Below are 260,529 nucleotides of genomic sequence, written 5' to 3' on the forward strand. Positions count from 1 at the left end.
TGTCATATGATAATGGCGGTAGCTGTTATGGAATTGAGCGATTAAAAAGTTATCATAAATCATTTTTTTCAAATGGAAACCTACTTTTTTTTATTTCAGTAGTGAAAAGATTTTACAATTCGTTATTTTTTAACTATACATGTTCCTATACCAAAAATAAATCTAAAAGTTATTTAAGATTTAGTTTGAAAATGTATATCTTTCTTGATTTTATCTAGCTTCCTTTGACAGTAAGTGTCAAAAAGTCAAACAATTTATTTCCATCTGTCAGAAAACAAATTATTTGAATTTCCTATATTGTAAATACCGTTAATTATAAAAGTTTAAAGCCCTTAAAAGTTTAAAAAGTGTATTTATAAAAATATATCTCGTATTTTCGCTCCTTAGTGATATCTAATAGTTGATATTAATTATATTAATAATGTACTGTATCAACCCTGAGAAAAAAACGCAAAGTTAACTTGCACATGATGATCGATAACATACAACATACTGCTTTTTGAACAAAGTGTCACAATACGACATGGCCAGATCTATTGTTTTACATCACTTGACGTTTAAAGTCATAGGCTACTTGTTAAAATCAAGAAAAATATGCGCTTTAAAACTAAATTTTAAATAACTTAAAAACGATTTATTTTAGGTATCGAAACCTGTATAGTCAAAAAGTAACGAATTGAAAAGCTTTTTCACTAGTGAAATAAAAAAGTGGGTTTCCATTTGAAAAAAATGATTTATGATACTTTTTAAATCGCTCAATTCCATGACAGCTGCAATCATTATTATATGGCATTCAAACAATTTAATTTTTGAAATAGATAGCCACATGTCTTCTCTTTATGGCACAGTGGCTGTGGTAATCACTAAATTTGACGTTTAAACTATACACACCCCCCCCCCTATTTTTGACAGGCAGTTTTTTTCCTCCAAAAATTTTAATTATTTTTTTCTCAAAAATGGTTAATGTTAGATATAGAGTGTTTGATATCAAAATTCATAAAATTTTACAGAGAATTTAAGTATGTAATAAACAATGGGGGCACCCATTTAAAATAAGAAGGTTGTCGTCAACTTCTGGTATTTCCGGGTGTCGCCATATTAAAAATATTTTAATCGATAGATCTCGTTGTGAAACAATGATGTGCAAAAAATCTCTGGTCTAGATATTGTGGTTCTCTAGAAACTTCTAATGCACGCTCAGCCTGGGACACCCTGTATAACGTTTTAGAGAATTAAAAAAATATGAAAATATTATGGTTGAAGATGAATCAAGTTCCAAATATAAAAAACGGGTTTATATATAATATAATTTCGTTTTCATTCTTTTTTGTTGTGTTTGATTTTTATTGATAAAATTTTAATTAACGTAATATTTTTTGCTGTTTTAAACAACAGTTTTAACAAAAGAAGCACAAAATTTATTTAGTTCAATGCTAAGGAAAGGGTGATAATAGTTACCGGAAAATTTGATACTAAAAAATATAACAATAAATGAAAATTAATAATAACCATATCTATCAAAGAATGAAATCTAAATTATATTACCTCCATAGAAAAGAGCTTTGATTTTTAGGACCTCAAAATTTAACCATAATTTCATGTTTTTTATAATTTATAATTATCTCTAAAACGGTATGGAAAATTTAATTTTTATTAAACCTAACTATTTTAGAACAAGCAAAATTTTTTATAAAGAATGCATTTTTCTCAAAATGCCAATAATAAGTGTTTCCTCTTGTAAAGACAATCCGAGGACGTACTGTATGTACAACAATTAATTGTATCTACCGGTTTTATCTCAAGAATGAGATTTATGTACGTCTAAAAAAATGTAAACACATTTTTCAGTGTTTGCCTAATTACCATGTAATATTTCCATTTCGTTGTTTTTTTCCTTGATTATCCAATAAAAAAAAAGTTTTAAAAGGGTTCCTTTTAAAGATAATTTCCTTTTAAAAAAATAAATTTGTCACTTCTTTATTTCCTTTCTTTTTACATTTACTACATATAAATATTTTTTTAAGTTCTCAAATAAAACTTAGATTAATTACAGTATATACTGTGTAAATATAAAAAACAGGTACAAATATTTTGAGAAAACATATCATAAATAGATAACTATAAACGTAAACACAAATTCACAAAAATACTACATACAAAAAAATAACACAAACGAACAGAAAAATATAACACTAATTCGCCACAATACACCAAAACACTTTATTTTTGCATGATTAAAACTAAACTAATTTTGAGCGTTTATATAGGCGCGCAATTGGCACTGACCAAGCGTAACAGAACTAGCAAAGCGAGTCAACCAATCTCAATTAATTACCGAGACTATAGTCCTACAATCCTCTATTTAGCCGCCTATTAGCTGCCCATACACGCAAGGGATTTTTAAAAGATTTGTTCGTTTACGAAAAAAAAAACGTTTACTTGTTTTAAAATGGTTAATCTTTTCCAAATTTCCATACTTTGAAAAAAAATTAAAATATAAAAATACGGTCGAGTTAAAAAAATATATGGTCGAATTTCCTAAAAAGTCCTAAATATTAAAAGGCGTGTCTATGGTAATATAATTTCGATTTCATTCTTTGATAGATGGTTATTATTAATTTTGATTAACGTCATATTTTTTGCTGTTGTTGAAGTATCACATTTTTATTCACATTATTGTTAAAGTATCACAAAACAGCAAGAAATATGATGTTAATTAAAATTCTATCAATAACAATCTGTCAAAGAAGGAAAAACAAAATTACATTACCATAGAAACGCGTTTTAATTTTTATGGCTTCAACTATATTTTCATGTTTTTTTTTATTTTCTCAAAGCCCCGTTCTCAGAACTTTGTATTGTCGAGCGACATGTCAAAAGAACCAATGATATTTGCACAAAATTCAAAATTGACAGCTGTTTGAATTTTGTACAAATCTGATTGGTTCATTTGACGTGTCGCTGTTTTGAGAACGGGGCTGGAAACGGTATGGAAATTTAGAATAGTATAAACTAAATTATATTTTAGAAAAAGCAAAAATTTTTATGAAATATCAAAATGTCGATAATAAAAGTTTTTTTTTCTGTAAAGATAAGCTGGAGATTGCTTCCAGTTCTCTGATCCCATTCCTCTAGTCTCGGTAATTAATTATTACGCTCGATCGGTTTTGTTACTCTTGGTCAGTGCCAACTGCGCGCCTGTATAAACACTCAATTTGTAGATTTTAGTTTAGTATTAATTATTTGCTGATGATGCTAACATATTTATCAAACATGTTAGCATCCAGGCGTCTAGTGTTTAAGTATAGTGTTTTGACATAGTGTGGTGAATTAGTGTTTTGTTTTGTCACTATACAAAGTTAAACATTATAAAAACAAAACCATTAGTGTCCTAGAGAAGAATGGACATAAAATTGTTTGAACATTGTAATTATTTTTAAAGATAAATAAAAATAATATCGAGTATATAGAATATACAGGGTGTCAAAAAATAGTTTATCTAACTTTGGTGGGTGATTCCACAGATAAAAATAAAACAAAATGCCCCTATGAACATATGCCCTAAAATGCTTCCCGAAGAAATTACCGCCCTCAAAAGGTCAAATAAAAATAATATATTTTGTTCATTTTTAAGAATATTGGTAAACCATTTTTCTTGAAATTTGGTACTTTTAACCCTTAAGTACTAACACCCCGTCTCACAGACGCAACGGACTAGCTGGACATATGACATCTCCTCTCCTCTCCACTTCTAATTATCATCCAACTATGTAATTTCAATACGCATCAAAACAAGTTAAAAGCCGGCAGGACAATTTGCGAAAGTGTGTAGTTTTCGAAATATTTTAGTTCAAACTGTCGATGCCGTCTGACAGACGGAGTGTTAGCGTTAACGTAAGTTTATTTTAAATTTGTGGAAGGAATCAAGAACCCAGTAGCTCAAAACATGTAAAGTATGGCAAGAAAAATTACAAGGATACTCTTCTAAAGTGGTTTGAAGGGACTGGCAGCGATAATAGCAAAATAGTGACATAGAATCCAAATGTGGCGAAAATTTTGCCATAGAAAGCGATCATAATTCTGAATTCGAATTAGAAGGTAAAAAACGGTTTTTAGCTAATATCTAACGGTATGTAGTTGTGTATGTTTTGTTATAGATGATGAAAATATGGATGTGAACGATCAGTAAACTAATATCGAAGAAACTGAAGAGAACAATTTGTTTGGAATGCGCAAAAAAGTGTGTAGGGAACAAGCCCATCTTCAGGCATTGTCATTTTTTTATTCTTTATATTTTCTTTTGCTTTTTTGTGCTTAATAGATAGGTTTTTATATGCTAAATATAATAATCAATATATTTTTTCATTTTCCTTTCGTTTTTTTTTTCTATCTCGATGAGAAACAAAGATATGTCAAAAATCCAAAATTAGTACTTTTATTTCAAAAATATAAAACATGTTTGCATAATATAAGCATTAGATATTTTTTTCCTGTAGTTTTAATGCTAATGATTCACTCCACTTACAAAAAATCTGTTAGACACGAACAAAATATGATTTTTTTTAATGCGTCTCTCAGACGGTTAGTTAGTATAGGCGCGACTATTTCAATATGTTAGTACTTAAGGGTTAAATATATTTTAATGCCAAAGCGAATGGCGATAGTGTAAAATTCCGTAACAGCCCTGAAAGGGTACTTTCCATTAGGGTAGAGAGTACTACTGGTGGTACTTCTTTTATCGTTATAGATACTGTAATTTCAATAAATGGAAATTAAAGCTAGAACTTTTTTATGTAAAAAGGTGCCCTTTGTTTAGTTCAAAACAGTGAACGGTTTTCAAGATATTTGCGTTGTTGAAAATATCTTGAAAACTGTTCACTGTTTTGAACTAGATGAAGAGCAACTTTTTAACATAAAAAGTCCTAGTTTTAATTTTCATTTATTAAAATTACAGCATTTATAAGGATAAAAGAAGTACCACCAGTAGTACTCTACTCTAATGGAAAGTACCCTTTCAGGGCTGTTACGGAATTTTACACTATCGCCATTCGCTTTGGCATTAAAATATGTTTAAGAGTACCAAATTTCAAGAAAAACGGTTTACCAATGTTCTTAAAAATAAACAAAATATATTTTTTTTATTTAATCTTTCGAAGGCTGTAATTTCTTCAGGAAGCATTTTAAGACATATGTTCATAGGAACTTTTTGTTTTATTTTTATCTGTAGAACCACCGAAGTTAGATACACTATTTTTTTGACACCCTGTATATTAGAATCGCCTTGATATATCTACCTGTAAAAATACATTTAAAATTTGCCTTCGATAGGACTTTGTAGGTATAAAGTTTCTTTTAAAACACATAAGTACATATTAAAAAATACATAAAAATATTTGTTTCTCTCTCTCTCATCTATCTAAAATTTTCGATATGAACATCATATCGGTCAACTTTGTGTTGTTCATAATACATTCTTGCCTAGAACACTGGCTATATTTGTAAAACATAAAAAAGGAGTATATTAAAAAAATACTTGTCAGTTTAAATGGTTCCCCTTTTAACAGTGCCAAAGCCCGGGTCCGATTCGCCTCTCAGAAATAAAACCAAATGCATATCTTTGGCGTATAGCGTGACTCGTTTGGCGTGTCTGCTGCACTTGTACGAGTCGGTAAATAGCTGTACAAGGTAAGTTTCGGCCGCTTCCTGTATGGCTTGCAGCGCCGTCAGTTGTATCTTTAAATCGTCCATGTAGTCTTGCATTATTTCACGTACGACCCGGCCGAAGGACAACCTCGGTATTAGGGTGTCGGTGCTCCGTTGCAGTCTATTCATTTGTCCAATCATTTTCTTCGTACAGGCCAGTTTAACGTTGTTTACGTAGTAGAACGTGGTGCCGTTTTTCTTTTTCGACGGAGTGCGGCTATTTCGGACCATCTACAACAGAGATGAGAGAAAAAATCCATAAAGATTTCATTCAGAAAAACAATTTTATACAAGTTAAAAAAAAATATTTCTTTCATACCTTGGATACTTAGTCCAAGTTAGTCCCAGTTTAATTCGAATTGCGGTGTCTTTTCCTTCTGTTTAAAACTTTTTTTGCAAAATATTCGGTTAAAAAATAGTAAAAACTTGCTTCTTGAGCTTCCAAAAACAGAAAACGGCAGAAAGTTGTCTCTAAAAAATCGGTTTAACGGTTACATTCTGCCAAAGAGGTTATATTTTTTGAGTTTTGGCGCCAATTTTGATGGAAGGGAGGGTGGTAGGGATGGTAAGAATGTATCGATATCATTATCGATATTATCGATTAAAGAAAATACAAACAACAAACAAACAAACAACGCTTTATTGTGCAAAAAGCCAAAACAGCTTCATCGACAAAGCACTCACAAGCACTCACAAAACAAACAAAAGCACAAAAAAAATATACAAACAAAAAATACACAATACAAATCATACAATTCAAAAAAAATTAAGTCATTAAAATTACAAAAAGAACATACATGGACAATTGCAGAACAGTAAGCAGTAAATATATATAATTTTAAGAGTTATAAAATATTAAATACTTGACCTTTGATCAGTGTGTGGGATGCTCTAAATTTTAAAATTCAAAATTGTTCATGATTAAACATCAACAAAAAAGTCGTTTACCACATATAGGGCTCTCTCCAGTAAGTATGATTTCAGAGCTTTGCGAAATGCGGAAAAGAATGAAAGCGACTTGATATGCAAAGGCAGATGATTGTACATTTTTTTGGCATTGTACAGTATTGAACCTTTAACTAGTTCTGAGCTCGGGGTTGGCAGATAAAGATCGTGCTCCGCATTCCTAAGTGGATAGTTCTGAGATGGCCTTTCGGGAATAGCAGATATGTACTTACGGATTAAGCAAACGGATTCAAAAATGAATAAGGAAGGGTCAGTATTTTGAAATTTTTAAAGAAATTCTGGCAGTGAGTTCTACTGTTCAGTCCCAATAAATATCGAACTGCTCTCTTTTGAAGTTTGAAAATACGATCAAATTTTGTCGCGCAGCAAGTACCCCAGAATGGAAGGGCATAACGAAGATGTGACTCAAAAAGGGCATAATAGGCTGTTCTAGAGATTGATAAGTTAGTTCCTTATAAACTGATCTTAGCGCAAAACAGGCAGCGCTTATATAGTTTCTTTGATAGAGCTTCTATGTGAAAGTCCCATTTTAACGAGTTAGTCCTAAGAATTTCACAGAGTCCACGACGTCAATAGTGGTGTTATTAAGTACAAAAGGTTGTATAGTACTTTTATATGACAAAACTTTAGTTTTTGATAGGTTGAGGCATAGGAGATTAGAATCGCACCGAGATTTAATGGTGCGTAAGTCACTGGATATAGTATCATATAGTGCTGTAATATCTGGGACGCTCCAAGTGAAACTAGTATCGTCCGCAAAGAAGCAGATTTTACCGCTAATGTCTAGATTTGCAATGTCGTTGATAAACACCAGAAACAAAATACGGCCAAGTATACTGAACCCTGAGGGACATCACATTCTATAGGCTTACAAGAAGACATAAACGTATCAATCCTCACAAACTGCCCTCTCTTGCCAAGATATGACTTAAGCCATTCGAGCGGCACTCCTCTGAATCCATAGTATTGCAATTTGTTAATTAAGATATTATGATTTACACAGTCGAAAGCCTCAGAGAAATCACAGAAAATTGTAGCTGTAGAGTGATTTATTCAGGCTAGAGTATACATTATTAAAAAGGTTGAACATAGCATCATTTGTGCAACCGTTACTTAGAAATCCAAATTGATGGGTAGTAAGTATTTTATATTTAAGGAGAAAAGATAGAAGCTTTTTTTAACCAATCTTTCAATGATCTTATATAATGTGGGCAGGAATGTAATTGGGCGATAGTTTGAAGCTTCATCTTTATCTTCTCCTTTATGCAGAGGAATAATTATTGCTGTCTTAAGGCAATTTGGAAAAACTCCTTTTTGGAATGACTCGTTAATTAAAGTAGTAAGATGGATTAATGTGCATTCAGAAAGTTCAGAGAACATTTTGAGAGCAAGCCCATCAGTCCCAGATGAGGATTTGTTTTTAATACTATTAATTGTACTACGGAACTCATCTAATGCTACGGGCGTGAAGAAGAGACTGTGCAAATTCTCATTTGCTTTAAAATTTTTTTTTTCTTTTTTTTTTTGAGTTACGGTGTTCACTAAATTTTTAGCCACATTAACAAAGTAAGTGTTTAAATCTTCATGTGAATTAAAGACTGTGCCAGACGAAGAAGTCTTATTCCTTAAGTCATTTACAATAGCCCAAGTCTCCTTAGCGACATTACCGGCTTTGGCTAGCCTCGCATTATAATAAATGTCCTTGGCAGCTTTTATAGTCTTACGATAAACCTTTCTATAAAGTTTCACGTAATTATGAAAGAAGACGCTGTCCGTTAATTTCTTAAGGTGAGATAATGAGCGCATGTTCTTTGCAGATATACGCAAGCCTGTATATAGTAGACCAAGTTTTTAACCATGTTTAATTTTGATAGACCTAAGAGGAAACGCCTTGTAAGCCAGATGTGAGCCAGATTAGACAAGGTATCCATAAATCTAGAAAACTCGAAATCGATGTCAACCGAGAGGACAACCCACTCAGTTGTTAGACATAGGTGGTGAAAATTTAGAAAATTTTTATCCGAAAAAATACGGCCCAATTTGCACGGGGTATTTTTGCATTTGGATTTTGGCAAAAACTTTGTCAATATTGCCTAATGATCAGAGAAACCTGAGTGAAGGACTCTACAGTCAACGAACTCCGGGTCAAAAGACGACATGACATAGTCTATATAGAAGTCCCAAGCAACACAGATAGTTCCAAATCCTTTCGGTTTAAGACTGGCTACCAAAACATAGTTCCTGGATGCACCCTGTTACCAAATTTGCCACTATATCCGGTAATACCACTGCAAAGCATTTTTGGATAGTATCTATTATCACTCTGTTACTAGTCATTTGGAATTGAAACACCCAAAATTAAGGTAGCAAATGGGTTGTTGCGTCTAGTAACTTAGGACTAAATTTAGGACTACGCAAATCCTTTCATTGTTACCACTAAGTGGCGAAATCTACATAGTGACAATAAATATGGAACGGCTACCAGCCTGTGCTACTAAAATGGGTGTAGGAAGTACTTGTTACTATATAGTCCCATGCTTAGTTGCAGAATAGTCGCAGTACCCTATATTTTGTGTCTTAAAGTTAGGGGGCATTTGGGTACTAATTGTTGGTCCCAAAACATTAACTGCGACTATGGTTTGTTACTATAAAGTAACGGGCACTATACTCCTATTGACGTCTTGCTACTATAAAGTTGTGGAAACTAAAAAATATTTCTTTATAGTAGCAGATCGCGTATTTACCCATCCTGTCCGTTACCACAAGAATAAAGATCAGTAAAATTGTTTGTTCACTGCGCTGCTAGTGGAACTTCCTAGACAAGTTTATCAGGATAAAGGGTTTATTGGATTAAATTTAGAGAAATATGACTGGGCTTTGACAATAAATTATTTTAAATCTATTTTTGGAAATTCATATACATATTATTATGTTATAATTGTCGTATTTTCTATATATTTGTAAAGTTCTTATAGCTGCATTTTTCTAGGAATGTCGAATACTGATGAATTTAAAGATAAAACAGAGCTCAGAGAAAAAAGTAACATCAGTCAGGAACTAAGGCATTGGGCCTTAAAACACCAAATTAGCCACATTGCTTTAACAGATTTACTTGGTATAAAAATCAAGGCTTAACATCATTGCCAGGAAACAGCATGACTTTATTGAGTACACCGAGATATTGTGCCATTGTTCCAATGGTTAATCGAGAATTTTGGTACAATGGAATAAGGAAGATTTTAGTAGCACGTTTATCCGAAGAGACCAACCTAGAATCGGAGTCTCTAATTTTTAATGTTGACGGCTTGCCTCCATTTAAGTGTTCTCCATTAGAATTTTGGCCAATACTCCTAAAAATGCATGAATACCCTTGCGATCAACCCATGGTGGCAGCTATTTATTGTGGCGAGTCAAAACCTCCATTACAAGAGTTTTTACATGATTTTGTAACAGAATTAAATGCGATTTTGGAGACTGGAATTAATGTAAATCAGATTAGGGTGAAAGTAAAAATTCGATTTTCTCATTCATCATTTTTTTTTATTCAATTGTTTTTGGTCACTTCATGTTTCACCGGAAAAGACAACTTTTGATTTTTAAATGGCACCCTCAATATTTTTTGCTTAATTCAATAGCAAATGACACTCTGAATAGAATGACATATCATAATATGACATTTTCTCATATGGTTTATTTGAAATTGTAACATCGGCTCATAATGGCAATTTGACTCGAAATACCAAGTGTGTGGTACCAAATTATTCGTAAAAAATGCTTTTTTCAAATATGCTAATAAGTCCTCCTCGTTCCGTTTGAAAATATTGAGATATGATTAAAAATACAATTTAGGTATCTTTTAACTAGTCAGGACAAGACACATAATAGTGTTCTTAAATTGTTTTGAGATGAGAGGTGGCGGAACTTTATAGAAACACATGGAACTATATTGTCACAAAATGCCTGACTGTCCGACTTTTTGGCTGTTCAAAGTAACTTTCTAGTCCCAGTAGTTACCATAGTGTACAAAATTTAAATACATTTAAGCATAATCAAGTTCCAAAGTAGTAACAAATACTACAAAGTAACTTTTGGGTAGTAATAACTTAATCACTGGAAGTCGCGGATCTTTTAAAGTAAAAAATGGGTAGTCCCTGCTACTTCATAGGGAAGAACCTAACTTTATCGTAGCGAAGTGTGCGTCAGCCATTTTTTACTGTCAGACATGTTTTAATTAAATTTATTTGTTAATATATTTTCATTTTTTCTTCATTTTCCCAAGTTTTATAGTGCTTTAAGCATTTATTTTTCCAATTAGAACTCTAACACACTTTCGTGCATTACAAAATGTTATTTTTAATATTTTTGATATTATTTTTTGTCCTTAAATATCTACAAAATTGAATTAATTCGAAGGCGCGTTAAAATATTTCGGTATCTATCTCGGTAATATTTGTCAGTAAAGTGACGTGCGTTATTATATTAGTCCTGGAAGTGTCCGAAATACGCGATTAAAAACCATCATTTTCATCATAAACATAGCACGCCATTATTAACTTAACTTTAAAATGGGCATGCACCGCGGCTGTCATATCGTATTATTATTTTATTTCAAAACGATTTTTAAAAGTAGAGGTCGCTAGAAGAATGTTTTACTACTATATAGTAGCAGTTACCAGGCGGCTACGTAGGGGCGACCAGGCCGCTACGTAGCAGGATAGTGGCCGCTACTACCCTTTCACTTTATAGTTACGAAATATAGTGGCAGCGTTAGTCCCTGGGACCACCCGGTATACTACCCAGTTACCCTAAATTCTTCCTCATTTTAGTAACAGTTACGTGGCGGCTACGTGGCGACAACGTAGCCGTCGATAGTGGCAGTCTACTTGATGGTCGCTTTTGTAGTCCCAGGAACGTACCTGCTACTATCTGTGTTGCTTGGGGTAGAACCAGTTTTAGTTATTCTAATTGGTGAGTCAATATGCGAGTATACCAAAAGAATCAAAAATGGACTGGAGAGACTCCCTAGTTGCTCACACACTGGAAAAGTCAATATTTAGGTCGCCACACAAAATTAATTTACTTTTTATAGGCAGGGATTCAAGCAACCTTAGCAATTTTTGACTGAAAATATGTACAGGGTGATTCAAACTTCCAGCCCTTGGTTTATAACAGGAAAAGGAAAACTGCAAATACAAATTTCGAAGACAGGATTTGAATGACAGTGTGTAAGGTATATTTTTTCGTATTTAAACATTTTTCACCTTTTTTCAAAATGGTGGAAATGACGTAAAAAAAATATTTTTTTCACAAAGTCATCATTTTTTTTTTCATATTCTGAAAGAACATATTTTTTTAAACAACTTTCATTAAAAAAGTTTTGCTCTATTTTGATTTGTTTACAAGCTATATGGGACTCTACATTTAAAATTTTTAAATAAATCTCAACTCACCCCGTGATAAGAATTAAGTCAACAATAACAATAACTTGGCGTTTATTGTTACTAATGTTAATTTAGCAAAAAAAGATACTAATGATAAAATACTATTTGGTTTAATCAGCTTAAAACGCTCATTTGTTACCTGGCCGACTTAAATCTTATCACAGAGTGTGTTGAGATTTATTTAAAAATTTTAAATTTAGAGTTCCATAGCTTGTAACCAAATAAAGATAGAGAAAAACTTTTTTAATGAAAGTTCTTTAAAAAAATATGTTCTTACAGAATATGAAAAAAATGATGACTTTGCGAAAAAAATATTTTTTTTGACGTCATTTCCACCATTTTGAAACAAGTTGAAAAATGTTTAAATACGAAAAAATATACTTTACACACTGCCATTCAAATCCTGTCTTCGAAATTTGTATTTGCAGTTTTTATTTTCCTGTTATAAGCCAAGGGCGGGAAGTTTGAATCACCCTGTACGTCAGCGTCAGGTGTTCTGTAAATACAAATAATATAGAGGTCAAAAGCATTATGATAAACGACGAAAATTCAATTTTTTTTTCGGATATTAGAGTATCGAACTTAGTTACTGCCGAAAAGTCGTTGTTAGTAAACATTATCATAGTACCTCCATGAGATGTCGAGTTACTTCTATTGAATCTAGTTAATGTAGTGTAATTTTTGACAAATACAGGCTCATCGATATTTAACCAATGTTCAGTTATGGTAACAATTTCTGGGAAATTGAGCTCTTCTAATAAAAAATATAATTCATCCGTTTTATGTCTTAAGGACTGAATATTAATTAAAAAACACTAAGCTTGCTATCGTTTAGTTTTTTAGAGGGTGCTTGATCCTCTGTTCGTGTCATTTCACCTAAAATTTTTTATTTTTATTTGGAGAGCCATTGGAGAAATACTTGGTATAACTTTCCCTAATTCTCTAAAGCAGTTGAAGTTTTTCCGTTGAAAAGAAGGACCTGAAGGCAGAAAGATCCGCATTCACTTCAGCTGAGTCAATACCATAGACGTTGTGGAAGCGATAATATAGTCTACGCAGGGAATCCGCGTCATTAGGAAGTCCCTCTGAGGCCATATAATAATTTAATGCTGGTGTTGGTGTGCCCTTCAAAACACACACTTGAGAGTTGATCATGGAGATATGCGAGGAATAGCCGAATAGGTTTTAATATGGAAGGGTCCCTCAGCTTAGCTAGCAAATAACGCCCATTTGCCTCATCCGAATTTTGCGTCATCCGAACCACAGGCGGTGTCAACGGGTCCATATGCATCCCATGCCCACCATCTTTCTTCGCACTCTCTTCCACAACAATTTCCACATTTTTCAGTCCAAGAGACTTACAGGCAGCAATGGCCTCCTTGTCAGAACAAATCTTAGCAGATTTGACCTCCCTCGGTATATTTACGAATGTCGAGTCAGAGCAAGGTGGTAGACTTCAGATGTCAACAGTGTTTGATAAAATTTGTTTAGAGTCTGTGGACGAAGTACCTGGTGCTGGCGGCGATAACTTTAAAGGTTTTGTAAAAGAATTGGCCGTGACTATTTCAATACCTGGCGGCCACATATACCTATGTCCTTCAGCTGCTCAAGGTGGCTCTTGTTCTGCACACCAATTTTGAAGTCGTGTCATTAAGAGTCCTTATTTTTCAGCAAGGGAAAGCATCGGATAAAGTCAGTAGTTCGAAGCTTTTCCTTGGCATAGTGTGCAAGCTGGTTTGCTGTATAAGCAGGTGGGATTTTGGACACTATCAGGTAATGCCAGTCTTCTTTCTTGGACAATCCGTGAGGTGTGGGTGTAATGGTATTTAGAGAAGTAATACCCACTGTATCCTTGTTATTTGAATGGTCAGTCTCCGTCGAACTAGTTTTCTATTTGTGGGTTACTTTTAATGTTCTGTGGAGGAATGTTTTTGGATGTCTTTTTACTGGAGGCCAACTTTTCCAACATGAGTGCCATTTTATTTACACTCAAACGCAAATCACCCAACTCCTTTGATAAGTCTTCCTTTGATGAGCCATGAATCTTAATTAAGGACCTTAATAGACTCATCATGATTGTCCAGTAAAATAGACGACAAGTTGAAAATATCTTGCTTCATGCCCCTGATGGAATGGAATAAAGATTCTTGTCTACCATTGGACAAACTGGTATGGAGGCTGTGAATGACATCCACTTTCTTGCACAAGCTCTTCCACTTGGAGTCATGGTAACTCAAAATATGGTACAAAAACGGGGGGCAAACTTGACCGTTCCCCCCCATTTGTTATGAAATTGATTTATTTCTATGAACATCGATTCGGCTAATTTTGCACAATTTTGCAGACATGTTTTGGAATTTTGCACACCCTTCTGACGAAAGTTATAAGCGGTTGAAAATTTGAAATCCCCCCCCCCCTCCCCATCTGTAACTAAATTGAATTTTGTTTATATCAAACGAATCGGCTAATTTTGCACAATTTTGCACACCTGTTTTTGAATTTTGCACACCATCCTGATTAAAGTTATGAAGGTTTGAAAATTTGCAATTTCCCCTCCATCTATCACGAAATTGAATTTTGTGTATATCAAACGAATTGGCTAATTTTGCACAGTTTTGCACAGCTATTTTCGAATTTGGCACACTCTCCTGACAAAAGTTATCAGAGTTTGAATATTTGAAATTTGTCCCATTGTGTGTGAAATGTCCCATTTAAAAATACATAAGTATGAGTCATATTTCGAAAATGATGGATCTTCCTAAATTTATGATAAATGCCTACGGGAAGCTCTGCTGCCGTCCATGGAGAAGCAAACCTTAATTTTGTTATCGGGAGCACCGGTGATACCTACTAAGGCTATTTGCTATTTGCAGTCAACACCTCGGTCCGAGATGACAAGGATAAACTAATTTATAGAAGGTTAGTCCGAAAGTAACTCGGTATAAAACAATTAATAATACAAACAATAAAACTTCAGTTTGATTAGGATAGTTTCATAATTGTTTGATATTGCTATATTGTTAGTAGGCTTGAAAGTAAAAGAAGAAAATATTTCTACTTTGTTGGATCAGGATATTTTTTCGAAAACAAATTATTTTGAAATCAAGAATCCATTGTTGTTCTGAAGTCCCATATCCCATTTGATCAATAAGAAACAACAAGCTGTTAGTTTGTATACGGTCTGAGAATAACAAATTGAACATGGATACGGTCTGTTTGTATACGGTCTGAGAATAACAAACTCAACATTTTTATATATGAAAAATCTTGGAAATGGGGAAGTTTTCTATAGGTGGGTAAAAAATTGAATTTACCTAGCTATTCCCAAGATTTTTCACAAACCTTGTTCAATTTGTCAATTTTAAGCCGGATACAAAGTTACAGCTTGCTGTTCTTCATTGATCAAATGGGATCTGGGATGATGGTCTATGCGTCCCTTTATTTTTGGACCATCCCTGTATTTCAAAAACATGTTTTCTACGTTGTAATAAAACATTTCAATTACGTTACTAAATATACAAAAAAGTTACGTTTCCCGAGAAGGTACACGAAACGTAGACAGTAACATTACCAGAACGTTTTCAAATGTTTCACTAAAAAACGTTACGCAAAGAAACGGAAAGAAGCATGTAATACAACGGCCATATGATGTTTCAAACATGTTAAATATCCTTTGTTAACGTTTTATGTTTTTTTTGGAAACAAAAAAAAAACGTTAATGAAACATTTTTTGCTTACTGGGCCTTAAGTTTTGAACATCGAGTGTTAGTAGCAGATATCGAAGATGAACTCGTTTTTGGAATGGACATCATGACCACGACCACTGGATGTTTTGAAACCAACTTCAAACAAGGAATTTTGAAAATAAATGTGAGGAGACGTTAGTTATTTGGCAATAGTTTACAGTACGGTTTTTGTGTCATGTACGAATAATGTAATAGTTTATTACCTTTCATTGATATACTTATCAATAAATTAAGTTGTTAATAAATAAACAAATTTAAGTGTGGTTGCTACATATTAGACTATTTGCTACCTTCTTAGGTTTATTTAAGTTCCAAACATCGTTCCTGAGGTTTTGTCCCACTAGAATTACCATCCGTCGCACTGTGTGTGCGGCGCCGTCACCATTTTGTTCGGAATTTTTGAAGCCGAAACTTCGGAGGCTTCCATGCTTCGAATGACTGAGGAGACAGAGTACTGAGCAACTAGTAACCTAGCAGGATTCGTTTCTTCATGGACACAGAATAATATACGAATAAGTGTTCATTACTCTCACTGGTACAGTCTTCTTTGCTCGTAGCAGAGCTTTTCTCACAGCGATCCCTTAACGACCCCATAACGACCCCAGCATCCTATTTCGGTGTCATTGTTCCTTGGCTCCAACAGAAGATTACGCCTACCATTGCTAGGGCGAATTTTGAAATGTCACCCACTTTTGACAGTTGTAAAAAAAACTTTTACAAAAACAGAAATAAAATTAGTATAATTATTTGACATAGGACTTTTATTATTCTTACATTTTTTTCCTTCCAAATATTGTGAACATATGACGGAATTTAATAGTGCAAACATTAAGGAAAACATATTTTTAAATTGTTCTACTTTAACAAAATCATTGAAGAGGGATGAATGAAGACTGGTTTGTGAAGACAAAAAGTTAAAATACAGACGGAAATCACTTTAGGTATGTGAATATTTTTATATCACTATAAAATATATAAGATGTTATCTTTATAATAATGTACATACCTACGGATTTTAATAAATTGGTTAAATTAATAATGATATTAACAATCCAGTCAAATCACCCAAATAAAATATCCAGTCGAAATCAAGTCAGAATCTATTTATAAAATATTAAAGCAATCTAAAACAATAATCAGGGGCGTATACAGGTGTTTATTTTAGGGGGGACCCAAATAAAAAATAATTTAGAATATGCTTTTTAGGGCGCCATTTTTAACCCAAAAGCCTAATATTTAACCCAATTTATAGGTTTTAGGGGGGCGGGGGCTCCATGTACCTCCTCTGTCTCCGTCACTGACAACAATAGCTTAGTTTATCTTAATATTCCCCGTATTACTGTGCTCGACTGATGCTTTTAAATCGCTGAATCCAGCTCTTCTTGTTGCTGTGCATTATCTAACATTTTATCCTCATGTGTTCTGTTATTGATGATCGTTGTAAAGATTTTGTATATCACTTATCACAGGCAGTAGGCTTATTGGTCTGTAGTTCTTCATATCCTCCATACCTCCTTTTATGAATTAGTTTTGTGTGTTTGCTCTGTTCCAATATTGTGATATTCTTCTATATTATTTTGAAATTGGTGCAGTGCAGATCCCTGACAAACTTATCTATATCTTTTTGCTTTCATTTGAGTATTTTTGCATACTCATGATCATTCCTCATTACTATACTACAATTTAGCTCCTTTAGTTCCATCTCTACTTCTTCCACAAACATGGTATTTTTAAGGTATTCCATGTCCATTGTGTGTGAAGATTTAGCAATATTTGCATGGGTTCTAGTCTCTTGATCTAACTCTAGAAAGCAGAGTACCAGAGTGGAGGAAAATGACCGCCAAAAGTGAAGAACTGAACGCACAGCAGTACTGGTGGGTTCATACAGTCAAATAAAATAAAATAAGAATAAAATAAAATAAAATAAGAAAGTTGGTTATATGGGTTACCGTACATGCGTTCATACAGCCAAATAAAATAACAAATAAAATAAGAAGTCTTTATCTTTTAACTTCTTGTTTTATTTTATGTGAAAACGGCTTTGCGCACGCTTAATTCTAACCTACAAATATTTTCAGTTTGGATTTAATTTATTTTTTAATTTCACATAAGTAAAATGTATAATATAGTAGGCAACGAATAAATAAATATACTATAAATAGTAAAATTACTATAAACAATCGTAAAAGTTAACTTTTATCCAGCCTCATCGTACTGCGCATGAGCAAATATATATTTCTTATTTTATTTTATTTGCCTGTATGAACGCACACAAATAAGAATTCCTTATTTCTTATTTTATTTTATTCTTATTTTATTTTATTTGGCTGTATGAACCCACCATACGACTTTCGTAAAGCATGCTCTAGAATTTTAAAGATCGCTAAAAGCGCCAAGACTGGTGTATACCGTGTAGTGCATCGGAACGCGAGACAGAAAATCCCATGTACATTTTGAAAAGGTCAAATATTATCTCCCCAGATGATTTTATGCAAAAATTGTATTATATTTTTTTGAAGAGGCGTTAAAATTGTACTGTCGTCTAGAATTTCTTTTTATTTCGAATAGGCATCTAAAAGTTATTTGCAAAAATCTACGCTCAAATTACTAAAAATTTATAATACGGAAAAGGGTGGTTATGGGTTGTTATTTCTAAGTGGAATGGGTGGTTATGGGTGGTTATTTCTATTATTCTGAAGTTGAATTGTCATGTACAAAAGAATTAGTTGAACTGAGAATGACACGACTTGTTTGCTGTTCATTACTCGATCACTCGCAGGCCTGGCTTGTACAACATACATCCACAATAATTTGACAAATAAAAGAAATATTTGTAACTAAAACAACATTATTAAGCTTTGATAATTAATAAAATGTTTACATAATCCTCCATTCAGAGCCAAACAATACCCCAAATGATTGTGAAATTCACGCCTCACAATACAAAGCTTTTAAGGGGAGAATTTTTAGCATTTCACATTGATGTCGTTGTTTTTGAGTGTGCTCCACAGGAAGAAATCGTTCGGCGAAAGATCCTGTGGTATTTTCCTACTGTCTCCCCAATAAACGGGAGTTAATGTTTTCCTTTTCTTCAACATGAAGAATATTCAAGTTATTACTGTTTTCTTCCTGTTCAATTATTTTTGTCTTCACTCTTCCATGAGCTTAATACCTTACTTTTTGACCTTAGTGCCTTTAGTTTCAAACCAGACTGAGCTGCGAACATATCTAACACAGCGAGAATACTATTTCCAGCAAAATGCCGTTTAATCATCGTAACTTTTTCAGAAGTTGGGAAATTCATAATTATTTTATACAAAATTACTCTATTTGGTACCTTCAAATTTTTGTAAACAAAATGTGACATCGAATTTCACAATGACACAATCAGATTTTTGCTGGTATTTTAACAATAGTATTATTTTATTTTAACAATAATTTTAACTGTTGCTTCTCTGGGCCGTATTATAAACAACTTTACTAATTTGAAGGTAGATTTTTGCAAATAACTTTTAAATTGTATTATAATTTCAAAAAATTATAATACAACTTTTGCGTAAAATTATCTGGGGAGATAATATTTGATCTTTTCAAAATTTGATTTTGATTTGACTAACCAAGGTCCTAACCTAACCTTAACCATTTCCTTAGCCACTCATTGTAGCTAAGGTAGGATTATTCAATGGCAATGGCTTTGACATTGTGTCTATAGGTAGGATCTTAATGTCTTGAAGCAGGGACAGCAATTAAAAATATAAGGCACTGGATGGAAAACAGATCTGTGTTTGTAGAATGACCAGCCGAGCAAAACTGGTAGGAATATTAGAGGTCAACGTTCTGGAAGTGCAAGTGCCTCTTAAGAATGAAATCTGTTTAATAAATGAAATCTGTTTAAAAATACTTCGACGTCGGCTAGACAAAAATTGCGCCTTCACTGTCTACCACATTCACAAAATGGCAGTCAGAATATATAAACAAATATATGCTGCAGTTTTAACACTTGCAATAAGTGCACAATCTAAAGGTTTATTCTTTACGTGAAATGAAAGAAAGAAATTTATAGAAGAAATTATTAATTATAATTTTACGAAGAAATTCTAACGAGATCCATATTATATTTTCATGATGCGAGTTCTTTAATTTCTTGACATTTTTTCATATGACGCTATGTACCGTTTGTGCGTAAAAACCATTTTTATGCATTGAAAAATTGCAAGCTTGGCAATTAATATCGGGTAAAAATAACTTGTTTTTCAAATAGGCCAGCAACCTAACCTCGAAACACAAGTAATTATTCTTAAGTATGTATATTACGAGGTATATTTTATTGTTAAGTAGGTACTTACATTGGACACTAAATATAAAAACTTTAAAATACTTCATATAAAACAGGTCAACACCAAAAAATTTTGATCGTGTAAAAAGCGCGAAGGCGGCTCATTTTCAATGCAAATGGGCTAGAAATGACGCAATCAGCTTCCCGGCCGTCGCCACGTGCGTCTAATCCACATCCACTGTTGCCAGATGTCCAAGAAAATACCTGTTTAATACCAGTTTAATACCAAATAAAACCAGTTTATTACCAAATAATACCAGTTTATTACCAAATAATATCAAATTAGTACCAAAAATACCAAATTAGTATCAAAAGTACCAAAAAAAACCAGTATTACCAAGTGCTTGTACAATAAATACCACCAGTCAGTGGTTTGCCCCTCGCGACTATAAACTATTGAGAGAAAATCGTGTTTTATGTAATTCCAAACAAATATTGTTGGCCTATGCTCAATATGATAAAAAACAGCGTCAGCGATGGTTATAACATGAAGATCGCTGTCATTGTATATGTAAAATTATATGGGGAATGTCATCGATGTTCATTTCGAAACCAATTGGACGCCATTTTTTATCGATCATGTGGTATTTATCTGCGGTTTTTAGTATATTTTATACTATTACAAACTAAATTGGAATTAAAATATGGCTGTAAAAATATTACATTGGTATTAAGAAGTCTTATGAATTGGATTGATAATTTAATATTATTGGTACAATAATCAATCCAATTACGCCAATGTCATAAAGTGTTGAAAAACAAATGAAAGAACGAAAGAAAGTATATTTCTTTTTCTGGCCTCTTAAGATATTGTCCAACCAAATTATCGCCGGTAGTGCCAGTTACGATTCTTGTTTTTATGAAACGTAAATGCATGCATGTAAGTGCATGTGGTTCGTTCAAATAAACGAATCGTGGGTGTCGATTCAATGTGAGAAATTTAATCGTGTGATTCGATTCACTAAAAAGAATCGTAATGCCTGTTACTAATTATCATACATTAGTTTAAATTGATTTCCAATGAAAGGAGCAAATGGAACAACAACTTCTTAGAGGACATCCTCAATATAACGGTGGCCATTGGAGCTCTTTTCAACTTCAACAAATTCAAGATTTTAAAAATTTCACTACATATTATTATATAGGTATGATTTCATTACATATTATTTCACTACATATATAGTAGAAATATGAAATGTTAGGAATACATCTAAGATTACAGCGAAGTATTTTTTTATCCAAAATGCCCGTTACATTTTTTCGAAAGGGTGTTTTGAATTTATTGGCCCGTGTTTTGAATTTTAATTCCCGGTATAAACCCACCTAAGCGAAATATATAAGTCATTAAAATAATAGAAAACAATTCAAACAAATTTATCTACAAACTAATACAATAATCATAAAAATCGGATTACAAATTAAAAAGTTATGAAATATCAAACTTGTCAAAATATTAGAGTGGTGGAATTTTGTGCCGGTGTGTATAGCTTATGGAGAATTTGGTAGTCAAAATAGATCTCTAGCTCCCGGGCTATATATGCGTGTTATAGTTTACCCTTTTATATTATTGTCTATTAAACTAGATTAATTATCTGACATGAACTCACTTGGACCTAACTCATAGGTCAGAAAAAAACATTCCTAATTTATCTTATCATTTTACCTTGATACTGTAATTGAACTTTGATACCTATTTATTTACGGTTTTTATTATTTCTATAATCCAAATTTGGTTCATATTTATACTTGGTGTGTCAGTACCCCCGTTCTAAAATAATATTTTATTTGTATACAAAATTATTTTTTTTTCAGATAACAAATTTGAAAACTTTTAATTGAATGATAGTATAGTAGCAGTTTTAACCACAGCTTCTTCATAATCTAAGAGTGGAAAGACCTAAGGAAATACCAAAGGGGGTAAGTGCCAAATTTTTCAATATTATTACTTTGGAAACGTAATAAATACTATGCTGCATGTCCTAACAAAAGTGCCAAGCGAAAGCGTCTATTGTTTATGTATATTATATGTATTTTAAAAGATATTTTAAAATTTTATTAGTTTTAGTTCTACTGTGTTTTTCTCATTTATCTCGAAAAAATAATATTGGCACTTACCCCCTTTGCATTTCCACCCAATCAACCTGTCGACTTTCGATCATTTGCATGAAATTCTGCCTTTGTATGTAGCATGATGTGTAGTGTAGCAAATCGGGATCTGAGCTCTAATGAAGCTAACATGATACGATACTATATGAACAAATGATACAACCAGCGAGGCTCTGACTGTTGCGACTATACCTAGTAGGCAAAGCGTGAAAACTTACAATTACAAACAGACAAGATGACCAGCTGGTAATGATTAAGCTGTGGTATTGTGGTATTTTTTTTAAATGACTGTATATTTTATAGAATAAAAATGTTGTGAAGTGTACATCAAATTTCAGTATACAGCGGTATATTACAAGTTTTTTGAATAAAAAGCCCCAGAGGCCAAATTTTATTGTTTTTTTTTAAATAAAATTAATATATTTTTCATTTATACAGGGTGGCGCACCTCATTCACCTTGGTTGATTATACGAAAACGGAAATATGTAGAAACAAAATATTTTATGGGTATATGTGAGGAGGCAATGTGCACAATTTAAAATTATTTTGAAATATACAGGATGTTTCAGAACTATGATCCATACCAAAGTTATATTTTTTTATGGAACAACCGGTATTTTATTTAAGTTTTGGATTCTTGTAAGATATTTTAAGATATGTAAATATGCATGCTACAATAGAATAGACTATCAACACCCTGTACATTACTATTTAGAATTATTTCTTGTGCTGAGTTTAAAGGCAGAGAAATAAACTTTACTGAAAAAATGTATTGATTTCTTAAATTTATACAGGGATACCAAAAATTGCTGATATATTTTAAATATTTATTTTACATAAAAACTTCGTTATTTCAAATGCAACACCCTGTATCTTTTAAAATAAATCAAAGCAGATTTAAATGCTCTTTCCAACTATATTAGGGTTTCCTATACCTATCTAGCTCAGATTTTGAATAAATAGCGATTAAGATGGCTGGTGTCGCCATGGTAATTTTCTAGTGAAGGTTAGTAACTATTTTCAAAATCGACATAAGTTTATGGGCATTATTATTTACATTTATAACAGTTTAGTTAAATTTAACCATAACAATTTAATATGTAAGTATTCATTATTTTATCAAGAAAAATAAAGCGGCACCTATCTGCTGGCGGAACGATGGCGAATAGTGATTTTATTTTGTGAGGAAAATTGCTTCTTGGCCAAAGATATCTAAATAAGGAATCTTCCTAATAAGCGCTCCTTTGAAAAACTACTTGTCCTATTTCGCAAAGCTGGTAGTGTCGTTTATAAAAAAACCTATTAGACAGATTTCTGTCGTTGGAAGTGAAGAAAATGAATTTGCCGTAATTGTCCTTTTATAGAAAATCCATACAGGGTCCGGCAATAGTGCGTCGGGCATCTGTAGCTTCTAGAATAAAAATCTTGGGAATTTTGTTTAAGTGCATACCTAAAGTATGTACTAGGATGTATTTTAGGAAAATATTTTAACTTCTATAGGGTGGCTCAAAAAAATGTGAGTGGATCGGGATGATTTTTTTTAAATGGAACACCCTGTATATTATTGCATTTTTGGCTTCCTTTCAGATCATTTTACATAATCCTAAGATATGAGTAAATCTATTTCGATAGTTTCAGAGATATTAAAAAATAAACCAAAAATATATATTTTTCAACCCTTGTTGAAAAATATATTGTTGTTAGTAGTTGAAGAACTGTCCTGAAATCAAAACTATATTAGATGTTTACTTTAGATGGTCTTACTTTGTTATAAATATGGAAATCGTAAATCATACAGGATGTTCAAAATTCTACGCCAAACTTTCTAAAATATAAAATAATTTTTCTTTGTTTTTTTTTAAATGAAACACTCTATATATTATTTTTTCAATAGATGGAGAATTAAAAAATGAACATTTTTTGCATTTAGAGTATTTCAAAGTTTTTAACGGTTTCGCAGATATTCCCGGTTTTGTATTTCATATGGCATTTTCCACAGTAAATTTTTATCAAAGCCACTCAATGATTTTTCTCTCGTATTTTACCATTGAAACCGCCATATGAAATAATACTGCGTGTATCCGGAAAACTATTAAAATTTTTGAAATACTTTAAATACAAAAAATGTTAATTTTTTAATTCTCCATCAAATAAAAAAATAATATACAGGGTGTTCTATTTAAAAAAACGAAGAAAAATTATTTTATATATTTGAAAGTTTGGCGTAAAATATTGAACATCCTGTATGATTTACGATTATCATATTTATAGCAAAGTAAGAACAGACCACCTAAAGTAAATATCTAATATAGTTTTGATTTCAGAACAGTTCTTGTATTTTTAATATTTTTTTTAAGAAGGGTTGAAAAATATATATTTTTGGTTTATTTTTTAATATCTCTGAAACTATCGAAATAGATTTACTCATACCTTAGGATTATGTAAAATGATCTGAAAGAAAGCCAAAAATGCAATAATATACAGTTCCATTTAAAAAAAAATCATCCAGATCCACTCACACTTTTTTGAGCCACCCTATAGAAGTTAAAATATTATCCGGAAATACATCCTGGTACATACTTTAGGTTTGCACTTAAACAAAATTCCCAAGTTTTTTATTCTAGGAGCTACAGATGCCCGACGCACTGTTGCCGGACCCTGTATATCTACAACTCATCGTAAAATACACCAAAGAACTATTTCTTCGTTTTTCTTGATGGAATAATAAATACATATTTAATAAATATTATTTATTAAGCTATTGTAAGAAAATTAAGAAGACCTCAGTTGGGGAAGAACTCAGAACTCGAATGGCCAGATGCTACGTCTTCTCTGTGTTACTCTATGGATGTGAGAGCTGGACACTGGATTCACAGACCGAAAAGAGAATAGAAGCCTTTGAAATGTATGTAAAGACGGATGCTGCGAATCTCATGGGTACAAAGGATCACCAACGATGAAGTACTCCAGCGCATGCAAAGAAACAAAAAGAGATACTGAACACCATCAAGGAAAGAAAAATGCAATACCTGGGTCATGTGATGAGAGGTGGTAGATACGAAATCAAATACGTTTAAAATAAAGTATATGGAATACGGAGGGTACCGCTTAAATTCCTGTCCCGATATTGAAGGATGGCTATAGAATTTCAATGCATTTCCTACATAAGTCTATCCTTGGTTTGTAGTAGGTTTGACTAAACAAGGATGAACCTATGTCTTGAACATTCGACTCGATTTTCTGTCCTCCTTCAATACTGGGATGTAAATCCTATCATTGCTCTTATGGGGAGGCCGTCGTATATTTTATTTAAACATATTTGTACGAAATAGTGCGCCTCATAATAGAGGGGCGCAAGGGAAAAGATCAGTAGGAAGATGCCAGAAACTCATGGCTAAAAGATCTGAGAAGATGGTTTGAACGCTCGTCTGCGGAAATCTTCTGGGCTGCAGTTTCCAGAGCCACAATTGCCATTTGGATCGCCAACCTTCGACAGGAGAGGGCGTGATAAGAAGAAGAAGTAAAATAAATAAAAGTAAACTGCTATAAATTTAAATAAAGTCTATAAACTAATTTTGATTTTGAAAATAGCTACCAACTCTCCGAGGGGTGTATCACTCGGGTAAAAAATGTACAAGTACTGCCAAAATATCCTTCCATTGCTAAGCGACTGCCAGTGACTATGAAGAAGACTGCCTATGACTGCCATGTAATTATTGTAGGCGACAGCCATAAGACTGCCAATGACTGCCAAGAAAATGTACAGGTAATTCCAATAGTGAGACACCCCTCGCAACTCTCACTTTCCATGACGACACCAGCCGTCTTGGTTGCCATTTTATTGAAAAGTGCTCTTTATTCAAAATCTGAGCTAAATGGGTATAAGAAATATATAATATAGTTTGAAAGAGCATTTGAAGCTGCTTCAATTTATTTAAAAAAAATGCAGGGTGTTGTCAAATGTATTTCATTATTAAATAACAAAGTTTTTATGAAAAATAAATATTTAAAATAGACCAGGCAATTTTTAAATTTTAGAAGCGATTAAATTTTTTATTAAAGTATTTCTTTGGCTTAAAAGTCAGTACAGGAATTAATTCTGGAAAGCAATGTACAGGGTGTTGACAATTTTTTTTATTATAGCATGTATATTTAAATATATTTAAATATATCAAAAACGAAAGCTTGTAAACATATTTAACCCTAACAATAAATGCCTTATTTTCTGTCCAAGGATCCAAATATGAAATAAAGTACACGGTGTTCGATAAGAAAAAAATATAACTTGTGTGTGGATCTTAGTTCTGACATATCCTGTACATTTTAAAATAATTTTAAATTATGTACATTGCCTTCCCACATATAGCCATAAAATATTTTGCTTCTACATCTTTCCGTTTTCGTATAACCAACCGAGGCGAATGAGGTGCGCCACCCTGTACCTATACATATTTATAAATGCCAGGTTGTTAAAAATAGATATATGCCTTTTTTATAGCAAATTGGGAATATTACATACTTCTCTTATCTCGGTGTCATTTTTCAATATTATACTTAAAAGGTGCGTTTTACAGATCGTTGATCTTGTAAAATATACGTATGTAGGTTCTAATAATAGTATTTTTCTTATTTGAAGTTTTGTATCAATGACCTATTAAAACCGATGATAATTTATGACTTATTTAACAATCCAAAGTGCAGGTAAATTTTATCTCGTCTTTAATAATTCCATTAGTCAATTCTAATAAATCATTTCTTATTTGTCAAAAATAAATACAATTTTAATATTTATTGTTGTTTGTTTTTTGAAGATCTAATTTGTTAGGTTATTGAAGGATAATAGAGGCATGATCATGAAAGTAAAATATGTAGTATTATTTAACATTTTATTCCTTTAAGGGAAATGTGTTCTAGTTGATGTCGTTGTTACATTACTAGTCCCTTCTTTCGTCTGATTAATAATGCAACTGTTTTCTAAATGCGACAAAACTTTCCTCACTGGGCAATATAGCAATATTTATGCAATGGCCAATGCTAAGGAGGTAGCAATAGACTACAGAGTCACAAACAGAGTATCAACAACTTTTAAAGATAGGAGATGTTGTGTGTGAATTGTGTGGAGACTGACACCTGTTTTTATACCTCGACAAAATTGAAGTTAGGAAGTTTTGACTTCGCAGCGACGCTAATTACTTTTTTCTGTTTTATTTCTATTTAAGAATAAATGAATTACTTTGCATATAGATTCTGAACTAGGGTGATCTGCGTAAACTGGGGCCTGGCTGGCAAATGCTACCCGGACTATATGGCCAGTCCGATCCTGTGTTAGATGTATGTAGTATTGTTCGAGTATGCTTTATAAATTATTTATGTAAGAGGTTGCATGTAAACAGAATTAAAGAATTAAAGTAAACAGAACGAAAAACATACTTGATTGCATCTAATCAAAATAATTACAGGTTGTTTAAGGATTGACATGTTTTTCCACATACTGATAATGATAAAATTGGAAATATTTTCTAAATAGAATATTTAGCCGTTAATATGATCAACATAAACTTTCTATGTACAGGGTGGTCGAAATTGGTCTGTTTTAACAGAGAAAACCTATTTCCTGACTAGCTAGAGCAAAACCGACATAGATGTCATGGGCTCGATTTCTGAGACACCTTCAATGGCAAAAACTGCCTGTTAATATTTTCACTGCCAACTGAGATACGGGGTCTTTTTGAATTTTTTACTATTTTGAAAATTGCCCATAACATTTTTATTTCGCGGAATAATGAAATTCAGTAAAGACGTTCTTAAGGCACTTTTTTAAGCACAATCCAGTGACGTAGTCAGTTTTTTTCTATGCTTGCTCTTTTTGTCAGAAATAATAAAAAATATAATTTTTTAAATCGAAATCATAGTTGGCTATGAACTTAAAAAAGCTGGCGTTTAACCCTTTCCAACGATATAAAGTTATGAGTATCTATTTCTAAGAACGTTGTGTTGACCTAATTGCCTAATTATTTTTTATCACAATTTAATATTCTATATTATTATTTATCTGCATAATTAAAGACTTTTGAAAAGGTAAATTAACATTCTATATTAGTATTAGTAGTAATATTGAAATAGATACAATAAATAAAGAACAAAACTAAAAAAACGTATTTTTTTGAGTGACAAATATAGTTTTCTAAAAAAATCATCTAAGATGTTCAAACTGAGCACCTCTTTGTTGAATACATAGTAAACATATTTTACGCACAGAGTTACAGCGATTTATTAGACAAACAGGTGTGATAAGTCCAAAAGCTTACATAGTAGCCTTCTGTAATTCTTTTCTCGTCCCAGTGGTTCTTTCCAATGATCTCATTAGTTCTTCCCTTATATATAAGGTCTTTTAATATATTCTCCCATAAAAAAGTCGAAAGAAGTTAAATCACAGGACCTAGCAGACCAAGATATGGGGCCCCTTGTTCCAATCCGATTCTCTCTAAATTCACCATTTAATAGTTCAGTTGTAACCCTGGCCTTTTAATTGTAATTGCTTATACTAATATAGAATGGTTGATTTACCTTTTCAAAAGTCTTTAATTATGCAGATAAATAAAAATATTGAATATTAAATTGTGTGAATATTAAAATAAGTGATAAAAAATAATTAGGTAGGTAACTAGGTCAACACAAAATCAAGGCCCGCTTCGATACATAGATAAGAAATCTAATATTTCTCTCATTCTTAGAAATAAATATCCATAACTTTATATCGTTGGAAAGGGTTAAACGCCAGCATTTTTTTATGTTCACAGCCAACTATGGTTTCCATTTAAAAAAATATATCTTTTATTATTTCTGACAAAAAGAGCAAGTATAGAAAAAAACTGACTACGTTACTGGATTATGCTTAGAAATTGCTTTAAGAACGTTTTTACATCATTTTATTAGTCTGCGAAATAAAAAAGTTAAGAGCAATTTTCAAAATGGTAAAAAATTCAAAAAGACCCCGTATCTCAGTTGGCAGTGAAAATATTAACAGGCGGTTTATGCCATTAAAGGTGTCTCAGAAATCGAGCCCGTGACATCTATGTCGGTTTTGCTCTATCTAGTCAGGAAATAGGTTTTCTCTGTTAAAACAGACCAATTTCGACCACCCTGTACATATATTTAAAAATAATCAATATAAAAAAGAAACATATATCTAATAAATTGGATAAAAGTTTGGTTTAAGCACAGAGTAGAGGTCTATGTTATAAATTGTTTATTTTACTTAGCCCCCTGCTTTTATATGGATATAATATCATAGCTTTTACATGGGAGGGATTCAAGGGATTCATTCTCAAGACGCCCACTCTAAGTAATTTAGAAATAACATAAACATGAAATACACCCAGGTTAAGTTGTGAGAAACAATAGTTGATATAAGCGTATTTAAATAAAATATATAAGTAATGCCGGTAAAATATTTATGAATCAGTATACAGATTGTTAACTGGACAGTTACTTATAGGGGCACAGAATGGCAACACTGCCTATTGAGAATGACTCGTCCCGCGCGTCGTCTGTCGACGAGCGCGCCGAGGTTGCCATATTTCAACCATAAAGCTCTTGCCGCGACTAATAAACAAATTAACAACCTATATAAACAAAATGCAAAATGTACTACAAATTTATAATATAACTATAATGGTTAAAGTATAAAATTACTCTTTGCGTCTTTAAAATAATTTGCATGTTATCTATCTCACCCATTCCTGTGCACACGCTAGTGTATATTTACAGATTGTTAACTGGACGTTTACTTATTGGGGAACAGAATGACAACACTGCCTACGTTCCAAATGAATACTAAGTTAAGTTAGCTATATAAGCTGCCGACTCGTCTTGTCGCGTCGCTTCGTCTCTCGACGGGCGGGTCGAGATTGCCATATTTCAACCATAAAGCTCTTGCCGCGAGTAATAAACAAATTAACAACTTGTATACTATCTTTGCTTGTTTTTAAGGTATACAGATTTTTATGCAATCGAAAGTGAATGGTCGCAAGTTGGTCATAAGTTTTTGGTGTGAATAGACTGTGCTAGTAGTCGTACATCGATTTTTGAGCGAAACTTCGTGACATAAGATAAGCTAAGGATCCCAAATTTCACTATAAAGCCGGGACCCCATTAGGCTACACGCCACGCCACGCCATACCACCCCACGTCATGAAGATCTGTGTGTATGTTTTTCCATTTAATTACATGTATTGCGTACACACTAGGCAACACGCCACCCCACGTCACGCCATCTCACGCTACCACACGTGTGATGGGCGATTCGTCTGTCCCAAATCCTTATATGTACACCTCTACACTCTTTCCCACGTCGTAACACGCGGGCTCACGTGGGATAGCGTGGCGTGTGGCCTAATGGGATCCTGGCATAAAATACCATAAGTTGGCAGGCTAGTAACTGAATGGGCTGTGGTTGCAAGAGTATTAAAGAATTCTTTATTTGTAATAGATGTTTTATAAATTTATTGCCTTTCCACTATTTTCAGTATAAATCCAGCGGTTCTTTGAAAGGAAATTATCCATCTAGATGATCTATACCGGGTGTCTTTCAAAAGTGGTTAACCCTATATTTTTTATTTTTTCAAATAAAAACAAGATTAAGTATTTTAGTATATGACATACACTAGGAGTGGTTAACGTATTCAATTGTTTTCGGCCACTTCCTATTTCACCGGAAATGACTACAACCTTTCAATATTAAATGGCACGCTCGGTATTAATTACTTTATTCCATAGAAAATCACATTGTAAACTAATTCAACTTTTAACATTTGACTGATTCAACTTTTAACATGTGCAATTAAAAAAAATAGCATTTTAAATTTCAATTTAGAGTGCCATGACCATATTGACTCCAAATACCAAGTGTGTGGTACTAAATTATTCGTTAAAAATGCTTTTTCTAAATATGCCAATGAGCCACACTCGTTCCATATGAAAAAATTGAGTTATGATTAAAAATACGATTTGGGCATCTTTTAACCGGCCAGGACAAGACACGAAAAACAGATGATCAGATCTATTTTTCAGAAGGGCAAGGGCCCAGCTACGTCGAAACACCGGTTTCCATTAGAACACCGAAGTTAAGCGACGTAAGGCGATACTAGTGGATGGACGGGTGACCGCTTCAAAACTCTGTATCGTCGTGCTGTTGTCCAAAAAAAGTCAAAACTGTAAAATCTATTGACACACACTGCTCATTCACGCCGGTTCGAGGTCGGATGAGATCGGATATCTCGTGAGTAAGAGTCGATTTAGACACTTGCCAAGTCGGTTGGCCATTGACCATGATATGGCCGAGGACCGCGATTCGGATTCCGCGTAAACAAAGTAGGCCCCGTCCAGATTAACCCTGGCAGCAAAAAGTAGACGTTAACTGAAATCTTTACTTTACTTTTTATTTTTCCGAGACTCCTTGATTAAAAATTAGTGTTTTTAACACAGCCATGGCACTCTAGATTGAAATTTAAAAGTTAGAAAGAACTTATGAAATGCAAAAGCGAGAATGTCGAAAGTCGACGTATGATATGTCATTGTATTCAGAGTGTCACTTTCAATCGAATGAAGTAAAAAAAAATACCGAGAGTGCCATTTAAAAAACAAAAGTTGTAGTCATTTTCGATGAAACAGAAAGTGACCGAAAGCAATAGAAGGGGTGGCTGCAATAACCAGGCAGCTCCATTTTAATAAATTTGTGGGAAATCGAAAAAGAGCTACTCGGTTCTTGCTGTAAAACCAAAGCAAGGTGGCTCCAACTAACGTCGCCATGTATGTATTGTTATATTGAGAGAACTGATTGTTGCAGGAAACGATCGGCTAATTTTTATGCCAGCAGGTATGGTAGGCTATTAAGATCGGCAAAAACAAGTTTTTTTAATTTCACTCAAAATGAGTTATTTGGGTCATAAATGACCTAAATACAAAATATTTTCATGGTGTCTGTCTGCCTGACATTTGTCCGTTTGTCTGTAACACGATAACTCAAAAACCGCTAAACCGATTTTAACCAAATTAGGCACAAAAATACTGTGACACCCGAGAATCTGGCCTTAGTTTTTTTTGGGTGGTTGGTAAGGGGGTTAAAATTTTTAGAAAATCGTAACTCCAAAATTACAGTAGCTAGGGAAACGCGGTTTTCAATTTAAGATTTTTTGTGAAAACCCGTGTGGAGAACTCCAAACTCCCATCGGACGCGACCCCGGATGCGACGGATAGGGGAAATAACCGCGAACCAAAATTGGGAAAAATTCCTTTACTTTGAAACTAAAAGAACTGCCTACCAACTTTTTTAGTATGGGCGGCTATACGCGCCTCCCGGCGCCAATTTTTTTTAAAGGGCAATTCATTAAAAATCTCTTTTTCAAAAAAAAGTGGAGCTGCCTGTTTATTGCAGCCACCCCTTCGATTGAATACGTCAATCAATCTCGATTTATGTCATATACAGGGTGGCGCACCTCATTTGCCTCGGTTGATTATACGAAAACGGAAAGATGTAGAAATCTATTTTTTTTATGGGTATATGTAGAGGGGCAATGTGCATAATTTAAAATTATTTTCAAATGTACAGGGTGTGTTAGAACTAAGATCCATATCAAAATTATATTTTTTCTTATGGAACACCCGATATTTTATTTCATTTTTGGATTCTTGGACATAAAATAAGGCATTTATTATAAGGGTTTAATATGTTTAAAAGCTTTGGTTTTTTAGATATTTAAAGATATTTAAATATGCATGCTATAATAAAAAAGTTTTTCAACCCCCTGTACATTACTTTTCAGAGTGAATTCTAGTGCTGACTTTGAAGCCAGGGAAATAAACTTTACTAAAAAAATGTATTGCTTCCTTAAATGTATACAGGGGTATCAAAAATTGCTAGTCTATTTTAAATATTTATTTTACATAAAAACTTCGTTGTTTCAAATACAACGCCCTGTATTTTTTTAAACAAATCGAAGCAGATTTAAATGTTCTTCTAAACTATATTAGGGTTTCCTATACCTATCTAGCTCAGATTTTGAATAAAAAGCGATTTTTCAATAAAATGGCAATCAAGATGGTTGGTGTCGTCATAGCAATTTGCTAGTGACAGTTAGTAGCTATTTTCAAAATCGACATTTGTTTATGGACTTATATTAGGATGACTTGTAGATATATTGGATTTTCAATAAAAGAACCAATTAAGGCAAATTCATTTTCTTCACTTTCAATGACAGGATGCTGCCTAATATTCATATACCACACTATCAGCTCTGCGAAATAGGAAAAGTTGTTTTTCAAAGGAACGTTTGTCAAAAAATTACTATTTGGATATTTATATTTTATTATAATTTGGATATTTTTGAGCATAAACCCTTCAGGCTAACAAGCAATTGTCCTCACAAAATAAAATCACTAGTAACATATCCATTCCTTCCGTCATCAGATACTGCTTCATTTTTCTTGATAAAATACTAATAAATACTTACTTAATAACCTTATTGTAGATAAATTAAATAAAAATAGCCTGGTTATAAATTTAAATAAAGTCCATAAAATAATGCCGATTTTGAAAATAGCTACTAAGTGTCACTAGAGAATTGCCATGGCGACACCAGCCATCGTGATTACAATTTTATTAAAAAACCGCTTTTTATTCAAAATCTGAGCTAAATAGGTATAGGAAACCCTAATATATTTTGAAAGAGCATTTAAATCTACTTCGACTTATTTAAAAAAAGTTGAGTGTTGCATTTGAAATAACGAAGTTTTTATGTAAAATAAATATTTAAAATAGACCAACAATTTTTGATACCCCTGTATACATTTAAGGAAGCAATCAAGTTTATTAGTAAAGTTTATTTCTTTGGCTTCAAAGTCAGCACAAGAATTAATTCTGAAAAGTAATGTACGAGGTGTTCTGAAAAGTAATGTACTTTTTTATTAGAGCATGCATATTTAAACATCTTTAAATATCTCAAAAACCAAAGCTTTTAGACATATTAAACCCTTATAATAAATGCCTTATTTTATGTCCAAGAATCCAAAAATGAAATAAAATACCGGGTGTTCCATAAGAAAAAACATAACTTTGGTATAGGTCTTAGTTCGTGACACACCCTGTACATTTCAAAATAATTTTGAATTATGCACATTGCCTTCCCACATGTACCCATAAAATATTTTGTTTCTACATCTTTCCGTTTTCGTATAATCAACCGAGGCGGATGAGGTGCGCCACCCTGTATACTAACGTACCAGATATGGTTTATTTATCTGAAAAAATAAAAAAGTTATGCGTGAGAGTGAGTTATGAGAGAAAATAAAAAAGTAGTATTGCTACTTCTGAGGAACACCCCGTATAGTTACCAAAGTTATGGGTAATTCGCAACGTTTATTTTATAGTATTTTATGATATTTAAAAATTATTTTTAAAGGGAATTTGTAATGGCATTTGAATTTTAAAAAAATGTCCCATTCTGTTTTTACAAAAGATTTTTCATAAACATATTATTCCAAAAATATTTTTCATTGCTAGGAATAAATTCACGAAGTAGGTACTTATAATCGAAGAAGTACTCATAATAGCAAAATGCCCGAATCAGCGGTAATCTATTTTGTTCGTTTTATTTGACCGAGCACCGATACCGTACTGTCAGTACAATGCCAGCGGTTGTGTAGCACGAAACGTGATCGCTACTAGTTACACAATAGATGCGCGTGCTGTCCAAAAACAATTGTTATTAAATGTAAATGTGCTTCCGGAATTTTGTTACTTTTTAGTATTGGCACAGTATTGGAATATCAGTGACAAGGTAAATCATATTATATTTTGGTAATGCTTTAGAAATATATTTTTGTCATTTTATATTAAACTTTGTAGTTATAGTTGTTATTATTAAAATTGATTTAGTAAACTAATCAAAATTTTGACAAACACATCAAAATCTTATTAGTATTAATTTTTATATTTTATTTTATTTTTAGAAAAAAAATATGTAGTGTTTTTTTTATTCAGGGTGAGTTTTCTACGATACTACGATGTTCTCTATGGGTAGGGTGAATTAGCCAGTGATCGCACAGTTTAGAAAAAGTTGAGTTTAAATTGTTGATTAAATTTTCTTTATTGATGGTATGGAAATGAAATTTTATGAAATAGATAGTGTGGTTATTGGGCTCCAAATTAAATATAACAGTTTTTTCGTAAACTTTCCAGTGATTTTAATTATTTTTTTAAGTGTTAAAAGTGCTGTTTTGTCAGTAGTCCGACAGCGCTTGTCAGTGTCCGGCCGGGTATGTATGTATGTATGTATGTATGTATGTATGTCAGTGTCCGGCCGGGTAGTTACCAGAAGTCGCGGACACTTTTTGATTGGCTGATTCTGCACAGTCCCGTATTTAATATATATTATATTATTATGTATAATTTTAAAGCAAATTTAATCTTGAACATTGTATACCGTTTTTTGTTATACAGGGTGGCGCATCTCATTCATCTCGGTTGATTATACGAAACTGGAAAGATGTAGAAACAAAATATTTTATGGGTATATGTGGGGAGGCAATGTGGGCACAATTTAAAATTATTTTGAAATATACAGGGTGTTTCAGAACTAAGATCCATACTAAAGTTATATTTTTTCTTATGGAACACCCGATATTTTATTTAATTTTTGGATTCTTGGCCCAAAAAAGGCATTTATTATACGGTAGGGTTAAATATGTTTAAAATCTTTGGTTTTTGAGATATTTAAAGATATTTAAATTTGCATGCTACTTATAGAATAGATTATTAACACCCTGTTCATTACTTTTCAGAATTTAAAGGTAGAGAAATAAACTTTAGTGAAATATGTTATTGCTTCCTTAAATTTATACAGGGGTATCAAAAATTGCTGATCTATTTTAAGGATTTATTTTACATACAAACTTTGTTATTTCAAATACAACACCCTGTATTTTTTTATAATAAATCGAAGCAGATTCAAATGCTCTTTCAAACTATAGTTTCCTATACCTATCTAGCTCAGATTTTGAATAAAGAGCAATTTTTCAATAAAATGGCAACCAAAAGGGCTAGTGTTGTCATGGCAAGTTTCTAGTGACAGTTAGTAGTTATTTTCAAAATGGAAATTAGTTTTTGGACTTATTTAAATTTATACCAGTTTACTTTTATTTAATTTACCCCTAAAATAGTTTAATAAATAATATTTATTAAATATATGTATTTGTTATTCTATCCAGGAAAACGAAGTAGTTCTTTTATTTATTTTACGATGACTTGTAGATATATTATTTTTTTATAAAAGAGCCAATTACGGCAAATTAATTTTCTTCACTTCCAACGACAGGTTTCTGCCTAATAGATTTTTTTATAAACCCCATTATCAGCTCTGCGAAATAGGACAAGTAGTTTTTCAAAGGAACGCTTATCACAAAGATTCCTATTTGTATATCTTTGAGCATAAGCTCTGGAGGCCAAGAAGCTTTTCCTCAAAAATAAATCACAACATATCCATTCGTTCCGCCAGCCCAGATTATTATATTCATTATTTTTTTTTGATAAAATAATTAATATCTACTTACTTATTAAACTATTATTGTAGGCAAATCTAAGTAAACTGTTTTAAATTATAAATAATAATGTCTATAAACTAATGTCGACTTTGAAAATAGTTACTAACTGTCAGTAGCAAATTGCCATGGCGACACCAGCCATCTTGATTGCAATTTTATTTAAAAAATCCCTTTTTATTCAAAATCTGAGCTAGATAGGTATAGGAACCCTAACATAGTTTGAAGGAGCATTTGAATCTGCTTCGGTTTATTTAAAAAAATACGGGGTGTTGTATTTGAAATAACAAAGTTTTTATATAAAATAAATCCTTAAAATAGATCAGCAATTTTTGATACCCCTGTATAAATTTAAGGAAGCAATATCATTTTTCAATAAAGTTTATTTCTTTACCTTTAAACTTAGCACAAGAATTAATTCTGAGAAGTAATGTACAGGGCATTGATAATCAATTCTCTTGTAGCATGCATATTTAAATATCTTTAAATATCTCAAAAATCAAAGATTTTAAACATATTTAACCCTTATTATAAGTGCCTTTTTTTGGGTCCAAGAATCCAAAAATGAAATAAAATACCGGGTGTTCCATAAGAAAAAATATAACTTTGGTATGGATCTTAGTTCTGAAACACCCTGTATATTTCAAAATAATTTTAAATTATGCACATTGCCTTTCCTCATATACCCATAAAATATTTTGTTTCTACATCTTTCCGTTTTTGTATAATCAACCGTGGCGAATGAGGTGCGCCACCCTGTATATTATCTATATGAAAAAATCATCTTTAAACGATACCAATGCGGTTCATAAAACCATGCTTCTATTAGTAAAAACACACGGAGTCCGACTACTGAAATTTAACAATAAAATATTAAAAAGTATTCTTTTTTGTTATTTTATTGCTAGACTATTCGACATACACGTAAAGTTAGAAGTACTTCATAAATTAGATACAAAATTTTTAACTTACCTTACAAACTATCTCACCTCCATCTTTAACAGGCAAAAATTAGGAAGCATAAACATATGGTTTCTTTCCCGAATTTTTAATGGTTTCAGGGTGATCATTTAGGCAAAGAAAATGTATACTATATAGCTGTGGTTCAACTCTTCTTGGACTATACATTTTCTAGGATATGTTAACCGGTGAACGGTTTTCAAGACATGTTAAATTTAGAGACTCGTGCATCAACGGTTCCAATATGACTTTCATTATGACGCTCATAATGAAAATAATGTAAAAAATTATTTATATCATAATAATTATGCAAACTCAGGGATAGGAAGAGGTGGACCAGTTGAATAGGCTCCCTGGTCACATGACCTATCCGTTTTAATTTTTTTATGCGGTATGGTTAACAGCAAGGTTTACAAGAAACTTATGCATCAAGAGACTCACTCGAAGCGGCGCGGCGGTACGGGAGAAGTTTAATAATGTCGACCGCTGTTCTGTGAGAAAAGCTTCTAATTCAGTTTTAAAAAGATGCATTTTATATACTCAAAACATTGGCGGATTTTTTTGAATATTTGCGAAAATTACTTAGAATGTAGGTACGTAGTAATATTAGTTTTTTAAGTTTTTTATTTGTTTGATGTAAATTGTAAAGGACCGCAATAAAATATTCTGTTTTTTTATAAGTTATAAATCACAATAGAATAAGAATACCAAGCCAACTAAGTGAAATTAGCTAAAAAAGATAAGAGTTCGTCATAACTCGTCGTAATTTGTAAAAAAAAACGTATTATAGCTTATTATATTGCTGAAAAGCTTAAAACATGGCGCTTTTTATGAAGTCATGGCCAACTCTGGTTTCCATTTAAAAAACATGTTTGTGTCATATATCAAAAATGACAGGCTTTAGAAAAAGACGAAGAAATCACTCTTGTGAACTCACTCTTGTGATCTCACTCTTGTGAATTCACTCTTGTGAACTCACTCTTGTGAATCCACTCTTGCGAGCTCACTTGTGAACTCGCTTATGAGCTCACTTGAAGAACTCTCTTCATTTTTTCGAAACTATTTTTTTTCGAAATATCTAGTAAGCCATAAACTTTTTCAAAAATCCGAAAGGCGCATATGCATTTCTTTCCCTATTTAACCGATTCTCTAGCTCCAGTAGTTTAACCCATAGAGAACATCGTAGAAAGCTCCACCCTGTATAATAGTTCATTTCATGCTTACTTAATTTTATGTATTTCGACACATTAGTAAAGATGTGAATAGTTATGGCGATAATTAGTTTTTTTAGTTATTTTTATTGTTTTCTTTTCTGGGAGAGCCTCCTACGACGTAATCCTATATGTGACACCGGGTGCGTCTCAAAAGTAGCTCATCCCTATAACTTTATTATTTTTTCAGATATAAAAACGAGATATGGTATATGACATAAATTGGGATTGATTGACGTATTCAATTGTTTTGGTCACTTCCTGTTTCACCGGAAATGACTACAACTGTTGATTTTTAAATAGCACCCTTGCTATTTTTTACTTCATTCGATAGAAAATGACATTCTGAATAGAATGGCATATCATTTGTCAAAAAAATGGTATTTTAAATTTCAATCTAGATTGCTATGGCTATGTTAAAAACACTAATTCTTAATCAAGGAGCCTTGGATTTGATCGCCTAATGTTTTTAGTGTCTTGTACTGGCTTGTTAGAAAATGCCCAAATCGTATTTTTAATGATATCTCAATTTTTTTCAAATGGAACGAGGTTTGGTTCTATTATCTATTATGCATCTATCTATTTGCGTATAATGTATATAATAAAATCCGTATATATCTCTAAAATAGGTGCTTTATAATTTTAAATTAATTTTGAGAGAAAATTGTGAATGCAAGTAAAGCTGTGAAGCAACACTGAATCAATAGGTAGAAAGCTATAGTTATGACAAGTTAAGTCTTGTTCACGTAGACGAAACTGCTCTCATTGGTCCAATTTTACTGATCATGGCGGCGCTGTCAGAAATTTTAAGATTTTGGCGATTCGCAAGATTTAAAATTTTGGGGGCGGGAAAGAAAGTGTTTTCAACTTTTTGCGAATATTCGCGCGATTTTAAGGTTCGCGCAGAATGGTGTTGTGATCCAGTTATCGATTAGTTTGACGACGCTGCCGTAAAGTAACTGAAAGCATTTCTCCTCCAGTTGAAATGGGTTCTCGCAAATACGTTTAAATAAAATATACGACGGCCCCCTCATAAGAGCAATGAGAGGATTTACGTCCCAGTATTGAAGGAGGACAGAAAATCGAGTCGAATGGTTTCAAGCCATAGGTTCATCCTTGTTTAGTCAAACCTCCTACAACACAAGGATAGACTTATGTAGGAAATGCATTGAACTTCTATAGCCATCCTTCAATATCGGGACAGGAATTTAAGCGGTACCCTCCGTATACTTTATTTTAAACGTATTTGGGTTCTCGTGCATAATATGTTTTTGATATATATGGTGACAATTTTTCAACTTCAACCAAGTTATCAAACTCCTGTACAGACAATCTGTGAAAATTCCTAAATTTTTTCTCATCTTTTGTTCTTATTTCTTGAATTAAATTGCGATAAGCACCTTGTTGCTTACAAAATTTGAATATTTCACATGTCCCAAATGACTCATAAATGACCTATAAACCTGTGCTCTAAACCCATTCTCTTCTACGTTTTAACAATAAGTAAATGGCAATTTTGCGCCTTATTTTGTTCCAATCCCACAATCGTAATCGATATTCATAATCATTAAACAAATTTAAACTCATATTGTATGCTATAAAATATAAAATAAAGATCGTAAACACGAATAAATATCAGAGTAAATATGTATAAAACAAATTAAGTTCTCTCCAGGTTATGATTTTTTTTGGTAACTTTCAGTGGAGCAAAAATGAAATGTCCCTAAAAATTCGCGACTGTATGAAATAGGTCCAAATTTTACGAATATTTTTTGGCGAATCGCTCTTCGCAATTCGCGATTCGCGTCCATATGAAACAAGCTTTATGCGGAGTCCAACTTTAGAGAGATAAATACCAGCGGCGAAGCTTTCATTGATGCGGGTGATGCGTCGCATTCCTTCAAAATATTGTAATAAGTTTTTATTTAAACTACTGAGATCTAGAATTAAATTAAAATTCTCAGTAAATTTATTCAAATAATGAAATTTAATTTCAATTATTTAATGTGTGCATTCGTCGATCTTTATAGATAACGCTAAGACCTAGGCTAAACGCTAAAAATAAATATATACTCGTTACATTTTGAATGTCGCCGAACGCGAGATCGGGGAAGTTAGCAACTCATTGAAAGCAGGAATTATAAAATACGATCTTGCTGGGGTGCTACAACCCTGCTTTATTCTGCTTTAAATCCCAACCGAGCCACACCTACCAATTTTGAGCTATAGTTACTTTTATTTTGGTGGATGACTTCCCAGTTGGCAACACATGAGAAGCAGGATCGCCAAAACTGGTTCCTGCTTGCGTTGCTATACCCCTGTTATATCCTGCTTTGAAATTTCATCCCAGCAACACTTGCTGTTTTTAAGATACAATAAGTTACGTCACACTTAGCAATACAATAAAAGCAGGATGGCTGAAACAAGTTCCTTTTGCTGTTAGAATCCTGCCTCATCCTGCTTCAAACCCTATATACCAGCCTTTCTTGCCGTTTTCAAATACCGCCAATTCAAATGTGTTAGACAGGGACAAAAACAAACAATCCAAACGCCGCGGGAAATACATACATACGTACGTACATACATACATACATTGCAAACTAAATAAAAGCTTTTAAAAACATTTTTATAAACAAGCTTTTATTTAAATGCTCTAAACAGAAGAAAATAATTTTCTGTAACACTTTTACTATCAACTTCTAATCTCATTACACAATTTATATGTAATAAAAGCTTGTTGCTGACTTGTCCGCCAGGGGAAGGAACGAAATGTAAAAAAACAAAAGTTTAAGGATAGATTGACCGTCAAAAATACTTACGTTTCTTAAAAAAAAACAAAATAACACAAATCACACTTGTGAGAACTATGAATTCAAATTCATAGTAGACTGAAAAATTTGAGGTTATGATTCGCGGGTACGTTAAGGCGCTTTCGGATGTCACACTAAAAACTCTAAAGTTACTCCTGAGAACACTGAACCTGCCTTATTTTGTCCAACTGTTCAGAATAATTATTTATGGCTTGGAAACTTATACATATTTTAGGCAAATAAAGCAAAAAAATAGCAGCCTAAGCTGAAACTTATCAAGTAAAAAAAAATTCCTAATCTTAATGTGCGATTGATTACCAGGAATCGATTTGTTCTATTTTAAAAACGACAAGAGTGGCTGGTATGGGGTTTGAAGCAGGATAAGGCAGGATTATAGGAGCCAAAGCAGGAAGTTGTTTCAGCCATCCTGCTTTTATTGTGTTGCTATGTATGACGTCACCAATCAGTCTTAAACTTGTTGCTGGGACGAAATTCGCAGCAGGATGCAACAGGGGTATAGCAACGCAAGCAGGAACCAGTTTTGGCGATCCTGTTTCATATGTGCTGCCAACTGGGAAGTCAGCAGCCAAAATAGAAGTAACTATAGCTCAAAATAGGTAGATGTTGCTCGGTTGGGATTTGAAGCAGGATAAAGCAGGATTGTAGCAGCCCAAGCTGGATCGTATTTTATAATTCCTGCTTTTAATGAGTTGCTAACTTCTCTCACCTCCGAACGCAAGCTGATGTCAGCGAACTTTTCGGCCGCGATTAGCGTCGCCCGTTCGCTGTTTTAGTGGGTTGGCGATGCGGTTTCTGAAACACATCGCGATATAAAATAAAAATATGGCCGCACATGGTGGTGGCCGATTCTGAGTGCGGCTGTAAAATAGAAATAATTTTGCATCCTTCAGTTCTATGGTGTATTTAGAAAAATTAAAACTATTGAAGAAGGACTTCCAAAGTCGTGCATTCGTCATTTTAATGAAAATGTTTATAAAGTGAACACTAGTTATGCAGTTGTAAAGCATTCAATACACTTTTTTGTTGGCCTTGTCTACTATTTTCCAAGGAGAAACTATATGGAATACTACCGGCTACGATTATTTATGATGAACATTGAAAGTTCATTACTAAGAGAGTATGCGTTCTTCGTAAATATGCAAACTAGAAGAATAACTGATCTTAATTTTAAAATTTAAAAACTAACAGATACATTCATAACGTTCATAACAATGTTTTGGTCTATTTGTTTTTACCTAAATTTAGTTTTTTTTTGTTATTTAAAATGGTTTGATTATTTTTTTACCTGTTTTATTTTTTGTAGATTTCATTTTTGTAACTTCAAATTTAAAGATTTTAATAAAAAAAAAGAAAAAAACTTTGTGTTGGTAAAATGTGAATTGCAGTTACTTATTACATCCCTTTGTATTGACGTCACGCTATGCCGCTGAATAAATATCTAATAAGTAATACTGATTAAAAATAAATTTTGATCCTTTGTTTAACGTATTTATTTTTGTAATAAACTTAATGTAAAAATTAAAAACAAGGTCCAAACCACTGTCAAAAAATTATTTATTAGTAACCGGTTTTGGCAATTCCAGCTATCATCCAAAGACATTATAAAGATAGACCGAACATCTCATTCATAAATACTCGTTGGTAGTGTATCAAACATTCCAATGTGTCAAACAAGGACAGAAGAGACAGAAAAGTCTAAAATTTCCGACCCCGGCAACTAGGCGCATTTGGATTGTTCTAATGGCCAGTGGCGTATCGTTTTTTGGAACGAATTTAATTAGTAAAGTAAAAGTAAAGTAATTAGTAAAATTTTTACTCCATATTAATATACTACATTAGCACTTTTTCGTCAGATGAGTTTTGTTATAAGGTCTAATATAATAATACAATTAATATCCCACATATACTTATGTTGAAACGTTAGTAGTTTTCGAAAATCACTCCAACGTCGATTTTCAATTTAAACTTTCAGTTACTTCTATATAACTTTCAGTTACTTTTGAATATTTACAGGGTGACTTAGGCTTCCAAAAAAGTTCTATATTAGGTTTGTGGTTGGTGACTTTTCTTTCAATTTTTTTTTTCAGAATAAGGAGGCATTTAGGCACATTTTAGACATTTTTGTAAACATAGGTGGCCGGAACATATTTTCAAACCAAAGTTGTAGATTTGCCATTAAATTTCCATTCCAGAAATACCTAGGGTTGCCACTTGTCCTTTTTTGATAAGGACAGTCCTTTTTTAGAATAACTTGTCCTTTTGACTTTTTGACTTAAAATGTCATTTTTATTTACGTATTTTCCCTGAGAAAATTACCTACAGCAAACAGAAATATTCTTTTCGCCCAAATTTAATTAGGAATGTTATAAAACTTAACTTATAAATAAATTTTTCTTGTTTTAAAATAGGCAACATTATTTAGAACTTCCTGTTTTATCTCAAATGATAGTTTAGGTTTTAGTTTTACCTATTTTTATCTTAAAAAGTACTTTTCAAAATTAATACCTAATTAGTAACGATTTAGTTAGTTCGCAATCGATAGCTTCCTGTGAAGTACTGTGTAATAATTGTTTAATATTGTATTATTAACCAAACCAAACTTCCTATACCTAAAATCAATATTTAATGAGAAAATTGTGTTTTTTTGAAAATATAAGACAAGATTTGACTTTCGGTCTTCTTCTTGTATTATGATGGTTCTGATACGAGGCAATTGCCTTTTTAGTCTTGCAATAGAAGGCATTTATCATTAAAAGTATAAAATCTGTGTGCTACAGTATGGGATTTCTGTCGCATAATAATGAATACCTGTTACGTTTATTTACAAATCCATTACTTTTAAAGGTAGCTTCATCAGATAATCAAATTTTAGTTAAATGTCCTAATCTTCATGAACTGTATTAAGCATATGTATTGCGGTTTGAATCACCCTGTATGTTGACAAAAATATTTTGAAAATGTGCGTTACAATGGCCCCCATCTTATGTAAAAAATTGAAATAAAAATCAAAAACCAAAAACGTAATAGGTAAAAAGCTTTTTTGGAGGCCTGGGTCACTCTCTATATAGGTATGTATAAAACTAATAGCCTAAGAATTATTTACAGTTCGTCACATTCTAAAAAAAGTTAAACATACCGTACAAATAACTCTAGGAAGATGTATTTGTACGGTGGTAAAAAATTGTCTAAACAAGGCCGAAGGGGCAGATATAATAAAGCAATAAAATGTAAAAAAAGGTCGGGTAAACACCTTTGTTCATTTGTTGAGCAAAATTCCTTTAGAATATCGTATATAATGACCAAAATAGGACGCAATTTTAAGAAAAAAATGTCACTCTTTCTGGCTTATAATAAAGTTTCAAATGTAACGTTTATATTCAAATTTGTTATGATCTACAACTGTTAGGTAGTAATTGAGACGAATTATAATTCAATTACCGGCTACTACGTTCTTGTTTTAATAGATCAAAATTCAACAAATATAATTAGAAATTATTTTAATTGTGAGAGGCTCCCTTGCGGGACGCCTATGTACGATTACGGCGCGGCGGAAACAATACCTACCTGTGAAAAGACAAATTCTGGTAATTTGAGCTTATTTGTCCACACATTTGACACTGTCGTACCATATTGAAAATTCGCAGATTCAAAAGTACATTAAACAAAAACAAAAACTACTGAAAAACACTGAAAAGTTAACTTCGGACTTTCTTCCGACTTCAAACACACCGTAAGCTAAACGTAGTACGCTATAACGGACCAAGGGCCGTCGCGAGGGGTGGTGGGACGGACGGCTCATTTCATTCTGGAAGACTAGCAGCGACGTTGCCAATAGTTCTAGACGGTTCAGCACATTAAACAGTAAACATGTCCTTTAATAGTAACGCATATATCCTCTGGTTAATAACATATTATTACGCATGCTTCTTTAAAAATAAACTATTAATTTAATTAAGAAATTGAGATTTATTGATATCCGGTGAAGGTTTTAAAGTCACCTTTTCTGCATATCAAACTAAGTAGAGGGCGCAAATTTGATATGTGGCAATGTCGCCTTCTCTATCTCAGTTGGTTTTTACAGTACGTAGTCAACCTCCAAATGTTTGATCGGGTTAAAATGCATAATGTGATATCTGTTCTTCCTAAATCTATGCTATCATCAGACCTTTGTCAAAAACAGCTGTTCGTTTGATTTTGTATATAAAATAAATTTATTTATTATTTATACATACAAGTCTAATATTTTTTTTAGATAATTAATTAATTATCTTAAAATTTAATTAATTTCACTTAAGGCAATAAATATAAAAACTCCAATTATGATGCGGAGTTTATCTGTAATACTGTGTAATACTGTATATTGTTTTAAATTAGTTAGTTAATTGTGTATGAATTTACATAGTTAACCATATTCGTAAATATTAAAGTACTCGGCCTACTAGTGAAACATGCAGTAATCACATATTAGCACTAGCTTTGAAATACACTCATCGGCACGAAAAACGGTCACCTTAAAATTTTCATGTATTTGAAAGTTTTATATTATTGTGTTCTAGTTGATCGATTTTGGTGATTTTTTTAGAAATTTGTAGGTCAATTATTTGACTTTTTAGTATCTCTTTCTAAATTGAAAATGAAAGTTCCCGCCTGTCAGTTATACGAGGGAAAACAAAATTTTGATATTTTGGTGAAAGTTTGAAATACTCTGTGGAATATGTTAAGACAGCAAGGAATTTAAAAATCATTTTATCATCTAGGTACGGTCTTTCCTCGATAGTTTGTTTGTAATTAATATCAATAACTTTTTTTTTTGAAGAAGACAGTGACGATTTACAGTACTTTTGGATCCTCATCAACACACTTACAAAATAGTGTTTATTGTTTTTGTAATTCCAATGTCATTCAAAAAATTCATATTATTATTATTGTTTATTGAAGTTTACTCTAGTAGAGATGGTTCTAAGTTCTGAAGTATGGGCTATTTCTGCTTTAGTTGATCATGGTAGAGATCAACTTTTGGACTTTTTTGGAAATATTATTTTTCGAAGACAGACATTACATAAATCATCAATACTATTTTATAGGTCTGTTGAATAGGACCAAAAGCAAAAGTATGGTTTTAATGTAAAAAATACGAAAAAATGGTCATGTTTTCTTTAACAGCAAATATCTGTATAAAATAAAGCTATTGAAATGAACCAAAAAATAAACTACCGAGAAAAGATACACCTATGATACAGATGATACTTTGATTTTTAATTTAGAAAGCGACATTAGAAAGTTAGATAATTTAGCTATAAATTGTTTAAAAAATCATCACAAAATCGGTCAACTAGAACATAATATATAAAACTTTAAAACACATGAACATTTTAAGGCGCCCGGTTTTTCGTGCCGGTGAGTGTATATTGTTCTGCTGGTATTTTTTACGGTTCTTACCTCCTACAATGATATTCTATATTTGCCTCTGATTAGGTACCCACATGCGGCTACAATTCATTTTAATTATAAAATACGTATGTGTAGGAAAATCTCTACTTAGAATTTAATTTTATTTAAAAAAATTGTTGAAAAATATTGGTGCTAAGGATGGAAAGCTAGGTACCAATCTCTTAAAAACGGTTTGTTATTTTTCTAATTAACTCTATTATTCTGAAACAAATTATTTGAAAATGAAAGATAACTAATTGAGTCTAGTGATTACACTGATGATATCAGCAAATTATATTCCATTAAGCTTCATTCAGAACCTCGAAATTGGTGAAATAAATTAGTGGTTTCCATTACACTTTATGCTCAAAAATTTGCGATCATTCACAATGTCTAAAAAATAAAATTAACATTAATAGAATATCCTAGCAACAGCTTGCGGTAGTCAGTTGTGTCCATAGAGAAAGCGTAATAAATTAGCTTATAAAACAATAACTTTTTAATTTCTAACCACAATTTCTCTTGACGGATGATAATCAAAGGCCAAAATGGCATTAAGCTTCATTGAGAACCTCGCAATTAGTGGAATAAATTAGTGGTTTTAAATAGCGTAGAAGTTTGTTCCTTTAATTTAAATGTAAGCATTCAGAACGTCTGAATTAGTGGTAGTCATTTTCAATTAGTAGGAAGAGTTAACAAACTTTTGACTTTTCCACTAATTATACTTCAAAATTAGCGAGGAATGTCGTTTCGGCCTTTGATTATCATCTGTCAAGAGAAATTGTGGTTAGAAATCAAAAGTTATTATTTTATAAGCTAAATATTAGGCTTTCTCTATGGATACCACTTACTTCAGCAAGCTGTTGCTAGAATATGCTATTAATTTTAATAGTTGTGTTATTTAGACATTGTGAATGATCGTAAACTAAAAAGTATAAAGTGCAATTGAAACCACTAATTTATTTCACTAATTGCTAGCTTCTGAATGAAGCTTTACTCGCAAATTTGAAGTACAATTAGTGGCAAAAGATAAAAGTTTGTTAACTTTTTCTACAGCTTCATTCAGAACCTCGCATTTAATGGAATAAATCAGTGTATATGTTACGGGCAATTCGATTATTTAGGGCAGTATTCATAATGTTTAGTCATTTCATATAATGACCACATAAAAATCAGGAAATTTAATAAATTTGTATTTGTCAACGACAATTTATCACTTGACTGACCGGTCATTATAAATACTGCTATTATTCATCTCGGCAATTTTTGGGATTTTATCATAAAATCAATAAATATCTAAAAAACAAATATATATTAGTAAAAACCAACCAACCCCATCAAATAACCAACTAACCAATGAATTAACATCCTCCAAATAACCACGCTAACCAACCCGCCAAATAACTAAACCAATCCATCCAGGATTACTACAACCTTTCACCTACTGACCCTACTACTCATACCATAAATTTATAACTTTTGAGACTTTAAAAGTATGTACAATACTACATACGTACCTATTGTTTTTTATTTTTTGAATGTACCTAATATTAGTTTTTGAAAATTTTAATCATAATATTTTTATATACATATTTGTATGTAGGTAAATTCAAATAAACATATTAATTAATTTGCCCACTGGACTTGCACCATTATATATAATGCCCGGGCAATGTGACATTTTCAATGTAATTTATCATTTTGTCATATCTCTTTGGACATTTTTTAAATTGCTTTTTAAATAATGCCCAATTATTTACATTGCCCGTAACATACCGGGTGCGTCTCAAAAGTGGCTCACCCCTATAACTTTTTTATTTTTTCAGATAAAACAACGATATTTGGTATGTTAGTATATGACATAAATTGGGATTGATTGACATATTCAATTGTTTTCTGTCACTTCTGGTTTCACCGGAAATGACTACAACTTTTGATTTTTAAATGGCACCCTCGGTATTTTTTTACTTTATTCTATAGAAAATGATACTATGAATCGAATGACATATCATATGTCAACTTTTGACATTTTGGCATATGGTTTATTTGAAATTGTAACATGTGGTTCATAACGACAATTTGACTCAAAATACCAAGTGTGTGGTATAGTCTGTGAAACGAATAACTTTGAATTTGACAGTTCCCGCGGGCTTTTCTAGTGTAAATTTTATTAGGTTAGCAACTTGCGGCCATGCTGATGCAATGCCATCTCTAATAGAACGGCCTCGGAGCGAGATTTATGACGTCACGCTAGTTAGATACTACGGATTAATTATTCTATAACATAATACATGGAAAACATAATTATTCCTGGTATACGTAATTTTTTGGAATATATTCGACACTATTTTATTCATATGACACAACACTGATGAAGGCGATAAACGTTAGCTATAACGTTTTTTTTAACCAAAAAAAAATAATGAAAAACCAAATGAAAATTTAATCAGCGTTTTTCCCGAACTTAAATCCCAAGAAAATGAAAAATTTTAGAATAATTTTACATATAAAATGACAGCGATATTTATTTCATAGCCATCGCTAACGCCTTTTTTTCTATGATATTGTATTATTTGCAAATGTAATTTTTCGAACATTATATTAGCTTGCAAAATATACATATAAATTTTGTGACTGCAAATAATAATATATTACTATTAGTAGATATTGAATGTTTCTTGTTAAATTAGATCGATTTTCAAACCCCAAAATTTAAAATATATTTTACATTTTACCCATTATCTTATGTACCTATTCATTATTTGTATATTGTAAAACATTTGCTGCATTTGCATGGTTCTTAGTTTACTTGCCAAAGTATTTATTACTATAAATAGGTATAATATATTGTATTTAATAACTGTATATTATGTATATTTCATGTAAACTATATCATTTTTAAAATAGAAACAAAAAATACGAGGAATAATTATGTTTTCCATGTATTCTACAACATATTTATTAATCCGTGGTATCTAACTAGCGTGACGTCATAAATCTCGCTTCAAGGCTGTTCTATTAGGGACGGCATTGGTCTGATATTTAGAAATGTCAAAGGCTGATGACATTTTACTTTTGTCAATTATGACATTTCCCGTTGATTTTTGCAAGAAGAGGAAGAACTGTCACTTGTTTTATTATTTTCCTTTTCTATTTCACGAAAGTAAAATGAGTTACCTATCTGATTCGTTCAGGCACTCATTTTAAAGAATATCAGTAACTTTTCGGATAGAGGAATTTTATATTTACCATGTTGGTAAAAAATAACGGTCAAAATTCAAAGTTATTCATTTTATAGACTATATCAAATTATACGTAAAAAAATGCTTTTTCCAAATATGCTAATGAGCCACCCTCGTTCCATTTGAAAAAATTGAGATATGATTAAAAATACGATTTGGGCATCTTTTAACCGGCCAGGACAAGACACTAAAAACATTAGACGATAAATCTATTTTTCCAATGCTCCTTGATTAAAAATTACTGTGTTTAATACAGCCATGGCACTCTAGATTGAAATTTAAAATAGAATTTGTTTTTGAGTGACTATGTCAAAAATTGACATATGATATGTCATTCGATTCAGAGTGTCATTTTCTATCGAATAAAGTAAAAAAATACGGACAGTGCCATTTAAAAATCAAAAGTTGTAGTCATTTCCGGTGAAACCGGAAGTGACCGAAAACAATTGAATAAGTCAATCAATTCCAATTTATGTTATATACTAATACACCAAATCTCGTTGTTTTATCTGAAAAAATAAAAAAGTTATAAGAGTGAGCCACTTTTGAGACGCACCCGGTATGTATATAAAATATTCAACATTTTTTTTTCGCAAAAAAAACGTCATGGGCGTGTTTCTGGGGTCGAACTATACTACCAATTAAAATACTTGCTCTTATTTCTAGGACATCCTGTATATTGAATCTTTCCATATTATTGTTTTTTTACATAACAAACTTAATATACTACGGCTCAATCAGGTATTACTAACCTACTAATTTTAGCACAAAAAAAATAATAGCTTAAAATTGACTTAAGCATGACGCGGTATCTGCTAGTTGACCTCGGATTCTTGAAATTAATAGAATCTGACCCAACGCCAGAAATTACACGAAAATTAAGAAGGTTCAATGTCAGTTAAGTTCATTACGAACATTAATTATCTCTGGTTACACTACGTTTGCGCTTCAATGAGACAATAATTGACGCAGTGGTTTTGAAGTTACCTATTAAAAACGCTTGTGCTCTATTTTATTAGAAAAATGTTGACTAAAACACTTTAGTCATATTGCACAATATGAAATTATTTAAGTATCAGAAAATTAATTCGACATACAAAAATACAAGGTGTCCTGCTAAGAATAACTCTCGATTGTATCTCGGAAAGTATTAGCCTTAGGGCTTACGGAAAAAAGAAATTTATAACTTAAGGCTATGAGAAATTGTTGGAAATTATTTTCAAGTTTGTAGAACGGCCGCTAGAGGGCGCAACTGCTATGGAAAATAAGAAAATGGAATTTTTACGAAATTTTGCGTACATATAATAGGTTCAAAATCTTATTTTCAAGGTATTACTGACCGAATCTTGATTATTTAAGAACTATTTTTCCCTATCTATAATAATAACAATAATAATAACGGTTATTAAACATTTTCTCTTGAAATTAAAACAGATACAAAATAGTACAGTACAGTAAAACATAATATGCTACTATATCTAATACACATTATCTAAGTACAATTTAACTAAGACTAAATCTAAATTTTAAGAATCGAAATAAAAGTTAAAAGAATTACCACAAAGTAATAGAATTACTTGTATGTGGAAAGGAATACAATTTAATTATGACAATATATAATGTTCACTGGGCACTTATGAAAATTTATTTTGTATATTTTAAGTTAACTAGGTCATTAAATATATCTCTACCTCGATCAACCATCCATTTGCATACCCCTTTTTTAAACCCAGAGTAACTTTTAACATCCTTTAGGAAGGTTGGTAAGATGTTATATAATCGAGGTGCCAAAAACTTTGAAGATCTTTGTCCAACAGTTTTAGAGCATAAACTAGGATAAAACGCCTTATGTCTAGTTTCATATTCATGGTCAACATGTTCAATAGATATTTTCCCCTGATAAATGAATTTTAAAACATCTAGGCAGTATAGCTGACGTATATCCAGTAGATGCACCCTTAGATTGATGCGCCTGCTTAAAGAGAACGTTTGAAGAGAAAGTTTTCTTTTTATTGTAAATAATTTTTATGAACCATTTTTGAACATAATACAAGCTCTTTAAATGACATTCAGCCGCACCACCCCACCCTAGAATTCCATATGTCAAATGATATTGTACAAGGGATGAGTACAGGATTCTAAGCTGTTTGACGTCCAAAAAACTTTTCAAATAATTAAATTTCGGCAACAATCCTCGCAATTTTTTAGTTGCATTATTAATATGAATATTCCATTTGAGATGTTTTTCGTTTGTAATCTATTAAAATAAAGTGGTGGGGGGAGATTAGATTTGTGTTTATTTAAATGTGGATAACTGCGGACTAGATGATAGGAATCCATCAAACGAAGGCTCGTTTAAATGAGCGTTCCTTACTCTATATTATACCGTATAAATTATAATAATAAGCTTTTTAACGTAGACGCTAGGAGGCGCGGTTGTCTTACAATTTAACAAACATTGCGCTTTTTCTTTAAATTAAATACGATAGTATATAATATGTAATTTTGTCTGATAGTAAAGTGTAATTAAAGCTTAAGAAGTCAGCGAAAACCGCATTTTGATATCTTCTTTCAAACCGAAGATATTAGCAAAATTTTAATAACGAAAAAATAAGCTTTTAATTACCTTTTTTTATAACACGGTATCAGTAGCCCTCTTGATTATGACCATTCTAATAAAAATAGGATAGAAACGATTAGTTTATTCTAAAATCGACAATATACTAGAATACCTTAATATCAGATGTATTAATATCTAATAATTAAGATAACTGAAGATCAACTTCTCAAAAACCAAATTCATGACCAACCTGGTTCCCAGTGGAAATATTGTTGTGGGTGACAGTGAGGTGGAGCTTGTGGATAGGTATAACTACCTGGGACACGAGATACAGATCACAAGAGACAATCAGACATGCGAACTGAAGAGACGTATAACCCTGTCTTGGGCCGCCTATGGAAAGTTAAAAGATGTGTTTAAGGGCGACCAGCCAATCTGCCTAAAACGAAAGGTTTTCAACCAATGTGTACTACCGGTTATGACGTATGGAGCTGAGACCTTGACACTGACCATCGCGTCTGCTAAGAGGCTCAGAGTGGCACAGCGACGAATGGAAAGATCAATGCTTGGGGTGTCTTTGCGGGATCATATAAGCAACGAGGATATACGTGCGAGAACAGGCGTCATCGACGTTGTGTCACGAATCGCTACACTCAAGTGGAAGTGGGCTGGACATGTGGCTCGAGTGACCGATGGTAGGTGGACCAAAACACTGCTCGAATGGAGACCGAGAGCTGACAAAAGAAACCAGGGAAGACCACCAACACGATGGACTGACGACATAAAAAGGATCACCAATAACTGGATCCAGAGCGCACAAAATAGGCAACAGTGGGCGCAAATGGGGGAGGCCTATGTCCAGCAGTGGACCCAAAGGGCTGGCTGATGATGATGATGAATTAAGATAACAATAACAGTGAACAAGAAAGAATGACACCTCAGTGAAGTTATAGTAGGTTTTGGAAAAAAGTTGCTTTTGACGTGATAGTGTAAAAAGTAAATACCAAAGTGTTATTAGATCAATATTTTGTCTCAGTAGCGTTTTTAATCATTTGATTGTTTTTCTGAAAATGCCTTTACACATACATGACTTTAATGCTCGCACTACTGTGCATAAGAACTTTGACATAAGAAAAGCAAGTAATTTAGTAAAATATCGAGGGCTGAGAACCATAGGGTTCCAAGCGACATTTTCATTTTTCTCAGAAAAATTAATTTTAAGGTTTGATACTCGATAAATTCATTATGATTATTATGATCAGATTATAGAAATCAAATTGAAATAAATTTGGAACGTTGTATAGGGATTTGTCTATAAAAATACCCAAATAAAAGAGAGAAATATAGAGCGCATTATGGAGTGGTAATTTTTAAATTATCAATTAAATTGAATAAGTAAGTAAAAGCTATTGCAATAATTTTTTGAACACTTTTGTATTTTGTACCAATCCAAAATCTCTCGATGAAATTTGAGGACTTGAATAAAAACAGTTTTGGTAAATCTTTCGGCATACGTCACTTCATACGCATATCTATAGAATATATCAGTCACGGCGATGAATTTTTTGTTTAATCAAGAACTGGTAACCAATGTTGGATACGAAAATAAAACTGTTATCGCTACGACCTTAAAGGATACATGTTCATGTGCTTATATTGTGCAAATACGTAATCTTTGTATGATATAATTTTATATCATAACATGCGGACGCCTCATAAATATAAACAAACGCAAAGTATGTTCAAGAATATCTTAAGTATTTTTAATTTTGATATTAGCAGAAAATTGAAATTAAAAATTAATTTATATTTTAATATTTTATATTGGTTTAATAGTCCAGGAGGCAGTGACATTTTTTTGTACTTATTTTCACAGTGTGTATATACAGGGTGTCCCAGAAATAAGTGCAAGTATTTTAACTGGTACAACAAGTGCAAGTATTTTAACTGGTTTAACCCCAGAGATGTCTATTTTAGTTTTTTTTTGCGAAAAAAAGTTTTGAAAATTTGGAATTTTTTGAAAAAATTTTTGGAAATTTTTTTAGTTTTTAATTAAAAAACATAATTTCCTCATAATATGGCAACATAGGTATTAGATTAATTTTACAAGAAATAAAATCCAGAAAAGACCCAGTGGTTCTCAAAATTTTAGCAAAAAATCATTGTTTTTGGGTTTCAAAGTAAAATAATTCCGTTATTTTGGACTTATTTGAAAAACGATAAGGAGAAATTATGTTTCTTTTATCGAGATCTACCACCCCTTAAAATACTTGCACTTATTTCTGGGACACCCTGTATAATAGTTTTTTCGGATGGTGACATTAAATGAGAATTTGTGAGTCTGGCTAAAATTTTCTGGTGGGTATACTATATAAAACAAAAAAAATCCACTTATTTTTCCAATCATCATTAGCGTAACTAGCATTTCATCCTGGGGGGCTGGGATTGAGCCCAGGGGGGCCTAGGTTTTTTGTTCTTTAAAAAATGAAGAATAATATTAAAAAACACATTTTTTATACAGGGTGGCGCACCTCATTCGCCCCGAGAAGATGTAGAAACAAAATATTTTATGGGTATATGTGGGGAGTCAATGTGCACATTTTAAAATTATTTTGAAATATACAGGGTGTCTCAGAACTAAGATCCATACCAAAGTTATATTTTTTTCTTATGGAACACCTGGTATTTTATTTCATTTTTGGATTCTTGGGCCCAAAAAAAGACATTTATTATAAGGGTTAAATATGTTTAAAATCATTGGTTTTTGAGATATTTAAAGATATTTAAATATGCATGCTACGAGAGAATTGATTATTAAGACCCTGTATTTTACTTTTCATAATTAATTCTTGTGCTGAGTTTAAAGGCAAAGAAATAAACTTTACTGAAAAATGTTTGCTTCCTTAAATTTATACAGGGGTACCAAGAATTAGTGATCTATTTTAAGGGTTTATTTTACATAAAAACTTTGTTAGTTGAAATGCAACACCCTCTATTTTTTTAAATAAATCGAAGCAGATTCAAATGCTCTTTGAAACTGTATTAGGGTTTCCTTTACCTAGCTCAGATTTTGAATAAAAAGTGATTTTTCAATAAAATGCCAATCAAGATAGCTGGTGTTGCGATGACAATTTGCTAGTGACAGTTAGTAACTATTTTCAAAATCGACATTAGTTTATAGACTTTATTTAAATCTATACCAGTTTACTTTTATTTAATTGACCTACAATACTTTAATAAATAATATTTATTAATATGTATTTATTCTATTGTATTATCTCTATTGTATTATTCTATTGTATTCTATCAAGAAAAACGAAGAAGTAGTTCTTTGTTTTATTTTACGATAACTTGTAGATATATGAATTTTTTATAAAAGAGCCAATTACGGCAAATTCAATTTCTTCACTTCCAACGACAGGTTTCTGCCTAATAGGTTTTTTATAAACTACACTACCAATTCTACGAAATAGGATAGGCTTATCAGGAACATTCCTATTTGGATATTTTTGAGCATTAGCTCTTGCTCTTGAGGCCAAGAAATATTTTTTCTCACAAAATAAAATCACTAGTAACATATCCATTCGTTCCACCAACAGATATGGCTTTATTTTTCTTCATAAAATAAAGAATACTTACTTATTAAACTATTGTGGGTAAATTTTAGTAAACTGTTTAAATAATAATGTCCATACACTAATGTCGATTTTGAAAATAGTTACTAACTCTCACTAGAAAATTGCCATGGCAAAAGTTTGAAAGAGCATTTGAATCTGCTTCGATTTACTTAAAAAAATATAGGGTGTTGCATTTGAAATAACAAAGCTTTTATGTAAAATAAATCCTTAAAGTAGATCACTAATTTTTGGTACCCCTGTTTAAATTTAAGGCAACAATAACATTTTTCAGTAAAGTTTATTTCTTTATCTTTAAACTCAGCACAAGAATTAATTCTGAAAAGTAATATACAGGGTGTTGATAATCAATTTTCTTATAGCATGCATATTTAAATATCTTTAAATATCACAAAAACCAATGATTTTAAACATATTTAACCCTTATAATAAATGCCTTTTTTTGGGGCTAAGAATCCAAAAATGAAATAAAATACCGGGTGTTCCATAAGAAAAAATACAACTTTGGTAGGGATTTTAGTTCTGAGACGCCCTGTATATTTCAAAATAATTTTAAATTGTGCGCATTGCCTCCCCGCATATACCCATAAAATATTTTGTTTGTACATCTTTCCGTTTTCGTATAATCAACCGAGGCGAATGAGGTGCGCCACCCTGTATAATAAAACGTTTACATGAATTTCTCTCTCAATAAATTTCATAGACTTGGTTATCAAACCGTGCTTCTGTAGATTACTTAAATACCTACAAATTTTCTAAAAAAATAAAAATTAACACATTTTTTGAACACAAAAAATAATTTTAACTAAACAACTAGAAAACGCCATTTTTACTACATCACAAGCAAATAAAAATTAATCCTAGCCAAGAGTCGTAATTCAAGATTTCTCTGGGGGGTGCCCAGCAGTACCTGGGGGGGCCCGGCACATCCGGGCACCACTGTAGTTATGCCAATGCCAATCATAAATATTTGACATTTATTAAAGTGAATCATTTTATTAATGGAAATAACAGTCTGGCACATCCCAAGTAGAGCAAGTCAATCTGGCTGAAAATTTGCTGATGCAAAAAATTTGACAGATTTTTGAAGGACCCTTATTTTTCTATGCTATAGAAATTTAATGTATCACTTGATGCTATCATAAACTATAATCAGTCTGGCTGATCAAATGTGTCTCGCGGCAACTTAAAAATTGCAAAAATTACAAAATATTTGCTGTTATTTTCCCAGATTTGAAAGTTTGTCACATGATAAATAACAATATAACTTCATAGAAAATACACGTATGACTGTCATATACAATCACGAAATCTGGTATATGATATTAGTAGGAGTATATGATATCTCTTAATTCCAAAAATTGCTCTAGATCTAAACACATTCATATGATGAGAAGTTTAGGACAAGTCACTGACCAGATTTTTTTATTGCTATAACTCCAATATTTGAAATAATGGTGTCACGTAAGGATAAGGTTGGATACGCGTAGTTGGGCGATGTCGAGAATGCCACGTCGACGATTTAATTGTTGATGTTCTCAACGCTACAGTTACAGTTAAAGTAAAACGTTATATGATTAAAACTTAAAACAATAGAATAAACATTTATTAAAAATATAAAATAAACATACCCATCTAAGCATTACATAAAATTTAATAAAATGATGTTTAATCTCCTACGTCTCTAAGTGACGAATGCTAAATCAGATAAATCAGAATTAAGATTTCATTATCCAATATTCTCATTTTGGAGAATAAATTATAAGTGGACCAATATTTTTGAATGTTCAAATAACAGTTCAAATAATCGTTTATGTCAAGTAATAAAGGCCTGTCTACCTATTTTTTAAAGTGTCAAGCCTAATGATATATTAGTGGTTATTTTATCAATAAGAAAAAATGAAAAATATTAAATAGAATTTTACTGATACATTTCAACAACTTATAATTGAAGAACGTAGAGTCTAATTGTACTGTAATTAATTGAAAAAAGAGAAACAATAACCATCGCTTGGGGCGTGCACAGGATAGCCTAAGTCAAACTAAGTGACCGAACATATCCGGGGAAGTGAGTAATCATTTAATCAATCAAGGGGGGTATTATTAATCACTACTCTTCTAATGACAAACTTAATCTCAAACCTGTGTCTGTATCATTCTTGTCATTGTGGACATTTACTTCATAGATACTAATAAAAGTCAACGCGTCAACTCTGATACTTATATCTTTAAGAGAGGTAAATAAATAAATAATAAACAACGCTTTATCGTACAAAAAGCCAAAATAGCTTCATCGACAAAACATTTACAAAACAAACAAAAGCACAAAAAAAATATACAAATAATAAAAAAAATATCATACAATACAAATCAATTCATAAAAATTTACGTCATTAAAATTACAAATAAAACATACATATGGACATTGCAGAACACAGGCGTATCAATAAAATTTTACTAAATTTTTACTACTTAAAATAGGAAAATTGTAAATGGATATAATCATAATCATGTAAGAATTATAAAATATTAAATATTAAATACTACCTTTAACCAGTGTGTGAGATGATTTTAAAATTCAAAAAAGTCGTTTACCGCATATAGGGCTATCTCCAGTAAGTATGATCTCAGAGCTTTGCGAAATGCGGGAAAGAATGAAAGTTACTTGATATTCAAAGGCAGATGATTGTACATTTTTTTGGCATTGTACAGTATTGAGCCTTTAACTAGTTCTGAGCTCGGGGTTGGCAGATAAAGATCGTGCTCGGTCAAAGGGTTTGACTTCATTACAAAATATACAAGACCTTTCCTAGATACCAATTTTGTGCATTGAAATGATCACCATGTTAAATTTATACGATCTGTTTTACTTAATTTTGTCTGCAGAATATGCTACAGAAGTGTCCCGAATACAGTTCGGACCACCCTGTAGACAACTGATGCCAACGACTGCCAACAACTACCAAGTAAATGTACCGGGTGTTTCTCAAAAGTGGCTCACCTTGGGCTCACCCCCTGTAACTTTTTTATTTTTTCAGATAAAAAACGATATTTGGTAAGTTGGTTGGCCAAAGTATGTATTAGGATGTATTTATTACAGGAAAATATTTTAACTTCTACATGGAAGCTTGGCCCATGCGGCCAAGCTCCCCCAAATCTAAAAAATTGGGTTAAATATTAGGCCTTTGGTTAAAAATGGCGCTTTAAAAAGCATATTTTACATTACCTTTTAGGCCCCCCTAAAACACATTCCGGGCCGCCCCTAAAACACATTCCGGGCCCCCCCTAAAATAAATTTCTGTATCCGCCCCTGGGACATACTGTATATTATTGTATTTTTGGCTTCTTTTCTGATCACTTTACATACTCCTAAGATATCATGAAATATGTTTTGATAATTTCAGAGAAATTAATTATTAAACAAAGAAAATATTTTTTCAACCTGTATTAAAAAAATATTAAAAATGTAGGAAATGTCCTAAAACCAAAACTATACTATATAGGTATTTACTATAGTTGGTCTTTACTAACTTTCTTATAAATATCGTAATATTAAACTATACAGGGTGCTCAAAATTATAAGCCAAACTTTTTAAAATATAAAATAGCTTTTCTTCATTTTTTTTAATAGAACACCCGGTATATTATGCCTTTGTGAAAAACATGAATATTTTTTGTATTTAAAGTATTAAATTTTTAACGGTTTTACGGATATTCGTAATATTATATTACATATGGTTTTTTCAATAGAAATTTTTTAACAAAGCCAGCTAGTGATTTTTGTTTGCTATTTTACCGTTGAAAGAGCCATATGAAATAAAAACGCGAATATATTTAATACAAAACCACTAAAAATTTTAATACACTTTAAATACAAAAAATGCTCATTTTGTAATTCTCCGTCTAACGAAAAATATACAGGGTAAAAATACGACGATTTATTTTATATTTTAGATATGTAGTGAGACATAGAATTTTGATCACCCTGTACGGTTTAAGATTACGATATTTATAGCAAAGTAAGTATAGACCAACTATAGTATATACCTAGTATAGTTTTGATATCAGGACATTTCATGTATTTTTAATATATTTTTTTAAAAGGGCTGAAAATTTGTTTTTTTTTATTTATTAATATCTCTGAAACTATCAAAACAAATTTAATAATATCTTAGGATTATGTAAAGTGATAAGAAAGGAAGCCAAAAATGCAATAGTATACAGGGTGTGCCGTTAAAAAAATCATCCTGATTCAATATTTTTTTAAATTAAGAGTAATTGATTGATAAGGATAAATTCCTTCGACCAATTTGCTGTTTTTTCTTATTATTTCTAGATGTTTACGCATTTTTTCACTTGCCACAAGGTTAAACGATCAGGTGCGGTAGTTGCTAGATAGCTGTTCTGTGACTTATGCGTTGAAGTTCTTCTCAATATCGTTAAACTTTTTAACAATTATGGTGTACTCACTTGCAGAAAAAGTTAATCGAACTTTACTTTAAAAATATTGAATGTGGCAATCGGGTTGCGCAGATATTCAATGAACGCTATCCTGACAAACACCATTATGGCAAAATTGTTCGCGAGTTAGTAGCATAATTTCGCGAAACTGGTTCCGTTATGAATAAAAAGCGGCAGAGGAAAAATCCTGTAGTAAATGAAGCTATGGAGGTATTCGCATTGGGCCAAGTTGCCATGGATAGTACGCTGAGTACAAGAAACTTAACCAATGAGACCGGCGTGAATCGTACAAGTGTCCAAAGGATATTAAAAAAACACAAGTTCCACCCGTACAAAATTCAGTTGGTACAAGAACTCAACGAAGACGATTTTCATCGTCGCCTGCAATTTTGTGAAACTATAAGTGAACGAGTGGCGAATGATAATAATTTCCTATTAATGTGTGTTTTTCGGATAAGTGTACTTTCTTTTTGAATAGTGTAGTTAATCGGCACAACTGTCGGTGCTGGGCTGAGGACAACCCCAGAGTTTTTCACGAGGTGCACACACAAAACCCTCAGAAATTGGACGTATTGGCTGGTATTTTTGGAAATTCTATTGTAGGTCAGTTTAACGATATTGAAAAGAACTTCAATGCACAAGTCACAGAACAGCTATCTAGCAACTACCGCACCTGATCGTTCAACCTTGTGGCAAGTGAAAAAATGCGTAAACATCTAGAAATAATAAGAAAAGACCTCAAATTGGTCGAAGGAATTTATCTTTATCATATACTCTGAAAAATGTTTAAATACACTTTTCAAATTTCAATCCTTCATATTTTCTCAATGACTTGACCGATTTTCAAAAACGAGGCGGGGAAATATAGAGAATAGAAAGATCTTTTCATTGCGGCGCCACTTGACCCCCCTTCCCATTTAAAAAAAGTTGGGGGATGACACCCCCGCTTAGAGGGCTGAAGATTTTGCAATCATTTTTGGAGCAAAAGTTGTCCCCCTCAAACAAAATTCACGTGTTTTTGGATTTTTTGAAAAAAGAATACCCTGGTCGTTATGCCTTGTGGAACGTTTTCGATGGGCCACCCTGTATGTTACGGTAACAAAACCTGTCCGAGATGTAGCTGGCGATACCGTCGCCGTTAGTTAGCCTGTCCGACATTAGCTCTGCGCTAAGTGGATAAAGAATACCGCCGTCCAGTAGTTCTGTTTTTAGGTGACAGAGTGGGTGGTTGCCGGAGACAGTGTTGTCAGAAATACCGATTAATCCGTAGATTTACGGATTTTGGGTGCAATACGTTAATAATACGGATTTTCTACCATTAAACAATAATTTGATATTATATTATATGATGAAACAAAGAACGGCGTCTGAGTTGGCTTGTAAATGAAGATGACTGTTATTTCATTATGTAAAATATTGTGGTAAATGCCAATAATCGTAATTGCCAAGCCAACTAAAGGACTTTTTCCGATCATACGAAATATTCACTATTTATAATATAATTTATAATTTTGTTGTTTATTCTACAGTACGTCCCCCGGATTGTCTTTACAAGAGGAAAAACTTTTTTATTATTGACATTTTGAGAAAAATGCATTCTTCATAAAATTTTTTGCTTGTTCTAAAATGGTTAAACCCGTTTATACTTTTCCAAATTTCCATTTTAAAGAAAATTAAAGAAAACATGAAATTATTGTTGAATTTTTGTAAGTCCTAAAAACGCGTTTCTATGGTAATATAATTTGGTTTTCATTTTTTGATAGATTGTTATTCATAGAATTTTAATTAATGTCATGTTTATGTCATTGTTGTTTTAAAATCATCATGGTTGTTTTAAAATGTTAAAGAAGCACAACATTTATTTTATTTAGTTCAATGCTGTGGAACGGGTGATGATATAGTTATCGGAAAATATGATATTTTAACAACAGCAAAGAATATGACATTAATCAAAATAATAACCATCTAGCAAAGAATTAAGGCTGTATTCCTTTGGAAAACCAGGCGAACCAGACCGGTAAACTACTGTAAAAAGCGGTTCCTGAAAAACATCGGTTTGATACGGAACGGTTTTGTAAAATACTGGAAACGTTAAATGTTGACGTTTTCTAAATTTCAATACCTCTATTATAAAATTTATCTTTTATGCATTTTTAATATACCCTTTCTCTGCTTTTACGTTTGCTTCTTCTTTTCAATGGAGTTTAATATTGAAAACTACTTTATTAATAAACTGTTAAACTCGTTAGACAGCTCTAGTGAAGATTTGCAGGTCCAGTATTAAAACAGATCAATAATAAATAATCAAATCTAATCAATATTTATATTTTTATAGCTTACAAAACATTCACGATTCCTTGTTGTTTTTCATGTGTTCTTTAAATGTTCCTGACTTTAAGAAACAATGGCTGCATAAGTTTAAATGGTCGTAAAAAGTCATTCTATTTAGTTAATGAAATTTATTTACCTTTACTGCCTACCTCCATTGCTTTTGGATGTAAATACAAAACTCCTTCGCAAATAAATATTATTATAAATTTTAGAAATTAAATGAGAATTTCACTCAAACTTCCAACATTTGCTTGATTTCTGTCACATAAATGACATTGATTGACAAACAAAACCTGAAAAACCAGCCTTCTTGCGCTGCCGCTGGTTAGTTTGGTGATAGTTATAACCGAATTTTTCAGGAACCGTGTTCCGTAATAATAAAAGTTTCAGGAAACCGATAGAAACGGAAATAACCAAGGTAAGCAACCGAATACACCCTAATTCGAATTGATATTATAATTACCATAGAAACGCCTAAAAATCAAATTTAGGACTTTTTGATTCTTAGGAAAAAATTCAAGTATATTTTCATGTTTTTTTAATTTTTTCTAAAAGGGTATGGAAATTTGGAACATTATAAACGGGATTAACCATTTTAGAACAAGCAAAAATTTTTATGAAAAATGCATTTTTCTCAAAATGTCAAAATAGAAACAGTTTTCCCTCTTGTAAAGACGATCCGGGGACATACTTGTATGTTTGATACGAATAAATTTTTAATATATAAACGTGGATTTTTCAGTCAAAGATATTTTCGTCAAACGTATTACAGATATTACACATTTTAATATGACAACACTGTCGTTTCCACATCGTCTTCGATATGCCTTCGCTAGCCATTTGTAGAGAAAATGAGTGTTTTATGCGTTGGCCGCAGCACGACTAGGCTCCACCGTACAGCAATTGAGACGTAAGGGGAAATCAAATCAGCCTTGTCTCAAATTTGCCCATTAGGTTGCGTATCTTCCCAATTCTTTCAATCAAGCTTTTATTTTTGCACTGGAGGCGCGTTTCACTAACCATATTAGCATGCAATTAACAAATGATTAAAACTAAACTAATAAATTAGTTTAATTATAATAGCTTCCTAATTTGTTAATTAATTATTAGTTAATTTTAAAACGTGCGTCCAGCGCAAAAGTAAAGTGTTTGGTGTATTATATTGTGGTGAATTAGTTTTCTTTATTTTCCAGTAAATACTGTTCAAAAAAGGGCAATCAACACATTACCTAGTTATTTTATACACGCATCACGTCCTGTATAATTACACATATTTGAGTGGCATTAACTTTCCGTTCTTAACATGCGGTCCATGAGGTCGGCTAAATATATATTGACCATAGAATAGAGAACGCTTAACATATTGACAAATTAATTTGGAAACGCCGTCGAATAAAATACAGTCGCGCTCGGTGGCTTCATGAAATGTGGTGTGGAATTTATTTAGAGCGATTTTATTTGGGAGTTGAGCGGACGTACCTATATTTATTAAATACTTAGGAGGCTAAATGTTAAGGTATTTTTATATATATATATATATATATATATATATATATATATATATATATATATATATATATATATATATATATTTTTTTTTTACTTAATATAACATATGGAATGAAAAAAGTTTTATTGGTATCTACTACTGGGTTATTAATCATTTTAATCGATTCTGAATGCTGTGTTTGACCGAAATAAAAATACGACGTCAAGTTAGTTTGGAAATGAGGATCGAAACTTACCTAAAATCAAGAAATTTACCAGCCAAATCTGATGACATTTTTTTAAGACGGAACTTATTAGGGGTTTCATTTAGTGCAGCCTTAAATTTGTACTAGGATGTATTTCAGAAAACTATGTCACTTGTGCAGTGTGCTGTAAAACAGAGTGAGTGAGTGAAGCCCATAGAGTGCGAAGCCCCATACTCACTATACGCTGAAGTGATTCACACTAGCAGTGCCGGCGGAAGGGCCGGGCGACCCGGGCGACTGCCCGGGGCGCCGAATGTGAGGAGCGCCACACCAGCAACTAAAATATTAAAAAAAAAATGTTCGTGGTATTTTACTTATAACTGAAAAGCTATCAACTTTTTGTAAATAACGTTTCTTTCTATAATTCTTGTTTTTATAAAATTTCTCTAAACAAACTGTTTTGGGTCAAGAGCCAGCAAAATTGACAGTTTTAGACTGCTTGTTGCTCAAAATTGCACTTTGTCTACTACCCACACCCTTTATTTGTTAATGGGTGATCTGCCCTAAAATTATATGAGACAAATATTCATTCGCAAGAAGCTAAATAGGATCCCGATATCCTTATTATCAAAAAAAGCTTGTAAGTTTGCCTCATTAATTTATTAACAGTAGTGGGAAAAACGTCAATCTTTTGGTGATTTTGATTGTTCTGGATTGAATATGTAGTAATACATGGTAAATGGTAGCAGAATCGTAAAAATTTCTCATTAGAGCAAGACAAATAAAAGCATCTCAAATCTGAAACACTGGCTGATCCTCATTTTGAAGCCGACAGAACTGTATACTGATTTTGCACGAAATAATTGATTTGAAAAAGAAAAAAAAATCTTAAATTTTTATAGAAAAATAATGCTATTGCTTGCAACTAAATAGTAATGTTTTCAAAGATCACTTATACTTATCATTTATATACCGGGTGCGTCTCAAAACTGGCTCACTCCTATAACTTGTTTATTTTTTCAGATGAAAAAACGAGATTTGGTATGTTAGTATACGACATAAATTAGGATTAATTGACGTATTCAATTGTTTTTGATCACTTCCTCTTTCACCGGAAATTAATAAAACTTTTGATTTTTAAATGTCAACCTCGGTATATTTCTACTTTATACGATAGAAAATGACAATCTCAATAGAATGACATATCGTATGTCAACTTTTGACATTTTCGCATATGGATTATGTGAAATTGTAACATACGGTTCATAATGACAATTTGACTCGAAATATCAAGTGTGTGGTACAAAAATATTCGTAAAAAATTCTTTTTCCAAAAATGGAAATGAGCCACTTGTTCCATTTGAAAAATTGGCATATGATTAAAAATACGATTTGGGCATTTTTTAACCGACAAGGACAAGACACGAAAAACATTAGACGATTAAATCTATTTTTCCAAGGCTCCTTGTTTAAAAATTAGTGTTTTTAACACAGCCATGGCACTCTAGATTGAAATTTAAATTACGATTTTTTGAGCAAAAATGTCGAAAGTTGACATATGATATGTCATTCTACTTAGAGAGTCATTTTCTATCGAATAAACCAGAAATATACTGACGGTGCCATTTAAAAAAAAATAGTCTTTCGTTGAAACAGGAAGTGACCAAAAACAATTGAATACGTCAATCAATCCTAATTTATGTCATTTACTAAAAAAAAAAAAAAAAACGCTTTATTGTACAAAAAGCCAAAACAGCTTCATCGACAAAGCAAAACAAAAAAAGTACAAAAACAAATATACAAATAATACAAAAAATGTCATACAATACAAATCAATTCAAAAAAAAATGTACCTCATAAAATTACAAATAAAACATATATGGACATTGCAGAACACAGGCTAACATACCAAATTTCGTTTTTTATCTAAAAAAATAAACTTTCAAGATGCACCCGGTATAGAAAAAAAAACCGCGGACTAAGATTGAACGAAGAGAAGAATTTGATTTGTACCTTTAAGTGAAATTTTATTGTTAAAGTAGCATAAATATGCTTAGTTGTTATGGTAACATGTTAACTATTTGGGGGGGGGGGAGCGCCAGGTAGGGTATTCGCCCGGTCTCAATATTTCCCTTCCGCCGGCCCTGCACACTAGTGTGATGACTGACACTCAATAGTGTGATGCGTTTCGTCGATGTGATTTGTTAGTTTGTTTGGAAATTCTTCCATTGTGCTCATGATCTTTCTTTCGATGATTCGCCTAATAATCGATATTCTCTGGAACCGCCGCACAGTGACGACCCAATGCAATTTGCTGGACATTCAGCAGTTATGAAAAATTTCTAAATTAAGCGATTTTTTGAATAAATGTATTCTAAAATCTTCAAATTTGTTAAAAATAGTAATCGGTTATAACTTTATTATAGATAACTTACTGAATAGTGCAGGAGTGCTTTTCCAGAATTTATATTTTATTTGAATTTCCGCATTAAATTGATTATTACAAATTAAACTGCATAATTTCATACTTATTCCAAAACTCATTAAGTTTTGACTTTTTATCATATTTTTATTCTATATGAATTATGACCTTGCAATTTGTCCAGTTGTTAACAATAATTTTCAAAGTCATATTATTAAAATATACAGGGTGTCCCAGAAATAAGTGCAAGTATTTTAACTGGTAGTATAGTTCCACCCCAGAAACACGCCTATAAGGTTTTTTTCGCGAAAATTTTTTTTTGAAAATTTGAAGTCTAATCGCAACCTTTAAAAATAATATTATCATTAACTTGAGAAAGTTTTAAATAAGTACTCATTGATTCCTCATCAAAAAATATGAAAAAAAGTTCCTATAAACATGGGTATGGAAATGCATAGTTTTAGAATTACAGGGTGTTAAAACTTTTTAAAATTAGGTTTATTGTAATTATCTTAAATATCATAATTTTATTATTTGAAATTGCTGTATGTTGGACTAATAGTAATAATAACTAACTGCAAAGTACTAGCGGGGACAGATTACAATGATCGACATAACACGGTAGCAAAGATAATCGCAAATACTCGACAGCGAGTAATGGCAGTAGTAGTAATAGTAAATATTCTCCTTCATTATTCTTTCTTATATGGTTTAAACTACGTATGGAATATTGTTGAAATGACGTAAATCGACAGATATTGCATTTAAATCGTTTCTATTCTTTTTCATTATCACCTCCATCTCTCTCCTGTGTTTAGTTTTTTGTTTTGGTTTTGATCGTTTTAATTTATTTTTATACGTTTTATGCTTATTTAAGGCTGTATTCCGTTCCAAAACCAGGCGAACCAGACCCGTAAACTACGGTAAAGAGCGGTTCCTGAAAAACATAGGTTTGATACGGAACGGTTTGGTAAAATACTGGAAACGTCAAATGTTGACGTTTTCTAAATTTCAGCACCTCTCTTATAAAATTTATCTTTTATACATTTTTAATGTAATCTGCTTTTACGTTTGCTTCTTTTCAATGGAATTTAATATTGAAAAGTACTTTATTAATAAACTGTTAAACTCGTTAGACAGCCCAAGTGAAGATTTGCAGGTCCAATAAAACAGATCAATAATAAATAAACAAATCTAATCAATATTTATATTTTTATAGCTTACAAAACATTCACGATTACTTGTTGTCTCGTTTTTCATGTTTTCTTTAAATGTTCCTGACTTTAAGAAACAATGGTTGCATGATAAGTTTAAATGGTCCTAAAAAGTCATTCTATTTAGTTAATGAAATTTATTTACCTTTACTGCCTACCTCCATTGCGTTTGGATGTAAATACAAAATATTATTACAAATTTTAGAAATTAAATGAGAATTTCACTCGAACTTCCAACATTTGCTTGATTTCTGTCACATAAATGACATTGATTGACAAACAAAACCAGAAAAAAAGCCTTCTTGCGCTGGTTAGTTTGGTGACAGTTATAACCGAATTTTTCAGGAACCGTGTTCCGTAATAAGAAAACTTTCAGGAAACCGATAGAAACGGAACATAAAACCATAACCAAGGTAAGCAACGGAATACATCCTGTGTATAAAAATTGACAACTTTGACACACAATTAAAGTGATTTGTACACTGCTGCAACTTTTACTGTCATTGTGCTGGTCCGTCGTTCTGCTTTTCCTACCATGATGTGAACCATGCCTGAGTCTTCCTATTCTTGATCGATTTAGTCATTCCACTAGAACTGAGTTTAATTACTGAACCTTATTTTGTTCAGAACGTTTTAGCTAGTGTTATCTTCTGAGTATGTAACTACTTATGTAAGTATAAAAGGATGGACCTCCTGGTCATTAGACAGTACCGCTTGAAATATTTTTAAAATACTATTTTATAGTGTTAGATTAAATGTATCTAAATTTAATGTTTATATCACCGAAAATTGCCAATTAACAATATTCTCCAGGACATATTTCAATATGTTAATCATAGATCGCTTATAAATTAAAATAGTCACGGCCATTATTTAATTAATATTAATGATATAATTTTGATTTTAATATGGTATTAATAAAATGACCTGAATCATTATTAACGTACATTTAGAGGTCGCTTGTGATAGCTTGTTTTGTTTAATATGTTATCTATATTGCTCATTAATTGTCTATCAACACGTCGGATTATATAATAAACTAATTACGAGCTTATCGAGAAGATTATTAAAAAATTGTTTTATTAGGTAAACTAAATTAAAAATATGATTAAAGAATACAAGTGCCAATAACACCAGAAACCAAATCGTTACCATTTGTCTCCAAACAGTGCCGTGCCAGAGGGTTATATAAAAAATACGGAATTAAATAAAAATTGTTTAACGTTTTTGCCATTCTTTCTCGCAAAAAATATTGTTTAAAATGAACTTCAATGTTGGACAACAGCAGATAGATGAGCAACAGGCAACAAACAGAAAAATTTATTTAAATATGGTTTGTTTAAATATATTTACTCCTAATTACAAAGTTCATACCCGACCACTAAGTAATGATAAATTGTACCGCTTTAAAACCTATTTACGTATAGCTTATTACTCATCATATGTCATTATTTATATTTCTATTTCTCGCAATAAAAATGTCACTAGTCTTCTGTACTGAAAAAAATAATTTGTGAATTTAATAACAATATTGAGGGCTATTACCATAGTATTACTTGCCACCTTACTTGCATCTTTGACAGTCGTGAATCCTGTGTAGTGGATAGTGTAACGAGAAATAATGATCCCCACTATGTTATATGTTAAATTATGTTATACTAGCGTGTACCAGCGACTTCGTTCGCGTCGAATTAATCATTTGTAATGGTAATGATAAAGCAAAGCAAGAATTTCCATTAACATACAAACTGGATAAAATTTTCTCACATTTATGTCAGCATGAGAAAAAACAATATGGCGATATTATTATATAACTTGGAAATAGTTGAGGGGTAGTTTCATCTCGTTGGAATTTGACTTTCGAAAAATCCGTTTGCCAAAAATAAGCTTTTTACGTCAAGCAGTTTAAGCAGAATCGTGGTTTAGAAATTACCCAACTTTTTGGAACACCCTGTATGATTTTTTAAAAAATTTCAAAATATGTAAAAAAAAAACAAATAAATTATGCTTGTCCAAGCGTTTTCCCGAGAGACTAATCGTTTTTTAAATAACAAATATTGTAATATTTGAGGGGCGTTTTCACCCTCTTGGAATTTGAGATTCGAGAAATCCTTCCTTATCTAATATCGAACCTCTACACCCCACAGTCAATTCGTTTGCCAAAAATCAGCTTTAAACGTCAAGCAGTTTAAGCAGAATCGTGATTACTCAATGGTCATATTTTATGAGACACCCTGTATAAATTTATAAAAAATCTTAAAATATGTAAAACAACAAAATAAAATATACGTGTTTAAGAGTTTTTCCGAAAAACTCACCGGTTTTTAAATAAAAAATATTTTAATATTTGAGGGATAGTTTCACCTCCTTAGAATTCGAGTTTCGAAAAATCCCTTCTTATCGAACCTCTACACCCTAAAGTCAATCTGTTTTCCAAAAATCAGCTTTTTACGTCAAGCGCTTTAAGCAGGATCGTGATTAATCAATGACTAGATTTTTCAAAACACCCTGTATACATTTTTAAAAAATCTTAAAATATGTAAAAAAACAAAATAAAATATGCGTTAATATACGTTTAAGCGTTTTTTTCGGAAACTTGACAGTTTTTTAAATAAAAAATATTGTAATATTTGAGGGGTGGTTTCACCCTCTTGGAACTGGAATTTCGAAAAATCCTTTCTTATGGAACCTCTACACTCTAGAATCAACTTGTATGCCAAAATTGAGCTTCTTACGTTGAGTGGTTTGAGCAGGATCGTGATTAATCAGTATGTCAGTCACTTAAGGATTTTATATATTAGTATAGATGGGAGCGAAACCTGGATGTCGTACCGCCGACACATGAACGCATTAAATAAGTTGCAACAGAGACACCTTAGACAACTCTTAAAAATCCGGTGGTTTCATCATACTACTACATAACCTAACCTAACCTAACCAACTTCAATGAATGTATACTCGTTCGACAGAGAATATATTTTTTTAATTTATGTTATACTGAAAGATTCGCTGAAACGCAACGTTTCGGCACTATAGGCGCAAATCTGAAAAAAGTTCAAGAATTTCACCATCTTTTGGGTCACCTGAGTTGAGCGGCGGTCGAGCAACCGTGCAAACCTATAACAAACTTCTGTTTCACGGCAAATGAACCAATCAAATCAATAATAATTAGCTTTCCAACACTTTTTTCCATGTGACCCTTCTAATTTGATTGGCCTAAGAATAGAAAAGGGTAAATTGAGAGATGAATTTGGTCACCTAGTTTTTCAACAGTATATTTTATTGAACTCTTATACAACTGTCTAGAATAACTAATTATCTTTAAATTAAAAAAAGAAGTCACAAAACTAAAATTAAGCATCACGTTCTCTAGTCTGCGACTACTTTAAGAAGTGCGCCAACAAAAACAAAACCGGAATCATGAAAACAAGAGAAAAAGTGCATATTCCAGATACTTAGTGGGTGCGGTGAGTAATGCTTTAAATGTGCTATTTAACAACTACAAAAAATATAATAGCAAGACGTTAAACAATGATATCTGTAGAAAATGTCTATACCTGTGTGGCGGATTCATCTACACTGAACCAAAAGTCGACATAAATATAATGAAAAAGTTTATTAATATAACGAACAAAATCATTAATTTTGAGCCGATGAACGATTTCATTGGCACAATGAAAAGTAATTCATTAACTCTATGAACTTTAAGTTCATTAAATCAATGAACAGTGTTCATTAATTTGAAGATCACATTCATTGGTTGAATAAACAGATTTCATTAATATAATGTACCTAAATCCTTATATTAATGAACCTTATCATTAATACAATGAAATAATTACATAACCTATTTAGTTATACATTTAAAAGTCGACACTATTAGTAACTCTTGTTACACCGTATAATCGATGATGAAGATCGCTGTCATTGATATGCAATGTCGTTGATAGTCATTTCCCAGCCAACTACCTGAAATAATTCAACTATAAATAGATTTCCATTTGAAAAACCCCTTAGCTACAAAGGTAACAAAATAATAAGTAGTAAAGTTTTTCCATTAGGGATTATTAATAAAAAACAAGTGCAATAAACTAATAATAATTTATTAAACTCGATATAGCATATACAAATTAAAAATTAAAAAACTCGAATCGACGAAGAGAATAGTAATGTTATTATTAATTTTAGGGAAATTATAATAAGAAAATTAATTTATCAGTCGATATCCTGAGGGATTTCTACAAAAAGACCATTTCTTCATTATATTAGCTGTATCCTTATACTTGATAACGTCTAGACGAATTTGCAACAGGCTTTCCAAGTCGCATCAAGTGGGTCCGATGTTAAATTGTCGAATTTGAGGGCTTGAAGGCAGGTCTCAACATCTTCTTCCGGTACTAAAACGTATATCAAAATAATTAAAATGCCAAATATTAAAAGAACATTCGAATTTACCATAATCAGTTCCATGCCTCTACTTGTTACTATGTTTTTCTTCTTTTTGTTTTTTATCTTCTGAAACATATTCTCACATATCTCACACAGCGGAATTTGATTTGACAACACAACAAATTAACTACAATACGATAGGACTTTTATTTAAAATATTTAAAATATTGAAAAGAACACTTACCGCTCTAATGAAACTAAAGCCTCACTGAATACCTCAACCACACAGACGTTATTAAAGTGCCAAAGTAACCGATTAAAATGGCGGACATTTAAGCCGTAATATTTTATTCGTGATATTAATAACCGCGTACATTAATATAATGTAGTGTGTTCGTTGTATTAATAACATTGTTCATTGTCACAACAAATATAATGAATATGTGTTTATTAAAGTTTCAGCACTAAAATAAAGAACGCGTTCATTATATTAATGAAAATCTTACATTAATTTAATAACCAGATTTTCATTATATTGATGAAATTAGATTCATAGTATTAATAAATCGGACATCGATCTATGATTAACAAATCATTATATTAATGAAAAAAATCATTGTCCCAATGAAACAACAGTTCATAATCAATGTTCATTAATATTAATATTATGAACAATATTTTTTTCAGTGTATCCAAAAAAATCCTTTATGGATATTTCGCTATGATATCTGGTATTGCAGACCATGCTTGCTCCAAGCACCACAAGGTAAAGTGGTCGGAAGCCGGTCGTTCATAAGAACATTATTAGAAAAACCGTTTTATATCAAACAATAAAAACATCTTTAGCAATACTTAAATCCCAATTTGGAAATATCCACAACAATAAGAGATCCACTTTAAAACGTCATAATGTTTACTTCCCTAGTAAACAACTTAAAGCTTCATTCAGAACGTCGAAATTAGTAGAATAAATTAGTGGTTTCAATTAGCGTAGAAGTTTGTTCCTCTTATTTCAATGTAAGCATTCTGAACGTCAAAATTAGTGGTAGTCATTTTCAATTAGTAGAAAAAGTTATCAAACTTTTAACTTTTCCACTAATTATACTTCAAAATTTATGAGAAATGTTATTTTGGCCTTTGATTATCATCCGTCAAGATAAATTGTGGTTAGAAATCAAAATTGTTTTATAAGCAGAATATTAGGCTTTCTCTATGGATACAACAGACTACTGCAAGCTGTTGCTAGGATATTGTATTAATTTTAATTGTGTTTTGTAGACATTGTGAATGATCGTAAACTAAAAAGTATAAAGTGTAATTGAAACCACTAATTTATTCCACTAATTGCGAGGTTCAGAATGACGCTTAACGCTCAGTAGTTTTAGGATTTACATTAAATCATACACTTGATATCAGTCAGTTGTCAGTTATACGCATGTTATACGTCTGACTGAAACGTGTGTAAAATGTCAAAATTAAAGACAGTATCTGTCCAAGGATATATTTTATTTCATAAAATTATATTTTGATATAAAAAGTGAAAGGTTCTTGCAATATTAATATGCAATATTTAAAAGAAAAATATTTCTTGTCAGATAACTGCTATTTTGTAAAATCCTCAGTTTTCAAAAATAATGAAAAACTGAAAATAACAAAAAGTTTCATTATTTTTGAAAGCTGAAGATTTCACAAAATAGCAGTTATATGTGAGAAATATTTTTATTTTAAATATATTTTGATATTTATGTTATTTAAATTAATTTACTTACTCTTTTACTCAGACATCATATTATCCACTATAAATAGAAAATAAATTGTGATATTGTAATTTATTTTTTCAGGCATGGGTTTCCTGGTATGGCTATTAGCAATAATTGGCGCGATAGCAATTTTATGGAAAGTGAGTTCGATAGCAAGATGGTTTATAAAATGGACGTTATTTATTATTGTTTCGCTTGTGAGCGCAACCTTGCCAATTCCAGTGATGCTTCTAAAGCCAAGGGACCCTAGAAATGCTTTGTAAGTATGATCACAGTTTAAAGATCTAAGCAGTGTCTCATTAGAGTCCATGGAAATAGATGGTAATGGTAACTTTTTTTTTGGAAAATATGAGTAGGCAAACAACGTACAGCTTTTTAGTGACATAGGTGACTCTTCACCCGCAAGTGAGCTGTGAAATCCAGACACATTCCGGAGTTCCTCGAAAAATGAATAATTAATATACAGGATCTCAAAAAATAGTGTATCTTCGGTAGGTGATGCTACAGATACAAATAAAACAAAAAGTTCCTATATGAACATATGCCCTAAAATGCTTCCCGAAGAAGTTACAGCCCTCAAAAGGTTAAATAAAAATAATATACTTTGTTTTTTTTTAAGAACATTGGTAAACCGTTTTTGCTGAAATTTGATACTATTATACACATTTTAATGCCAAAGCGAATTGTGATTCTGAAAAATTCCGTAATAGACATGAAAGGGTACTTTCCATTAAGGTAGAGAGTACTATTGATGGTACTTCTTTTATCCTTAGATAAAGAGATATATAGATATATAGATACAGTAATTTCAACAAATAATGATATAAAAAGCTATAACTTTTTACGTAAAAAAGGTGCTCTTCGTTTGGTTCGAAAAGGTGAACGGTTTTCAAAATATTTGCGTTTAATGATTACGATTCATTGATTTTAGCATTAGTGAAATGATAAAATGTAAAGAAATTTTAAATAAATTAATCTCCTGATTTCACTAATGCTAAAATCGATGTATCGGAACCTCTAAACGTAAATATCTCGGAAACCTTTTCGAACAAAACGAAGGGCACCTTTTTTTTGCATAAAGAGGTCCTAGCTTTAATTTTCATTTATTGAAATTACTCTATCTATAAGAATAGAAGAAGTACCACCAGTACCCTTTTCGGGTCTTTTACGAAAATTTACACTATCGCCATTTACTTTGGGATTAAAATGTGTGTAATAGTACCAAATTTCAGTAAAAACGGTTTACCAATGTTCTTAAAAATAAACCAAATATATTATTTTTATTTAACTTTTCGAGGGCTGTAAGTTCTTCGGGAAGCATTTTAGGGCATATGTTCATAGGAACTTTTTGTTTTATTTTTTTTGTAGAATCACCTTCTGAAGTTAGTTAGATACACTATTTTTTGACACCGAGAGAGTTGGCTGTCATTTTAAATCACAGGTAAATTGTATTTACTATCATTGTTGTCTGACTTTGTCTGCCATTGTTGCCAAATTTTACTTTAAAGAAGAAATTAAAAGCAGCTTAAAATTATGACAAGTATGCCGTTTTGCCTGTGGGCAGTACTATTTGTATTGACTAAGAGTGGGTCCCATGGGACCATCCACTTCGGCCGCGAGGGACTATTGTGGCTAGGTTAGGTGAGCAGTACTAATACGAGTATTTGTACTGCATACTTTACAAATGATATCAGAATTGAATTATCCTTTATTTAATAGAGAAATCTTTGAGAATTTCATTAGTTACTAGACACTTTCGTTTTGACATTATTAAATGCTTAATTTTACTGGTAAAATTACATGTTATATACCGATAATTTCAAACCAATTTGCCATTGCACATACAATTATCATGAGCTAGTCTGTCCAAGGAGCCAGGAAAGATTTTGGCAGATAGCATTCAAAAAATGATATAAATATAAAGAACATAAAATTTTCTTGTGAACTAAAATGACGGGCACTAATGTCACTGTAATGGATCGTTGGATGGACTTCTAATCATAAAATAGTACTCTGAATAGAAAATGGCACTCTGAATAATTTAAAAAAATCGTAACTTAATGACAATATAGAGTGAGCAGATATTGACTAGAATCATAGTTCTGTTAAATATACTAATTCTTAATCAAGGAGCCTTGAAAAAATATATTGGATCATCTAATGTTTTCGTATTTTGTCTTGACCGGTTAAAATAAGTCCAAACTGAGGCGTCTCGCACTATTGGAATTACATGTACATATTCTGCCTATTCTGGGTAGTTGCTGGCAGTTATTGGCAGTTTTACGACAGTCGCCTATAATAATTACGTGGCAGTCATAGGCAGTCTTTTTTGCATTCATTGGCATTCGCTTGGCAGTACATGTAAATTTTTTTTATCCAAGTGACACACCCCTCGACCCAAACGTATTTTTAATCAATTTCAATGTTTTTCAAATTGAACGAGAGTGGGTCATTAGCATATTTGGAATTTGGAAGAAGCATTTTTTAACGAATACTTTTGTACGACACTCTTGAATTTGCGAGTCAAATTATCGTGATGAACACAAGTCATTGCACTCGACACTACCTATGTCCCCGGATTGTCTTTACAAGAGCAGAGAAAAAAATTATCATAGATATTTTGAGAAAAATGCATTCTTCATAAAAATTTATGCTTGTTCCAAAATGGATAATCACCTTTATACTTTTCCAAATTTCTACACCGTTTTAGAGAAAATTAAAAAAAAAACATGAAAATATGGTTGAATTTTTCCCTAAAAATCAAAACGCGTTTCTATGGTAATGTAAGTTCGTTTTCATTCTTTGATAGATTGTTATTGATAGAATTTTAATTAACGTTATATTTTTTGCTGTTTTAAAATGCCAAACACCACAAAATTTATTTAGTTCAATGCTACGCAGAGGGTGATAAGAGTTATCGGAAAATGTAATACTTTAACAACAGCGAAAACTATGACGTTAATTAAAATTAATAATATCCATCTATCAAACAATGAGATCGAACTTATAATATCATAGAAACGCCTTTTGATTTTTTGGAGTTTGAAAAAAATCAATCCTATTTTCAAGTTTTTCTTAATTTTCTCTAAAACGGTATGGAAATTTGGAAAATTATAAACGGGATTAACCATTTTAGAACAAGCAAATTTTATGAAGAATGCATTTTTCTTAAAATGTCAATAATAAAAAAGTTTTCCTCCTGTAAAAACAATCCGGGATGTACTGTAGATTGAAATTTAATATACAATTTTGTTAATTGAAAATGTCAAAAAATGACATATGATATGTCATTCTATTCAGAAGAGCATTTTCTATCGAATTAAGTAAAAAACACCGAGAGTATCATTTAAAAATCAAAAATTTCAGTCATTTCCGGTGGAACAGGAAGTAACTGAAAACAATTGAATATGTCAATTAATCCTAATGTCATATAGTAATATACCAAGTATTGTTAGTTTATCTGAAAAATTAAAAAAGGTATTTGTGGTATAGGGGTGAGCCACTCTTTAGAAATATCCGGTAAATTGTACTGTTTAATACGTTTTTAAGTACTTTTTCTTTTGGAAAATGGGAATTACTATGGCCACAGAACAGGTACCTGTTCTGTGCTATGGCAATCGAGGTAAATAATAAGATCGTGAAAGGCTGAAAGTAAAATGTGATTTTATAATACGTTAAGGGAAAGTTGGCAATATAACTTTTTTACAAGATTATATGACCGAAAAAAACTGGTTGAAAAGTTATAAAACAAAAAATATATTCAAATTCTATAGCTAAAACTTCCTTGCCAATTCAATCTACCCTTTATCTTTTACTTTTTCAAGATTTATTTTTTTTGAAAATATAAATATATTAAATCATATTTTACGATATATATTACATATTGTATCTTCAATGTTAATATTATTGAACATTAAAAGTAATGATCGAAATGTTAACAAGTGGTCATGTCCAAACATTTCCCCTAAAAATTAAAAATATTTATAAACTTTTTATCGATGCATTTATATACATGTGGACCTCATAAAATTTAATAACGAGTTAAACCAATAAATATTAAATGGCGTATTAAATATTTTTAGTCGCTTTTAAAAATATCAGCTTAAGGCACACAATTTCATTAACTTTCTAACTCTGACATTCCTTAACGAGCTTAAATAATAATACAAATTATATTAAAGGGAAATTCGAGTTTTATTAAAAAAGAGATCTTAGAAAGAAATACGCAGTCGGTTAAATGGAGGCAAAAAATGTTAAATGGAGTAAAAAGTAGAGATGAGCAAAACTGCGATTTTCCAATCACAATTGAAACTGCGATTGCGTTTTTAAATCGCTGCGACTGTAACGTGCGATTACGATTGTAATATTAATTTACTATTGTTTAATTAATAAAGAAATAATATACAGTGTGTTCCATTAAAAAAAAACGAAGAAAAACTATAATATATCTTAAAAAGTTTGGCATAGAATTTTGGACACCCTGTATTGTTTAAGATTACGATATTTATGTCAAAGTAAGTACAGACCCACTACAGTAAATATCTAATATATTTTTGATTTTAGGACATTTCTAGTATTTTTAATATTTAAAAAAAAAGGTCTGAAAAGTATTATTTATTTATTAATATCTTTGAAACTGTCTAAACATATTTAATAATGCTTTAGGATTATGTAAAGTGATTAAAAAGGAAGCCAAAAATTCTATAATATATAGGGTGTTCTATTTAAAAAAAGAATCATCTCGATCCACTCACACTTTTTTGGGCCACCCTGTAGAAGTTAAAATATTTTCCTGAAATACATCCTAATACATAATTTAGGTCTGCGCTTAAACAAAATTCTTAACTTTTTTATTATAGGAGCTACAGATGCCCGACGCACTATTGGCGGACCCTGTATAATTGTCTGTTTATGGTGTATGTACCTATAGCTTAAGAGTAAAAAAAAGTTAATAAAATAAAAATCAGTTGTTTAGTTTTTAAGTTTTTTTAACATCTGCAACCTTTGTCTGCAAACACATAGTATAGGTATTAAAACTATATAATATGTTGCAACTGCTACAGTTACACATACCTACTCTTTCTACGGTTCTCAGTTACTAGCTACCGTAATTTTGGAGTTACGATTTTTTAAAAATTTTAACCCCCTCCCATACCCCCTTACGAACCCCCACCCTCACCAAAAACTAACGGCCAGATTCTCGGGTGCCACAGTATTTTTGTGCCAAATTTGGTTAAAATCGGTTTAGCGGTTTTTGAGTTATCGTGTTACAGACAGACAGACGGACAGACAGACGGACAGACAGACAGACAGACAGACAGACAGACGGACGGACGGACGGACGGACGGACAGACAGACGGACAGACAGACAGACGGACAGACAGACGGACAGACAGACGAACAGACAGACGGACATACATACGGACATACAGACGGACATACAGACGGACATACAGACGGACAGACAGACACCATGAAAGTATTTTGTATTTAGGTCATTTATGATCCAAATAACTCATTTTGAGTGAAATTAAAAAAAACTTTTTTTTGCCGATCTTAATAGCCTACCATACCTATTGGTATGGTCGGCTAAAAATACAGAGGGTGCCATTTAAAAAGCAAAAGTTGTAGTCATTTCCGATGAAACAGGAAGTGATCGAAACGAATTGGATACATGAATCAATCCTAATTTATGTCATATGCTAATATATCAAATGTTGTTTTTTTATCAGAAAAAATAAAAAAGTTGTAGGGGGCGAACCACTCTTGAGAAACACCGTCAATAATATTATGATCTTGGCTGGGGGTGCCCCCTGGTGCTCCAAGGTTGAGACCAGTAGAAGTTAGTCCACGTATTTCTTTGACTTGGTGCTGCCATCGTAGAATTTAGGTTTTTGGTGAGGTTGTCTCCTCTTGGTTCGGGTGGGTAGCAAATACTCCCCCCACTCTCCGCCTGTAATACATAACCACAGACCACAGACAGTAGAGGGTGACTGGTATGACGGACAGGGTAGTCCCATCTGATATCGTTATACATATTGGGCCAATTCCCTGGCTACGATACTACAGCCAGGGACAAGACAGTGAGATGCTCCTTAGACCCAGCTAAAGTGCCAGAGGGGGATTCCCCCTAGCATCATTTTTATCCCCTTAAGAATAAGAAGAATAAAGTATTTGAAATCTGAATAACAAATAAAGAGGATAGCAATGTTTTGTAAAACACAAAATAAAATAAATAACGTTAAAAATGGAAATACACAATACGTAATGGATACTTATATGACATTCACAAAATCATAGGTTGACAACTTAAGATAGTTGGCATTTGCGTGGTTTTGCATTGTTATCTTTCATTTTTTTTCTTATATTACTTAAAATCAGCATGTTCACAATTGTTTAAATTATACTATTATAGTATACAGCATAGGCAGATCTTTAAAAACGACTTTGCTATAAAATCAACACGGGAGCCAATATTTGGACATTTAAAAATTTTCATGCGATTTCCTATGTATCTAACAACGATACACCACCCGGTACATCGAGACTTAAAATATTTTGTCTTGCAAACATGCCAACTTTTTTAGTAAACTACGTATTACATTAAGGTTGATTGAATTTTTTATAACAAGATGAAAAAACCTTCCTAATTACAGTTCTCGGGAAAAAATCTTCTAATTAGTAAATTTCCTCATTAGCATATATACTATGCTCTCTTCCTTTATTTATCCATTTATTAATTAAGATTTCGCCTTTCAGAATTCCAGCTGCTGCTTTAAGGGTGTTCTGCAACTTGTTGGGGATAAAAGTAACAGTTGAAGGACATGAAAACATCATAAAAGACAGCGGCTGCGTAGTTCTAATTAACCATCAGAGCCAGTTAGACTTATTAGGTAAGTCTTTACTAGTCATACTTTAATATTATATTATGGTTCGAATATTTTCTTATTATTATACTTGTTTCTTTTTATCATTATAAAATATTTAATGTATGAATTGATATTTGAATTATATTTAATTCCCTGAATATCAACATATTAAATATTTTTCCTAGAATGAGGATTTGAGAATATATGAATATAATATGAGAATTTTTTTTTGAAATAAAGAAAATACTATTGAAATAATTATAAATACCTACCGCTTTTATAATAAGTAATTATATTTTGTAATAATCATAAACACAAAAATAATTATTTTGTATTTTGAACAAGGAACTTAAAAATATAATTTGTTATATATTTTTATTACACTTTTGCAACAATATATGATATTTTCAGCAATTTATTGTAAAGTTGTGAAATGTTTATTTTTATGGGAAATTGCAGAACATATTAAGCACAAACAATTGATGGAAAATAGAAACAATATTATATCTATGTACTTAATAATCAGGGTAATTTTTAAGAAAGTGGTCAATAAGTAGTCAATATTATGCTAGTAGTAATATTATGCGTTAAGGCTATTGTGCTATTATGCAGTCTTTGTGGGATAAGACAAGTAAGATAACAACAAATTGTTGTTTAGTATGTTAAATTAACGAAATTAACATATTTGGGTATTGGGGTTTCCGGAACCGGAGCTGTTTTTCAGAACCGGGAATTTCGGTACCGCGCCCCTTAGTAACCGGGATTTCCCGTTTTTTTCAGTACTTTCGGTACTCACTAATTTTTGTTCAATGGTGGTGCAGTTCATCAATAAGAAAACAAGGGATGGTTTTTCAAAATAAAATAAATAAAAAATTGAGATTTTTAATGAAAATAATATCAATTTACTAAATAATCAGTCATGATAAAATTAACATGAACCCAAACATGAACAGAAGTAAAGAAAAAGGTATAGGCACAGAATATACAGGGTGTCCCAGTTCAAACGAAGCAAGGCAATTTAAAAGCATTTCTGGTGTGAAAAGGACGAAACGGTGAAACACGTCAGATTTATTTTCAAAGGCGAAATAAGATGCGACTATTTTTGAAGTCCCTAATTCAAACCCCACGCGGGGTGTCATCCACCCTTAAAATCTTCAATGTAATGCGGGGTCGAGTAGCACATCATTTGAAAGGTTATTAATGCCTCTTTTTAGCGCCGTCTCATTTTTGAAATTTTTGTCACATTTGGTGGAATCGGGCAGAAAAATAAACGTTTCATAAATTGATGATGCTTTGATATTTGATTAATTGTATAGGAATCGAAATGGGGTCTAAAATAAGAAATTTAGATTAAGTCAACAAGATTTTGCTTAATGAATAATACACAAAAAGTAGTATACCATGCTTTGAAACAATTGTGGCGATTTACTGTAATCCAGGCCTGTTATTAATCTTAAGTTTTTTGACGCCTGACGCACTATTGCTGGACCCTGTACATACATATAAAAGTAGAGGAGAATTTTTTTTTATATTCTATCCCTATTATTTTTCAAAGCAATAGCTGGGTTTACATAAACAAAACATCCAAACATAACGAATAATTTAATTATATTTTTTTATGAAATTAGTATCAGCGTTTTTTACTACTGCGCTACACGTATCCCTGGGGTTTGATGCACTCTCAACAATTTTATCTAGTTATTAAAAATTTATTTTTTTTGAAAGCGTAAAACTCATTTTTAGATACTTTTAAAACATTTTCAATAACCCTGTTATTTTTTATTATGCATTTATATTTTTTTGTCAATTACAATAATTACATTTCATAGAATACCCATAGGTTTTAAAACTTTTGTATTGAAATCATGCAAATAAAATATTAGGAGGAATGCATGAAGTTATTCAATTAATCTTATCTATAATTATTATAAGATTATCTTATCAACTTAAAATGTTTGTAGATTATTAAGGACAAAGACACATGTGTTTTCATTTGTTTTTTTTTGTTAACAAATACATAAAAAGTCGCAAACAATATATTTTGATACTTCCATTATTATGATAAAAGTACACACTCGCCTCGGCGACCCGAGGCGCGATAAAAAAGGTGATCCTAACCAAACTGATCCTAACCAATACCCATGTGTACAGGGTATCCCACTAAGAATAGCTCTCGGCTGTATCTCGGAAAGTATTGGCCGTAGCTGCTGCGGAAAAAAATATTTGGAACTAAAGAGGCTATGGGAAATTGCTGGAAATTATTTTCAAGTTTGTAGAACAACCGCTATTGAGCGCAACTGCAACAAAAAATAAGAAAATGGAGTTTTTACACAATTTTGCCTAGATAAGGTGTACTATAAGTAACAGCTTCATAATCTTCAGTAAATTTTGAATATTTTTTGTTAGAGCCATTTTCCCCTATCTACCAAAATATATACAGTGGTGGGGTAATGTTAGATCTGTTTTTATTTGAATATTAATAACTCGGGACTGGATGATCGGAATCCAACAAGGTACGGCTCGTTTAAAAGAGCGTTTCTTACTCTATATTGTACCATATAAACAATAATAATAAGCTTTTGAACGTAGACGCTAGGGGGCGTTGTCTTACAATTTAACAAACATTGCGCGTTTTTTCCAAAAAATTAAATGCAATAGTATATGTAATTTTAGCTGACAGTAAAGAGTAGTAAAAGCCTAAAAAGTCAGCGAAAACCGCATCTTGATATCTTCTTTCAAACCGAAGATATTAGCAAAGTTATAATAAATACCAATAAATAAGCGCTTAATTACCTTATTTTTACAACACGGTATCAGTAGCCCTCTGGATTATGTCCATTCTAACCTAAAAATAAGATAGAAATAGTTAGTTTATTTTAAAATCGATGCTGACCAGAATATCATAAACTTAGATGTATTAATATCTAATAATTAAGATATTAATAATAGTGAACAAGAAACGATGATTCAGTGAAGTCATGGTAGGCTTTGGAAAAAAGTTGCTTTTGACGTAATAGTATAAACGTCAAATTGCTATTAGATCAACATTTTGATAGCGTTTTTCATCTTTTGATTGCTTTTTCAAAATGCCAACAACTTCAACTACTTCAAATAATAAAGCATTTTGAAAAAGCATTTAAAAGATAAAAAAAACGCTGCTAAGACTATCAAAATGTTGATCTAATAACAATTTGACGTTTATACTATTACGCGAAAAGCAACTTTTTCCAAAGCCTACCATGACTCCACTGAATCATCGTTTCTTGTTCACTGTTATTAATATATTAATTATTAGATATTAATACATCTGGTATTATGGTATTCTGGTATTTCGTTGATTTTAAAGTAAACTAACTAATTCTATCTTATTTTTTTGTTAGAATGGGCCTAATCAAGAGGGCTACTGATACTGTATTGTAAAAATAAGGTCATTAAGGGGTTATTTTTTGGTATTTATTAGAATTTTGCTAATATCTTCGGTTTTAAAGAAGATATCAAGATATCAAGATGCGGTTTTTGCTGACTTTTTAAGCTTTTATTACTCTTTACTATCAGCTAAAATAACACATACTATCGTATTTAATTTTTTTCAAAAAAATCTCGCTATGTTTCTTAAATTGTAAGAAAGCGCCCCCTAGCGTCTACGTTCAAAACCTTATTATTATTATTTTTATAGCATAATATAGAGTAAGAAACTCTCTTTTAAACGAGCCCTCGTTTGTTGGATTCTGATCATCCAGTCCGGAGTTATTAACATTTAAATAAAGATAGATCTAACCTTCCCCCACCACTTTATTTTAGCAGATAGGGAAAAATGATTCTAACAAAAAAAATCCAAAATTCACTGAAGATTATGAAGCTATTATTTAAAGTACCCATTATCTAGGCAAAACTCTGTAAAAAATCTATTTTCTTATTTCCCATAGCAGTTGCGCCACCTAGCGGCCGTTTTACAAGCTTGAAAATAATTTCCAGCAATTTCTCATAGCCCCTTTAGTTATAAATATTTTTTTCCGCAGGCTTTACGGCTAATACTTTCCGAGATACAGTCGAGAGCTATTCTTAGTGGGACACCCGGTACAGTAAAACTTGATTATAACGTACACTCTTCTAACGTAACTTTGTTTATAACGTACCAATCATGCAAGTCCCTGCCAACACTATGGAACATCTTGTATATTTTGTATTTCTTTAACGGACTCATTTTTACCGTACTTCTTTTGTAACGTACACAAAATCTCGATCTCAGAGCAATAAAAATTATTTTGTAACGTACTACATAATTCTCCTATCTGTTTATAAAAATGGATGTCGATGTTATCGCTAAAAAAAGGTGCCGGTGCCGACCCGTATCAATACTTAATTCCACTTTAATTTATGATGGCCATTGAAATGGTTTCAAAAGCGTGGCAGAAAGTTTTTTAGAAAACTATTAAAAATTGTTTTAAGCAAGCATGGTCCGCCCTAACAGGATATGATGAAGAAGATGAGTTACTTTTGATCCAGTGGCTTGCAAGGAAATCCGAAGAAGTAGATGAAGAGGATATTCCTTTGAGCACATGGTTGTCTAGAAACAGCTGCGAAATAAAGTCATTAAGTCCTAAAATATTAGATTGTTTTATTGAAGTTGATAACAAAGTTTTAACGTCACAGATGCCTACAGAGCAGGAGATTATATAGCAAATTGAAGATATGGAGCAAGTTGAAAGCGAAAATGACGAGGAAGAAGTGGACCTGGGTGAAATACCACCTAGCTGTGAGGAAGCCATTAATGGAATAAAAACTGTGAAACGAGCATTAGAAGTTTCTAAAGAACTATAATATCTAGATTGGATATTTATAGGAGTTTCTTTTTTAATATTTTTTGATGAGGAATCAATGAGCACTTATTTAATACTTTGGTCAGTTACTTAATGACATTAAAAAAATTAAAGGTTGCTATTTGACTTGGATTTATGTAAATTAACAAAACTGTTTTTAATCTTATCAAGGAGATCAAAATCCACAGAATATAAAGATACATCTTTTAATCGGCATTAAACGGTTTATACAATTTTGGCAACAAAAGAAATAGGTAAAATCAGTGGTGCACATGTTTTTTTTTTCGAAAACCACATGCACGGCTCTGGTGAATATGTCGACACTTTTTTGATATTAAAATATGTCGCAATAGGTCGCAATAGTCACTTTTATTCAAAATTTTATTCGAATCGCTAAAAGCGCTTAGAAGAAAATTATAATAAATCGAAAAAAAAGGACTTGAACCCCCTGTAGCTACGAAACAAAGTAGAATCGGGCCTATGTTAATATAAAAAATAAACCTTATTGTTACGTGAGAAATCTCCCCACGCGAGATGGCACACATTTTTTGAAATACCCTGTATAACAGTGGCGTTTAAAAATATTTTTCTATTTAAATTAATCAATTCATGTATATACGGACATCACTTCAATAATAACCAGTTTTTTTGTATATAATGATATATTTTACTTTAGCTTTTTTAGTTTGACGTAATATGAATTTTTATCAACGTAGTAGGTAGATATAAATTTTTCGTATGTTTGAAGGTGGTTTAGTTCGTATGAGTTGATGTTTATAGCGCACTGCGACACGTTTTTACTACATAATTTCGATGTTTATTAGCTTATTAATATTTGGTTAGTATATTGACAAGATAATTGGAAAATTATGTGAAGACACGAATATCGTAGACAAATAATTATAAACAGACAATCGTAGACCAATATTGTAAACAAACAATCGGAAAATACATTTCATTATTGCTAATAAAGAATTTTGGTATTTAATATAAGAAACATAAGTATCTGTTTCAGTAATATAGGCATATTAAATGCCCTTCGTTGAGTTAGGTGAGATTGTATATTCAGGGTGAGTTTCCTACGATGTTCTCTATGGGTATCTCGGAAACTACTGGAGATAGAGAGTTCGTTAAATGGAGAAAGAATTGCAGTTTTGTGGGGGCATAAATATGCGCTTTTCAGATTTTTGAAAAAGTTCATGGCTTACTAGATTTCTAAAAAAAAAAATTTCGGCTATTTTAAAAATTGTGCCTAATTCCATTATAACTTATTTTAGACAAAAAGTTTTCAGATAAAAGTTGTAGATAATCACATCCTTAATGAGACTGTGCCCTCCGTTTTCTTCTAATGCCTGTCATTTTTGACATATGATACAAACATATATTTTTTTTAAATGGAAACCATAGTTGGCCATGATTTCATAAAAAAACACCATTTTTTAAGCTTTTTAGCGATATAAGCTATAATATCTTTTCTTCGAAAAATTACTGAGTTATAGCCAATTCTTATCATTTTTAAACAATTTCACTTAGTTAGCCATGGAAACAAGTTCAATCGTCGTTGTTCTCGAGTGGCGGTACTAAAGAAGTTTAATTAAGTCGACCGGTCCTTCTATGAGAATAGGTAGTAATTCAGTTTTAAAAAAATACAACTCAAACCGATATTTTGAAAACTTTCTAAAATAACTTAAAGTGTATGAAGTGATATTATTTTTTTTAAGTTTTAGTTTCTGCCATGTAAATTGTAAGGAACCGTTCAGTAATATATTCTGACTTTTTATAAGTTATAAATCATAACAGAATAAGAATACCATGCAATCTAATGGAAATTAGTCAAGAAAGATAAGAATTGGCTATAACTAAATTTAACTTTCCTAACATGTCTTGAAAACCGTTCTCTAAAAAACGTAACATTCACCGGTCAACGTTTCCTCGAAAATGTATGGTCAAGAAAAGTTGAACCAATAATTCTACACGCTTTTCTTCATTTGAAAAATCCATATTTACAATTTCTGCTTATTTTAATTTACAAAGTTTGGATGTGACAGCTTCACATTTCTGAGAGCAAAGGCGATTAAATTTGTTTCCATGGCTAACTAAGTGAAATTGTTTAAAAATGATAAGAATTGGCTATAATTCAGTATTTTTTCGAAGAAAACATATTATCGCTTATATCGCCGAAAAGCTTAAAAAATGGCGCTTTTTATGAAGTCATGGCCAACTATGGTTTCCATTTAAAAAAACATGTTTATGTCATATGTCTAAAATGACAGACTTTAGAAGAAAACGGAGGACACAGTCTCATAAAGGATGTGATTATCTACAACTTTTATTTGAAAACTTTTTGTCAAAAATAGCTTATAATGGAATTAGGGACAATTTTTAAAATAGCCAAAATTTGTTTTTTTCAAAATATCTAGTAAGCCATTAATTTTTTCAAAAATCTGAAAGGCGCATATTTATGACCTCACAAAACTGCAATTCTTTCCCCATTTAACCGACTCTCTATCTCCAGTAGTTTTCGAGATAACCATAGAGAACATAGTAGGAAACTCACCCTGTTTAGTAGATACTGATATGATGTCAATAAATCCCTGAGAACTAAGGTCCGACCGAGATCTCGGTCTCGGTCTCGGTTACACTCATTCTCGGCTAAAAATCAGGCCGAGATTTTGGTCTCGTTCTCGGCATAAAGAGACCGAGACTATCGGCCACGGCCGAGACTGTTCACGATCGTGAAATTAGATTATTTTTGAGCGTATCGCTCCAACTATCGATGCGTGGATGAATGAAATACTCGTCCGAAGTCGAAAAAATATCTCATCCATATATTGAGAATTGCCTTCGTATTTCTATACGTAAACAATGAACCAAATGTTAGATATTAGATATTAGTGTCTTATTAACGTAAGTTTTATAAATTTAACAGAATTGTGCTTTTATATGAATTACTCGTATATCCTACTAATAAGTAAATTTTTGGTGTGTAATTATTCACCTCCATACAGAGGTCTGAAACAGCAGCTTCTTCTTCTTTCTAGCAAACAACTATTTAGAAAGAATATGATGAAACACTGCATTATTTGAAAGGATGCAATGCTGAAAAATTACTTTTTTAGCCACTAAAAAAGTAATTTCATTAGTATTATGTGGTATTAGTAATTTTATAATCAGATAATTATCAGATTACTAGCGTGTACCAGCGACTTCGTTCGCGTCGAATTAATCATTTGTAATGGTGATGATAAAGCAAAGCAAGAATTTCCATTAACATACAAACTGGATAAAATTTTCTCACATTTATGTCAGCATGAGAAAAAAACAATATGGCGATATTATTATATAACTTGGTAATATTTGAGGGGCAGTTTCATCTCGTTGGAATTTGACTTTCGAAAAATCCGTTTGCCAAAAATAAGCTTTTTACGTCAAGCAGTTTAAGCAGAATCGTGGTTAAGAAATTACCCAACTTTTTGGAACACCCTGTATGATTTTTTAAAAAATTTCACAAAATGTAAAAAAACCAAATAAATTATGCTTGTCCAAGCGTTTTCCCGAAAGACTAACCGTTTTTTAAATAACAAATATTATAATATTTGAGGGGCGTTTTCACCCTCTTGGAATTTGAGATTCAAGAAACCCCTCATTGTCGAACCTCTACACTCCACAGTCAATCCGTTTGCCAAAAATTAACTTTAAACGTCAAGCAGTTTAAGCAGACTCGTGATTACTCAATGGTCAAATTTTATGAAACACTCTGTATAAATTTATAAAAAAACTTAAAATATGTAAAACAGTAAAATAAAATATACGTGTTTAAGAGTTTTTCCGAGAAACTCACCGGTTTTTAAATAAAAAATATTTTAATATATGAGGGATAGTTTCACCCCCTTAGAATTCGAGTTTCGAAAAATCCCTTCTTATCGAACCTCTACACCCTAAAGTCAATCTGTTTTCCAAAAATCAGCTTTTTGCGTCAAGCGCTTTAAGCAGGATCGTGATTAATCAATGACCAGATTTTTCGAAACACCCTGTATACATTTTTAAAAAATCTTAAAATATGTAAAAAAAACAAAATAAAATAACCGTACTTGACCGTTTTTTAAATAAAAAGTATTGTAATATTTGAGGGGTGGTTTCACTTTCACCCTCTTGGAACTGGAATTTCGAAAAATCCCTTTTTATCGAACCTCTACACCCTAGAATCAACCTGTATGCCAAAATTGAGCTTCTTACGTTGAGTGGTTTGAGCAGGATCGTGATTAATCAATATGTCAGTCACTTAAGGATTTTTATATGTATATTAGTATAGATTATTATCAGATTTTTTTATATATTGAATAAATATTGCATCGTGTCTCGGTCTCGGTCTCGTTCTCGGCCGAGAATTTCTTTTTTTTCTCGGTTTCGGTCTCGGCCGAGACTAAAAATCCGGGTTCGGTCGGACTTTACTCGGGAAGAACTTCCTTCTTTATGAGAATATATACCGGGTGCGTCTCAAAAGTGACTCGTCCCTATAACTTTTCTATTTTTAAAGATCAAAACGAACGTATTTAATTATTTTTGGTCACTTTCTGTTTCACCGGAAATTCACCGCAACTTTTGATTTTTAAATGGCACCCTCGGTATATTTTTATTTTTTCTATAGAAAATGCCACTCTGAATAGAATAACACATCATATGTCAACTTTTGACATTTTTGCTTAAAAAAAAAGTCGTATTCCAAATTTCAATCTAGAGTGCCTCTGTTATAAACACTAATTTTTAATAAAGGAGGCTTGAAAAAATAGATTTGATCGTCTATTGTTTTTCATGGCTTGTCCTGGCCGGTTAGAAGATGCCCAAATCGGTTTTTAATCATATCTCAATATTTTCAAATGGAACAAGGGTGGCTCATTAGCATATTTGGAAAAAGCATTTTTACGCATAATTTGGTTCCACACACTTGTTATTTTGAGTCAAATTGTCCTTCTGAACCGCATGTTACAATTTGAAATGAACCATATGCGAAGATGTCAAAACTTCACATATGATATGTCATTCTATACAGAGTGTCATTTTCTATCTAGTAAAAAAAGTCATTTAAAAATTAAAAATTGTAATTATTTCCGGCAAAACAGGAAGTGACCGAAAACAATTGAATACTTCAATCAGTCCTAATTTATGTCATATACTAACATACCAAATCTCGTTTTTTTATCTAAAAAAATAAAAAATTATAGGGGTGAGCCATTTTTAAGATGCACCCGGTATATTCCTATACATATTTTGTTTTTCTTTTGTTTTGTATATCTTTTCACGCTGTACAACTGTGTCACATATTCATAAAGGTGTTCACTGTTTCTACTGAAAGGTGATAATAAACTTATTCTCAGTTAAAAATGTAAAATGAACAACAAATCCACTGATTTTTTTTTATTTTGTGTTAAACTTTCTAATAATAGTTACTTTGCTAACAAACTAAACGTGAAAAATAACCATATTATTGTTTTAAAATTAATAAAAAAAAACTACCTACGTAGAACGATAACTTTTTATGACCATTTTTTTAATAAAAATGAAGAATATCTCTAAAATAGTTGGGGTTGGGATAAAGTTGGCCTGGGGTAAAGGAAAGAAAATCTAAAATTGACGATAGGATACTTCTTTAGTTCTATATTATTCTTTAATTTAGGGAAATTGGTACCCAAATTTGGAGTTGGTTATTAATATTAAATTTTAAAATTACATCTATTGATTTAAAGTTTTGCACATTATTAACAAAGAGGTGACAGAATCAAAATTAATTAGATATACATTTTATAACGTTATACGGTCTAATTGAATATGTACAGGGTGAGTCAACGATAGAGTAAAGTCCATTATCTCATTTGTTTCGAGGTTTACAAAAAGGTTTAAATATAAAAGTTGTAGGGAAGGTTAAGATACACATTTTAAAATTATTATAGAGTATAACTTCAGAGGTGCTTCAAAAAAGTATGACGGATATAACATATGTTTTTTTAAATGCAACACCCTATTTTTTATTTTATTTTTAGATTCTGCGTAAAATTCCATAACTTTTTTGTATATAATGTTATATACCTAAAATTAATAGTTTTTGTAATATTTCAATTTGTTTAAACAAATGTTAAATTGCAGTGTGGTAAAAAATTGTCAGTGGTCCCATTGTTTCTGAAGTTGGAGTACCAAAATTTGGTAGGAGAGTTTTATAGAGATGAAAAAAAAGATATATATAAAGATATTTTAGTTAAATGATACAGGGTGTTCAAAATATATTTATGAATTTCAACTTTTTAAATGCAACACCTTATTTTTTATTTTATTTTTAGATTCTGCGTAAAATTCCAATTTTTTATATGTATATGTAATGTTATATACCTAAAATTAATAGTTTTTGTAATATTTAAATTTGTTTAAACCAATGTTAGATTGCAGTTTGGAAAAAACTTGTCAGTGATGCCATTGTTCCTGAAGTTGGACAACTAAAATTTGGTAGGAGAATTTTATAGAGATATTTTTGTTAGATGCTAAAGGGTGTTCAAAATATATTTATGAATTTTGATTACTTAAAAGTAAGAATTTCAAATTTTTAAAGGGTACACCGAGGGGTACACGCTATATATTATCATTTTTTCGGATAGATTTTACAGAACTCAACTTTTATTAAGTATGTCATAACCTGTTTTTAATAGTTTGCTATTTATTCCAGTTTTTTCCCATATTTTTAATACAATTACGCTCTACTACCAACACTAGTAATACTGCTGACCTACCTAAATGGATTGGAATAAAATAAACCAAATTAATATAGTAGGTAATATTTTATAAATGGTTAATAACGGTTTTTATAATTATTAAACTCTTTTAATTTTCATATTTCAAGTATACTATAACTTTTTTATTTTTTCGAATAAAAGAACGAAATTTGGTATGTTAGTATATGGCATAAATTATGATTGATTGACGTATATTCAATTGTTTTTGGTCACTGCCTGTTTCACCGATAATGACTACAACTTTTTATTTTTAAATGACACTTTCTGTATATTTCCACTTTATTCGATAGAAAATGACACTCCGAATAGAATGACATAACATATGTCAACTTTTGACATTTTTGCATTTGGTTTATTTGAAATTGTCACATGCGGTTTATAACAATTTGACTCGAAATACCAAGTGTCTGGTACCAAATTATTCGTAAAAAAATCTTTTTCAAAATATGCTAACGAGTTACCCTTGTTCCACTTGATAAAAATGAGATATGATTAAACATACGATTTGGGTATCTTTTAACTGGCCAGGATAAGGCACGAAAAACATTAGACGATCAAATCTATTTTTCCAAGGTTCCTTGGTTAAAAATTAGTGTCTTTAAAACAGCTATGCCTCTGTAGATTGAAATTTAAAATATGATTTTTCTTTAAGCGAAAATGTCAAAAGATGATATGTCATTCTATTCAGAGTATCATTTTCTATCGAATAAAGTAAAAAAAAATACCGAGGGTGCCATTTAAATATCAAAAGTTGTAGTCATTTCCGGTGAAACAGGAAGTGACCGAAAACAATTGAATATGTCAATCAATCTTAATTTATGTCATATACTAACATATCAAATCTCGTATTTTTACCTGAAAAAATAAAAAAAGTTATATGGGTGATCCACTTTTGAGACGCATCCGGTAGATCTGCAAGAAATAATCTTGCCAAAAAAAAATATTAGTTAATTGTTCGTTTCGGAAAAATGTAGACTTGGAAAATAACAGTAATTTACTCTAATACACCACAACAATTTATTTTGATTTCTGGACTCACGTTTTGTTGATTTTGCTATTAGCATCATTAAATGATAAAAGCCCACTTATGTATGGTATATTGTGATAAATTAGTGGTATTTTACTATTACATAGTCAAATATTTTATCCTTAATAGAAAAGCAGACCTGTTTACTACGTTTTTAACAAGGTTCAAAAACAGCATTTGAAGAAAAAATATGTGACTATAATAATTATTATAATAATAAATATCTTATATTTTAGTATTGAAAATACTTCTAGCCGCGTTTATATGGGACCCATCTTTGAAAAAACGACATGCTCGATGCCACACGAGTTCAATAACCTGCCTAATAAACTTGTCACCGCGTAAGTCGATAGTTTAGCCGGCGTTGATCATCGAATAGAGTAATAGAGCAAGGCCGTTTGAGGGCCGAAATGAGGCCTTATTAATTTATCAGTGTGTGTGTGTGTGTGTATGTGGGCCAACTATTTTATGGATATGGATGTCTGGGCCGGCGGATAAAGAAAGCCCATATTATTATAAAAAAGGATATGCGTCAAGGCATATGGGTTGTTAGGTACAGTTTGGCTATTTTAATCTAACTCTTTCCGTATGAGAAGCAAGGGGCAAATTATACGTGAAAGAGTGGAATCACATAAATAATCAGTTTAGACTAATGCAATATTTTTTCTTGGCGCGTAGGATAGGTAAATGCATTAAAGGGAATAATTAATTAAATCATTAAGTTCCAAAACATAATAACTCGGATCTCATCGGACCTGCTGATACATTTTGCTAAAATTTAGGCTATTAGGACCTATATTTTTTATGATTATTATTTTTTTAATTAACAACTTAGGCCAAAGAAAAAGCTTGCATGGTTTCCACCGCCAACAGGCGTAAAAACACATGAATCCAAGGCGTTGCTAAATATTTATTGGGATAAGATTTTATCCTTTGATAGTGTTAACTTATCAAAGTTCACAACATGGCAAAATTTCAAGAAAATCGGCCAACGGATCTTTGGGATATTAATAAAAAAGGTCTATTAGAAAACACCTTGACACCCTGTATCTTTAAAATTATACATTTCCGAACATATGTTTATATGAATTTTTTACCTTAAAACACCCAAAGAATCACCTCCTGAAGTTTGGCCAGATACTTAATTAACACCCTGTATTTAAAAATTGCTAGCTAGTGATCTATTAAGCTATGTTTATTTTAATGGGAAAAAAATTCACAGTCCTTTACAAAGATGCAACCGGGGGGGGGGCATTGAAAATTATGAATAAAAACGTAAAAATATGATTAGTGTTAATATGAGTGTATTACATACATATGTTTAAATAACAAACTTAACAAAAAACAACAGATTTAAAGATTCACTGAAAAAGTAGTAATGTTAACATTAAATATAACATTATCAATAATAATTATGCGATTGCACCTATCCGTAAAACAAGCAAGCAAAAAAACCTCGAAAAAAACAAAATAACATACAAAACATCAGGTTAACATGATGACAGATCATGATCAATGACAGATAAAGAATTCTTACGAAAAGTTACACTTTACGATATAACTTTTTACCTGTTAAAGGCAAACCCCATTTAAACACAATACTTTTTAATACCTACTACTGTATCTAAAAGACTTTTTTTTAAATTACTAAATTCTTAGCCACGCTTCTGTTTTTCTTGGCTGTTGTGCGTCACGTCACAGATTAACAGGCCCACGTTTGCACCAAAGGCGATGCTGCAGACTACTAGGTAGACCGGTCGTAGAAATTTATGTTATACAACTTGTAGTCAATCTACACAAATATTATCAAAAACTTTTTTTCTTTTAAAATGTGTTCAGATTTTATAAAAAGTATAAGTCAAAATCGCAAAACTTAAATTTGATATGAGTTTCTTAGTTTTTAACTAATATAGTGGCGAATTACAAAAATTCCTTTTCAATGAAAATTAATGAGTTAAATAAAATAATTTAATAAATTACTAGCTTTTTCTCGCAACTACGTTCGCGTTACACCTCGAATCGTTTATGCATTGATTTAAATGATTTTTTACTTCTTTATAGAGAGCTAGTGAACATATAGATGTTTTTTATTTTTCATCTTTTTTTTATTTATTAAGAGCACTAATACTCTCTTTATAGGTTATTTTTTATTCTTTGAAGGATAATTGAGGAAGATATATTTCCTTATGATGTCACTAAATAAACCCTTGTATAAAATTTTATACTGTCTGGTTTATAATGTTATAGTATTGCATTTTCGTACAGCAAACTTTCATTCCCTATTTTACTCCCTAAGGGTATAAATTTCATAAATTCGCTTTACCTTTGTGCCAATTTTTATGTGTATAATCCAGACGTCACCAAGTTTTATATAAATTTTTACTAACTTTACCCATTTGGTTGATGAATTTCAAAAATTTCTTCTAATTCTTTTTGTAGGATTTCATTCTTCTAGACGAAATAGTAAGGAATTTTCATACAACAAACTGTTCCGAGATAATTTTACTCTCTAAGAGGATGAATTTCCTAAAATCGCTTTGTGTAGCTAATTCACTAATGTCGTTTAAACGAACCTTTGTGCTAATATTTATGTATCTAAAGCTGGCGGCATCAACTCACTCTAAAATATCTAAAAACGTAATATATAATCTAACTGACACACCACTGACAATGACAACTAATTTATTTCTGGAGGTATTGTGTGTAGGTGTTTTCAGGTATGTTTTAGTATTTAGTCGTTTTACACAAAGAAATAGCCATTAAGCACTATAAAAATACTTCATAACAAATCTACACATATATACCTTTCATTTAAAAAAAGAATCATCAAGATTGGTAAAGCGCTTTCGGCGGGATGGATGCAACAAAAAAACCCTTTGAGCTTTTATATATGTATGGACTAATTATTTTTCCAACATATTTTACTTTGCAAATTTTTATAAATATTCAGACTCGCCAATATCGTACTCCACCGTGTCCAGCCTGTTTAGCCAAACGTAGGCCGATTCCTCTTCGGCGGCGTCGTGACCCTGGCCGAAGGAAGAGTCTTGAAGACGCTCATCCGCGCATAGGAATAAGTTGACTGCGTAGCGTATTGCGTATTAATCGATTCTGAAACTTTCTATCTCGTGTATAACATGTTACGCAAGTTTATTATTTTAATCTCGATTTTAATAGATAAATGTGTGAAATGCCACCTGAATATCTTCCGCCATGACATGTTTTTACTTTTTTGTTATGGTAAAGTGATTTGTATAAACTTTATTCAATAACGTATATTTTCCTCCATTTGTGATTTTTTAATTTTAAGCGAAAATTAAGTATAACATTTTAGGAAAAAGAAACACTGTAATATTTAAAAGAATAAGAAGAAATTAGTCTTATTTTGAAAGGAAAATATAGAAAAAACTCTTTCTATAGAAAAAGTCTTTATACTAACCAGAATCCGGTGACATATACGCGGTCTCACCGGAAACATTACTTATTACTTCGCATAACTTGAAGAATATCTACTTTTAATAATGAACACTTCAGAAATACACCAGTAAAAACATTTATTATTTGAGATTAAAACTCGAATTAAATTATAAATATTAGTTACCTATGTTGTTATAGCTTTTATAGGCCTGTTTAACGACTTAATAAGTTACCTAGCGAAAAAATCTGTGCGCGTACCTACCACTATTGTTACAGGTTAATTCGTTAAAGAAATATGTTACACAAGTTAAAAACGCTAAAATTTTAATGGTATTACTTGTGCATTATTGGCCTTATAATGTAATTTGTTGGAATTATATCTTCTTTAAATATAATTAGACTTTTTAACGACTTTTAAGTTACCTAGGAAAAAATCTGTGCACGTACCTACCAGTATTGTTACAGGTTAATTCGTGAAACAAATGTGTTACATATTATTCGTGGTATTAGTGGTATTATATTGGAATCAGCTTGGCATTAGTGGGGCATTATATGAGAAATTTGGTATTTAATTTGTATTTTTGGCATTACTTTGGCATTAGTATACAGACATTTGTCAGCGGTTTACTCCTTGTAGATAATCAAAAAGTTTTTTGATAAAATTTGCTTTTCATGTCAGATCATTTCTATGAAAAATTACATTAGATTTTTATTAAAGACGCTGGGTAATTAAAACATTGACTAATAAACCTTGTCCACTTTAAATACGGGGTCACGAAATATCCTCCTTGGAGTGTTTGGGTTAAGGGGTGTATAATAAATTAATCGTTGTTTTATAATAAAAACCATAAAACATTTATTTGTGAGTAAAATAATGCAATGGTTGGATATCTCTCCTTTATAATTCGGTGACTAAAAATACACTAAAATAATTAGAAAAAAAATCTTGTACTTATTTAGTAATTACGTCAATATTAATTAATTGACTTTCTAGTCTATTTTATTTTATGTACAAATATATTATTAAATTTTAAGCATTAAGTAATAAAACACTTTGTGCCCTCTTATATCGTAAAAGGTTACGAAATATACTCCTGGTTACACCCCTTACAGAAAACAGTGTAAGGGGTGTAAATAAATTGTATAATCACTGTTTTTTATAATAAAAACTATAAAATATTTCTTATTTGTGAGATTAAAAAAACAAAACAATGCATTGGTTAAAATAAGTACATTCAATACTGTTTTCAATTGTTAATTCAATAATGTGTTATAACATAATATAGCCATTACTATTATACTATTATTATTAAAATAATATGTGTGTAACATATTTCTTTAACGAATTAACCTGTAACAGACATTTATATGCCCAGTATATTTTTGTTTAACAAACCAATCAGGAAAAATCCAAAACCTACCGTTATAGGAGGTATAAGACGATTAAACTTATATAATGACAACTACTTATCGGATAACAAATTAATTACTACTGTCAGCTAGTTCAGCTACTGTCTAGGTAGAATTTACCTAGAGTACCTACACCTACCTATGATGATGTAGGTAGATTAAAGCTTATTTTGACGTTACCTCTCACTTCGGTGTCACAAGCTGAATTTTTCAGGGATGGAAGTACAGTACATCACAGTACATGATATGGGGACCCTTATTCCGAAAGTAGTACAAAATTAAACAGGGTAAAAAGGCACTATCATCAAAAATCGATATATTAATACCACCGTATAGAGAAAACAAATACTTATTTTTTGATCCAGTACAGAATAAAGTCTTCGTAGGGAGTAATTTTTTATAATTATTTACAAAAAAACATTTCCATTAGCGCTTATGACCAAAAAAAAACTTTAAACATGAATAATCATTTCAATCATGCGAAAATTTGGTTTAAAAATAGAGATTTTTTTTTAATATAACTTTCATTTAACGAAAAACGAAGGCCTAAATGAAAAAAAGAAACAATTTAAAAGTTTCGCTCATGTCTTGACAAGGTATCAAAGCAAACCCCATATTTTTTGCTTTTAAACTAATAAAGATATATCAATAAACAATTAGCGATGTAATGGTTTTTGCGCGCGCTGGCCGACTGCCGCCGCTGCGCCGAGATTTCCTATACCTTTGTATATATGACGTCATGGTGTGGCAAATGTAGCATTTTAATTCGATTTGGGCTCCCTTATATAGGATAACAGAAACATTTTCAATGTTAAAATACCATCTCATAAAAAATAAACAAACTCATAATACAAATACTATACACTAATTAATTCATTTTAAATGTATCTAAATAGGCACTTTAATAATTGAAAAATGGTCAGGAGCACTTAAAATCACTTCATAGAATATACCAAATATGCAAAAAAAATCCAATAAAAAAACCACAAATGGCACATTAAAATCTGCATTATCTGAAATCAAACTATACCTAAACGGCTAATAAAATAATACTGACAAGACTAAATAAAAGTGACAAGACGCCGACATCGATAACGCGATGAGCAGTTTTAAATAATTATTATATTATTCCGAGTTTTTATTACATACGTGTTTTACAATTATTGTAATACAGTAGCATTCCTTCAAATAAATTTTAATTTAAGTATTGTTAATATAGTCATATTAATTATTATAGCCCGTATGATTTCTAAAATAAAAAAATCAAACGTGTTTTTATCAGAGTTATTAAATGATTAAAAATAAGTAGAAATAGTTAATATTTATTAACTTCGTAAGTGTTATATTTTAATATAATTAGGGACTAACTTAAGTTTAAATTATGGTAAACTTGTATGAGTTTCAATCATTTATATTTAAAATGTTAGGAAAGACAATATAGATTTTAAGCAAGAGAACTCAAGGGAAGGACTGTGTAACTAGTAATTAAAACTTTACAATTTTTTTTACTTGATATTTTTCTGGTCGTTCACGTTGAACTTTAACTCTTCGTTGTGTCACACACAATCTAAATTTCGGATATGATGCAGATGTAACTGATAAATTGGATTAAATATATTAATTGCAAGGTATGCAAAGAAATATTTTTGTTAACTTTGCAAATACCTAAGGCATGCAATAATTTTAAAAAATTTTGACGTGAGATTACTACATAATTCTTGGAAGTCTTGAATGATAAAGATTTGAATTATTATGGGTCTCTTTCGTTTAAGAAGCTAACAAATAATTTCAAAAACTCAACTATCAAAATATATTGGTAGCAAATTTTTAAAAAAATGCATAGTTATAATGTTCTATATTAATTGGACATACTGAATGTAAACTAGGTATAGTTGTTGCAATCGATAATATATTTTGCTGCTTATTTTCAGCACAACAAAATTCGTTATGATGAAACGAAAAAAAAAATACCGCTACTCATATTATGGACACCTATGCATTTTTAATTTCATAATGATGTTTAAAAATACATAGGTACTATGAGTAGTGGTTGTGATGGTTTTTTATTAGGTATGATGAAAAGAAGCTGCAAACTAAATTATCGTTGGACCCAACTATATTTTAATTTATTTTTATCTACAGTAACTATGCACGGTAGGGGTTCAAAATATGCCTATACTGTGAGGCAACTCCATTCGAGTATAAATTAACATTTACATTCCAAGTATCTTCTTGGTCTACCGGCACCCCGTTCACCCTTATTCCCTCATTTCTATAAAAAATATTATGATTTATAACTTTTAATTTTTATTGTGAAAATTGGTGAAAAGTATTTTGTTTGTACGGCGAATATAAATTTATGGGCCATCCATAAATTTAAATTTACACCTAAGTTCGAATATTGGTTAAACCTAGGAATACACAGGTAATAGCCCGAAATATGCAAAAGAAGAATTGAGTTTAGGTTAGATTAGAATTAGGTTTTAGTTGGTTTTGCATTAATAAAAATATAGACCTAATCTAAACTTAAGCTAAACTGACCCCCTTTTTGCATATTTTGGGCTCCTACGTGGGTATAGGAGCCCGTCATGGTGTCGTGACCGTGATCGTGATCAATCACGAATCCGCACACGTTCATATCCATCATTAATATTTTCCTCCCTAAATTCTTCACTTCTACAAAAAACGATCACGATAAAAATCAAATATCAAAAATTATTTAACGTTGCGAACGTTAAACTTGTTCACTATACGTATGTGGAATATATTTGTGAATAACGATCAATGATACGTTTACGTTAGACTGCCGGAGTGCTGACGTCACGAATTTCAAATGGCTTTCCAACGAACAAGGTTTAGTTCTTTTATATTTCTATTGAGCTCTTCCAAATGACGCCACAAGTTAATATAAAATGTAAAAAAAAAGGTGATTGTCGACAACCGCCGACTTGTGTCTGGTATTTTCAATACGCCTATGATGGTTGCGCATGTTGCAAAAGCTGTGAATTTTTTTATTACTTATTATACAGGGTGAGTTTTATTTTAGATTATAATGAAAACAGGGACTCGGTTAAATGGGGAAAGAATTGCAGTTTTGTAAGGTCATAAATATGCGCCTTTCAGATTTGTGACAAAGTTCAAGACTTACTAGATATTTCGCAAAAAACAAATTTCTAATTCCATTATAATCTATTTTAGACAAAAAGTTTTCAGATAAAAGTTGTAGATAATCACATCCTTAATGAGACTGTATTCTCCGTTTCTCTCTAAAGCCTGTTATTTTTGATATATGACACAAACTTATGTTTTTTTTTAAATGGAAACCATAGTTGGCTTTCATAAAATGCGCCATTTTAAGCTTTTCAGCGATATAAGCTATAATATGTTTTTTCGAAAAATTACTGAGTTATAGCCAATTCTTATCTTTCTTGACTAATTTCACTTAGTTGGTATGGTATTCTTATTATGTTACTTATTTAATTATTATAATTTATGACTCATAAAAAGACAGAATATTTTATTAATCAATTCTTTACAATTTACATTACACAAACTTAAACTTAAAAAATAATAATATCACTATATACACTTTAAGTTACTTTAGAAAATATTCAAAAAATATACTGCATAAAAAAATTTAAAATAGATAGGTTAGGTGATCGAGGAGGCCCATGCAATTGGTCCACCTCTTCCTATCCTTGAGTTTAAATAATTATGATATAAATAATTTTTAACATTTTTTTCATTATGGGGGGTGTGTCATAATGAAAGTCATGTTGGAACCACTTTATTGATGCGCGAGTCTCTACATTTAACTTTTCTAACAAGTTTTGAAAACCGTTCTCTAAAAAGCGTACCTATGCAACGTATCCTCGAAAATGTATGACCAAGAAAAGTTGAACTAATAATCCTCCACGCTTTTCTTCATTTGAGAAATTCATATTTACAATTTGTTTGTAATTGCATATTGTAATTTACAAAGTTTGGATGTGACAGTTTGACATTTCTGAGAGCAACGACGATTGAACTTGTTCATTGATTGTATGTAATTATATATCGAGTAACTATGGTTACGCTCGTTGAATTTGGCACTTTATGTCAGTTTAATAATAAATTATTCTCATAGTTTTATGCTTAGGCGTAAAAGTGTTGACTTTTATGCCTAGGCGTTAAAATAACTTTTTTATATTATCAATCACGTTGCAGAAATTAATACTTTTGTGACGTTTGAAAAAAATATATTTTTCTCTGTATACAGTATGTCCCCAGATTGTCTTTACAAGACGCATACACACACAAAACTTTGTTATTATTAACATTTTGAGAAATATGCATTCTTCACAAACATGTTTGCTTGTTCTAAAATGGTTAGGAATGAAATGAAAACTGCTCCATCTGAAAGCGCTGTAAGTGGGTACGTACTCAGCGAGTCGCAGACAGACAAGATCGGCAGAGTATGTAGTGTGTACACCACAAGCGCGCGCTATTTTCCAGTGTTCAATTTATTACGAAAACCACCAAGTACGCGTCCAGAACGGGAATAAAGGTAAGTGCCCACTATCCCTATAAAATAATTCACCCTATTGAACCGAGCCCCTATATTTCTCACCCGTAACAAATGTATGTCCTAAAATGCTTATATACTTTTGGAGATACAGGGTGTTTTTTATTTCGATTTTCTCCAAATAATTTTTGAAGTAACGTCAATATTTGGATGAAAATTGGTGTATGGGAATTTTTTGACATGAGACTTTTAATTTTGATGTCAATATGACTCCTATTTATAGGGGGCTTCACCTACATGTGTTTCAAATAATTTTATGAGTAATAACTTTTCGTCCATATCTGCATAATGCTACTAGGTGAAAAAAATTTGAAGATTTTCGAGAAAAAAAAACATATAGTTTATATCACTGAAAATTTTAAAAAATGGCGCTTTTTATGAAGTCATGGCCAACTACGGTTTCCATTTAAAAAAAAAAACATAAGTTTGTGTCATATGTCAAAAATGACAGATTTTAGAAAAAAAGTAGAACACAGTCTCATTAAGGATCTGATTATCTACAACTTTTATCTGAAGACTTTTTGTCTAAAGTAGATTATAATGGAAATAGAGACCATTTTTAAAATTGCCAAAATTTGTTTTTTTTTCGAAATATCTAGAAAGCCAAAAACTTTTTTAAAAATTTGAAAGGCGCATATTTATGACCCCACAAAACTGCAATTCTTTCCCAATTTCTATATATACATATATATATATATATACATATATATATATATATATATATATAAAATATATATATATATATATATATATATATATATATATATATATATATATATATATATATATATATATATATATATATATATATATATATATATATATTTTTTTTTTTTTTTTATTTAATATAATGTATATCATTGTACCAAAAATGTCAGTTGAAAAAAATACTTAATTTAACTCTTTATTATTCGATTATACGAGCTTTTAAAGTTAGTTACTAAAGTAATTTAATGTTGCGCTGTTTCAATTATTCCGAGTTCTTTTTTCCGTATCCACATTTGAAAAAAAAATACCTGCATTTGAAATACAATTATAAATTATAATCCACCAAAATGATACCTCCAGTATTTGAAGCAGAAATGTTTTCATTGTAACGGGAGAATGCATTATCTATTTATGGAAAAATGTTTTCCTAATATGATTTTTGTTACAACACAACAAACACATTTAGGGATATATGAATAAAAATGATGTTGTTAACTAATGGAACAAACGTATTTTTTGGGAAAATATCAGCTATCAGTTGTGTGAAAATTTGTGTTTGCTGATTTATTAAGTGCATATGGTTTTCATTATTAAATTTTACTTCTTTACGCGCAATGGGAGTAAAAATTCAAGGCCAGAACACATGAGCTAGCTTCACGACACGCGAGTGGTAACGATTTGGAGCGTCGTAACTCGAGCCCTATGTGAGCTAGGGGACTGAAACTCGGAATATAGGAGGGACTCGAAGATCTTTTACGCTATTTTGACGACGTTTCGTGCACTATGAAACTCATCATCAATGAATCAAATAAAAAAATCGTCCGATTTAAATGAAATTTTGTATGTCGGTAGATTGGACCAAGGCCAACTTACCGTATACGATATGTGTAACTGTGACAGTAAGTTTTGACGTAAGAATCGTCAAAAGTTTATGTCGTTCGATCGCGACCAAATTTGGTGGGTAGGCTATTGAATACGAATTGCTTTTCGTGGGTTTTGATTTGTTGAGAGACACAACAGTTTCAATAAAAACTATTTATTTCGCACTGTTTCGCACAATTTTTTCACCTCGACCAGCCTCGACAACCTTGGCGCGTCGTCACGGCATATAAATCACACGGCAGGTTAACTCTGCCTAGATTCCATTGTTTAAAATTTCTCATGATACAAGAAGATTAGATAAGATCCTTAGCGGTCGCAAATCTGTTCTCCGCGCGCATGACGTCACCCGGATAGTAATTTTCTGTTAGGCTCCGCCCACTACATGCGTTATATGTTATCTAACTCTCCTTGTATCATGAAAATTTCTATAAAATTCGACCTTGAAAACACCATTATGGGTACCGAGTCAGGGCCGGATTAAAACGTATCAAAAATTTTCTTAGAAAATAAACTATTGATAGACAGGGTCGTATTAAAAAAATACTGTAATTGACTGTAACTGAATTTTATTTACACAATACTTTTATCTAAACAAATGAATCGTAAACCGCCCATACTCCTCGAAAAGTAAAAATGATAAAATCAATTAAACATTTAACTGTAGAGAATAGACAATTGAAATTAAAAAACATGCCAGGAGTGGAAACAAGAATGAAAGCAATACCCAATAAAATATTTGTTGAACAATATAAAGAGGCTACGTACCTACAAATTATGTCCATCAATGGACCTAGCAAATTTTGTTAATATTTAAATTTCGCAATCATTTAAATGTCAAATCATCTAAAGGAAGAAACTGATGAATTTAAATATAAATGTCAGGCGATATACTTTTCCCGGCCAAAAATATACAAGACGCTCTTGACAAAAATCTATTTTGCCTTCCACGTCCAGAGACCCAGAGACACTAAGAAAATTAATATATGACATCGATATCAAACCTGGCTTAGAAAATCTTAGTGTATTTGAGACTCTAAAAAGCAAAGTTGAAAGTTTCGATGAACTTAATCGATATTGTGTTCTATGTACTGATGATATGAATATCAAGTTCAACTTATTTTATAATAGTGATCGTGATAATATTGTGGGTTTTGAGTATGGAGTCTAAAAGGAGGAGGCGAATCGAACGCAAAAATTTTGGGCCCAGATTTCATGATCTAAATGAAGTTCGAAAATCGCCGTTAGGGGCGCATGTGATGATAATGAGACTAGAAATACACAGCTTCTTATGACAAGAATAACTATTTTGTTATAAATTATAGAGCCAAGTTAATATTTGGGTATATTTTTACCAGAGTTAGCTTTTAGAAACGTGTTTTTTTCTAATTGAGCAATGTGCGTGGCTAAAATTGCGAATACAAAACCTTAAATTTGAGTTTGAAAAGTTAGTTAGGTTATATCAGATGTCGGTTTTAGATACAAAATATAGAAGTTCCAGCAACAAATGTATCACCAGTTCAACCTTTGATTTGATGTAAACAGTAATTGTTCCTTGATGAGAAATGTGAATTAAATAGTTTATGATGTGAGTGTGTTAGTGATTTATTAATAATTTTGGTGATGCAGTTTAAAGTTAAGGTTTATGACAAATTACAGCAAATGAATGACGAAAATTAATCAGGAATATATAATATAAACATTGCACTTATGTTGCTGGATTGGTGTTGTGTATCTCTTTTTTTAGCTTTTCTAAATTGTAAGTTTTAATGTCATCTCTGATGTCATTAGCAAAGTTTTGCCAATTATGACTGTTTCACAGACATTTAAATTGAAGATGTATTATGTTCAATGTCACCTAACAATTGTGTTATAAATACATATGTATACATTTGATTTGATCTGTAATTAAAGTTCCTTCTGTTGATATCCACTTTTTTGTTAATACGAGTATGAGGTAGGTTTGTAAATATAATAATAAGTCAAGGACTAACGTATGATCGAAAAAAACGGCGTCCAGTTGGTTGGGAAATGAACATCTATGACATTCCTCACTTAATTTTATATATGAAATGATCGCTAACGCCGTTTTTTCGATCATATTGTATGTATTCCTAGTGTATACATTCTATGAGTAGTATCGACTGACTAGTGAGAAAGAAAATCTAGGAACTAGTGGTGTTGCAGTTGGAAGGGTTTGGACTACAATTAATACACTTTGTTAATGGTCAATCTTTATTTATTCCATCCTCAGGACACTGAAATGGAAATACATGTTACAGAAAAAAGGCTGTAAAAGACATAAAGTAGAAAGAACTTACTCAACGTGGTAAAAAACCTTCTCTATAAAAACTACATTAAAAAATAGGCTTACAGGAAACATTGAAAGCATTGAAACATTAAATTTATTTATTTAGGAATATAAATACATAACTTTTATTTTGATTAATTGACTAACTCCAAGTAGCTAAATTTAATAAATGTAATATACACCTGAATATACAATAAAGAAATTGTCTACTAATAGTAAAATAAATTATGTACCCTTATCTACTGATAGTTCCGTTTTGGTTCCGTCAACTAATTTTGTCTAAATAAGTGCATAAAACACATCATTACTGAGAAGTATTTTGTCTGGGGAACTGCTTTTTGCCAATGCTGTAGCAAGGTAGGATATCTTTCTTCTTTGTCGATGCTAGGATCCTAGTCATCCTAGTAAAAGAGATATACCTAATTATTAAATAAATTTAAAAAAATATTTTTCACTATTCGAGTTACTTTTTTTTCTTCGCTTTTTTTTTCATTGAAATTGAAATTTTTGAAAAAAAAATTCTACAGCCAGATACCGAGCTATTTCTACTGTATAGTTTTTTTTCACAATGCTCATTGTTATACTGCTAAAAATTCAACAAATTAACTATAATTTTAGCAAAAACAAACTTAAACCGTATAATAACAATGAAAATATAGTATCTTTTTGTCGATGACAAAAACTACGACTGACTAGGGTTACCAACTTTCAAAATAAAAAGTAGAGGATGAGAGGGTAACAAACCCCACCAGGCGAATTCGAGGGCGAATTTTTAAAATAAAACACGATTTTCTACAAAACTTTTTTATTTCAAAATATAAGCTAAGAGTAAGTATTCATAAAAAAGCTAAACATGCATCGCTTCCACAAATACTTCTTGTATATTTTTTGTAGTAACGAGTGGGAATAGCGAAAGACACATTGTTACGAAATTAACAATTTTATTAAGCATTTTGGCGATAGATAAATATTTTTTTGTATTTTGAGTTTGTGTGGACAGTATCATCAAAAAGTGGACTGTCTTCTAGAATTATTTAAGTAAATAATGCCATTAAGTAAGTACTGCCATTACTCGCTGACGAGTATTTGACACGCGTCAGAAGATGGTTACGCAAGGCGTTTTCTTTCATGAGCTTTTCTGTGACTGAAAAGCCCGATGTGTGATGTTATCTCTCTTCCACACTCCGGAAAAATCTCATTACTTTATTGCCTCTTTAGAATAGAGGACGGTTGGTAACCCTAGGTATACCTATATCGAATGCATTTTAAACAAATTTGCCAAAAATCTATATTTGAATACTTTTTGTAATTCACAAATACACTTTAATTAACGAATCAGAAAAATATTAATATTATGCCACCAAGCAATGAGATGTTAGACGCATAATTATTACCGAATCTACATTTACGAATTTATCAAAGAATATTTAACTGTAATACATCATTTAAAGAGAAAAGTAATATTTTAACTATAGTAGAAAGAGTTTCATTTACCTATCTTTAGAAATCCACATTCATTACTTTTAACGAAACCCGCTACAAAGCGGAAAATACCGCCTGAGATTTTAATAACACAGAAAAAATGGGCTTTCACGTACGTATACCCTCTCTTCTTTTCAGTTTTGTTTATAATTTTAATGCACCTGTGGAGATGAAAAAAATTTCGTTATGAGAAATATTGAGGAGTTTTTAATGAGAGTTAGGCAATCATGTTAGAAGGTTTATAGAAATAATATATTACCTGCTAATAATAACCATTGTCTTCTATATTCAAGAATAATACTAAATATTTACCAGTTTTGATTATTTATATGAAAATATTGAATGGATGTAGAATGTAGAATGTTTAGGAGGGGTGTTAATCACCGCGACCTTACAAATCTCTTTGTGTTCCTCTTTCTTGAGTTATAACGAGTTATAATCATACCAGAACAGGGCTTTAACCAAAGCCAGTATCTGAGACGGCTCCACAGAAGCCAGCTCTCCATCCTCGACATCCAGCCGTGCTAAAGTTTACGGCACAAATGGACTCGGCGCACTCAGTGATAAGGTGTCCTGGTGTTTCCCCATTTTCCCCACAGAATCTACATTCGCCGTTGTTTCTTAACTTCAGCCTACTGAGGTGTTCGTTGAGGAGACAGTCGAGGAGACAGTGTCCTGTTAGAAACCCCGTGACAATCAAAATATTGTTCTTACATAAATCAAGGAAAGTCTTTGATTTTTATCGGTCGTTCTTTTTCGAGTATCTTAGACCGTTGGAGGGTTCCCATTCCAGGTTACGGATGGAGACCTTCATGTTCTTCAGTTCCGATTTAAGTTGGTTTCCGCTTGAAAAGCAGAACGGTTCTGGTCCAGTTAGTGTTCGCTCCTTTTCTAGCTGGATCGTTTTCTTTTTCATTGTTTTCTCTCTCTGGCTGGGTGATCTGGGCACCTAGAGTGATCGGGTACTCAGAGCAGGAGGACTTTTTTTTTTCTCTAGGCATTCTTTGGCCAACTTCGAATTGATGGTTACTGAGTTAATCACTTTTAGTGCTGCTTGACTATCGGATAAGATGGCTATTTACTGTTTCTGATAGTTCCTACTAAGATAAATTGCCTTTCGATAGCTTAGATTTCTGCCTGAAGGATGCTGGTATAGGTGCCCATTGGTTCGGAGTATTTAGTTTTTGACCCAAATACTCTTATCGTTCCTCCTTGGTCCGCGTTATGGTATGGTATTTTACATGTTGAGCAAACGTTTCTCTCTTTCAATCCTTTTTATTACTCAATACTACAGTGAGGTGTTTCTCAAAGTTGTAAATTCTCATCCACTGGGAGCTGGAGGAATGGAATTTTCTTTTTGAGGGTGTTCCAAGCCCCTCACCTGAAAATTCTCCCAGTACTGTTCCCGTCAATGACCTTGCAGCAAGCATTGTCACATTGTCATAACTACTGACGACAATGTGTAGTGGTGTTAGGTCTAGGATAACCTCTATTACTAGTGTTGGGCATCTTTGCATGGCACCTGTGATGCAGATACATGCCAGTCTCTATACCTACTCTACTACTTACTACGTTACTTACGAACATAATTGAAGCATTTACAAACGAACTAACGAATCGCAATGGGGCTTAATATGTTGAACATTCATCATTTATCGCAAAGTTTAGCAATATTTTTGTTTAAAACAAGTTTTTATTATTGACTATAATGATAACTAATGATAACTGAATTATATTTATTTACGATTAGTTCATAGTTCCATTATAAATAGCATAGCTATATATATATTGCTGATTCTTTTTCTTAATTAAAATTGTTACATATTATAATACCAATCTTTGTAATAGTTAGTGTGATTTTCAATGAAGTTCCCATTTTCGTATCTCAAGATATGCATTATATAAAATTTGATACTATCTCTATCCACAGGTATGAATAATTTAAACCAGAGCTATGGTGCGAATAATAATTTTGAGTTAATGGGCATCTTGTTACACAAAGGAAATAGTCTAACTATGATTGGGACTTAGATATGTAGTGCATTTCTTGAATATAATTTAATTACTACTGTACGCTTACAGTTAAGAGATATGGAAGTATAATTAATTAAGTGTAATTTAATAAAACTACTATTGAAATTTGTTAGATTAATTGTTAATTAAAAGAATCTTAATGAAAACTATATCTAATTGAATTAAATGAACTGTATTTGTCACCTCTTTTAAACTTTAGTCCATAGCAGCACTAATTTGCAAATCCTATGAATTTTACAAATATTTTAGATACATACCGCAGATCCTTTTAAAAATTGGAATATTTATTTTATATGTAGAAAAGATTCAAAAAAATCTCTGGAAAGATAAATAATAGTGTTGATAGTCATGAAGTCAAAATATTATTGTTTTAATCTTAGACTACCCGAACAAATATTTACAATAGTTTTAAATATATAAGTACGGATTTAAAAAGGTATTATGAGATCAAATTTAATTAAATATCAAAGTGACGTTAAGTAATTATTATTTATTTAGATAAAGATAAATTAATATAAACTAGGCTATATTAATCTAAATTTTTGTTAATTTTATTTTATTTCAACCAGTTTCAAAAATTATACAATTAGGCTTTTTTCAAATATTTTTTTTTATATCTTCTATATTTAATTGCTCTCTTTACCATATTATGTGTAATTTACAGTAAATATTGGATATTAATATCGTATATCAATAATTATTATAGAAAACATCTGTCGATTTTGCGACCGATACAAATTACAGCGTGCTGCGGAAAGCAGATGCTAAGTACGCTGGACAATTGGCTTGACGAGCTGTATAGGTATGAACACTATAAACACCAAAACACCGTTATAAAAAGCCATAATTTTTATTATTATTACGAGATACATTATATGAAGAAGTATACAAAAAGCATATTAAACTACTATGATTCTCAGTAATTAATATATCGAAAATTCGGAGGTATTGGGAACACTAAAGAAAACAATTTTATTATATTTTATGCATACTTCGCTACTTTATTATCGCTTCTTCAGGCACTTTTCAGGCACCATTTAGTTTTCGAAATGCCTACAAAAGCTATCCATGGCGACTCATGCACGATGTAGAATGTAGAATGAAAGGATATTTCCCATCCTCCTCTGACAAAAGCTGTTCATCCTAGTGATGGGCAAAACTGTTATTTTTAGATAACAGTTGAAACTGTTATAGTTATTTATAAAAAACAGTTTAAAATAACAGCTTAAAAAAACAGGTTTCTTTATTTTACTGCTAAATATCTGAAAGAGTATGGGGCGGTCACTGCCAGGCGTATTAACGCAGATGCAAGTTGCAACAATGACGTGCTCGGTGGTAGTATTTCCAGGGTGTCAAAACATTTCTAAATATCGATTGTTATCTAAAATACCTCTCTAAAAACGGTGGTTGTTTACAAATAAGCGCTGTTTACAAATTGCGATATAAAAAAGCCAAAATTCCGCCACTCGTCTATACCTATACATTCCGATCTACCTACGCCCTGCCCCTCGATCCGCGTAGATCCTGAATTGCGTAGCAGTGTACAGGGTGCATCTCACTCGACGGGCGAGAAGCTCTTAGTTATGATTTTACCATTTGCGGTCAAAAAATAGCAATATAAGAAAATGTGTAGTATAGTCTTCATAAGTAAACCAACTACACACTAGAGTTCGAATTAATTTTACACTTAAACTAGCGTGTACCCGCGACTTCGTTCGCGTCGAACTAATAATTTCTAATGGTGATGATAAAGCAAAACAAGAATTTCCATTAACATACAAACTGGAGAAAATTTTCTCACATTTGCCAAAAATAAGCTTTAAACGTCGAGCAGTTTAAGCAGAATCGTGGTTAATGTACAAACACCCTGTATGATTTTTTTAAAAAAATCAAAATATGTAAAAAACAAAATAAATTATGCGTGTCCAGGCGTTTTCCCGAAAGACTAACCGTTTTTGAAATAACAAATATTGTAATATTTGAGGGGCGTTTTTACCCTGTTGGAATTTGAGATTCGAGAAACCCCTCCTTATTGAACCTCAACCCCATAGTCAATCCGTTTACCAAAAATCAGCTTTAAACGTCAAGCAGTTTAAGCAGAATAGTGATTACTCAATGGTCATATTTTATGAAACACCTTGTATATATTTTTAAAAAATCTTAAAATATGTAAAACAACATAATAAAATATACGTGTTTTAAGAGTTTTTCCGGAAAAAACAAACCGGTTTTTAAATAAAAAATATTCTAATATTTGAGGGTAGTTTCACCCCCTTAGAATTCGAGTTTCGAAAAATCCCTTCTTATTGAACCTCTACACCCTAAAGTCAATCCGTTTTCCAAAAATCAGCTTTTTACGTCAATGGCTTTAAGCAGGATCGTGATTAATCAATAACTAGATTTTTCAAAACACCCTGTATACATTTTTAAAAAATCTTAAAATAGTATTCTGAAAATTTTTCAGAATAAATAAATACCTAAATATTGAAACTTAATAAGTAAGTACTGAAACATACAGCGCCATAATATCTCGACCTCCGCCCGTTATGCTCGTAACAGGTTGAAAAACAATGTATCTAAAACAACTGATGCGTTATTCTCCAACCTGTTTCGAACCTCCATCGACAATCGACCGATGCAGCAGCGTTCCTTTCCCACTCCGATTATCTCGACCGCCGCCCTGTTATGCTCGTAACAGGTTGAAAAACAACGTAAATAAAATGACTGCTTCTCCAACCCGTTGCGAGCATCCATCGACAATCGACCGATGCAGCAGCGTTCCTTTCCCACTCCTGTTATCTCGACCGCCAGGCGTTATGCCCACAACTGTTTCTGTTTCAAAAAACCTGCTTCTTTTATATCCTATTATTTTTAAGCTGTTGTAAGCTCAATACGACCATCGACGGCATCGGCCGAAGCAGCTACGTTCGCCGTAGTGCATTCCCCACTCCGTTGTCCGTTGTCTCGCCGCCTGTATCGATGGTTGACGAAATAACATGTTTTCTATCCATACTAGTTGTTTTTTGGAATTGCTTCGAGCAGCATAGAATTTCGTGGCGGTGCAGAGCGCCGACTTCGTTTTTCGTTTCACGAGCGGCCGATCTCTACGTGTCGTTATTTTATATCTGTTATTTTTTAGAAGTAGTAACCGTTGCGTTGTTATTTATAAATAATTGTTATAAAATAACACATAGTTAAATAACAACCCATCACTAGTCATCCTCTGAGGAATGGACATCTACCTCCTACGCGGGTAGGAGAAAGGGCGTATACCCTTTCTCGGTTGGGGTTTAGCTTTCTGTGCGTTTCACAGTCGAGGAGCTTGGAGCTTGTCTCGGGCTGAGGTACACTTGAAGTGAAGGCTGGAGGATCAGTGTCTATTTTCTCCACCTCTTTAAATTAGTCTCTCCTTAGACCTGATAGCAGTGTTATCCCGGATCTATAATAGAGGATATATTTCTCTTTCTCTATTGCCTTCTTGGATTTAAGGTCAATTCCTATTGTAAGGACCTGACTATGGCCCTCCTCCCTTGAGTTAATGACCCGCCCACTCGATGTCTGTAGATTGGGGTTCTGGCAAAGCTGGTTATACACCGCAAGGGTTAGTCGGTCCACTTCTACGAAGCCCTGCATGTAGAAGTAAGGGAGACGAGAATACAATGGGTGATGCTCCAAGTTTGAGACCAATATAGAGGCTAGTGTTCTATCTAGCCACGTATTACTTTGACGTGGCCCCGCCATCTTAGGATTTAGGTTTTTGGTGAGGTCCTCTCCTCTTTGTCCGGGCGGTTAAGCCAAGATCCTCCACACCCTCTGCTCGTGATACATGACCACAGGCAGTAGAGAGTGCCTGGTATACAGGAGAGGGTAATTCTATTCGGCATCGGTATACGACTTGGTGTAATTCCTTGACCAGGACATTACAGCCAAGGACAAGACATTGAGATGCTCCTTAGATCCAGTCAAAGTGCGAGAGGGTATTCCCTCTAGCACTTGACTAGGAGCATCCCCACCAACGACAAAGTCGCGAATATTCTAGAGAATGGATACATGCACGATATAAATAAAAATAAATTTGGATAATTTATACCATTGTGATGTGTGATAGATAAGTTTGTGATAAGTTTATTTGTGTCTGTATGATTTTCTGAAGACCAACAATAAAGATACGAAACTTCGCACAAAATATTATCGTTTTCTTGAACCTTTTCAATACCTACGAATGTTCTTGTACTTCAGTCCATAGTAGCACTAATTTGCTGTCCAGCAGGTCCTGTTAAAAATTGGAAAATAATATTTATTTTATTTGTATAAAAGACTGAAAAATCACTGGAAAGATAAATAATAGTTATTTAGTTAGTTTTCAATTTAAAACTAGAGCTACTGCTGCTTAGTCTCCTTCTGCAATAACTTCTTTATGAAATACATTATTCCTCCCGTTGTCATCAGGCAACCGATGGCCTCATGATAAGGTATCCTAGGTATTTCTATATTTTTTCAATATCAGCTTCGAAAGTCTATTGAATACTGCTAGGCTACCTATATTTTGGCATGGTAAATGTCCAAAACATTTAAGTTTTTTCCATTCTATTCGATTTAACACGTCATCTCGCATCCATTATTCGTCTTATTTTCTCATCAGATCTCCTTTCTAGTTTCAAATTCCCGCGCTCCACCTTTGGTATTCTAGTTCCACTGAATTTATTCTTCTCTTCAGTACTGGGCTTCGCAACCGTAATATAAGCCTGATTCTGCTATTAAATAAATAAGTACACAACGCTTTATTGTACAAAAAGCCAAAATAGCTGTATCGACAAAGCATTTACAAAACAAAAAAGCACAAAAACAAATATACAAATAATAAAAAATGTCATACAATACAAATCAATTCAAAAAATTTACGTCATTAAAATTATAAATAAAACATACATGGACATTGTAGAACACAGGCGTATCAAGAAAACTTTACAAAAGGAAAATTGTAAATGGATAAAATCATGTTATATATCATAAAATCAAGAGTTATAAAATATTAAATATTAAATACTAGACCTTTAACCAGTGTGTGAGATGATTAAAATTTTAAAATTCAAAATTGTTCATGATTAAACATCAACAAAAAAGTCGTTTACCGCATATAGGGCTCTCTCCAGTAAGTATGATTTCAGAGCTTTTCGAAATGCGGGAAAGAATGAAAGTGACTTGATATTCAAAGGCAAATGATTGTACATTTTCCTGGTATTGAGCCCTTAACTAGTTCCGAGCTCGGGGTTGGCAGATAAATATCGTGCTCCGCATTCCTAATTGGATAGCTGTGAGAAGGCCTTTCCGGAATAGCAGATATGTGCTTGCGGATTAAGCAAACGGATTCAAAAATGAATAAGGAAGGAAGAGTCAGTATTTTGAAATTTTTAAAGAAATTCTGGCAGTGAGTTCTACTGTTCAGTCCCGATAAGTATCGAACTGCTCTCTTTTGAAGTTTGAAAATACGATCAAATTTTGTCGCGTAGCAAGTACCCCAAAATGGAAGGGCATAACGAAGATGCGACTCAAAAAGGGCATAATAGACCATTCTAGAGGTTGATGAGTTAAGTTTCTTAGAAACTGATCTTAGCGCAAAACCGGCAGCGCTTAGTTTCTTTGATAAAGCTTCGATGTGCAAGTCCCATTTTAACGAGTTGTCTACAAGTCCTAAGAATTTCACAGAGTCCACGACGTCAATAGTGGTGTTATTAAGTACAAAAGGTTGTATACTTTTATATGACATGTACTTTTATATGACAACACTTTAGTTTTTGAAAGGTTGAGGCATAGGAGATTAGAATCGCACCAAGATTTAATGGTGTGTAAGTCACTGGATATAGTATTATATAGTGCCGTAACATTTGGGCCGCTCCAAGTGAAACTAGTATCGTCCACAAAGAGGCAGATTTTACCGCTAATGTCTAAATTTGCAATGTCGTTGATAAACACCAGAAACAAAATATGGTCAAGTACTGAACCCTGAGGGACACCACATTCTATAGGCTTTCAAGAAGACATAGACGTATCAATCCTCACAAGCTGCCTTCTGTTGCCAAGATATGACTTAAGCCATTCGAGCGGCACTCCCCTGAATCCATAGTATTGCAATTTGTTAATTAAGATATTATGATTTACACAGTCGAAAGCCTTACAGAAGTCACAGAAAATTATAGCTGTAGAGTGATGGTTATTCAGGCTAGAGTATACATTATTAAAAAGGTCGAACATAACATCATTTGTGCAACTGTTACTTAAAAATCCAAACTGATGGTAGAAAGTACTTTATATTTAAGGAGAAAAGATAGAAGCCTTTTTTTAACCAATTTTTCAATTATCTTAGATAATGTTGACAGGAGAGCAATTGGGCGATAGTTCGAAGCTTGATCTTTATCTCATCCTTTATGCAGAGGAATAATTATTGCTGTCTTAAGGCAGTTTGGAACAACTCCTTTTTGAAATGACTCGTTAATTAAAGTAGCAAGATAGATTACCGTGCGTTCCGGAAGTTCAGAGAACATTTTGAGAGTAAGCCCATCAGTCCCCAGATGAGGATTTATTTTTAATACTTTTAATTGTACTACGGAGCTGATCTAATGCTACGGGCGTGAAGAAGAAACTGTGTAAATTCTCATTCGTTTTAGGGAGATATGAAAGTGAATCATGGGAAGGAGTTATGGTGTTCACTAAATTTTTAGCCACATTAACAAAGTAAGTGTCTAAATCTTCAGGTGAATTAAAGACTGTGCCAGGCGAAGAAGTCTTATTCCTTAAGTCATTTACAATAGCCCAAGTCTCCTTAGCAACATTACCGGATTTGGCTAGCCTTCCATTATAATAAATGTCCTTGGCAGCTTTTATAGTCTTACAATAAACCCTTCTATAAAGTTTCACGTAATTATGAAAGAAAACGCTGCCTGTGGATTTTTTAAGGTGAGATAATGAACGCATGTTCTTTGCAGATATACGCAAGCCTGTCGTAGACCAGGGTATACCTTGCTTAATTTTGATAGGCCTAAGAGGAAACGCCTTACACGCCAAATTAGACAAGGTATTTATAAGTCTAGAAAATTGGGAATCGACGTCAGCCGAGAGGACAACCCACTCAGTTGTTAAGGTGCATATTCACTTGCAACAAAACACTCCGAACAAACTAAACGTGCCGCGCACTCCAAATAATCTGCAACAAAACATTTTCCGGGAGCGATCTGAACGACCTGCAACAAAACATTTTGCGCGGAGCGTTCCGCCTGTTTGCGGTGTTCGCTGCGTTCCCACCAGTAATCAGTGTGTGAATCAGTGTTAGTGTGTTTGTCGATAAGGATGCATCTGATATTAGCATAGCCGCTGGTGCTTTTTTAATTATAGAGGCATTAGCGGGTAACAAAAAAGAGAAAAAAAGGAAAGGACGAAAAATGTGGGCAAGACGTTGTTTTAGCGCCGTCAATGGCCTTACTTAGTGACCTAGATTATATGCATAAGAAGAATTTAATTAATTTAATAATTAATTATTAATTTAATAAAATAGGCTGCCTTTTAAACTCATCAATTAACTCTAAACACTTTTCTCTGTTCCACTTCATAGCTAGGTACAGTTTAAAAACACCCCAAACACAACGAACGTTCAAAACTGCCGTATTCACTGAACACCGGCCAAGGAACAAATTCTTTTGAGCAAATCCCGTTAACCGACAAGCTTCGGAAAATGTTTGGCGAGTTCGGTTCGGTTCGGCGCGTTCGGTTCGGTTCGGCGCAACGTACTGACTACACAAACTTGTTACAGCGCGCGCGGCGTGTTTGGTTCATTCGGAGTGTTTTGTTGCAAGTGAATACCCACCTTTAGACATAGGTGGTGAAAATTTAGAAAATTTTTATCCGAAAAAATACGGCCCAATTTGAGCGAGGACTCTACAGTCAACGAATTCCGGGTCAAAAGACGACAGGACATAGTCTATAGTACTAGAGCCAGTTTTAGTTATTCTAGTTGGTGAGTCAACATGCATGAGTATACCAAAAGAATGAAAAATGGACTGGAGAGGCTCCCTAGCTGCACACACACTGGAAAAGTCAATATTTAGGGCGCCACACAAAATTAATTTACTTTTTATAGGTAGAGATTGAAGCACGCTTAGCAATTTTTGACTGATTAACTAACCTTTACCCCAATCTATTTTTTGTTCGACTGCTGATATGCTTGTCCCACCATAAAGCTGTTAAGCATTCTGATTTTCATTACTTGTCGGTCCTGGATTGCAAGTGTGAAGAAAAAAAATGAAAGTTTCAAATGCCTGGGTACTACAGGTCATAAACATGGATACTTTATTGTAGCATCCAGTCATTTGAAACTTTCAATTTTCTTCACTTATACGAATTTCATAGGTGACATCCGAATTAACTAACAAATATATTGTTTTATTATGACTCACTTGAAAAAATCCTAATGTGATATTCTTCAGTGTGATATTTCTTAAAAAGTCAAGCGAGTGCTGGGGTAGAACCCTGAATCCTGATACGCAAAATTTAGTGCTTAAATGCTTATCTTGAAATTACACTTTTACAGCTTCTTTTCTATGGCCTTAGAGCTACCTGAACAGCAAAGAAACAGCGCTAAAGAAAACAACAAATTGACAAGCTTAGACAGGAAGTCACATCGAGGTTATTTAAACTTATTTACTATTTTTGAAAACCTCTACTTAACCCAGAAAAACGATACCTTTTAATAAAATTATCTGTTCTGTTCCTACCGAGGTTCCTACAATATATTTTTTCTTTTTCAGTGTTGGCATACCTATGGCCAATTATGGACAATTGTACTGTGATAGCAAAGCAAGAGGTCTTCTATTTACAGCCTTTCGGTTTGGCAGCTTGGTTATGGGGAACTATTTACATCAACAGAGTTAAGTCGAAAGATGCTCAGGAGGCAGTAAACAAAACTGGAGAGATTATTAGAAAAAGAAAGGTAATAGTAAAATAATGCAACTGCATTAATAAATATTAGAGGTATTAAAAAATAAACATTGGAATATGAACATGAAAATTTTAGTCTAAATTGTGTCACTGATCTTTCTATTTCTATTGTTAAATAGTAAAAATGTTTATATTAAAAAATTATATTTTAAATTATATAATTATTAATAGTGATGGGATAACTCGAGTGAAAATTCGCTCGAGTACTCGATTATTGCAATAACCGACATTGCTCGATACTGAACGAGCGATGCAAGTGACGAGTTACGAGCGACGAACGCAAGCGATCCTAGAATGAAATAAATTGAAATCCGATTTTAATGTGATATACTCGATAAAAAGCCGAGCGAAGTTTCTACATACATTGCAGGTAACAAATTTATACGACGTTATCCGTTGCGTATTTGCGTGACAAAATTTTACGACCTACATCGACAATGCCTTGAAATAAACTAAATCAAGCAAGCGATCAAGCGAATCGCTCGTCACTTTCTACTTGCCATTCATCACCTAAAGAATATGTGCTCTGCACACGCAACTTACTGCTTGGCATTAGTGGTGCAACAAGCGACGGGCGAAAACCCGTATTTTTAAATACGGGCGATATTTCGCTCGATTCAATAATCGAGTACTCGATTATTGAAATCGCTTGAAAGTCGAGTACTCGATTATTGAAATTAATCGGTTTTTCCCATCACTAATTATTAACTTGAGAAATAATGTAAAAATTGATAAAATTTATAAGTGTTGGCATTAAAATTTCCCATAAATCAAATGGTAATATCGAGCAAAATGTGTGATCAGACATAGCAGTTTTTTTTTTGAAAGGGTAAAGGATGATTTTGTAAATAATTTTTTTTTCATTGTTATTGACGTGATCCTAGAATGAAATAAATTGAAATCCGATTTTAATGTGACATACTCGATAAAAAGCCGAGCGAAGTTTCTACATACATTGCAGGTAGCAAATTTATACGACGTTATCCGTTGCGTATTTGAGTGACAAAATTTTACGACCTACATCGACAATGCCTTGAAATAAACTAAATCAAGCAAGCGATCAAGCGAATAGCTCGTCGCTTTCTACTTGCCATTCATCACTTAAAGAATATGTGCTCTGCACACGCAACTTACTGCTTGGCATTAGTAGTGCAACAAGCGACGAGCGAAAACCCGTATTTTTAAATACGGGCGATATTTCGCTCGATTCAATAATCGAGTACTCGATTATTGAAATCGCTTGAAAGTCGAGTACTCGATTATTGAAATTAATCGGTTTTTCCCATCACTAATTATTAACTTGAGAAATAATGTAAAAATTGATAAAACTTATAAGTGCTGTAATATCGAGCAAAATGTGTGATCAGACATAGCAGTTTTTTTGCAAGGGTAAAGGATGATTTTGTAAATAATTTCTTTTTTGATTGTTGTTGACGGTATGCACATTTTTAATCCAACATTTCGCATTTTTTTCCATTAAAGATGCATCGTTTTGTAAGTCGCATACAGTAACGGATTTCGAGTAAAATGAAGATATTTTAGAATTTTAAAGTTATGTTTTTAAAATACAGTTTTCTTTCTCAAAAGACGTTAAAAAGATATTTTTAGGAAAAAAAGTACTTATGTAGTGTTTGTGAAAAATGAACGTTCCTTTTCAAAAATATTTATATGACGACTACTGATGTTGCTATTAAATTTAAGGCAAATTTTTTATGTCAAGCTATATTTTTAAAAAATTTATCAATTTTTTTACAATTATGTATTTATTTTTTTAAATAGATTGCAAATACGAATTTTACTTTACAATTAACCATTTTATTAATAATCGTTTTATTTTTAATACATACCTGCGGCTTTGCTAGTTATTATTTGTACGTAAATAATCATTCAGATGTGGAAATGTGTCCAACAATTTTCATAAAAAATCTTCTAATTTCTTAGAAAATATATAATAAATATGTACCCGCTTACTACTTATCATTTTTAATGTACTTATTACTCGTAATATACAGTATGCCCCCGGATTGTTTTTACAAGAGGAAAAAAACTTTTTTATTATTGACATTTTCAGCAAAATGCATTCTTCATAAAAATTTTTGCTTCTTCTAAAATGGTTAATCTCGTTTATACCTACTTTTCCAAATTTCTATACCGTTTAAGAGAATATTAAAAAAAACATGAAAATATAGTTGAAATTTTACGCCCTAAAAATCAAAACGCGTTTCTATGGTAATATAATTTTGTTTTCATTCTTTGATAGAATTTTAATTAATGTCAAATTTTTTCTGTTTTAAAATGTAAAAGCAGCACAACATTTATTTAGTTCAATGCTACGGAAAGAGTGATAAAGTTGTCGGAAAATTTGATACTTTAACAACATCATAAAATAATAACGTTAATCAAAATTAATAATAACCATCTATTAAAGAATGAAATCTAAATTATATTACCACAGGAACGACTGTTGATTTTTAGGACTTAGGAGAAAAAAAATCAACTCTAATTTCATTATTTTTAATTTTGTTTAAAACGGTATGAAAATTCGAAAAAGTACAAACGTGATTAACCATTTTAGAACAAGCAAAAATTTTTATGAAGATAGCATTTTTTCAAAATGTCAATACCTAATAGAAATGTTTTTCCTATTGTAAAGACAATCCGGGCACATACTGTATACATACCGGCTTTGCACGATATTATCTGTATGCAAATAGGAATTCAGATATGGAAATATGTCCAGCAATAATTTTTATATATATTTTTTTCTATTTCTTATAAAATATATTAAAAAAATATGTCCTGGTAATATGAAATATTAAATAATATTTTTTGTTTTATTAGGCTCGGGTACTTATTTTTCCGGAAGGAACTAGAAACTTAGGAAAACCTAAATTGCTGCCATTTAAAAAAGGCGGATTCCACTTGGCTTTAGCCTCACAAGTTCCTCTTCAACCAGTAGTGGTAACGCCGTATAAATTTTTGAAAAACTTCTCATTTGAATCAGGTAAGCACTAACGTCAGTTTTATTGTGTTTATATTTATTTTTATATTTATACCATTATTTCAAAGAAATATATTTAAAGATTGGTTAACAATAAAAATACACGTAATATCTATGGGTGAATCACGGCGATGACACGTTAGGCTGAGAACATAGTGGGGCGACGAGGATAGCGGCGAGTAAGCAGCGCGACATCGCGTCCAAAACAAACCTGTGAAGACAAGTACGTGTGAACCTAGCGATCTGCTCGAGCGGTTAGATCGAGCGGCGAGATTGATTCAAATAATTTTGCTTTCGTCGCTCTGTCGCGCTGTAGAAAACGATGGATTCCTAAAAATTAATAGATTTAGTTTTGTAAGAGAGATTTTATGGGAACAAAAAGATAGTAATCACCATAACCGGTACATTTTATGCCGCAACCGCACATGGCATTTAGTGAACTCCGAGCGCTTGTCAACTACCAAGCGCTCGTGATCGGACTTCGCCGTTCCGTCCAAACATGCGAGCTGATAGCAACAACATAGAGACGAGGGCTCGTTCTCGTCGCCGATCGAGTCGCCGAACTCCGAACTCTGACTATGTATATTATTTAAAAAAACCAAAAGGCAAATAAAATAGCTTTTTAACGATATATCATGTTCCTATACCTAAACCTTCCGGTTTCTTAAGCAGATTTCTTTAAAAATTTATAACTTTATTATTATAGTTATTTAGAAAGTAAAGTCTAATTGATACTGTATAGCCATGCAATTGCTAAGTCATTATAATTACAGAAATAACGATGTCCAATACGGTTCATTATAAGTGTTGATAGGTAATTGACTAGATAACATTTTGTATCAAATTGTTGAATAGAAGCTTCTAGAGACACTAACTGAATAAATTGACTAGATTTTACATGAGATCATATAACTTTTGGTAGTGGAAAAGCTGCGTTGCAAGACTTGGTGGTTTCTACATTTTATGTTTTTGATGGGATAATTCTTACATTTGCCTTCTAATTTTTATAAATTTTTCGGCATTAAAAAGAATTACCATTTAGTAATCACATAATAAAGATTTAATCACTTTCTAAATTGGATTCCATATTATTCTTCATGATGACTATTTTGTTTCAGGAGATGTTAAAATAAAAATTCTTCCTCAAATTCGTACCAGTGGTCGTAGGAAAGATGATATTCAAGACTTAATCGACGAATCCTATAAAATCATGTCTGAAGGTGTCGCAAGTTTAACCAGCGGTGATCATCAGCAAGTTAATGGGTTTAGTAATGGAAAGAAAACCGACTAGAAAAATGTGAACATTTAGAAAGAAAAACTCCATGTACAAACCATTTGGTATAAGTGATTTAGACTGATGTAATTAGTGTAATTTATAAATATATTTTTGTAAGTACTTGTTGCCAGTGTTGAATTATTAGAATATTTATAAGACAAAGCCTTTGTTAATTGTTCTTAAAATCCTTCTGAAAACTATTATACAATTTCTAATAAAAATAGTTTTTTATGAATAGCGTTTAATTTTTTTTCCTTATGCATCGATCACCAGGATCATTAGCCATATACAACTTGTTATTACTCTTACAAGGACAATTCAAAATTTAAAAATCTACATTGACATAAACATTTCAACTTGAGCGACAAAGGATCAAAAAAACTAAACACATAAAAAGTAGAGATACAGAAACAAACAACAAGAAAAATAGATAATTATTTACATCACAGTATCACAGTTGGATTAGAGCATCATAAGCGAGTATCACAGTTGATTGTATATATTAATATCTTTCATAATATATTTATAATTTTTTCTTCTTCGGTTAAATTTTCCCGCATTTCATCACGTATATCGAATCTACTTCTTTCTACCGTATATTGAGGACATTCACATATAATGTGAGTTACTGTCAACAGAACATCACAGACTATGCACATTGGAGGTATTTCTCTTTTAAGTAGATATGCATGAGTCACCGCAGTATGCCCAATATGAGGACGATGCATTCTGGATTCATCCGCTCGTCCTAGTGCAAGATGTCTATAAGGATGGGGTTGACGGATCCTGTCTTATTGCATGAAGCTTTGACAGTTTACCTGCCCACTCATCCTGCCATTTCCTTTCTGTTCTTTTATGCAGTAGTACTTTAAAATCATGTTTAGTATCACCATTAGTTATATAAGGGAAATCAATGGTATCTCTTCTAGCAGCTTGCTGAGCAGCTCCATCTGCCATTGTATATTGTTGCCTAGTATATTAGTATGGCTTGGGACCCATACAAACGTGAGTTTGTTTCCCTTTTCGCTGCACTCTTGAATAAGCGTCTGAATTGTTTGTTTAAGAGGATCATGGGCAAATATGTCATTAATTTTAGACACGATCTCTAAAGAGTCAGAAACAAAGAAAAACTTGTTTGATTATATTCTTCGATGACATAAGGCTTTCCAGATCGCAAAATATTCTGTGAAGAAAGCTGATGCTTCATGTCTCAAAGTCCATTGGAAAGCTGACCCGTTGGTAATAATTGCACATCCAGCACCAGTTTGTGTTTGGTTTGGTTTAATAATTTTAGATATAAGAGACTGTACTTAGACCTGAGCCGTAAGTGTTTTCGGAATACAGTGCATTTAATTTTATTCTAGACCCGTCTAGTTATAGTCTCGAAACAACACTGAAGCACTAAGGGTTATCTATCCTTAATACTACAACTACTACTGTTTAGTACACTCATTTCACACTAGACATAATTTAAAACTTATTAGTAGAGGAAGTGAAGGTATTTTGGAATAGTAGTTACAAAAAAAATGCAATAAATTATTATGGTTTATTTTGAATAAAATAAATAGCGTGCCTAAGATCTACATAATATGTTGAATTCCATACGAAAGTTTCAAAGTATTTAAAGTAATTTAAATGGATTTTTTCACTCATAAAAAAAGTGCAAAAAATCTCTGTCGATGTAACATGCAGGTAATTTGGAATACCACCAAAATAGTAGCAGATATGTTGTTTATATTAAAAAGGTAAATAAAATATTGTTAAAAAAGTATTTAAATATTTATTAAAGGAGAAAATTAGGTAGAATATTTACTTTTATAGTAACACACATACGGTTCCGGCGTCATATCCGACATAAAGTGCACTCATGATTCCCATGTGAGGCACTGATCCCACTATCCTTCCCTTGTATCTTTCCTTCGCCAAAAATGACATAATAGCTTACTTTGGGTTTTTCTTATTACCGATTCTGAACCGTCCTACAACTGTGATACGCAAGCGCAGAATGAAATATGAAAAAAATAATAATTTGCGCATGCGCTGCACTGCCGTCCTAACAGAAAACGCAGCAACTCGAATTTTAGCGATTTTGAGATTTTGGTAGATTTGCACTCTTTAACATATTTTCTATCAACCTGCTATCTCAGATTTTTCGAAAAAAAAATGTTCCCCCAAAATTTGAAAAATTAAATTTCAGTAACTCTGACACGTCATGTAATTACTATTGAGAAATGCAGCAAACATAACTCCTAAAGAGAAATGTAGTATTCTAAAATATACTGTTTAAATAATTTGTATTACCATAAAACTACGTCACATATTTTTAACCTGAAATGCAGTAACTTTATTGTGCTAGAATTAATGTATAAAGATTTCCGGAGCAAACATCCAACCTTTACGTGCTCTTACGAGTTGTACAGATTAGCAGTTAAGGCTAAAATTATATCCTTTACAAAACTCGGACATGAGGAGTGTGAGTGCTGCACGGTATTTGAAAATCATGGTCACTCGAAAGAAATATAGATCTGGAATGTGAGACGTGTAAAACTTACAGCGTACATATAAAAAAAGCTGCGGAATCAAGAAAAATGCATAGAGAAGAAGCTGAAAAGAAAGAAGTAATGATGAATTTGCTACTCGGCAGATTTGCAAAAGGTCATTATGCTCCCCAGGTAAGACCAATATAAAGTGGCCTTATTTACACCACGTATAATTGCTTTTAACGTTCCTGTCGGGAAAAAACAAGTTGGTGTAAAACCAGTAGCTGCTGTTTGGTATGAAGGTGTTGCTGGAAGAAAAAAGGAAGATATAAGTACCTCCCACTCCATCTTCTTGGAAAATCGGGATTTCGCAAAAATTACGTTATGGCTGGATAACTGTTCCGCTCAAAATAAAAATTGTTTTTTTTCCTTTCTGATCTATATGGTAAACAGTCCTGACATACAAGGAGTAGCAAAGAAAATATGAGTCAAATATTTCGAGCCCGGGCATACGCACATGAGCGCGGATAGTTTCCACCATCAGGTGGAACTTTCTATGCAATATAAGGGTAGCGTGTGCGATTTTAAAGATTTTAGTAATGCCGTACAAAATGCCAATTTGGGAAAAGTAACGGTAATTGAAATGGAAATCGGACACTTCTACGACTGGCTTGATCATAGTTCCCAAGCCAAAATAAAAAAAAACGGATCTGCGACCATATTTGTCCGAAATAACAATGGTGTTTGCAGAGCGGGGAAAAATTGGTTACAATATGTTACCAATTATGATTCAACCACTCCAAGAATTTTAAAGTTTTTGAAGGTTAAGTCTGAAAGGGACGGGATACAGAAACCAATTCCTCGAACAAATCCGAGAGGAATAAGTAAAGAAAAAAACGACGACATAATAAAAAAATTATGCCCTCTTATGACAGAAGAAAGAAGGCAGTTTTGGAATGACATCGATGTTGCTGATAACGTCAGTGATTTAAAAACTTCTTTTGAATAATTTTTAATTGTTATTGCAATATGTAGTACTTATTAAATTTACTTTTTCGATTTAAGTATACATATGTATAATAATATATTTTTTCTGTACATACATTAGCTGTGGTTTGGGGCTTATTTTTTATTGTTATACATATTTATTCAACTTTCCAGTAGTGAAATCCGGAAATAAAGGTACTAAAAAAGCAAATTATGGAATAAAGTTAAAATTATTATAGTATAGTTTTACAAAAAAGGCTAAAAAAGTGACCTTTTTTCTCATTTATCGTAATAGCGGTACATCAAAGAATACTAGATAAAAACGCAGTAAAATGGCAAATATTCCTGAGTTACTGCATTATTATTTAGTAATGACTAAATAAACATAATTGAACTGCTAAGCTAAAATGCATTTAATTAAATTATTTTTTACCAAAGTCATTAAATAGGATAAAAATTAGGCAAATATACAAAAAAATACTTATATTTTAATATTCCTTAAAAAAAGTATCATTTTTTATCAAAAAGGTAACTAACAATAAACAAACAGTAAAACCTATTTTTCTCGAAATCCTTTTTTTGGAGTTACTGCGTTTTCTGTTAGGACGGCAGTGCAGTGTTTGAATGCATGACGCTTCAGAATCGGAAATAACAAGAAGCCGAATAAATCTGCAGACTCTTCTGGCTCTCTATTTAAATCAAATTCTGGAGCGAGTTTTGAGGAGGTCGAAATAATTCAGCTTGCAATAGATCCACTATTTGTTGTTGTTTTGTGATTTTTGATCCTGTTGCCCTATATTTCTCCTACAATTAAGACCAGATTAAAACAAATCTATCGACACCGGACACCTTATATGTTAAAATCCATCAAACAGGTTGAGCTACAGTTTGGTTTGATGAAAAAAAAGCAGAAATAACAACGTCATGTTTGCTGAAAAAAAGCAGCATGATGAAAATAATTTGGACTATTCCAAATTTGCATCAGTTGTAGTATTCCAAATTAGCAACATTAAGATCTACACCGTAATCTGTAAAAAATATATATGCATTAATATATGGAAAAAAATACATTTAACAAATTAAAATATAAACCTATACTTACCTGAAGACCCAATTAAAGTTAATTTAAATAAAAAATCAGGGCAGTGATTGCCGATTACCGATTTAATTTCCACTAAAGAAGATTTTGTCGCGCCAAACCAAACCAAATTATTTGTTCACATATTTTTGCTTTGTGTTATAAATTTATATGAGTACAAAATCTGTTGTCCACTAGTTTATACATACCATATTTAAACAGATAGCGCCACGCATAGCTTCAATATGTGAGCATTCCAAATTACCAACAATATTCTGAATTACCCTCATTTCTATATATTTGGTTTTTGGGTTCAAAAATTGGTTGAGTCAAAAGAGGTGCACAAAGATTGAACGAGTCGTTTATTTATAAAAATGAAACGTGAGATTCGATTCATCGCGTAAGGGGCGTCCAGACCAGATGAGCGAGCAGTAACGAGCGCAAGCAAACATTTATTCAAATTCGCTCGTGATTTCCGCTGCTCTCGAGCACATGATCAGCTTCCGTCCAGACCTAGCGATTATTTGTATATTCGGCGTTGATCGGTGTGTGACACTTCATGCTCATAATGTCGGAAAAAATATTACTTGTGCGTCTTTCACTGTATTTTATAAATTGTTGAAACATCAAAAGAGAAAATGACTGCAGAGGAGATGGTTTTTAAAAATCGAGTTTCTCATGGTGGTAACAATTTACTAAACGATGTTGAAACAGAAGATTCTCGAAAATTTAAGAACTTTTGTGGGATGTCCCTTACGGATTTTAATACCTTATTAGATTTAATTGACATAAAAATAATGAAAAGTGATACCAATTACCGAAAAGCAATTTCACCTTACGGGTCATGGCGATTTTTGTACTCCTCTATTAGTTTTAAAACAACTTCATTCAGCCATTCCATTTTTGATATTCAATCGCAAACGTGGTAAACAAAATCCCGTCCAAACCGAACGTGCAATAGCGCGAATTTTCTTTGATGTACCGACACGGCGCGTGGAACAGCGACGAGCGCGAGCAAGCAATCATTCCCTCGCTCGCAGAGCCGTCCACACCAGTTAAGCATTCCCATAGAACATACCCGAATTCTTGCTCGCTCCTGCTCGCTCATCCGGTCTGGACACCCCTTTAGAATACGCTTCGTTCAATTGAATCGTGGCCAGCACGGATGCATAAAATTTGAACGAACTAGTCGTAAAAATGAGTGTAAGGATTGAATCCGATCACAATACGACTCGTTCGTTTCTACGGCTCGTTCGTTCAAAGAATCGTGAGATTTGATGCATTGCTTACAATAGGGTTCGTTCAATTGAATTTTGAACGAACGAGTCGTAAAAAGGGTCGAAAGAATTGAATTGGACTGCGACTGGTTCGTTCAAAGAATCGTGAGATTTGATGCATTGTTTACAATACGGTTCGTTCAACTGAATCGTGAGCAGAACGGATTCATAAAATTTAAACGAACGAGTTGTAAAAATGAGTGTAAGGATTGAATCCGATCACAATACGACTCGTTCGTTTCTACGGCTCGTTCGTTCAAAGAATCGTGAGATTTGATGCATTGCTTACAATAGGGTTCGTTCAATTGAATCGTGACCAGCACGGATTCATAAAATTTGAAGTCGTAAAAAGGGTCGAAAGAATTGAACATTGGCGTTCGTTCACAGAATCGTGAGAATTGATTCATTGCTTACAACACATTTGGTTTAAAAAATAATTATGAGAATTGTAATTAATAATTAAATTAATGTAATTATTATCTTAATCATTAAATGCAAGCGATGTGAGGTTATTTAAAAATATTGTTTTGTAAGTATACATTTTTTTCCTATACAGGGTGTTTCAAAAACATGTACCATCTCTCGTGGGGAGATTCCTCACGTAAAAAAAAATATTTTTTATATCAACATATGTAGGTCCGATTCTGTTTTGTTTCGTAGCGACAAGGGGTTAAAGTCTTCATTTTTTTTTTTCGATTTATTATAATTTTCTTCCAAGTACTTTTTTAGTGACTGGAATGAAATTTTGAGGCTGATTAATAAAAAATATGCTTTTCCATTATCCTCATATTATGTAAGAAAATTGCAATGGAAATGGCAAATCAAAAACATAATATAGAGCTTTTTTGGAAGCCTGCATGGGTCAGGCCGCAAAGACGGTTATCACGGACGCTCCAGTGGAATCCAAACAATAATTCATATCTCATCTTGGATTGGATTCCTATCGTTTGGGTACAGGACGTACGTACAGGATGTATGGTCCACCACGTAACAATTTCACATGGGTCGCGTATGCTCCGTCCGACGTAGTTCGTCCGACGGCTATCTTGAAAAAACACGACGGACGGTCCGCGCGGAAGTTTCCGCTCCATCTGAAAGTGCTGTTAGCGAGTCCCCACCCGCAGGTATTAAGGCCCTGGTTGCGGAACTCAAAGCTAAAGGTTGAAGGTTTCGTGCAAATATCTTTAGTTATAAGTTATAAGTTATTCTATGACTTATTCTATTTTCTTATTGTTTGTTCTTTTGTGACCTAAGATATTCGTCAATTCACGGTCGAAAAATGTCAGTACATCGAACAAGGCCGCTTATTGTCACACTGAACCATAAACATCGGCACGAATGGACAGTAAACGATTGTATTTAGATTACTTTTAAAATGAAATTTTTCAGAGCATAGTCGTCTCCATTAAATACATACACATGTTATATGATATAATTCTCAGATGAAATAAATAAGAAAAATCTTTAGCACAGAATATTACAACAGACAAATAAGCTATATGCTTTAGTTAACACAAGTTAAATAATGAGAACACATTTACTTTACCTTTAATAAATAACATTCTTTGTCACAAAATTTACGAACCACAAATAACATCAATGCGTCTCGAACGGTAGTCTAAAAGCTATTACTTAACATCTATTATCACTTTTCGTCGTCTGATTTTCCTCTCTCCGGTTTTGCGAATAATATTTTAAAAATCAATAATTTTATTTATGTATACACAGTGTTTTAAAAACTGAATGTTTTGATTGAATATAAGGAAATATGTCTATTTTTAAATAGGCGGATCATCTCAAACTAAACTAATTCCAAATTTCTTTTCAAAAATTCCAAAGTTTCAATTTTTTTTTGGAAAAAAAACCTCATAATTGTGTTTTCTGGGGTCGAAGTATACTACTCCTAAAATATTTACACTTATACCGGGTGCGTCTCAAAAGTGGCTCACCCCTCTAACTTTTTTATTTTTTCAGATAAAACAACGAGATTTGGTTTGTTAGTATATGACATAAATTGGGATTGATTGACGTATTCAATTGTTTTAGGTCACTTGACTACAATGACTACAACTTTCGATTTTTAAATGGCACCCTCCGTATTTTTTTACTTTATTCAATAGAAAATGATACTCTGAATCGAATGACATATCATACGTCAACTTTTGACATAGGTAGTCACTGAAAAACAAATTGTATTTTAAATTTCAATCTAGAGTGCCATGGCTATGTTAAAAACACTAATTTTTAATCAAGGAGCCTTAGAAAAATAAATTTGATCGTATAATGTTTTTAGTATCTTGGCCTGGCCGGTTAAACGATGCTCGTATCAGATCGTATTTTTAATCATATCTCAATTTTTTCAAATGAAACGAGGGTGGCTCATTAGCATATTTGGAAAAAGCATTTTTTTACGAATAATTTGATACCACACATACTTGGTATTTCGAGTCAAATTGTCGTTATGAACCGCATGTTACAATTTCAAATAAACCATATATGCGAAAATGTCATAAGTTGACATATGATATGTCATTCGATTCAGAATATCATTTTATATTGAATAAAGTAAAAAAATACCGAGGGTTGTAGTCATTTCCGGTAAAATCGGAAGTGACCGAAAACAATTGAATACGTCAATCTCTCCCAATTTATGTCGTATACCAACATACCAAATCTCGTTGTTTTATCTGAAAAAATAAAGAAGTTATAGGGGTGAGCCCCGTTTGGGACGCACCCGGTATAAGACTAACCCTGTATATCTATCGCATGTTATAGGTTGTTTTGCCACAGGTGTGGATTATATCCTATAGGTAATGGTGCTTATTTTCTATTTTAGTTCGCCTATAATAAAAATAAAAATATAAATGTTAAGAGTGCGGGTGGACAAATTATATTACGAAATATTGCTAAATGCACATACATATTTTACAAACCCGTATAAATGAAAGTTAACAACCTATTATCATGGTACATTTATTCGATTTTATTCACTTTTTAATGCCATACATATCAACACATCCCGTACAATAATTTTACGCTTTCATATTTTTAATTTTTGCTAGTTGAACAATTTAAATATAAATGATACATCTGTATGCAACTAGTTAAACATAAATAAACTATAATATTTTTTTGTCATAATTCAAATAACCTAATTCTTTTTCTACAAATCTTATCAATCGAGTTTAAATCCAACTGGACTGATAAAAGATATCATTCAATCGAATTGCTAGGGCAAACTCAGGAATATTTATTTGCTTTTTGTTACGTACGGTACGACTTACGCGCAGTCAACTTAAAACAATTAAATCATAAGTGAATCATTCATCATAAACGTTAGTTCGGTTTTTAGTGAGCAAACGAGTTTTAGAGCGATATAGGCTTTTCTGGGACCTATTTTATATAAAAAATTAAATTAATATAGTGAGTGCGTGATAACAATGTCGGGCAATTCTGGAATGGAACAATTGATATCTGTGGTGAATAGATTACAAGATGCTTTTACGAGATTGGGCGTTCATTTGACTTTAGATTTGCCGCAAATAGCGGTGGTGGGGGGCCAAAGTGCGGGAAAAAGTTCAGTATTGGAGAATTTTGTGGGAAGGTAAGAAAAAAGAAAAAAAATAAATAAATAAGCGATTTGTTAATGAACTAAAAATAAATGTTTATTTAATCGACGTGGTCGGCGCACCTTCGATTTAACGGTTTTGTTTGTTTGCACCAATCATGACAATGAATTAAAAGTTATTTCACCGTCAGCCGGCCAGATGTATATTTAATTTTAAACAATTTTAGCGATTGTTCTGTCGCTATTTTTGTTATTGTGATTGATAATATTGACAGAAAGCGAACGTTCGGTATATAGACATATACCTTCGCTACATATTTTAAATGCTTGGTTGATTGGTTGCACACGGAATATCACGAATACTTCCTTATACCATTTTTATTACCATTTCTATTTAAAAGCAAGTACTATAATATACCATGTTTTATAAGCACTTTATTGATTTTGTACAGAACGATAGAAAACTTTGATCCCTCGAACTAATACCAGAAAAATCGATAACAGAAATTAGTGTCTGGCGATAGGGTCCGAAAAGAAATGGTTTAGGTATATTATTGTTTGAATACCGGGTGGTTTGGTTTGGTATCGTGGTTGGTTGGTATCGTCGTTGGAAACAGGATGGAAACAGTATCGTCGTTGGAAGCCATGCAAATTTTGAACTGTCCAAATATTGGCTGCCCTGTTAATTTTATAGCAAAGTTGTAAATAGGGGTTTTAAAAGGTCTGCGTATGGCTGAGCATATGCAAAATTTGAACAATTTTGGACAAGCCGTTTTTAAATAATTTAAGAAAACCTGTACTTATTTTTACTAATTTAACAAAAATGCATCTATTTTTAAATTGAAACTGAACATGTAATAAAATATGTAATATAATTTCGATTTCATTTTTTGATAGATAGTTATCATTAGTTTTGATTAACGTCCTCTATTTTTTGCTGTTATTAATGTATCACATTTTCCGATAACTATTATCATTTCCGTAGCCTTGAACTAAGTAAATTTTGTGCTTCTTTAACATTTAAAACAGTAAAAATATGAGTGAGGTTTTTTTTATTTGAAATCATTTTTTCATCAAAATTTCTTGGCGGAAATGCATCATTCTCTTTTTTCCGACATTAGAATAACGAAAATCAGTTACATGAAAACGAGATCCAGCTTTTCATTCTAAACACTTTTTTTGTGTAGCTACGAACTTAACCTAGTACATACTGTAATTTAGACATCAATACCGTACCGAAGAAAATAAACAAAAATGAACCAACAAATGGATTTCCACAGCAAATTTTTTATGACATACTATTCGAAAGAGCTTCCAAATACTAAATAAACAAATATTTCTTACATAACTGATTTCAAGTGTGCGTTATTGCGATCACGTTCTTCGCTTCTTTTCTTGCTCGATAGTGACGCTCGTTCCCGTCGATTATCTCCCCTGATATATCCCGACTCCCTCATCAGTGAAAAAATGGGATGGTCCAGGCGTGGTCCCGGGTTGTAGTACGGGGACCCATATACATAAAAGCTTCGGACGCGACATATGGTATGGAAATTTGGAAAAGTATAAACGAGATTAACCATTTTAGAACAAGCAGATTTTTTTATGAAGAATGAATTTTTCTGAAAATGTCGACAATAAAAAAGTTTTTTCTCTTATAAAGACAATCCGGGGACATATTGTAGAGTGACATGGCTGTATTAAAAACACTAATTTTTAATCAAGAGGGCTTGGCAAAATAGATTTGATCGTCTAATGTTTTTCGTGTCTTGCTCTGGTCGGTTAAAAGATGCTCAAAATTTATTTTGAATTATAACTCATTTTTTTTAAATAGGGCGACAGTGGTTGATTACCAGACACTTTCGAGTCAAATTATCACTACATTTATAGCCATGGTACTCTCAATTGAAATTCAATGTCAAAAGTTGACATATGATATGTCATTTTTTTCAGAATGCTATTCTCTATCAAATGAGGTAAAAAACTACTGAGTGTGTCATTTAAAAGTCAAAAGTTATAGTCATTTCCGGTGAATCAGGAAACAGGAACTGACCGAACACAATTGAATACGTTAATCAATCCTAATTTATGTCATATACCTACTAACATACCAAATTTTGTTTTTTATTTGAAAACATAAAAAAGTTGTAGGGTTGAGCCACCTTTGAGAACACCTGGTATATCGTATAGACCGAAGTTTGTGCCGAAGTATAATAACCTGTAAAGACATAGAAGAGAAGCAATAACCAGTAAAAAAAATAGGAGGAGGGTAGGCATATTTTTCAATTTTTTTTGACAATTTAAAAACATTAAAATTATAAAACTTATTAATTATAATGTAAAACACAGATTATTTTTAGCGTTTATGCATAATAGGTAATAACTATTTAAAACTATCGGATAGACAGGGTGTCCCAATATTCCGTGGACATAAAACTACTACGTATTTCTGGAATCAAAATAAGTTCATTGGACACAATTTATCTCTATACAAAAATGCTGCGTTTGTCCGTTAGAGAAGTTTAAAAAAAAAACACATTTTTTCTGATATTTTAAGAACCGTTATCCCGATTTGAATGATTTTTTAATGTCTATGTTTTGCTAAGTTCTTTAACATTTGACTTTCACAAAAGTCAAGAAAAAATACAAGAAGGGTGAAAACTGATGTGGATGTAGACAAGCTTAATATTTTTTTTTCGTACTCTCAGAATTGCATTAATACTACATCAAATAAAATAATAGATTTTTATAGACAAAATAAGCCTGAAAAAATAGGGAATAATGTTCTAAATTTCAAACTAATAGATGAGATATCGTTACATTAAATATTAAATTCTATTCGGTCTAATGCTATCGGTGAAGATGATTTATCAATTAAAGCACTAAAGCTGTGCATGCCTTACTGTGGTAAAGGGGTAATAAATATAATTAATACTTCTATTTTAGACAATGTCTATCCCGAAATATAGAAAAAAGCTATTATAACACCTCTCTGTAAAATTTTCAAACCTTTAAATAACAACGATCCAAGACCCGTGAGTATTTTGCCAGCAATTTCTAAAATTATAGAAAAACATCTACATAATCAAATTGTTTCATTTGTAGATTCAAATAAACTAATACCTGAATGCCAATCTGGTTTTAAGAAGTACAGCACTACCATTTATTTACTGAAGCTGGTTAATGATATTAGAACAAATCAAGAAAATGCGCGAATAAAAAATAAAGTTTTTTTACCATTTATTGCATTTTTCTTCGTTATCTAATAATATTGCAAGGAGCAGTGCCTCTTCTTCCAATAATCGATCTATCGAGACACTTTTTTACGCACTAATTACACTGCGATTCAAAATAAAATATCGCCTGTATATGCTCACTTCCTTCTGAATTGATCGCGACAGCGATTCGCTCGCTATCAGGTATATGTGTTCTCCGCTTAAAACAAACATCTAGTTATATTCTTATGATTTCTGGGGTTCCTCAGGGATCTATTCTGGGACCACTTTTATTTTCGTTATATGTAGCTGACATGGATAAAGAAGTACAGTTTTCTAAAATGCATTTTTCTATGCAGATGATTCTCAAATTTATTGCAAAATAGATATTAATAATTTGGCACAATTTCAGTTAAATTTTAACGACTATCTGAATAAAATTAATAAATATGCTCTGGATCATAATGTGAAATTAAATGCCGGTAAATCTTGTGTTATAGTAGGTATTTGGTAGTGATATAAACAAAATTACAAATACGGCTGGTAACATGAATATATATAGATAATGTTGCGATACCCATTGTTACAGAGACTAAAAATCTTGGAGTCTTTTCTGATGCGAGGCTATCTTTTCAGGCACATATAACTACTAAATTAAAGGCTGCTTATATACGTTTGAAGAATTTTTCGTCTCTTAAGAAATATATACCATCAAAGGCTAAGTATCAATTATGTGACACACTTATTTTACCTTTATTTGATTACGGCGATGTTGTTTATGGTACATCCATAAACGGCTAGATTCTCTAGAAAAATCCAAATACTTCAAACCACGTGTCTACGGTTTTCTTTTAACATTCCTTTTAGAGATCATATAACGCCACATCTTAAAAATTTATATATTTTATCCATGACTAACAGACGACAATTTCATTTAATGACACCTATTTATCGAATTTTAACTACAGAGCAGCCTCCCTATTTGTTCTCATTGTTTCGCTACGTTGACCATGATCATTCGACTAGGCCAGTGCATTATTTTAAAATTCCTCAACACCGGACAGCTAACTTCCAAAAATCATTCAGTTTCATAGCGCCACATTTGTGGAATAATAGCTTTGTTCGGGTTCTTGTTATTACCGATTCTGAACCGTCCTAGAACTATGATGTGTCTGCGCAGAAGGAAATATGAAGACATTATTTCAATTGCGCATGCGCTGCAGAGTTCTAGGAGGGTTCAGAATCGGTAATAACAAGAACCCGAAAAAAGCTAATAGTTTTTTCGGGTATAGCAGTGCATGCGCAAATGAAATAATGTCTTCATATTTCCTTCTGCGCAGACACATCACAGTTCTAGAACGGTTCAGAATCGGTAATAACAAGAACCCGAACGAAGCTAATATTTCTAATAACTTTAAATTTCAATTCTTTACAGATTATAAAAAACAAATTAAAAATAATTTACTAAATTCGTAAAAATTATAATTTCATCGACTGATTTGTGAGATTTCTTGTTCTTCTGATATGCCCGTCATTGGTTGCTGTTCCGCTTTTTACACTGTTTCGTTATGCCTCTCTGCTTATCTCCGCTCATAATTTTTTTTTAATTCTGTTTATTTTTATAATTTAATTTATTCTATTTTGTTTTTGGGGTCGCACCACTCTGGCACTTTGTGCCTTTGTATCGGTTTTTTAGTCGCGGTGCGATCCCTTTAGACACATATTTATTAAGAATAATTATTATATTACTAATCTGTAAAACTTAATAGGGTCTAATAAAGAAATTTGAATTTGAGTTTGAAAACTACCCGACGACCGATTTTTTTTCGTAAAATGGTCCTTCTAGTATTTATATTTTTTGTCTCTTGTAAAAAAACGCTACCGCGTTTGCTTTTTGAGTAAAAAATATTTTTCCTAAGCTGGCTTTCAAATTTTTTTTTCGTTACATCAAGCTGTGGAGACGAATAAAATTTCTTAATAATCTAGCTGGCGAAAATATGGAATTTTATGTTAATACCACAGATTATCTTTAACAATAAGCTTAATAAAATAACGGACAAACCTAGCACTTTGTAAATTGTGTCTAATGAACTTATTTTGATTTCAAAAACACGTAGTAGTTCTATGTCTACGGAATATTGGGACACCCTGTGTATATTTGTATATTATTTACAACTAAACTATTTCTTCTGTCTTCTTTAAACCAACCTTCTAAAAACTTCTAAAAACGAAGAAAAAATATTATAATATTTTAATATTAATTGAAAAAGTGTTAACAATTTTGGCGTCTTTTTCACTAAATTACATCTGAGGGTCAACTTACGAAGTCTTTATAATGAAACTACTCTTTATTTATTATCGACACAAATAATTACATCACTTTGTTAATAATTAGCATAGTTCGAGCATTTTATATACTACTGGCTTAAAATAGGGAATGGAATAATTCTGTGAATCACTCATTGAAATTATATCCTTGCTTATAAATTGACTTTATACATATGAGGAACATTAAAACAAAACAATATTTGGTAATAATCTATTTGTTTACATAGTACCTACCCATTTAATATTTGTTCATTCATTATTCGTGTCTAGCTTGCCTTTCTATTTGCTATTGAGGATCATAAATATTCTTTGGAAAAAAAAGTGGTGAAAAATGTTTTTAGGATTACGAACAATATTTGCTAGACCCTAAACCTTTTTCGGGTTGATCGCTTTGAAAGAAAGGAAAAATATTCAACCCTATACTACACTTAAACGTCGGAGTTTCTAAAAGAAAAATAAATCAGGCTATAGTACAATTTGGTAAAATAAAAATTCAATTTTTAATCTTACTAATAATGCCACTTGAGATATTGTACTTTACTTTATTCCTTTTAACGCCTAATCTAATTAGTATAATTGTTAAGATAAGATTATGACTAATCTAAAACTGGGCCAAGTTTACTTGTTATTGTTTTATGAAAGTAAAAATTAATTTACTTTTACTTGTTTTAATTATTTCTTCTTTTGATATTGAATTTTTTATTATGCTTTTTTAATATAAAAGTATCTGTATTTTCTTAAATATCTTGTTAGTTGAAAGTAAAATCAGTTTTTTTTCTTCGAATATATATTTTGCAATTGATACCTAAACTGTTGCATTTTCAATTTACTTCTCTTAAATTACTTATTACTTATTTTTTTCCACTTCAGAAAAGTTGACTATATATTGCGGATCAGTTTTCGAATAGCTTTGCCTTTGTAGTCAGGAAAACTCACATTTTATTATTTCAGCACTCTGCCCAATCTGCCCATCAAATACCGAATTCAGAGTGAAATGCCGAATTATTACCCGATTTGGTGATCAGTCAGAGAATACCTTTGTTAAAGAAACCAGTATCATTGCGTTTACTACGGTTGGTTACTATTGCTGTCTTATAGCTCTTTTCAACGTAATATTATTCAATCTGGGAGCGTTTTGACTGCCAATATTTGACAATGAAAAAAACATTGTGTTGTAATTGTAGATGAAGTCGGTTTTTATTAAAGCTGTAAGACTGGAACGGGAACCCAGCATACTGCCAAGTAAATCTATACTAATATCATCAAATATATAAAATCCTTAAGTGACTGACATACTGATTAATCACGATCCTGCTCAAACCACTAAACGTAAGAAGCTCAATTTTGGTATACAGGTTGATTCTAGGGTGTAGAGGTTTGATAAGAAGGGATTTTTCGAAATTCCAGTTCCAAGAGGGTGAAACCACCCCTCAAATATTACAATATTTTTTATTTAAAAAACGGTCAAGTTTCCGAAAAAACGCTTAAACACGTATATTTTATTTTGTTTTTTACATATTTTAAGATTTTTTAAAAATGTATACAGGGTGTTTCGAAAAATCTGGTCATTGATTAATCACGATCCTGCTTAAAGCGCTTGACGTAAAAAGCTGATTTGTGGAAAACAGATTGACTTTAGGGTGTAGAGGATCGATAAGAAGGGATTTTTCGAAACTCGAATTCTAAGGGGGTGAAACTATCCCTCAAATATTAAAATATTTTTTATTTAAAAACCGGTGAGTTTTTCGGAAAAACTATTAAACTCTTAATAAATATTTTATTTTGTTGTTGTCTCTTAATAAATATTTTATTTTGTTGTTTTACATATCTTAAGATTTTCTATAAATTTATACAGGGTGTTTCATAAAATATGACCATTGAGTAATCACGATTCTGCTAAAAACTGCTTGACGTTTAAAGCTGATTTTTGGCAAACGGATTGACTGTGGGGTGTAGAGGTTCGATAAGGAGGGGTTTCTCGAATCTCAAATTCCAAGAGGTAAGGTAATTTCTTAACCACGATTCTGCTTAAACTGCTTGACGTAAAAAGCTTATTTTTGTCAAACGGATTTTTCGAAAGTCAAGTTCCAACGAGATGAAACTACCCCTCATATATTACAAAGTTATATAATAAAATCGCCATATTGTTTTTTCTCATGCTGACATAAATGTGAGAAAATTATATCTAGTTTGTATGTTAATGGAAGTTCTTGCTTTGCTTTATCTTCATCATTACAAATGATTAATTCGACGCGAACGAAGTCGCTGGTACACGCTAGTAATGTATATGAAAGAATATACCAAAAATTTTGCTAAAAATGGTTGTAGAATGTAGAATGAGTAAGAGGGGGGTAATCACAGCGACCTTAAAGATCTATTGTGTCCCCCTTGCTTGAGTTATAGCTCATCATACAGTATATAACTCGTCATGAATCTTTCTAATGTAGGGGGACTGGGTATTTCCCATCTTCCTCTGACAACAGATTTTCATCCTCTGAGAAGTGGACATCTACCTCCTACGAGGGTATATACTCTTCCATGATTGGGGTTTCTCTGTGACCTTCACAGTCGAGGAGCTTCTCTCCGGCTGATATACCCGTGAGGTGGAGGCTGGAGGATCTGTCTTCATTTTCTCCACCTCTTTAACTTGGTCTCTCCTTAGACCTGATATCGGTGTTTTTTTTTGCTCTATTGCCTTGGATTTGAGGTCAATTATACCGCAAGGTTGAGTCGATCCACTTCTACAGAGCCGCGCATGTAAAGGTATGGGTGACGAGAATACAATGGGTTGCCCCCTGGTGCCCCAAAGTTGAGACCAGTAGAGTCTTCTATCTAGTCGCGCATTCCTTTGACCTGGTCCCGTCATCATAGGATTTAGGTTTTTGGTGAGGTTGTCTCCTTTTGGTCCGGATGGTTAAGGTAAGACCCCCCCCCCACACACACACACCCTTTAAGGCCTCGGATATATGACCACAGACTGCAGAGAGTGCTTGGTATGACGGACAGGGTCTGGCATCATTATACGGTCTTGGTGCAATTCTCTGGCCACGACACTACAGCCAGGAACAAGGTAATAAGATGTTGATTAGACCCAACCAAAGTGTCAAAGGGGAATCCCCCTAGCATCTGACTAAGAGCTTTCCCACCAACGACAAGGTCTAGCATCTCCTAGAGGAAGTAAAAATAGTTACTCCTCTTCAAACGTATTGTTACGTTTTTCGTCGGTTCCGTGTGGATAGAAAGTCACAATTTATTTAAACACTATTTATTTAACACTAATTAACAAAAACAATAACGATAAAAGACTTATAGAACTATTTACAAACGATTTATAACTAAGAATTTATTTTGAATTTTAGCGCGTCAACTGCACTGGTATATTTATAACTGCCCCCTGTAGGCCAAAGCCGCCGGCTTTTATACCGACAGGTAAAGAACTCTAGAATAGTCCATAGATCGTTAGGTGCGTAGAGAAGGTTTTCGAATGTTCTCGTATGTACTAGTCCATTCCAGTGGGACTCGATTCTTCTCGAACGAATGAATCATTATGGTGTCTATTCTTTAATGCGATGTTAAGGTCATCTGAGGGCGGGACATCTAGTTAGGTTAGATCGAGTCCACACGGGTCCGCAACATTGCCCCTTTCTTAGGCACATGCTCGTCCCGAGATGTACACGGTGAATGAAGGTATTTGCAAAGCTGACCCCTGGTACATTGCGAAGTCTGGTAGAAATAGCAGTCTACAGTTTTCTCTCCCGATCTCAGCTTTGGGTTGTAGCAGCAAACGAGGATCTCGATTCCCGTAAATCTGAACAAGACTTCAATCATGTTCCGGATTGTACGCCAACTCAAACCATCGAGTCCACACGCCAGCTTCGGAATGGCTAATCGTGCAATGTTGTTGTTTAGCAGGGCTTCTCTCAGTTCAATCAGGGTCTTCCATAGATTGAGATAAGTCGGCTTACTCGGGGACCATTCCTTGGTGACCAGGTAGAAGATGTGCCTTGCTTGACCATGTGCATTGTCGGTTAGCCTCAAGACGCTTCCAACCTCTGGATCCTGTCGGCGTAGTTCTCCGACACGCCCAAACTTCTCATTGAACGTCGCAGCGATTCCTCTGGACATCCGCAAATCTCGAGCCACACAATGAGCGAGCGAATAATCAGGAGGCACGGAAAAGAGGTCTCGTTGATCTTCTTTGGTTACACCATAGCGAGCCTTCTCACTGCTGTTGTATCGGGCCATGAAATCGTCAAAGGACATCTCCGAATCAGGGGGATCAAAGCTGCAGGTTCTCACGGTCCCAGCACGATCTTCTATTTCGCCTTGGTAGGGGCTCAAACGGTTGAAATGGACTACCCTCGGTTTTCCTTTTGGCAATTTTCTGATACGGTATACGACGTCATTAATTCTATCCATGACTTCGTATGGCCCTTCCCACGAGGATTGTAGCTTCGGAGATAACCCACGACGTCTCTGCGGGTTATATAGCCACACCAACTTCCCTGGTTGGTATCCTCCATGCTCAGCTTGAATGTCGTAGTGTTCCTTCATTCGGTCACTAGCACTTTGAATATTTAGGCGGACTCTCTGATGAATGTCGTCCATCCTTTGACGTAGTGTGTGGACATAATCTTCTCCGGCGACTTCTTCTCCCGGTCGGCAACCAAATTTCAGATCACAGGGTAGGCGCACTTCCCGTCCCATAACGATGCTGGCTGGAGTTTGCCCTGTAGATTCTTGGACGGATGAACGGTAGGCCAACAGGAACAGGTGAAGAAATTTGTCCCAGTCTCTTTGGTGGTCAGAGACTACTTTGGCCAGATAACGGTTGATAGTTCTGTTCATGCGTTCAACCATCCCATCGGATTGTGGATGTAGAGCAGTCGTCCTGGTCTTGCGGATGTTCAGGACTTCACAGACGCCTTGGAACAGATTGGACTCAAAGTTTCTTCCCTGATCTGAATGAAGCTCCATGGGAACACCAAACCTGCAGATCCATTCTTTAACAAGGGCATCAGCAATCGTGGACGCTTCTTGATTTGGCAACGCGTAGGCCCATTTGCTGAAGTAATCCATTACTACCACAATGTATTTTTTGCCATCGTTCGTCTCCGGGAAAGGACCAGCCACGTCGATCGCTATTCGTTCGAAGGGACTGCCAACATTGTACTGGCGCATAGGGGCTTTACCACGCTTTTGTGGCCCATTGATGGCTGCGCAAATGTCACATTTCTTACACCAGGCCCTCGCATCTTCTTTGCAGTTCACCCAGTAGAACCGTTCACGCAGCTTGCCAAGTATCTTGGTAACACCAAGATGTCCACCGCTGGTTCCATTGTGAACTTCCTCCAAGACTTCTGGGATCCTCTTCTTTGGAATGACGATCTGCCTTCTCTCTTCTTGTCCCTCCGGTCTCTCGATCACACGACGAAGTAGTCCGTTATCTATTACCAAGGAATTCCACTGAGCCCAGTACGACTTTACGTTCGGCGAATATCTGCAAACTTCTTCCCACGTTGGTTTTTGGCCTGTGTTTTTCCAGTTAATTACTAAACCTAATTCTGGGTCACTGGTTTGGGCATTTGCAAGATCTTCGGGTTGCCAACTATCATTAACCACAGTTGTTCTTAGGAGTTTCACTTCTTTCTCTTCTGCTCGGGAACAATGCTTACAGTCCTTAGTGCAAGGTCTTCTGGAAAGTGCGTCGGCATTCCCATGGATTGCCCCAGCTCGATGTTCTGTGTCGAAGTCAAATTCTTGTAATCGTTCAATCCATCTACCTACCTGCCCTTCAGGATTCTTAAACTGCAACAGCCATTTCAAAGCAGCATGGTCTGTTCTTAACAAGAACTTTCTTCCATAGAGATACTTGTAGAAGTGTTCCACTGCTTTAACTACTGCTAGTAATTCTCGTCTGGTTACACAGTAGTTCCTTTCCGGTTTTGACAAGGTCTTACTAAAATAACCAATGACTTTTTCTTGACCATCCTGGATCTGAGACAGAACAGCGCCTAACGCAATATTGCTAGCGTCGGTATCCAATATAAAGTTTCCGTTGCCAAGAGGGTAGCTAAGTATGGGCGCACTAATCAGGGCCTTCTTCAATTTTCGGAATGCCTCGTCAGAATCTGAGTCCCAAGAGAAACGCCTCTCGCCTTCGGTAAGTCTGGTCAATGGTTTTGCGATGGTGGCGAAACCCTGTACATAGCGGCGATAGTATGTGCATAGTCCCAAAAAGCTTCGTAGTTCATGTTTATCTTTAGGTATTGGCCACTCTTCCACTGTCTTGGTCTTCTGTGGATCTACCGTAACTCCTTGGGAGGAGACTACATGTCCCAAGTAGTGTACCTTTTCTTGACACAGATGACATTTTTTGGGGCTAAGTTTCAAACCAGAGCTCCCTAGTCGCTTGAAAACTTCTTCCAAATTCTTCAGATGATCGTCAAAGGATTTCCCAACCACTATGATGTCATCCAGGTACACTAAACAGGTAGTCCAGGATAGTCCCTTTAACACAGACTCCATTAGTCTCTCAAAGGTAGCTGGCGCGTTGCACAATCCAAAAGGCATGACGGTAAATTGCCACAGTCCGGAGCCCACCGAGAACGCTGTCTTCTCTCTGTCTTTCGGCGCCATGTCGACTTGCCAATATCCACTCTTCAGATCTAACGTAGAGAATATCGTTGACCCCGCCAGCGTGTCTAGAGTATCGTCTATCCTCGGCAGGGGATAACTATCCTTCTTGGTAACATTATTGAGCTGCCGATAATCAACACAGAACCTGGTGGTACCGTCTTTCTTCTTTACTAGTACTACCGGCGATGTCCACGGGCTGTTAGATGGTTCGATGACACCCTCTTCTTTCATTTCTCGAAGGATTTTATCAGCTTCTTCACGTTTGGCGAGCGGAAGTCTTCTCGGATTTTGTTTGATTGGTCGTGCATCTCCGGTATCAATTTTGTGTTGTACTAAATTGGTACGACCTCTCTGTCCTGCTTCTCCTTTATCAAACACATCTTGATACTTGATTATCAGGTTTCTCAATTTTCTTCTATTTTCGGGAGATAATCCTTTAACGTTTACTAACTCCTTCACCATTTTGTCCGGAATTTTTGAAGTCGAAACTTTGGAGGCTTCCACGCTTCGAACGACTGAGGAGACCGAACAACAGTACCCTAAGAGGGTTCCCTTCTTCAAGGATACAGAATAATAATTCGTGTTCATTACTCTCACCGGTACAGTTTTCTTCGCTCGTAGCAGGGCTTTTCCAACAGCGATCCCTCGTCCTATTTCGCTGTCATGGTTCCTTGGCTCCAACAGAATAATACTCCCATTATTCATTTTACCTTCTAGGCAACCATCCAAAAATATCTCACAGCGCTCAGGGATCGAAACATCTTCTGCTACCACCACGCGAAGCGTCTCCTCACATTTTCGATGCAGAACCACTTCTTCTTCATTTATTTTCAAAATTCCTTGTTTGAGGTTTAGCTCAAAACCTCTAGTGGTCATGATGTCCATTCCGAGAATAAGTTCATCTTCGATGTCTGCTACTAACACTGGATGTTCAAAACTGGTGCTCCCAATAACAAAATTAAGGTTTACTTCTCCATGGACAGCAGCGGAGCCCCCCGTAGCAGTACGTAGTCGCCATTGTGTTGTTTTAACCTTCTTCGATGTTTTAAGAATGTCCGGTCTGATGATAGTTTTCGTCGCACCTGTATCCAACAGCATGGTCCGGAACTCTCCATCTACAAAACCATCCACAAAAATGCTGTTGAATTTGTGTTGTAGTGAGGCGACTTGAACAGTTTTCGTTGGGGCATGTTGGGTACAGGTCGACGTGTGCCCCTTCATTTCGACCCTTAGTAGTTTTCCGACATCGACGAAGCCGGTTCTTCGTTCTTCTCCTTACAACGGCTTCGCACGTGTCCCACCTGTCCGCAGTTCCAGCAACGAATCGGTCCCTTCTTGCCCATGTACTGGTCCATTACCTTCCGAACAATCCCTTCCACGGATTCGTCGGAACATTCGTCGATGGCCCGTACTCTTCCTAAAGACAGAGAACTTTGTTTCGCGGCCTCAAATTCTAGGGTACGTGCTAAAGCATCCACCAAGTGCGTTGGGTGGGCTAGGAGAAGTGCTTGTCTTGTCTCGTTGTCACGTAAGCCGTCGGAGAATGCCTGTACTGCCAACCGCTCCATAACATCCTCTGGCGTAGCAGGGTACGCAAGGCGAACGAGGCGGGCTACGTCGGCTTCAAACTCCTGCAGAGACTCATTTGACTTTTGAATGCGATTTTTTAGCTGGGAATGATAGACATGTTCCAAATGAGCTTGGCCGTACCTCATTTCTAAATGTCGTACCAATTGCTGATAATCTCCCTGTTCCGATGGTGACAGTGTCTGCAGGATATCAGTCGCATCTCCCCGCAGTGCGATAGTCAAAGCGGTAGCTTTTTCAGCGATTGTCCAGCCGTTTGCTCTCGCAGCGGCTTCAAATTGGCAAAAGTAGTTGGCCCAAGCGGTTTTTCCGTCAAACTGCGGAGGTTTCATAACTGATTTTGAGGTATACCTATTTTCGACTAGTTTCGGTCCCTCCGATGTTTCTTGACATTTTGGTGAATTTGACTTCGCTATTTCTTCTCTTAAAATTTCGATTTTTCTATTTACATCTTCCTCAATCTCTGTTATTTTGTCTTGTGTATCTGTTATCTTTTCTTCTAATTCCCTGGAATTTTCTGTTATCTATTCTTCTAAATTAAGTATTTTATTATTAAAGCTGGCCTGTATGTCTTTAGAATTTTCTGCGATCTTATCTTCTAAAATATTAATTAAATCCTGGGAATTTTCCATAATCTTATCTTTCAAACTGTCTTCTAAGTTAATTATTTTACTATTCAAATTGCCGTTTAAATTGTCTTGCAATTCCCGGGAATTTTCTGTAATTTTGTCATTCAAACTGTCTTCTAATTTTTGTAGGCACGAGTCAAGGTCACCTTCCAACTCAAAGCAAAATGTGTCAGGATCCTCACCTCCTCAATCAAAACGTCTCTCAGTCTGGCTTGCAAAATGCTTTTCTTTCCATCTGTCTCGCATTCCCTCTCTTCCAGTATGCATTTTAATTCCGACACTTTCAGGTCTTTCAATTTTTTTGGAGCCATCGTTAGTCTTTTTATTTTTCTAGTCTATCACACACGCCACACTTGACACCAATTGTTACGTTTTTCGTCGGTTGCGTGTGGATAGAAAGTCACAATTTATTTAAACACTATTTATTTAACACTAATTAACAAAAACAATAACGATAAAAGACTTATAGAACTATTTACAAACGATTTATAACTAAGAATTTATTTTGCATTTTAGCGCGTCAACTGCACTGGTATATTTATAACTGCCCCCTGTAGGCCACAGCCGCCGGCTTTTATACCGACAGGTAAAGAACTCTAGAATAGTCCATAGATCGTTAGGTGCGTAGAGTAGGTTTTCGAATGTTCTCGTATGTACTAGTCCATTCCAGTGGGACTCGCTTCTTGACGAACGAATGAATCATAACGGTGTCTATTCTTTAATGCGATGTTAAGGTCATCTGAGGGCGGGACATATAGTTAGATTAGGTCGAGTCCACACGGGTCCGCAACAGTATTATTAGAATTAAAATCAAAGTAAGTTAAATACGAGTAATTGACACCATTGTAAAAAGTCTACTTTTCACATTTATTTTAAGCTAGTTGACCAGAGTGACTCGACGAATTTCTTACCGCCTAAACAGTAAAGCGAAGAGAGAGTTTTTTACCAATCGTATGATATGGATGACTGATTGACCAAATGATCTGGCATAATTGAGACCAATCGATTTGATAATTGTTGTCATTTGTTCTCTATGAGTATTTTCTATATATTTCAATATCTTTCTAGATTCGAAATGCTATTTTCCCACTATTTTCCGTTAAATTACTATTTTGTAGTTATATCACCCATTTGAAGTGGACTTAAGTTGTCAATTGTAAAAGATAGCGCAGTTCCAAACCTAATTTATTTAAAAATAATTTTATGTATAATTTTTTCATTAATTTTTCTGATATTTTGATATTTACTTATAGATATTAACTTAGATATGGTGCCCGGTGGCGTAGAGGTACAGCTCACGTCTACCATTCAAAGATTGTGGGTTCCAATCGTACAGCCGGCATTTCATCAGCCGACTATTTTTAATAAAATAAAAATAGTTTGGGTACCTAGGTCGACTCAGCCTTAAATGAGTACCTGGGATTCATAATCCTGAAGTAATAATAGGTGGTCGAAGCGTAATGCACATTACCTTCCTTGTATACCGAACGGCTCTAGTATTGCAAGCTGTACCTTGCTACTCCCAAGGCGTTAAACGCTATATACGGGAGCTATTTTATTTATATTTACTTAGATCGTATACCAGTGTCGGTCGGCATTTCTGGCTTTCGGTACTGATTTTCGTTGTACCTACGAATGGCCCTGTCAATGCGCTCAATATACAAGCAAGTATATTCCACAGCGCATAAAGTCTAGCGCTGGGTTAAATATTAATATAATAAAATTGTCTCTCTCTCACTTATAAGATCTAGACAAGTAAAGAGGGGTAAGTAACAGTATATCAACTACAGTCGCGTCGTTAAAAGGCGATGTAGTAAAGAAAATAGAAAAGTCCAAACGTGGCAACTTTTTAGTTCAGTTTCTTAAAAGCTGTGGCGAAATAACCATACTTTTTTCAAGAGAAACATTTTTTATTTTATTTTCGGCCCTACCATTAATTATATATAAGATAAATAATAACCCCATACATTTTTCATAATATTTCATCTTCGAAAATGTTGAAAGTTTCGTCTAGAATTTACAACTCACCTTACATTATGTATATAGTCAAGTTTAAGCTTGCCAGTAGAGAAAATATTGGTCATGCAAATTTCTTTCACCATCGGATGCATACATTTTTAATATAATGTTGCCAAAGTCAGCGGTTTATGCAGGTGTATACATATAAAATGTAAAGTAACAAAATGTTGACAAAATTCTTAAAATCTTTTAATATTAGTGTAAAAAAAGGTATTACATTACTTTTTTATATAATTTTGAAAAAAATTATAAAATTATATAAAATTTTTTTAATTTTAAACAGAATTTAGAATTTATTTTCCATTACTAAAAAGAATATTTTATTGTAAATATTCACTGTCAATATACCGTGTGTTATTTAAAATCTTGTTTCGAACTCCTGTATTATGAAATTGGAAAATATTGTTTCGATCTGAAGGCGCGTACACGCGTACACACCAAAGAGATGTTAGCAATAACGATTCCAAACGTTATTATTATGCTTGTAAATGTTTTCAAACTTTCTCAACTTCTCCACAAAAGTGGCATTTATTTACAACAGTTGCTTGCAAACCAATCTGAACGCATCTATTGGGTTTTCGCCTGAATTTTTGCCTTGCGTCGTGTATTTTATTATTCACCTAAATGTAAATAATTTAAAATAAAAAACAAAGTTTGCGTCTATGGTTTTTTTGTAATAATGTTGCATTTAATAGAATAAAATAAACAAAACAAGGAACAGAAACAACATTTAGGTGTTTAATTTTTAAAAACGATGGTTTCTTTAAACCTTTGAGTTGTCGATTATTTAAAGACAATTTTTGAATAACCCGTGTTATTCAATAATTTAGGTTTTGATATCCCACTAGTGCCCAACAGTGTTTTCGTGGTTCTACTCGAGATTGTTTTATTTCTAAATTTTAAAAACAAAATTACAGATGCGCCTCTACCGAAAGCATACTGCAAATTCAAATAAACGCAAATCTTTTTAAGTACTGAAACTATACTGAAACATAGGGAAATCTGTTAAATTTTCTCTCTATTTTGCGATTTATTTGGATTTATCACATTTTAAAAATCTCCTTCGCCATTTCGTCAAGAATACTAATTAATTCTGCAATTTAATATGAGTTTCCATATAATTTCGACTTCCAAAAACACCGAGGACATCAAAAGTATAATATGATGAAAGAAAAAACGGTGTCAGCGATGGCTATGATATGAAGATCACTGTCATTTCATACGTAAAATTATATAGGGAATGTCATCGATCGTCATTTCCGAACCAACTGGACGCCATTTTGGACGTACGGTATCATAATAGGATACCTGTCTTTTTCATAAGGGTACACAATAATAATTAGTGCTCCTTTAACCTGTGCCGTCTTTATTCTATCCTGTATGTATTAAGGTTCTCTTTCCACTGCCGCCATTCGATTCAAATTACTCATTATTATTTTTAGTGACATTTTGAACATATGTGTATATCTGATCGGTATATGAAGCTGAAACTAAGGGTGTAAAATCTCAGCATATTTTTTACGGTTTAACACACTTGTTTTGCGTGTAATGTGTATCAACTTGTTGTTGTTTAGGTATACTTGACTTATTATATTATTTCGTGATGATGAATTTGTTTTTTGTTTCAGAGATTTTTTACCACGGGGAACTGGAATTGTGACACGAAGACCATTAATTTTGCAACTGATTCATTCTAAATATGGTAAATATTTAAGTACTGTAGTATTGAAATAATAATATATTCTTATCTTTATAATCGTTAATATACATATTATATGTATTAAATCTACATTATTATTGAGATTAAAATTAAAAAAAAAATCGAATACTAGCACTTATCATTTACTATTTAGTATTTTTTTAAAACAGTTATCAATATAGCAGTATAGTGATCGAAAGTGATCGCAAAAAAAGGCGTCAAACTGGCAATGTGGACTGGCAATCGATGATAATTTTGACGAAGTCAATCTCTAGACGTTATTTATTACTGGCGTTAAACTTATACAGGGTGAGTTTCCTACGATGTTCTCTATGGGTATCTCGGAAACTACTGGAGATAGAGAGTCGGTTAAATGGGGGAAAGAATTGCAGTTTTGTAGGGTCATAAATATGCGCCTTTCAGATTTTTGAAAAAATTCATGGCTTACTAGATATTTCGAAACAAAAACAAATTTTGGCTATTTTAAAAATGGTTCCTAATTCCATTATAATCTATTATAGACAAAAAAATTTCAGATAAACGTTGTAGATAATCACTACCCTAATGAGTCTGTGTTCTCCGATTTTTTCTAAAGCCTGTCATTTTTGACATATGACACAAACATGTTTTTTTTTAAATGGAAACCATAGTTGGCCATGACTTCATAAAAAGTGCAATTTTTTAAGTTTTTGAGCGAAATAAGCTATAATATGCTTTTTAAAAACACTAAATCACCACAATACACCAAAACACTTTTACTTTTACACTGGACGCGCGTTTCGCTAACCATGTTAGCATCATCAGCAGATGATTATAAACTGAAATAAAAATTTGCCACGCCCACTCGGTGCCCACTGAGCGAGTATATAAACGCTCAACTTGTAGATTGTACTTTATTTTATAATCATCTGCTGATGATGCTAACATGGTTAGCGAAACGCGCGTCCAGTGTAAAAGTAAAAGTGTTTTGGTGTATTGTGGTGATTTAGTGTTTTTATTTTGCTGTTTAACACCAAAGGTTCCAACCCTCAACTGTAATTAATATGCTTTTTTCACAAAATTACTGAGTTATATCCAATTCTTATCTTTCATGACTAATTTCACTTAGTTAGCCATGGAAACAAGTTCAATCGTCGCTGCTCTCAGAAATGTGAAATTGTCACATCCAAACTTAGTGTAGTAAATTAAAGTAAACAAAAATTGTAATTATGAATTTTTGAAATGAAATAAAGCGTGTAAGTAGAATTATTAGTTCAACTTTTCTTGGCCATAGAGTTTCGAGAATATGTTGACCGGCGAACGTTACTTACGTTTTTTAGAGAACGGTTTTAGAAGACATGTTGTTATCCCTTTTAGGTCTTTTTTATGCGGTATGGTTAACAACAAGGTTTACAAAAGAACTTATGAATTACGAGCGGCACTCGAAGAGGCGGTACAGGAGAAGTTTAATTAAGTCGATCGGTCGTTCTGTGAGAATAGCTAGAAATTCAGTTTTAAAAAGGTGCATTTATGTACTCAAAACAATGGCGGATTTTTTGAACATTTTCTAAAATAACTTAAGGTGTATGTAGTGATATTATTTTTTTAAGTTTTAGTTTGTGTAATGTAAATAATTGTAAAGAGCCGTTTAGTAATATATTTTGTCTTTTTATAAGTTATAAATCATAACAAAATAAGAACACCATGCCAACTAAATGAAATTAGTCAAGGAAGATAAGAATTGGCTGTAAGTCAGTAATTTTGTGAAAAAAAAAACATATTATAGTTGGTTAGGTTAGGTTGAAAAGTTTTATAAAATGGCGCTTTTTATGAAGTCATGGCCAACTATGGTTTCCATTTGAAAAAAACATATGTCTGTGTCATATATCAAAAATGATAGGCTTTAGAAAAAATCGGAGAACAAAGACTCATTAGGGTTATGATTATCTATAACTTTTATCTGAAAACTTTTTGTCTAAAATAGATTATAATGGAATTAGGGAAAATTTTTAAAATAGCCATAATTTGTTTATTTTTTCGAAATATCTAGTAAGCCATGAACTTTTTCAAAAATCTTAAAGGCGCATATTTATGACCCCACAAAACTGCAATTCTTTCCTCATTTAACCGACCCTCTATCTCCAGTAGTTTCCAAGATACCCAGAGAGAACATCGTAGGAAACTCATCCTGTAGAAAGGTTAAAATAGAATAGAATGTTTCCAGGCATACAAATCTATTTCTAAAAAAAATATTTTTTCTCGAATTTTAAACTACACCATTTAAAAATCATTTTTACCCAATATAAAAAAAAATGATAATCTACCTAATCCCAAAGGCAGTAAGCGCCAAGTACGGGCCAAGTAAATGATGTTTAGGGCTTGATCTCGCCAAATTTATTGATAGCCATTCCCCAGCCGTCTTTGACGTCGTTTTTTTTTTCGATCGAATGGCATTATAATATTCCTTTTTCTAATTTTAGAATATGCAGAGTTTCTACATAATAAAGGAGAAAAATATAGTGACTTTGACAAAGTTCGAAGAGAAATTGAAGCTGAAACAAATAGGGTAACTGGAGGAAACAAAGGAATTTCAAATATTCCAATCAATCTGAGGGTATATTCTCCAAATGGTATGTAATAAATCTTTTTAGTAGAATATGTTTATCATTATTTGTTATAAATAGAATAAAATAAATCGATAAAATATTAAAGAATACTATTTTACATAATGAGTGTTGTAAAAGATATATTAATCACGAATCGAAAAATTGCTCGCTAGCCGCTTATTGGGAAGTGGGAAATCAATTTGAAGTAGTCAAAATGTGTAAATTTATTTTCAACACTCATAGTATCATAAATATTATACACTCATAGTCAAATATACTTTTTTCTTGTCTACCAGTTATGGGTATTTTACCTTCCAAAAAAAAGCGGAATCTAAAAAATGTTATTCAAGAAGTCCGAATATAAAAGAAAATTATATTTATCACAACTTGATTGTGTGTCTTTTTCTATAACTAGGTAATAAAATAATTTAATGTCAAAATGTATTAGTTTATTTTGAATAAGTCCTAGTAGCATCTCTCAAATATATTTTTTTCTTGTTTACCAATTATAGGTCCATTTACCTTCCAAGAAAAAAGCGCTCTCTAAAAGAACTTATTTAGGAATTTTAGTCTGGGTCGAAAAGTAAAATAAAATTGGGTTTGTAAATTCATACATTTTTCTGTCGTGTACTAGGTAATTATTAGTATTTCAACTTCAAGAATAACACACCCCAAAAGTCTTTCGCAGTTTCACGAACATCTAAAAAAGTTAGTTTTAAGAAAACAAAAGAAGCAGAATACAAAAGTAAAACCAAAGCGAGATATTAAAAAAAATATTATATCTGCTACAATTTTTTGAAGCAACTTGTATATATATATATATATATATATATATATATATATATATATATATATATATATATATATATATATATATATATATATATATATATATATATATATATATATAAAATTATGGGATGGGGTTGCAGTCGGAAGGGAATGACAATACACTTTGTTAATTGTCAAAGCGTATTAATTCTTTGTCAAACCCTTCCGACTGCAACCCCACTAAATCCCAGATTTTCTTTCTCACTAGTCAGTCGAGACTACTTTCTGCTATATATATATATATATATATATATATATATATATATATATATATATATATATATATATATATATATATATATATATATATATATATATATATATATATATATATATATATATATATATATATATATATATATATATATATATATAAACAAAGGGAGTTATCGTGGAAACTATAAAAAACGAAGAAAGAAATTTATTGGGCAAGTCCACAGAAAGATTAGTCATGATACATGACTAAAACATGACTACCCGTAGACACTCAGTGTTTCTGCCTTCCGGCTTCATCAATACGGGAGGAATCAGCAACGATGAACTAGCGATCCTGAAAAAAGAGAAAGAAAAGGAGAAGCAAACGAGGCACAAAGGCGCCATTTGCAGCTGGTCCGGCAGTAGCTTACAATTTGAAGCGTTACTACCGAAACCGCCGCGGAGGCGTTCCAACACACCTCGCCGCTATCACCCTGGCCCAGAGAAAACAATAAACAAGGAAGTTATCGTGGAAACTATAAAAAAACGAAGAAAGAAATTTATTGGGCAAGTCCACAGAAAGATTAGTCATGATACATGACTAAAACATGACTACCCGTAGACACTCAGTGTTTCTGCCTTCCGGCTTCATCAATACGGGAGGAATCAGCAACGATGAACTAGCGATCCAAAAAGAGAAAGAAAAGGAGAAGCAAACGAGGCACAAAGGCGCCATTTGCAGCTGGTCCGGCAGTAGCTTACAATTTGAAGCGTTACTACCGAAACCGCCGCGGAGGCGTTCCAACACACCTCGCCGCTATCACCCTGGCCCAGAGAAAACAATAAACAAAGGAAGTTATCGTGGAAACTATAAAAAAACGAAGAAAGAATTTATTGGGCAAGTCCACAGAAAGATTAGTCATGATACATGACTAAAACATAGGAACGCCTCCGCGGCGGTTTCGGTAGTAACGCTTCAAATTGTAAGCTACTGCCGGACCAGCTGCAAATGGCGCCTTTGTGCCTCGTTTGCTTCTCCTTTTCTTTCTCTTTTTTCAGGATCGCTAGTTCATCGTTGCTGATTCCTCCCGTATTGATGAAGCCGGAAGGCAGAAACACTGAGTGTCTACGGGTAGTCATGTTTTAGTCATGTATCATGACTAATCTTTCTGTGGACTTGCCCAATAAATTCTTTCTATATATATATATATATATATATATATATATATATACTCAAAATATATTTCTTTAAATTTTCATTATATATAATTTGTTAAAATGTTGTTTTAACAATTTTTCGGAATTCTAAATTCAAATGAGTACGATAACTAATCATTCCAACTAATCAAAGTATTCTATGAAAATATAAATTCAATTAAGATCTTATCCATTATTTCTGTGTTTATATGATATAAAATAAGCGGAGGGAAGAGGATAAATAAAATTTTATTAAAGTGGCATAAGAAAATATATTTATAAAATAAACCATGCGTTCTGAATCTGGATGTTTTATATTTTGAATTATTGATATGATGAATTCATTAGTAATAAAATAGAAATAATGCAATGTTTTAGATAAAATACAGCGTGGTTAAAAACTTTTATGCTCAAGAGATTTTTCTATAATGACTATTCTTATTGAAAACCGAAAACCGAAAGTTAATTGTTTAAAGCAAAAAAAAATATTTTTAACTATCAAATTTTACTTCATCATAAAATTTTTAGATCGTCTGGTATGACTTTCATGATCGAAAATTGATTTGAGATCATCGAAGTAGTTTGCGCACGAGACAACAAAAATATTTTTCTATACACGCCGAAATATATCTTTTATGGCGTTACCTCCAGAAATACCGGAAGTTGACAGCAACTCTCTTATTTTAAATGAGTACCCCCATTTTTTATTACATACTTAAATTTTCTGTAAAATTTTATGAACTTTGATATCAAACACTCTATACCAAACATTAACCGTTTTTGAGAAAAAAAAATTAAAATCTTTGGACGAAAAAAACTACTTGTCAAAAAATTTTGTATAGCCTAAAAGTAAATGTTAATGATTACTACAGCCACTGTGACATAAAGAGAAAACATGTGGCTATCTATTTCAAAAATTAAATTGTTCAAATGTCATTAATAATCGCGGTAGCTGTCATGGAATTGAGCGATTAAAAAATTATCATAAATCATTTTGTTCAAATGGACACCCACTTTTTTATTTCACTAATGAAAAGGTTTTTCAATTCGTTACTTTTTAACAATACATGTTCCTATACCTAAAATAAATCGTTTTTGTGCAAAAAATCTCCGAGCTAGATATTGTAGTTTCCTAGAAACTTCTAATGCATGCTCAGTCTGGGACACTCTGTATACCATCGACCCCACATATTTCACACATACGTCTACAACGGGTTTTTCGTGATAAAAAATGTTGAAAATTTTCTATTTAACAAAATCAATTAAAAATATAATATTTCGATAATGTGGCAATACATGTTTTTTTTCAATTGGAAGTGTTATAAACAAAAATTATGTCCCAAGAATGGAAAATATATTTCGAAAAACTTTATAACTCATCAGAAACTAAGGCATCAACACAGCAAATACATAGCGAAAATGTTAACTGACCCCAAATTTGGACCAATCTTAAGGAGAAAATACAGAAAATGGCAGCAAAATTAAAAAAATAGACAAGCTTTAGGCATAGATGAAATAAAGGAATGACGGAATGATCAAATATGGGGGTGATACATTACTAGTAGACCTACAGCTGAGAAGCAAATAAGTCACGTCATCGGGTACAAAAGATTCGAGTTTTTTGGATGAAAGTACTTTATATGTATATCCTAAAACCGGCCGTCTGCCGGGACCCAGCGGTCAACTTCACAAATGACAACTTGTCAAAAAGGCCAAAATCTGATTTTAGTCACGTTATTAGTACATGTATCAAAATTGTACAGTGTGTAAGGTAAGATAGATATATATCTATTTTGGCCGGCAGACGCCGATATTCGGTCGCGTATGTCGAGCAGACGCCCGCCGCGACGCTTAAAATTTGACGTAGGTCACGTCATGTGGTACAAAGGCAAATTTGGTCTTAAATGAAAGGTATTTATGTACAGAATACGGAAATATTTTTTAAAATTCTGCAGACGGTCAACAACAAACTGCAGACGCTTTAGAAAATTTATAACTTGGTATTATATTAACATGATACAATGATACAATTTTTGATACAAAAATTTATTAACAAAATAAGTCATTCTGGCGAGATTACAAGGATAAACGAACACTTAATAACAACAAAATGAAAACATAATCATCAAAAAAACATACCTACAATAAAACAGATACAAAACTTTGTAACATGTAGAAGCTCAGGTAGCTATTAGATAGCCAATACTTCTTGTCATAAAATATAAACTCAAACTATATGGCATGGGTACATCTCTAAACCTAATCGAAACACCTAAATCTAATCAAACAACACGTAAAATAAAAACTATAACCTAAAGATATAAACAGGTACCAAGTTGAACAACCAAATAGAAACATTTAGCATTTAAAAATATATGGGATCGGTACATTCCTAAACCTAATTGAAACACCTAAATCTAATAAAAAAACACGTAAAGTTAAAAATTAAACGTAAAAATATAAACAGGTACCAAGTTGAAAAACCAAATAGGAACTTTTAGCAATTAAAAATAAAAAACACACAAAATACGTAAACTATAATTATTGACAACCCACTTATTTAAGAGTCTAGGGATGCTTCAAACTATAACTATACAAATCATGTATTAAAAAGTATAAAAATAATTTCTATTGCTCATTGCTCATCATCAGAAGAATCATGGTATATATCTTCGTTTTCATCGTCGATATTCTGGACAGTATCTGGCAAAATTATATAATTTAGGCAAGCAGGGACTTTAGGACCGTCAAACCAAATCGGCGAAAACTTATTATTATTTAAAGTCCAACTATTCTTCATAAGATTATAAAATGTAGGTTCCGTTTGGGTTGCGTTGTTCCATATTGCATAAATTTGATTCATACTCTTAACTTTAAATAATAATACGTTTTTGCATGGTGGCAACATCGTACTATCAAAATTTTTGAAATTTTTGGAAAGGACTTTGATTTGGTTTGGGGACTGTAAAAAATATCGAACCGAGCGTCATTAATATTGGACAAACTTTGTTTTCCGTAGATTGCACAGATAAACCTTTCCACGGATTCAATTTGCTCTTTGGAAATGGTCGCATTACAGCCAAATGTACCAAATACTTTTTGTAATTTCAGGTACTTCTTAAGTATACCAACCGGTTTTAGCTTCTCTCTTCTAGAAAAGGAAGCGGTATAGTCACATCCTGTAAGAGCTCATTGCAAAGGCCGGTAAAGATTTGCACATCCTGGCCCCTTTATAATTTGTTAAAAATTGCATGTACGTCAACAAATCTACATGTATTTTTAGATGCAACTCCAGCTTCCATCCATACATTTACATTTTTGTTAATTTTATGTAGATTTCCTAGGAAATACTTAGGTATCAATAATTTCCTTTTGCATATGCCCTTCGACAATAGTAAATTTAACCTCGTTAATTTCACACCTGTTAGATTATTTAAACATTAAGAAATCGGAAGATACAAGTAATGGTTGCCTGTCACATGTAGTTAGGAAGGACAACCTTGCTTTAAAATCAGTCAATTGATATAGACAATTTGACTGACAAGCAGTGTCCGTTTAGGTTTAACGCAGACATGTTTACAAAAAATAACTATTTTATTTTGTAGATTTTTCTTGCAGTTCAGTGGCGAAATACCCATAAAGGATTTTTTTGGAGAGATGAATTTTTATAGACAATTTATTTAATATATCTACAGGAAAATCCGCTACTGAAAAAAATAAAGATTATTTACTAAACATATCATCTATCGGAGACAATGGGAGAGACAGCTTTATTCATGAATGTTCATTGCATTCACAAAGATTTGAAGCTACCATCAAGCGACAGGAAATATTTACGTTTGCTTCAGAAAATAAGGTAAAATTGAAGAAAGAAAATGGAAATGTTATTGAAGTTCGGTTTGAGCACAATTTAGTTAGTCGAATATTAGCGTTATCTTTAGAGAATAAAATAGATCTTCCAACTATCCTATCTTTACCATTAACACCATTTCCACTTTCACTGTGTCACATAGATGGTAGAATTAATGAAACGGACAAATATAGTCTTTTCAAAGCTCCTGAAAGCTTTTCACATCTCTTGAAAGAGAGGTAACTGCCACTCCACCGAGTCATATTGACTGTACTATAAATGACGGGTTTTATTTGCTTTATTTACTAGGAGAAACGCCAGAAACATTTGGCAAATTAGCTGCACATATATTAAAAAAATTGCCAACACAATGGTAATGAAATTCACATAGTGTTTGATAAGTTTATAAAACCATCCATAAAAGATATCGAGCGCGATAAAAGAGCAAATTTATATGAAAGAAGTACGCAATTCCTAATTCAGGGTTCTGAACAACAATGCCCATCAGATTTTATGAAAGCAATGCGAAACGATAATTTTAAACAGTCCTTGATCAAATTTTTGTACGATTTTTGGCAAAATGATATGTTCGTTGAAATTATAAGTAGGTAATAAAGTTATATATGCCAATTACAATGACGAATGTTACAAATTTACTGTCGTCGAAGGGCATATGCAAAGGGAAATTATTGATAACTTTAAGTGTTTTCATGAAGAAGCTGACAGCCGAATAATATAGGTATCATTTATCAAAAATTGCTGAAAATACTAATGTGGTAGTTCGTGGCGCTGACGCTGACATACTTATAATTCTCCTAGGAAATCTACATAAAATTGGCAAAAATGTAAATGTATGGATGGAAGCTGGAGTTGCATCTAAAAATATATGTAGATTTGTTGACCTACATGCAATTTTTAACAAATTTGGGCCCAGATTCATTCTCTTACAGGATGTGACTCTACCGCTTTCTTTTCCAGAAAAGGGAAGCTAAAACCGTTCGGTATACTTAAGAAGGACCAGAAATTACAACAAGTATTTGGTACATTTGGCTGTAATGCGACCATTTCCAAAGAGCAAATTGAATCTGTGGAAAGGTTTATCTGTGAAATCTACGAAAAACAAAGTTTGTCCAATATTAATGACGCTCGGTTCGATATTTTTTACAGTCACCAAACCAAATCAAAGTCCTTTCCAAAATCTCAAAAATTTTGATAGTACGATGTTGCCACCGTGCAAAAACGTATTATTATTTAAAGTTAAGAGAATGAATCAAATTTATGCAATATGGAACAACGCAACCGAAACGGAACCAAAATTTTATGATCCTATGAAGAATGGTTGGACTTAAATAATAAGTTTCGCCGATTTGGTTTGGCGGTCCTAAAGTCCCTGCTTTACTAAATGATATAATTTTGCCAGATACTGTCCAGAATATCGACGATGAAAAGGAAGATATATACCATGATTCTTCTGATGATGAGCAATGAGCAATAGAAATTATTTTTATACTTTTTAATACATGATTTGTATCGTTATAGTTTGAAGCACCCCTATAGACTCTTAAATAAGTAGATTCTCAATAATTATAGTTTACGTATTTTGTGTGTTTTTTATTTTTAATTGCTAAAAGTTCCTATTTGGTTGTTCAACTTGGTACCTGTTTATATTTTTACGTTTAATTTTTAACCTTAAGTGTTTTTTTTATTAGATTTAGGTGTTTCAATTAGGTTTAGGAATGTACCGATGCCATATATTTTTAAATGCTAAATGTTTCTATTTGGTTGTTCAACTTGGTACCTGTTTATATCTTTAGGTTATATTTTTTATTTTACGTGTTATTTGATTAGATTTAGGTATTTCGATTAGGTTTAGAGATGTACCTATGCCATATAGTTTGAATTTATATTTTATGACAAAAATTATTCACTACTTAATAGCTACCTGAGCTTCTATATGTTACAAAGGTTTGTACCTGTTTTATTGTAGGTATGTTTTTTTGATGATTATGGTGTCATTTTGTGGTTATTAAAGGTTTGTTCTCACAGCGTGTTCCCAACATGTTTGTGACTTCTTCCAAACCGGTGTTAATGCGCAGGTCTCAAATAATGCAGTTTCTTGTCGATTTCAAACATGTTTCAAACTGTCTGTGTGAACAGCGAATCCCCTACTCTTCTTTTTTGATCTAATAATACCACTAATTTTAACTCCTACGTAATACCGAATAAAGAAGAAAACGAACAGGGAATTAGCAAAAGACATCTTTTAATGTTTTTGGTTTTGTTCTTTTTAATGTTTTAATGTTTTTGGTTTTGTTCTTTTTAATGTTTTAATGTTTTGTAATTCTGATTCTTGGGCCTGACCCGTTCCTCCATCAGCTCTTCTAGGTCTGTGTCCGTATCCGAAAATTCGGACGCCTCAGATTCTTCGGAAGATTTTAAATCGCTCATTTCTTTTCTTTACTTTTTGAAGAATAAAACACTAAACAAAAACAACACACGTTTTGTAGGTTAAGTTTACCAATTAATGACGTCGGGTCGCAATACGCATGCGCCGGATACTTTACTTGCAAAAGATCCGCGAACAGGTCTGACTGTCAGCTAACAATCAGAATTTTCTGTGCGAACAGCGTACTGTTGGTTGGAAACCAATCAAACATTTCTGTGCGAACGCGTTTTACCCTATTGCGCATGATTATCTGTTGGAAATATGTTTCTTACAATTGTGAGAACAAACCTTAAGTGTTCTTTATCCTTGTAACCTCGCCAGAATTACTCAGTTTGTCAAAAAAAAATTGTATCAAAAATTGTATCATTGTATCATGTTAATATAATACCAAATTATAAATTTTCTAAAGCGTCTGCAGTTTGTTGTTGACCGTCTGCAGAATTTTAAAAAATATTTTCGTATTCTATACATAAATACCTTTTATTTAAGCCCAAATTTGCCTTTGTACCACATGACGTGACTTACGTCAAATTTTAGGCGTCGCGGCGGGCGTCTGCTCGGCATACGCGACCGAATATCGGCGTCTGCCGGCCAAAATAGATATATATCTATCTTACCTTACACACTGTACAATTTTGATACATGTACTAATAACGTGACTAAAATCAGATTTTGGCCTTTTTGACAAGTTGTCATTTGTGAAGTTGACCGCTGGGTCCCGGCAGACGGTCGGTTTTAGGATATACATATAAAGTACTTTCATCCAAAAAACTCGAACCTTTTGTACCCGATGACGTGACTTATTTGCTTCTCCGCCGTAGGTCTATAGCTGAATTACACATTCTCTTTAACAATATACTTACAGACAAGAATATACCAATTAAAAAAAGCATCTCAATACCAATTTTTTAAAAAGGAGCAAAACCAGATCCACGAAATTGTCGAGGTATCAGCTTGGCGAGTGCTGTACAAAAACTGTTTACTAAAATTTTAGCAGAAGAAGTGTAATGTCAACCAGAAATTGTGAAGAACAGCAAGGATTTAGAAATAACAGGTTTGCAATAGATGCCATATTTATCATTCGCCAAATAACCGACAAGCCATAGGTTTTAATATATAAGACAGCTTTTATGTGCCTCATTGATCTTATCCAGGCATTTAATAGAGTCCAATTAACTGATGTCATAACCCTACCGTAAAAAAGGAGAATTCACTCGAAAATAATAAAGTAATCGAAGAGCTAAATACCGAGAACTATACATAGGTACCTATGTAAAAGCGGCCAATAAACTAAGGCAGAAAAACACCTGTGACAACTGGAATCAGAAAAGGAGTTAGTTTAAGCCCAGTCCTGCTGAAGCCCAGTTTAACATCATAATGAAAGAAATCATAAATGAAGTAAAGCAAGCTGGGAGAGGATATCAACTGGGAGATAAAAAAGAAAAATAATATGCTATGCTCACGGTGCAGTAATCATATCTGAAGACGAAGATAGCTTACAAAAGCTTCTATATAAGTTGCTAATGCAAATATCCGTAAAAAAAATCCCTTACAGTATCTAAAGAGCCTAAAAGATATGCAAGCTCGCGATCTGTAATCAGAGTGTAGAATAAGTGATGTCACTGAAACATTTAGGGGAGATACGGTATGATCGAAAAAAATGGCGTCCAGTTGGCTTGGAAATGACGATCGATGACATTTTCCATATAATTTTACGTATAAAATGACAGCGATCTTCATGATTGAAGATTTGAAGATTTTCGAAATTTGAAAAAACAATCAAAACGAAGAAGAAATTTTCTAAAAAAAGATCCAGCTCCCGGAACTGTAGCTCAAATATTTATATTACTTTTTTTTCACCCCCACTTTTTTTCACTTAATTGTAAATAACTTTAGTAATTTTTTTCACCGCCTTTTCGGACTTTTCCTAAAACTTTCTAGGTGACAATATGAATCGAAAGACACCACATTCGTAATTTTCGGAGAATTTGACTGAAAAATTTTACTAAAAATGGTACATGTGAACCAGACTATAGGATCGGAAAAGAAGTAAAGAAATAAGAGAAACATTTAAAATATAGGATGTAGAAAGATGGGTAAGAAACAAGGGAAGGGACTAGAGAGTCCATGTGGACAGAATGCCAAATGACTGGTTAGCAAAAATTGCTGAGAAACAATCTACCGCATCCGTCTGGACGACCACCTATAAGATAGTATGAAAGCTGTTCTTCATCATGCTATCTGTTCCTAGGGAACCCTTGAAAAAAACACAGGACTTAATCTTTACTTGCGAAGAAGAAGACTTATGGAAGTGAAAAAATAAATAAAAAATAAAAAATGATCTCTTTTAAAACAATAATTTATTTTTTTGATGCATATCGAATTTTGGACATATACAATTATTTATAGACCAAGTAAGACTCACTTTGTGTAATAATAATATAAAATTAACATTAAGTTTTGATTTTAAATTCTGACAAAATATATCGTGCCACTTTGTATATTGTAGTCAATAGGCTTAGTGCATTCTCCGCCGGTGCTGCCACCATCGGAAAATATCGTAAACAATCGGTATATATACAAATACATGGGTTTAAATAGCGAGAATACTAAAAAGTTTATATAATAATTCTTCTAAAAGTGTTAGGAAGTATAATTTATAAAAATTAAAAATAAAAAAGTGAATATTTTGATATCTTCAGAAGATCTACCTACCATTTCCAATTCATCTTCCGGGGAAACGATTTGATTGTATTATTTTATATTTATATAATTTATTTTATATTATTTTTATTATTTTATTGAGCATTTAATTTTCCGTATGTCATGTTTTACGCCACGTCATTGTTAGGTTTTAAAGCTAACGAATATTGTAACCATGAACAGGTTAAACATTCAAAAAAACAGCCGGATTTGAAATTAGTTTAAATAAATTGTGTTCAAATGTCCAAAACAAAAATAAATATATGTATTAAGTGTGGCACCTCATTGTACTCAGGAGATTGAGTTCTTTCAAAACATGTAATAAAAAATACAGGTCCGTATTTAAAGAAATTAAGTTGGACTCTCACAAATTATCAGCTAATTTGAAAATTTAAAAATACTATCAGATAGCCTTAATAAAGTGGCTACGGGAATGTGCAATTTGTTTTTTTTTAATAATTGTAATAATTTGATTTTCTAAAAGTAACGATAGGAAAATTTAAAATTCATTTTCGAATTTTTTTTTCAAAAAACTCAGCAATCCTTGAAATTTTTTTGATGTCATCTTGGTGAACAACCCAAAGCGCAACTTTGCCCCAATTTAACCATGTTCGTATCTATTACGGTTGCCAAGATACCAATACTCGTAACTCGAATTTGTAGCACCCTGTATACCAAAAATATATTACATTTTTTTCATAGCAACTATTAAAATTGCCTTATATCTATCAAAAATAGTAAATAAAATAGTACTTTAACCGCAAGGGTAGATTAAATGATACTTTAACAACGAGGATAGGTTAAACACTTTATTTCTTCTCGCATGTTCTTTAATTGCTTCCATTTTTGATTTATTTTGTATTCCATTTCATAAGTTATTCGGTATTTAAATGCAAGTAGTTTGGATATGGCGTTTGTCGCCTCAGCCTGAATATCTGTTGGTAATTTACTTATTTCGTTTTGAGCCATTTCTAGCTCCAATTCAATCAGCAATCGACACGAAAGAGAATTAAAAAATATTGACTCAAAACTGACAACTAACAGCTTTATATATTTGTCAAATTCCATAGAAACCAACGCCAACCCAGCACATTATTTTTTCTACTCGTAATACATTCTTTGAAATAATAATTTCTGAATATTTTTTAAAACGTAACTCGCTATGGAAAGAATATTGTTTTATATACGACGTCTTGTATAAAAAATAACTATATTTTTCTTTCAATTTCAGTTCTAAATTTGACACTTATCGACTTGCCAGGCATGACGAAGATTCCCATTGGCGATCAGCCCCCCGACATCGAAATCCAAATAAGGAAAATGATTCTGGAATACATAAGCAAGGAATCCTGTTTAATATTAGCCGTTACGCCGGCAAATTCCGATTTGGCCAATTCTGATGCACTCCAGATAGCCAGAGAAGTTGATCCCCAAGGTAATGCGCTGGTCGGCGGTTTAGAGAAATATTTGCAAGCTTCGGCGTTGCGGTCGAGTCCGAAACTACTACACAGTACACTCGTTGTTTAATGCTATTTACATATTTAGGAATTTTCTCTCTTCGCTTTATAATTGGGAGGGGATATTGTTACGCTTGTAAAACGATACGTTATGCATTTAAAAGTACAATATCATCAACCATAAAAGTTTTAACACGTTAGAACTGTGAATAAAAATATTAAGGAGGAGCAGATCAAAAAACTTAGGTCGAGCGCAGGGGCGGATCCTGGGTTCGGGAAAGGGGGGGGGGTTAGGTACATACCCCAGAGCCGTTTGACAAAATAATAATATCGTATTACTTGACTGAACTCAAAGGGGGACCTTGAGCCCCCGAACCAACCAGTGCCGTTCTAATTTTATTCAAAACGTGTAAAAACATAATGTAGGGTAGATACAGTAATTAGTTGTTTTATTTTACGTCGTCAATAACTGTTAGTAGTTATTAAAATTGTTATAAAAATATACAGGGTGTTCCAAAAAACATGTACCATCTTTCGTGGGGAGATTTCTCACGTAAAAATAAGATTTATTTTTCATATCAACATAGGTCCGATTCTGCTTTGTTTCGTAGCTCCAGGGTGTTAGTCTTAATATTTTTTTCGATTTATTATAATTTTCTTCCAAGTACTTTTAGCGTTTCGAATGAAATTTTGAGGATAAAAGTTAGTATAAATGCACACATAACACATTTTAAAGCTAAAAAGTGTCGGCATATTCACCAGGGACGTACATATGGGTTATTACTGGAATATTTTTCTAAAAAAAGCATGTACGCTACTGACTTTTTTTTCTCTTCTTAGCGAAATAGTGTAAGCAATTTAATGCCGATTAGATGTAGTCTCTTGATATCTTGTCGATTTCGGCCTCCTTGATGAGATAAACGGAATTTTATTAATTTGTCTTGATCCTAGTCTAACAGCAACCTTTAAAAAAATTCCTCATCAAAAAATATAAAATAAGTTCCTATAAACATGGGTATGGAAATGCATGGTTTTAGAGTTACAGGATATTAAAATTTTTCAAAATTAGTTTTTTTTTGTAATTATCTTAAATACCAATATTTTTTTATTTGAAATTGCTGTAGGTTGGACTAATAGTAATAATAACTAATAGCAATAAAATTTAATAGTAAATTAGGTAAAATATACAATCTATTAATTTTATTTTAATTTTAATTTTATTAATTGTGATTAATAAAATTGCGTTTATCTCATCAATGAGGCCGTATTCGACAAAATATCAAGAGATAGCTTTTAATTGGCATTAAACGACCTACACAATTTTGATATCAAAAGAAAAAGTCAGTAGCGCAGCAAAAACATAAACAAAAATAAATCTTATATTTTACGTGAGAAATCTCCCCACGAGAGATGGCACATGTTTTTGAAACACACGGTATAATTCTAATAAAAATAGATAAGTTATAATAATTATAGACCATAAGTAAGAGGCATACTAAATGCCAAAATAACAAAACAGTTATGAGCATATTTCTAACCGAATCTCTATCATAGATTTGGTGCATTCTCCGCCGGTGCTGCCACCATCGGAGAATATCGTAAACTAGTATATACAAATACACGGGTCATAGCGATTCTACGAAAAAATTATTATTTAATTATACTAAAAGTGTTAGGAAGTATAATTTGTGAAAATTCTAAAAATAAAAATACCAATATTTTTTTATTTGAAATTGCTGTAGGTTGGACTAATAGTAATAATAACTAATAGCAATAAAATTTAATAGTAAATTAGGTAAAATATACAATCTATTAATTTTATTTTAATTTTAATTTTATTAATTGTGATTAATAAAATTGCGTTTATCTCATCAATGAGGCCGTATTCGACAAAATATCAAGAGATAGCTTTTAATTGGCATTAAACGACCTACACAATTTTGATATCAAAAGAAAAAAAGTCAGTAGCGCAGCAAAACATAAACAAAAATAAATCTTATTTTTACGTGAGAAATCTCCCCACGAGAGATGGCACATGTTTTTGAAACACACGGTATAATTCTAATAAAAATAGATAAGTTATAATAATTATAGACCATAAGTAAGAGGCATACTAAATGCCAAAATAACAAAACAGTTATGAGCATATTTCTAACCGAATCTCTATCATAGATTTGGTGCATTCTCCGCCGGTGCTGCCACCATCGGAGAATATCGTAAACTAGTATATACAAATACACGGGTCATAGCGATTCTACGAAAAAATTATTATTTAATTATACTAAAAGTGTTAGGAAGTATAATTTGTGAAAATTCTAAAAATAAAAATAAAAAAGTAAATATTTTGATATCTTCAGAAGGTCTAACTAAAATAGAGAAAACGGATTTATAACGACAAGATTTTATAGTTATAAACTGACAAAAAATATGTTTTCCTACTACGACCTACGAGTACTTATTTGTTTCGTGTCCAATCAGAATGTTAAACACGATGATATAAAACGTTAAGAACAAAATAATAAAAAACGTTAATTCTGATAAAACGACAGCTATTGATAGTCATACCATTGTCAAAAACAATAATTATATTATTCACATATCTACTTAAACTATACTTTGGATAATAGATGCAACTTTACTGGAAAAAAACCTTAAAGCGTCTCATAAATATATTTATTCAAATAAGAGCGAATGAATAACCCATTACTTTTCCTTCCTGTTATTCGGAAAAGTTGTTAAATTGAAAGGCATTTTGTTTCACGCAGAGCGACGCGACGTGAGCTCAATACATTCTAAAGGCGGATTTCTACCAAACAGACAAAATCACGGCAAAAGAGACATTCCGTACTTTTCAACAAAACAGCAACTGGACCTTTCAAAATGAGAAATATTTTGGAGATTTGAGCTTGGCGACTTTTTTTTCAACAACGAAAAGTTCTGTCACTGGCAAATAGAAGGTTAACTGAGTTTTGTCAGTGTTTTTGTAAAGCGAGTTTGTTTGGTGTAAACGGCACTCATCTACCCAGTTTGTTTGCCTATAAACACGTGTAACAGTTTAACATTCTATAAACGTTGAGACCGAGACTTTGAGTCTTTTTTCAACTTTTTTAATTTAAACCAGGTTTCTTTGAGAAGAATGGACGCCTTCTTTAAATTACTGTCATTAATTTAGAAATTTAAAAAAGCTGTCCATTAATCCAAAGAGACTTGGTTTATAAATACAAAAGACAAAGCAGTAAGACTGTAAGTCACTGACACACGTGTTTCGCTCCTACGAGCATCATGAAAACTGTTTATCTAGTCTGAGTCAAGAGTGTTGTTTTAATATGCAAGATGCGAATGTGTGTGGTGTGACCCTAAAGCCGGGACCTTATTAGTCAACACCTCACGCGATGCCACGCGATGCCACGCTATCCCACGTGTTATTGCGACGTGGAAATGGCTGTACACAGTATGTACCAGTGTTTACGAAAATATTAGAAGTATCGATACACATACCGATATTAGATTATAATCATAATACCAGTACACCAGTATATTCAGAATCGAATATCGATATTATTAAATCAATCTTTTGGGGATCAATCTTTTGTTGCCGTTTTGTTCTGGATCTATTTTGTTATATCCGATGTTGAATCGATTCAAAATATCGATTTTTTATTTTTGGGACATCCCTATATCAATTACAGAAGTAGATAGCTGCGGGACTAGAGATGCAAGCGGGTAACAACACGCCGTAACACACGTCGGTGAGATCTGGGACCGACGAATCGACCATCATACGTGGCATAGCGTGTTATAGCGTCGGATGGCGTGGCGTGTTGCCTAGTGTGTACACAATACATATAATTAAATGGAAAAACATACGCACTGATCTACATAACGTGGGGTAGCATGGCATCGGCTAATGGGGTCCGGGCATAACTGTATGTTTCTCTAATGCTGCTCGTAGGAGCAAAACACGTGTTACAAGTCTTATTGCTTTGTTTTTTGTATTAATTTAGAAGTATAAGCACTTAAACATTTTTATTGTGCATATGTCGCGAAAAACTTATTATATACTTGTAACTGAGTAACTGAGTAATTGCTCATTAGGTACTTAATAAGTTTGGGTTGGGTTACATTAAATTTAAATGAATTCTAGTGTTTACGGGTCATTGAGAGACATTGCAGATCGAAAATTCAGAAGTAAATAGAGAAAGAAATATTAATAAATTTTAGAAAAAAAAACATTTTTAAGAACAAGCTTTTATTTAAATACACTAAAAGGAAAAAAAACTTTTTCTTTAAAACTTTTATTATGAACTTATAACGTCATTACACAATTTTAAAAATATTATAAAAGCTTGTCGTGAGATTTGAGTGTACATTTGCACTCATAAAAGTCTGGTACGACAACTTCATCTTGTCATTCCTGGTCTAGTGGTCTATCATAACACAAACTTTCAAAATGAGACAGGGTACACACAGGTTTTAGTTAATTTACTTGTTTATCGATGTAGAGAAATCTCGCGACAAGCTTTTATATAATATTTTTAAAATTGTATAATGACGTTATAAGTTCATAATAAAAGTTTTAAAGAAAAAGTTTTTTTTCCTTTTAGTGTATTTAAATAAAAGCTTGTTCTTAAAAATGTTTTTTTTCTGAGATTTATTTTTTACTTTTTAGTTATGCTGGTTTCTCAGTGCCACACACTTAAACTCAATTTTTTTCTTAAATAGCTTCCTATGGCCATCCTAATAATATGTATGTCGATTTTCATTAAAAGAGGAGAGCTTAAAAAAACGACAGCTGTCAAATTTCACAGTTCAAATGTGAGACAAATAAAATGAAAACCGACTATGGGGTAGGGGGCATCCAATATATCGATATTTATCAAAATCGGACAACTTTGAAATTTTTTTGACAGCTCATTTTTTTTTTCATTTTAGCCCATGGCCATCCTATATATCGATTTTTGTCAAAATCGGACAACTTTGAAATTTTTTTGACAGCTCAATTTTTTTTCTTTCATTTTAGCCCATGGCCATGCTATATATCAATTTTTATCAAAATCGGACAACTTTGAAATTTTTTTGACAGTTCAATTTTTTTTTGTTTCATTTTAGCCCATGGCCATCCTATATATCGATTTTTACCAAAATCGGACAACTTTGAAATTTTGACATGTCATTAAACTATCATTTTTTCAAGATGGCCGTCCATATTTTTTTTTCATATGTATATGCCCACAATATACCTATATACCATATATAATTTCAGCCCGATCCATTCATAAATAGAATTTTAAAAAATCAAAAACCTCAAAAATGGCGCCATTTTGACAGCTGTCAAAAATTCGGGTCATGCCTTGCAAAAAAATGTATTGTCATCGGGACTGAACCTACATGCCAAATTTCAATTTCCTACAATAAAAGCGAGTGGTTCTAATTTAGCTTACAAGTAGATAGTTACATACAAAGCAAGTTAAATAAAAGCTTATAAAAAAGACACAGACAAAACAGATTAACTTCTTTACACTATTTATGTATGTTTAATACCAATTGATTTTAAGCGATGCGCAATTGTAGCAGCATAAAATAAATTTGTTAAATTGAACTAAAGTCGGGTATTTCTAAAATCACTTGGGCTGGTTTAGGGTTGTTGTTTTTTCAGACGATGTCGACAGTGGTGCCCACAAGGGCAGAGCTGAAATAAAGATCCTTAGCTGACTTTGGAAATGCTTTTATAAACATAATATTATATTATTTTAGGTTTTAGAACAATTGGCGTGATTACGAAGTTGGATCTTATGGATGCTGGTACCGATGCTCGTGAGATTTTAGAAAATAAACTTTTACCTTTAAGAAGGGGTTATGTAGGAGTAGTAAACAGATCTCAGAAAGACTTACAAGGAGGAAAGGATATCCATGTTCAAATAGCTGCAGAAAGAAAATTCTTTATGAGGTAAACTGATTATCTTCATATAATATATAAGGTATAAATGCATAAGTGCAAAAAATCGGGTTGTGGTTGTTTAAAAATAAGAAGCAATTTTCAGATAAGGTTTTTTATTGTGAAGTTCTCTACATAGATAATTTGGCAAATTTTGACGTATAATTAGTGGAAAAGTTAAAAGTTTGTTTGCGCTTCATTCAGAAGCTCCAAATTAGTGGAATACATTAGTGGTTTCAATTAGGGTAGAAGTTTGTTACTCTAATTTCAATGTAAACATTCAGAACGTGCAAATTAGTGGTAGTAGTTTTCAATTAGTAGAAAAAGTAAAGATTCATTGAGAACCTCGCAATTAGTGGAATAAATGAGATTATTAGACAGTTAAAGCACGGCCAAAGACGCAGGCGTAAACGTATCTTTGACATGTACGCTTGCGCAGTGAGAAATTCACTTGCGTTTACGGATACGTGATACGTATCTTTACGTGCCTTTACGAACGTACAAAACGCAAACGTATTGAACCGAAGGAGTTTTCACCCGAATGATGCCCAATGTACAAATTCACAAACAACTTGTTTTCACAACTGGCTAATAATTAAGTTATTTTATAAATTTTGGAGCCAGTGTAACAGAACTATTTTATTACAATAAATTAGTATGAAAATATTAAGCATCATAATAAACTCATTTTGGAATCTATTTAATTAAATACTAGTTCTTCTACCAAACCAAACAAATAACAATATTTTCATTTGGTTTACAAAATATAAGAAGGGCTTATTGTCATAACATGATAAGCCACTCAACCATAAATCAGTTTTATTAACTAGTAACTAGTGTTTTTCTTGCCTTCTTTCCAACAAATTTGTTAGATAAATACTTAGCCAGTTAAAGTAAACTATCTCGAAAATGTCTTCAAATTTATATTTATTAATATTTATCTAATAATTCATAAATATAGATTTGTGGAATATCATATTATTACAATAAGCCCATCAATATGAAAAGTAAATTTGACTATACAGGGTTGTTCACCACATACGACACGGAGTATTGTAGCTAAACAATTAGATTTTTACAAATTGTAGGTTTTGGGTTCGTTGAAGGACTATTACAGTTACAATTTAAAAATATTTTTACAAGATACAGAGTGTTGTAAACCAAATAAATAAGAAATGTCAAAGTTGTATTTTTTTAAATGAAAAACCCTGAATATTATTACATTTTTAGTTTCCACGATTAAAATAAAGGTAAATTTGATTAAGGCTTACCGCATTTTAATCGTACCATTTCTGAAACATTGACGTATTTGTCAAAATACAGTAACAAATTTAATGTTTCATTGCTCTAAACGCATTTAAGTTTTTAAAACCAAATATTTTACTGAAGTCTTTCTATTTAGTAATTGTTTTGTGATGTAATAATAAGAGTTATACTACCTTATACAGAGTGTCTAAAATTTTACTTTAAATCATTGCTAGCTTTAAACGTCAATAACTTGTTTAATTTAAATGGAACACCCTGTATATTTTACGAGAACTAGATGCAAAATTTAATTGTCTATCAAAATTGTATTATACTGTATTTTTCACAGATTTTTTACTCTTCAACTTTTCCTAAAAAATACATTTTCTTATAATTTAAAGCTATTAATTATTTAAAATACATTGTTAGACAATATAATATCTGATCAATAAATAAACTTCAGTAAATATTTAGCATTCTTAGCTTAGCAAAACTTTCATATCTTGAAGAAATATTGGCCTTATATTTCAAAAACGGCAAGGTTTAAGCACAGATTACAGAATATATTCTCTACTCTGTGGTTTAAGTGTGACACACCTTAATGAAATATACCTTTATTTCAATTGTAGAATCTAAAAATAAAATAATATACAGGGTGTTACATTTAAAAAAATACAACTGTAACATTTTTTATTTATTTGAAACACTCTGTATCTTGTAAATATATTTTTAAATTGTAGCTCTAATAGTACTTTAACGAAACCAAAACTTACAATTTGTAAAAATCTAATCGTTTAGCTACAATACTCCGTGTCGTATATGGTGAATAACCCTGTATAAGTAATCACAACAGTGGCGGACTAAGGGGGGGGGGGGGCGGAAGGGGCGGTCCGCCCCGGGCCCCTTCTTCTAGGGGGCCTCCAAATCTTAATAAGTAATTTTTTATTCAACTGGCAAACAAGGCCAATTCAGTAGTTATAAAGCAATTTGTAGTTAGAGTATGCAAAACGTAAGTATTCGCAAACTATACAAAGTATAAATGGAAGTAGATATTTACTTAATTATCAATTATTAGGCCCCAGTAATTGTCAATGGCATTTTTCTATTTACGAAATTAAATCAAGGGGTAATTTTCTTTGTTTAGAATATCGAATAATTATTATTTTTTATATTCGAATAATTATTATTTATTCTTGGACCTATATATTTTTTTGCGGTATTTACCTGGGACGGTCGCGAAAGTAACGCGGCTTATATGTGGAACCGGTATTCCCATCACTTTGTCATCATAAATTGCCATTAAATATATGCGAACATTCACTCGGGGATTGTTTTATTACGTCAAATTGCATTCGTTTTTCAATTTAAAAATATTATTATAAGCTTTAAAAAAATTAATGTTATCGTTTTTGAGGCCTTTTTGGAGCTGGGGCCCTTAATCCTCTGGTCGGGGCCCGTCGCGTCGGGTCCCTACGTAAAAACGGCACTGCCGATGAATAACATATTTATATCTACGGTATGTCCGCGGATTGTCTTCATAAAATTTTTTGCTTGTTCTAAAATGGTAATTCCTGTTTATACTTTTCCAAATTTCCATACCGTTTTAGAGAAAAATAAAAAAAAAACATGAAAATGTAGTTGAATTTTTGAACTAGTAAAAATAAAACGCGTTTCTATGGTAATATAATTTCGTTCGCATTTTTTGATAGATTATTATTGACAGAATTTTAATTAAAGTTATATTTTTTGCTGTTTTAAAATGTTAAAGAAGCACAAAATTTATTTAGTCCAATGCTACGAAAAGGGTGATAATAGTATCGGAAAATGTGATACTTTAACATCAAAAAATATGACGTTAATCAAAATTAATTATGTATAACAATCTATCAAAAAATGAAATCGAAATGATATTACCATATCCTTTTAATTTTTAGGACTTTTAAATTTTATAGGATTTTTTTGGGGAAAAAATTACATTAAAAAACTACATTTTTATGTTTTTTTTTTATTTTTTCTAAAACGGTATGGATATTTAGAAAATTATAAACGCCATTTTACAACAAGCAAAAATTCTTATGAAGAACGCATTTCTTTCAAAAAGTCAATAATAAAAAAGTTTTTCCTTTTATAAAGACAATCCGGGGACATACAGACTGTAATAAACAGGGTTTCCCAGAAATAAGTGTATATACAGGGAGTCCTAGAAATAAGTGTATTTTAACTGGTAGAATATTTCAACTCTAGAAACACGCCTATGAGATTTTTTCCGCGAAAAAAAATTTGAAAACTCGAAATTTTTTGAAAATGTTTTTGTGAATTCTTTTAGTTTTTAGTTAAAAAATATAATTTCTTGTTAATATGGCAACATAGGTATTAGATTCAATTTACAAGAAAGAAAATGCGGAAAAGATCCAGTGGTTCAAAATTTTAGCAAAAATAATTTTGTTTGACATTTTCGAAATAAAATAACTCCGTTATTCTGGACTTATTTGAAAAACGATAAATAAAAAATATGTTTCTTATATCGAGATCTACCACTCCTTAAAATACTTGCACTTATTTCTGTGACACCCTGTATATATATATATATATATATATATATATATATATATATATATATATATATATATATATATATATATATATATATATATATATATCGATTTTTATTACAATTAGTACAGTACATAAATACTTGAAATTTGTCAACCATTATACATACGTCATTCAATCTTTACAAAATGTGCAGACCGGGGGCCACATTTAGCTTTGCCGCCCCGAGCCCCCGACAGGCTTAGTCCGCCACTGAATCACAACCTTTATTTTTAGTCACCCTTCCTATCGTCATTTATCAGACAAATTAGGAACCATTTATCTCCAAAAAACGCTAAACGCTCAACTAACTAGTCATATAAAGAACACCCTGCCAAATCTACGAGATAAGCTACAGAAGCAGTTATTAGATTTAAGTAAGGATATAGGAGATTTAAAAAGTTTCAAGCATGACGATCCAACTTTGAAAAGTAAAGCTCTTTTACAGTAAGTAAAATTTTATTTATTTTATAATTTTTAGTATTGTTTGTTGTGTTGCTATTATGTAGTAAATGGTATTAAGGATAATCTAGCTGTTACTGACTTTTGATCATTGAATAATAAACATTTTAATATAATAATTCATATTATTATTCATATTCATATTAAACGGTTTATAGACAATACAGCATATAGTACAAATTTTTATTTTGTCTTACCCGTTTTTGATTTCTGTGATATTATATAGATTTTATTATTCTTAAGCTTATAGGATTTTAAGATTATAGCTATTAATACAATGCACGTTAATAGAAAATAATTTTGTATAGAAACTTTTTGAACTATTGATGTATGGTATTTTTAAGCTGTATTCTCTTTTGAAATAACGTTTTGATGTTATTATATTCATAAAAATACTGTTAACTATTATAATAAGTCATAGGAAAATGCTGGAAATTCTCGTTTTACGTGTATGTTAATATTAGTAGTTAGCAGGGGTGGATGGGGAAGTGGAAACCGGCCCGAGAAAAACAGACAACCGGCCCAAATCCACAAAAAGAAAATGATCATAACGAAGAAACATATCTTATTTATTAATACAAGGTGTCCCAGAAATAAGTGCAGGTATTTTAACTGGTAGTATAGTTCCACCCCCCGGAAACACGCCTATGATGTTTTTTTTCGCAAAAAAGAATTTTTTGAAAAATGTTTTGGAAATTTTTTTAGTTTTTAGTTAAACAACAGAATTTCTTGATAATATGGCAACATAGGTTTTACAAGAAAGAAAATCCAGAAAAGATCCAGTGGTTCTCAAAATTTGAGCAAAAAAATATTTTTTTGGAAATTTTCAAAGAGTAAAATAACTCCGTTATTTTGGACTTATTTTAAAAACGGTAAAGAGAAAATATGTTTCTTTTATCGAGATCTACCACTCCTTAAAATACTTGCACTTATTTCTGGAACAACCTGTATAGTTCTTATCACGAAACTTTTCCTCTATAGTTTTGTACATTTGGCATCTTGTATGATAATGCCATGGCGCAAACGAAAAAAACCTAGGCAATACCTAGGCAGTGGATATAAATGTGTTCTGATGTAATGTTATGTTACAGTCCATAATAAGAATATTTGGATTTTCGACACATATTAATATTTTATTATCTGATCTAGTTTAAACCTTATTTAACTCTTCTCTGCTGTCTCAGTAATTTTTAGCAAATTAATTTTAGCAACATTTTAAACAACAATTTAGACTTGGCTTTTAGTTCTCAGACTTGACTTTTAGTTCGTCCCCAATTCAAGCCAAGCATATACATATATGTTTTCTCCGTCAACCGCAGAGTTCGCGTCAAATTCGTCCACCTTCTTACAAAGGGGAGCTCGATAAATATTGCACCGAGACCCGAGGCCCCCAGTTGTCAATCTACGCTATCGTATTCTTAGTATACATTTAGATCGAGACTATTTAAATTTACCTAATGCTATTCATCCTTTTTTTTGCTGCCAGCCAGTCATATTTATTGGTTATTAATAAAAGAATATTGGGTAAAATCATACAGGGTGAGTCTTAAATAAGTGCAAATATTTTCAGTGGTTGTATATTTCGACCCCAGGAACACGTCTATGAGCTTTTTTTGCAAAAAAGATGTTAAAAATCGAGCATTTTCTTTTAAATTTTCCTGTATATTTTAGAAAACTTTTTAGAACTTCCTGTTCACCGCAAATTTTCCCACGGTATAGTTTCTTAATCTCTGATATTACGGCACTAAAAGAGATGCAAATACCGAAAAATTGAGGTGGCTCAATTTTTTTTTTAAAATCTATTTTTTTAAATTTCCTAACTTTAATAACTCGATTTGACTTATTTGAAACTCGATAAAGAAAATATATTATGTTTATTTTATTGATATCTACCACCCCTGAAAATATTTGCACTTGACTCACCTTCTATAATAAAAATTTTCAAACTGAACAAACAACAGATGATTATTAAAATTATAAGTGTCCCAGAGAAAGACATTTTACAATAGTTATTTTACAAATTGGTGTTTATGTTTAAAAGCAACTGACGATTATACTGATGAAAATTTATTAGTTATAATAGTTATGGAGCCACTAAGGATCTTACGTCACTTAAGTTAGAAGATTAACCATTTAATTTTTGCTAATCCAATCTTTTTTGAGCTCTGATAGGGACCGGCCCACCGGTCCATTTTTCCACCGGCCCACCGGGAATTTTCCCGTTTTCCCATATGGCCCATTCACCCCTGGTAGTTAGTATATTGAAACAAACCTTTTTATTACATAAACTAACTACATTATACAGGCTGAGTTTTAAACAAGTGCTAATATTTTTAAAGGTGGTATATTTTCACCCCAGAAAAAGTCTATGAAGTTTTTTTATGAATTTTTTTAAATGTTGTATTTTTCGAGTATTATTTTTATTTATTAGTTTTTATGTTAGTTACACACAAATTATATTTGACAATAAGCTTCCTAAAATGCCAAAAAAGACGAACGAAGCACTTTTGTATAAAGGTAAATTATGTGCAATTATAGTTTTAATTTTATACAGTTTTCAGTGATCACTTCTATTGTCCCAGGAATACATCCTCAACCCTTTCTTCAGTTCCATTCTTATGCTTCACTTCTTTAAGGTCTTCTTCAGTAAGTTCACTAATATGTGATTTAAGGATGTCCGTTACATCTTTGCTGATGTAAATCAATAGATTTATCTCCAGACAATGAGTTTCTTAAATCAGCAATTTCATTAATTTAATATGTCTTGGCTATACATGTATACCGGGTGCGTCTCAAAAGCGGCTCACCTCTATAACTTTTTTTTTGAGATAAAAAAAACTAGATTTGGTATGTTAGTATATGCCATATATTAGGAGTGATGACGTATTCATTTCTTTTCGGCCACTTCCTGTTTCACCGGAAATGACTACAACATTTGATTTTTAAATGGCATCCTCGGTATTTTTTTACTTTATTCAATAGAAAATGACTAAACTAAAAAAAAAGAAACATTTTCGTTTAAAACAAAATTGTAATTTACATTTCAATCTAAAATGCCACGGCTGTGTTAAACACATTAATTTTTAATTAAGGAGCCTTGGAAAATAGATTTGATCGTCGTTAAAAGATGCCCAAATAGTATTTTTAAATATATCTCAATTTTTTCAAACGGAATGAGGGTGGCTCATTAGCATATTTGGAAAAAGCATTTTTTTGCGAATAATTTAGTACCACATACTCGCAACTCGACAACAGTTGATTAGTTCTCGTATTGAGTTACATACATATTAATAAAATCGCGTATAAGGTGAACCGGGATAATAAGTCATACGTATCAAAAATGCAAACGCGTATAAGCGAAGCCGCGTATAAGTATTTTGCGTAAAGCGAGTAACTCCTGTATACCATTAATACTCAGAGGTGGATAAAATTTTAATTCAATTAGGGTGGGTTTACATGCATCCATCATGCGTCTTCCATCGTTCCGTCACTCCAATCATATTTAAGTATGAGCTGGAATTTTTGAAATAAACCGATAAAATTACACAAAATCAATGACGGACGATGCATGACGCATGCATGTAAACCCCCACTGTTCGTTATGACAATTAATGTACTTGTCAACTGTCAGTTGATTTTGTAAACATGTCACAAGACAGTGAAGAAATTAAAAATGTTGTAAGGTCTGTTCCACCGCAAGTGAACTTTGTCGAAAAGTAATTAAATATTTGTTTTCTTTTCAAGAATGATTCAGTGTTTCTCTGTAGAATTTGAGAAAGCGTTGGAAGGGTCAAGATCCAGCGAAATAAATACGAGCGAATTGTGTGGCGGGGCGAAAATAAATTCCTTATTCCACGAGAGATTTCCATTCGAAATAGTCAAAAAGGAATTCGATGAGAACGAGCTTAGGAAAGAAATAGCGATAGCTATATGTAATATCCATGGGATTAGGGTAAGTATCGCTGAAATTAACTTTTGTCTTTCATATTTTGAGGTAGACATAATAGTTGAAGTTTAATTCGAATATAGCTACTCTTAGTTTTAATATTATCGTCTGAGTTGAAATTCCGTTGGAAAACCGGGTTAAGCAGAAACAGCAGTGAGGTAGGGAGGAACTCACGGGCCCGTGTTCAAATATTTTCTGGGCCCCTTGCGGCCCTCAGCAAATAATAATATATTTTTATTTCTTTTATTTTTTAATAAAAGAGAGTCTTTAAACTTTATATTATAATAATACATATTTTTCTAAAAGAAACGCAATAAGTAAAAATTGACATACATACTAAAAACAAACATATTTTGGAAAATTTTATGATATATCTTCAAGTGCTGAAGAACTTTTACTTCTTGTCCCAATTCTGCATGGAAATATTTGGAAAGTACAGGGTGTCCCATTTTAGTTGAAATCATACGGTATTTCCGTTATTCGTGAAGATATAAGGGTGGGGTTACATGTGCCACCTTTTTGTCAATTTTTGAAGATGCTGTCAACAAAAATTTCATAGCCCTCTTCATTTCTGAGCTACAGTCAATTTTAAATATTTGTTTTACATAAAAACTTCGTTATTTCAAATACAACGCTATGTATTTTTTAAAATAAATCGAAGCAGATTTAAATGCTCTTTCAAACTATTTTACGGTTTTCTGTACCTATCTGGCTCAGATTTTGAACAAAAAGCGATTTTTCAATAAAATGGCAATCAAGATGGCTGGTGCCGCCATGTCAATTTGCTAGTGACAGTTAGTAGCTATTTTCAAAATCGACATTATTTTATGGACTTTATTTAAATTTATACCAGTTCACTTTTATTTAATTTACCTGCAATAGTTTAATAGGTAAGTATTTATTATTTTATCAAGAAAAACAAAGAAGTAGTTCTTTGATTTATATTACGATGAATTGTAGATATTTGGATTTTCTATAAAAGAGCCAATTAAGGCAAATTCATTTTCTTCACTTCCAACGACAGGTTTCTGCCTAATAGATTTTTCATATACCACACTATTAAGCTCTGCGAAATAGGAAAAGTAGTTTTTCCAAGGAGCGCTTGTTAAGAAAATTCATATTTGGATATCTTTCAGCATAAACCCAGCAGGCCAATAAGTAATTGTCCTCACAAAATAAAATCACTAGTAACATAGCCATTCCTTCCTCCAGCAGATACTGCTTCATTTTTCTTGATAAAATCATAAATAATTACTTATTAACCTTAGTGTAAGTAAATTAAATAAAAATAACCTATTATAAATTTAAATAAAGTTCATAAACTGTGCTAACATGCGTGTCACTAGAAAATTGCCATGGCGACACCAGCCATCTTGACTATAATTTTATTGAAAAGTCGCTTTTTATTCAAAATCTGAGCCAGATAGGTATAGGAAACTCTAATATAGTTTGAAAGAGCATTTAAATCTGCTTCGATTTATTTAAAAAAATACAGGGTCTTGCATTTGAAATAACAAAGTTTTTATGTAAAATTAATATTTAAAATAGACAAGCAATTTTTGATACCCCTGTATACATTTAAGGAAGCAATAAAAAATTTTAGTAAAGTTTATTTCTCTGGCTTCAAAGTTAACACAAGAATGAACTCTGAAAAGTAATGTACAGGGTGTACTTTTTTATTATTCCATGCATATTTAAATATCTTTAAATATCTCAAAAACCAAATCATTTAAACATATTAAACCCTCATAATAAGAAATAATTCTGAAAAGTAATATACAAGGTGTTGACAAACTTTTTTATTATAGCATGCATATTTAAATATCTTTAAATATCTCAAAAACCAAAGTATTTAAACATATTAAATCCTTATAGTAAATGCCTATTTTATGCCTAAGAATCCAAAAATAAAATGAAATACCGGGTGTTCCATAAGAAAAAATATAACTTTGGTATGGATCTTAGTTCTGACACAACCTGTATATTTCAAGATAATTTTAAATTATGCAGATTGCCTTCCCACATATACCCATAAAATATTTTGTTTCTACAACTTTCCGTTTTCGTATAATCAACCAAGGCGAATGAGGTGGGCCACCCTGTATTTTTAGGGGTATTTCTTTATGCAGAACGTAGATGCAAAAATGCTGGTACATACTTTTTATGGGTGATGAACCTCTGTTGCGTTTTCTCATATTACATATTTCTTTTGAAAAGTTTATACAGTGCTAAAATAATACCAACAAATGGAATAATTTTTCTATTATTTAGTAAATACAAAAATGTTTATGCGGAATTATTTTAGAAAGCCCAATAAAGGTGAAGTCTCTTATGCATCCGATTTCCTATGATACGATTTTAATCTTTGCGTAAAGTGCTATTTGCATAACTTCGGTTAAACGTATCCGAAACTTCATAATTTAACTTTAATAAGAAAAACCGACAGAAGGAGTAGGGGTTTTATATTTTCTTTTTTAAAAGAAAATATAAAACCCCTACAAGGTTTTTTTTTAATATCAAGTAATTACAAAAACTACTTCCTCTAGGAGACGCGAGATCTTGTCGTTGGTGTGGTAACTCCTAGTCAGCTGCTAGGGGCACATTACTTTTTTTCACCCTCTGGCACAAGACTTTTTTCTTCTAATCGATATTAATTTGAGGAATATTACATATCTAATATAAATAAGGTGTTATATACTTTTATATCTTCATCTTCAGTTGGATGAAAAAGAAAAACAGATTACTCAACACGAAACCTGAAAATGTTGGGTTTGTAATAGAAATAGCAGGAAGGCACTTATAATAATTTGTTACAAGAAATACGTTTAGCAGATGAAGAAAAATATTTCAATTACTTAAGGATCACCAGCGACACTTTTTCTAAATTACTTAATATAAAATAATAAAACCACAACTCTTTCTCGCAGTTGTCAGTGTCAAAGTTAAATTATAAATTTCTGGATACGATTAATTGTAGCTATTTGAAGCGTACTTAAAATTAAAATGCACGATTACATCGTCTCATCGGAAATCGGACACATATGACTCCACGTTTATTTTGAGAGTGCTTATATCGGATAAGATTGGAAACATTATTTTTGTATAACATTGTCTCTGTCGTAATAAAGTTAAATTTTGATATAGATAGGACTATTTACTCCCGATCTAGCTTTTGATGCAATAGTTAAAAAGCAAATAGAAAGACTTAAAGAGCCATGTATGAAGTGTGTGGACTTGGTCGTAGCAGAACTATTGAACGTAATTCATTTATGTTCCGAACGAGTAAGTAACTATTTTATCTCTAGGACTCGTAAAAGATCGGATTAGTACTGGTAGACAATATTTCCAAAATATTTAGTTTTTCAAAAAATAGGTTATACACATTATTTATTGTAACTTTAATGGCCATAGATAATTTTTCTCAATTTTTTATATCATTAGAATTATGTTTTTTATTTATGCAGAAATCTTCTTTAAAGTTCAACATTTTAAGAAATATTTTAAAGTATATTTTAATCATAATGTGAAGTAAAATAATTGTCTTCTCATTGTTCGTTACTTCTTTATAGAGTATTACACAAGGAACTAAAAGAAACGTAGGTATCCCAGGCTTATAATAAGGATATCTCTCTTATGTATACCAATATATATATAAATGAGAGAATATCTAAAGATAATTATGATTATGTGTAATATATAGGGTGGTCCGAATTGTATTCCGGAAACTTTGGCAGCATATTCTGCAGATAAATACCAGTAAAAAAGTTCGTATGTTCGTATGTGCTTAAATGCTTATTTTCGGAGATACAGGGTGTAGAAGTTTCAGTTTTTTTTTCTATTTTTTTCCGAATAACTTCTATGCTGCCGAAGCTTTCGGAATAGAATTCGGAGCACCCTGTATACAGGGTCCAGCAAAAGTGAGTCGGGCATTTGTAGCTCCTATAATAAAATAGTTAACTTTGTTTAAGTGCAGACCTAAAGTATGTATTAGAATGTATTTCAAGAAAATATTCTAACTTCTACAGGGTGGTCCAAAAAAGTGTGAGTGGATCTCGATGATTTTTTTTAAACAAAACACCCTGTATATTATTGCAGTTTTGCCTTCCTTTCTGATCACTTTATATAATCCTAAGATATTATTAAATATGTTTTGATAGTTTTAGAGATATTAACAAATAAATAAAAAAAATATTTTTTCAGCTTTTTTTGAAATAATTATTAAAAATAGAAGATATGTCCTGAAACCAGAACTATACTAGGTATTTACTATAGTTGGTCTGTACTTTCTAAACCATACAGGGTATTGAAAATTCAATGCCAAACTTTTTAAAATATAAAATTGTTTTTCTAATACCTTGTATAATATCATTTATTTGTTTTTTAAAGTTTAAATTCAAAGTATTTTAAAATTTTTAGCGGTTTAAATAATTTTAAATTGTAGCTTTAGTAGTCCCCCAATGATCTTACGATGACACTCACAATTTCTAAAACTCATTTGGCTACAGTACTCCGTGTCGAATGAGGTGAATAACTGTATGTATTCCATTACCAAAAATGTTTACCTACGTTTTTTTATCTGGAATGTACTCTAACCGATCTTTTGCGATTCCTTCTTGACTTGCCATCGTGCTGCAACGGTAAATTTAACTCTAATCAGATGTCCCGTTATCCCTGCCTTAGAGACGCCGTCGATAGGATAATATCGGCTCAGATCCGAACCGAAGAGCAAAAATGTAGGGATCAAATTTTATTGTACATCGATTGCCAGCTCAGCTACATGAACACCAACCACGAGGATTTCATTGGATTCGCAAAGTTAGTCGTATTGTATTTTACTGTGGAGATAATATATTGCAGTTTGTAACGTACTTTTCGGGAATAATCTGTCATTGGTATTGAAAATAAAAATAATGGTGACTATACCTGTAAATAATTTTATTTTCAATACTACTAGTAAAGGCGTGTTTACACGAGTCAAGTTAATTGATTAAGTCACTTGCCTTCAACTGACTTGAAAGCATATTATATACTTGATTCAAAATGGCGACAGTGCGTAAGGCCGTAGGTACTCCAAACTGTCAGAATTTTAGGAATAGAATTAGGAATTATTGCGTAACAGACGTAAAAGTTAAAATACACCCAAAAGAAGCATATGGGTCAGAAAATTGATTAACTACAGATCTATTTATGGTGCATCCAATAATTTAATACCTAAGCTACAGTCAGGAAACCCTAGAAATTACAAAAAATATTAAAACCCCCTGCTCGAAATGTTTCACGAAATATTTCTGGAAATATCCCTGTGGCGGATTCATCTCTTCAAAAAAGTCCTATAAAAAAAATAACGAAACGTTAAGCATTTTTTTGTCCGTTAGGCAAATTGTTTTTAAAAATGCCCGTGGATCATACTTTTGTTCACATCGGGTCAATCAATCATTTTCCCAATCAGCTCGATATATTGATGATGTAACCAATATTGCTCATCAAGCAATATTACTGTTATATTAATCAATTAAGGCCGTAAATAATCATAACATATACAATTTTATACCGGATGTGTCTCAAAAGTGGCTCACACCTATAACTTCTTTATTTTTTCAGGTAATAAAACGAAATTTTGTATGTTAGTATATGACATAAGTCTAACATAAGTTATACATATGTACATGACATAAGTTAGGATTGATTGACGTATTCAATGGTTTTAGGTCACCTCCTGTTTCACCGAAAACGACTACAACTTTTGATTTTTAAATGGTACCCTCGGTATTTTTTTACTATATTCGATATTATTATATTTCGATTTATAATCTGAATAGAATGACATATCATGTCAACTTTTGACATTTTGGCTTAAAACAAAATTGTATATTAAATTTCAATCTAGAGTGCCATGGCTGTATTAAAAACAATAATTTTTAATGAAGGAGCCTTGAACAAATAGATTTGATCGTCTAATGTTTTTAGTGTCTTGTCCTGGTCGGTTACTTTTAACGGACGTATTAGTACCCAAATCGTATTTTTATTCATATTTCAATTTTTTCAAGTGGAATGAGGGTGGCTCATTAGCATATTTGGAAAAAGTATTTTTTTACGAATAATTTGGTATCACACACTTGGTATTTCGAGAGAGATTATGTGAGTGAATTATTAACTATGTGAGCCATTTTTTAGACGCACCCGGTATATAATTCATTATAATAAAATTAAATAATAAAAATATTGTAATTATATTCCTACAGATTAAGGGAAAAATGTTGTTTTTAATATCTACTATAGATGTTATAAACGCGTGTTCAAATATTAATCTTGTGGAATATACGTCAACACAAAACGAGATGTAATTAACGAAATATCATCGTAACAACAAATATTTAAGAAACGTCTAGGTTTACATATTTCACTGAGATTTATGAAAAAAGTTATTTGTCTCGGGTACAGATACCGACACGTCGTGGAAGTAGCTCGAGACAAAACGAAATAGAACGAGATAACAGGAGACAACTGAAAGTTGACAAAAAAAAAACCCTCACCTCCTTCTCCGCAATTTCACGAGTAGTTTCGAGTCGTTTTTAAGAAATGAAAATAGGCCAAGACAAGTCGAGACAGCAGGAGATAAGCCGAGACGAGACAAAGTTAGGCGAGGAAACGCGGCTTTTCCTGCTTGGGACTGTTTTCCGTACAGTGTATATAAAGTGTATTATAAGGATGGATCAAACATCAAACTAATTTAATTTAAATTAATTTTTTATTGCAAAAAGTTGCATCACGATTAAAAAACAAAGCACATTAATGCCTAACGCTATTTATACTCGGTTTAAGTTAGAAATGACTCTCCTTTAACTAATTTTGTATTTTGGATTCTGTGTGTTACCATATAAACTCATATTTTTCATAAATATTAATAAACTTCTCAGAATTTTCTTGTGACCACATACTTGCCGCCATTTTAAAAACACCACTTGTACGCCAAAAGTTAAACAGTTTCTGAGACTTGAATCAACTCACTTGATCAGTTGATATGATTCGTGGAGTTTAAATGGTCATAGTGCATTCATGCGAATTAAATTCCAGTGATTTGATCAATTCAGTTCACTTGTGTAAACGCGTCTATTTAAAATGATTCGGTGTCGAAGACTATCCTAAAATATTCGTAACTGAGATAAAAAATATGCCACATAATACGCATATATAATAATATATATATATAGTAGTTTAGTTTTTTTTATTTCAAAAATTCTTTTTAGTGCGGAAAACCAAGCAAATAAATCTACTAACCGCTCGAGAGCCGTTCCAGGCGATCAAATTATTCGCAAAGGTTACATGCACGTACACAACCCTAGTTTTATGAAAGGTCAGTGATTACATTCCTTTTTTTATTTTTATTTACATAGAATATATCTATATTTAAAATTGCTTTTAAAAATTATGATTTAAAAAAATGCTCTTGTTATATTAAATTAGTACTAATCACAATTCTGTTTTTATTTTACATATTTCCTCTCTAACAAAAACTTCTTTTAAGGTTCTAAAGAGTTTTGGTTCATTCTGGCTTCTGAAAATATTTCGTGGTTTAAGGATAGTTCCGAAAAAGAAGTTCAGTATATTTTGCCGACAAATGGATTGAAAGTTAGAGATTTGGAGTCTAAATTTATCTCGAGAAGACACACATTCGGATTATTTCACGCAAACGGAAAAAACATATATAAGGTAATTTTTTGGAAGATACATTATATTTAGCCGACCATACCAATAGGTATGGTAGGCTATTAAGATCGGCAAAAAAAAGTTTTTTAATTTCACTCAAAATGAGTTATTTGGGTCATAAATGACTTAAATATAAAATATTTTTATGGTGTCTGTCTGTCTGTCTGTCTGTCGGTCCGTCTGTCGGTCCGTCCGTCCGTCCGTCCGTTCGTCCGTCCGTCCGTCCGCCATCTGTAACACGGTAACTCAAAAACCGCTGAACCGATTTTAACCAAATTTGGCACAAAAGTACTGTGGCAGCCGAGAATCTGGCCATTAGTTTTTGGTGGGGGTGGGGGGTTGGTAAGCGGGTATGGGAGGGGGTTAAAAATTTTAAAAAATCGTAACTCCAAAATTACAGTAGCTAGCGAAACGCGGTTTTCAAATTAAGATTAGGAATAATATTTGCAACAATATTTGTAATAACATCAAAATCAGTCAAAGTCGCAGTTTTCGAGATATTAACATATTTTAGTATGGGCGGCTATACGTGCCTCCCGGCGCCAATTTTTTTTCCTACAATCTATGTAAAACAGATAAAAATGCACCATTTACTCGTGCGGTAAAGAGGTAGCTTATTACACATGATTTGGTAGCTTATTACACATGAGTAGGTAGGTGAGTACGTATATACGACAGTTCTGTCCAATAGTAGAGCTGTCGTTATATATACCAAACCAAACCAAACAAACAAATCTTTGACATTTCTCTTATATTAATAACATTTTAAACCAGGTAAGGTATAGCTTAGATAAAGGAAACAAGTTTAGACTAGAATGCTCGGCTTACCACCAAAACTTATAATCATTGTTTTTGAGCGCTTACGCTGTAGGGAGCTGCTATAGCGGTTACTAAAAACAACAGCAAAACAAGAACAGAAATAATTTTCTCTTGTCAAAGTCAGAATCTTTAAAAATTATAAAAACTTTTAAAATTTAAACCGCCCTCATTGAAAAAATACCGAGAAGTGTTTAGCGCCCATATTCAATGTAATTATTGCCATCTTGTGAGTTTAATTTAAATTTTATTTACTCAAACCCGTGATAATTGCAAACTGTGAATTGCAAAAACCATCATGGATCATTCAAAGGTATTTCATACATGTCCTTATATAAAATAAAGTTTGTGATGCTGTATTATATAAAGGCGCGTATTCATCTGAGCACGAACGCGAACGAGGCAAGGCGAGGCAGGACGAATGCCTCGTTTAACCTTTGAAAACCGCAAATTGAAATCAGGCCGGATAGCGAACGAGGCACCGATCCACGGCCGTGCGGCGTGCGGCACTGTCGGCAGATAAAGAAACATGACAGGTGATGATTTAAGAGTTTCCTTAATACGTCAACCTTTTCTTCCAAAACATCTGCAAGTTCGCCCCAGGCATCCTCTTTTTTTATAACATCATAGTAAAGTTTCATAAGTTCGCTTTTCATATTCTTTAATTAAAATTAACGTTTTTTCATTACTCCAGTTCATACTGCAAGTTTATTATGACAAAAACACATGAACCAAAACAAATTTAACGAATTAAAGATTTAAACGGAGGCGCAAGGCAAAAATACAAAATTGCCGTCCACATCGAACCGAATGGTACTCAAGTTCCCTTTGATGTGCCGACTCGCTACGGATGGCAGCCGAACAGCCTCGAATCTAACCGAGGCAGTTTGCCGCTCCTCGGAGACCCGTCCACATTCGTATGCTCGCCTTGCCTCGTTCGCGTTCGTGCTCAGATGAATACGCGCCTTAATATGCTGTATTTTATTATAAAAAAATTAAAAGAAAATAATAATGAATTTGAATAAACAATCTTTGGCGACATAATTCAAAAACTTTGGAGAGCGACCATTGTAAGAATAGCGCCAAATAGTATTTACATTGTCCTTATGGGCACTTTCCAATCTAAACTTGTTTCTTTTATCTATGAGGGGTATAGTACGTAACTCGTGTTGTAAATATATGTTAGAATTTTTTTTTATTCATTCTAAAAAAAATATATGTTACACATTTATAAATCATTCTTTCCTGTCATTTTATATCTTTTTAACGACATAATTAAGCAAATCTGCAAAAAATGTCTATACCTCTGTAAGCCTCTCTCGCCACTGCAAGAAAATCTACAAAATAAAATAGTTATTTGCTAGTTAACCTTGCTGCGTCAAGCCAACGGAGACTAATTTGTCAGCAGTGGTTTACTAATAATCAAATTTACCTAACGGACAAAATATTGCTTAACTTTTCGGGAAGTATATCTCTTCCCGTCCTCAAGGGTTTTTATAGACGTATCTGTTGAATAAACTAAAGTGTTCTTGACTAGTTGTATTTAGATATTTAAACGGTTGTTTATTAGTAAACCACTGCTGACAAATTAGTCTCATTTGGATTAACGCAGCAGTGTTTACAGAAAATAACTATTTTATTTTGTATAACGAAATATCCAACGAAATACCCATAGGAGTTTTTTACAGAGAAACCGTGTCACTTAAATCGTCAAAATAAATATAATCGTAGCTTTGACCAATTAACTGTTGCCAGTTAAATATGTATGACGTGTCCAATACAAAAAATAAATAAAACTAAATTAGTCTGGTAAAAGTCTATCCGACGAGACAGAATGTTATGAAAGTGACTGGATAGAATCTCAGCAACAGGAAACTGTGTATTATTTTAAACAGTCGGTAAATTGTATTTTCTGTAATTTTATATACTAACCCTGGTCACTTTATTTCTTTTGTCTGTACTTTAATGCATACAGTCAGACAGAGATAAACGACTAGTTGATAGACAAAGCGACAAAATAAAAATTGGTATACAGTGTTGCCGGTTCGTACGAAAAATAAAATAATAAACGAAGATAACATGTTTTATCTAAGCTATTCAATAATGCTTTTTCTGTTACACATTTGCTTAAGAATATATTACAGCTGTAGTTAAATGAGTAACTAACTGTGAAAAATAAAGTTCCAGCTCTAGATGCAACATTTTTCGTAAACAGTACTCGTGCGGTTTGAAATGTTGATGCAAAATCAGGCAATACCGCATAGAAGAAATGTATCAACCTAACTTTTATCTCTTTTTAATACGTTTGATTTTTCATTAAGCCTGTCTACATCACTGTCTTACACGTTAAAATCCAGACCACGCAGTTTCGATGACCAGATTGGTATATTTCTTAGATGGTGCCAATATCACTATTTCTAGAATAGTGTGGTTCCTTGTTTTTTAATGTACTTTTGAATTAAAATAACAGAGAAGTGTCACTAGCAATATTCTATCTTTGGATAGACTACACCTTTGGACTACATAAGTAATTATAAATATATTGGAATCCTTTGCAGGATTATAAACAGCTAGAATTAAGCTGTAGTTCTTTGGATGAGGAGGATGCCTGGAAAGCTTCTTTATTGAGAGCAGGCATTTACCCAGAAAAACATGCCGAAGAAGGGGAACAGGTAATTCGATTTTTAATAGTAATAAAAAGTTTATTTTTGTTAGTACGTGAATACACCGTAAGATCAAAAAAAAAGGCGTCCAGTTTGCTTAGAAATGAACATCGATGACATTCCATATAATTTTACATATAAAATGACAGCGATCTTCATTTCATAGCCATCGCTGACGCCGTTTTTTTTCGATCATACAGTAGAGTACCTATATTCCAAAGTGTTTACAACAAGTGGGGACATTTTTACACTGGATTTTGTAATTGATATTATTTAATATTTTCACATTTTGCATAAAAGTTTATACTGTTTATTTTCAAAAATTAGTTGTACATTTTGTCAGATATATACAGGGTGGTCTGAACTGTATTCCGGAAACTTCGGCAGCATATTCTGCAGATAAAAATAAGTAACCAAGTTCGTATAAATGTATGTCTTAAAATGCTTAGTTTCAGACATACAGGGCGTAGAAGTTTCATTTTTATTTTGGGTTTTTCCAAATAAATTCTGAAGTAACGTTAACATTTGGATGAAAATCGGTGTCTAGGAGTTTTTTGACATGAGAAATTTAATTTTCATTTTCACAAATTTAATTTTAACTCCTACTGGTAGAGGGCGCCACCTACATGTGTTTTAACTGTTTTGAAGCGTAAAAACTTTTTGTCCGTACCTGTATAAAACTACCGAGGAAAAAAATATACATCTCTATAACTTTTTACGTAAACAATATCTCTTTGTAAAAATCGCTACGAGCAACTGTTCTTAAGATATTTAGAATAGAAATAGACAATATATGTGATTATTGACGAAAAATAAACACATTGAGTAGATAGTTATTTCATTGAAATAATAAATTTGGGAAATTTTTATTTTTTTAAATTAATCGTACATTTTTCTGCAAAAAATGATGATAAAACAGTTTCTGTTGAACTTTTGGCACAAAAACATTTCAAATTTATGATTTCAGACTAATAACTATTTAGTCAACATGTTTAATTTATGTCAATGATGAAAGGTATTGATAATTTCGATTCCAAATATCTCGAAAACCATTACTCGTAGCGATTTTTACCAAGAGACCTTTTCCACGTAAAAAACGTCGTAAAGGTATATTTTTATATTAGTAGTTGTATACAAGTACGGACAAAAAGTTATTACGCTTCATATCAGTTAAAAAATATGTAGGTGGCGCCCTCTATTAGTAGGGTGTCATATTGACATCAAAATCAAATTTCTCATGTCAAAAATCTCCCAGACACCAATTTTCATCCAAATATTGACGCTACTTCAGAAATTATTTCAAAAAAATCGAAATAAAAATGTAACTTCTACAACTTGTATCTCCGAAACTAAGTATTTTAGGACATACATTTATACGAACTTTTTTACTTTTTTTAATCTGCAGAATATGCTGCCGAAGTTTTCGGAATACAGTTCGGACCACCCTGTATAAAATCATTTACAACAATCAAAACTGAAATAACATAATATTATATAGAGAAGGATAATCATAATTGAAATTAATTTGTTAATTTTAACACTATTTTTTGAGGAGAGAAGCACAGTAAATGGCTCATAATATTATTTTATATATTGCCTATAAATAATAAATTTATAATTGTATTGTGTTTGTTATTGTCAGTTTAATTACATTCGTAGGTTGTCTGTTGTTTGGATTTAATTTTGAAATAGGTAAAAAAATGGAAACACTGCGTTTTAGCCATCAATTTAGAATTAATCGAGAATATTCAAAATATTTTTTGGTTCAGGTTTTTTTTTTGTCACATTTAAAGTGATATATTTTTTGTAGTTTTATCCCTATTTTCAGGAATTTTTTAACAAACTTATATAAATAGGTATATCACCTTTAATAATTCCTAAACTCAGTTAAAAAAAATGTATTTGGTTTATTATTCAGGGTTAATCGAAGGGTTGTTTTGTATACTAACTTTAAGACACCCTAGGCAACAATTTCGTGGGTAAATTTCCCTAAAACATTATTTTTCAGTCAGAACCTTGTCTCTTGAGCATTTTGCTTTTTGGTTCATGTCAATACACAATAAATGTCTTGGTTAATTTTTAAGAGCGAAATGAACTTGCCACAACAGTTTCCAATTTAGTAAATTATAATTTCTTTTTGGTATTATTTTTCAATATGACAAAGTCATTGATTATTACTACTATGAACTGCCCAGCATAATCGACAGATCTGAATGCTATAGAACATCTTTGGGAAATGCTTGGCAGGAGGGTTAGAGGTCGCGAAGCGGCACCAATTTCAGTACATAGACTTTGATTGGTCCTTAAAGAAGAATGGGAAAACATAACGTAATATGATATATGCAGTCTCATTGACACTATGAACGGATGTCTACAGGAAGTTATAGCAGCCAAGGAAGGCAATATAAACTATGTATTAGGGTATTTTTGCAAATCTTTTCTGTTTCTATACTTGATTATTACAGTTCTTTTCTTTAATATCAGTAGTTCAGTTATCATTATTAATGTTAAGTGTCAAAACTAGGACTATATGTTATTCTTTAACGCTAGTTTAATATAAAGTATCCAATGCAGCGTAATATGAAATTACGACAATATAGTCACCAAAGCCTACTGGTGGTAAGTTCATGTTGCTCCTAAAAATTAACCAAGGCATGTTTTGACACGAGACAAAAAACAAAATGCTCAGGAGACATGGTTCTGACTGAAAAATAATGTTTTAGGAAAATTTGCTCACGAAATTATTGCAGAGGGTGTTTTAAAGTTAGGGTAAAAATCAACGATAAACCCTGTACAATAAAGCCCAATATTAAAGTATGAAAATTGGGTTAAAAATAAAATACTTAAAATTTGACGGAACAATTTTCCGTAGCGTTTTTTATTTTGCATGTATTTTAGAATAACTGAAAACATTTAGTCTGTTATGTAAATTGAGGTTTAAATCTATGTGTGGATAATGTTGCATGCTTTTAAGACGTTAAGCTTGATATGAGTAAGATATGCTTAGGGCCATAAACTATACGCTGACATTTTACTAGTGTATAAATAAAATATTATAGAAAAAATCTTAAAAATGTGAATATACTTAATTAATACACTTTAACTGAATAACGGTATTCTTAGGATGAGCAACTGAACAATTCGGATCCACAATTAAAGAGACAAGTAGAAGTAATTAGGAATCTCGTTGACAGTTATATGAACATTATAAATAAATCTACAAAAGACCTAATACCTAAAATGATCACATATTTATTACTGAATTCAGTCAAAAGATTTATTAACGAAGAATTGTTAATTCACATATACTCCAGAGAGAATCAGGTATTTTAATATTTATATAATTTTTAGAAATCAAAATTCTAAAGTAAAGAATATTTTAGCAACAATTAATGGAAGAATCACCAGAAGAACTCAAAAGGCGTGAAGAGAAAATGCAGATGTATGAAGCTTGTAAAGAAGCATTAGACATTATATCTGAATGTTCGTCTAGTGTTAATAGTAGATTTCCATTTGTTGACGGACAACAACATACTGTATCAAAAGAAGTAAAATCAGGTAGGCATCAATCCGTCTCTATCTCTCTCTCCCTCCTCCTTTCTCCCCCCTCTTTGTTACCGTTTTGGAGTTACGACGTGTTTCTCAAATTTCTAACAAATCGCTGTAACTTTTTTGTTATGGAAAATTTTGTATTTTTATGAAAACATTTCCAAAGCACCTTTTTACGTAAAATTTAATGGTATAATTTTTTTAAAATTAATAATTTAAGAGCCATCAACAGAAAAAAATGTTTTTTATTAAGACACCCTGTATATTTTAATTTAACTGAAAAGAACTTAACACTCGATGTTTTCTTATTAGTCCCTTTCGAAATACAAAATTTTTAAAAGTTTTAACTGGTAGGCTTTGGACCTCTTATTGATGGTCCCCCCCTAATGGAACTCGAAAACATATTTTTCCAGCAAGACTAGGCACCGCTTCAGAACGCTGAAGTTATCAGCAAATTTTTGCAGCCAATTTTGAGAATAATTGAATAGCTAACCAAAATCCCATCCGCTGGCCGTCGAGTCCGCCGAAATAAGATGGACTTTTAACATTTATAATGGACCTGGTTTATGATGGATTTTTACCAGAAGGAATCCGCTGGACTTAGCGCATATGGATTTTTATCTTTGCGGATGAATAAAGGTTCTTATTTTTAAATAGCCCATATCTAGACAAAAATTAGAAGTACTTAGCGGTTATGAGAAGGTATCTTTCACCCCCACTGAGTTAATGAATTCCGCGAGAAATTTTCAAAAACGGTCCCGTCTGTCCACAACAGAAGACGATCGACATGTCGAACACTTGTTGCAAATCTCATGTCTTGGTTTACTGTTTATTTTTACTATTATTAGATATAATTTAAATGTGTTGATGTTGTTAAATATAGTTTACATTGTTATAAAATACTGCATCTCTCATTGCAAATATTATTTTCGTTTTAGTTGCTGCTCACAGCTAGAATTTTTTTGCATTACAGCCGGCGATTCAAAGCCATATTCAATGTGGGCGAATTTTTAAATACTATATTTCTAAGAGGAATCGAGCAAAATATCAAGTATTCTATATTTTTGGAAAGGTAATTTTAAATTCTTTTCAACGAATTAAAAATATACAGGGTGTCCTATATAAAAAATTAAATTTTCTGTTGATAATTCTTAAATTATTCATTTTAAAAAAATTATATTTAAACTATTAAATTCTACGTAAAAAAGATTTGTTAAAAATGCACATTTTTGAAAAACACCCCGTAACTCCGAAGCGGTAACAGATATCGATGTGCGGGTTTCATCAACATGTTTTTAACAAAAATTGAGCTCCAGACACCAATATAAGTTTTCGTCTATAGAAAAGGGTGTTTCCCTTTAAAAGCTTCTAATTTGACTCACTCTGTACACATTAAGATAACGTTCAAAAAACTGTCACGAAAATTTTACAATTGCTCAGTAAATTTGCATGCTTCCTAATGATTGCTTTTAGCTTATTGACTGTATTTGATAACTGCACCATGCATTTCAGAAACCGACCTGAAAGATTAGAAAAATGCTGCACGTAAATAAAAAATATAGCATTATTTTATTGAATATGTCAAGGTAACTGAGACTAGAGGTTTTCGTTTATGGCTAACCCTAGTAAAACAATGCTGGATCAGCTTCTTCTAACAAAAAACTAATAGATATCACCGCTTCATGAAGCAATTGACCGATTTGTACAAAACCGTCCAGGTGCAGATAATATAGGAAGACTCCTTTAGTGAAAGACCTTACAAGGAATTCTTAAACGATCTGTCGTAACTCTGTTCTTATGTCTCATACAATGCATATAGTCCTTAAGTTATTTATTTATTTAATTATGGTTTGCAATTTCTTTTGTATAGTTATTATTAAATATTACACAAAGAGGAATAAATGTATCTCTGTAGATTTTTTACCATTTCTATATTATTTTATTTTTAGAAATTTATGATTCTTTTGTAATATTCATCTTATAGTGTCATGTTCTACACCGAACGTAAGCTAGAACTTGTGATATATGAGAGTATATGTCATCAGATTTTCACTAGTTCACAGGACTTACATTTTATTGCTGAATCCGAAAGGCACTACTTTAGAAGTTGTACTAGACAAATATACTGGAGACGATTAAATGATGATGATTGATCCTTGGCGCGATGGCTTGATAGTCCCTCTATTCAGATGAATAAGTATTTTTAAATAAATTGAGCGACGCGACGCTATATGGTCGGGGTATCGAATTCTGTATTATCAGGTTAGCTTTTGATACTTTTCCCACTGGGCCTAGATTTTTTTAACAAAAATAGTTTTTTTCTTTCTAAGGGTCTTTTTTGTTATGTCACCTATTTAATTTTACGTAGCGACCACCACATGCACACATACATTCCTCGTAGTTTTACACTACGTGTAAAATTTTCGATTTAAACTGTGGTCGAAAATCCGTCACGCTTGTTCTCAAATATTTTTTTTAATTTTTTTAACTTAGGCAACTTAGGCTCCATAGTCACTATGGGCTGATTCGTCTATTTGGTGCGTCTATGGTGAGTATGATGTGGTTCGTCGATGCAATTTCTTTGGAAATTTGCGTACATTATGTTCGCGACATTTCTTTTGGTGGTTAAAGAACCGATATTCTACCGAACTGCCGCACAACTTATTGTCTCGACGAAATCGATGTATTGACGAGTTGCATCGACGAACCGCATCAACAAATATTGAGTATGTGGAACGCCCCATACTCACTCTTCATGACTAACGAACCTTCCGATGCGTTCAAAATAAATAATAACTATGTGTTATTATTATAACCAATTTACCTCTTTTTGTTTCCTAGCCTGTTATTACAATTCTCAGATTATAATCCTAGGCTACAGCCTAATATGGTTTGTTCTCTTAATATCTTCCGCTAGAGAGAACATATTGGAATTTTTTTGCTCTATTTAACAGTGCAAAAAGAAACGTGCTATTTAATTTTTTTATGCAAAAGCGTAATATCTGCTATTATGTCAAACAGCGCCCTCTAGCTACCATGAAAAAATCTATGGAAACTAAATCTATACTGGAGATCGTTAGGGAAGACTTTCTCTTTTAAACAAGCCCTAGCTTATTTAAATCGGCTAAGCTAAACCAGAGTTATCCTTATTGTAATAAATGCAAGTTTAACCTTTCCCCACCACTTATGCGATTATGCGACCCAAAGTTATGCGATGAGTAGTTTCTGAGCTACAGCTTGCGTCCATTCTTATGTGGCCACCCGGTATGTGTGTCTGTTGGAGCTATAACAATATGACGAATTGCTATTTATATTCATTTCCTTATTTTGCTTTTAGGTTACAGATTATCCATGCCACCACCTCCAGTTTCCAGGCCGGCTCCTCCACCACCGCCAGGTATTATTTGATATGAATAGCTAAGTATTGTGTAATATTATTGCTTCTGATGCATAAGGAAACTTATTGTGTTCTATTCATTTAAAGTAATGTTCAGTATTTTGTTATTTAGTTTCTAATTTCATTGGCTTTAAATTATGTACTATGACACAAGTATGAATGTCACTAATATTTGAAGGGTTCAGGGGGAAAAAAATTTAAAATTATTATATTATTATTTTTTTTCACGATTCTATCTGTTGTGCCATGACGTGTCGCCGGAATATTTCCATTCAAGGCTCCATGTTCATTACTCTGCGGACTATGTTCACCGTACCCAAAATAGCTGCTTTAATACATTGACTTATGATATTTTCTGGTAGCTTCAGTTCCTTTAAGTTCTTCTCAAAATCAATGTGAACCAGACCATTGCTTGAAATGATGAGTGGTATTACTCGGGTTGCTTTTAGATGATAGGTTTGCCTCATATCGAAAGCCAAGTCTTCATACTTCGAAATCTTTTCCCTTGCAGTTTTGACTACGTTGTGATCTAGTGGTACAGCTACGTCAATTAAGTAGGCTTTCTTTTCGTTTTTATCTATCCAAACAATGTCCGGCTTATTATGAACTACTGATCTCTCTGTCTGTATTTGCGTATTCCAGTATACTTTATGATGTTCGTTTTCCTCTAATTCTTATGGCCTGTATTCATAATATTTCTAATATTTCTTTTCAGGGTTCTTGATTTTTAGGTACTTTAGCATTTCCAGGTGAATAATCTTTGCTATTCTGTCTAGTTGTCAATCTAGTTGTCGTGTCTTTCCGGGTAGTGGACTTACGCAAGACTCTCACATCCAGAGCTGATGTGTTGGATGGATTCGCTAATCTTATGACCTACTCTACATTTGTCAGTTGGTATGTTTTGTTTTAAAATATGCCTCCTATACGCTCTAGGGCTAACCACTTGATCTTGTATTGCACGTATGAGGCCCTCGGTTTCTCCCATGAGGTTAATGTTTGTAAGGAATTGTATAGATTCACTTTTATCAATTTCTTCTGCCTGCCTTTCGTTGGCATACCTTCCATGCAGGGCCTTTCCTCGAAGTTCCCTCAGCTGTTCCTGAACCGATGGAACTTCCGATGGGATATGGGAAGCCAGGTTCAAGGAAGAGTAGCCTCGGTCAATCTCGCATATTGCTCGATGAAGGTATCCCTTTGCATAAAATAGGTTGCTAGTTTGTTATTTTGTCTGTTGCATGCTCTTTCAACATTGATAAGTCCTCTCCCTCCATGGATCCTGGGGAGATACAACCTGATTTCTTACTATTATTATTATAAAAGTATTATATTCTATATTATAGTTTATTAAAATCCCGTATTTTTATCTGAAAAAAAAAGTTATAGAAGTCAGCCACTTTTGAGACGCACCCGGTATATTCTATAGTTTAGGATTTTACAATATAACAGTAGGTCGAACTGGGCCTTTCAAAATGTATAAACTCTGCAGGACAATAAGCTCTTATATATTCTTAATAAAAATATGCATATAGGGAAAAACCTGATAACTACCAGCCGTCCTCCAGAACTCTCCTGTAAAATTAGTAAAATGGCGCTATAATGTTTTCTCCTTGGATCTTTCATTCTATAATAACTCTTAGTATTTTAGTTTTCTGACACTTTTCAATTTTAATTTGCAACACTTTTCTTGCAATTAATTAACTAATTGCGATTACAGTATAAGTAGTGTGATAATTTGATAACCTAATTTATTGCCTTTAGTTCTCCAAAGCATTAAAAAACAGCAAAAAGGCAAAGAACGTATTCTACCAAGTATATTGTAAAATTAATAATAATGCTAAAAAATGATAACAGCATATTATGGTACCAGTATAGTATCGATGCATCGATATCTATCGATACCCATTTATAACTATTGATATACCTAATGTTCGTATTGTTATTTAGCTGTTTTATTCAGTCATTTCGATGTCGAGATAGAATATTTGCGGTTATTGAGGATTATTGTTTAGGTTGGTTTCATGCCTTAATTTAATTTATTGATATTTTTTTATATTTCTTGAGTGTGAATTGATGCGAGTGATATGATTTGTATTAGGTATGGCACATAATTACATCATATAACATTTTTAACAAAAATACGCTTAATTTGCTATCGAGTTATATTTCTCTTAAAAGAGTGGTTTTACTAGTAGTTATACTAGTTATAGTTGCCGATTTGTGTAATTTTCTTTCGTTGCAACAAAACCACTAAATCGAATTATAGTAATTTAGACAGAAAATAATAAACTTATAAAAAATAAATACAGGGTTGCTGTTATGTATGAAAACGGCCGATTATTAGGTAAGATATACCGCAAAAAATTAAATACAAAAATTATAGGGTTATTAAATGTCTATTGGCGAGTAATAAATTTATGTATACAGGGTCGGTCATAAAGTCGTGGCACATCAAAGTTTTATTTTTTTAATGGAATTCCTGTATATTATAGCGTATTTTCTTCCTTCAATTCTAAGCAAAAATCGAAATACACACAATGTATCTCAAACCAACCGTTTCCGAGTTATTGACTCTTGAACATATCACTTAAACAATTTGATTGCATTAATTTCGATATGTTCAGTTTCATTTAATGATGCCATCTGCCGAAACTGTGATACTGTTGTAATGGGTTTTTAAAATGGGCGTGAAACTTAAACTTAATACGGCGTAATTAATTATGTACCTTCTGGAATATTGGTGAGGTCAATTTTTTGTCCCAGGCGCCGGCGTAATTCTCTATTTTGAGACAGAGATGATGGGCGTTGTTGGTTTTGATGCTGAAAGAATATATTTAAATCCAGTTCACGGGAAAGGCTAGCAATAAATAATCTTGAAAATAGCTGATAGTCCAGTTTAAACAACTGGATTGTACATTTCACTTGAGATTTTTTTACCGAATTTTTAGATACAAAAATTGACAAAAAAAATGTTTTAATTTTTTCATACAATGGAACAGTTTTCTCTAAAATTCGTTCTTTTACAAAAGTATCGTACATCTTTAAGCCTCTTTTTTCGGCACTATATAAAGATTTTACGCATTCCTGGTCAATAACTCTAACAAATAACTCTCGTATCAATTGTAATAACTGCTGTTTCTTGTTCTTCAAAAGGATTACCGAACTGTACAATAATTTCTTTAAGAGCTTGACACTTCTGTACAAACTTGCTTTGATACACAGCGTATTGTTCGTGGTGTTCTAAGTTGCTAGCTTCAATTTTGTCCCCGATGTTAAATTCAGTCAAAAACCTAGTAACTTCTGGTTCACTCAGCATCCAGCGGCGCAACGCAGATGGATCTTGTGTCAGTCCAACTGCACCTTCTTCTGCTTTCACTTGGGCATTATTCTGCTCGTGTGCTTGGTCAATAGCAATAGCAGAAAAGTGTTTATAAGTTTTGTGAACTACAAAGTTACCTAGAAGATATAATTAATTATATCTTCTTTATTTATTATATAATTATTGGGACCCACGGATAGAGTAAATTCGTAACAATACTTAATGTAAAAGGTTTATATTTTATATGGAAGTTTAATATTTTTTCTTCGGTTTTTTTTGAGTGGGGGCGCAGGTGGGGAAGGGGGGACGGAAGAGGGTCTTCTCACAATTACTTTCTTGATGCGCTGCTACTTGTAATAAATTTTTGATTTGAACTAAAACTTATATCTCGCGCGTAGGCGATAGAGAATTAGCTCGCAACTACTAATTAACACAGAACTAAATTCCGCCATTATGAATTTTATATACTTAGTGTAGTATTAACCCTTAACTGGTCCGGCGTCGTCTGACAGACTACGCCAAATAATTAACTCAGTCTCAGTAGTTACTGGGACTACCCACACGATTGGCGTTCTAGCTAATCCTGCCCCTCTAGGTCAACAACTGATAGCCATATTTGTGCCCAAACTGGATTAGTTTTTTAGAAGTTCTGGAAGAAGTTACTGAAGCCGTAGTTTCACAGACGACGCCGGACCGTTTGTGTAAAATTTTATGAGTGACAAATTTTTGTAAAATATGACCGGGTCTTCGAAAAGAGTGCCTTTAGGAGACTCTAGTTATGAGGAAACTCTATTAAAATGATATGATGAGGACTGTGACAGTGACAATATGACAATCTGCCAGACAAATGCGTTTGACAATGTTAAATATTCCACGAGAAATATGCTTTACAATTGGTAGAATACTTGCAATTCCTGTACAACCAGAAGACGCCCACGGAGATATATTTTTATCCTAGAGTTCTTATACTAGTCAAAGACAATGTTATGTCCTTGTTAATTATTTTTAATGCCTAGAATGTACGAATCCATTGTGTAAAACATGTTCAGGAAATCAATGAAATTTGCCTCATGCTGTAACTAAAAACTTCTCCTTTAACTCCAGTTTTATAACTTATTGTTTTACATAATAGTATTAAAAACTTATTTCTATATTGTAATGACTGTTAGTAATTTGGTTTTATTTTTAGAGCTTAGTAAAAACCTATATTGTTTTTTTTTCAAATTTATATGTATGCTATTTTACTTTGTACTATATTTTCTGAAAGTTTATATTAATTGAACCCATTTTTGTCTAGATTAGTTTAATAATACATAATATAATATACAATGAAATAAAAATTTGCTATTTTTTAGTTTTTGTGTGTTTTTTAACTTTTTAGAAGGCGTAGTCCCACAGACTACGCCGGACCGTTTATGATACATATCTATTACCGGACCAGTTAAGGGTTAATCCTATTATTATTAGTATGTCAATTCAAAATACACTTATTAATGTAATCGATTAAAAAACTTAATTAATTTAATCGAAAAAAAAGCAAAAAAAAACAGTAATTCTAAAAAACGCCGCCATTTTGAATTTGACTCCACTTGCAATAAGGTGCTGCGGGTCAAATCGATTGCTTATGTGTATATACCACCTATACCAAGTGGTTTGCTTCTATCATTATTTGAAACGTTTTTCGTGTATTTGGGTTCTACCGCTACGACTATAAATGCTAACTTGAGAACAACTAATGTCAAATATTATTAAGTATCACATTTTCGGCAGAAAGGCATCGATAATTGAAACTAAACATATCGAAATCAATTATATTAAATTGTTCAAGTGATATTTTCAAAAGTCAATAACTCGGAAACGGTTGGTTTGAGGTACATTGTGTGTATCTCGATTTTTGCTTAGAATTGAACGAAGAATTGAAATATGCAGTAATATACAGGGGATTCTATATAAAAATGATTTATGACCGACCCTGTATACTTAAATTTATTAATTGCTAATAGATTTTTAAAAGTCCTAATATAACTTTTGTATTTAACTTTTTGCGGTACCTCCTATATTTTACCTAATAATCGACCGTTTCCATACATAACAGCGATCCTGTATAATGCTCCTGATAAATATGTTTCAATATGAGACAACTTATTTAGTTTATTTATACTTTGTAATTACAGTATTAAATGGCGGCCAATGAACTCATCATCATCATCATCATTTTCAGCTTATTCAACCATTTCCATATGTTGTAGCCTCCCTCACATACTCTCTTTATAGTTGGGCTCATTGTTGTCTATTGTTGACTGTGCGGGCCCAAGTTATCCCTGCTAATTTCCTAATATCATCAATTTGTGTGGTCCATTTGTTGTCTGTTCTTCTTGCCAGGTGTCCTGCCCATAGCCATTTGAGGGATTTGACTTTGTAGATGACATCTATTACCTGGGTCTTTTGTCGTATCCACTCTATTCTTTTACGGTCTCTCTTGGTTGTTCCCAGCATATTTTGTTCCATTGAGCTTTGTGCGACATGGAGTTTACTTATGAAGTCTGTTTTAAGTGTCGAGGTTTCGCATGCTGTAATAGCGAATCGTCATAACTGGCAGTACACATTGGTCGAATGCAATGATATGTATCATATTTTTTGAATAGCTCTATTCACGTTGAATAGTATGTTTAATAACATACTTTTAACAGAATATTGGGAATAGATTTATGTATTTAAGTTTTAAATTCAATTAAACTAATTTAACGAGAAACTAAATTCATGTATCTCACTATCTATTGGTCTCTAAAAGCAGTACAAGAACTCAAACAAAGTCAATTTACAGAAGTTGTTTGTCGAGGATACTAGGAGCCCGTAATTCCTTACGAATAAACGGAACTTCTAAATGGGAAATTACAAATTACAAAACGTTAAAGTAGTCTTGAAAAGAAAATTAATGCGAATTAAAAAGGGCATCAAAACGCATACTTTTCAGACTTTATGCTCTAGATATCTGCAGTTACGAATAAAAATGAATAATTTGTTCAATTTGCCGTGATTGATATTAACTTTTTAAGTAATGGAACGAGAATAATTGGGATTTAACTACCTATATTTTTATTCAATTAAGTGCTTTTTAATTTAACTATACAGAGAGATAATAATTTCAAAAGGAGATTTCGGAAATGTTTCTCAACAAAAAATTCAGGGAAATCTTAAATACTTATTGACATACCGGGTGCGTCTGAAAAGTGGCTCACCCCTATAACATTTATATTTTTTCATATAAAAAATCGAGATTTGGTATGTCAGTATATGACATAAATTAGGAATGATTGACGTATTCATTTATTTTCTGTCACTTCCTGTTGACACTTATTTTCTTACTTTATTCGATAGAAAAGACACCCTGATAAGAATGACATAGCAAATGTCAACTTTTGACATTTTCGAATATGGTTTATTTCAAACGTTAAATAAGAGACTAAAACATTAGACGATCAAATTTATTTTTCCAAGGCTCCTTGATTAAAAATTAGTATTTTAACACAGCCATGGCATTCTACATTGGAATTTAAAATACAATTTTGGTTTTAGCGAAAAGGTCAAAAGTTCACATATCATATGTCATTCTCTTCAGAGTGTCATTTTTTATCGAATAAAGTAACAAAATACCGAGGATGCCATTTAAAAATCAAAAGTTGTAGTCATTTTCGGTGAAACACGAAGTGACCGAAAACAATTGAATACGTCAATCAATCCTAATTTATGTCATATACTAACCTACCAAATCCTGTTTTTTATCTGAAAAAATAAAAAAGTTATAGGGGTGAGCCACTTTTGAGACGCATCCGGTATAAAAGGCGGAATACTAGTTAACTCAGTATATATTTGGAAATATCGCTGAGTAACTTTAAATTTAATCATATACACGGCATTACTATTGAAAAAAATCATGTGGTAATATAGAAAATCAGATGTATGTTCTCAGTACTTAATTTTATTCTGTTGTACAGGGTGATTCACAGCCATGGCACGTTAGAAGTTTATGGAGAACCGGTTATGACCAGTGCCGGTCGGTGGTCGGAAACCTTTTGGTTTCTCCAGTAAAGCCATTTAAAACATAACATTTCTATTATAATTGTTTTGTTTAAAGAAATTCTTGACAAAGATTCAAACTTTATAAGAATCAATTGGATTTTATGTACTTGCTAAATTTCGGATATTGTCATGGTAAAGAAATTCTTCAAATTGAACAATAATTGTCATAATTATTATAATAGAAATATTATCTTTTAAATGGCTTTACTGCAGAAACCAGAAGATTTAGGCACATGTTTAGGTATAGGAACATGATATATGAAAAGCAATTTTACTATTTTTTATATTTCTTAGATAATATACATAGGGTTGAATTAAAAATAACAAAGATTTGAGCGATTTAATATCAAACGTAAATAAATTATGTTTTTGGTGTCCCTATATAATATCCACTCGGTTTATTTAGACAAATGACAAGCCAAATTTCAACTTTAAAAATATTTAATTAATTATTTTACCAATGCTTATTCTTAGTCATATTTTTTTTCAATTTTAGACATGTTTTATTTTTTATTTAAAATGCTATTCGAGATAGGTATAGGTTAGTATAATAAAAAATTATGAGATATGAAAGTGGATAAATAAATATTTCAACAGTTAAACGTTTTAAAATATACATAAGGTGAGTATATGAGAAATTGAAGACCCCGAATTGATATTAAAAAAAAAGAAACGATTATCGTGTACCACCGAATTATGATGAAAATGATGAATTATGATGAAAATTATTATCTGTTGTGTTCCAATGACAAAGCAAAGACCATTCAACCTTTCTCGTATAAACAGTGTTAAGTTACTTTAAAAATTCCCGGCGATAATAGATTTATTCGTAAACTTATACTTTGTACGTCATCGGTTTTTTAGGTCCCGAATGAAAATTTTAACGTAACTTTTTACTCTGTCTTTTGTTGTATGTATTGCAAGTGTGCTTAGTAACTATACAGGGTTGTTCACCACATATGACACGGAGTATTGTAGCTAAACGATTTAATAGATTTTTACAAATTGTAAGTTTTGGGTTCGTTGAAGGACTATTAGAGCTACAATTTAAAAATATTTTTACAAGATACAGAGTGTCCCAAATAAGTAGAAAATATTATACTTTTATTTTTTTAAATGGAACACCCTGTATATTTTTCTATTTTTAGATTCTACGATTGAAATAAAGGTAAACTTGATTAAGGTTTATCACACTTAAACCTTACTGTTTGTGAAATATTTTTAATTTTATGAAATTGTAGTAAAATATTTAAGGCTACATTTCTCCAAGGGTACTAAAGGTTTTAATACTAAATATTTATTAAAGAATATTTATTGATCAGATGTTGTAAAAATTTATATTAAATAATTACTAGCTTTAAACGGCAACAACTTGTTTAATTTCAATGGAACACCCTGTATACTTTAGGTGAATGAGATGGACAATTTAATTGTCTATCAAATTGTATTATACTATATTTTACCTATCTCTTCAAGTTTTCGTAGAAAATGCATTTTCTTATAATTTAGACCTCATTTATCACTATACCTATGAAATATTGACATTTTAGATTTTTTTAAAGCAACATATGTACAAAATGTACAGGTGGTAAAAATAATAATATTGCAAGCCCATTTGTTTACAAAAAGAAAACTATTTAAATCTTTCTAAAAGAGTATACCAATTATTACTAATTGTTAATACGAGTATACCACCATTATTTCCGTCCAAAAATTAGTTTATTACATTTACTTAATTGTTTTAATTAATAAATTATTCTAAATAAATGTGAATTTGACTGAGAAATCAATACAATAATAAGTTATGAAAATGAATGTCTGTGTTGTAAGCATTCCTCAAAAACTTAAATAAAATTTATAAGGTGTTAATTTTTACCACACTGTCTAATACACATACAGAATTCAGTTTTTTAGTATTTGAAGCAACTATTATTAATCAGTAAAATAAGGTAGTTTGAATACTGGGATCATATTAATTAACTATATCGATAATATTAGTATCTGTACTCTTTGAAAATTTGATACATCTTTAAAAATATTCTAAAATGTCTAAAATGTCAATATGTCAATGTTCTCTTCTCTCTTCTCAGCCATTACTCATCCACTGCAGAATGTAGGCTTCTTTCAGTTTCTTCCACTCGTTTCGATTCTGTGATCTCCTCATCCAGTTCTTACCGGCTACGGTTTGGATATCATCAGTCCATCTTTTAGGAGGTCGGCCGACTGGGCGTTTTGCTAGGCGTGGTCTCCAGCAAAGAAGTCTTTTTGCCCATCTTTCCTCGGACTGTCTGGCCAAGTGTCCTGCCCAAGACCATTTAGAGTTAGCTATCCTCTCTACGATGTCCGTTATCCTCGTCTGTCGGCGAATGTCTTCATTTCTAATGTGGTCGCGAAGACTGATACCCATCATGGCTCTTTCCATAGGTCTTTGGCTCACTCGCAACCTGTTGCACACTTCATTGCCAAATCATCGTCATAGTCTCAAACCATAGGTCATGAGCAAGACGCATTGTTGTAAACGTCTCTTTTTAGGCTGTTGGGATTTTGCTTTTGAATATAAAGTTAAGTTTACCAAAAGCAGCCACATCGAGTTTGATCCTTCTAGAATTTCGGTTGTTTGATTTTCCTTGCCACCGAGTTTTATGGCATGACCTAGATATATATATATATATATATATATATATATATATATATATATATATATATATATATATATATATATATATATATATATATATATATATACAAAGAGAGGAAGTCTTGACCGATCAATTATAACCAAAACTAAGAAGAAAATTCTTGGGATAGCGGTCTAGAGGCACAAAATTAAACAATTTATTACAAACGCCGAGCTTTCGGAAAATATATTTCCTTTTTCAAGGCTAAAACATCACAAAAGTCAACTGAATATAATATAATATTATATAAACTTACGTGTAAAAAGTTTAATTATAAAAATAGAAAAATATATCAATTTCTATATGGAAGAAAGGAACTAAAATTTTGTATAAAAGTTAAAATCTTCTTAAATATTCATGATTTCTGACATTACTAAAAATTATTTTGACATAGAAAGGTAAATTTAATTATTAATAAAAAAACACGTAAAAAACATATAAGGTTAATCACAAGTTACAAATAAAAATAAAGAAAAAATCAAATTTTAAATATTATTTTTATTTTTAATAAAATGGAGTAAGAAAGAATATATATTACTAAGATCCTCAATATCTTTTCTTTTATTAATACAATTATCATTAATGTAAATTTCATCGAATCATATATATATATATATATATATATCTACTAAAATTTTGTATAAAAGTTAAAATCTTCTTAAATATTCATGATTTCTGACATTACTAAAAATTATTTTGACATAGAAAGGTAAATTTAATTATTAATAAAAAACACGTAAAAAACATAAGGTTAATCACAAGTTACAAATAAAAATAAAGAAAAAATCAAATTTTAAATATTATTTTTATTTTTAATAAAATGGAGTAAGAAAGAATATATATTACTAAGATCCTCAATATCTTTTATTAATACAATTATCATTAATGTAAATTTCTACCATTTCAAGAAAAAGTCTTTTATTAGTATTAAATTCAGTATCCAAAATTTTTGCATTTTTAAAAATAATATAATAATAAAAATAATATAATATATATTTTAATATATATATATATATATATATATATATATATATATATATATATATATATAACATATATATATATATAGCTGCTATATATATATATATACTATATATATATATATATATATATATATATATATATATATATATATATATATATATATATATATATATATATGCCTATATATATGCTGCTATATATATATATATATATAGATTTATTAAACCGCTTATACAGGCTTCCAAAAACTACGTTGCTTCATTGGGCTCAGACCCAGTTCGACATTTCAGGCCCGAGGTCAGATGCAGGTACGATTTCGGTGAGGATTTATCGTCTAGAACGGTTTCCCACTTCCCTGACCAAATTTCAGCTGGGCCTGAAAAAATGGTTTTATGTTTTTTATATACGATTGGGGGTACACCGGTATTGTCACGGGCGGCGCCACCTTCGACATTAGTATAAGCGTATAAGCCGATTTACGTTGAATCGATGTATTCAGACCCAAGAACCGGCAACACGGTAAAGCAAACTATTAAAGAGAAACGAAGATATAGCCGTGTTATATTTGGTAGAAAACAAAATGCTCATACTCTAATTAGAATATTAAGAAATTCAGACGAAAAAAATGAAAATAAGTATTCTTTTAAAATTATTCCTATTAGTTTCATTTAAAAATATCAATAATTTACGGTCTAATCTTTTTTTTGAATTGCTGTCATCACCGGATTTGTAGAAGTAACAAAACTTTTATTGTCGAAACCCGTCGTTCGGCTAATAAATACTAGAAACAAAATTATTTCGATCGGCGGGTCAAAAATTGTACGAGTACCTACAAATTTACTTCGATGCTATGATTTCGTTGTAGAAGTACCTAATTTCTTTTTCATCTAAATCGATCAGCGATCGTCGCGTCGTGTCAAAGAATTGTAGGAGTAACTACAAAATTATTTCGATGCTGTGATTTCGCTGTAGAAGTACCTAAAATGTTTTCGTCTAAATCGATCGTCGTGTCAAAAAAATGTACCTAGAAATTTATTTCGATACTATGACTTCGTTGTAGAAGTATTTAAAAATTATTTTCATTTAAATCGATCGTCGTATACCGGGTGCGTCTCAAAAGTAGCTCACCCCTACAACTTTTTTTATTTTGTCAGATAAAAAATCGAGTTTTGGTATGTTAGTTTATATCATAAATTAGGATTGATTGACGTATTCAATTGTTTTTGGTCACTTCCTGTTTCACCGGAAATGACTACAACTTTTGATTTTTAAATGGGACCCCCGGTATATTTTTACATTATTCGATAGAAAATCACACTGAATAGAATGGCATATCATAAATATGTTAATTTTTGACATTTTCACATATATGATTTATTTGTAACATGCGGTTCATAATGACAATTTGACTCAAGTACCAAATTGTGGTACCAAATTATTCGTAGAAAAATACTTTTTCCAAATATGCTAACGAGCCACCTTTGTTCTGTTTGAAAAAATTGAGATATGATTAAAAATTCGATTTTGATATCTTATAACAGGCACAGACAAGACACGAAAATCATTAGACTATCAAATCTATTTTTCCAAAGCTCCTTGATTAAAAATTAGTGTTTTTAACACATCCATGGCACTCTATAATAGATAGAAATTTAAAATACTATTTTTTAAGCGAAAATGTCAAAAGTTGACATATGATATATTATTCTATTCAGAGTGTCATTTTATATCGAATAATGTACAACTTGATTGTCATTTAATAATCCAAAGTTGTGGTCATTTCGGTGAAACAGGAGACCAAAAGCTAGTGAATACGTCAATGTACAAATCTCGTTTTTTTATCCAAAAAAAAATAAATAAAAAAGATATAGCGGTGGACCACTTTTGAGACGCATCCGCCAATAGAATTACTGGAAATCTATTCAAGGCCGTTACGCCGCACAATGGATCGAAGTATAAGAAGATAGGGACATTGGCTGTTTTTGAAGAGTTCCAAATTTAAATATTTTTTTACATATTTGTGTTAAAAAGATATTCTAGTCTTGTAAAACATATACAGTATGTCTGTTTGTTATTTACTTATTGAGTATATGAGCACCATTTGAAGTAAACTGAAAAATCATTCAAATTGGTAGATAAAGAGTCTTACATTTAATTGTAATTTTAAAATGGATGTAAAAGATATTCGTTTGTTATATATAACGACTTATTAGAAGCGTTCTTGGGCTATAGTATTCGATTGAACTCATTTGTTTTTTATTTATGTCATTAAGACTTAAAAATATAAAGTTTTCTTGAATTACAAAAAAATGTAAGCGGATGTAAGTGGAGATATTACGTGCAATGTAAAGAGCCACCTTTACTAGCACATACTATAAAAAAATTGGCTGCCCCAAAGTGCCACTGCAAAAAATATAATGTTTTTAATGGAAAAATCCTTGAATTTATGCAATGCACGCACAGTGCACCATCAAACAATTTGTAATTTGCCGATATAGGTAATTATATTCGTCGAAGAACATTGGAGTGAGACTGAATTACACTACAATACATAAGGCATATAGGTTGAAAGGCCCAGAAATGCTTTCGTTTTGGTATTCGGTATTCGGCAATTGAATTGGTATTCGGCAATTTGTCGAGTTTGCCGTGGACGCGCATCACGCGTTGCTTTGCAGAATATATTTGCAATTTTATTTTGATTTAGGGAGGAAATGGGTTTGATAGTCGATGATGTTAAACAGGGATGGGGCACAACTAACGATGGAAACACTGCGAGAAGATTTTTCCGAAACTTCGAAAAGTCATAACAAATTACAGGAAACGATGAATTGATTGCTGAAAAGACTATATACATTACTCCAAGTTTTGGTTTCAGGAAAAAAAAATAAATGCCGAAAAGTTTAATAAATTTGCAAAAAAGATATTTGTATTGTGCAGAAGAGTTAACCTTTATAGATGGTATTACATGCCATCTTCTCTACACAAAATTTTGATACACGGAGCAAAACTCATCAGCAATTTTTGGTTTCCGATAGGGCATCTGTCTGAAGAGGCCTCAGAGTCTAGGAATAAATACTTTCGGAAATATAGAGAATGCCGTTCAAGAAGGTCTAACAGAACTTTTGCAAATGAAGACACTTTACATAATCTTTTGTTGTCTTCCGATCCATATATAACTGATATGCGTAGCTGTGATAAAATTCATAGCGATTTAACAGAGAAAGCATATCTCTTTTGTTATAATATTTTTGTTTTCTTTTTTATTTAGAGATTAGTTCTTTTGTGAGTCACCCTGTATATTTTGTTAACTATTTGGTACAAAAGGCCATATTAATTTAGATTTAACAGAGAAAGTAATTTCTCATATGTTATAATGTTTTGTTTTCTTTTTTGTTTATAGATGAGCTCTTTTTTGTAAAAGACACCCTGTATATTTTTTTAAAATATCTGGTACAAAGGCCATATTAATTTAGTTAACAGAGAAAGCAATTTCTTTTTTGTTATAATATTTTTGTTTTAGATATTAGTTCTTTTTGAGACACCCTGTATATTTTGTAAACTATATGGTACAAAATGCCATATTAATTTAGATTTTTGTTGTATTTATTTAAGTCGTACATAAAAAACAGTAAAATAAAAGTATTAATTTCGAAATAAGTCAATGTCCCTATTTTCCTATGCTTCGATCCATTGTGCGCCGTTACGCCGATACGCCGTTTTTAGGATAGTGTGGATGCACCCTCAAGAGAATGACATATCATAATATGTCAATTTTTTTACATTTTCGCATATGGTTTATTTGAAATTGTAACATGCGGTTCATAATGACAATTTGACTCGAAATACCATGTGTGTGGTACCAAATTATTCGTAAAAAATGCTTTTCCAAATATGCTAACGAGCCTCTCTTGTTCCGTTTGGAAAAATTGAGATATGATTAAAAATACGATTTGGGCATCTTATAAGAACGGGCCCGGACAAGACACGAAAATCATTAGATTATCAAATCTATTTTTCCAAGGCTCCTTAATTAAAAATTAGTGTTTTTAACACAGCCATGGCACTCTAGATTGAAATTTAAAATACAATTTTTTTAAAGCGAGAATGTCAAAAGTTGACATATGATATGTCATTCGATTCAGAGTGTCATTTTCTATCAAATAATGCAAAAACATACCGGGGGTATTAGGGAGGTCATTTAAAAATCAAAAGTTGTAGTCATTTCCGGTGAAACAGGAAGTGACCAAAAACAATTGAATACGTCAATAATTCCTAATTTATGTCATATACTTACATACCAAATCTCGTTTTTTTATCTAAAAAAAAATTAAAAAGTTATAGCGGTGAGCCACTTTTGAGACGCACCCGGTATAAAATGACAGCAATCTTCATTTCATGCCACCGCTGACGCCGTTTTTTTTTCGATTATATGGTAGTTAATCAGTACAATAATTAATTTTGTTACATTACTACGTTCACTAAGATCTAAAATAGTAATTTTAGTGTAACAAAAATGTTGATTGCTACAGTAATACGTTGTATATTCAGTTTACGGTTGGATGCTATCTACCAACACCATATAAATATAACAAACACGTTCTATGGTTGCAGGTTGCATCTCTATAATATGTTCTATCTTCTATCTATGTTTACTTACTATGTATTCGAAAACTTAATTTGAGTAATATATGGTAGTATAATATTATTAATATTAATATTCATTAATCGCAATATGAATGAGAATAGTGCTTTCCTTTAATCACAATTCTAATAAATTGAACTTGAAAGTATGTTTCCCAGAAAAGTAGGTGGTTCCCAGACTATATACAAATAGGGAATTCCCAAAAGATCATGCTTTTAAACCTACACTTTTTTTACTACTTTACTGCTATATGAATTTTATTTAAATTTAAATGATACATTACACTTTTAAACATTTTGTTTACAGTTTCATCCAAACTCAACTCGCCAGATTAGACTTTAAATTATTTATATTTTGTGACGGGGATTCGTTACAATTATTTTGTTGGATGTCGAACCATAAACTTTATGATAAAACTCGAAGAATTCAACAAAACACTTTTATTAATAAACTTCACGTTTCCGTGACAAATCAAATCATATGTTTTTTCTACCTACTATCCCTCGCTCTTTTTTATAATGGACTGGTCCAAGCGGTCCGAGAGGGGCCCTATAATAATAATGGTTCTCTGTTACAATTTTTAAATAAAACTTGTAGAAACAATCTTAAAAAATACTTACTACCTATTTTGATTTTTTTCGTCTGAATTTCTTAATATATTCTAAATGAATACACTTTACTTATTAGATAAGTATACACATGGCATATATATGATTCCAAAAAACGGCGTCAAATTACCTTTGAAATGACAATCGTCAGAATCGATCGTTTTGTCAAAAAATTGTGCGAGTATCTGAAGTTTTTTTCATCTAAATCGATCACCGTGTCAAAAAATTGTACGAGTATCTAAAAATTTATTTCGTGCTATGATTTCGTTACAGAAGTACCTAAAAATTTTTTTCATCTAAATCGATCGACGCGCGACGGGTCAAAGAATTGTACGAGTACCTAAAGATTTATTTCGGTGGTATGATTTCATTGTCGAAGTATTTACATCAAAATAATTACGATCATCGTATATATGAAGTGACTGTACGATAAAAGGCCGTTTTGTATGATACTCCCAGGAAAAAGTTTAAACAAAAAGGTACCATATGATCGAAAAAAAAGCGCGGCGTCCAGTTGGCTTGGAAAGGCGATCGATGACATATAATTTTACATATAAAATGACAGCAATTTTTCATTTCCATAGCCATCGCTGACGCCGTTTTTTTTCGATCATAAATATGATAGTATTCAGTTATTTCACAATAATTAATTTTATTGCATTATTTCGTTCAGTAAGATCTAAAATAGTAATTTCAGTGAAACAAAAATTTTGACGGCTTTTTTGCTACACACTACAGTAATACGTTGTATATTCAGTTTACGGCTGGATGCTATCTACCAACACCATGTAAATATGACAAACACGTTTTATGGTTGCATCTCTATAATATGTTGTATCTTCTATGTTTACTTTGTATTCGAAAATTTAATTAGTGTAATATTTGATAATATAATATTCTTATTATTCGTTGATTGCAATATGAATGAAAATAGTGATTTGTTTTAATCACAGTTCTAATAATTTAAACTTGAAAATATGGGGTTCCCAGAAAAGTAGGTGGTTCCCAGCCTCTACAAATAGGGAATTTCCAGAAATTAATGCTTTTAAACCTAAACTTTTTTCCTACTTTACTGCTACATGAATTTTATCAGACGCAGAAAATTTAAATTACTACATTTATACTTTTAAAAATTTTGTTTACAGTCTCATCCAAACTCAACTCGCCAGATTAGACCTTATATTATTTATATTTTTAAATAAAACTAGTAGAAACAATCTTTAAAGAATGCTTATTTTAATTTTTTTGTCTGAATTTCTTAATATTCTAAATGAGCATCTTTTTTCTACCCGTCTTGCCCACAGTGCAAATTTTTAAATTGCCGCCCTCATATCTGTATGTAATAAAAAAATAAGTTAAAATAATTCTTTACAACAAAATAGAAAAAAGGTTAATGATAAATACACACATACCCTATGATTCCAAAACACGGCGTCAAATTACCTTAGAAATGACAGTCGTTGGAAACGATCGTCGTGTCAAAAAATTGTACGAGTACCTAAATATTTATATCGATGCTACGATATCGTTGTAGAAGTAACTAATTTTTTTTTTGTCGGAATCGATCGTCGTGTCAAAAAATTGTACGAGTATCTAAAAATTTATTTCGATGCTATGATTTCGTTGTAGAAGTAGCTAAACTTTTTTTCTTTTAAAGTATAAAGATAATAAACCGGTTTCCATCATCACTTAGTAAACACTTACAAAATCTAAACGAAAGTGATAATGCATTGTAACTTGATTATGCTTATTACAAAGAAATTTAATTTTTAAAGGAATTTCAGATAAAAACGCTTTCGTACAGATTTAGTACAGCATTTATAAGACAGAATATATCTAATACTAACAATAAGTACAATAATATTCACTATAGCAGAAATGCACCGTTTTTACTTCTGCACTGTGATCCATTACCGCGTCAAAAGGTCCGTTCGTCTAATTCTAATATAAATATTTGAGAATTAAAAGCGGCAACGTCGTGGGTCTGGCGAAAACGAAAAACCTCTATTTTTTATATAAATGGGACAAATTAAACGGTCCAGCATCAGGGCCTGAAGGCATCATGAACATTTTCGTCCGATATACCCCGGGTCTGACGGCCTATCTTCAACGTACGGGTCGAACTCCACTCGATTTAATAAATATATATATATATATATGTTGTGTTGGAACGCCTCCACGGCGGTTTCGGTAATGCGCTTCAAATTGTAAGCTACTGCCGGACCAGCTGCAAAATGGCGCCCTTTGTGCCTCGTTTGCTTCTCCTTTTCTTTTTTTCTTTTTTCAGGATCGCTAGTTCATCGTTGCTGATTCCTCCCGTATTGATGAAGCCGGAAGGCAGAAACACTGAGTGTCTACGGGCGATCATGTTTAGTCATGTATCATGACTAATCTTTCTGTGGACTTGCCCAATAAATTTCTTTCTATATATATATATATATATATATATATATATATATATATATATATATATATATATATATATATATATATATATATATATATATATATATATATACCACATATATATATATATATATATATATATATATATATATATATATATACTCTTTAACGTTCTCAATCCTTTGTCCATTAACATTAACTTGCTTTTCTTTTAAAAGACTTTTTCTTGAAATGGTAGAAATTTACATTAATGATAATTATATTGTAAAGAAAAATATTGAGGATCTTAGTAGCATATATTCTTTTCTTACTCCATTTTATTAAAAATAAAAATAATATTTAAAATTTGATTTTTTCTCTATTTTTATTTGTAACTTGTGATTAACCTTATATGTTTTTTACGTGTTTTTTTATTAATAATTAAATTTACCTTTCTATGTCAAAATAATTTTTAGTAATGTCAGAAATCATGAATATTTAAGAAGATTTTAACTTTTATACAAAATTTTAGTTCCTTTCTTCCATATAGAAATTGATATATTTTTCTATTTTTATAATTAAACTTTTTACACGTAAGTTTATATAATATTATATTATATTCAGTTGACTTTTGTGATGTTTTAGCCTTGAAAAAGGAAATATATTTTCCGAAAGCTCGGCGTTGTAATAAATTGTTTAATTTTGTGCCTCTAGACCACTATCCCCAAGAATTTTTCTTCTTAGTTTTGGTTATATATATATATATATATATATATATATATATATATATATATATAACTATATATAATATATATATAGCATACCCTATATATATATATATATATATATATAATAAAAAAAGATGGGTAGTCTACGCGACTGACCCAAGTTGAGAAAAATATTCAAACAGGTGTCTTGGGGATGCAGTCAGATAAGAAGGCCGTTAGTTCAAGGAAAAACCCTTTATTGTTTAGTCAAGCTTTCGAAATTCAGTTGTTCTCTTCAGGACTCTTCTACAATTATAGTAATTAAATACAATTTCTATTCTTGTAAAAACATTAAAATGCAATACCAAAGTGGGATTATAGTAAAGTTTACAACATTACTCAACAATCAAAAGAATCCTCATTTCAAATGCAGTAGTAAAATCAACTTTTAAAATACACGTGAAACTTAACTACAAAAACTTTATAAAAAACAATACAACGTGTATGTGAGTACAAAGTCAAAGCACAGAAAATTGCACATGTCAAAATCTTAAAATACAATAGCAATTAACTCTGCTTCATGAACGATCCAATTATTTTATTGTAAATACTCAAAAGACAAAAGAAACGAATTAATTTTCAAGATTTTCTTTACAGTAAAGTGCGTTTTTGTTAGCACCGCCGATCGTTCACTAACGAACACCATAGTTTCAAAAAAGGTAAAATATGTTACTCTTGATAAGTAAAAAAGGATAAACTTATGCATATAATAAAAAGAGTGAAAGAGAAACAACTACATAGAAATATTTTGACACATTGGTTCGTTTCATCAGCGAGATCGACCATGCGCAATATAACATCAATGCTACACTGAGAAAACAGGCATTAGACAACTTGATAAATTAATTTAAGTAAAAAGAAAAAGTTTTTCTTTACATAGAACCAGACTAGAATTTACTTTAGAATTGAAAAGAAAAGCAAGATCTCAAAAAAGAGAGAATTGTAATACAAATTTTAGTATAAAATAATATCTTAACATTCAAATGACATTAAGCGATGGTGAAATACAAAAAGCGATAAAAATCTTTTCAGAAACTCAACAATCAAACCCCACCCAAGCTACAGTATGAAAATATAACTATTGAGAACCTTGAGTAGCCACTTGTCGCAATGAACCATATTTACCACTGTACAAGTCTAAAATGTAACCGTAAATAACACTAAGACTCTGGGTGTCACTTCTTTTATTCATGGTGTTAACTTGTGAATTTATGTGAACCATTTCAAGAAAAGTTCTTTTACAAAATGAGTCAGCTCTATCCAGAATCTCAGCACCATCCCAGTCTATCCTGTGGTCTAAATTGTTAACATGTTCCGACAATGCACATGACAAAACGCCCCTTCTACAGTCACTTTTATGAGATGTGATACGACCTTTTAGTTTCTAGAAGTTTGACCTATATAAAGACAAATCTTAATCTCTACATTGCAACCTGTACACAACATTCCAATTTTCCATTATCTGAAGTGGTGTCTTAGTTCTCGAATAGAGTTTAGAGAGAGCATTGACTTGTTTGTTAGCAATTTTAATATTATTATATTGTCTGAAAACGTTTGCAAGTTTATATGTAAGATTATCTATATAAGGTAAAGAGAAATAACTGACAAGTTGTCCATTTTGATCCTCTGTCACTCGGTTAGGCTCAAGAGGAGTATTAGTGATATTAGGTAGTTGTTGTGCTGTAGGTTCCTGGTTATTATTGTTCACTATAGCTGTATGAAACAAAAACCTATTAATGATTTTTTCTGGATAAGAATTGTCAATCAAAATATTTTTTGAAAGAGCCACAGATTCCTCTACATAATCAGAGTGGCTTAGTTTAACTGCTCTAGACTTCATTCCCAAAATTAAATTTATTTTTGATTTCATTGTGTGAATGAATGGTAGCTGATGAGCTGATATATATATATATATATATATATATATATATATATATATATATATATATATATATATATACTCTTCTCCTATATATATATATATATAATATATATATATATATATATATATATATATATATGCTCTTTAACGTTCTCAATCCTTTACGTTTCATTAACATTAACTTGCTCTTCATTTTCATTTAGGGTTTTAGTTTTAGACAAATTCATTTTTAAACCTACTTGCGCAGATGTGTGGTCAAGTTGTTCGAGCATTGTTTGAAGTTCTTCCAACGATGAGGCCAGGGCAACGACATCATCAGCGAACCGCAAGTGGTTAAGCATCCCACCATCTACCTTAATACCCTTCTTGTCCCAGTTCAGCTTCTTAAATACGTCCTCCAGGGCCAGTGTAAAAAGTTTGGGGGAAATAGTATCTCCCTGTCGGACTCCTCTTTCCATTTTAATTTTATTTGTTATATTTATGTCATCCAGTTTGATAGTCATTGTAGCTGATTTGTAAATAGATGATATTATGCCCGAGTATCTGTAGTCTATTCTGGCATTTTGTAGGGCATCGAGGATGGCGTGTAGCTCTATAGAGTCGAAAGTCTTCTCATAATCCACAAAGGCGACATATATAGGGAAGTTGTATTCAGTGCTTTTCTCTATGAGAGTGCGGACTGCCTGAAGGTGATCCACAGTACTATATCCACTTCTAAACCCTGCCTGTTCCGGGGGTTCATAGAAGTCGGATTTGTTTGACAGGCGATTTGTCAGCACCTTTGTGAATATTTTGTAGAAGTGCGAGAGCAGGCTGATGGGACGATAATTGTCGAGTCTGGTGTTATCACCCTTTTTGTGAATGAGAGTGATTGTTGCGTTTTGCCATAGCTCTGGTTATCTTTGTTCCATAATGCATCTGTTAAAAATTTCCGTCATCTTCTGCAGTAGAAATTGTCCACCAGATCTGAACATTTCGGTTGTTACTCTGTCTTCTCCCGCTGTTCTGTTATTTTTCATTTGGGACAGGGCTTTCCTTATTTCTTCTACGTCTATTTCAGGAATTTCCTCGGAGTTAACATTAATGACTGGGGGTCTAGTGGGTTCGCTGATCGTTGTTATTTGTTTGCTGTATAGTGTTGTAAGAACTTTTCAATCACAGAGTAAGCATTGAATCTAACGACTATGGTCGAGACAGGCCTTCCGAATCTTTCAGTTAAATTTTGTTTTTGCTTCCGAGTCTGTTCCTTCTAAGTACTTTCATATTGGAATTCTGTTCTATGCATTCCTTTATCATATACGTGTTGTAAGTTCTAGTGTCTTTACGTATAGCCTTATTAATTACCCTGTTCATTTCTCTGTATTGTGATGTGCTCTTATCCAGCTTCCGTCTCTCCATCATTAGTTGTTGTGTTTCTGGGGATATTTTTGCATTTCTGGCAACTTTTAATCTTGATGTGGTCTTCCTGGTACTATTTATAATCTGGGAGGTTGTTTGTTGTACCATGGGTACCATGGGTATAGTGATAAATAAGGTCTAAATTATAAGAAAATGCATTTTCTACGAAAACTTGATAAGATAGGTAAAAACTAGTGTAATACAATTTGACAGACAATTAAATTGTGCAACTGATTCTCGTAAAATGTATAGGGTGTTCCATTTAAATTAAACAAGTTATTGCCGTTTACAGCTAGTAATCATTTAATATAAATCTTTAGACACTCTGTATAAGGTAGTATTTAGTTTATTACTGCAACACAATACCTGATCAATAAATAAACTTCAGTAAATATTTAGTATAAAAAACTTCGATACCTTTGGAGAAATGAAACCTTAAAATTTTTACTGCAATTTCATGAAATGAAAATATTTCAAAAATGGTAAGGATGAAGTGTGATAAACCTTATCAAATTTACCTTTATTTCAATTATAGAATCTAAAAATAGAATAATATATAGGGTGTTCCATTTAAAAAAAATACAACTATAATATTTTTTACGTATTTGCGACACTCTCTATCTTGTAAAAATATTTTTAAATTGTAGCTCTAATAGACCTTCAACGAACCCAAAATTTACAATTTGTAAAAATCTAATCGTTTAGCTACATTACTCCGTGTCTTATGTGGTGAAGAACCCTGTATAACTGCGTAAATAAGTCTGGAAGTAACATTCAAGACACTATATTTAAAATGTAATGTGTAGTTATTACTTAAAGTAGCACAAACGAACCTTTTACATTCGCGGAAAACTCGCAGAGTAGAAAATACCGTCGGCGACGTGATGAATCCTCAAGGTGAGCTGGAAATTTAGACCACACCTATTAATCATTCCCTGGCGAGAATCCTAAGCCTTTAGTCTAGTCTTTTCATCGCAAATGGTTTCAAAGGCGCTTTTATATTAATGTTTTCTTAGGGTTTTATTGTGCAGCCTAATTCAAGAAAGTAATCTTTATACGGGACAATGAAATATGTTAAGTTAAAAATAAGCTTGTATTAAATTATAAGAAAAAATGGTGCATAACAACTGAATATAGTTACTCAATTTATGATTTTACCAGTGTTTATTCAAGACCATTATTTTGTCAATTTTACAGATATTTTATTATTTTAGCTCAAAAACTATTAGAGATAGATATACAATATGTCCCCGGAGTGTCCTTACAAGAGGAAAAACATTTTTATTATTAACATTTTGACAAAAATGCATTCTTCAAAAAAATTGCTTCTTTTATAATGGCTAATCCCGATTATACTTTTCCATGTTCCATACCGTTTTAGAGAAAATTAAGAAAAACATGAAAATATGATTGAATTCTTCTTGAAGTCCTAAATATCAAAAGGCGTTTCTATGGTAATATCAGATCGATTTCATTTTTTGATAGATGGTTATTATTAATTTTGATTAATGTTATATTCTCTTTGCTGTTGTTAAAGTACCATATTTTCCGATAACTATCATTACCCTTTCTGTAGCATTGAACAAAATAAATTTATAATTGTAATATATTATAATAATATTTTAAAACAACAAAAACATTATGTTAATTCAAATTCTATAAATAACAATCTATCAGGAATAAAAACGAAGTTATATTATGAGACAACATATTATTAGATATATACAAAGGTGTTCCGAATTGTATTCCGGAAACTTCGGCGGCATATTCTGCAGATAGAAATAAGTAAAAAAGTTCATATAAAGGTATGTCCCAAAAAGTTTCGGAGATACAGGGTGTAGAAGTTTCATTTTTATTTCGATTTTTTCCAAATAATTTCTTAAGTAACGTAAATATTTGGATGAAAATTGGTATATGGGAGTTTTTTGACATGAGAAATTTGATTTTGATGTAAATATGACTCCTATTTGTAGGGGGCGCCACCTACATGTGTTTTAACTGTTTTGAAGAGTAATAACTTTTCGTCCGTAGCTGTATAAAACTACTGAGTGGAAAAATATACATTTCCGTAACTTTCTACGTAAAAAATGTCTCTTGGTAAAAATCGCTACGAGCAACTATTCTCAAGATATTTAGAATGGAAATAGTCAATACATGTCATTATTGATAAAAAATAAACAGACGTTGAGTAGATAGTTATTTAACTGAAATAATGAATTTGGGAAATTTTTATTTTTTTTAAATTAATCATAAATTTTCTGCTAAAAAATGATGATAAAATAGTTTCTATTGACCTTTTGGCACAAAAACAATTCAAATTTATGATTTCAGTCTAATAACTATGTAATCAACATGTTGAATTTATGTCAATGATGATAGGTACTGATAATTTCGATTCCAAATATCTCGGGAACCATTACTTGTAACGATTTTTACCAAGAGAACTTTTTTACGGATAAAACGTTGCAAATGTATATTTTTTTACAAAGTAGTTTTATACAGATATGGACGAAAAGTTATTACTCTTCATACCATTTAAAAAATATGTAGGTGGCGCCCTCTACAAGTAGGAGTCATATTGACATCAAAATCAAATTTCTCATATTTAAAACCTCCCAGACCCCAATTTTCATCCAAATATTGACGTTACTTCATAAATTATTAGGAAAAAATCTCTCTCGAAATACAAATGAAATTTCTACACCCTATATCTTCGAAATTAAGCATTTTAGAACATACATTTATATGAACTTTTTTACTTATTTTCATCTGCAGAATATGCTTCCAAAGTTTCCGGAATACAGTTCGGACCACCCTGTATATTATAGAAACGCGTTTTGATTTTTAGGACTTCAACCATATTTTCAGGTTTTTCTTCATTTTCTCTAAAATGGTATGGAAATTTGGAAAGGTATACGGGATTAACCATTTTAGAAAAAGCAAACATTTTTATGAAGAATGCATTTTTCTCAAATTGTCAATAATAAAGAAGTTTTTCCTCTTGTAAAGACAATCCGGGGACATATTGTAGGTTAGTATAATAGAAAATTTTTGAGATGTGAAAGTAGTTTCCAAAAATGTAACAATATACCGGGTGTCCTATTTAAAATAAGAAAGATGCTACCACTTTTAATGTGAAGCAGTAACACTGTGATGCTAAAAATAATTTAGTCAGATGGAGCAGGTGATTTTATGCAAAAATCTAAATTTTCAAAAAAATCCAGTTCATCACCATAAACGTCTACCGTGTCATCGCCGTGAATCTTAAATAAGTGCAATTATTTTTAGGGGTAGTATATTTTGACCACAGAAACACGTTTACGAGGTTTTTTTGTGAACATTTTTTTTTGGAAAATTTGGAATTTTTTGAAGAAAAAAAATTCGACCAACCCTGAAAATATTTGTACTTTTTTTATTTTAAGACTCATCCTGTATAGTCACTAACGATTTCATAACTGTCGTATAATTTCCTTTGCTTTTCTGTTTTACGTTAATTTTATCTCTTAAGTTTACCTTTATACTTGTAGTACTTACAATATTTATTTATATTTTTAGGATTAAAAAAGTTTCAAAGCATGAAAGATCTTATACCCGACTTCTATGTTCTGTCAATTCCATAACTAATCTATCATATATATGGTACAGTGTGAGTAAAAAAAATCATGTTTGTGTGTCTCTCTAAATTTTCTATATTCTTTTGTACTATAGTCCGTTGAGAACAAATAATGAATTAAATATAATTATATGTATATCTAGATAATATTTGTATTACTCAGTCCTTATGTTCAGCTGAATAATTTGGCAATGTGTTATTAACATATCATGGGACGGATATTTAAACATTTTCATTATTATGTCAGTAGGCAGTAAGGTAGTTTTTGTGATATATAATATAATATATGATCAAAAACTCAAAAACTAATCAAGTGTTGTATATTGATAGATAGAAAATTGTTATAAAAATTATATTAGAATTTGTTTAGCTATCATTAAGGCAATTCGATTATGAATGTTTTCGATTCTATGCTAGGTGTTGTTGGGATAATATAAAAAAGTGACTTAAAATAAACGATTTCAGTATTATATACCGTTAGGAGAATGTAAAACAAAATATGTGAAGGCAATAGCGTGTAATTTAGTATTAAATAATTTATAATTTTTAGAACAACATTTAATTCCCAATCAATCATAATAAACTTGGTTATTATGATATAATAATGACATTTTGTGATGATAGTGAAATATAATTTAATCGATGTAAGATGTAAAGAAGGGAAAAGAACTGTCAATATTTTGAATAAAATTGGAGATACACTTCAACTATACTAAAATCTTTTTTAAAGCTATTATTAAAACGTGGTTATTTCTGTCAATGTTCATAACAGCAAAATAACAGTTTTGACTATGAAGTATTTTTATAATACTATAACAAATTTACACATTTATAATTTCTTTAATTAATTTAATTTTTTAATGTTTTTAGTAAGTTTTATATACTGTTATTCTTACTTTTACTAATTTTTTGACGACTGATTTGGACTTGTGATTCGTCATTCTTATCCCTATCACTTATATCATAAATTATGTTAAATGATTATTTTAAGATAGTAGTGTATCACCATATTATTTTATTTTTAGAATTATGAAAATCTTAAGTAGAGAAAATGTACTGAAAGGAAATGATTTGATGCTTACATGACTGATGTATAAAACTGACAAACTGTCCATTATTGACTGTTTTAATAAATTATTATAAAATAAAAATAGTCGTTTTATTGTTGCCTATGTGTGGTTGTGTCCAATGGTTGTCCATATTTGGTTACATTTCCCTACATTAAATAAAATTCTGCAAAAAAGTCTAAAAGTATCAAAATTTAGTTTTGTACAAGTTAGATTTATACTTAGTGGTCATTTTGACTCACATTTTTAAAACCCGTTTTAAAGGGTTTTAAATTTTTATATAGCAACAAACTAAATCTCCCACAAACTATAATATGAATAAACAAAAATAAAGCTTAATAAACGCAATGTATGATATACCTCTAATTTATGTGTTTTGGATATTTTCAAAATAAACGAATAAAAAACATTTTTAGTAACGCTTCACCGTTTTAATTTTTTTGCCAATTACCACGTTACGCTGTTTTTTAATCTCTTCTGATTATTTTGGTAAATATTTACGATACCCCTGAAACTAGTTTTCGAAATTAAAAACAATACATTATCGTCAAGCGAAAACATTTGGATGCATTTTTAAAACACCGCGGGCGTCGCATTAAACTACGAAATATTACATTTGATTTTGGCAGATTATTCATTATAAAGTTGTGGTGATATATCATTGTATTCGGAGTTGATAAAAATATAATATATATATATATATATATATATATATATATATATATATATATATATATATATATATATATATATATATATATATATATATATATATATATATATATATATATATATATATATATATATATATATATATATATATATATATATATATATATATATATATATATATATATATATATATATATATATATATATATATATATATATATAAAAAAAGAAAATCTGGGATTTAGTGGGGTTGCAGTCGGAAGGGTTTGACAAAGAATTAATACACTTTGTTAATTGTCAAGCTTTCGGAATTTATTTATTCCTTCCTCAGGACACAAAATGGAAATACAAGTTAGACAATTGCTGTTATAAAAGTTAAGAATAAGACTTACTTAACGTGGTACAGAAAATACCTTCATAAAAACTACATTAAACATGGTTTGTGTTGATAACTCCACCGTGAAAGCATCGCTGACCAGTCAACCACAAGGACTCTTATAAGGCGGTTAAGCCGCCAAATATAAGTTAGAACATTAGAATAATTAAGAGATGTTAGAAATTTTTAAATTAAAGAATTTTTTGCGTCTCAATCCGAAGCGTGGAGGCGCAAAACAATTGACAGGCGACAACCGCGACATCCAAACGTCAAAAGTCAATTGTCAGAAGTCAAGTTAGTAAAAGTGATCTATGGATGTCGAACAAGGCTGTGGCATGTCCATCATTGTATTCATGTAAAAAACCAATGGTGTGGGTGGTCATGTAGAAAAGTGGAGTGATCAAGGCACAACACTAAAAAAACACTAAAAAACATTAATAAAACACCCTTACTCGTGCAACGAGAGCAAAAAACAATTAGGTGGTAAAATACAATTACATTTACAATTCAGAAAATGTCACCAAATATCTGCAACCAGAAATACACCGAGCGCAATCAGAAAAAGAATTTTCTTATAAGCAATTGAATAAACATTAGGATGTGCTAAAAATTCTGAAAAAAAGACAAGAGGTGCAATGCAAACACTTAGAAAAGGCCAAATGTGAAGAAGGTAATGAGGAAAATATGACAATAATGTTCATATTAATCAATGTGAAAAACTGTCACAAAAAATCATTAAATTGTACAAATTTTTCCTTCACAATTTTTTATTAAATTCACAGGAAATTCATGAACCAAACCTTTTCACAGTATTGGCAATACTTCCAAAATTACAAAATTACATAAGGTGTAAAAAACTACAGAAACACACTCCGCAAAAAGGGGGGGGAACAAACAAAATCAGCAAATTAAGACAGTTGAGTGACAAGGAAAAGACAATGTGCGGCTTGGACAATCCAAGAAAAGGCAATGCACCAAACTGACAGTGCACTCCACGCAAATTGCTTATTATCATTAAGAAACATTTAATCAAAGGTAAAACCTTTCTTAATGATAATAAGCAATTTGCGTGGAGTGCACTGTCAGTTTGATGCATTACCCTGGATTTCCAAGCCTGTGTCTTTCGCTGTCGCAACTATCTTAATTGCTGCGGAAAATTCTCTGCCTTTGCGCTCGGTGTATTTTGCTGTTTTGCAGTATATGGTATGAAATTTCCTGAATTAATAAACAATGAAGAAAAATTGCAGATTTTTGTGACATTTTCTGAATTGTAAATGTAATTGTATTTTACCACCTACGACTGTTTTTTGCTTTACTGCGCTTTCACGAGTAAGGGTGTTTTATCAATGCATATTAGTGTTTTAGTGTTGCGCTGGTCACTCCTGGTTGACTACATGACCACCCACACCATTGGTTTGTTACATGAATACACTTATGGGCATGCCACATGCCTTGTTCGACATCCATGATCACTTTTACTAACTTGACTCATGACCAATTGACTTTTGATCGTTTGATGATCAACGGTTTCGACAATTGTTTTGCGCCTCTCGCTTCGATTGAGACGCAAAAATTTCTTTAATTTAGAAATTTCTAACATCTCCTAATTATTCTAATGTCTAATCTTATATTTGTTCTTTAACCGCTTATAAAGTCCTTGTGGTTGACTGGTCAGCGATGCTTTCACGGTGGAGTTATCAACACAAACCATGTTTAATGTAGTTTTTTATGAAGGTATTTTCTGTACCACGATTAATGTCCTGAGGACGGAATAAATAAATTCCGAAAGCTTGACAATTAACAAAGTGTATTATTAATTCTTTGTCAAACCCTTCCGACTGCAACCCCACTAAATCCCAGATTTTCTATATATATATATATATATATATATATATATATATATATATATATATATATATATATATATATATATATATATATATATATATATATATATATATATATGTATGTATACCTACTTGTATACCTACTTGTATAAATAATTGGCCATTTATTAAAATTTAAATTACCTCCTCATTTTAAAGAGAAGAAATAAATTATTAGGTTAGTATTGGAATGGGAACATAATGCGCAACCCCAAATATTTTGCATTTGTTCATCAAAGGCCGGAGGGGTTACAGAAGGATGAAACTGTGTCTGAGGAATGTTAAACAGTGGGCAGGCCTACACGATGTACAGGGTAGGTCAAATCGCCGCGCCGCTTTTAAAGGGAAACACCCATTGGTTGGATTGGGTAATTTTCTTAGTTTAGAATAATTATTATTTCTTATAGTCGAATAATTATTACTTATTCTTGGACCTATATATACCGCAATTTTGTAAGGGGTTTACAAAATCGCGGTATTTACCTGGAACGGTCGCGAAAGTAACGCGGATTATATGTGGAACCGATATTCCCATCACTTTGTTATCATAAATTGACATTAAATATATGCGAACATTCGCTCGGGGATTGTTTTATTACGTCAAATTGCATTCGTTTTTCAATTTAAAAATATTATTATAAGCTTTAAAAAATTAATGTTATCGTTTTTGAGGCTTTTTTGGAGCTGGGGCCCTTAATCCTCTGGTCGGCGTCGCCGTCGGGTCCCTACGTAAAAACGGTACTGCCGATGAATAACATATTTATATCTACAGTATGTCAGCCGATTGTCTTCATAAAATTTTTTGCTTGTTCTAAAATGGAAATACCTGTTTATACTTTTCCAAATTTCCATACCGTTTTAGAGAAAAATAAAAAACATGAAAATGTAGTAAAATTTTTGAACTAGTAAAAATAAAACGCGTTTCTATGGTAATATAATTTCGCTCTCATTTTTTGATAGATTATTATTGACAGAATTTTAATTAAAGTTATATTTTTTGCTGTTTTAAAATGTTGAAGAAGCACAAAATTTATTTAGTCCAATGCTACGGAAGGGTGATAATAGTTATTGAAAAATGTGATACTTTAACATAAAAAAATATGACGTTAATCAAAATTAATTATGTATAACGATCTATCAAAACATGAAATCGAAATGATATTACCATAGCCTTTTAATTTTTAGGACTTTTAACTTTTTTAGGATTTTTTTTGGGGAAAAATTACATTAAAAAACTACATTTTTATGTTTTTTCTAAAACGGTATGGATATTTAGAAAATTATAAATACCATTTTACAACAAGAAAAAATTCTTATGAAGAACGCATTTTTTTCAAAAAGTCAATAATAAAAAAAGTTTTTTCTCTTGTAAAGATAATCCGGGGACATACTGACTGTAATATACAGGGTGTCCCAGAAATAAGTGCAAGTATTTTAACTGGTTCAACCCCAGAAACACGCCTATGAGATTTTTTTCGCGAAAAAAAATTGAGATCTCGAAATTTTTTGAAAAATTTTTTGGGATTTTTTTTTAGTTTTAGTTAAAAAACATAATTTCTTGTTAATATGACAACATAGGTATTAGATTAAATTTACAAGAAAGAAAATCCAGAGAAGATCCAGTGGTTCACAATTTTAGCAAAAATAATTTCGTTTGACATTTTCGAAGTAAAATAACTCCGTTATTCTGGACTTATTTGAAAAACGATAAAGAAAAAAATGTTTTTTTTTATCGAGATCTACCACCCCTTAAAATACTTGTACTTATTTCTGTGACACCCTGTATATATATATATATATATATATATATATATATATATATATATATCGATTTTTATTACAATTAGCACAGTATATAAATACTTGAAATTTGTCAACCATTATACATACGTCATTAAATCTTTACAAAATGTGCAGGCCGGGGCCACATTTAGCTTTGCCGCCCCGGGCCTCCGACAGGTTTAGTCCGCCACTGATGCTGGTGAAAACCGCACATCGATTATCTGTTATCGTTTATGAGTTGAGTGTTTTTCAAAAACGTGGATTTCTAACATATCGTTGTAATTTTTGCTACGGAAAATTTTGTATTTTTGTGAAAACATTTCCAAACCACCTTTTTATGTAGAATTTAATGGTTTAGGTATATTTTTTTAAACTAATAATTTAATCAACAGAGAGTTATCAACAGAAAAATTGATTTTTTATTCATCCTGAGACCTCCTGTATATTTTTAATTAAGTGAAAAGAACTTAAAATTACCTTTTCAAAAATATAGCACACTTGATATTTTGCTATATCCCTTCGAAATACAGAATTTTTATAAGTTCGTCACTTTTAATTAGTAGGCTTTTGACCCCTTATTTATAGTCTGTCCCTAATGGAACTCAAAAAACATATTTTGCAAGACCAGGCACCACTACAGAATGCTAAAGTTATCAGCAAATTTTTGCAACCAATTTCGAGAATAATTGAATAGCTAACCAAGGTCCCAGCCGTTGGCCGTCGAGTCCGCCGATGCCGCTGTAAGTATCCTTCACTCCGATTGAGTTAATGAATTCCGCGAGAAATGTTCAAAAACGGTCCCGTCTGTCCATAACAGAAGACGGTCGACATGTCGAGCACCTGTAACAAAATCTTATCATTTGATTTCTCATTACTTTCTAACCCTTGGTGAGCTGGCACTCAGAGTAGGAGGACTTTGCTTTCTTTGCCTAATTTGTTTAGCTTCTTTATGCATTCTTTGACCAACTTCAAATTGATTGATATTGATACTGAGATTGTTTTAACGCTGCTTGACTATAAGATAAGATGGATATTTCTTGTTTCCGATAGTTCCTAACTGAGATAAGTTGTACGCATTCTATGGTATGTGCCTATGATTCGGAGTATTTAGTTCTCGGCCCAAAACATTCCTGTTCCTGCATTGGTTTTAGAAACCTTAGTATACCAAGTTATTGTATGATTTTTTAACTGAGGTGTTTCTCAAAGTTGTAAGATGATTACTTAAAAATTACAATAAAATCGTCAGAGTTTCCCCTTACTCTTCATTTTATATATTTTTATCTTTTATTAAAACAATATCACTATGATAATAGAGGTTTAAAAAGTTACGCTTTATTTATTTGATTTTGGACTGTGGATTATTTAAAAGATAATGTACCAATAAAGCCATAAATACATTTTTATTCTTCTGCTATAGGAACAAAATATCATCGGAGTTTTATTTTCGTATTTCAAATTTCATAAAAATGAGGACACGTGGAGTAATATATTTTTAAATTGCTTCATCTTATTGTTTATCGAGGCGGATATTATCCCTTCATTCTTGAATATTAAGATATAACTTTTTTATAACTTGAGAAGATAATCTTTGTATTTTTCTAACCTGTAAATAATCGAGAGGTGCTATAAAAATATCTGCTGTTAGTTGAATCAATACAGATTTTCTAGTCAAATCACTCTGAAGGGACCAAATCAGAAAGAGTTAAAATATTAGGTGATCGCGTATACATAATATTTTGCTGGTCACTGTATATTATTTGCAGGATACAGGTTAAATTTTAAATTATTTTGATCCCAGAAACATAAAGTTTTTATTTCGCGTAAAAGAAAATTTGAAAATATGGAATTTTTGGAAACATTTTTTGATTTTTTTTAGTTTTTAGTTAAAAAACATAATTATAATATGGCAACATAGGTGTAGTAGGTTAAATTTACATAAACGAAAACCTAGAAAAATCCAGTGCTTCTCAAAATTTAAGCAAGAAATAATTTTATTTTTTTATTTTCAAAATAAAATAACTCGATTATATAACCTGGAGTCCTCCAACGGTTTAAAACACTCGAAAATTTTCCTCAGAACTTCCTACCGAATCAAAGATTTTCCTTGATTTAAGTAAAAACAATCTTCGGACTGTCATGGGGTTTCTAACAGGACAGTGTCTCCTGAACGAACACCTCATTAGATTGAAACTAAAAAACAAGGGAGAATGCAGATTCTGTGGGGAAAATGGGGAAACACGAAAATACCTCATCACTGAGAGCGCGGAGACGACGACCGTTCGTGCCATGAACTATGGTACGGCTGATGTCGAGGACGGAGAGCTGGCCTCTGTGGAGGCGTCTCAGATACTGGCTTTTGTTAAAGCCCCGAGACTGTATGATGAGTTATAATATATTATAACTCAAGAAAGGGGAACACACAATAGATCTGTAAGGTGGCGGTGATTAACTCTCCTCCTAAACAATCTATATTCCACAACCCCATTATTTTGGACTTGTTTGAAAAAATATATATAAAGAAAATAAAGAGAAAATATGTTTCTTTTATCGAGATCTACCAGCCCTGAAAGTAGTTGCACATATTTAAGACACACTCTGTATAATATGCATTAACCAGTGTCACTGCATAAACTAAATAATATTAAAGCGGATTTACTCCAGAATGGCTACTTTGAGAAGTCTTTCGACAAAACTATATCGAATAGTAAACCAGACTTATTGGAGCATCAGCCATCCCGATCTATTACAAAGTGACTTTAAAAAAATACAATACGTGTGTTGTTGTTGTTGATGTCATGGTGTAAAATATATTGGAATGCTGCTATCTCATCAGTATCTGTATGTAGAGTTGTGGAGTAGAATGAAGATCACTTAATTTACTGCTCATTGACTTCTGATTTAAATTCACGTTTCACATTTTGTGTGCCCCACAGGAACGCAATTCAGTATCTTCCCGAGAGAAGTAGGAAAAATCTAGAATAGTATAGCACTGGTACATGAAAGGAGACATAAACAAATACAGATATTTTATCTAGTAATTATTTTTAGTCAGTATATGGAGTAGAGATGAGCAAAACTACGATCCTCCAATCACAATTGAAACTGCGATTGCGATTTTTAAATCACTGCTACTGTAACCTGCGATTGCAATTTTAATAATTAAATATTGTACTAGGGATATTATTGTCTGTGTGTACCTATAGCTTAACAGTTAAAAAAAGTTAATAAAAATCAGTTGTTTAATTTTTTAAGTTTTTTAGTATCTGACAATTTGACTACAAATACCAAATGTGTGGTACCAAATTATTTGTAAATTTTTTTTTCTAAATATGCTAATGAGCCATCTTCGTTCCATTTGAAAACATTGAGATACAATTAAAAATACGATTTGGGCGTTTTTTAATCGACGACAACACAGGAAAAACAATAGACAATATTTTTTCCGAGGATCCTTGATTAAAAATTAGTGTTTTTAACACAGCCACGGCACTCTAGATTGAAATTTAAAATACGATTTTTAACATATGATATATTTATTAACAAAGTAAGAGAAAGTGATCGAAACGAATTGAATACTTCAATCAATCCTAATTTATGCCATATGCTCCATATCTCGTTTTTTTTATCAGAAAAAATAAAAAAGTTATTGGGGGCAAACCACTCTTGAGAAACACCCTGTATATTATGATCTTGGCCCTAGAAAAATAATACCTTTTCTATAAATAATAATAAAATTTTGCTATAAATCAAAAGGTAAATAAAGAATCTCAAAGGGAACTACAGGAGAGGCAGCTGACACTTGCGCGAGGCCAGCCTCTACAAGTGGTACACAAGCTACCACCTCTTCTAGTAAGAGTCCACCTCTAGACCCAACAAGCGACACCGGCTACCGTTCCGTCTACCCGGCTTGGATCAACCAGGCGGGTTAGACGATCCGCTGAGAGTAAGTCTTAGCGGAGCACAAGCACAAAGATACCTCCGACTGCTCCACGAAGGACTTGCTCCGGAGGAAGCAAAAGCCAAAACTCTCCTTGAAAAAGGAACCAAGAAACAACCTGGCGCATCTCCACCAAAGGGCAAGAGAGGGAGCGAAAACCTCTCCCCTTTGCTCCGACAAGGAGAGAAAAAAGCCAGGATGGAAAGCCATCCCACACCGAGAGGCAAGCAGGGACGTATCACTAGCTATGCCGCTATTGCTGGACAAGTGAAAATTGCGGTGCTGCCAAAGGAATATCCGGAGGTTGTACTGACTACCGACCAGCAAACGGCTCTAGAAGAAGCGATACTGGACGAAGTAGTAGCGAGCGGATTGCGACGCAACGATCCACAAAGTGTGGGTCAGCTGCGCTTTGCGGGAATACACTTTAGGGTGGGCATGATCCTCATAGATTGTGCATCTGAAAAATCGGCGGATTGGTTGGTGGAAACGGCACCTAAACTTAAAAATTGGCAGGGGCCGGGACTGGTTGCAATGAGAGGAGAAAACATCCCTAAAGGGACAACCATCACGGTCTTTCTGCCAAGAAGCAAGGGGAAAGACACCACCTACCTGCTAGACCTTATCCAGGCTCAGATCGAGAATGTGAGTACATCGAGCTGGCGAGTCCTCAACTCGAAGGAGGAGGGCCATGGTCAGGTCCTCACAATAGGAATTGACCTCAAATCCAAGGAGGTAATAGAGAAAGAGAAATGACCTCTATTATAGATTCGGGACGGTACCGGTATCAGGTCCAAGAAAAGAACAAGCTAAAGAGGGGGAGAAAATGGAGACAAATACTCCAGCCTCCACCTCACAGGTACCCCAGCCGGAGACAAGCTCCTCGACTGTGAAGGACACGGATGGCGAAACTTCAACGGTGAAAGGGTGTATATCCTCGGAGGAGGTTGATGACCACTCTTCGGAGGAGGAACATCTGTTGACAGGGGGGATGGGAAATACCCTGTCCTCCCTACAACAGGGGGATCCTTACATACCCCAGAAACCTGATGCATGGGATATCCCAAATAAACCTGCACCATGCAAAAGGGTCTTCCGCCACAATCACAAGACTCTTTCAGAAAAATTAACATGTAATGGTACTAGCCCAGGAACCCTGGGTGTATCAGGGACAAATTAAAGGATTGTCTGGAAAAAATTCCAGTGTAATATATGATAACAGGCAGGAATTTCCCCGAGCCTGTATTCTTATAAGAAACAACATTAACTAAACATGTGTTTCAGAAATTACAACCCGAGATCTTGTTCCAATCATGGTTCAACTTGATATTGAGGATTGTAGCAAAAATATCGCGATTGCCTCTGCATACTTTCCGGGTGATGGGCAGACACCGCCTCCGGAAGTAGCTCGCGCGATTCTGCAGCCAACGGCGACTATCTCTGCTTTTGGGATGTGACTCCAATACGCACAATGAGGTATGGGGAAGCACTAATACTAACACTAGAGGTGAGTGTTTACTAGAATTCCTCTTAGCATACAATCTTGAAGTTCTCAATATAGGGAACACCCCCACGTTTGTGACAAAAACGCGGGCGGAGGTATTAGATTTAACAATCGGGAGTGCTAGTGTAACTAGTTACGTGAAAGATTGGAGGATCTCAACGGAACCTTCCTTATCAGATCACAGAATCATCGAGTTCAAATTAGGAGGAATCATACTCCAAACTGAAATTCGAACGAATCCAAGAAAAACCGATTGGGAACTATACCACACCAATCTCGTAGACAACCTGGACCAAATAGAAGCAGGTAGGGCTAGGAACCACCTGTATCTAGAATGGTACGCAAAGGAAGTCGGTGGTGCAATATTGGATGCATATGAATCTAGTTGCCCCACAAGTAAGGGCATACAAAAAAGTAACAAGCCCTGGTGGAACAAAAAGTTAGCCAATCTTAGATCAGAGGTCCGACGACTCTTCAATAGAGCCAAACCCAGCGGCGAATGGCAGCTCTACGCCGAGAAATTAACTGAGTATAATAAGGAGATTAGAAGGGCAAAGCGGTCTGACTTCAGATACTTTTGCGAAAACATCACTTCAACTACTTATGCAGCTAGGCTACACAAAGCTATGGTCAAGAGTGGGCCCATCCCCAACATAGCACTTAAGAAACATTGCGGAAGCTACACGGAAGGAGATGAAGAGAGAACTAACCTCCTACTTCATACACACTTTCCAGGTAGCATATCTATTGATACGCAAGTAGCTCCGACCGAACCCCACAATCCTCGCAGGGAAGACTGGGAGACGGCCAAGCAAGTAATAACAGAACAAAAACTGAAATGGGCTATTGACACCTTTCAGCCTTATAAAACAGCAGAAATAGATGGGATTTTCCTGCCCTTCTAAAGAAGGATCAGGAAATAGCTACACTCCATCTACAAGAAGCAGCTTAGCGATGGGATATATACCAACCATCTGGAGAAGAGCGAAAGTCATCTTCATACCCAAAATAGGCAAAACTGACTGGGCTAACCCCAAATCATTTAGGCCTATTAGTCTCACATCGTTCATATTAAAAACGATGGAGAAAGTAGTGGACAACCATATTAGAGTAAATCATCTACAGGTTAAACCACTGCACGATAGTCAGCATGCATATAGAGCGAGCAGATCCACAGAAACTGCTCTGTACCAGTTAACTGAGCTAATACAGGCAAGCCTGGATAGCAAAGAAACATCACTTTGTGCCTTCTTGGACATTGCAGGGGCGTTTGACAATATACCTCACAAGGTGGTCAAGCGATCTCTTGAAACAATAGGGGTGAACAGTACGATAATTCGCTGGTTTTGGGAAATGCTCTCAACACGAACAGCAGAGGCTGAGATAGGTACCAAAACTGTAGTTGTTAAAACAATGCAAGGAACTCCACAAGGTGGAGTGACCTCCCCTCTACTGTGGAGCTTGGTAGTGGATGAACTACTGGAAGAATTAACTCTAGCGGGAATACACTGCATAGGGTATGCAGATGACGTAGTCATCATTGCACGGGGAAAACATGAAGGCACCCTGTGTGATATTATCCAAAGACACTCCACATCGCTGAGAGATGGTGCAGGACTGTCGGGCTGAGTATTAACTCAGATAAAACCGCAATAGTGCCATTCACCAGAAAGCGAAGTTGAAAAACTTGAAAAGAGTCCATCTAGATGGAAAGGAAATACTGCCATCACAGGAAGTGAAATATCTGGGAATAACCCTGGATAGTAAACTTCTCTGGAACAGGCATATTAAGAACATTACCAGCAAAGCCACAAAGGCTCTCATGATAAGCAGAAGACTGGCGGGAAATAGGTGGGGCTGCGCCCCTAACATTTTGTGCTGGATGTATACCATGATAGTAAGACCCATGATTACTTATGGAGCAGTTGCTTGGTATACAAAACTAGAGCAACGTACAGCAAGGCAAAACCTGTGCAAAGACTAGCATGTATCTGCATCACAGGTGCCATGAGAACATGTCCAACAGCAGCAATAGAGGTCATTCTAGACCTGACACCACTACATATTGTCGTCGGTAGTTATGCCAATGCGACAATGATTAGAATGGTCACTGACGGAAACAGTACTGGGAGAATTTTCAGGTCAGGGGCTTGAAACAGCCTCAAAAAGAAAATTCCACTTCTCCAACTCCCAGTGGATGACATACCAAGAATTTACAACTTTGTTGAGGAGTATTTGGGCCGAAAACTGAATACTCCGAACCAATGGGCACCTACCCCAGTATTCTTCAGGCAGAAATTTGCGCTATCGAAAGATGCGTACAATTTATCTTAGATAGGAACTATCGAAAACAGGAAATTGCCATCTTATCCGATAGTCAAGCAGCACTTAACGCGATCAGCTCAGTAACCATCAATTCGAAGTTGGTCAAAGAATGCCTAGAGAAGCTCAACAAATTAGACAAAGAAAATAAAGTCCTCCTACTCTGGGTGCCTGCTCACCAAGGGATAGAAGGCAATGAAAAAGCAAATGATCTAACTAAAAAAGGAGCGAACACTCCACTAACTGGATCAGAACCGTTCTGTTTTCCAAACGGGAACCAACTGAAAGCGGAACTGAAGAATCTGGAAGACTCCATCCGTAACTTGGAATGGGTGTCCTCCAACGGTCTAAGACACTCGAAAAAGTTCCTCAGAACTTATGACCGAGAAAAATCACAGGTTTTCCTTGATTTAAATAAAAACAATCTTCGGATTGTCACGGGGTGTCTAACAGGGCACTGTCTCCTCAACGAACATCTCAGTAGGCTGAAACTGAGAAACAACGACGAATGCAGATTTTGTGGGGAAAATGGGGAAACACCAGAACACCTTATCACTGAGTGCACCTTGACAACGACCATTCGTGCCATGAACCTTGGTACGTCTGATGTCGAGGATGGAGAGCTGGCCTCTGTGGAGCCGTCTCAGATACTGGCGTTTGTTAAAGCCATGAGACTGTATAATGACTTATAACTCGTTATAACTCAAGAAAGGGGAACACACAATAGATCTATAAGGTCGCGGTGATTAACTCCCCTCCTAAACATTCTACATTCTACATCCCCCACAGATTCTTAAGAAACCCTGTTATCAATAAAATTATTAAGAATCAGAAAACTTTTGTTGGAATTTACATTTCTTGTCTTTATTTGATTAATTTCCTTGCGAAATAATTGATACTGCTAATTATATAAAACAAGTTTCGCTATGCACTAATTGAGGAAGTTCTAGAGCACCGTATTTGCGTTGCTTCCTTGGAAATTTGAAATTAACGTAAAATGTTAAAATATATGCACAACCTCATGTAATAAGTCAGGAAAATATATCAAATAGATGCTCTTGGAAGTCATTGTTACAATTTTATTACCATATTGTGAATGCCTATAGTGAAATTGTGTTATAAGTTAATTTCTTGGTAATACAAATCCGAGCTTGTAACAGAAAATATCTTTATTTAGTTTTAGATGAGTTTGATATTGAATTTATTATATTTCTCAGAGTTCTGTAGCCAAATAGCACAAAAATATAGTCAGATGCAAAAAAACGCAACGGAAAATTTTTACTCTAGTGTAAAATGTTATATTTATTTTTTATTTTTAACTCTATTTTCTTGATTTTTTTTAGTAAATTGTATATAAATATATCAACTTTAATTCGTAAACTCATCAGTTTATTAGCCAACTTTAGTATTTGACTTATTATACAGTGTTAATCGAAGAGTTGTTTTTTACCCTATTTTTAAAACACCCTGTGCAATAATTTTGGGAGCAAATTTTCCTTAAACATTATTTTTCAGTCAGAACCATGTCTCCTGAATATTTTGTTTTTTGACTCATGTCAACAAATGCCTTGGTTAATTTTTAAGAGCAAAATTAACTTGCCACAAACATTTTGTATTTTTTTCAATTATTGTTACTTTTTGATGTTATTCTTCTGGTGGCTTTGGTGATTACGTGATTATTGTTGTGTACGTAATGTTGTGTTAATGTGTTGTAATTAGTTATTGAATCAACTCTAACTGTTTAAGTAAACTTTACGATTACTACGTAATACGTAGAACCATATCTAGACTTTCTATATTGAGTAAAAAGCTAGAACTACTACTCAAGAAAATCCAAAGTTATGACGTCCGTCCTTCTGGCTGAAACATGAAAAGCTTAACCGTAATCCCCTTAAAACGCGCTTCAAGTAAAATTTCGCTCCAAGAAAATCTTTAAAATCGCTAGGAAATCGCAAGAAAGTTTTTCTCTCGTTAGTTTGCTATTCCAGAAGAGCGAACCGATAAGGTTTGGCAATAGTTTTTTTATTCACCACGAGTTCGACTTATTGATTTTAATATCTTTTCTATAACTTATAGAAGCATCTCCACTCTCAGTTTTATCTTTAACTAATATTGTATTAGGTACAATATTTTTTTCAATTCGTTTTCAATATATTATATTTATTGTTTTATATTCTTTTCTTCTTTATTCAATAAATAATTTTTTAGATACAAAGGATATTTTGATGTGTACTTTATTTTGAAAATATGTGTTAATAATTCTTTATCTACAACCGTTCAGTTATAACGTTTTTACATCACTATTGTTTTAGTATTTCAGTTACGTTATGAGATTCATAACACAACTAGTGGTGTTATGAATCTATAACACAACTAGTTGCTATAATAATGAAAAACAACTACGAACATCTAAATATATTAACTTTTCCGGCAATAATGATTCCGTGGCACGTACTGCGGCAAGTTCTACATCTGAAGGGAGACTTTCGGAATCGCTCATCGTAATTTTTAAAATTATTTTTCTGGGCAAAAAGTGCTCGCGTTTACTTGACAGGGCAAACTGACTTTTCAGCATAAATGTGACAAATGTCATAGTTAAAGGTGTTAAAGGTGGGTGACTAATAAACGAAAATTAAAACAGCATTGTCTTATTTTTCGGTTGTAGATAAAACGTTGTACATGACACGTGCGTTTAAACATGATTACAACACTCGTGTGATTAGAACGACTCGGTCTACGACCTCGTCGTTCTAATCGTTCACACTCGTTGTTGTAATCATGTTCATAAACACACTTGTACTGTAAATTACATCATTAGATGACTACGAATTTGTTTAAAACAATTGTTGGAACAGTTTCACAATCACATTATTTAAATTATTTAATCTTATTCTGGATCTTATTTAATCGAATTAATATAATCCCTTACAACAGTTATTCTCACCTGATTTCTTTTAACAGTCGTGTCATACTAATTTAGTACTTGGAAATAGTTGACAAACAATTATTTTGAAAACTGTTGAATTTAGATATAGGCAATTTTATACAAAGGTCCTTTTTAACGCTGGATAATGCAAAAGAAACAAAACTAGAAGAACCCATGTCTAAAATCTTCTCTAAAAGTGGGCTCGGGCTTTACTTGTGGTGATTATTGGATGGAGTGGAACACCAGCCATTGGTCAAGTATCACGTATCATCACTGTTCACAAAAAGTAGAATGCAGAATGTTTCGAGGGGGTTAATCACCGCGACCTTACAGATCTTTTGTGTGTCCCCCTTCTTGAGTCATAACGAGTTGAGAGACGGTTACACAGAGGTTAGTTCTCCATGTCCAATATCAGTCTTACCAAAGTTTATGGCACGAATGCGTGACGTGTTTTCCCCACAGAATCTGCATTTGCCGTTGTTTCTTAGCTTTAATTTACTGAGGTGTTCGTTGAGGAGACAGTGTCCTGTTAAAAAATCCGTGACGATCCGAAGATTGTTCGTACTTAAATCTAGGATTTTGGGTAAGTATTAATTTAAGTAAGAATTTAAGTATACCTTCTCGGCCGAAAGTTCTGTTAAATTTCTTCGAGTATCTTAGACCGTTGGAGGATTTCCATTCCAGGTTACGGATGGAGTCTTCCATGTGCTTTAATTCCACTTTAAGTTATTTCCGCTTGGAAAGCAGAACGGTTCTGGTTCAGTTAATGGAGTGTTCGTTCCTTTTTTAGTTAAATCGTTTGCTTTTTTATTGTCTTCTAATCCTTGGTGAGGTGACATTAAGAGCAGGAAGATTTTATTTCCTTTGCTTAATTTGTTCAGCTTCTCTATGCATTCTTTGGTCAACTTCGAATTGATGGTTACCGAGTTGATCGCTTTTAGTTCTGCTGGACTATCGGATAAGAGGCTATTTCCTGCTGTGCAAACGTGTCTTTCTTCCAATTCTTTTTATTGCTCAATATTATAGTGAAGTGTTTCTCAAAGTTGTCCATTTTCTGGTTTATGATAGGTTACTTTTAACTAGGGGTCGTCATTTTCTTGACAACTTCTTGATCTTGTCTTGATTTCAACAAGATCAAGACAAGAAATGATTTTTGATTTTCAAGACAAGACAAGAAATTACTTCTCAAGATCAAGATTTCTTGACAAGAAATCAAGAAAATCTTGAAATTTCTTGAAAATATAAAATAAAAAAGAAATACTTACTTAGGTATTTGTATATTATATGAATATCCATTAAATTGATGGATAAAAAAATTATTAAGCAAAAATATTTGTACGAAGCGGCACTTTGTCGGATGTCCAATGTCCAAAGTTGACATAAGTACGTCCAAAGTTGGATGTCCAAAGTTGGCATACTGTGGGCCAAATTAAATTGGAATCTTTTTAATGCCTAATAAATTTTTAAATTTTAAATATTTTTTTTAATAATTTTTTGGATATGTAATGGCCTACGATATTAGAATAAAAAAAACTTTGCAAAGCGGGTCTACTTCAGTGGCATACAGACCTCTTGAATTAATATAAAACCACAGATAACACATAATCCAGATGGCCATTGCTTACGGAACAGCATGTTTTCGATGAGACAGTTCCCTATTAATGACACAGAGGGCGCCTATAGCCAAATCTAATAATATTTTTAAAACGAACGAATTTGGAGCCACACCACGGCCACGCGATGTGAAGCGACGTAGCCGGTTGTTCACATTTATAAGCAAATTCCCGGTCAAACCCAGGGAAAATGTATATTCGGACTTTAATACTAGACAATTGGATATGAAAATACTCGTCGCAGTGGATGTTTGAAAGTCAGAATTTCTAGATGCATATATATGCTATTTATAGCCATGAAATTTATAATTTAGATTTATTTTTATTATTTGTCTCTTAATATTCATTAGCTGAAAATAAGGGTAAAGGTTATCTATATAGTAATAAATAAAATTTGGCACATAGGTTCCTTAAGTGATGTAAATGAGCACTAAGAAGGGATTTTTTGAAAATTCGACCGCTAAGGGGGTGAAATTAGGGATGAAAAGCTGCATAAAAATTTGTTAAAATCTGGTTTAAGAGTATGAAATTTTTCACGAGTGCTCCTTGACTGACGTAATTGAACACTAAGGGGCAATTTTTGGAAATTCGCTCGTTAAGGGGGTGATATGGGGGGTACTTTTGTATACAAAAAAAAGCATGTCCTAGGACTACGAAATTTTGCACAGAGGTGCCTTAAGTAGCGTAACTTAACAGTTCGATTATACAAAGCGATTTTAGGAAATTCTTCTACTAAGGGGTGAAACTGGGGGTGAAATTTTGTATACTTTTTTAAAATTAGTCCGAGGAGTTTGAAATTTGGAAATTGTTAATTAAGCGACGAAAGTGAGTACTCAGAAACGAATTTTGGACATTCATCCCCTAAGAAATAAGGGATGAAAATTGGTATAAAAATTTGTCAAAATCGGTTTTAGAAGTATGAAATTCTGCGTAGACGTTCCTTATGTAACTTAATTTAGCACTAAGAGGCAATTTTAGGAAATTTTCCCTCTAAGGGGGTGAAATGAAGGGTGAACGTTCTGAAAAAAAATCTGTCCTAGAAGTATGAAAATTTGCACAGAGGTTCATCAAGTGATGAAAGTTATACTCAGAAGCGAATTTTGGGCATTCATCCCTTAAGAAATAAGGGATGAAAATATGTACAAAAATTTGTTAAAATCGGTTTTAGAAGTATAAAATTGTTCGCAGACGTTCCTTATATAAGGTAATTTAGCACTAAGAAGCAATTTTTCGAAATTTTCCCTCTAAGGGGGTGAAATGAGGGGTGAACTTTCTGAAAAAAATCTGTCCTAGAAGTATGAAAATTTGCACAGAGGTTCCTCAAGTGATGAAAGTGAGTACTCAGAAGCGAATTTTAGGCATTCGCCCCATAAGAATTAAGGGATGAAAATTTGTACAAAAATTCATTAAAATCGGTTTTGGAAGTATGAAATTTTGCGCAGACGTTCCTTATGTAACGTAATTTAGCACTCAGGAACAATTTTTGGAAATTCGCCCTCTAACGGGGTGTGAAATGAGGTGTGGACGTTCTGAAAAAAAATTGCTTGTTATTGCTAAATTACGTTACATAAGGAACAAACCGAATTTCATACTTCTAAACCCGATTTTAACAAATGTTGTACAAATTTTCATCCCTTATTTCACTCTCTTAGGAGATAAATGTCCAAAATCCACCTGTACAAAATTCCACACTCGTAGGACTGTTAGTTTTAACTAACAATTTATTAAAGTGCAACTATATAAAAATTATACAGGGTGGCGCCTCTCATACGACTCGGAGGCTCCAAGGAGAACGACCAGTTCGTATTAAAATGAAATTTTGTGAGCATATGTAAGTTAATTCTGCGCACGTTTTAAAAATATAGAGCGTTCTACAGGGTGTCCCCAAAAAAAGTTACACATCAAATTTGTGTTTTTTTGTAACGGAATACCCCCTTTATTAATTAATTTTTAGATTCTAAGAGAAAAATAAAGGTGTATTTTATTAGGGAAGTATATGACTGAAATGTAAGGTTTTAGACTTACTTAAGATTTTGAAGAACAATTTTTAAATTTCAAGAAAAACTACCTAAATTGGAATTTACTCTATTGCACTTTAAATCAAATTAAAACCTGACCCATAAAGTTATACAGGGTGGGGCAAAATTAATGCTGAACATTGGTATAACCTGTATAACTCCTTTATTACCCACCCTGTATAACTCCTTTAGTTTAATTGAATCACCCAGAATATTATTCCGATATTCAATGGGAAATTCATGTCACTTCCAAATACTATTAAAGTTGCCGGCCTACCCCTCAAACAAAGATTTTCCTAGATATTTTCATTTCTATGATTTAGTGTGAATAGATCTTTATTATTTGATAAAATCTAGGGTGGCTGTGATATGTCTGACGTTACTTCAACATAGCTGTCAAATTAGTTCAACTTTAGCAACTAGTTATCATTTTGTGTCAGTTCGTCAGTTGAAACAAAAAAAAATCTAAGAAATTTTCCGAAAATAGAAACTTATCCTACATCAGAGAGAATTCTATTAGTTAGCTCCTGATTTTATCTAGTCTGGGCTTTTTTATTTGATTAACATATATCAAATTAAAAAGCCGAGACTAGACAGTGTTAACAAAACTCGACCAAACCAAACCAAACTATTGTCTGAAACTGCATTTTTTTACTTACTAAATATGAATTTTACTTTGTTTTGTTGATCTTTGAAAGGTGTATAAAGTCGAATCATTTTAGATTGGACATTTAAATTTTATGGGATTTTCGGGATCCCGGAATTTAATATCGGGATTTCGGAGATAAACATACACGCCGCCGGGATCCTGGGAGTTCGGGATTTCAGGAAACTCTAGTCGTGAGATTAATGATGTACAGATGCATGTCATGTTGATTTGGAAGTGACAATCGATAAGATTTATCATATAATTTTACATACCTATTAAACGACAGCGATCTTCATTTCCAAGCCCACTCCCATGCCTTTTTTTTCTATCGTACGGTATATTCACTAACTGCATTACCTACTTATAATTTATAACAGTTTATATTCACTGATTCATTTATAATTTGTATCCACTTAATATTACTTGATTTATCCATCGTAAACTTTGCATAGATATAGAAATATAACGATGGACAACTCTTAATGTGTTAAATTATACCCTACGATCGAAAAAAAAACGGCGTCCGATTGGTTTGGAAATGACGATCGATGACATTCCCCATATAATTTTACATATCAAATGACAGCGATCTTCATTTCATAGCCATCGCTGACGCCGTTTTTTTTTCGATCATACGGTATATGGTAAAAGCCATCGATCACCATTTCTAAGGTAACTTAACGCCGTATTTTTACATACAAAATGTGCAAAAAAATTCTATATGAATGAACTCACAATTTTCTATCCACTTTGTACATAAATTAGGATCTCTTGACGCATGAAACTTAAACACATGTACACCTGATTTCCGAGAAATCTCACAATTGTAAAATTGACACTTATTACCAGACATTTTAATAATAATTATCACTAATCACACAGTTGTAATCAAAGACAGTCAAAGGTATATAGTATATTACCATCACAGATTACCATATATTACCCGGCTTTTAAAATATCCATTAAAAACAAAAAACAGTAACGACATATCTAAATCTTCTATCTTTGTCGCATATGGTTCGTTCCTGTATTATTCTGTGATAAGGGAAGGAATAGAGATTTTCTGTGATAAGTGGTAAAGCTAGGTTTTCATATGTACAAATTTGGCAAACTTTCCAGGAAATTCGGTCATATTTTTATTATAAAATTATTTATCATAAACAAATTTATTGTAAAAAAAAATTTTAAAAGTACATTCAAATTTTAAACGTTTCAATTAATAAATAACGTAAATCACTTTTAAATTAAATTTAAGAAAAAAAAATCAAAATTAATAAAACGTAAATCACTTATGAACAAATCATTATTTTAATTTCAAATTTATATTTCGAAGTTATATTACAAGTTATTTACTGTTGTCTTATACAGAGTACCTATATCAAGGCAAATGCGAAACTTTAAGGGGTGTATTCTTTGTTATTTGTCAACATTTTTAAAATAAGCTGAAGAGGTTGAAATAAACTATTTCTAATATTCGTTAATTTGACAAAAAACTGGAGCAAAGATATGGCAAAAATGGATAGATTTGTATATTTAGAACGTTTTTATGACTTGCAATTTTTCCATTAAATTCATTATTTGAAGTTAAAAAAAATTGTAAATCATTATGTATTGGGACCAAAAAAATATTTTAGCAAAGAAGCTGTACGCCTTAAAAACAGTTTTATTTTCTACTACTGTAAAATATTTTTACAAACGACATATAAAGATAATTGATTGACAAACATGTTTTAAGCTACCCTTCCTAAATCTTCCTTAAAATAAAAAGATTAACAGATGGGAATACATATTATACCGTATGATCGAAAAAAAAACGGCGTCCAGTTGGCTGGGAAATGGCAATCGATGACATTTCCCAACCAATGATGGCAATCGATGAAATTTACATTTAAAATGACAGCGATCTTCATTTCATAGCCATCACTGACGCCGTTTTTTTCGATCATATGGTATATCAAATAAAGTATTATTAGAAAAGCTCACTAGATTGTTTTCTAGTAAAAAAGACCTTATTTTGTCACAACAGGTGACATTTTTTTGTTTTTAATCAAGTAGGTTTTAAAAAAACTACAATAGGTAAAAAAGTTTCTAAACAAATAGAATATCCAAATTAATTTATTTCCAATGACAATAATGTGTAAGTTTGTAATTAAAGTTAGTTAATAAGAATAATAGGTGTAGTATATTTCAACATCATTCACTGGTTTTAAAAACATCAAAAAATATGCATGTGTTTTCATAGTATAAATATGAATTGTTCCTTACGTTAGTTCTTATTGATATAAAAGCAAAAAAGTATAAAAATTAAAAGCTGCAATTTTATTAAAAATATGTTATTCTAACACATATTTTTTTAACTGTAATGTTCTAAATTGATCAAAATATAAATGTTATTTTTTTCCTAGGAAAAATAAAACTTCATAACTTAATTTTCATAAATAAATTTATTTCTATTAAATTTTATAGAGCAATTTGTATTACAGTTTTATTTCACATATTTTGTAATACTGCTTCGGTGCAGTGCCCCATTGCTATCTGTGAGTTCATTTAAATTATGACGACATTACTGATCTAGAAGATAAAAATGTACCTAAGTACCTTAATATTATAATCAAAAATGGCTAATTTTGTAAATTATTACCTATAATGGTTAGATGAGTTATGAATGTAAACTTCTTTACGCTGGTTTCTTGAAGTTAGGTGATATTAATTATCTTCGCATCATCATGGGCTCTAATCAACTGTAGAGTATTCGTCAATCAACCTGAAATATGTAATATTATTTACTTTATATTTACGAAAAATTATCATTTTCTTTTATGAAAATTTTGAGTTTAATTTAAATGTGATTAGAATAAATATACATCAGTATTTAACATTTTATCATAGGTAATATTCTATATATTACCTGTGATTTTATGCTAAAATGTTTAGTTTTGTGAAAATATTACTTACCTATAATATTTAAACGAGTTCCTGAATGTACAATTTGTTGTCAATTTCTAAATCTTGTATTGGTTGTCTAAAACTGTTTGATTTTGCTTAGTTATATTGTATCCTATATTTTATTAAACAAACTCAAAATAATGTTTATAATTACCTTTATCAGCCTTCATATCATTAAAGTTATTATTATCACTTATCATTATCAGTCATTATGTAGTTATTTGTTCATTTGTTGCTCTATTTGTTGTTGTTTGTTTTCAAAGATCATTTTTGAGGTTAATGTCATATGAAACTTTTCGTAATTAGGCAACTGGTAAATGACGTGTGACGATAAATTAATAAAATAATAATGAACGTATTAAGTTAAATATTTATATATTAATTTAACATATCTATTTCATGTTTATAAATTACATAATTTTTAATTTGGTATACCTTTAATTTTATATATTCATAATGAAATGAAATATATTTCGATATAACGTTTGGCAACCACGCAACTGAAGTGCAAACGACATCTGTGCAAGAGAAGCAAAACCTCCCAAAAAAGTGAGAAAAGAAATCTAAAAATTTCAGATTATTCAAATGTCACTCCAATATTTTTCCAAATTGGAGTGAAATTAGGGTGACAATTTTTAACACGTAAGGAGCCATCTGGATTATGTGTTATCTGTGATAAAACTTTTAAAATAAAAAAATAATACATTTTAATGTACGCCACTGAAGTAGAGTAGCTTTTATCATTGTTGTTTTGACTGTTTTTATCTGTAGTAGTATTATCAACGTCACTACTGTCAAAGTCACTAATTAAACTTCTACGTCCAGGTGTAGGTATTCTGAACGAGATTCAATTACGAATGGCTCAGATTTGCTGCTCAACGAACCATCACAGTCACTCATTTTAATGTTAGATAATAATAATAATAATTAACAAAATTATGTAAATCTGATGATTTTGGCTACTGTAGTATAATGGACCCAAAGTTTTTGAATTTTTTGAATTATTAGATGCCTGACCCTCGATTTTACGCATAAAGCATAAACATCACATTAACCAATCTGACCGCGACTTTTAAACAGATAATTTTCCCCTTTAATAATCGAATTTTAAACGGGGGTTCCTCTTTTGTCAAGATATCATGAAATTTCAAGATTTCTTGAATCAAGACAAGAAATCAACTCTCAAGAAATGGCCAAGACAAGATTTTTTTAATTCTTGAAAATATTTCAAGACAAGTCAAGAAATTGCTTGTCAAGACAAGATTTCTTGTCTTGCCGATCACTACTTTTAACGTTTTGTGTATGCTAATATTGGCAAAAGTGTTTGGCAGCACTGCTATCAGGTCATTAATGTGCCAATTTGGTTTTTTTCTTCTGTTAAATGGTGCGTTTTGTGTAGAGTGTGTTGCATTTTTATTAGACATTTTTTACCATATTACACTGGAAGATATTTGAAGCAGTTCTGTGGGGAAAGTGTGGAAATACTAGTACACCTCATCACTGAGTGCGCCGCGACGACAACCATTCGTACAATGAACTTTGGTACGACTGATATTGGAGATGGAGAACTACTCTCTATAAAACCGTCCCAGATACTGGCTTTTGTCAAAGCCCTGGGATTGTATGATCAGTTATAACTCAAGAAAGGGGGACACAATAGATTTGTAAGGTCGCAGTGATTAACCCCCCTCCTATTCATTCTAAATTCTAATTCTAGTTCTAGTATAATATAAGATACTAGTTAGAATCTAAAATAAAATGAAATTGCCTTTTTATTTAAATTTTGATAGCGCACTTCTATGAAAAAAACGAAGAGTGAGATCATAGTCGAAGTGTGAGATCATACCTTCCAGTAATAATAGGAACTTTGAACAGCCTATGTGTACTGTGTGAACTAGATGATGATATTGTTTAAAATGAAGAAGTGCAATCGTTAAATATTTTTTAGATGAGACAAAACAGGATTTTTACGTAGAATTCGCATCGTTTCAGGATAATTTAAAGAAACTTTATATTTTTGAAGAGTCTCATCCTTAAAATTTATGCTGAAGAACAAAGAGGAACTTAAAGTGAAAACAAGCAATATTGAAAATGAACAAAGTTTTTACAAAACTTATTCAGGGATAAAAAATATAAGGCCTGGGAGTCGGATCAAATTTCAACTAAGATCAATCGCTCGCTGTAAGAAGAGATAAATACATGGGTTGCGTTGACGTCTTAGGCTAAGGCTAAGAACATAGAGCAGAGTGGCGAGGAATAGCGAGGTACTTGCAACTTTATTATTTTCTTATTTGCTTATTGATAATTTAAAATGTCACCAGTGGCTAAAAGCCTGACCACTGCCGTTCTTTAAAAGATCAGCCTGGGGGCGGACTTTTGTTCACTTCATCAGCTGTACATACTTAGATATTGGATTAGATTCCGTTTCATATTTTGTCGGTTGATTTTTGGTTTTAACTCTTTGATTTTTGGTATTATTTATTATTGTAGTGCAAAAAACTAATTATTTTGGTGTTTAAGTGACATAAACTACTACCAGATATATGGTCACTCCCGGTTTCGCATAAAAAAATAGAAAAATGACACGTTGTGTAAGTGATTTAACCTAAAAGTGCCCATACATTTTTTACTTATTGTGATTTTTGTGTGTGTTTTTCAAGACTCTAACAATTCATCAATAAAGCTTAAGTGGAGTGTGTTTTTGGTGCTATGCCTCATCTTTGTTGTGTTCCTGGTGGAAAGGATAGTTATACTAGCCAGCCTAAAGTGTCCAGAAGAGCAAGAACAGTGGGTACGAGTTATAAATCAAGAGAATTCTATTGAAAATATCTTTAATAAATTTAATTTAATAAATAAAAAAAATAATATTCTCCCATGATGGTATTAATGAAAACTGGACAATTATGTTTATTTTATTCATATTGTGGAATCTCCACTCCAAGTGTTGTTGGTTCAGCTTCGATAGATTCAAACACGTACGTTGGTATTATGATCTAGGAAAAAATAAAGAATATGTGTATTAAAGATCATGAAAAAGATTATTATTTTGAGTTCAAATTTTAAAAAAGATTATTGTAAAGTATATAATATATAATGTATGTCAAGCATAACATATATTTGTTCAGTAATTTTTAATGAATAGTGTTGATTATTTATAATACCAAATTAATATCAAATATTTAAGTGATGGCTGAATACAATATGAATAAAATAACAATAAAATTGGTATATTTGCATAATACAAAATTAAGTTTTAAGAATAAAGGTGTTACTAAAAATTCTAAGAAATTCATATTTCTTTGTATTAATTGGTCTAATGTTAATTACATTTTATGTAAAAATTATACCGTATCATCCAAAAAAAATCGGCGTCTAGTTGGCTTGGAAATGAACATCGATGACATTCCCTAAATAACTGTACACAAAATAATTAACTAGAATTTTACAATCTTGGAAAATTTGATATTCTTGAACCTTGTTTCTAAATATTCTAATTTTTTTTATTTTCTTGGGATTTAGGTTCGGGAAAAACGCTGATTAAGTTTTCATTTGGTTTTTCGTTATTTTTATTTGGTTTAAAAAAAACGTTTCGGCTAACATTATAGCCTTCATCAGTGTTGTATCATATGAAAAAAATAGTGTCGAATATAATCCAAAAAATTACATATAAAATATTCACCCCACACACATAATGTTTACTGCGTACTCCATAGTCAATGTAGATAATTTTAGTGTTAAGAATAATAATTTTAAAAAATATGTGGTCATCTTTTGATAAGTTTATATTAGTTTATTAATTGCAGTAAACATTATGAGGTGTGAATTATATTGTATATGTAATTTTTTGAATTATATTCGACACTATTTTTCTCCTATGACACAACACTGATGAAGGCTATAGTTAACCGAAACGTTTTTTTAAACCCAATAAAAATAATGAAAACCCAAATGAAAACTTAAATCAGCGTAAAAATCCCAAGAAAATCAAACATTTTAGAATAATTTTACATATAAAATGCCAGCGATCTTCATTTCATAGCCATCGCTGACGCCTTTTTTTAGATAATATTGTATTATTTGTAAATATAATTTTTCGAACATTGATACTTGCAAAATATACATATAAATTTTGTGAATGCAAATAATAATACATCACTATTAGTAGATATTGAATGTTTTTTGTTAAATTCGATCGATTTTCAAACCCCAAAATTTAAAATATATTTACATTTTACCCATTATCTTATGTACGTATACATTATTTGTACATTGTAAAACATTTGCTGCATTTGTATGGTTCATAGTTTATTTGCCAAAGTATTTATTACTATAAATAGGTATATATGTTGTAGTTATTAACTGTATATTATGTATATTTCATGTAAACTATATCATTTTAAAATACAAACCAAAAATCTGAGGAATAATTATGTTTTCCATGTATTCTACAACATATTTATTAATCCGTTATATCTAACTAGCGTGACGTCATAAATCTCGCCCGTAGGCTGATCTTTTAATAGAAGGCACTGGCCTGACTAGTAGTGTCGTAAACATTTGGTGTATTTGAAACTAACAAACAAGAAGGTTAAGGACATGGCAGAGCGGCAGCAACGGCCAAGCTAAGTCGAAACACCGGTTCTCATTAGAACATCGAAGTTAAGCGACGTAAGGGGATACTAGTGGATGGACCGGTGACCGGTTCGAAACTCTGTATTGTGTTGTTGTCGTCCAAGGCAAAAGTGTAAAATCTATTGACACACACTGCTCATTCACGCCGGTTCGAGGCCGGATGAGATCGGATATCTCGTGAGTAAGGACTCGAGGACCGAGGTTCGGATTCCGCGTAAACAAAGTAGGCCCGGTCCAGATTAGCCCTTGCAGCAAAAAGGATACGTTAACTGAAATCTTTACTTTACTTTATAGCAAAGCGGCGAGGAATAGCGAGGTACTTGCAACTTTATTACTTTCATTTGCTTATTGATAATTTAAAATGTCACCAGTGGCTAAAAGCCTGAACACTCTCTCCGGTTTTTGAAAATTTTATGTAGACTACATCTTCAGGTTTGTTGGTTTCAAATCAACCAAATGTTTGTGACACTACTGTCCAGAATTTTAGCCACTGTTAACATTTTAAATTATCAATAAGCAAATGAAAATAATAAATTAGCAAGTACCTCGCTATTCATCGCCGTTCTACTATGTTTCAGCGCCTCGAGGCTTGCTCGATGCGGTATCGCGCTGCTTGCTCGCTGCTATCCTCGTCGCCCACTATGTTCTTAGCCTTATGGAACGGAGTTGCAGGTCTGGCATCCTAGTCCTATAGGAAACGGAAAAATGCTAGATGAGTACTTGAAAAAATATAATATTATACTTATTCTTCTTGCCGGTTTCTGTTGTTTTTCTTTCGTTCTTTAATTGAAGTGTTAGTGCTCAACTGACACTTTTATAAAATTTTGAACTAGCAATTGTGGTAGTCGGAACTTTGTTATTTTTTATCGTCGTTTAGCGCCTTGACGTCCTTGTGCAAATATGCGCGTCTGGAAATATTTTTCATTTTAAGTTTTTCTAGTTGCCTGGATACTCGAAAAGTCAATTAAGGGCTATTTTAACGATTCCCATTTTCAATCTAATCGGGACATATAATTTGGAGTAGGAATGACCCACACCCCGATATTTAGGCACCTCAGAATTTATGGTATGATAATGAGCAGTGCACAAAACGTTGATGCTCCTTGCACTCCTAGTGTACAGGGAGATACTGAATATGTGGCCGATATTTCACAGGGTGATTTTTCAAATATTTTTAAGGTAACTAGTTCATATGTAGGGTGTCAATGGTTAAATATATGCTAGAAATAACCAAAAAAGAAGAAAACGTAAAAGAATAGAGTGGATAGGACAAAGCACCCACTTAATAGATGTCATCCACAGAATCAAATTCCTTAAGTGGCAGTTGGCAGGACACCTAATAAGAAGGAAGGACAACAGATGGACCGTAAAAATTAGATCATAGTACCCTCGAGGATTTAAGAGACCTAGAAGAAGACAAAATCTGAGATGGTACTATGATATAAGTAAATTAGTAGAGATAAGCTGGACTTGCTTAGCCAACAATTGACAACAATGGGTCTAACTACAAAGAGAATAAGTAAATATGTGAGGGAGACTACACCATAATTGGAAATAGTCGAATAATCTGAAAATGATGATGATGATGATTTAAAAACAAAACAGAAATTAACAAAAAAAAAGTTGGAACTAAAGCCCAATAAAAACTCATTCGTACAACACGATAACGGTAAAATAACATGAAAACTATTCCCGATTTGTGATTCTTCTTTAAATTTTGATTTAATTATTAAATAACCGTCTTCGGCATATTACCAAAGAGTACGGCATGAATTTGCCATATCACTCCAATATATAGAAACCATTTGCAATTTTTCTCACAAAATTATTATTTGATTTAAATGACCTAATGAAAAATTTGCAGTGTTAACATTTTTTGAAATAAAATTTTGAACATTAGAATCAAGTGTTATATTTCTTATTTAAAAATATAAATTTGATATTTAATTAACACCCATTTTATCATTTAGAAAACGAACATGGGGCATTACTTGGCGTCATTTGTAAAAGTGAAATCAATACATCTCAATATTTACAATAAAGAATACAAAATGCATTCGAAATATAAGAAGAAGATGATCAAAGAGCTATAACTAAAATTGAACGAAAAACAAATTTGTTCATATATATATATATATATATATATATATATATATATATATATATATATATATATATATATATATATATATATATATATATATATATATATATATATATATATATATATATATATATATATATATATATATATATATATATATATAAAACTGCAGGAAATTTGGGATAATTTTTTTTCCTCAAATGTGCCAATCTTTGGTAAATACAATGCCATTAAGAGTTCAGGCAGTTGTTAAGGCGAAAGGTGATTGATGAAGGTTGTTAGGGCTCGTAAAATAGAATTTAAAATATCGGCGGAAATGCAGTGCACCCACAAATTACACAATCTAACAAATTACGACTGTTAATTTAAAAATTGATTTTATTTAATATCAGTTTACAGTTGAGGTTTGGAACCTTTGGTGTTACACATCAAAATAAAAACACTAAATCACCACAATACACCAAAAACACTTTTACTTTTACACTGGACGCGCGTTTCGCTAACCATGTTAGCATCATCAGCAGATGATTATAAACTACGCGCGTCCAGTGTAAAAGTGTTTTGGTGTATTGTGGTGATTTAATGTTTTTATTTTACTACCGAGGGTACTACATACTAGGTACTTCGAGTCGAATTGTCATTATGAACGTAAGTTATGAACATAGCCATTTCACTCTAGATTGAAATTTAAAATACTTTTTTTAAGCACAAATGTCAAAGGTTGACATGTGATATGTCATTCTATTTAGAATGTAATTTTCCAGCAAATAAAATGAAAAATACAGAAAGTACCAATTAAAAATCATAATTCGTAGTCATTTCCGGTGAAACAGGAAGTGAAAGAAAATAATTGAATGCATCAATCAATACTGATTTATGTCATATAGGTAACTAACTTTATGTCGTGTAACAGCCCAGGGTCGTCAACAAAGTTGAAGAGGTAATATTTTGGTCAACTGTATAACAAACAATTTAAATGAAATAAAGGAATCTACGTTGTGTTAAAAATATTTTTTTACAGTGATTACTTCGGATGCGATAATGAAACGCTGAATTTGTAAATAGCCCTACTTATTTTATTAAATGAAATGAAAGGAGTCCGTACTCTGCCTGGAATTCGCAAGTAAAAGAGCACGGCAGAGAAAACCTTGTTCGCTATTCCAGAAATTCCAACTATGCTGTTCTGGACTTTAACAAAAGAGAAATACTAATAATATAGAAACTTGTAGTATCACATTCAAAACATGCCACATTTATATCGTTCAAAACTGAAGAGTCTTTGTTAGATTAACGGGTCCCCATCCGTAGGTACTAAGGCCCTGGTTGGCTGAGTTCGAAGTTAAAGTTGAAGGTTTGGTGCAAATATCTTTAGATCATAAGTTATTCTATTTATTGTCTGTGGTTGCTCTTTTGCGAGCTGATATTCGCTCCGTGCACGGTCGTCGAAAAATGTTACACCGTTTGTTATGTAGTACACTCAGCAGGGCCCATATTCTCATACTGAACCACCAACATCGAAGGAACAGTAAATGATTGTATTTATTTTACTTTTAAACTCTGAAATTATTCACAGCATAATCGATTCCATTAAATACATACACATGTTATATGACATCATTCTCAGATGAAATAAATAAGGAAAATCTTTAGCACAGAATATGATAACAGGGTGGCCCATCGAAAACGTTCCGCAAGGCATAACGGCTAAGGTATTTTTTTTTTCAAAAAATCCAAAAACACGTCAATTTTGTTTGTGAGGTGGGCAACTTTCGCCCCAAAAATGATTGCAAAATCTTCAACCCTCTAAGCGGGAGTGTCATCCCCCAACTTTTTTCAAAGGGGAAGGGGGGTCAAGTGGTGCAAATTCTCGATATTTCCCCACTTCGTTTTTGAAAATCGGTCGAGTCATTGAGAAAATATGACGGATTGAAATTTGAAAAGTTTATTTAAACATTTATCAGAGTAAATGATAAAGATAAATTCCTTCGACCAATTTGCTGTTTTTTCTTATTATTTCTAGATGTTTACGCATTTTTTCATTTGCCACAAGGTTGAACGATCAGGTGCGGAGTTGCTAGAAAGCTGTTCTGTGACTTGTGCGTTGAAGTTCTTCTCAATATGGTTAACCTGACCTACAATAGAATTTCCATAAATACCAGCCCACACATTCAATTTCTGAGGGTTTTGTGTGTGCACCTCGTGAAAAATCCTGAGACTGTCCTCAGCCCAGTACCGGCAGTTGTGCCGATTAACTACACCGTTCAAAAAGTAAGTACACTCATCCGAAAAACACACATTAAACAGGAAATTATTATCATTCGCCACTCGTTCACTCATAGTTTCACAAAATGCAAACGACGATCAAAATCGTCTTCGCTGAGTTCTTGTACCAACTGAATTTTGTACGGGTGGAGCTTGTGTTTTTTAATATCCTTTGGACACTTGTACGATTCACGCCGGTCTCATTAGCTAATTTTCTTGTACTCAGCGTACTATCCATGGCAACTTGGCCCAATACAAATACCTCCATAGCTTTATTTACTACAGGCTCTGCCTCTTTTTATTCATAACGGAACTAGGTTCCGGATACTAGGATAGCGTTCATTGAATATGTGCGCAACCCGATACATTCATTATTATTAAAATAAAGTTCGATTATTTCCACTTTTTCTGCAAGCGAGTACACCATAATTGTTAAGGAGTTTAACGATATTGAGAAGAACTTCAACGCACAAGTCACAGAACAGCTAGCTAGCAACTACCGCACCTGATCGTTCAACATGGTGGCAAGTAAAAAAATGCTTAAACATCTAGAAATAATAAGAAAAAACAGCAAATTGGTCGAAGGAATTTACCCTTATCATTTACTCTGATAAATGTTTAAATAAACTTGTCAAATTTCAATCCTTCATATTTTCTCAATGACTCGGCCGATTTTCGAAAACGAAGCGGGGAGATGTAGAGAATAAAAAGCTCTTTTCATTGCGGTGCCACTTGACCCCCCTTCCTATTTGAAAAAAGTTGGGGGATGACACCCCCGCTTAGAGGGTTAAAGATTTTGCAATCATTTTTGGGGCAAAAGTTGCCCCCCTCACAAACAAAATCAATGTGTTTTTGAATTTTCTGAAAAAAAAAACTACTCTGGCCGTTATGCCTTACGGAACGTTTTCGATGGGCCACCCTCTATATAAGCTACTAGTTGAAGCCTGACGCATCCGCCACGACATCAGGAAAAAAAACTTTTTAATTTTTTAATTAAATGAGAAACAAAAAAACCGGCGATGACAGTTTTTAGAATAGCCAATTAGCTATCTTTTAGTAAAAAAAGCAACTTTCTAGAGCAAGTTGTTACTTCAGTGGAGACGACACAGATAAACATTAGCATTTATAAGTATATGTAGAGATATGCTTTAGATGACACTAGTTAAATAATGGAAAAACATTTACTTTACATTTAATAACATTCTTTTTCACAAAACATACGAACCAAAATAACATCAATACGTCTCAAATGGTAGTCTAAAAGCTATTATCTAACAACTCTATTATCTCTGTTCGTCGCCTGATTTCCTTTTCACTAGTTTGCGAATAATATTTTAAAAATCAATAATTTTATTTATGTATACAGAGTGTCTTAAAATTGAAGGTTTTGAATTTAAAGGAATATTTATTTTTATTTTTATTTTATCTTTAAATAAGCGGTTCATCTCAATACCAAATCTGGATTTTTTCACCCCGATATAGATAAATTGGAGATGCAGAAGACATAACTATATTAAAGACATCATTATATTAGCGTCATCCATAATTTACTCAAATGAACATTATCTGGTGCAATATACTTCAGTCTATATTTTCTCTAGACTAAAAATTAAACAGAAAATAAAATATTTAAAGGTAGCTTTTTCAATTGATACTTAACAAAATACGCGTTAAGGTTATGTAAAAAAATTTCCTCCGCTTTTTAACTGAAAATTTTCTTTCTACTTTCTGCTGGTGATATATTTACTCGTAATCCGGACCTAACCTATCTAACATTAGAGCCAATTTCAGGTCTCTAAGT

General features: G+C 32.2%; 3 protein-coding genes and 1 long non-coding RNA gene across 8 annotated transcripts; 2 read left to right on the top strand and 2 right to left on the bottom strand.

Moving 5' to 3' along the window:
• Positions 1 to 5,541: 5,541 nt before the first annotated feature.
• On the bottom strand, positions 5,542 to 5,934 carry LOC115891360 (histone H3.3-like). Its single transcript, XM_030911812.1, has one exon. It carries the CDS (start codon positions 5,932 to 5,934, stop codon positions 5,542 to 5,544), a length of 393 nt encoding a protein of 130 aa, XP_030767672.1.
• Positions 5,935 to 21,977: 16,043 nt separating this feature from the next.
• LOC115891349 (1-acyl-sn-glycerol-3-phosphate acyltransferase alpha) lies at positions 21,978 to 124,835 on the top strand. 2 transcript variants are annotated; one of them, XM_030911799.1, is made up of 6 exons: positions 21,978 to 22,109; positions 75,116 to 75,293; positions 81,795 to 81,928; positions 120,134 to 120,315; positions 123,165 to 123,327; positions 124,443 to 124,835. In XM_030911799.1, the coding sequence occupies exons 2-6, from the start codon at positions 75,118 to 75,120 to the stop codon at positions 124,613 to 124,615; spliced, it is 828 nt and encodes a 275-aa protein (XP_030767659.1). In that variant the 5' UTR covers positions 21,978 to 22,109; positions 75,116 to 75,117; the 3' UTR covers positions 124,616 to 124,835. The 2 variants fall into 2 exon arrangements, with proteins under 2 accessions (XP_030767659.1, XP_030767658.1); XM_030911798.1 differs by lacking the exon at positions 21,978 to 22,109 and adding an exon at positions 34,959 to 35,135.
• Positions 124,836 to 133,602: 8,767 nt separating this feature from the next.
• LOC115891351 (dynamin-like) lies at positions 133,603 to 227,174 on the top strand. Of its 3 annotated transcripts, XM_030911801.1 has the most exons (17): positions 133,603 to 134,026; positions 152,033 to 152,106; positions 154,563 to 154,712; positions 167,142 to 167,345; positions 173,122 to 173,314; positions 177,377 to 177,586; positions 181,346 to 181,553; positions 184,692 to 184,829; positions 186,205 to 186,362; positions 188,795 to 188,901; positions 189,073 to 189,257; positions 192,629 to 192,742; positions 195,857 to 196,057; positions 196,117 to 196,291; positions 199,620 to 199,679; positions 225,975 to 226,065; positions 227,058 to 227,174. In XM_030911801.1, the coding sequence occupies exons 1-16, from the start codon at positions 133,863 to 133,865 to the stop codon at positions 226,037 to 226,039; spliced, it is 2,406 nt and encodes an 801-aa protein (XP_030767661.1). In that variant the 5' UTR covers positions 133,603 to 133,862; the 3' UTR covers positions 226,040 to 226,065; positions 227,058 to 227,174. The 3 variants fall into 3 exon arrangements, with proteins under 3 accessions (XP_030767661.1, XP_030767662.1, XP_030767660.1); XM_030911802.1 differs by lacking the exon at positions 225,975 to 226,065 and having other exon boundaries at positions 227,058 to 227,171; XM_030911800.1 differs by lacking the exon at positions 227,058 to 227,174 and having other exon boundaries at positions 225,975 to 227,046.
• A 21,707-nt stretch (positions 227,175 to 248,881) lies between these two features.
• Positions 248,882 to 250,339, bottom strand: LOC115891009. Of its 2 annotated transcripts, XR_004051739.1 has the most exons (3): positions 249,885 to 250,339; positions 249,740 to 249,812; positions 248,882 to 249,548 (listed from the first exon to the last, which is right to left on the bottom strand). It is a non-coding gene; the product is annotated as an uncharacterized LOC115891009 (long non-coding RNA). The 2 variants fall into 2 exon arrangements; XR_004051738.1 differs by having other exon boundaries at positions 249,740 to 250,328.
• Positions 250,340 to 260,529: the final 10,190 nt, after the last annotated feature.

Source organism: Sitophilus oryzae, unplaced genomic scaffold (assembly GCF_002938485.1).
Source record: "Sitophilus oryzae breed Bouriz unplaced genomic scaffold, Soryzae_2.0 scaffold_1179_pilon_pilon, whole genome shotgun sequence".
Lineage (NCBI taxonomy): Eukaryota > Metazoa > Arthropoda > Insecta > Coleoptera > Curculionidae > Sitophilus > Sitophilus oryzae.

Bases quoted from the DNA above. Each gene is read 5' to 3' on its own strand.
- LOC115891360 (XM_030911812.1), bottom strand. From the start codon at position 5,934: ATGGTCCGAAATAGCCGCACTCCGTCGAAAAAGAAAAACGGCACCACG.
- LOC115891351 (XM_030911801.1), top strand. From the start codon at position 133,863: ATGTCGGGCAATTCTGGAATGGAACAATTGATATCTGTGGTGAATAGA. The intron at 188,902-189,072 runs GTCAGTGATTAC...ACTTCTTTTAAG, and splicing joins CAACCCTAGTTTTATGAAAG to GTTCTAAAGAGTTTTGGTTC. The intron at 189,258-192,628 runs GTAATTTTTTGG...AATCCTTTGCAG, and splicing joins ACGGAAAAAACATATATAAG to GATTATAAACAGCTAGAATT.
- LOC115891349 (XM_030911799.1), top strand. From the start codon at position 75,118: ATGGGTTTCCTGGTATGGCTATTAGCAATAATTGGCGCGATAGCAATT. The intron at 81,929-120,133 runs GTAAGTCTTTAC...TTTCTTTTTCAG, and splicing joins GAGCCAGTTAGACTTATTAG to TGTTGGCATACCTATGGCCA. The intron at 120,316-123,164 runs GTAATAGTAAAA...TTGTTTTATTAG, and splicing joins AGATTATTAGAAAAAGAAAG to GCTCGGGTACTTATTTTTCC.